At 39.8% G+C, this 250,352-nt stretch overlaps 1 protein-coding gene across 3 annotated transcripts; it reads left to right on the top strand.

Moving 5' to 3' along the window:
• The first annotated feature begins 39,406 nt into the window (after nucleotides 1-39,406).
• Nucleotides 39,407-236,924, top strand: ctif (CBP80/20-dependent translation initiation factor). 3 transcript variants are annotated; one of them, XM_057818175.1, is made up of 14 exons: nucleotides 133,799-134,562; nucleotides 152,547-152,763; nucleotides 161,063-161,134; nucleotides 161,214-161,336; nucleotides 161,420-161,493; nucleotides 163,702-163,806; nucleotides 163,913-163,991; nucleotides 184,504-184,580; nucleotides 191,215-191,289; nucleotides 202,326-202,833; nucleotides 207,865-208,158; nucleotides 213,645-213,800; nucleotides 226,378-226,431; nucleotides 232,503-236,924. In XM_057818175.1, exons 2-14 carry the CDS (start codon nucleotides 152,587-152,589, stop codon nucleotides 232,719-232,721), a joined length of 2,013 nt encoding a protein of 670 aa, XP_057674158.1. In that variant the 5' UTR covers nucleotides 133,799-134,562; nucleotides 152,547-152,586; the 3' UTR covers nucleotides 232,722-236,924. The 3 variants fall into 3 exon arrangements, with proteins under 3 accessions (XP_057674160.1, XP_057674158.1, XP_057674159.1); XM_057818177.1 differs by lacking the exons at nucleotides 133,799-134,562; nucleotides 191,215-191,289 and adding an exon at nucleotides 39,407-39,455; XM_057818176.1 differs by lacking the exon at nucleotides 191,215-191,289 and having other exon boundaries at nucleotides 133,803-134,562.
• Nucleotides 236,925-250,352: the final 13,428 nt, after the last annotated feature.

Genomic DNA, 250,352 nt, shown 5'->3' with positions numbered 1-250,352 from the left:
CTCATGAAGCGTGTCGACACAGTGACACACTGTGTTGATATTGTGTCATTGAATACTGACACCTGCTGGACATAAAAAAATCCCTACAGGCAACCCACTTGACAGACTGACACTGAATTGATGACATAGCATGTAAAATCAAATCATTTAAGTCTTTGCATTCACATTGCATTATTCCATGTCTTTAAATTATGTGAACATATATTATAATGTGAAAATATAAGTAATAATGAATGCCTGTGGACTTTTTGTTCTGATAAAATTTTATTCAAAAAGTTTTTTTTTTTTTATGTTTAAAATTTAGTTGGTTACTTTTTTTTTTTTTTTTCAAACAAGCCTGCTGTGGACAACAAGCTTGCATTTTTTTTTTTTTTTTGTCTTTCTTTTTTCCAAACAAGCCTGCTGTGGACAACGCACTTGCATGGAACCAACAATGCCAGCATGCACAAGAATTTCCAGTTGAAAGAGGTTTGGATAAGATGTCCATTGGCTCCTCCAGTATTGAAGAAAATCGGCATTGCGTACCATGTTCGGCTCAGCCATGCATCGTTGCACTTTTGCAATTTCAGTTGCATTGCCTCCTTGACTCCCCACTTCGTCATCTAAGTGCTGGGAAGACGGAATCTGCAATAAGTAAAACGCTTGGTGTAAAGAAATCAACTGTGGGAGCAATTATTAGAAAATGGAAGACATACAAGGCCACTGATAATCTCCCTCGATCTGGGGCTCCATGCAAGATCTCACCCCGTGGCATCAAAATGATAACAAGAACGGGGAGCAAAAATCCCAGAACCACACGGGGGGACCTAGTGAATGACCTACAGAGAGCTGGGACCACAGTAACAAAGGCTACTATCAGTAACACAATGCGCCGCCAGGAACTCAAATCCTGCACTGCCAGGCGTGTCCCCCAGCTGAAGAAAGTACACGTCCAGGCCAGTCTGCGGTTCGCTAGAGAGCATTTGAATGATCCAGAAGAGGACTGGGAGAATGTGTTATGGTCAGATGAAACCAAAATAGAACGTTTTGGTAGAAACGCAGGTTCTCGTGTTTGGAGGAGAAAGAATACTGAATTGCATCCGAAGAACACCATACCCACTGTGAAACATGGGGGTGGAAACAACATGCTTTGGGGCTATTTTTCTGCAAAGGGACCAGGACGACTGATCTGTGTAAAGGAAAGAATGAATGGGGCCACGTTTCGAGAAACTGAGTGAAAATCCATCAGCAAGAGCATTGAAGATGAGACGTGGCTGGGTCTTTTAGCATGACAATGATCCCAAACACACAGCCAGGGCAACAAAGGAGTGGCTTCGTAAGAAGCATTTCAAGAGTGGCCTAGCCAGTCTCCAGATCTCAACCCCATAGAAAATCTGTGGAGGGAGTTAAAAGTCCATGTTGCCCAACGACAACCCCAAAACATCACTGCTCTAGAGGAGATCTGCATGGAGGAATGGGCCAAAATACCAGCAACAGTGTGTGAAAAGCTTGTGAATAGTTACAGAAAACGTTTGGCCTATGTTATTGCCAACAAAAGGTACATAACAAAGTATTGAGATGAACTTTGGGTATTGACGAAATACTTATTTTCCACCATGATTTGCAAATAAATTCTTTAAAAATCAAACAATGTGATTTTCTGGTTTTTTTCCCCACATTCTATCTCTCATGGTTGAGGTTTACCCATGTTGACAATTACAGGCCTCTCTAATATTTTCAAGTCGGACAACTTGCACAATTAGTGGTTGACAAATACTTACTTGCCCCACTGTATATTACAGCTCATTGGCTGTCATTAACAGCAATAGACCTCCAATCCATTGGAAGTGGGAGGGTGGCAACGATGCCATTGGAAGTTTACTACTGACAAGCCCATTCAAATTCACAGCTGAAGGCTGAAATGAGCACATGATTAGCTATCATTATCATCAATGGCACTGAAAGAGTCAAACAACAAGCTGAAGAGGTATTTTTGTCAATAAAAGTATACCGTCAGAGCATACAGAATAGTTCCTTTGACTTGTTTACTCCCCTCAGACTAGGGCCAGTCCATGCGGGACAATATAAAAGTATATTTAGTAGATGATAATAATCACCGTGCTCTATCAATATCCACATGATGATTATGGCCGGCAGAGAGGAGAGGGCGCTGGTCACTTGTGGCTCCGAGCGGCTAAAATAGCCACACCGCCGGTGACTGCGAAGGCTAGCGAGGCGATGGTAGCGCGCTGGCAGAGCCACGCAAACCGCGCGCTGACACAAACGACACAAATGACTGGCCTCGCGTGGCTTTCATCTCGAGGGGGAAGCCGAGGCACCGCTCAGACACAAGCGTCCGCCGGCCAAAAACACACAGGAAAAAAGTAGGAAAACATACAGTGCCGAAAGGACAGGAAGTGTTTTATTTCTACGTCCCCGCGGCGGCCGTACGGAGGAAGACGTTGGTGTTTTATATGACACGCTGCCGTCGCAAAATGTTTTTCTAACGCCTAGTTTATTTAGTGTGCATGGCGGAGAACCACAATTTTACATAAACGTAGCTTATTATAAAATACGTGAAGTGGCGATGATTTTCGCTGCGTTATAAAAAAGCTTTGCTGTTCTATGCTAAGATAACAAGCTAGCATATCAAATGAGACATAATCTAAGGCTAGGTTCCGACTGCAGGTCTTTGTGCACAATTCCGATTTTTCGTGATGTTTTTTTGGTGTGCCTGTTCAGACTGCCTTTTTCCATTGAGCGTGTTGAAATATCACGCATGCGCAGTAATTTCCAGTCCAACACACTGCCAACTGACCCGCATGCACAGAAGCAATGACTACACATGCTGGCTCTGTCATTCTAGAGTGATTAGGGTGACCAAACATCCTCTTTTGCCCGGACAAGTCCTACTTTCACGTATTATCCTCCTCGTCCGGGCGGGTTTTATAATTCATAAAAATGTCCGGTTTTTATGATTTTTCACGGGACCAATTTGAAGAGAATCCCTCCGGCCGCTGGGTGGCAGCACCTGCCTGCGATGACATGGCTCCTAGTAGTAGGGAGGAAAGAAGTAGTTCTTCTTTGTGTTGGCAGTTAACCCCCATCATTAAACATTACCGCCATCTACTGGGTTGATTTGGCCACAACGCCTGCCCAGTTAATTTTTTTACGATAAATACGTGTATAATGGCTACTGTTGACTTCTGTCGTAGCTTTGACTGTAAAATCCCATTTGGTGTCGTATCGTTGCGCTGCTGATGATTGTAAACTTTTATAGCAAAGTTTGAATTTTGCCTCAGCTAGCTATCAGTAAGCTAAACCACGCCAGGCATTATGGGAAACATAGTTTTGAACCGCTACGTTTGGAAACATGCTGGTTGAATAGTTTGTCTAATTCGGTTATTGTTTGTGTGCAATCTAGAACATTGAATGAGAATATCAATTGAATGGGAGTAACAATTTGTCAAGGGCAATTGTTGTGATAGTAATTTATAAGCCTACTGTGTATGTGTATTGACTGGATACATTTCCATGGGTCTGCATTATATATATATATATATATATATATATATATGTTGTTGTTTTTTTTTTTTTTTTCCATCCAGAGTGAGGGGGCACACTTTAAATATATTAAAGTGATATAGGCATCTTTGAGGGAACTTCGAGTAAAATTCAAGTATCTTGAGGCCGGGCTCAGTGTCCTCTTTTTTGGAAATCAAAATATGGTCACCCTAAGAGTGATCACATTTTGATTTCCAAAAAGAGGACACAAATAAGACATAAATAATTCCCGTTTAGTCTTAGATTTAAAATTTATATGGATTGATTGAACGCACGCACGCACGCACGTACTGAGCGTGCATGAGGCACACACAGTCAGTTCAAGCTACGTGTTAATGCTAATGCACAGCTCAATCACTGCTTCCCTCCCTGCCTCTATCGCTGTTTGCTGACGTAATTGCTGCATGAATTCCAAATTGGGAGACTTGAGAGTTCAGACCACAGCCACGTTCTGGAAAACTGTTGCCAAGATCAGATTTTAACCACTTATGAAAGTCACCTAGATCAGTTTTGAAATTGTCCACTTCTATGCGACAAGTACCATTCAGACCGTCAAGTTAATGCCTGACTTGAATCGAAAAAAAAAACACAAAAAATTGGATTTGTGCGGTCAGAACCTAGCCTAAGAGCTGTTAAAAAAAAAAATAAAAAAATGCTGCGATATCAAGCTAAAGGACTATTTCTGGACAATTGGACTCGAGTCACAGGAGTCACAAATTTGATGACTCAAACTCGACTCTGACTTGAAGAAAAAAAACGCAGACCCGGACTTGACTCGCTTAGCTTGGAGGGTCTGAGACTTGACTTGAATCGTGAGACAATGACTCACTTGCTAGTAAAGCCAGAATATGTATATATATTGTTATAAAGCCTGAATAGTCATTTAATATAACTGTATTTAACACAACCTACCTCACAAAATCCTCTTTTTTCCATTGATCCCATTAATATGACATATAATACAAGTTTTTGGACAGTTATTATGTATTTAGAGGTACTTAAAGGGTTAATTCCGATTTACGCTGAAATTTGGGTTACATCGGCAACCTAGGAACAGAACTCGTTCGTAATCCGGGGACTACCTGTACACACAAATTGTGATTAATTATAGCATGATGATGGACCCTCGCAGATCGTAAACATGGCATAGGTCAACTTTACTTGGCTGCTCGTCTTGAAGACATATTCAGTGGTACCTCTACATACGAAGTTAATTCATTCCAGGACCTTGTTTGTAAGTCGAAAATGATTGTATATGGAGCAGGATTTTCCCATACGAATACATTATAATTTCAATAATTCTTTCCACAGCGAAAACCTACAGTAAATGCTAAATAAATACTGCTATCACTATTACAAATAGCAATTACACATACATTATTTAATATAAATCTGAAAAATATAATAATTCCTTCAATAATTTAACGAATCGGGTTCTAATATCTTGTTTTGCGTGTTGTACCTGAACACACTGCGTGGCTGATTTGTCTGAGAGAGAAAGGTGCGGTAGAGATTTTGCTCTCTCTTTTAATGTTTTGTTGTTGCCGTCAACTGCGGCGAACAGTAGGCGTGTTGTGTTGCACAAGGTCTGAAATGAATGATTAAAAACCTGACGAAGCTGGTGATTTCTTTGGTGATGGTACCACAATAATAATTCTCAACTGAGGCGGACTGTTGAGATCATAGACATTCTACGGCCATATTGTCGGGGCATTTCACGGAGGCGCACACTAAGCTTATATTGTTCTATCATTTCTGTCAATGTTAATCGTCACCGTTTTCTTTTTTTCACCACCTGCACTAACCTTGTTGGAACCCGTGTTGATTTCTCTCACATGAAAATCCGCCTTGCGTCTGTCTATATTGCTATTTTGGTCAAAAACTTATATATGTTAAATATTGGTATTGATCCTGAAAATATAGGTGATTATCTCTGCATTTGGTGATTTTTGTGCATCTAGTGTAAAATCTGAGACCTTTTATAGCCATTTTAAGGTGTGTTATACTTAGATAAAAATAATCGGGATTTTATAAGGGAATGACTTTGAATCTTTTGATGCTGCTGCTCATGGAGACTCATATGGCTAAGGTAGGTGCCTGTTTTGGTTTTAGGTTGGTAGCAGCTTTGGTTTTGAAAATATTTGAATGTGAAGTTTTTGAAAATAGGCCCCCTACGAATCGGCCTAGTTTCCTGTGTCATGTTAATAGGTTATGAAGTCTGAGTCACCCTATATAATATGTATTGCTTTATGCGCTCTTATGAATGTAATTTCTTGTTTTTTTGTCATTTTTTTTTTAAACGTTGCTGGATCAGCGTGCCCACTCAGCAGGGATGAGCAGGAGTGGAGGTGATAAGAGGAGCGAGGACGAAGGAGAATGAGTGGTATAATATCATATTGGTAATATAGCATGCGATCGATAGGCTATCACAATGTAGCTAGTAAATTGTTATCTACACACTGGAACAAAGACTGCTAATAAACCCAATCCTTGTAATTCAAATTGTAGTGTTAAGGTAGCATGTACTGAAGATTGTTCTAGTCTACTGTACTGTGTCATTTTGTTCCTAGCAATCTTGTGCCTTAGTATTTTTATCAAGGGCGTAGGTTTGCATAGGGACGGTAGGGACGAAAGACTACCAACTTTTCAGGATGCTCAAATTGTCCCCACCAACTTTTAAGCAACCTTATTTGCATCATATAATGCTTTCAGTTGTATAGATAATTTAGATTGTCTTCCCATATGTTGTAAGGATAGAACTGACCTTACCATTATTAAGTCAATTCTTTTCAGTTTGTTCAGACTTATATTTACCCCTTTTTTCACTTGCTGAATGTGTTAGTCCATGTTAAACAGTCTCACAGCACAGAATTACGTTACATGTTGACATGCCCTCCTCCGCCCACTTCAAAGAGGAGCGATATTAGAAGGTTTTTTTTTCGGCCAGCAGCCACTGTCTGTATTGTAAGAAGTCATTGTTGTGAAGGTGGGAAACACACCACTAATTTTGCTACTGAAAGTCAGACGTGCATCAGTTAGCATTACCATTACAATAAACTGTGTGAACTTGCTAACCTGAGTAGGAAGCTGGTTAGGGAGAATGTGTTTTGTATGTGTTTTCTACTATGTTAACATTAATTAAACTGTGAGAAATATAGTGAACTATAGTGAAATGTAGTGAACCAAGTTTGTATTTATTGTGTATGTTAATATAATTTGTGTGCATATATTGCAATTTGAATTTGCTAATAAAATCCAGACATTTATTCTGGAAGTTTTCAAAAATGTTTCTTTAGTAGTTTTTGAAAACAAAGGTTTGAATCGAACAGTGTGTCGCCTAAACCAATACATACAGTGGGGCAAATAAGTATTTAGTCAACCACCAATTGTGCAAGTTCTCCTACTTGAAAAGATTAGAGAGGCCTGTTATGTCAACATGGGTAAATCTCAACCATGAGAGACAGAATGTGGGGGAAAAAAACAGAAAATCACATTGTTAGATTTTTAAAGAATTCATTTCCAAATTAGAGTGGAAAATAAGTATTTGGTCACCTACAAACAAGCAAGATTTCTGGCTGTCAAAGAGGTCTAACTTCTTCTAACAAGGTCTAACGATGTCGAACGAGGCTCCACTCCTTACCTGTATTAATGGCATCTGTTTTACTATACCTTATCAGTAAAAAAGACACTTGTCCACAACTTCAGTCAGTCACACTCCAAACTCCACTATGGCCAAGACCAAAGAGCTGTCGAAGGAGACCAGAGACAAAATTGTTATCTTGCACCAGGCTGGGAAGACTGAATCTGCATTAGGTAAAACGCTTGGTGTAAAGAAATCAACTGTGGGAGCAATTATTAGAAAATGGAAGACATACAAGACCACTGATAATCTCCCTCGATCTGGGGCTCCATGCAAGATCTCACCCCATGGCGTCAAAATGATAACAAGAACGGTGAGCAAAAATCCCAGAACCACACGGGGGGACCTAGTGAATGACCTACAGAGAGCTGGGACCACAGTAGCTACTATCAGTAACACACCGTGCCGCCAGGGACTCAAATCCTGCACTGCCAGGCGTGTCCCCCAGCTGAAGCCAGTACACGTCCAGGCCCGTCTGCGGTTCGCTAGAGAGCATTTGGATGATCCAGAAGAGGACTGGGAGAATGTGTTATGGTCAGATGAAACCAAAATACAACTTTTTGGTAGAAACATAAGTTCTCGTGTTTGGAAGAGAAAGAATACTGAATTGCATCCGAAAAACATCATACCCACTGTGAAGCATGGGGATGGAAACATCATGCTTTGGGGCTGTTTTTCTGCAAAGGGACCAGGACAACTGATCTGTGTAAAGGAAAGAATGAATGGGGCCATGTATCGAGAGATTTTGAGTGAAAATCTCCTTCCATCAGCAAGGGCATTGAAGATGAGATGTGGCTGGGTCTTTCAGCATGACAATGATCCTAAACACACAGCCAGAGCAACAAAGGAGTGGCTTCGTAAGAAGCATTTCAAGGTCCTGGAGTGGCCAACCCAGTCTCCAGATCTCAACCCCATAGAATATCTGTGGAGGGAGTTGAAAGTCTGTGTTGCCCAACGACAGCCCCAAAACATCTCTAGAGGAGATCTGCATGGAGGAATGGGCCAAAATACCAGCAACAGTGTGTGAAAAGCTTGTGAAGAGTTACAGAAAACGTTTGGCCTCCGTTATTGCCAACAAAGGGTAAATAAAAAAGTATTGAGATGAACATTTGGTATTGACCAAATACTTATTTTCCACCATGATTTGCAAATAAATAATTCAAAATCAAACAATGTGATTTTCTGGTTGGTTTTATTCCAGATTCTGTCTCTCATGGTTCAGGTTTACCCATGTTGACAATTACAGGCCTCTAATTTTTTTTCAAGTGGGAGAACTTGCACAATTAGTGGTTGATTAAATACTTATTTCCCCCACTGTATGCACTGCAAAAACCCACCTCTTTAAAACTGGGAAAAAATAAAAAAAGTTAAATTTCCTTGTTTTCAGTGTAAATCTATTAGAAATAAGTGAAATTATCTGCCAGTGCTTCAAGTAAATTTTATTGATTTCTTGAAATAAGAAAAATAGCTACCTGTATCTTAAAATAATCTTAACAGACTTATTTTAAGCAAAATGTTTGTATATTTAATTCTAAAAAAAAAAAAAACATGTCAGAAATGTTCTTAATTCAAGAACAGATATTGTTCAAAACATTATTTGAAAGCATTTCTTCTTGATTTAGATGAAAAATGACTCTTTTAGATGTATGGGCTTAATAATAACAAATTTGAATATTTGCTAAAAGTAAGTGGAAGAATCTGACGCATTAATCTGTTAACCAGCCTTTAAAACTCAAAACAAGATGAAGAAAATTATTCGACTACATAAAATAAAATATAAATATTAAGAAAATATTAAGACGTTATAAATTTGCACTGTGAAAGTATAAGTCAATACAGATTTATATTGTATTGTATTGTATTATATTGTATTCTTAATGGTGAGAAATGTAGCCCTGACTGCCGGTCACCCAATCTGTTTGGTTTTATATATGTCCCGTCCCCAGCAGGTAATGCTGTTATATCGTCCCTACCAATATTGAGACCAAACCTACGCCCTTGATTTTTATGCTTAAAAATGTCGCGGCACCACAAAATATGAACTGCTAGTGTATACAGCAGGGCTTCTAGAGATAGTCGATATAGAGATATGATACCGCAAAATACTGATATATTGTCAGACCCTTTCGTAAGCGTGCGTATGTTACCACAGCCCCTGTCTACCAGCTGCGAGTGTGTAGTACTCGATCCAGCGGAGGCACAGGCCTAATTACAGGCGCAAGGCTACAAATTTAGCCAGCATGCTAACCATAACAGAGGAGGCAGCAGGGAGGGGACGACTAGGAAAAGTCACAAGCCGGACGGGAGCTTCATGTGAGCGGACCACAGGGACAAGGAGGGACGGGGGGTGGGTTTGGCGGCGGCGGTGGTATTCTATTTCAAGATGCACCGCTCTCATTATTTAGCATCGTCCGCAACCTACAATTGCCTAGCGCGCATAACCCCCGCCTCAGACATGTGCTCCCGCCCCAGCTTTTAAGTCGTGCCAAACATTTAAGAATATCCAATTAAAAAAGAAGGCACCAAAACAGGAAAATGCCTTTAGTCGATGCGTTTTTGTAGCACAGGTCTAACGATGCTAACACTCAAACGCTTAGATATAAATGCTTGTGTGGACAGTTTAGCGAGCGCGCGTGTTGGCAGTTCAACTCAAAGCTCACCCACGACTCTACCACTTCCACCCACAGTGTCCTCTATACAGCTGCTCTCGCTGAGCCAAACTCACACCTCACTTCTCTCCTCGACATGCCACCATCCCTCCATCAGTTTGGACATAGGTCCAGATAATTGTCAGTCTGTCTACCACTCATATTTGCCTTCATTTCTTATCTGGCATTCGATTTACACATTCTCCCATTTTTAGGCTGTCAAATTTTGTTTCTGAGTTTCTTTTGTATTGTCCTTGTGGAATGTGTCCTAGCAGGGTTGGATCTAGAAAAAAAATTATGGGGTGCAAGCAAGCCCGTAGACAGGGGGGAGAAACCGGGTATGTTGTCCCGGGCCTCACGACCATAGGGGCCCCTGAATGATCCTTAATATATTTGACTTTACATTCATATTTTTTTTATTTATTGAAATCATTCTCTGATTAAATAATGTTTTACTCGATATACAGTGGGGCTAATAAGTATTTAGTCAACCACTAATTGTGACAGAAGGTGGGAAAAAAAACTGAAAATCACATTTTTTGATTTTGAATTATTTATTTGCTAATCATGGTGGAAAATAAGTATTTGGTCAATACCAAAAGTTCATCTCAGTACTTTGTTATGTACCCTTTGTTGGCAATAACGAAGGCCAAACGTTTTCTGTAACTCTTCACAAGCTTTTCACACACTGTTGCTGGTATTTTGGCCCATTCCTCCATACAGATCTCCTCTAGAGATGTTTTGGGGCTGTTGTTGGGCAACACGGACTTTCAACTCCCTCCGCAAATTTTCTATGGGGTTGAGACCTGGAGACTGGCTAGGCAACTCCAGGACCTTGAAATGCTTCTTACGAAGCCACTCCTTTGTTGCCCTGGCTGTGTGTTTGGCATCATTGTCATGCTGAAAGACCTAGCCACGTCTCATCTTCAATGCCCCTGCTGATGAACTGATGAGCTGTTGAACTACTACCTTTCTTCCCCACATTGCTTCCCACGATTATTTTAATCATTGGGAGAGGGATAGTAAGGCTTTAGCCATTAAATAAAGGCTCCAAAGGCTGCCAAAATTCACTCTACTCATTTTACGCTGCCTTTTAGCTCTATATACTGTAAGGGTTAAATGGCACCATTATAGATTGAACGCGACAATACGTGAGTGGGTCGCGCAGTGCATGCGTTAATTGCGTTAAATATTGTAACTAGGGCTGTCAAAATTATCGCGTTAACGCGCGGTAATTAATTTTTTTAATTAATCACGTTAAAATATTTGACGCAATTAACGCACATGTCCCGCACTGTCCCATGTCAGACAATATTCTGCCTTTTGGTAAGTTTTACAGCAAGGTTTTTTGTGCTGTCTAACAGCGAACTCTTGTGGTCGCTTTGCGACATGGTTTATTGCTTTCTTGCCAGTTCAATATGGCTGCATGACATCTCGGGCTGACGCCTACGTTGTAATGTTGTGCTTATATGATCCTTGGACAAGATTTGTCCGTAAGTATGGTTGTTGTAAAGAATGTACATATTATGTTAGTAAGCGAAATGTTATATTTTTTGTATGAGACGCTTTTTGTTTATGTTTAGGGAACCTGTATAGCGTGCTAAGCTAACGTTGTTGCTAATGCAATGCTTGTGTACTTTTTTTTTTTTTTTTTTGTAGTTTCACTACGGTCTAAAGAGAACAATGGTTTGAGGCCATTTTATTAATAAATCAGATGAAAAAGGAAGACGTCTCATTATTAAGGCGTCGTTCACTAGCTGTCTAGCTTTGGAAAAAGTAGACGCTTCGGAGTGAGGACAGCATAGACAGATTTAAATGACAGTAGAGTGAAATGCCCACTACAGTCCTTAGATACCGTATGTTGAATGTATATATCCATCTTGTGTCTTATATTTCCATTCCAACAATTTATTTTACAGAATATATATATAATTTACAGAAAAATATGGCATATTTTATCGATGGTTTGAATTGTGATTAATTGCGATTAATTACGATTAATTAATTTTTAAGCTGTAATTAACTCGATTAAAAATTTTAATCGTTTGACAGCCCTAATTGTAACGTGATAAATGTAAAAAATATTAATTCTCGCCGTTAACACGATAAATTTGATAACCCTACCTTAAGCTTAAACTAAAGACACTGGAAGAGTGTAAACACATCATGTCTGTAACGTTAAATACATTTAGAAAATGATCTAATTAAAAATATATATATATATTAAAAAAAGGCATGCCCGATATTATTTTGCGGATTCCGATACTTTGAAAATGATGTGATTGGACCCAATCGATCGGCATCGATCGGGACATCTCTAGTTCCTATTGTTACTGTCGTGTTGACAGCGATGATCTCTAACGGATTTCCGACTTACGTTCTCACTTTCATTTTACCGTATCAATCCATGGAAGAAACATTTATTCATCATGATGAAACGAGCAAGTTATACAGCAGCTTTTAAAAGAAAAGTCACATCTGTTTTGTTTTCTCCTAGATTCTGGTAAGTTGGAGAAGTTGTCAAATCATATTATTGCCGTAAATATTGTCAGTTTATGGTAATGTTTTGAACTACCAATGTGCTATCCTTGTGCTGTGTTTCACCAGTAAGTAAAATGGCATTTCTGTATCTCTACAAGAGCTCTGTTTTCTTGTATTCTTCTATTTATTGGTGCTAAAATTAGGGTGCGCGTTATAAACGGGTACAATAATTTTCCCTAGATTTTACAAGTAAATTTGTGGTGCGCATTATACACGGGTGCGCCTTATATTCGGGAAATTATGGCAAATAAAATAAATTGAAATGAGCTAAAACACCTGTAATTAAATAATAAGAATAATACACAGATCCTGCTTACACAATTAAATTTATTCATTTCTGTGTGGCGCTTTAACTTGAGAAAATCCACCAATAAAGCTTTTGAAAACCGTTCATAAGAAAAAAAAAAGATTAATTGAGGTATTTCATTTGTAAAATACATGTTCAAATCCTTGTCATTGGGATTGCTTTTTTCTTTAGCACAGGACTTCTTTTTTGTTCTTTCTTTCAGAAAGAAAGCCCACCGATACGCAGGGTCTGAAAGGCAAATTGTTGGATTCTCTTTAAATACCTGCTAATTTTTTAGCAGAATTCTAGCTTTGTGTAGGCTAATGTTCCTATTGACGAAAGCACAAAGGTGTGTAATAAACAACTAGCATATTTACAGTATATTTTGCATTTTGTTTTCTTACTGTACCGAAAACGAACCGAACCGTGACTTCAAAACCGAGGTACTTACCAAACCGAGATTTTTGTGTACCGATACACCCCTATTAAATATTCATATGACCAAGTATGTTACAAAATACACAGGCTTTCATTAGGGTGTCCTGATTTTTTCCACATGACTGTTTGTCTGCTTTTTTTATAGTGATCAGTCTACACTAGACAAGAGAAGACTCAAAATTTACTATCGTGCATTCTTCAAATTATAGGTAAAAAATCCATGGGGGCATTGGAAAGAAGCAATGACTCAGCGACAAAGAAGTCATCAACAAGAACAGAGGAGTTGATTCACACAACAACAGCTCGTGCATGGTGAGGCCCCTCTCTCTGTTTGTCTGCTCTTTCGCACTCTTTTGACTCTTTGTGTGCGTCTGGTCTTATTTTCTTTTATTTTTATTTTCTTACATTACCCATGTATGTAAAATCCATTTGAACTGATCAGAACTACTAAATTAAACTACGAATGAAATTAAGGAATTGAAATCAGTTAAGTTGGAAGAGGCTTTACCATACGTTTTTTTGTTTTGTTTTTTGTTTAAGGATTTAATTCATTGCCAGCCATTGACAATAACAAAGACTGTAACTGAGAGGGCTCGTTGTGAATGATCAACTTTTAAAGCCATGGATGACGCTGGAAATCCAATTCAGTTCAATTTGATTGAAAGGGGTGAATAAATATTTGTTAATTTGCCCCTCCCAACTCAAAAAGAATTGGACATTGGCTCTGTCAATGAGTTCGATAAGTTCTCTATTGGGCAGGTAAAAAAAAATATATTTTAGATGTGGGGAGAGCGGGGCAGGAACTTTTTGAGGCTGGCAAATATTTCTTCAGTGTTCTTTGGACAATGATTTGATACTCTGTGATGATTCGATTTAAAGGCTTTCCAATAATAGTTTTTTTTTTTTTTTTTAATACAATCAGCATACCGAAAATCTAATCATTTCGCATTTTAATCAAATAACATTCAATTGTGCTTAACAAATCGATGTATTGATCCACGTGGATTCATTGTTGCACCTCTAGTGTCAACATGCAGCACAAGTGTATACATATTGAATCAGAGTTTGCTGAGTATTTGTATGTAAATAATAGAAAAAGGCACCAGACGCACAAATGGATGTATAGAGAAATTTAACTTGATACAATATTTTTTATAAGATTAATAATAATAAAAACCTCGCTGAGTCCACTACTTAATCGATGACAGTAAATGTCAAATTTAAATTTTCATTGGTGCCAATTGTGGTATAATTTCCCCCTTATTAGGGGACAATAAACTTGAACTGATTTATAAAGTGTGACCTGATTAAGTCCAGACATAATGGATGACATTCACAAAAAGTTCACCCCCAGCCCCCAAAAAATACAACTTTATTTTCTAAATCCTGGGCTTTTTTAATGACAACTTACACGTCTCCTTAAATGTAGCACATGTCTACTTATGTTGTAACTCTTTTCCCTTATAAAAGTGTAACATTTTCCCCATAAAAATGCAAATTATCTTTTGAAAAAATATATACTTACCGTAATTTTTGCACTATAAGGAGCACCTGACTATGAGCCGCCAACCACCAAATTTGGCACAAAAGTGGCATTTGTACATACAGCCACACTGGACTATAAACCGCAGCTATCCTCATTATTATGTGATATTGGCTTCAAAGCTTCATTGTATCAAAACGCTTCATTTGGCCATCACTGCTCCCTTGAAGAAGATAGTGAACCTCTGCTGCCACCTGCTGTCAACACTGTTGTTGTCCAACATGCCTCCTAGCATGCACTGCAGCGCTACAGATATAAATAACAAGCAAAATTCAGGTTCTGTGCTAATTATTTCTTCAGTTACTGTTCCAGTTGTTTCATTAATTGATAGTTATGGTATTTGGTAACACTTTATATGACAGTGGCGCCATAAGACTGTCATAATTATGACGTGACACTGTCATGAGCGTTAATGAATTCTTATAACAGACGTCATTTAGTGTTATCCGGCAAATTATCTCACTTTTGAATGGAAGTAAAAGATCCCACAGTTGTGGTCAAAAGTTTACATACACTTGTGAAGAACAATGTCATGGCTCTCTTGAGTTTCCAGTTATTTCTACAACTCTGATTTTTCTCTGATAGAGTGATTGGAACAGATACTTCTTTGTCACAAAAAAACATTCATGAAGTTTGGTTCTTTTTTGACTTTATTATGGGTGAACAGAAAAAAGTGATCAAATCTGCTGGGTCAAAAATATACATACAGCAGCGCTAATATTTGGTAACATGTCCCTTGGCCATTTTCACTTCAATTAGGCGCTTTTGGTAGCCATCCACAAGCTTCTGGCAAGCTTCTGGTTGAATCTTTGACCACTCCTCTTGACAGAATTGGTGCAGTTCAGTTAAATATGATGGCTTTCTGACATGGACTTGTTTCTTCAGCATTGTCCACAAGTTCTCAATGGGACTTTGGGAAGGCCATTCGAAAACCTTAATTCTAGCCTGATTTAGCCATTCCATTACCACTTTTGATGTGTGTTTGGGGTCATTGTCCTGTTGGAACACCCAACTGCGCCCAAGACCCAATCTTCGGGCTGATGACGTTAGGTTATCTTGAAGAATTTGAAGGTAATCCTCCTTCTTCATTATCCCATTTACTCTCTGTAAAGCACCAGTTCCATTGGCAGCAAAACAGCCCCACAGCATAATACTACCACCACCGTGCTTGACGGTAGGCATGGTGTACTTGGGGTTAAAGGCCTCACCTTTTCTTCTCCAAACATATTGCTGGGCATTGTGGCCAAACAGCTCGATGTTTGTTTCGTCTGACCACAGAACTTTCCTCCAGAAGGTCTTATCTTTGTCTAGGAATGGGAATTCATACGATTTTTACGATTCCGATTCCATTATCGATATTGCTTAACGATTCGATTCTTTATCAATTCTCTTATCGATTTTAATTTCGGGAAAAAGAAGAACAAACATTTTGATTGGCATCAAATTTGTTTAATCAGAAGTCACAACCTTACAAACTCACAACGAGGTCAAAAGAGGCCCAAAGCCTCAATGTTAACTGTGGCAATAAGTGGCAAATGCACAAGAATGTGTAACATTTTACTGAAACATTTTTCTAATAGAAATAAAAAATATTGGTATATTTTGGCATATAGGTCGTTGTTCTGCCTTTGGCAATGTCCCCAAACTTTTTCCTGTGAGGGCCAAATAACTTTTCCCTTCTCTGATGAGAGGCCGGGGTCAGTTTGTAACAGAAAAAGTGCGACGATTGCAGGAGTGCGAAATGTAAAAAAATTATTGTTTTTCAGAAAGCCACAATCAAATAACCCTCTGTGGATTCTTCACGGAACAAAAGTAAATAAAATAAAAATAATAATATAATAATAATAAATAATAATAGCACTATTAATTGAATAGATAATAACCAAATAACCCTCTCTGAGTTATTCACTGAAAAAGGCCAGGAAATAAATAACACTACTGAGGGAGAAAAATACAAAAAAAAATTCAAAATGCTCTCTGGAATTGTTCAGGGGGCCGGACCAAATATGGAGCTGCGGGCCGTAGTTTGGGGACCCCTGTTTTTATTTACCAGTATATTGAAATGCATGCCTTTTAGTTTTTATGGCGCTTTCACGCTCAAGTGGTGGCGCCCTTGCACTTCCTCACGCGAAGAAGAGCGCGAAGAAGAGGAAATGCCGCATCCAAGCCAGTGAGCGAGTTAGTGAGAAAGGGAAACACTGCCACGAGCCTACGTTCTTTGTTAATGTTTGTAAAATATCCACAGAGCCAACGCCTGTATGTGTCATCTTCTGTGTTGTTGTTGTGTGTTTCCACTCGCGATCGGACACTTAAATCCAGTTGGGTAGTGGTTTAAACGATGTGCTAATGCTAGCGAACGCATGCTACCTGTTTGTTATGACTGTGTTAGCAGCTAATCATCGCTGATTTACGTTGATGCGAACCTGTTTGTTATTGGGGACGAAATTGATTTGTTTCATTTCTATTTTTAGTTTCAAGTGATGGTTGAATAAAGTCAGCAAATTATACCAACGTCTTCTTCATCGTCATTTGGGAGTTTAGCTAGCTGTATAGCCAGGACTGAGCCTTAGCGTCTCGGTGAGGACAGTGCAGTCTATTCCCTCCCGATGCAGTTATTTCCATCTCGCAATGACTGCAAGTCGCTTTGTTGTAACTTTTCCTCGTGAAGTGAAGACACACTTTCGAGCTTTCGAACCTACGTCATTGTTATGTTTACGGCGGCAACGCTCGTGCTAAACTATCGTAACCTTTCATTTTCACCCTTTTTCCTGGTGAAGTGTAGCCAAACTTTGGAGCGAGTGGTTCTTGGCGCCATGCTAGTTTGATGCGTCTGGACAACAAGACACGTCACGACGCAATATGCGTCTTTAGGGATCGTTAAAGGGATCGTTAAGGCTTTTTCATTGTGATGTCGAGGCCTCGAAACACTCGGAACCGGTTCTGAATTGGAATCGGATTTCGATTCCCATCCCTATCTTTGTCCATGTGATCAGCAGCAAACTTCAGTCGAGCTTTAAGGTGCCGCTTTTGGAGCAAGGGCTTCCTTCTTGCACGGCAGCCTCTCAGTCCATGGAGATGCAAAACACGCTTGACTGTGGACACTGACACCTGTGTTCCAGCAGCTTCTAATTCTTGGCAGATCTGCTTTTTGGTGATTCTCGGTTGAATCTTCACCCTCCTGACCAATTTTCTCTCAGCAGCAGGTGATAGCTTGCGTTTTCTTCCTGATCGTGGCAGTGACAAAACAGTGCCATGCACTTTATACTTACAATTGTTTGCACTGTTGCTCTTGGGACCTGCAGCTGCTTTGAAATGGCTCCAAGTGACTTTCCTGACTTGTTCAAGTCAATGATTCGCCAAAATTGCTAATTCGTGTTGATGTATGTATATTTTTGACCCAGCAGATTTGATCACTTTTTCTGTTAACCCGTAATAAAGTCATAAAAGAACCAAACTTCATGAATGTTTTTTGTGACAAAGAAGTATCTGTTCCAATCACTCTATCAGAGAAAAATCTGAGTTGTAGAAATAACTGGAAACTCAAGAGAGCCATGACATTATGTTCTTCCCAAGTGTATGTAAAGTTTTGACTACAACTGTAGATGGACATAAATGGAGTTAGTGACATAATTTGTCGGATGACACTTAATGACATCGGTCATAAGCATTCAGTAATGCCCATGACAGTCTTATGACGCCACTGTCAAATAAAGTGTTACCTATTAACCCAAATAAATGAACAAATAAGCCGCACTGGATTATAAACGGCAGGATTCAAAGTGAAGGAAAAAAGTAGCGGTTTATAGTCCTAAAATTAGTTTTTTGGTACGTCATACATGGCTTTATTCTACTCCTGCCCCCAAATAACTTGAAATTTTCATTTTTGCGATAATTTCTGAGTGAGAATGTTTCAAAACTCAACTTTCAAAGATACAAATGTAATCTCATAAAATTGTATTATACAGATTTAAGAATTTTATAAAATTTAAAATTTCTATCAAATGCTAAATATATGCTAAATAAATCCAACTTCATTATCACAGTTAAAATCACAGTTGACACCTGTTGAGTGCATTTCATGTGCCTCGACTGGGAACGCTGAGACGCATACTTAACAGAAAAAAAGTATTTTTCACTTGACACAGACTATAGGATCCGAGATAAGAGATGACATTCAGAAAGGATGAAAGTGATGAGTCACGTGTGAAATTCACAGTCAGCTGGTCTTGTCAATCTTTAAGGTTCGCTTTGGCCTTCTGTCCGTGTACTTCTTTCCTAATCTGTATTCTTGTGTACTTCTGCCTAAAAATAATCCTGCCTTGTTTTACGGTAATTGTGTTCTCGTGCACTTGCGTCCAAGTTTCTTTGTGTCTTCGGGCTCTATTTTTGTGCGTAGCGCAAATCTGGATCGAGGAGGCGTTTTAGACCAAGTGATTCTAATTTGGCATGTGCAAGCGGGGGGGATTTGAAAGAAGGCGTTTTTGCAATGCCATAGGCATGATTACCGCCGACTCCATTCACCAACATTCTCATTCCCTTTAAAAGTGGCTCACTCACGTCTTACATCAAGAAACCTCTGTGCGAAAGGTCTCCTGATGGCCTTGTTGTCCCGATCACGTACTTTTGCACTCGTTTGACTGATTTTGAGGACCTGCCGAGTACCGATCTGATACCTCTGCAATAAATTTCGTTTCATTTTTTACAACACATACATTTTCGTTTCTTTTGACAATATTCTTGTCCATCTTGAGTACCGTATTTTTCGGACTATAAGCCGCACCTGAGTATAAGTCGCACCAGCCATATAATGCCCAACGAAGAGGAAAAAAACATATATAAGTCGCACCGGAGTATACTGTAAGTCGCATTTTGGGGGGGAAATTTACTAGATAAACTCCAACACATAGAACAGATATGTCATCTTGAAAGGCAATTTAATATAAAAATAAAATAGAGAACAGCATGCTGAATAAGTGTACAGTATGATCTACATGATGCATGAACAACGAAATGCAAATATACTGTCCTCACCAGGACGCTACGGCTCAGTCCTGGCTATACAGCGAGCTAAACTCCCAAATGACGATGCTGGATGTCTGTATAATTTGCTGGATCAATTTCGTCCTCGATACCAAACAGGTTCGCATCAGCGTAAATAAATTATAATTAGGTGATTTTACAGCAATGACACAAACGGTTAGCATGAGTTCGCTAGCATTAGCCCCCACTTGGGTGTGAAAGCGTCACAAACTAAAAGCATGCATTTCAATATGAAAAAGTCAATAATACAATTGAACACACATTGCCAAAGGCAGAACACGAACGTGGCCATACAGTAGCTATTAAGAGTTATCTAGATAACTATAGCATAAAGAACATGCTAACAAGTTTACCAAACCTTCACTGTCACTCCAAAACACCAAAATAACATGAAATGATATTATAATGTGTTAACAATTTCACACATAAGTCGCTCCTGAGTATAAGTCGCACCCGCAGCCAAACTATGAAAAAAAAAACCAAAAAAAAACTGCTACTTGTAGTCCGAAAAATATGGTACTAGAGGAATCTAAAGTGGCCTAGTGACGCTAAGTGCTAATGACTAAATAACAATGTAGTTCCAGCAAGTAGGCAGTCAAATCTTTGAAAACCCAATCTTTTTCACCCGAATCCAAGGTGCCCAGGCCCGATTTCCAATCATGTGATTGAATCAGAGACATCTCTCTCCTTAACTCAGTCACTGACATTTGACAGTTCTTGACATCCAATCTATTTCAACTGGGAAGGCGAGCATTGAGTTATCATATGTTTCACTGCCATTGACGGCAATAGACGTCCAATCTTATTTGACAGTTAAAACGGATTTGATGTCTATCGCCATCGATAGCAGCCACTGAGCTAATATTTGATAATAAAAATACATTTTAATAACCCGATCTCTTCGAATCTTTTAAAAATGACGTAATCGGACCTAAGCCTGTTGCAATATGCAATAATTCCATTTATCGCGCGATATATAAAGATGAAGGCGGTAATTTTTCCGCTGCGATTTATCGCCTCGCGTGCACGTGAACGTGCGTGCGCGCGTTCGGCAGACGTGCTGTTAGAAGTTCGGATTCCTCGTTACCAACTGCGCAAAATGCATCTTCGTTCCAGGTCCGGCAAAAACTAGCGCCGGAGCCAATCGTTCCCATTATATCCTGCTGTTCAACGTATACCGGCCGCATCAGTGCTCCGGAGTGACTGTGGACCATCTACAGCACGCCAGTGTTGTTGACGTGTGGGCGCTCCGGTCAGGAGTGACATTTCACGCAGGTGGCTATTTTTCGGCACAACGCCAAAAAATTATGGGTTACGTAGTCCATATACTACATCGATGAATTCTAAACTGTCATGACTGAATGGAAGTTAAGAAGGCCAAATCATTCCATACCAGTGACTACAGATAATGTTGCAAATATTGTTAATTCAGTACGTGACACAGATGGATTCGGACCAGAAATAGGATGTCTTGCTCATGTAGTAAACCTAGCTGCTAAGAAAGCTGTAGCAATCAACAGTGTGCCCTGCCTCACTTTACAAACAGTAAAGATTGTTCTCAGCACTTTTGTACAAACATTTTTCAGATCAGTAAGAAGTAAGCACATACAGTAAATATTATGCACTAAAATGCATGTTTATATGATGGCAATTTAATTTTTGCTCGCTAGGGAAAAAAATTAATAAATAAACGAAACAAAAAATATAATTGTTAATTCTTTTTTTTTTTTACAGAGCATTAAATGTATTGAATCGGATCGAAAATCGTGACCCCCGTATCAAAAATCGTACCGAACCGTGACTTAACTGTATCGTTGCATCCCTATGGAACACCATTGCAGAAGCTATGACGGGAAAAGTTTTCATTTGCCTAAATGCTTAAGTTATTAAGTGAAATTTTTTTTCTCTCTTTTTTTTTTTTTTTAACGCATTTTATTTATTCTGTGGTGCTGTGCGGTATCAATATTGTTGTTTTTTTACTTAAGAGGCATGGTCTATTGTTTTTAGTTGTGATTTCTTAAAAAGTATTTTTTGGAATATATCTATTAATTCTCACTGTGTTATTGTAAATTGGTTAAAAAAAAAAATTGGGGGGGGCGCAATAATATCGCATATCGCAATAATTTATGAGAATAATTATCGCACACTAATATTTGTTATCGCGACAGGTCTAATCGGACCTGATTTCAGATCACATGATCGTATCACTACGGTACAAGTAAAACAGATTTTACAAAAAATCATTTTTCCGTGCAGTAGCGAACAAAAACGCAACCCGAAATCTTCTCTCTTCATGATTTGACATAACCTTGCGCGTCTGCGACAAATAAGCGATCTGACCGAAGCAGAAACAGAAATGCACCCACATAGGTTGCAAAAGTAACCCCGGAGCTCACCTTTAACAAGAGACGCCCACCGCCAGTCAGATATCCGCCATGTCGGCGTTGCATTGTGGGGAACGAGGAGGAGTGGGTGGGTGGGATTGCGCGACCTGTTGACCTCTCAGCTAAACTGGCTCAGGGCACCGTCTACGTTTCGCAACGCCGATCGATGGCCCTCAACCTTCAAACTTTATTTTTTTGAAGGGTCCCACAGTTTACACACCTCCTGGGCTTCTTGTCAGCGTCGAGTTTCGACTTTTACACAGCTGACCTCCAGCTCATTAAAATCTATATGCAGTTGTACAATACTAACCTGAGTGTTTACGGAGAGGATGAGCTACAGAATATCCTCATTAACACAGTTTGCCCACACTTCATCCTAATCATATGTAGATATACTGTATGTATTTGCAGTATTGTATTTTAGTGAAGTGATTAGTACATATTGTCATCTTCTTTGTCTTGTTTAATGCATATTGGTTTAAAGAAGTGGGTAGAGTAGTCAAAAGTTTTAATCAAGTAAGAGTAGCGGGAAAAAAAAAAAAAAACATTGTAAAGAATACTCAAGTAAGGAGGAACTATCTACAATGTCTAATTTTTCTGAAACAATGGTATATGATTTGATTTCTCAGGATACATCATCTGTATAAACTGTTATTTTTTACGGTACTCCAACTAATCATGTGACAATATTAGGCCAAAACAATATGCAAAAACATCTCATTCCGATTAGAAAAATCAACAGAAATGAAACGTTGCTGTCCAAAGAATATGAGTGGGGAATTCACACTCACCGGCCACTTTATTAGGTACACGTGTCCAACTGCTCTCTAACACTTAATTTCTAATCGGCCAATCACATGGCGGCAACTCCGTGCATTTTGGCTGGTAGACATGGTTTAAGATAATCTCCTGCAGTTCAAACCGAGCATCAGTATGGGGAAGAAAGGTGATTTGAGTGACTTTGAACGTGGCATGGTTGTTGGTGCCAGAAGGGCTGGTCTGAGTATTTCAGAAACTGCTGATCTACTGGGATTTTCACGCACAACCATCTCTAGGGTGTACAGAGAATGGTCCGAAAAAGAAAAAAAAAATCCAGTGAGTGGCAGTTCTGTGGGCGGAAATGCCTTGTTGATGCCAGAGGTCAGAGGAGAATGGCCAGGCTGGTTCGAGCTGATAGAAAGGCAACAGTACCTCAAATAACCACCTGTTACAACCAAGGTAGGCAGAAGAGGATCTCTGAACGCACAGTACGTCGAACTTTGAGGCAGATGGGCTACAGCAGCAGAAGACCACGCCGGGTGCCACTCCTTTCAGCTAAGAACAGGAAACTGAGGCTACAATTTGCACATGCTCATCGAAATTGGACAATAGAAGATCGGAAAAACGTTGCTTTGCCGATTTCTGCTGCGACATTCGGATGGTAGGGTCAGAATTTGGCGTCAACAACATGAAAGCATGGATCCATCCTGCCTTGTATCAACGGTTCTGTTAGGGCTCCTGCTCCTCCCTCCTGAGCCCTGGCCCACCTCCTGCAGGTGTGCCTGTTTTTATTTTGATTACAGATTGCACAAAAGACGGGGTGAGCGGCCGCAGGTGATGGTGATGATACTCAGCCCTCTTTAAAAGATCAACGTGTCAGTTAGTAAGTCAGTTGTTTCTCGCATTCTTTACTTCTCTGATCACCGGCTCACGACATTTTTTGCTCTTGTCCCAGGTCCTGTTTTTTGCGCGCCCCTCGTCGGATTTCATGCCTGCCTCCTTCCCGAGCTTCATTGCCTCCCGCCCACTCGACTACCCCGATCAGGAAGTTCCACTGCTTTTGTGTTGGACACAAATAAAGCATTTTTATCCATTGCCACACCGTGCCAGTTTCTGCATAAGGATCCTCTCCAACCCATGAATCCTAACAGGTTCAGGCTGGTGGTGGTAGTGTAATGGTGTGGGGAATATTTTCTTGGCACTCTTTGGGCCTATTTGGTACCAACTGAGCATCGTTGGAACGCCACAGCCTACCTGAGTATTGTTGCTGACCATGTCCATCCCTTTATGACCACAATGTACTCAACTTCTGATGGCTACTTTCAGCAGGATAATGCGCCATGTCATAAAGCTGGAATCATCTCAGACTGGTTTCTTGAACATGACAATGAGTTCACTGTACTCAAATGGCCTCCACAGTCACCAGATCTCAATCCAATAGAGCATCTTTGGGATGTGGTGGAACGGGAGATTCGCATCATGGATGTGCAGCCGACAAATCTCCACCAACTGTGTGATGCCATCATGTCAATATGGACCAAACTCTCTGAGGAATGCTTCCATCACCTTGTTAAATCTATGCCATGAAGAATTGAGGCAGTTCTGAAGGCAAAAGGGGGTCCAACCCGTTACTAGCATGGTGTACCTAATAAAGTGGCCGGTGAGTGTATATTTCCTACCATGACATTAAAAAGATCATATCGCCAGTTTTCCGCGGTCTATTGGTGCCAAATATAAACTGGGAGAGAGGTATACGCAGAGTTTAAGGGGGGGCTGGGGGGGCGAGGCCTCCCTGGTGGCCGAAAAGTGTAATAGCATGTAATTGACTTTCCTGTATATGATTTTAAAATCAATAGTTTTCCGGTAAAATATTGTCTTTAAAAGTTTTAAGGCAATAAAACAAACAACAAAAATGAATGAAATGAACAAAAAAAAATTTATAATGGGTCAAATTTTTTGAGCCAAGAACTACCGAAGGACGGAAGAAGTAAGAAGGATATATGTAATTTCAAAAGCGAAAACAACTACATTTCAAAAAGATGTGGACCATGAAACGCCAGAGAGCAACGCCAAAATGGTGAGCGGAGTTTCAATTTGCCCCACTAAAGACGCTAATTGTACAACCGGTGTCTTGCCAATGTAGTTACCCCCGTCAAAAATTGTATCCCCTGGCCACGGGAGCGCACATACACACATTAGTTATGAGTTATGTCAACGTAAACAATTAATTGAAGCCAGAAGAGAACCACAACTATATATTTTGGACATTGACGTTTATTAAACTCCATACAGGACTTGAATTACAGTAATAGCAGTTAAAGGTCACCCTACAATTAAAACAGTAAAACATTGCCTTTTTTTACGTTCAGTACGTATGTTACTTTATACGACAGAAAAAAAACTTTTTTTTTTTTTTTTTTTTTTGATGGATGGGCCATGTTTTAAAACCTTGAAGATAACTACATCACCAAAACACGGAAATCAAGCAAATAAGTGCAGTGCAGTGGCTCCGCTCAGAGGATACAGTTTATGACAGGGGTAACTACATTGGCACGACACCGGCGGGCATACCATATTCAATGGATGACGATCTTGGCGAAAAAATATAGCTGTCCCAAGCAGCCCGATTTATAATTCCCCTCAAGAGTGATGGGAAACAAAACAAATTATTTACATTCAAAAACCAGAAGCCATTCATTTACGAATGCGATTGCACTTTAGTTTACATATTTTAATGTTCAGATATTAAGATTTGAATGAGGCAAAATAACATGCTTTTTCTCTCAAATATATTGTTATAATCATTTGTTTCAGATGTACTGTAATTAATTCCTATATAAAAATTAATTTGGTGTTCAAAAAGTCATTTTTTCAAACTTGAGTCTTGAAAAAGAGGGGTCGTCTTATAATCAGGGCAGTCTTATATTCGTGCCTATATATATGTATATATATTATTGTGACTGTACATTTATTCATTTTCCGAGCTGTTTATCCTCATGAGGGTCTTTTAGTATGAATTTGTAAAAATTTTTTTTTTTTTTTTAATTCTCTAAAAAAATAATAATAATAATGATGAAAATAATTGCCTTACTTGTTCCTTTTAAAGCAGATGATTCGTTTATGTAGGCCCGTAATTTACACATTTTGGGAATATTTTCCTTCATCTGTTTTATTCTTGTAAATTGGAAAATATGTATTTTATCAAGATAAATTATTTTTTTTAAAAATAGGACTTTATTTCTATAAGATATAAATTGTACAAGTAAAATAAGATAAAATATTTCCCACTTTAAAGTTAAAACCAAAATTCTGTACAAATCAAATTAAAAAAAAAAAAAAATGTAGATAAATATGTGTGAGTGTGTATGCATATGTGCATAAATATGTATATATATACCAGATACTACAACAGAAAATATTGGATGTTTGTGGATGAATACTTTGTCACTAAAATATATTTTTTTAGTAATTTACGACTGCTATCAAATATGAATATATATTTTTTAAGATTTTCTGTTAAAAAAAAAAAAGTCCCTTCAAACATTTTTTCATAAAATATTTAAAATAAAAAAAATAACAAAAGATTTTTTTTCAATGCAGATTTCCCTTAACATTTCAGACTTTTTTGTGTTTAAAATATGTCAGATTTTTTTTTTTTTTTAACTAAAATGTTGCTTTTTCTATTTAAAAACAATGCGATGACATTTCCAAAAGGAAAATATAAGGACCTTTTTTAAATTGGCAAAATTGGACTATATTTATTGACTTTATTTCTTGCAAAATCAATTTTTTTCCCCATTTCATTCCTTGATACCAATCAGCCAACGACAGAAAATATACCCAAACACTTAATATCTTTGCAAACATGACATCACCACGTCGATGATATCCATTAATCGTGAGACGACCAGCGGTCAATTCACACACCCCTTTCCATGTCCTCATCCCTCCACCCGTCCGGCTCTGATGCTTTTCCTGGCCGCCTGGGAAGCAGAGGCGCAGCTCCAGGCGCTGACCTCGCCCCCGAGACCCCCGTGGGGGACGCCGACCATTACTTGGCTTCCGGCTGTCTTGCTGTTATCCGCTTTGGACAGAAATAGCGCGGAGCGGTCGCCCTCGCTGCCTATTAGAGCCGTCCCTGACATTGCTGGACATGACACGACACGACATGAGGTTCACGAACTAATGATCGTGCATGTGTGACATCATCGCCCCTGACGCCATGATGGGAGGAGAACGGTGAGGGGGTTCAACTTGCAATGATAAAGATGTTGATGTCGGAAAGCAGCTATTATTAGTGTAAAGATTTACAATATGTCAGTGTCTACGGGAAAAAGCTGAAAATTTGGGTTTTGGTTGGGTACATTGGATGCATGCAGTAATTACGTATGGCTACACGCAGCATATGGCATGTCACCACAATGAAGAGCATTTTTGTAGGAATTTAGTTGGATTTTGTTCAGAAATGTGCCGTCACTAGTAGAAAAAGATGACATTTCAGCGGTGATGCTGTTTTTATCCGACTAAGTTATGAAAATGGTCAGTCCATCTTGGTGAATGAAATGTTTCATTTGTTTTTAGCAGAATTCATGCAACTTATGTTTATTAAAAAAAAATCGGGAAAAATTTATTTGACAGTGGTGACATGAGACTGTCATAGGACCATCATAATTATGACGTGTCAAGTAACGCGGGCAGGCAGGTGGACCCAAAGGTGAGGCAGATGAACGGTGCAAAGATGAATTAAAGCCAACAAAAAACAAAGGTTGTGGTTATCCAAAGAAAGCACAGAGGCAAAACTGTCACTAACAAGAGACTGGTTTTCAAAAAACTTACTTAGAACACGAGGGTTTGGATAGACGAGAATAATGCTGACCAGAACGTGGACATGAACATTGACAATGTCGCAACAAGACCCCCCAAAAAATCTGGGAGCTTATATAGACAAAGAGACAGGGTAACGAGTCAGCGAAGAACAGGTGGGTGACACAAGAGGATGCAGATTGGAGGATACACTAGGAGCAGGTGCAACAGGTGAAATCAATGGGCAATCACAAGGACAAGTCACACGAGGAGAAAACAAACACAAAACTTAACAACAATGTCACTGCCATGTGCATTAAAGAAGGCTTATGACAGAGACATTTAGTGTCATCCGGCAAATGATCTCACCATAGGTGGTGTTTGACTGTTGGGGCACGGAGGGCACAACAGGTTGATGACCCCGAAACGCAGTGTCAGCAATAAAACTAACAACAAAATTTATAATAATAAATTGACAGTGAGCGTTTTTTGTTTTCCATCATTCTTGAGGGGAATTCTAAATCAGGCTGCTTAGGCAATACTTTTCGCTAAGATCGTCATCCATTGAATATGGTACGCTCGCCGGTGTCGTGCCAATGTAGTTACCCCAGTCAAAAATTGTATCCCCTGGGTGGAGCCATATGGAGTTTGATTTGTGTCTTTATTATTCAATCCAAAAAAAAGTTGCTTCAATTAAAAAAAAAATGTGTTTGAATGCAAAAATAAATTTGAAACTCAGAAAAATGGTAGTGAAAGGTATTTTATTTGATTATTATTATTTTTTTTTTGATTGAAGCATTTTTTTGATTGAAGTAATGTTGATTTGTGTCTGGGCCACATTGGCTAAGACGTTTTTGTCTTATATATATATATATATATATACAGGATATACTGTATAATATATATTAGGGCTGTCAAACGATTAAAATTTTTAATCGAATTAATTTCAGCTTAAAAATTAATTAATCTTATTTAATCGCAATTAATCGTAATTCAAACCATCTATAAATTATGCCATATTTTAATGTAAATTATTGTTGGAATGGAAAGATAAGACACAAGACGGATATACACATTCAACTTACTGTACATAAGTACTGTATTTGTTTATTATAACAATAAATCAACAAGATGGCATTAACATTAATAACATTCTGTTAAAGGGATCCACGGATAGAAAGACTTGTAGTTCTTAAAAGATAAATGTTCGTACAAGTTATAGAAATTTTATATTAAAACCCCTCGTAATGTTTTCGTTTTTAAAAAATTTTGTAAAATTTTCAATCAAAAAATAAACTAGTAGCTCGCCATTGTTGATGTCAATAATTACACAATACTCATGGTGCTGAAACCCATAAAATCAGTCGCGCCCAAGTGCCAGCAGAGGGCGACAAAATACTAAAAAACACAAGTAACAAGTGGACATTACACTGTGCTGTCATTTTAATCTGTTTGAGCGGGGAATGTGCGTTAAATGCGTCAAATATTTTAACGTGATTAATTTAAAAAAATAATTACCGCCCGTTAACGCGATCATTTTGACAGCCCTACTTTAAAGACTTCACGTGATTGTAGGACTTCCAACTAAAACTACTCTTAGAAGTACATTTTCCGAAAAAGAATTACCCAAGTACAGTAAATGTTAAAAAGACATCTAATTTGAGATCTGCTCCTATAGTTTGAGTTCTCTGTGCCGAGTGAGTCTTGTATATGGCCATATAATAAAATGCGAGAAAACAAAGTGAAATAAACACCTGTTTGTACACAGATGATCAAATGAACATGACGTTCTGCCAACAAACATTTACAACGGTGTAAAACATACCATACACTTGCATGAGTGCACTTATGCTGAGCATGTGGTCTTTTTAGCATGCGACTTTAGAGCTGAAAATGACTTACCCATAGCTTTTTTATTGGCTTTTTTCATGTTTGCAGTAGCCAAACAGCAGCTTATTTTAGCGGAACCAAATGAGAAGCTAGTAGTTAGAAGAGGGGACAGAAAAAGAACAAAAAGTAAGAAACGTTTTTAATTATGACTTCATTGAAAGTGGAATTTGATTTGGGACATACAGTATGTTTGTCACAGTGGGCATCAGTTCTGGGACTTAAGTGTGATTATTCATCTAATAGTACCACCATTACTTCTTCAAAATTTTATGATATTGCAGTACTGATGAATGAATAATGCTTCCGGTAGAGGAAAACATAAGTGTCGTATGTTACCAGGTAACTGTAAGCTTAACTTGACTCGGGATAAAATATGACTGTATCGCTCACAATCCAGTCAGAGTTTCATAAAAACAAAGGACAGCATAAAATTTAATGAACTGCAGGACTCACGTTACGAGTGACACAGCCAATTACTGCTACAATGCGTGCTAACTACACATACGCTAAGAAAATGTTACACATTGTGAAGTTATGACGGAAACTATGGCGAATTTAGTCTCGTTATGTTTTAGTCTTCCAAGACACGTTTTTGCTCGTCACGTCATCGTCATGAAAAAAATTGTTCGTTGATGAATATTTTCGTTATCGTCATCGTTGACGAAAACAACATTTGTCGCAGCAATAAACACATGACTTCATTTTACCAATTTGATATAACGATAGTCACATGATCACACACAAGCTTGCTGTTAAAAGTCCTATGATCACGCCGGCATGTTCAATCCTGTGGCGTCTTTAAAGTGCCAGAAAAAAATAAAACTCAGCCATAAGTTCTATAATCGGCATGTTCAATAATGTGGCGTCTTTAAAGCGTCAGAGAAAAAGAAACTATTTCCCATAGACTGTTGCCGTCAGTGCAGTGTTTTCGTCAACGATGACGATAACGATAACAAAAAATATTTCGTCAACGAACAATTTTTTCATGACAATGACGCCACGATGACGTGTCTTGGGAGACTAAAACATAGCGAGTTCGATGCCCGTTGTCGTTTGACAACACGAAAACGAGATGATGATTTTGATTAGCATAGCGTTTGCGCTAGCATTAGCATTTAGCACGGTGACTCGGTTCGTAGCGTCCAGGTGAGTTTATTTAATTGCAAATAATGTGCTGTATTCCTGCTGAGTGTGTATTATCATCATTAAAATGGTGATGTCCTTGTAGACTCTACATTTTAGAGTCTACAATTATGTGCTCATCTGTCATGCTCATTCAAAATTGTTGGAAACCTTTTATTGATTCATTTATTTATTCATGGACTAAAAATTTTGAAGTTTATAGACGGAAACACTTTGAGAATTGTCGACTAAAACTAGACTAAATTTGTCTGAGTTTTCGTTGACTAAAACTAGACAAAGACGAACACATTTTGAAATGACGAAAATATGACTAGACTAATAGGTCTTTTCGTCCAAAAGACTAAGATGAAAATTAAAATGGCTGCCATAAACAACAATGCGTCAGCGTTACTCGAAAGCGCAGATTTCAACCTTTAGACCACAGAAAGCCAGAGATATGATCGTTTTATTTTCATTGTAGGAAGTGTTTTCACCACTAGTGGCCACTCATGCTCTGTGGATGGTGATGTTTCTTTTTTGCAGATTTTTCAGCCGGAATTCGATGAGTTTTGTGATTTTTTTTTTTTTTTCTTTTTGCCCCAACATGGTCAAGCAATAGGTCATAGAACAGTATAACAAATATTAAAGTAAACTTAAAAAAATATATATAAAGACTTTGTAAGCAGTTATACATTACTTGAGTATTCTTTTCACCAAATACTTTACTTGAGTAAATGTTTTGGGGACTTATTTTACTTAATATAGTAATAGCAGTAATATTATATATATGCATATACCAGTATGTATATTAACCATAGACTTCATAATCTATTGACCTGACACTTTGTCATTCTTTGTGTCACGCCTTATCATAGGGGGCCGAGCTTCATTAGGAATAGCCGAAGACGGCACACACTCATGTCGGATTTAAGCTTGGATTTTTGAAAAAAATACGAAAGCTGTACCGCATACAAACAGGAAGGATTGTCTCAGGAGGGATTTTTTCGAGGATTCAAGGTAAATATATTTTTTTGTACCATGCATGCATTTTGAAACGTTGTGAAAAAAATCAATGGGAGAATGGGAACCTCTACGACATTGGTGTCATTCTTCGACATATAAACGTAAAATAGATGCGTAACTGCCCGTTTTTTGCTCTTTTAACAAAGAATCGAGACAGTTTTACGTCCATGTCTATAAAGAATTCAGTGATTTAAGCATTTATTCACAAGCAGCCCCCTTATCATAATAAAGAGCTAACAGACTAGCATCATTCTTTGACAGATTTAAGTAAATTCAAACATCCCGTTTTTTTTTTTTTTTTTTTTTTGTTTTGTTTTTTTTGCTTTTAACCAAGAATCAAAACTGTTTTACGTCCATATCTATAAAGAATTCAGGGATTTAAGCACTTATTCACAACAATTTCAACGTAAAAAGCTCTTTGCTGTGGACTTGTGGTAAGGCGGCGAACTTAGACGAGCCGCACATTCGCCATATTTACGTAAAATAAATACTACCTGCACGGTTTCTTTTGCTTTTATCCAAGAATCGAGACTGTTTGACGTCTGTATCCATAAAGAACGGCTATCTCATACGCATTTTATATTTGTTTATTTAGATTTTATACTTGCAAGTCATTTGTGAGATTTGAACTTAACATGCACTGCAAAGGGAAATGCTCCAAGGAATAGTCCAATATTGATTTACATGCAATATTCTATGTGCAATACTTACTCACCTGCAATATTCAAAGCCTTAACTGTCAAACTGTTGCTACTTCACTTCGATTATTTGCACTGCCTGAACATAGGGCGATCTCATATGCATTTTATACTTGTTTATTTAGATTTTATACTTGGAAGTCTCTTTTGAGATTTTAACTCATCGTGCACTGCAAAGGGAAATGGTCCACAATTTCATTGCGCAACTGTATAATGACAATAAAGGGCTACTCTATTCTATAAAAAGTTGTGACTGTATATAGCATTTATTAGTAATCTATTTACAGTGGGGCAAATATGTATTTAGTCAACCACCAGTACACGTCCAGGCCCGTCTGCGGTTCGCTAGAGAGCATTTGGATGATCCAGAAGAGGACTGGGAGAATGTGTTATGGTCAGATGACACGAAAATGGGACTTTTTGTAGAAACACAGGTTCTCTTGTTTGGAGGAAAAAGAATACTGAATTGCACCATACCCACTGTGAAGCATGGGGGTGGAAACATCATGCTTTGGGGCTGTTTTTCTGCAAAGGGACCAGGACGACTGATCTGTGTAAAGAAAAGAATGAATGGGGCCATGTATCGAGAAATTTTGAGTGAAAATCTCCTTCCATCAGCAAGGGCATTGAAGATGAGACGTGGCTGGGTCTTTCAGCATGACAATGATCCCAAACACACAGCCAGGGGCAACAAAGGAGTGGCTTTGTAAGAAGCATTTCAAGGTCCTGGAGTGGCCTAGCCATAGAAAATCTGTGGAGGGAGTTGAAAGTCCGTGTTGCCCAACGACAGCCCCAAAACATCACTGCTCTAGAGGAGATCTGCATGGAGGAATGGGCCAAAATACCAGCAACAGTGTGTGAAAAGCTTGTGAAGAGTTAATGAAAACGTTTGGCTTCCGTTATTGCCAACAAGGGGTCCATAACAAAGTATTGAGATGAACTTTTGGTATTGACCAAATACTTATTTTCCACCACGATTTGCAAATAAATTCTTTAAAAATTAAACAATGTGATTTTCTGGGGTTTTTTTCCACATTCTGTCTCTCATGGTTGAGGTTTACCCATGTTGACAATTACAGGCCTCTCTAAATTTTTCAAGTGAGAGAACTTGCACAATTAGTGGTTGACTAAATACTTATTTGCGCCACTGTATGCATATATGTATATTAACATATAGTATTATTATGTTGAATTAACTCTAGTAAAAATTTTGGCTACTCTACCCACACCTGACTACGGATGTATTAAACACACTTGAACGATAAACATTACCTTTCCTCATGAGGCATAAAAAATAACTATGCAGGGAAAGTAACAGTAATTCAGTCAGGTTTAAAATGAATATTTATGTCTAATGGAGGGAGGTGTTTATTTGTCTAGAGTGGATGACAATGTGTGAATGAATGTGACTGCTTCAGAATGACTTTCTCCTACTTAGAATTCAAGTTCACTGCTAGTTGGGATGCACTTGTCGCTTGTTTTCATTCACTCTTCTCTGCTTCTTTTGCCAACATAGTCTGTGAGTGTGTGTACGTACGAGCGTGTACGTGTGTATTGAGGACTGCAAGACGGAGCGCGAAAACCGAATATCTGCCAACCAAGTGACCCTTTCTGAACTGTGTGTTTTTGCCAAACAGCATCCCACTCAAAGCTAAGTTGAATGTGTGTTGATGATTTTTTTTTTTTTTTTAAATAATTAAACGCTGAATATTTCTACATTAGTTAACTCATTGACTGCCATTGATTGTGCTCGATGTCAATGGCACTGAAACGTCTTTCAGCATTCACAGATATGAAAACAACCCAGATATAGTGGGATGAAAAAGTATCTGAACCTTTTCGAGTTTCTCACATTTCTGCATAAAATCACCATCAAATGTGATCCGATCTTTGTCAAAATCACACAGATGAAAAAACTGTCTGCTTGAACTAAAACCACCCAAACATTTATAGGTTTTCATTAGGGCTGTCAAACGATTAAAATTTTTAATCGCGTTAATTACAGCTTAGAAATTAATTAATCGTAATTGATCGCAATTCAAACCATCTATAGGATATGCCATGTTTTTCTGTAAAATTATTGTTGGAATGGTTGGAAAGATAAGACACAAGACGGATATATACATTCAACATACTGTGCATAAGTACTGTATTTGTTTATTATAACAATAAATCAAGAAGATGGCATTAACATTAACATTCTGTTAAAGCAATCCATGGATAGAAAGACTTGTAGTTCTTAAAAGATAAATGTTAGTACAAGTTATAGAAATTTTATATTAAAACCCCTCTGAATGTTTTTGTTTTAATAAAATTTTCAATCAAAAAATAAACTAGTAGCTCACCATTGTTGATGTCAATAATTACACAATGCTGATGGTGCTGAAACATATAAAATCAGTCGCACCCAAGCACCAGCAGAGGGCGACAAATCACCAAAAAGCACAAGTAACAAGTGGACATGACACTGTGCTGTCATTTTAATCTGTTTGAGCGGGCATGTGCGTTAAATGCGTCAAATATTTTAACGTGATTAATTAAAAAAAATAATTACCGCCAGTTAACGCGACAATTTTGACAGCCCTAGTTTTCATATTTTAATGAGGGTAGCATGCAAACAACAACAAAAGGGGTAAATATAATTAAGTGAACCCTCTGCCTTAGGAGGCTTAAAGAGCAATTGAAACCAATTTTTATCAAACAATTTACATCAAACAATTTACTTCAGGTGTGTGCCCAATCACTGATGAGTGGTTTAAAGCTGCCCTGCCCACTATAAAACACACACCTGGTAAGAATTGTCTTGATGAGAAGCATTGTCTGATGTGCATCATGGCTGCGTCAAAAAAGCTGTCTAAAGACCTGCAACTGTTGATTTGTATAAAGCTGGGAAAGGATACAAAACCATCTCTAAAAGTCTGGACGTTCATCAATCGACAGAGAAATTGTCTACCAACGGAGAAAGTTTGGCACCGTTGCTTCTCTCCCAAGGAGTGGCCGTCCACCAAAAATGACGCCAAGAGTTCAGCGCAGAATACTTAGAGAGGTGAAAAAAGAACCCTAGAGTGTCTGCTAAAAACTTACAGAAATCACTGGCACAGTCCAATATCTCTGTGCACACATAATCTATAAAACTATGGCCAAAAATGGTGATCATGGGAGGACTCCAGGGAGGAAGCCACTGCTGTCTATAAAAAAAACAATTTTGCTTGTTTAATGTTCGCAAAAAGGTACGTGGACCCTCCACAGAAGTAATATTTATTTTTATAAAATATTTCGTGGACTGATGAGACCAAAGTTGAATTATTTGGGAGTAACACACAACATCATGTGCGGAGGAAAAATGGAACAGCTCACCAACATCAACACCTCATCCCCACCGTGAAGCATGGTGGAGGGAGCATCATGATTTGGGGCTGTTTTGCTGCCACAAGGCCTGGACAACTTTCAATCATTATTGGAAGAATGAATTCAAAAGTTTATCAGGATGTTTTGCTGAAAAACCGGAGGCCGTCTGTCAGACAGTTGAAGCTAAAAAGAGGATGGATGCTGCAACAAGACAATGATCCAAAATGCAGAAGTAAATCATCTTCAGAATGGTTTCAGAAGAACAAAGTTCTGGAGTGGCCAAGTCAAAGTCCAGACTTAAACCCTATTGAGATGCTGTGGCATGACCTAAAGACAGCATCCCAGGAATCTGACTGAACTACAGCATTTTTGTAGAGAATAATGGGCCAAGATTAGTCCTGATCGATGTGCCAGACTGATCTGCAGATACAGCAAGCGTTTGGTTGAAGCTATTGCTGCCAACGGGGGGGCCACAAAATATTAAATGTGATAGTTCACTTACTTATTTTTTCCACCTTCTGTCATTGTATGCATACTATCCACATTAAAATATGAAAAGCTATAAATGTTTGAGTGGTTTTAGTTAAAGCAGACTGTTTTTTCCATCTGTGTGATTTTGACAAAGATCAGATCACATTTGATGGAGATTTTATGCAGGAATGTGAGAAATTCCAAAAGGTTCAGATGCTTTTCATACCACTGTACGACACAAGTTGTATGTATGTCGTTCTATTTTGATTTTAAATTCACTTTGTTGTAAAAAAAAATATTTTCATTCATGAATCGGATAATAGATTAGACGTCTATCGCTGTCAATGGCAGCCGATAAGTAAAGTTGACTGGAAGTTTTTTTCCCTAATATAAAACACATTGTTGCATCAACCATATGTAAAGAAATATCAAACAGCACTTGTACACACCAATCCCAATCTTGTCCTTTCAGTTTATCGCTCTTATCTTTTCTATGTTGTGTGCGTTTGTACGTGCGTGCGCAACGTGTATAATTAGGTGTGTAAAAATGTGTGTCCGTGTAGCCTTGTGTGTATGTGTGTGGTAATTACATAGTAGTGGACCGCTGGTGGAGGACAGTAAATTAAGTGGAGAATGACTTAGAGCCCAAAGCGGTCATCGGGGTGGGATGCAGACTCAGAATAAACACTGTTTGTGTGTGTGTGAGTGTGTACACATACGTTTATAGCCAGTATGAAGTGGTGGGGAGAGAAATGTGTGCAGCCTTAGAGGTCATGACAAAATATGGTCGCTTCGGTAGCTGGAGCCGCACACTTTTCTGCTATTAAAAAAAACATTCCCCGCAAAAGCCACAATGAAAGACGCATCTCGCCATCGAAAAAACAGTTTGCACATTTTACAAGGCTGCCCTGCCTTGCGGAAGTGAAGCCATGAGCTATTTTTATGAGACATACATTCTGAAATGTGATGTTGTTAGATTTTAACGTTTGTCTTATTGGAACATATCGGATGCTAGTATCTGAAGGGGTCCCAATATGGCATTAAAATGCGGGCATTGGTATCGGCTAGCTAGTACTGCGCAATGTATAGTCATAGACTCCACTATTAGTTGACAAAGCCGCTCCAACAGACATTGCGCAGCACCTTACCGTAGTTTGCCGACCCAGGCAGAAGGTTGAGTTGGCTTTCACTGTGATAAACACACGCTACGTTCTAACGCCAGATTTAGGTGGAAATAGGACAAAGGCTTTACTGCATACAAGCAGACAGGAGTGTCTCAAGAGTGATTTGGTCGAGGATTCAAGGTAATTATTAGATTTTTCGCACCATGCGTGCACTTTGAAACGTTGTGAATGCAATGAAATGAATGGGAAAATTTTACGCTAACTTTAGCTTGATATATTTCCTTAGAATTATTGATAACTGCCCTGTTTTTTGCTTTTAACTACGAGTCTAGAGTGTTTTACGTTCATATACATAGAAATTCCGCAATTTAAGCATTTATTTACATGTTTTTTTCAACTTTAAAAGCTTTGTTTCGTGACGGCCGCCATGTTGGATTACACAATACCGCAACTTTGGCTTAAAATGTTTATGTAAAATGAACGATAACTGCCCGTTTCTTGCTTTTAACCAAGAATGTAAACTGTTTTATGTCCATATCTATAGAAATTCCGCGATTTAAGCATTTATTCACAAGAATTTTCAACTTAAAAAGCTTTTTGTTTTGAGACGTCACCGTGTTGAGTAAAATTAAGATGATTCCGCATGCTTTCCTCAAGTGTTAATTTTTTTATGTGAAAATTGAATGATTTATTAGCTGTTGAAAACTTACACTAAATTAAAAAAAATTTTAGTTGCTATTTTGGGCAAAAACTTAGATATGTTAAATATTGCTATTGATCATGAAAATATAAGTGATTATCTCTGCATTTGGTGAGTTTTGTGCATACAGCGTAAAATTTGAGAATTTTATAGCAATTTTAGGTTTTGTTACACTTGTCTAAAAATAATCGGGATTTTATTAGGAAACAACTTTGAATTTTTGCCGCTGCCCATGGAGACTCATATCTGCCTAAGGGAGGTGTCTTGGTATAAGGTCGCTAGCGGCTTTGGTTTTGAAAATAGGCCCCCTACGGATGGGCCCCGAGCCCAGTGTCCCGTCAAATGATAGTGAAGTCTATGGTATAGTCTTCAAGATATGCTGCCAAAGAAGAAGCAGTAGTAGTAGTAAAAGAGCAAGATGAGGGGAAAATTAAGGTTTTTTTTTTTAGCCTTATGATTCTGGTGTTGTTGAATGTGTTCATTTAGCAGTCACATTTTCAAAGTATGGGTCTATACTTTAAATAGGTGGATAAATGTACATGTGAAATGGTTATACCAACCAGGATATGAAGTTTTATGAACACTGACGTTGACATGAGCTTCTTAAGATGTTAGCTATGTTAGAAAGATGGAAAAATTGGGGGTGGGGGGACAGCCTCGCGAACATGTGTACTCTGCTAGCATGAGTGATTAGCACAGGAGCTAAGCTAGTGTGCTAAAATGGTATAATAGCACCAGAGGTTGCGCTAGACTTTTTGACTGACAGTGTCATAAAAATCCGGTCATAATCTATTTTTACCAGTCACTTACATTTTTAAAATGATAATAATGACATATTCTATAGTATTTAGTTTTAATTCATTTTTAATTAATATTCTGTCCGAATAAGCTTAATGTAGTGGAGAAAACTGGATTCTCGCTGATTCAGGTTGATTTTAGCTGTGTTCACGTCAGTGTGTTGGCCAAACACCACTTAAGGCCCACTGAAAGTAGAGGCAATCACGGCACTTGGACAGGTGGCTGGATTTCTCCTTTTTCTTTAATGCAAATCCTCTTAAATCAACTTTATACAGTCCATTCATCCCAACTGTCCATGTAGATGTGGAAATGGGTTATATTCTTGAGTAGGTGTTAGTGGGTATATATGTGTGTATCTGTGTGTGTGGTTTATCTGTACAAAAGACATGAAAAGAAACAATAAATAAATATACATTGCTTAAATTCAACTTAATTACATTTAAACATGTAGATGGAATATTCGAAGTTAAGCTTGAACTATTTTCTACGCTCCAGCTAAACACTTCCGGTTTTGGGCACTTATTGTGAAGGCGGATTCACTCTACTTCCGGTGCGCTATGCCGCAACTTGTCGCTATTTTAGAATCGCAGCATAGCAACACGCTAACGGACTACCACGCAAAACAATCGGACGAACTATCATAACAACAGCAAAAGGTAATCATAACAAATTGTCTACGTAAATATGAATGCTGCTTGTGATACTCACTTTGCATTTACACACAGCAATGAACAAACACACATTTAGACGCACGCTCATGTCGTGCATCCACCCGTGACTTTACTATTGACATCCGCATTCTGGTACGGTGCATGCGCAATCCAACTTTTCACCTATTTACGTCAGCCAAATGTGGGAATCAAATGATGCTGAAGGCATTGAACGAGCAACTGTGAACATCTTAAGCAAACAATCACATAACTTTGTAGCCTTTTCTACACTTAACAAGAGGCAAACAGACAGCGGAGTTCACCAATCAGCGACGGGCAGACGTGCCGCTAGCAAAGCGACAAGGGCAGGACGAGGGACTTGCGCGCGGAAGTAAACATACGAGGAGAAAGGAGTTTATTCAACATGGCTAGCGAGAGACAGACTTGTCAATGACTCGGTGTGTTTTAGCTTATTTAAAACTGAATTTACCGCAGATTGGAACATATTCTCGGCCCTCCCGTTCGCCATCCGTGTTGTTCTAGAGACGACTTTCGGCGCGCAAGAGTGACGTTGCTCGTGAAGAACACGTCACGCAAATAAACAAATCTGATTTGTCGATTGATTTTGTACCTTCTCGAGAGGCTGTGTCCCAGACTTTTCTCTCAGTGTTTGAAAAATACAGGGAGAACAGTCTGGCCGTGCAAGGCAAACACTCAGTTGCCTTAACATTTTTCCAAGTAAGGCCAACTACGTCATGCATCAAGAGAGACAATAGCTAATTAATATGCTCACTTGTCACCCTGTGGGTGTGAATTGCAACCTGTCAAAATGACGGATGGACTTCAGTTTTTTTCCGTCACCGTTTTAAAAAACCGGTCAACGACGGAAAATATTCGGGTAACGCGACCCCTGAATAGCACTGACTGTGGACTTCATACGTGTGTTAGGCGATTTAGAGCATTTGAAATCTCAAGTTTTAGAGGGGTTTATTCATTTATTACCCCCCATAACAGGTAGGCACAAAGGACTGTCTGACCAAAACATGATAACAATAATTTTATATTCGAGTATGCAGTAATTTAGTACGAAAAGGAGAAAAAAATGTACAGGTCGTCCCTGGGTTACGACGTACTCGACTTACGTGATTTGGACTGCACGACGCCGGAGCCTCGTCCACCATTTTGTCTTCGGTTGTTTTTAAAAAAAATTTTTTTTTAATTTTTTTATGTTGAGTAAACAGTACCTTATTGTACCTTACAGTATCATATTTTTACTTTATTAGGGTGACGTGTTCTGTCCTCACTAAACATGAAGTTGTTCAGCATGACAGACAGCAAACGAGGCAATTGTGGTTTTGAATAGTGGTAACACTATAACACACATGTACACTTATGTTCACAAAACAATTGCTGTTCGAAAGTCCATCTAGTCGGATCAATATGCCAAGTAAAAGTCCGCAAGCTTAAATGCTATGAATGCTAACTTATTTACAATTCTCATAGCAAATCGCTTTCACATAACTCCCCAAAGTGTAGTTCCAAACTTAATTACAAATGCATACACAAACATTTATTAGCTGAACCAGAGCGCAGCTGTTCTTTATTATATATTATGTCAGATGAGTCTGCTCCTCAGTCATACAAGGCGACAGCCCAGCCAGACCCAACGCAGCCACCAGAGGGAAGTGTATCCTACACCATTAAATAAAATACAATGCTTTTGAACTTTTTCGGATAGTCATTTTGGGATTTAGGGGTACTTAAAGGGTTATTTCCGATTTACGCGGAAATTCAGGTTATGTTGCTAGCGTACTCGTTCGTAACTCTGTAACTACCTGTGTGTATTATTTTTAAAACCGTGGTATCGGTACACTATCAGCATTGGCCGAAAACACACTCTGTCTGGAGCCTAAAAATGGTAGCGTGCAACACTAGTAAATACGTATATTCATATTGAATATACATATATATTCTAGGGCTGTCAAACGATTAAAATTTTTAATCGGGTTAATTACAGCTTAAAAATTAATTATTTGTAATTAATCGCAATTAATCGCAATTCAAACCATTTATAAAATATGCCCTATTTTTCTGTAAATTATATATATATATTCTGTAAAATAATTTGTTGGAATGGACAGATAAGACACAAGATGGATATATACATTCAAAATACGGTACATAAGGACTGTAGTGGGCATTTCACTCTACTGTCTTTTAAATCTGTCTATGCTGTCCTCACTCCGAAGCGTCTACTTTTTCCAAAGCTAGACAGCTAGTGAACGACGCCATAATAATCAGACTTCTTTCTTTTTCATCTGATTTATTAATAAAATGGCCTCAAACCATTGTCCTCTTTAGACCGTCGTAAAACTACAAAAAAAAAAAGTACACAAGCGTTGCATTAGCAACAACGTTAGCCTAGCACGCTATACAGGTTCACAAAACATAAACAAAAGCGTCTCATACAAAAAATATAACATTTCGCTTACTAACGTAATATGTGCATTATTTACAACAACCATACTTACGGACAAATCTTGTCCAAGGATCATATAAGCACAACATTACAACGTAGGCGTCAGCCCGAGACGTCCTGCAGCCATATTGAACTGGCAAGACAACAATAAACCATGTCGCAAAGCGACCACAAGAGTTCGCTGTTAGACAGCACAAAAAGCCTTGCTGTAAAACTTACCAAAAGGCAGAATACTGTCTGAGCGGGACATGTGCGTTAATTGCGTCAAATATTTTAATGTGATTCATTTAAAAAATTAATTACCGCGCGTTAACGCGATAATTTTGACAGCCCTAATATATTCATATTGATTTCTCCTTCTCTCTTTCTCCAGTCAATCAGTCGTCTTCAATCAGGCATACAGTATAGCGTGGGAATACCAGTCATACCTAAATTCACATTATAGTCTGCTTCAGTGACCTAATATTTACTCACCACTGCAAAAACTAAGCTGAACGAAAAACAAAGAAATGGAGACTATCGAGGACACAGCGGCAATTCATGCATGTTTGACGGGAATAGTTTCCATCAGCGAGCAAATCCAGCATCTAACGACAAGACAACACAACAACAATATTACCACAGGGTAGTTTTTTTGTTTTTTTTGTTTTAATTTGGCGGTTCCTCGAGAAGCGCGAGTATGGAAGGGGCATAACTGCTGGTTTCAGCAAAGCACCAAACACCAGAGGTGGGTAAAGGAGCCAAAGGTTTTACTCAAGTAAGAGTAGCTTTACTTCAAAATAATATTGTATTACTTAAGTAAGAGTAGAAGTAGTCATCCAAAAAATATACTCAAGCACAAGTAAAAAAGTACTCGGTGAAAACAATACTGAAGTAATGAGTACCATTTTGAGTAACTGCTTATTTTTGTTAATTTTTTTTTTTTTAAACAATATTTTTTTCTCTCAGCACAAACTTATATATACAGTATGAACTGTTGTTATGATACTGTACAATAACACATAACCACATGAAGCCAAATATATTTTTTTAAATCATTGAATTGAAGAGAGAGTAAAAACAGTAATGAAGCATTTTACGGAGCATGAGTGCCCTGCCCTCTAGTGAAGAAAATTGTTCCTAGTTTACATAGTGAATACCGTAGTTCCATCAGTTACTATTATGAAATTAAAAGGATCATATCTCAGGTTTTCCATGGTCAATCGGTGCCAAATAAAAACTGGGAGAGAGTTTCAAATCTGTGCTTTCGATTCATTTTGAGGGCAGTGCTCTATGTCAATACATTTGTTACGGTACTTTAAAGACGCGTGATTGAACAAGCTTGCGTGATCATAGAGCGGCAAGCTTGCGTCTGATTGGTGTAATGGAGTCATGTGATTATATTTGCATCATCTCATTGGTGAAATGAGTAGCACTACTCTTGGCAATAGCATCGCTAGCAAAAAAATATATATATATAATACGTGGAATTAAGAGGAAAAACGTAACGACTCTTGTGTAGCCCAAATTAGAGGAGCAAGAGTAGCGTTTTTTTCTTCTTAAATCTACTCAGGTTAAAACTATGGCTTAGTAAAACTACTTTTAGAAGTACAGTTTTCTCAAAAAGTTACTCAAGTAAATGTAACAGAGTAAATGTAGCGCGTTACTACCCACTTCTGCCAAGCACCTATGTAATAGTTTCTATTGCCCGTACTGAAAGTCCTCATACCTCATGGTAGAAACTTAAATGGTTCTCGGAACTCGAGTTCCTGATCCCTAGTTCCTACATGTGCGAGCATGCAAAATGACGTCATTGTCCCCCAAAAGGGTCTAGGAACTGCGGATAGCACCTACAGTGCAAAAGCCACTATTGTCACTGAGTGGTAACGGAACCCATGCTGCCTACAATGCAGCCGGCGGAATGTACCACTAACCATCAGTGACATGCGTTATAAAATACAACTATAGAAACATAATAAAACATAATAACGGGGAATGTATAGACAAGTTTAAAGACGGGATAAGCTGTGTTGAAAATGAATGGATGGTTAAATTTCATATAGTGTGCACAATACAGTAAGATGAAAGTCATTTTTATTTTCTCTATTAAAAACACTAGTAATTTTTTTCATTCACTTTCATGTCATTTGCAAATAAATAAAATAGATAAACATAAAATAATTTAGTTATATAATATTAATAATAAAAATGTACTGTATGTTTATTTTCTACTATTATACATTTTTTACTTTTTTTTTCTCTGAATGCTTACACTTTTCGCTATCTTTTTAAAAATTTTTAGTCGAAAAACACGAATTTTCAAAACAAAAACAAAAAAAAAAACTCATCCTTTTGCTCCCTCAAGTCATTTGTTCTTGGTCCAGTCCTGAGCAGAGTCGGTACCGCCTGCATGGCCTGGTCAGATTTGTCGCCCTCAAACCTGCAATTGTATTCAAGGCCAAATTTAGGGGTGGGAATGCTAGGGTGGGCTGTCCATGTGTCACACAACAAAGCTGCAGCTCAAGGGTGTAGCCCTCTCCCTTACATCCTCCCACCTAACCGCCTGGCATGGCCGACTCGAGTGTGTGCGCTCGTGTGTGTGTGCGTGAGGCAACGTCCAAAATCCTCCCCACCCGATTCTCCTCTCTGGTGAAGGCAGAGATTACACCCTGCTTCCCTCACCCCCACCTCTGTCTGCTTTTTTGGGAGACTTTCTCAAGAGTTTCACATCCCATCTATAACACTGACCTTGGCTCTCTCGCTCTTTTTTTTTTTCTTTATCTGTCTCACTTGTCCGTCCAACGTCCTTCTTTCTCCTCATCCCGTCCGTTCGGAGCGTCACCACAGACCAATGTTGGCAGGAAAGTCATCACTGCCTTGTATAATTTTGTACATTTTGTCATTGGCTGGCTTTTCAGTTATTGTTCACGTAGTTATTGGGAGGTCTACATGTCTATCATTGTATTCGGCAGGAAGCGCCGTTTTTGGGATTTGTTAACATGTTTACAGTATGTACTGTAATTCAGAATTATACTCTGGCACGTACTGGGGCTGAAATTTATAGCTCGAGAGCCCCCCCCCGTTGCGCGAGACTGAAAGAGGAAAATTTTGTGTTCCTGTTGACGCATAGTGACGCCACAAATACTAACAACTGAGCAATAGCAATGACTTGAGTCTCCTCATATTTGCAGTGACGTTGCTAGGGTCTCTTGGGGCTCCAAGCAAGAAATTCCATGAACCCCCCACCCATGCACGGCACAAAAATTTAGTTTTTGCTAGAGATGTCCCGATCACGTCATTTTCAAAGTATCGGAATTGGCAAAAAAATATCGGACATGCCTTTTTTTAATATATATATATTTTTTTTAATTAAATCGTTTTCTAATTGTATTTAACGTTACAGACATAATATGTTACACGCATCCAGGGTGTTTAGTTTAGGCTTAAGGTAGGGTTATCAAATTTATCCCGTTAACGGCGGAAATTAATTTGTATTAAAAATTTATCACGTTAACATATTTAAAGCAATTAACGCATGCGCTGCACGACCCACTCACGCATTGTCGCGCTCAATCTGTAATGGCGCCGTTTTACCTATATATAGAGCTAAAAGGCAGCGTATAATGAGTGGAGGGAATTTTGGCAACTTTTGGAGCATTTTTTTAATTGGCTAAAGCCTTACAAACCCTCTCCCCACAATTAGAAATATCGTGGGAAGCAATGTGGGGAAGAAGGGTAGTAATTGATCTTTTTCTTAACACCCTATGTTACTTCCCAACGCAGAGAAGATATATCAGTTGGTACCACTACGCACAGTCATGGGTGCATTTCCCATCATGCATTTGGGCACAACAGTTAAATGGCTACAGTATCATTTACTGAAAGCTCAACAAATACACTAGATGGCAATATTTAGTCACAATACACAGTCACATTTATCCTTTAAGAATTACAAGTCTTTCTCTCCGTGGATCCCTCTCACAGAAAGAATGTTAATAATGTAAATGCCATCTTGAGGATTTATTTTTGACTTTTTCGTAAGGAGGGGTGGTTACGCATTTTTTCAAAATTTCAAAAAACGGTCAAAAAACACTTTTGGGCCAGGAAGCGCCGGGAAACGTTCCAAAAACCCGTCAGGACTCTCTGCACACCCTGAATATGCAAAAAAAGTGGACTTTTGGGGAAAGTCAATTTTTGACTTTTTCGTAAGGGGGGGTGGTTACGCATTTTTTCAAAATTTCAAAAACGGTCAAAAAACACTTTTGGGCCAGGGAGCGCCGGAAAACGTTCCAAAAACCCGTCAGGACTCTCGGCACAGTCCAAATATGCAAAAAAAGTGGACTTTTTTGGAAAGTCAATTTTTGACTTTTTCGTAAGGGGGGGTGGTTACGCATTTTTTCAAAATTTCAAAAAACGGTCAAAAAACACTTTTGGGCCAGGAAGCGCCGGGAAACGTTCCAAAAACCCGTCAGGACTCTCGGCACACCCTGAATATGCAAAAAAAGTGGACTTTTGGGGAAAGTCAATTTTTGACTTTTTCGTAAGGGGGGTTGGTTACGCATTTTTTCAAAATTTCAAAAACGGTCAAAAAACACTTTTGGGCCAGGGAGCGCCGGGAAACGTTCCAAAAACCCCTCAGGACTCTCGGCACAGTCCAAATATGCAAAAAAAAGTGGACTTTTGGGGAAAGTCAATTTTTGACTTTTTCGTAAGGGGGGGGTGGTTAAGCATTTTTTCAAAATTTCAAAAACGGTCAAAAAACACTTTTGGGCCAGGGAGCGCCGGGAAACGTTCCAAAAACACGTCAGGACTCTCGGCACAGTCCAAATATGCAAAAAAAAGTGGACTTTTATGGAAAGTCAATTTTTGACTTTTTCGTAAGGGGGGGTCGTTACGCATTTTTTCAAAATTTCAAAAACGGTCAAAAAACACTTTTGGGCTAGGGAGCGCCGGGAAACGTTCCAAAAACACGTCAGGACCCTCGGCACAGTCCAAATATGCAAAAAAAAGTTGACTTTTGGGGAGAGTCAATTTTTGACTTTTTCGTAAGGGGGGGGGTGGTTACGCATTTTTTCAAAATTTCAAAAACGGTCAAAAAACACTTTTGGGCCAGGGAGTGCCGGGAAACGTTCCAAAAACCCGACAGGACTCTTTGCACACCCTGAATATGCAAAAAAAGTGGACTTTTGGGGAAAGTCAATTTTTGACTTTTTCGTAAGGGGGGGTGGTTACGCATTTTTTCAAAATTTCAAAAACGGTCAAAAAACACTTTTGGGCTAGGGAGCGCCGGGAAACGTTCCAAAAACACGTCAGGACCCTCGGCACAGTCCAAATATGCAAAAAAAAGTGGACTTTTGGGGAGAGTCAATTTTTGACTTTCTCGTAAGGGGGGGTGGTTACGCATTTTTTCAAAATTTCAAAAACGGTCAAAAAACACTTTTGGGCCAGGGAGCGCCGGAAAACGTTCCAAAAACCCGTCAGGACTCTCGGCACAGTCCAAATATGCAAAAAAAGTGGACTTTTTTGGAAAGTCAATTTTTGACTTTTTCGTAAGGGGGGGTGGTTACGCATTTTTTCAAAATTTCAAAAAACGGTCAAAAAACACTTTTGGGCCAGGAAGCGCCGGGAAACGTTCCAAAAACCCGTCAGGACTCTCGGCACACCCTGAATATGCAAAAAAAGTGGACTTTTGGGGAAAGTCAATTTTTGACTTTTTCGTAAGGGGGGTTGGTTACGCATTTTTTCAAAATTTCAAAAACGGTCAAAAAACACTTTTGGGCCAGGGAGCGCCGGGAAACGTTCCAAAAACCCCTCAGGACTCTCGGCACAGTCCAAATATGCAAAAAAAAGTGGACTTTTGGGGAAAGTCAATTTTTGACTTTTTCGTAAGGGGGGGGTGGTTAAGCATTTTTTCAAAATTTCAAAAACGGTCAAAAAACACTTTTGGGCCAGGGAGCGCCGGGAAACGTTCCAAAAACACGTCAGGACTCTCGGCACAGTCCAAATATGCAAAAAAAAGTGGACTTTTATGGAAAGTCAATTTTTGACTTTTTCGTAAGGGGGGGTCGTTACGCATTTTTTCAAAATTTCAAAAACGGTCAAAAAACACTTTTGGGCTAGGGAGCGCCGGGAAACGTTCCAAAAACACGTCAGGACCCTCGGCACAGTCCAAATATGCAAAAAAAAGTTGACTTTTGGGGAGAGTCAATTTTTGACTTTTTCGTAAGGGGGGGGGTGGTTACGCATTTTTTCAAAATTTCAAAAACGGTCAAAAAACACTTTTGGGCCAGGGAGTGCCGGGAAACGTTCCAAAAACCCGACAGGACTCTTTGCACACCCTGAATATGCAAAAAAAGTGGACTTTTGGGGAAAGTCAATTTTTGACTTTTTCGTAAGGGGGGGTGGTTACGCATTTTTTCAAAATTTCAAAAACGGTCAAAAAACACTTTTGGGCTAGGGAGCGCCGGGAAACGTTCCAAAAACACGTCAGGACCCTCGGCACAGTCCAAATATGCAAAAAAAAGTGGACTTTTGGGGAGAGTCAATTTTTGACTTTCTCGTAAGGGGGGGTGGTTACGCATTTTTTCAAAATTTCAAAAACGGTCATAAAACACTTTTGGGCCAGGGAGCGCCGGGAAACGTTCCAAAAACCCGTCAGGACTCTCGGCACACCCTGAATATGCAAAAAAAGTGGACTTTTGGGGAAAGTCAATTTTTGACTTTTTCGTAAGGGGGGGTGGTTACGCATTTTTTCCAAATTTCAAAAACGGTCAAAAAACACTTTTGGGCCAGGGAGCGCCGGGAAACGTTCCAAAAACCCGTCAGGACTCTCGGCACCGTCCAAATATGCAAAAAAAGTGGACTTTTGGGGAAAGTCAATTTTTGACTTTTTCGTAAGGGGGGGTGGTTACGCATTTTTTCAAAATTTCAAAAACGGTCAAAAAACACTTTTGGGCCAGGGAGCGCCGGGAAACGTTCCAAAAACCCGTCAGGACTCTCGGCACACCCTGAATATGCAAAAAAAGTGGACTTTTGGGGAAAGTCAATTTTTGACTTTTTCGTAAGGGGGGGTGGTTACGCATTTTTTCAAAATTTCAAAAACGGTCAAAAAACACTTTTGGGCTAGGGAGCGCCGGGAAACGTTCCAAAAACACGTCAGGACCCTCGGCACAGTCCAAATATGCAAAAAAAAGTGGACTTTTGGGGAGAGTCAATTTTTGACTTTTTCGTAAGGGGGGGTGGTTACGCATTTTTTCAAAATTTCAAAAACGGTCAAAAAACACTTTTGGGCCAGGGAGCGCCGGGAAACGTTCCAAAAACCCGTCAGGACTCTCGGCACACCCTGAATATGCAAAAAAAGTGGACTTTTGGGGAAAGTCAATTTTTGACTTTTTCGTAAGGGGGGGTGGTTACGCATTTTTTCAAAATTTCAAAAACGGTCAAAAAACTCTTTTGGGCTAGGGAGCGCCGGGAAACGTTCCAAAAACACGTCAGGACCCTCGGCACAGTCCAAATATGCAAAAAAAAGTGGACTTTTGGGGAGAGTCAATTTTTGACTTTTTCGTAAGGGGGGGTGGTTACTCATTTTTTCAAAATTTCAAAAACGGTCAAAAATACTTTTGGGCCAGGGAGCGCCGGGAAACGTTCCAAAAACCCGTCAGGACTCTCGGCACCGTCCAAATATGCAAAAAAAGTGGACTTTTATGGAAAGTCAATTTTTGACTTTTTCGTAAGGGGGGGTGGTTACGCATTTTTTCAAAATTTCAAAAACGGTCAAAAAACACTTTTGGGCCAGGGAGCACCGGGAAACGTTCCAAAAACCCGTCAGGACTCTCGGCACCGTCCAAATATGCAAAAAAAGTGGACTTTTATGGAAAGTTAATTTTTGACTTTTTCGTAAGGGGGGGTGGTTACGCATTTTTTCAAAATTTCAAAAACGGTCAAAAAACACTTTTGGGCTAGGGAGCGCCGGGAAACGTTCCAAAAACACGTCAGGACCCTCGGCACAGTCCAAATATGCAAAAAAAAAGTGGACTTTTGGGGAGAGTCAATTTTTGACTTTTTCGTAAGGGGGGGTGGTTACGCATTTTTTCAAAATTTCAAAAACGGTCATAAAACACTTTTGGGCCAGGGAGCGCCGGGAAACGTTCCAAAAACCCGTCAGGACTCTCGGCACACCCTGAATATGCAAAAAAAGTGGACTTTTGGGGAAAGTCCATTTTTGACTTTTTCGTAAGGGGGGGTGGTTACGCATTTTTTCAAAATTTAAAAAACGGTCAAAAAATACTTTTGGGCTAGGGAGCGCCGGGAAACGTTCCAAAAACACGTCAGGACCCTCGGCACAGTCCAAATATGCAAAAAAAAGTGGACTTTTGGGGAGAGTCAATTTTTGACTTTTTCGTAAGGGGGGGTGGTTACGCATTTTTTCAAAATTTCAAAAACGGTCATAAAACACTTTTGGGCCAGGGAGCGCCGGGAAACGTTCCAAAAACCCGTCAGGACTTTCGGCACACCCTGAATATGCAAAAAAAGTGGACTTTTGGGTAAAGTCCATTTTTGACTTTTTCGTAAGGGGGGGTGGTTACGCATTTTTTCAAAATTTCAAAAATGGTGAAAAAAATACTTTTGGGCCAGGGAGCGCCGGGAAACGTTCCAAAAACCCGTCAGGACTCTCGGCACACCCTGAATATGCAAAAAAAGTGGACTTTTGGGGAAAGTCAATTTTTGACTTTTTCGTAAGGGGGGGTGGTTACGCATTTTTTCCAAATTTAAAAAACGGTCAAAAAACACTTTTGGGCCAGGGAGCGCCGGGAAACGTTCCAAAAACCCGTCAGGACTCTTGGCACACGCTGAATATGCAAAAAAAGTGGAGTTTTGGGGAAAGTCAATTTTTGACTTTTTCGTAAGGGGGGGTGGTTACGCATTTTTTCAAAATTTCAAAAACGGTCAAAAAACACTTTTGGGCCAGGGAGCGCCGGGAAACGTTCCAAAAACCCGTCAGGACTCTTGGCACACGCTGAATATGCAAAAAAAGTGGAGTTTTGGGGAAAGTCAATTTTTGACTTTTTCGTAAGGGGGGGTGGTTACGCATTTTTTCCAAATTTCAAAAACGGTCAAAAAACACTTTTGGGCCAGGGAGCGCCGGGAAACGTTCCAAAAACCCGTCAGGACTCTTTGCACACCCTGAATATGCAAAAAAAGTGGACTTTTGGGGAAAGTCAATTTTTGACTTTTTCGTAAGGGGGGGTGGTTACGCATTTTTTCAAAATTTAAAAAACGGTCAAAAAATACTTTTGGGCTAGGGAGCGCCGGGAAACGTTCCAAAAACACGTCAGGACCCTCGGCACAGTCCAAATATGCAAAAAAAAGTGGACTTTTGGGGAGAGTCAATTTTTGACTTTTTCGTAAGGGGGGGTGGTTACGCATTTTTTCAAAATTTCAAAAACGGTCATAAAACACTTTTGGGCCAGGGAGCGCCGGGAAACGTTCCAAAAACCCGTCAGGACTTTCGGCACACCCTGAATATGCAAAAAAAGTGGACTTTTGGGTAAAGTCCATTTTTGACTTTTTCGTAAGGGGGGGTGGTTACGCATTTTTTCAAAATTTCAAAAATGGTGAAAAAAATACTTTTGGGCCAGGGAGCGCCGGGAAACGTTCCAAAAACCCGTCAGGACTCTCGGCACACCCTGAATATGCAAAAAAAGTGGACTTTTGGGGAAAGTCAATTTTTGACTTTTTCGTAAGGGGGGGTGGTTACGCATTTTTTCCAAATTTCAAAAACGGTCAAAAAACACTTTTGGGCCAGGGAGCGCCGGGAAACGTTCCAAAAACCCGTCAGGACTCTTGGCACACGCTGAATATGCAAAAAAAGTGGAGTTTTGGGGAAAGTCAATTTTTGACTTTTTCGTAAGGGGGGGTGGTTACGCATTTTTTCAAAATTTCAAAAACGGTGAAAAAACACTTTTGGGCCAGGGAGCGCCGGGAAACGTTCCAAAAACCCGTCAGGACTCTTGGCACACGCTGAATATGCAAAAAAAGTGGAGTTTTGGGGAAAGTCAATTTTTGACTTTTTCGTAAGGGGGGGTGGTTACGCATTTTTTCCAAATTTCAAAAACGGTCAAAAAACACTTTTGGGCCAGGGAGCGCCGGGAAACGTTCCAAAAACCCGTCAGGACTCTTTGCACACCCTGAATATGCAAAAAAAGTGGACTTTTGGGGAAAGTCAATTTTTGACTTTTTCGTAAGGGGGGGTGGTTACGCATTTTTTCAAAATTTCAAAAACGGTCAAAAAACACTTTTGGGCTAGGGAGCGCCGGGAAACGTTCCAAAAACACGTCAGGACTCTCGGCACCGTCCAAATATGCAAAAAAAGTGGACTTTTATGGAAAGTTAATTTTTGACTTTTTCGTAAGGGGGGGTGGTTACGCATTTTTTCAAAATTTCAAAAACGGTCAAAAAACACTTTTGGGCTAGGGAGCGCCGGGAAACGTTCCAAAAACACGTCAGGACCCTCGGCACAGTCCAAATATGCAAAAAAAAGTGGACTTTTGGGGAAAGTCAATTTTTGACTTTTTCGTAAGGGGGGGTGGTTACGCATTTTTTCCAAATTTCAAAAACGGTCAAAAAACACTTTTGGGCCAGGGAGCGCCGGGAAACTTTCCAAAAACCCGTCAGGACTCTCGGCACACCCTGAATATGCAAAAAAAGTGGACTTTTGGGGAAAGTCAATTTTTGACTTTTTCGTAAGGGGGGGTGGTTACGCATTTTTTCCAAATTTCAAAAACGGTCAAAAAACACTTTTGGGCCAGGGAGCGCCGGGAAACGTTCCAAAAACCCGTCAGGACTCTCGGCACACCCTGAATATGCAAAAAAAGTGGACTTTTGGGGAAAGTCCATTTTTGACTTTTTCGTAAGGGGGGGTGGTTACGCATTTTTTCAAAATTTCAAAAACGGTCAAAAAACACTGTTGGGCCAGGGAGCGCCGGGAAACGTTCCAAAAACCCGTCAGGACTCTCGGCACCGTCCAAATATGCAAAAAAAGTGGACTTTTATGGAAAGTCAATTTTTGACTTTTTCGTAAGGGGGGGTGGTTACGCATTTTTTCAAAATTTCAAAAACGGTCAAAAAACACTTTTGGGCCAGGGAGCGCCGGGAAACGTTCCAAAAACACGTCAGGACTCTCGGCACAGTCCAAATATGCAAAAAAAGTGGACTTTTGGGGAGAGTCAATTTTTGACTTTTTCGTAAGGGGGGGTGGTTACGCATTTTTTCAAAATTTCAAAAACGGTCATAAAACACTTTTGGGCCAGGGAGCGCCGGGAAACGTTCCAAAAACCCGTCAAGACTCTCGGCACACCCTGAATATGCAAAAAAAGTGGACATTTGGGGAAAGTCAATTTTTGACTTTTTCGTAAGGGGGGGTGGTTACGCATTTTTTCAAAATTTCAAAAACGGTCAAAAAACACTTTTGGGCCAGGGAGCGCCGGGAAACGTTCCAAAAACCCGTCAGGACTCTCGGCACACCCTGAATATGAAAAAAAAGTGGACTTTTGGGGAAAGTCAATTTTTGACATTTTCGTAAGGGGGGGGTGGTTACGCATTTTTACAAAATTTCAAAAACGGTCAAAAAATACTTTTGGGCCAGGGAGCGCCGGGAAACGTTCCAAAAACCCGTCAGGACTCTCGGCACACCCTGAATATGCAAAAAAAGTGGACTTTTGGGGAAAGTCAATTTTTGACTTTTTCGTAAGGGGGGGTGGTTACGCATTTTTTCAAAATTTCAAAAACGGTCAGAAAACACTTTTGGGGCAGGGAGCGCCGGGAAACGTTCCAAAAACCCGTCAAGACTCTCGGCACACCCTGAATATGCAAAAAAAGTGGACTTTTGGGGAAAGTCAATTTTTGACTTTTTCGTAAGGAGGGGTGGTTACGCATTTTTTCAAAATTTCAAAAAACACTTTTGGGCCAGGAAGCGCCGGGAAACGTTCCAAAAACCCGTCAGGACTCTCGGCACACCCTGAATATGCAAAAAAAGTGGACTTTGGGGGAAAGTCAATTTTTGACTTTTTCGTAAGGGGGGGTGGTAACGCATTTTTTCAAAATTTCAAAAACGGTCAAAAAATACTTTTGGGCCAGGGAGCGCCGGGAAACGTTCCAAAAACCTGTCAGGACTCTCGGCACACCCTGAATATGCAAAAAAAAGTGGACTTTTATGGAAAGTCAATTTTTGACTTTTTCGTAAGGGGGGGTCGTTACGCATTTTTTCAAAATTTCAAAAACGGTCAAAAAACACTTTTGGGCTAGGGAGCGCCGGGAAACGTTCCAAAAACACGTCAGGACCCTCGGCACAGTCCAAATATGCAAAAAAAAGTTGACTTTTGGGGAGAGTCAATTTTTGACTTTTTCGTAAGGGGGGGTGGTTACGCATTTTTTCAAAATTTCAAAAACGGTCAGAAAACACTTTTGGGCCAGGGAGCGCCGGGAAACGTTCCAAAAACCCGTCAGGACTCTCGGCACACCCTGAATATGCAAAAAAAAGTGGACTTTTATGGAAAGTCAATTTTTGACTTTTTCGTAAGGGGGGGTCGTTACGCATTTTTTCAAAATTTCAAAAACGGTCAAAAAACACTTTTGGGCTAGGGAGCGCCGGGAAACGTTCCAAAAACACGTCAGGACCCTCGGCACAGTCCAAATATGTAAAAAAAAAGTTGACTTTTGGGGAGAGTCAATTTTTGACTTTTTCGTAAGGGGGGGGGGGGTGGTTACGCATTTTTTCAAAATTTCAAAAACGGTCAAAAAACACTTTTGGGCCAGGGAGTGCCGGGAAACGTTCCAAAAACCCGACAGGACTCTTTGCACACCCTGAATATGCAAAAAAAGTGGACTTTTGGGGAAAGTCAATTTTTGACTTTTTCGTAAGGGGGGGTGGTTACGCATTTTTTCAAAATTTCAAAAACGGTCAAAAAACACTTTTGGGCCAGGGAGCGCCGGGAAACGTTCCAAAAACCCGTCAGGACTCTCGGCACCGTCCAAATATGCAAAAAAAGTGGACTTTTATGGAAAGTCAATTTTTGACTTTTTCGTAAGGGGGGGGTGGTTACGCATTTTTTCAAAATTTCAAAAACGGTCAAAAAACACTTTTGGGCCAGGGAGCGCCGGGAAACGTTCCAAAAACCCGTCAGGACTCTCGGCACACCCTGAATATGCAAAAAAAGTGGACTTTTGGGGAAAGTCAATTTTTGACATTTTCGTAAGGGGGGGTGGTTACGCATTTTTACAAAATTTCAAAAACGGTCAAAAAACACTTTTGGGCCAGGGAGCGCCGGGAAACGTTCCAAAAACCCGTCAGGACTCTCGGCACACCCTGAATATGCAAAAAAAGTGGACTTTTGGGGAAAGTCCATTTTTGACTTTTTCGTAAGGGGGGGTGGTTACGCATTTTTTCAAAATTTCAAAAACGGTCAGAAAACACTTTTGGGGCAGGGAGCGCCGGGAAACGTTCCAAAAACCCGTCAGGACTCTCGGCACAGTCCAAATATGCAAAAAAAGTGGACTTTTGGGGAAAGTCAATTTTTGACTTTTTCGTAAGGGGGGGTGGTTACGCATTTTTTCAAAATTTCAAAAACGGTCAAAAAACACTTTTGGGCCAGGGAGCGCCGGGAAACGTTCCAAAAACACGTCAGGACTCTCGGCACAGTCCAAATATGCAAAAAAAGTGGACTTTTGGGGAGAGTCAATTTTTGACTTTTTCATAAGGGGGGGTGGTTACGCATTTTTTCAAAATTTCAAAAACGGTCAAAAAACACTTTTGGGCCAGGGAGCGCCGGGAAACGTTCCAAAAACACGTCAGGACTCTCGGCACAGTCCAAATATGCAAAAAAAGTGGACTTTTGGGGAGAGTCAATTTTTGACTTTTTCGTAAGGGGGGGTGGTTACGCATTTTTTCAAAATGTCAAAAACGGTCAAAAAACACTTTTGGGCCAGGGAGTGCCGGGAAACGTTCCAAAAACCCGTCAGGACTCTTTGCACACCCTGAATATGCAAAAAAAGTGGACTTTTGGGGAAAGTCAATTTTTGACTTTTTCGTAAGGGGGGGTGGTTACGCATTTTTTCAAAATTTCAAAAACGGTCAAAAAACACTTTTGGGCCAGGGAGCGCCGGGAAACGTTCCAAAAACATGTCAGGACTCTCGGCACAGTCCAAATATGCAAAAAAAGTGGACTTTAGGGGAGAGTCAATTTTTGACTTTTTCGTAAGGGGGGGTGGTTACGCATTTTTTCAAAATTTCAAAAACGGTCATAAAACACTTTTGGGGCAGGGAGCGCCGGGAAACGTTCCAAAAACCCGTCAGGACTCTTTGCACACCCTGAATATGCAAAAAAAGTGGACTTTTGGGGAAAGTCAATTTTTGACTTTTTCGTAAGGGGGGGTGGTTACGCATTTTTTCAAAATTTCAAAAACGGTCAAAAAACACTTTTGGGCCAGGGAGCGCCGGGAAACGTTCCAAAAACATGTCAGGACTCTCGGCACAGTCCAAATATGCAAAAAAAGTGGACTTTTGGGGAGAGTCAATTTTTGACTTTTTCGTAAGGGGGGGTGGTTACGCATTTTTTCAAAATTTCAAAAACGGTCATAAAACACTTTTGGGCCAGGGAGCGCCGGGAAACGTTCCAAAAACCCGTCAGGACTCTCGGCACACCCTGAATATGCAAAAAAAAGTGGACTTTTATGGAAAGTCAATTTTTGACTTTTTCGTAAGGGGGGGTCGTTACGCATTTTTTCAAAATTTCAAAAACGGTCAAAAAACACTTTTGGGCTAGGGAGCGCCGGGAAACGTTCCAAAAACACGTCAGGACCCTCGGCACAGTCCAAATATGCAAAAAAAAGTTGACTTTTGGGGAGAGTCAATTTTTGACTTTTTCGTAAGGGGGGGGGGTGGTTACGCATTTTTTCAAAATTTCAAAAACGGTCAAAAAACACTTTTGGGCCAGGGAGTGCCGGGAAACGTTCCAAAAACCCGTCAGGACTCTTTGCACACCCTGAATATGCAAAAAAAGTGGACTTTTGGGGAAAGTCAATTTTTGACTTTTTCGTAAGGGGGGGTGGTTACGCATTTTTTCAAAATTTCAAAAACGGTCAAAAAACACTTTTGGGCTAGGGAGCGCCGGGAAACGTTCCAAAAACACGTCAGGACCCTCGGCACAGTCCAAATATGTAAAAAAAAAGTTGACTTTTGGGGAGAGTCAATTTTTGACTTTTTCGTAAGGGGGGGGGGTGGTTACGCATTTTTTCAAAATTTCAAAAACGGTCAAAAAACACTTTTGGGCCAGGGAGTGCCGGGAAACGTTCCAAAAACCCGACAGGACTCTTTGCACACCCTGAATATGCAAAAAAAGTGGACTTTTGGGGAAAGTCAATTTTTGACTTTTTCGTAAGGGGGGGTGGTTACGCATTTTTTCAAAATTTCAAAAACGGTCAAAAAACACTTTTGGGCCAGGGAGCGCCGGGAAACGTTCCAAAAACCCGTCAGGACTCTCGGCACCGTCCAAATATGCAAAAAAAGTGGACTTTTATGGAAAGTCAATTTTTGACTTTTTCGTAAGGGGGGGGTGGTTACGCATTTTTTCAAAATTTCAAAAACGGTCAAAAAACACTTTTGGGCCAGGGAGCGCCGGGAAACGTTCCAAAAACCCGTCAGGACTCTCGGCACACCCTGAATATGCAAAAAAAGTGGACTTTTGGGGAAAGTCAATTTTTGACATTTTCGTAAGGGGGGGTGGTTACGCATTTTTACAAAATTTCAAAAACGGTCAAAAAACACTTTTGGGCCAGGGAGCGCCGGGAAACGTTCCAAAAACCCGTCAGGACTCTCGGCACACCCTGAATATGCAAAAAAAGTGGACTTTTGGGGAAAGTCAATTTTTGACTTTTTCGTAAGGGGGGGTGGTTACGCATTTTTTCAAAATTTCAAAAACGGTCAGAAAACACTTTTGGGGCAGGGAGCGCCGGGAAACGTTCCAAAAACCCGTCAGGACTCTCGGCACAGTCCAAATATGCAAAAAAAGTGGACTTTTGGGGAAAGTCAATTTTTGACTTTTTCGTAAGGGGGGGTGGTTACGCATTTTTTCAAAATTTCAAAAACGGTCAAAAAACACTTTTGGGCCAGGGAGCGCCGGGAAACGTTCCAAAAACACGTCAGGACTCTCGGCACAGTCCAAATATGCAAAAAAAGTGGACTTTTGGGGAGAGTCAATTTTTGACTTTTTCGTAAGGGGGGGTGGTTACGCATTTTTTCAAAATTTCAAAAACGGTCAAAAAACACTTTTGGGCCAGGGAGTTCCGGGAAACGTTCCAAAAACCCGTCAGGACTCTTTGCACACCCTGAATATGCAAAAAAAGTGGACTTTTGGGGAAAGTCAATTTTTGACTTTTTCGTAAGGGGGGGTGGTTACGCATTTTTTCAAAATTTCAAAAACGGTCAAAAAACACTTTTGGGCCAGGGAGCGCCGGGAAACGTTCCAAAAACACGTCAGGACTCTCGGCACAGTCCAAATATGCAAAAAAAGTGGACTTTTGGGGAGAGTCAATTTTTGACTTTTTCGTAAGGGGGGGTGGTTACGCATTTTTTCAAAATTTCAAAAACGGTCATAAAACACTTTTGGGCCAGGGAGCGCCGGGAAACGTTCCAAAAACCCGTCAGGACTCTCGGCACACCCTGAATATGCAAAAAAAAGTGGACTTTTATGGAAAGTCAATTTTTGACTTTTTCGTAAGGGGGGGTCGTTACGCATTTTTTCAAAATTTCAAAAACGGTCAAAAAACACTTTTGGGCTAGGGAGCGCCGGGAAACGTTCCAAAAACACGTCAGGACCCTCGGCACAGTCCAAATATGTAAAAAAAAAAGTTGACTTTTGGGGAGAGTCAATTTTTGACTTTTTCGTAAGGGGGGGGGGTGGTTACGCATTTTTTCAAAATGTCAAAAACGGTCAAAAAACACTTTTGGGCCAGGGAGTGCCGGGAAACGTTCCAAAAACCCGACAGGACTCTTTGCACACCCTGAATATGCAAAAAAAGTGGACTTTTGGGGAAAGTCAATTTTTGACTTTTTCGTAAGGGGGGGTGGTTACGCATTTTTTCAAAATTTCAAAAACGGTCAAAAAACACTTTTGGGCCAGGGAGCGCCGGGAAACGTTCCAAAAACCCGTCAGGACTCTCGGCACCGTCCAAATATGCAAAAAAAGTGGACTTTTATGGAAAGTCAATTTTTGACTTTTTCGTAAGGGGGGGGTGGTTACGCATTTTTTCAAAATTTCAAAAACGGTCAAAAAATACTTTTGGGCCAGGGAGCGCCGGGAAACGTTCAAAAAACCCGTCAGGACTCTCGGCACACCCTGAATATGCAAAAAAAAGTGGACTTTTGGGGAAAGTCAATTTTTGACTTTTTCGTAAGGGGGGGTGGTTACGCATTTTTTCAAAATTTCAAAAACGGTCAAAAAACACTTTTGGGCCAGGGAGCGCCGGGAAACGTTCCAAAAACACGTCAGGACTCTCGGCACAGTCCAAATTTGCAAAAAAATGGACTTTTGGGGAGAGTCAATTTTTGACTTTTTCGTAAGGGGGGGTGGTTACGCATTTTTTCAAAATTTCAAAAACGGTCAAAAAACACTTTTGGGCCAGGGAGTGCCGGGAAACGTTCCAAAAACCCGTCAGGACTCTCGGCACACCCTGAATATGCAAAAAAAGTGGACTTTTGGGGAAAGTCAATTTTTGACTTTTTCGTAAGGAGGGGTGGTTACGCATTTTTTCAAAATTTCAAAAACGGTCAAAAAACACTTTTGGGCCAGGGAGCGCCGGGAAACGTTCCAAAAACACGTCAGGACTCTCGGCACAGTCCAAATATGCAAAAAAAGTGGACTTTTGGGGAGAGTCAATTTTTGACTTTTTCGTAAGGGGGGGTGGTTACGCATTTTTTCAAAATTTCAAAAACGGTCAAAAAACACTTTTGGGCCAGGGAGCGCCGGGAAACGTTCCAAAAACCCGTCAGGACTCTTGGCACACCCTGAATATGCAAAAAAAGTGGACTTTTGGGGAAAGTCAATTTTTGACTTTTTCATAAGGGTGGGTGGTTACGCATTTTTTCCAAATTTCAAAAACGGTCAAAAAACACTTTTGGGCCAGGGAGCGCCGGGAAACGTTCCAAAAACCCGTCAGGACTCTCGGCACACCCTGAATATGCAAAAAAAAGTGGACTTTTGGGGAAAGTCAATTTTTGACATTTTCGTAAGGGGGGGTGGTTACGCATTTTTACAAAATTTCAAAAACGGTCAAAAAATACTTTTGGGCCAGGGAGCGCCGGGAAACGTTCCAAAAACCCGTCAGGACTCTCGGCACACCCTGAATATGCAAAAAAAGTGGACTTTTGGGGAAAGTCAATTTTTGACTTTTTCGTAAGGGGGGGTGGTTACGCATTTTTTCAAAATTTCAAAAACGGTCATAAAACACTTTTGGGGCAGGGAGCGCCGGGAAACGTTCCAAAAACCCGTCAGGACTCTCGGCACACCCTGAATATGCAAAAAAAGTGGACTTTTGGGGAAAGTCAATTTTTGACTTTTTCGTAAGGGGGGGGGGGTGGTTACGCATTTTTTCAAAATTTCAAAAACGGTCAAAAAACTCTTTTGGGCTAGGGAGCGCCGGGAAACGTCCCAAAAACACGTCAGGACCCTCGGCACAGTCCAAATATGCAAAAAAAAGTTGACTTTTGGGGAGAGTCAATTTTTGACTTTTTCGTAAGGGGGGGTGGTTACGCATTTTTTCAAAATTTCAAAAACGGTCAAAAAACACTTTTGGGCCAGGGAGTGCCGGGAAACGTTCCAAAAACCCGTCAGGACTTTTTGAACACCCTGAATATGCAAAAAAAGTGGACTTTTGTGGAAAGTCAATTTTTGACTTTTTCGTAAGGGGGGGTGGTTACGCATTTTTTCAAAATTTCAAAAACGGTCAAAAAACACTTTTGGGCCAGGGAGCGCCGGGAAACGTTCCAAAAACCCGTCAGGACTCTCGGCACCGTCCAAATATGCAAAAAAAGTGGACTTTTGGGGAAAGTCCATTTTTGACTTTTTCGTAAGGGGGGGTGGTTACGCATTTTTTCAAAATTTCAAAAACGGTCAAAAAACACTTTTGGGCCAGGGAGCGCCGGGAAACGTTCCAAAAACCCGTCAGGACTCTCGGCACCGTCCAAATATGCAAAAAAAGTGGACTTTTGGTGAAAGACAATTTTTGACTTTTTCGTAAGGGGGGGGTGGTTACGCATTTTTTCAAAATTTCAAAAACGGTCATAAAACACTTTTGGGCCAGGGAGTGCCGGGAAACGTTCCAAAAACCCGTCAGGACTCTTTGAACACCCTGAATATGCAAAAAAAGTGGACTTTTGGGGAAAGTCCATTTTTGACTTTTTCGTAAGGGGGGGTGGTTACGCATTTTTTCAAAATTTCAAAAACGGTCAAAAAACACTTTTGGGCCAGGGAGCGCCGGGAAACGTTCCAAAAACCCGTCAGGACTCTCGGCACACCCTGAATATGCAAAAAAAAGTGGACTTTTGGGGAAAGTCAATTTTTGACATTTTCGTAAGGGGGGGTGGTTACGCATTTTTACAAAATTTCAAAAACGGTCAAAAAATACTTTTGGGCCAGGGAGCGCCGGGAAACGTTCCAAAAACCCGTCAGGACTCTCGGCACACCCTGAATATGCAAAAAAAGTGGACTTTTGGGGAAAGTCAATTTTTGACTTTTTCGTAAGGGGGGGTGGTTACGCATTTTTTCAAAATTTCAAAAACGGTCAGAAAACACTTTTGGGGCAGGGAGCGCCGGGAAACGTTCCAAAAACCCGTCAGGACTCTCGGCACACCCTGAATATGCAAAAAAAGTGGACTTTTGGGGAAAGTCAATTTTTGACTTTTTCGTAAGGGGGGGGGGTGGTTACGCATTTTTTCCAAATTTCAAAAACAGTCAAAAAACTCTTTTGGGCTAGGGAGCGCCGGGAAACGTCCCAAAAACACGTCAGGACCCTCGGCACAGTCCAAATATGCAAAAAAAAGTTGACTTTTGGGGAGAGTCAATTTTTGACTTTTTCGTAAGGGGGGGTGGTTACGCATTTTTTCAAAATTTCAAAAACGGTCAAAAAACACTTTTGGGCCAGGGAGTGCCGGGAAACGTTCCAAAAACCCGTCAGGACTTTTTGAACACCCTGAATATGCAAAAAAAGTGGACTTTTGTGGAAAGTCAATTTTTGACTTTTTCGTAAGGGGGGGTGGTTACGCATTTTTTCAAAATTTCAAAAACGGTCAAAAAACACTTTTGGGCCAGGGAGCGCCGGGAAACGTTCCAAAAACCCGTCAGGACTCTCGGCACCGTCCAAATATGCAAAAAAAGTGGACTTTTGGGGAAAGTCCATTTTTGACTTTTTCGTAAGGGGGGGTGGTTACGCATTTTTTCAAAATTTCAAAAACGGTCAAAAAACACTTTTGGGCCAGGGAGCGCCGGGAAACGTTCCAAAAACCCGTCAGGACTCTCGGCACCGTCCAAATATGCAAAAAAAGTGGACTTTTGGTGAAAGACAATTTTTGACTTTTTCGTAAGGGGGGGGTGGTTACGCATTTTTTCAAAATTTCAAAAACGGTCATAAAACACTTTTGGGCCAGGGAGCGCCGGGAAACGTTCCAAAAACACGTCAGGACTCTTGGCACACGCTGAATATGCAAAAAAAGTGGACTTTTGGGGAAAGTCAATTTTTGACTTTTTCGTAAGGGGGGGTGGTTACGCATTTTTTCAAAATTTCAAAAACGGTCAAAAAACACTTTTGGGCCAGGGAGCGCCGGGAAACGTTCCAAAAACCCGTCAGGACTCTCGGCACACCCTGAATATGCAAAAAAAGTGGACTTTTGGGGAAAGTCAATTTTTGACTTTTTCGTAAGGGGGGGTGGTTACGCATTTTTTCAAAATTTCAAAAACGGTCAAAAAACACTTTTGGGCCAGGGAGTGCCGAGAAACGTTCCAAAAACCCGTCAGGACTCTTTGAACACCCTGAATATGCAAAAAAAGTGGACTTTTGGGGAAAGTCCATTTTTGACTTTTTCGTAAGGGGGGGTGGTTACGCATTTTTTCAAAATTTCAAAAACGGTCAAAAAACACTTTTGGGCCAGGGAGCGCCGGGAAACGTTCCAAAAACCCGTCAGGACTCTCGGCACCGTCCAAATATGCAAAAAAAGTGGACTTTTGGGGAAAGTCCATTTTTGACTTTTTCGTAAGGGGGGGTGGTTACGCATTTTTTCAAAATTTCAAAAACGGTCAAAAAACACTTTTGGGCCAGGGAGCGCCGGGAAACCTTCCAAAAACCCGTCAGGACTCTCGGCACCGTCCAAATATGCAAAAAAAGTGGACTTTTATGGAAAGTCAATTTTTGACTTTTTCGTAAGGGGGGGTGGTTACGCATTTTTTCAAAATTTCAAAAACGGTCAAAAAATACTTTTGGGCCAGGGAGCGCCGGGAAACGTTCCAAAAACCCGTCAGGACTCTCGGCACACCCTGAATATGCAAAAAAAGTGGACTTTTGGGGAATGTCAATTTTTGACTTTTTCGTAAGGGGGGGTGGTTACGCATTTTTTCCAAATTTCAAAAACGGTCAGAAAACACTTTTGGGCCAGGGAGCGCCGGGAAACGTTCCAAAAACCCGTCAGGACTCTTGGCACACCCTGAATATGAAAAAAAAGTGGACTTTTGGGGAAAGTCAATTTTTGACTTTTTCGTAAGGGGGGGTGGTTACGCATTTTTTCCAAATTTCAAAAACGGTCAAAAAACACTTTTGGGCCAGGGAGCGCCGGGAAACGTTCCAAAAACCCGTCAGGACTCTCGGCACACCCTGAATATGCAAAAAAAGTGGACTTTTGGGGAAAGTCAATTTTTTACTTTTTCGTAAGGGGGGGTGGTTACGCATTTTTTCAAAATTTCAAAAACGGTCAAACAACACTTTTGGGCCAGGGAGCGCCGGGAAACGTTCCAAAAACCCGTCAGGACTCTCAGCACACCCTGAATATGCAAAAAAAGTGGACTTTTGGGGAAAGTCAATTTTTGACTTTTTCGTAAGGGGGGGTGGTTACGCATTTTTTCAAAATTTCAAAAACGGTCAAAAAACACTTTTGGGCCAGGGAGCGCCGGGAAACGTTCCAAAAACCCGTCAGGACTCTCGGCACCGTCCAACTATGCAAAAAAAGTGGACTTTTGGGGAAAGTAAATTTTTGACTTTTTCGTAAGGGGGGGTGGTTACGCATTTTTTCAAAATTTCAAAAACGGTCAAAAAACACTTTTGGGCCAGGGAGCGTCGGGAAACGTTCCAAAAACACGTCAGGACCCTCGGCACAGTCCAAATATGCAAAAAAAAGTTGACTTTTGGGGAGAGTCAATTTTTGACTTTTTCGTAAGGGGGGGTGGTTACGCATTTTTTCAAAATTTCAAAAACGGTCAAAAAACACTTTTGGGCCAGGGAGCGCCGGGAAACGTTCCAAAAACCCGTCAGGACTCTCGGCACACCCTGAATATGCAAAAAAAGTGGACTTTTGGGGAAAGTCAATTTTTGACATTTTCGTAAGGGGGGGTGGTTACGCATTTTTTTAAAATTTCAAAAACAGTCAAAAAACACTTTTGGGCCAGGGAGCGCCGGGAAACGTTCCAAAAACCCGTCAGGACTCTCGGCACCGTCCAAATATGCAAAAAAAGTGGACTTTTGCGGAAAGTCCATTTTTGACTTTTTCGTAAGGGGGGGTGGTTACGCATTTTTTTCAAATTTCAAAAATGGTCAAAAAACACTTTTGGGCCAGGGAGCGCCGGGAAACGTTCCAAAAACACGTCAGGACTCTTGGCACACGCTGAATATGCAAAAAAAGTGGACTTTTGGGGAAAGTCAATTTTTGACTTTTTCGTAAGGGGGGGTGGTTACGCATTTTTTTCAAAATTTCAAAAACGGTCAAAAAACACTTTTGGGCCAGGGAGCGCCGGGAAACGTTCCAAAAACCCGTCAGGACTCTCGGCACACCCTGAATATGCAAAAAAAGTGGACTTTTGGGGAAAGTCAATTTTTGACTTTTTCGTAAGGGGGGGTGGTTACGCATTTTTTCAAAATTTCAAAAACGGTCAAAAAACACTTTTGGGCCAGGGAGCGCCGGGAAACGTTCCAAAAACCCGTCAGGACTCTCGGCACACCCTGAATATGCAAAAAAAGTGGACTTTTGGGGAAAGTCAATTTTTGACTTTTTCGTAAGGGGGGGTGGTTACGCATTTTTTCAAAATTTAAAAAACGGTCAAAAAACACTTTTGGGCCAGGGAGCGCCGGGAAACGTTCCAAAAACCCGTCAGGACTCTCGGCACACCCTGAATATGCAAAAAAAGTGGACTTTTGGGGAAAGTCAATTTTTGACTTTTTCGTAAGGGGGGGTGGTTACGCATTTTTTCAAAATTTCAAAAACGGTCAAAAAACACTTTTGGGCCAGGGAGTGCCGGGAAACGTTCCAAAAACCCGTCAGGACTCTTTGAACACCCTGAATATGCAAAAAAAGTGGACTTTTGGGGAAAGTCAATTTTTGACTTTTTCGTAAGGGGGGATGGTTACGCATTTTTTCAAAATTTCAAAAACGGTCAAAAAACACTTTTGGGCCAGGGAGCGCCGGGAAACGTTCCAAAAACCCGTCATGACTCTCGGCACCGTCCAAATATGCAAAAAACGTGGACTTTTGGGGAAAGTCCATTTTTGACTTTTTCGTAAGGGGGGGTGGTTACGCATTTTTTCAAAATTTCAAAAACGGTCAAAAAACACTTTTGGGCCAGGGAGCGCCGGGAAACGTTCCAAAAACCCGTCAGGACTCTCGGCACCGTCCAAATATGCAAAAAAAGTGGACTTTTGGGGAAAGACAATTTTTGACTTTTTCGTAAGGGGGGGTGGTTACGCATTTTTTCAAAATTTCAAAAACGGTCATAAAACACTTTTGGGCCAAGGAGCGCCGGGAAACGTTCCAAAAACACGTCAGGACTCTCGGCACATTCCAAATATGCAAAAAACGTGGACTTTTGGGGAAAGACAATTTTTGACTTTTTCGTAAGGGGGGGGGTGGTTACGCATTTTTTCAAAATGTCAAAAACGGTCATAAAACACTTTTGGGCCAAGGAGCGCCGGGAAACGTTCCAAAAACACGTCAGGACTCTCGGCACAGTCCAAATATGCAAAAAAAGTGGACTTTTGGTGAGAGTCAATTTTTGACTTTTTCGTAAGGGGGGGTGGTTACGCATTTTTTCAAAATTTCAAAAACGGTCAAAAAACACTTTTGGGCCAGGGAGCACCGGGAAACGTTCCAAAAACCCGTCAGGACTCTCGGCACCGTCCAAATATGCAAAAAAAGTGGACTTTTATGGAAAGTCAATTTTTGACTTTTTCGTAAGGGGGGGTGGTTACGCATTTTTTCCAAATTTCAAAAACGGTCAAAAAACACTTTTGGGCCAGGGAGCGCCGGGAAACGTTCCAAAAACATGTCAGGACTCTCGGCACAGTCCAAATATGCAAAAAAAGTGGACTTTTGGGGAGAGTCAATTTTTGACTTTTTCGTAAGGGGGGGTGGTTACGCATTTTTTCAAAATTTCAAAAACGGTCAAAAAACACTTTTGGGCCAAGGAGCGCCGGGAAACGTTCCAAAAACACGTCAGGACTCTCGGCACAGTCCAAATATGCAAAAAAAGTGGACTTTTGGTGAGAGTCAATTTTTGACTTTTTCGTAAGGGGGGGTGGTTACGCATTTTTTCAAAATTTCAAAAACGGTCAAAAAACACTTTTGGGCCAAGGAGCGCCGGGAAACGTTCCAAAAACACGTCAGGACTCTCGGCACCGTCCAAATATGCAAAAAAAGTGGACTTTTGGGGAAAGACAATTTTTGACTTTTTCGTAAGGGGGGGGGTGGTTACGCATTTTTTCAAAATTTCAAAAACGTTCATAAAACACTTTTGGGCCAAGGAGCGCCGGGAAACGTTCCAAAAACCCGTCAGGACTCTCGGCACAGTCCAAATATGCAAAAAAAGTGGACTTTTGGTGAGAGTCAATTTTTGACTTTTTCGTAAGGGGGGTGGTTACGCATTTTTTCAAAATTTCAAAAACGGTCAAAAAACACTTTTGGGCCAGGGAGCGCCGGGAAACGTTCCAAAAACCCGTCAGGACTCTCGGCACACCCTGAATATGCAAAAAAAGTGGACTTTTGGGGAAAGTCAATTTTTGACTTTTTCGTAAGGGGGGGGGTGGTTACGCATTTTTTCAAAATTTCAAAAACGGTCAAAAAACACTTTTGGGCCAGGGAGCGCCGGGAAACGTTCCAAAAACCCGTCAGGACTCTCGGCACAGCCCAAATATGCAAAAAAAAGTGGACTTTTGGGGAAAGTCAATTTTTGACATTTTCGTAAGGGGGGTGGTTACACATTTTTTCAAAATTTCAAAAACGGTCAAAAAACACTTTTGGGCCAGGGAGCGCCGGGAAACGTTCCAAAAACCCGTCAGGACTCTCGGCACAGCTTAAATATGCAAAAAAAAGTGGACTTTTGGGGAAAGTCAATTTTTGACATTTTCGTAAGGGGGGTGGTTACGCATTTTTTCAAAATTTCAAAAACGGTCAAAAAACACTTTTGGGCCAGGGAGCGCCGGGAAACGTTCCAAAAACCCGTCAGGACTCTCGGCACACCCTGAATATGCAAAAAAAGTGGACTTTTGGGGAAAGTCAATTTTTGACTTTTTCGTAAGGTGGGGGGTGGTTACGCATTTTTTCAAAATTTCAAAAACGGTCAAAAAACACTTTTGGGCCAGGGAGCGCCGGGAAACGTTCCAAAAACCCATCAGGACTCTCGGCACCGTCCAAATATGCAAAAAAAGTGGACTTTTATGGAAAGTCAATTTTTGACTTTTTCGTAAGGGGGGGTGGTTACGCATTTTTTCAAAATTTCAAAAACGGTCAAAAAACACTTTTGGGCCAGGGAGCGCCGGGAAATGTTCCAAAAACCCGTCAGGACTCTCGGCACGCCCTGAATATGCAAAAAAAGTGGACTTTTGGGGAAAGTCAATTTTTGACTTTTTCGTAAGGGGGAGTGGTTACACATTTTTTCAAAATTTCAAAAACGGTCAAAAAACACTTTTGGGCCAGGGAGCGCCGGGAAACGTTCCAAAAACCCGTCAGGACTCTCGGCACCGTCCAAATATACAAAAAAAGTGGACTTTTATAGAAAATCAATTTTTGACTTTTTCGTAAGGGGGGGTGGTTACGCATTTTTTCAAAATTTCAAAAACGGTCAAAAAACACTTTTGGGCCAGGGAGCGCCGGGAAACGTTCCAAAAACCCGTCAGGACTCTTGGCACAGCCCAAATATGCAAAAAAAGTGGACTTTTGGGGAAAGTCAATTTTTGACTTTTTCGTAAGGGGGGGTGGTTACGCATTTTTTCAAAATTTCAAAAACGCTCAAAAAACACTTTTGGGCCAGGGAGCACCGGGAAACGTTCCAAAAACCCGTCAGGACTCTCGGCACACCCTGAATATGCAAAAAAAGTGGACTTTTGGGGAAAGTCAATTTTTGACTTTTTCGTAAGGGGGGGTGGTTACGCATTTTTTCTAAATTTCAAAAATGGTCAAAAAACACTTTTGGGCCAGGGAGCGCCGGGAAACGTTCCAAAAACCCGTCAGGACTCTCGGCACCGTCCAAATATGTAAAAAAAGTGGACTTTTGGGGAAAGTCAATTTTTGACTTTTTCGTAAGGGGGGGTGGTTACGCATTTTTTCAAAATTTCAAAAACGGTCAAAAAACACTTTTGGGCCAGGGAGCGCCGGGAAACGTTCCAAAAACCCGTCAGGATTCTTGTCACACCCTGAATATGCAAAAAAAGTGGACTTTTGGGGAAAGTCAATTTTTGACTTTTTCGTAAGGGGGGGTGGTTACGCATTTTTTCCAAATTTCAAAAACGGTCAAAAAACACTTTTGGGCCAGGGAGCGCCGGGAAACGTTCCAAAAACACGTCAGGACTCTTGGCACACGCTGAATATGCAAAAAAAGTGGACTTTTGGGGAAAGTCAATTTTTGACTTTTTCGTAAGGGGGGGTGGTTACGCATTTTTTCAAAATTTCAAAAACGGTCAAAAAACACTTTTGGGCCAGAGAGCGCCGAGAAACGTTCCAAAAACCCGTCAGGACTCTCGGCACACCCTGAATATGCAAAAAAAGTGGACTTTTGGGGAAAGTCAATTTTTGACTTTTTCGTAAGGGGGGGTGGTTACGCATTTTTTCAAAATTTCAAAAACGGTCAAAAAACACCTTTGGGCCAGGGAGCGCCGGGAAACGTTCCAAAAACCCGTCAGGACTCTCGGCACCGTCCAAATATGCAAAAAAAGTGGACTTTTGGGGAAAGTCCATTTTTGACTTTTTCGTAAGGGGGGGTGGTTACGCATTTTTTCAAAATTTCAAAAACGGTCAAAAAACACTTTTGGGCCAGGGAGCGACGGGAAACGTTCCAAAAACCCGTCAGGACTCTCGGCACACCCTGAATATGCAAAAAAAGTGGACTTTTGGGGAGAGTCAATTTTGTAATTTTTCGTAAGGGGGGGTGGTTACGCATTTTTTTAAAATTTCAAAAACAGTCAAAAAACACTTTTGGGCCAGGGAGCGCCGGGAAACGTTCCAAAAACCCGTCAGGACTCTCGGCACCGTCCAAATATGCAAAAAAAGTGGACTTTTGCGGAAAGTCCATTTTTGACTTTTTCGTAAGGGGGGGTGGTTACGCATTTTTTTCAAATTTCAAAAATGGTCAAAAAACACTTTTGGGCCAGGGAGCGCCGGGAAACGTTCCAAAAACACGTCAGGACTCTTGGCACACGCTGAATATGCAAAAAAAGTGGACTTTTGGGGAAAGTCAATTTTTGACTTTTTCGTAAGGGGGGGTGGTTACGCATTTTTTTCAAAATTTCAAAAACGGTCAAAAAACACTTTTGGGCCAGGGAGCGCCGGGAAACGTTCCAAAAACCCGTCAGGACTCTCGGCACACCCTGAATATGCAAAAAAAGTGGACTTTTGGGGAAAGTCAATTTTTGACTTTTTCGTAAGGGGGGGTGGTTACGCATTTTTTCAAAATTTCAAAAACGGTCAAAAAACACTTTTGGGCCAGGGAGCGCCGGGAAACGTTCCAAAAACCCGTCAGGACTCTCGGCACACCCTGAATATGCAAAAAAAGTGGACTTTTGGGGAAAGTCAATTTTTGACTTTTTCGTAAGGGGGGGTGGTTACGCATTTTTTCAAAATTTAAAAAACGGTCAAAAAACACTTTTGGGCCAGGGAGCGCCGGGAAACGTTCCAAAAACCCGTCAGGACTCTCGGCACACCCTGAATATGCAAAAAAAGTGGACTTTTGGGGAAAGTCAATTTTTGACTTTTTCGTAAGGGGGGGTGGTTACGCATTTTTTCAAAATTTCAAAAACGGTCAAAAAACACTTTTGGGCCAGGGAGTGCCGGGAAACGTTCCAAAAACCCGTCAGGACTCTTTGAACACCCTGAATATGCAAAAAAAGTGGACTTTTGGGGAAAGTCAATTTTTGACTTTTTCGTAAGGGGGGGTGGTTACGCATTTTTTCAAAATTTCAAAAACGGTCAAAAAACACTTTTGGGCTAGGGAGCGCCGGGAAACGTTCCAAAAACACGTCAGGACTCTCGGCACAGTCCAAATATGCAAAAAAAGTGGACTTTTGGGGAAAGACAATTTTTGACTTTTTCGTAAGGGGGGGGGTGGTTACGCATTTTTTCAAAATTTCAAAAACGGTCATAAAACACTTTTGGGCCAAGGAGCGCCGGGAAACGTTCCAAAAACCCGTCAGGACTCTCGGCACAGTCCAAATATGCAAAAAAAGTGGACTTTTGGTGAGAGTCAATTTTTGACTTTTTCGTAAGGGGGGTGGTTACGCATTTTTTCAAAATTTCAAAAACGGTCAAAAAACACTTTTGGGCCAGGGAGCGCCGGGAAACGTTCCAAAAACCCGTCAGGACTCTCGGCACACCCTGAATATGCAAAAAAAGTGGACTTTTGGGGAAAGTCAATTTTTGACTTTTTCGTAAGGGGGGGGGGTGGTTACGCATTTTTTCAAAATTTCAAAAACGGTCAAAAAACACTTTTGGGCCAGGGAGCGCCGGGAAACGTTCCAAAAACCCGTCAGGACTCTCGGCACAGCCCAAATATGCAAAAAAAAGTGGACTTTTGGGGAAAGTCAATTTTTGACATTTTCGTAAGGGGGGTGGTTACGCATTTTTTCAAAATTTCAAAAACGGTCAAAAAACACTTTTGGGCCAGGGAGCGCCGGGAAACGTTCCAAAAACCCGTCAGGACTCTCGGCACAGCCCAAATATGCAAAAAAAAGTGGACTTTTGGGGAAAGTCAATTTTTGACATTTTCGTAAGGGGGGTGGTTACGCATTTTTTCAAAATTTCAAAAACGGTCAAAAAACACTTTTGGGCCAGGGAGCGCCGGGAAACGTTCCAAAAACCCGTCAGGACTCTCGGCACAGCCCAAATATGCAAAAAAAAGTGGACTTTTGGGGAAAGTCAATTTTTGACATTTTCGTAAGGGGGGTGGTTACGCATTTTTTCAAAATTTCAAAAACGGTCAAAAAACACTTTTGGGCCAGGGAGCGCCGGGAAACGTTCCAAAAACCCGTCAGGACTCTCGGCACACCCTGAATATGCAAAAAAAGTGGACTTTTGGGGAAAGTCAATTTTTGACTTTTTCGTAAGGGGGGGGGTGGTTACGCATTTTTTCAAAATTTCAAAAACGGTCAAAAAACACTTTTGGGCCAGGGAGCGCCGGGAAACGTTCCAAAAACCCATCAGGACTCTCGGCACCGTCCAAATATGCAAAAAAAGTGGACTTTTATGGAAAGTCAATTTTTGACTTTTTCGTAAGGGGGGGTGGTTACGCATTTTTTCAAAATTTCAAAAACGGTCAAAAAACACTTTTGGGCCAGGGAGCGCCGGGAAATGTTCCAAAAACCCGTCAGGACTCTCGGCACGCCCTGAATATGCAAAAAAAGTGGACTTTTGGGGAAAGTCAATTTTTGACTTTTTCGTAAGGGGGAGTGGTTACACATTTTTTCAAAATTTCAAAAACGGTCAAAAAACACTTTTGGGCCAGGGAGCGCTGGGAAACGTTCCAAAAACCCGTCAGGACTCTCGGCACCGTCCAAATATACAAAAAAAGTGGACTTTTATAGAAAATCAATTTTTGACTTTTTCGTAAGGGGGGGTGGTTACGCATTTTTTCAAAATTTCAAAAACGGTCAAAAAACACTTTTGGGCCAGGGAGCGCCGGGAAACGTTCCAAAAACCCGTCAGGACTCTTGGCACAGCCCAAATATGCAAAAAAAGTGGACTTTTGGGGAAAGTCAATTTTTGACTTTTTCGTAAGGGGGGGTGGTTACGCATTTTTTCAAAATTTCAAAAACGCTCAAAAAACACTTTTGGGCCAGGGAGCACCGGGAAACGTTCCAAAAACCCGTCAGGACTCTCGGCACACCCTGAATATGCAAAAAAAGTGGACTTTTGGGGAAAGTCAATTTTTGACTTTTTCGTAAGGGGGGGTGGTTACGCATTTTTTCTAAATTTCAAAAATGGTCAAAAAACACTTTTGGGCCAGGGAGCGCCGGGAAACGTTCCAAAAACCCGTCAGGACTCTCGGCACCGTCCAAATATGTAAAAAAAGTGGACTTTTGGGGAAAGTCAATTTTTGACTTTTTCGTAAGGGGGGGTGGTTACGCATTTTTTCAAAATTTCAAAAACGGTCAAAAAACACTTTTGGGCCAGGGAGCGCCGGGAAACGTTCCAAAAACCCGTCAGGATTCTTGTCACACCCTGAATATGCAAAAAAAGTGGACTTTTGGGGAAAGTCAGTTTTTGACTTTTTCGTAAGGGGGGGTGGTTACGCATTTTTTCCAAATTTCAAAAACGGTCAAAAAACACTTTTGGGCCAGGGAGCGCCGGGAAACGTTCCAAAAACACGTCAGGACTCTTGGCACACGCTGAATATGCAAAAAAAGTGGACTTTTGGGGAAAGTCAATTTTTGACTTTTTCGTAAGGGGGGGTGGTTACGCATTTTTTCAAAATTTCAAAAACGGTCAAAAAACACTTTTGGGCCAGAGAGCGCCGAGAAACGTTCCAAAAACCCGTCAGGACTCTCGGCACACCCTGAATATGCAAAAAAAGTGGACTTTTGGGGAAAGTCAATTTTTGACTTTTTCGTAAGGGGGGGTGGTTACGCATTTTTTCAAAATTTCAAAAACGGTCAAAAAACACCTTTGGGCCAGGGAGCGCCGGGAAACGTTCCAAAAACCCGTCAGGACTCTCGGCACCGTCCAAATATGCAAAAAAAGTGGACTTTTGGGGAAAGTCCATTTTTGACTTTTTCGTAAGGGGGGGTGGTTACGCATTTTTTCAAAATTTCAAAAACGGTCAAAAAACACTTTTGGGCCAGGGAGCGACGGGAAACGTTCCAAAAACCCGTCAGGACTCTCGGCACACCCTGAATATGCAAAAAAAGTGGACTTTTGGGGAGAGTCAATTTTGTAATTTTTCGTAAGGGGGGGTGGTTACGCATTTTTTTAAAATTTCAAAAACAGTCAAAAAACACTTTTGGGCCAGGGAGCGCCGGGAAACGTTCCAAAAACCCGTCAGGACTCTCGGCACCGTCCAAATATGCAAAAAAAGTGGACTTTTGCGGAAAGTCCATTTTTGACTTTTTCGTAAGGGGGGGTGGTTACGCATTTTTTTCAAATTTCAAAAATGGTCAAAAAACACTTTTGGGCCAGGGAGCACCGGGAAACGTTCCAAAAACCCGTCAGGACTCTCGGCACCGTCCAAATATGCAAAAAAAGTGGACTTTTGGTGAGAGTCAATTTTTGACTTTTTCGTAAGGGGGGGTGGTTACGCATTTTTTCAAAATTTCAAAAACGGTCAAAAAACACTTTTGGGCCAAGGAGCGCCGGGAAACGTTCCAAAAACACGTCAGGACTCTCGGCACCGTCCAAATATGCAAAAAAAGTGGACTTTTGGGGAAAGACAATTTTTGACTTTTTCGTAAGGGGGGGGGGGTGGTTACGCATTTTTTCAAAATTTCAAAAACGGTCATAAAACACTTTTGGGCCAAGGAGCGCCGGGAAACGTTCCAAAAACCCGTCAGGACTCTCGGCACACCCTGAATATGCAAAAAAAGTGGACTTTTGGGGAAAGTCAATTTTTGACTTTTTCGTAAGGGGGGGTGGTTACGCATTTTTTCAAAATTTCAAAAACGGTCAAAAAACACTTTTGGGCCAGGGAGTGCCGGGAAACGTTCCAAAAACCCGTCAGGACTCTTTGAACACCCTGAATATGCAAAAAAAGTGGACTTTTGGGGAAAGTCAATTTTTGACTTTTTCGTAAGGGGGGATGGTTACGCATTTTTTCAAAATTTCAAAAACGGTCAAAAAACACTTTTGGGCCAGGGAGCGCCGGGAAACGTTCCAAAAACCCGTCATGACTCTCGGCACCGTCCAAATATGCAAAAAAAGTGGACTTTTGGGGAAAGACAATTTTTGACTTTTTCGTAAGGGGGGGGTGGTTACGCATTTTTTCAAAATTTCAAAAACGGTCATAAAACACTTTTGGGCCAAGGAGCGCCGGGAAACGTTCCAAAAACACGTCAGGACTCTCGGCACAGTCCAAATATGCAAAAAAAGGGGACTTTTGGTGAGAGTCAATTTTTGACTTTTTCGTAAGGGGGGGTGGTTACGCATTTTTTCAAAATTTCAAAAACGGTCAAAAAACACTTTTGGGCCAGGGAGCGCCGGGAAACGTTCCAAAAACCCGTCAGGACTCTCGGCACAGTCCAAATATGCAAAAAAAGTGGACTTTTGGTGAGAGTCAATTTTTGACTTTTTCGTAAGGGGGGTGGTTACGCATTTTTTCAAAATTTCAAAAACGGTCAAAAAACACTTTTGGGCCAGGGAGCGCCGGGAAACGTTCCAAAAACCCGTCAGGACTCTCGGCACCGTCCAAATATGCAAAAAACGTGGACTTTTGGGGAAAGACAATTTTTGACTTTTTCGTAAGGGGGGGGGTGGTTACGCATTTTTTCAAAATGTCAAAAACGGTCATAAAACACTTTTGGGCCAAGGAGCGCCGGGAAACGTTCCAAAAACACGTCAGGACTCTCGGCACAGTCCAAATATGCAAAAAAAGTGGACTTTTGGTGAGAGTCAATTTTTGACTTTTTCGTAAGGGGGGGTGGTTACGCATTTTTTCAAAATTTCAAAAACGGTCAAAAAACACTTTTGGGCCAGGGAGCACCGGGAAACGTTCCAAAAACCCGTCAGGACTCTCGGCACCGTCCAAATATGCAAAAAAAGTGGACTTTTGGTGAGAGTCAATTTTTGACTTTTTCGTAAGGGGGGGTGGTTACGCATTTTTTCAAAATTTCAAAAACGGTCAAAAAACACTTTTGGGCCAAGGAGCGCCGGGAAACGTTCCAAAAACACGTCAGGACTCTCGGCACCGTCCAAATATGCAAAAAAAGTGGACTTTTGGGGAAAGACAATTTTTGACTTTTTCGTAAGGGGGGGGGGTGGTTACGCATTTTTTCAAAATTTCAAAAACGGTCATAAAACACTTTTGGGCCAAGGAGCGCCGGGAAACGTTCCAAAAACCCGTCAGGACTCTCGGCACACCCTGAATATGCAAAAAAAGTGGACTTTTGGGGAAAGTCAATTTTTGACTTTTTCGTAAGGGGGGGTGGTTACGCATTTTTTCAAAATTTAAAAAACGGTCAAAAAACACTTTTGGGCCAGGGAGCGCCGGGAAACGTTCCAAAAACCCGTCAGGACTCTTTGAACACCCTGAATATGCAAAAAAAGTGGACTTTTGGGGAAAGTCAATTTTTGACTTTTTCGTAAGGGGGGATGGTTACGCATTTTTTCAAAATTTCAAAAACGGTCAAAAAACACTTTTGGGCCAGGGAGCGCCGGGAAACGTTCCAAAAACCCGTCATGACTCTCGGCACCGTCCAAATATGCAAAAAAAGTGGACTTTTGGGGAAAGACAATTTTTGACTTTTTCGTAAGGGGGGGGTGGTTACGCATTTTTTCAAAATTTCAAAAACGGTCATAAAACACTTTTGGGCCAAGGAGCGCCGGGAAACGTTCCAAAAACACGTCAGGACTCTCGGCACAGTCCAAATATGCAAAAAAAGGGGACTTTTGGTGAGAGTCAATTTTTGACTTTTTCGTAAGGGGGGGTGGTTACGCATTTTTTCAAAATTTCAAAAACGGTCAAAAAACACTTTTGGGCCAGGGAGCGCCGGGAAACGTTCCAAAAACCCGTCAGGACTCTCGGCACAGTCCAAATATGCAAAAAAAGTGGACTTTTGGTGAGAGTCAATTTTTGACTTTTTCGTAAGGGGGGTGGTTACGCATTTTTTCAAAATTTCAAAAACGGTCAAAAAACACTTTTGGGCCAGGGAGCGCCGGGAAACGTTCCAAAAACCCGTCAGGACTCTCGGCACACCCTGAATATGCAAAAAAAGTGGACTTTTGGGGAAAGTCAATTTTTGACTTTTTCGTAAGGGGGGGGGGGGTGGTTACGCATTTTTTCAAAATTTCAAAAACGGTCAAAAAACACTTTTGGGCCAGGGAGCGCCGGGAAACGTTCCAAAAACCCGTCAGGACTCTCGGCACACCCTGAATATGCAAAAAAAAAGTGTACTTTTGGGGAAAGTCAATTTTTGACTTTTTCGTAAGGGGGGGTGGTTACGCATTTTTTCAAAATTTCAAAAACGGTCAAAAAACACTTTTGGGCCAGGGAGCGCCGGGGAACGTTCCAAAAACCCGTCAGGACTCTCGGCACCGTCCAAATATTCAAAAAAAGTGGACTTTTATGGAAAGTCAATTTTTGACTTTTTCGTAAGGGGGGGTGGTTACGCATTTTTTCAAAATTTCAAAAACGGTCAAAAAACACTTTTGGGCCAGGGAGCGCCGGGAAACGTTCCAAAAACCCGTCAGGACTCTCGGCACAGCCCAAATATGCAAAAAAAAAGTGGACTTTTGGGGAAAGTCAATTTTTGACATTTTCGTAAGGGGGGTGGTTACGCATTTTTTCAAAATTTCAAAAACGGTCAAAAAACACTTTTGGGCCAGGGAGCGCCGGGAAACGTTCCAAAAACCCGTCAGGACTCTCGGCACACCCTGAATATGCAAAAAAAGTGGACTTTTGGGGAAAGTCAATTTTTGACTTTTTCGTAAGGGGGGGGGTGGTTACGCATTTTTTCAAAATTTCAAAAACGGTCAAAAAACACTTTTGGGCCAGGGAGCGCCGGGAAACGTTCCAAAAACCCATCAGGACTCTCGGCACACCCTGAATATGCAAAAAAAGTGGACTTTTGGGGAAAGTCAATTTTTGACTTTTTCGTAAGGGGGGGTGGTTACGCATTTTTTCAAAATTTCAAAAACGGTCAAAAAACACTTTTGGGCCAGGGAGTGCCGGGAAACGTTCCAAAAACCCGTCAGGACTCTTTGAACACCCTGAATATGCAAAAAAAGTGGACTTTTGGGGAAAGTCAATTTTTGACTTTTTCGTAAGGGGGGATGGTTACGCATTTTTTCAAAATTTCAAAAACGGTCAAAAAACACTTTTGGGCCAGGGAGCGCCGGGAAACGTTCCAAAAACCCGTCATGACTCTCGGCACCGTCCAAATATGCAAAAAAAGTGGACTTTTGGGGAAAGACAATTTTTGACTTTTTCGTAAGGGGGGGGTGGTTACGCATTTTTTCAAAATTTCAAAAACGGTCATAAAACACTTTTGGGCCAAGGAGCGCCGGGAAACGTTCCAAAAACACGTCAGGACTCTCGGCACAGTCCAAATATGCAAAAAAAGGGGACTTTTGGTGAGAGTCAATTTTTGACTTTTTCGTAAGGGGGGGTGGTTACGCATTTTTTCAAAATTTCAAAAACGGTCAAAAAACACTTTTGGGCCAGGGAGCGCCGGGAAACGTTCCAAAAACCCGTCAGGACTCTCGGCACAGTCCAAATATGCAAAAAAAGTGGACTTTTGGTGAGAGTCAATTTTTGACTTTTTCGTAAGGGGGGTGGTTACGCATTTTTTCAAAATTTCAAAAACGGTCAAAAAACACTTTTGGGCCAGGGAGCGCCGGGAAACGTTCCAAAAACCCGTCAGGACTCTCGGCACACCCTGAATATGCAAAAAAAGTGGACTTTTGGGGAAAGTCAATTTTTGACTTTTTCGTAAGGGGGGGGGGGGTGGTTACGCATTTTTTCAAAATTTCAAAAACGGTCAAAAAACACTTTTGGGCCAGGGAGCGCCGGGAAACGTTCCAAAAACCCGTCAGGACTCTCGGCACACCCTGAATATGCAAAAAAAAAGTGTACTTTTGGGGAAAGTCAATTTTTGACTTTTTCGTAAGGGGGGGTGGTTACGCATTTTTTCAAAATTTCAAAAACGGTCAAAAAACACTTTTGGGCCAGGGAGCGCCGGGGAACGTTCCAAAAACCCGTCAGGACTCTCGGCACCGTCCAAATATTCAAAAAAAGTGGACTTTTATGGAAAGTCAATTTTTGACTTTTTCGTAAGGGGGGGTGGTTACGCATTTTTTCAAAATTTCAAAAACGGTCAAAAAACACTTTTGGGCCAGGGAGCGCCGGGAAACGTTCCAAAAACCCGTCAGGACTCTCGGCACAGCCCAAATATGCAAAAAAAAAGTGGACTTTTGGGGAAAGTCAATTTTTGACATTTTCGTAAGGGGGGTGGTTACGCATTTTTTCAAAATTTCAAAAACGGTCAAAAAACACTTTTGGGCCAGGGAGCGCCGGGAAACGTTCCAAAAACCCGTCAGGACTCTCGGCACACCCTGAATATGCAAAAAAAGTGGACTTTTGGGGAAAGTCAATTTTTGACTTTTTCGTAAGGGGGGGGGTGGTTACGCATTTTTTCAAAATTTCAAAAACGGTCAAAAAACACTTTTGGGCCAGGGAGCGCCGGGAAACGTTCCAAAAACCCATCAGGACTCTCGGCACCGTCCAAATATGCAAAAAAAGTGGACTTTTATGGAAAGTCAATTTTTGACTTTTTCGTAAGGGGGGGTGGTTACGCATTTTTTCAAAATTTCAAAAACGGTCAAAAAACACTTTTGGGCCAGGGAGCGCCGGGAAACGTTCCAAAAACCCGTCAGGACTCTCGGCACAGCCCAAATATGCAAAAAAAAGTGGACTTTTGGGGAAAGTCAATTTTTGACATTTTCGTAAGGGGGGTGGTTACGCATTTTTTCAAAATTTCAAAAACGGTCAAAAAACACTTTTGGGCCAGGGAGCGCCGGGAAACGTTCCAAAAACCCGTCAGGACTCTCGGCACACCCTGAATATGCAAAAAAAGTGGACTTTTGGGGAAAGTCAATTTTTGACTTTTTCGTAAGGGGGGGTGGTTACGCATTTTTTCAAAATTTCAAAAACGGTCAAAAAACACTTTTGGGCCAGGGAGCGCCGGGAAACGTTCCAAAAACCCGTCAGGACTCTCGGCACACCCTGAATATGCAAAAAAAGTGGACTTTTGGGGAAAGTCAATTTTTGACTTTTTCGTAAGGGGGGGTGGTTACGCATTTTTTCAAAATTTCAAAAACGGTCAAAAAACACTTTTGGGCCAGGGAGTGCCGAGAAACGTTCCAAAAACCCGTCAGGACTCTTTGAACACCCTGAATATGCAAAAAAAGTGGACTTTTGGGGAAAGTCCATTTTTGACTTTTTCGTAAGGGGGGGTGGTTACGCATTTTTTCAAAATTTCAAAAACGGTCAAAAAACACTTTTGGGCCAGGGAGCGCCGGGAAACGTTCCAAAAACCCGTCAGGACTCTCGGCACCGTCCAAATATGCAAAAAAAGTGGACTTTTGGGGAAAGTCCATTTTTGACTTTTTCGTAAGGGGGGGTGGTTACGCATTTTTTCAAAATTTCAAAAACGGTCAAAAAACACTTTTGGGCCAGGGAGCGCCGGGAAACCTTCCAAAAACCCGTCAGGACTCTCGGCACCGTCCAAATATGCAAAAAAAGTGGACTTTTATGGAAAGTCAATTTTTGACTTTTTCGTAAGGGGGGGTGGTTACGCATTTTTTCAAAATTTCAAAAACGGTCAAAAAATACTTTTGGGCCAGGGAGCGCCGGGAAACGTTCCAAAAACCCGTCAGGACTCTCGGCACACCCTGAATATGCAAAAAAAGTGGACTTTTGGGGAATGTCAATTTTTGACTTTTTCGTAAGGGGGGGTGGTTACGCATTTTTTCCAAATTTCAAAAACGGTCAGAAAACACTTTTGGGCCAGGGAGCGCCGGGAAACGTTCCAAAAACCCGTCAGGACTCTTGGCACACCCTGAATATGAAAAAAAAGTGGACTTTTGGGGAAAGTCAATTTTTGACTTTTTCGTAAGGGGGGGTGGTTACGCATTTTTTCCAAATTTCAAAAACGGTCAAAAAACACTTTTGGGCCAGGGAGCGCCGGGAAACGTTCCAAAAACCCGTCAGGACTCTCGGCACACCCTGAATATGCAAAAAAAGTGGACTTTTGGGGAAAGTCAATTTTTTACTTTTTCGTAAGGGGGGGTGGTTACGCATTTTTTCAAAATTTCAAAAACGGTCAAACAACACTTTTGGGCCAGGGAGCGCCGGGAAACGTTCCAAAAACCCGTCAGGACTCTCAGCACACCCTGAATATGCAAAAAAAGTGGACTTTTGGGGAAAGTCAATTTTTGACTTTTTCGTAAGGGGGGGTGGTTACGCATTTTTTCAAAATTTCAAAAACGGTCAAAAAACACTTTTGGGCCAGGGAGCGCCGGGAAACGTTCCAAAAACCCGTCAGGACTCTCGGCACCGTCCAACTATGCAAAAAAAGTGGACTTTTGGGGAAAGTAAATTTTTGACTTTTTCGTAAGGGGGGGTGGTTACGCATTTTTTCAAAATTTCAAAAACGGTCAAAAAACACTTTTGGGCCAGGGAGCGTCGGGAAACGTTCCAAAAACACGTCAGGACCCTCGGCACAGTCCAAATATGCAAAAAAAAGTTGACTTTTGGGGAGAGTCAATTTTTGACTTTTTCGTAAGGGGGGGTGGTTACGCATTTTTTCAAAATTTCAAAAACGGTCAAAAAACACTTTTGGGCCAGGGAGCGCCGGGAAACGTTCCAAAAACCCGTCAGGACTCTCGGCACACCCTGAATATGCAAAAAAAGTGGACTTTTGGGGAAAGTCAATTTTTGACATTTTCGTAAGGGGGGGTGGTTACGCATTTTTTTAAAATTTCAAAAACAGTCAAAAAACACTTTTGGGCCAGGGAGCGCCGGGAAACGTTCCAAAAACCCGTCAGGACTCTCGGCACCGTCCAAATATGCAAAAAAAGTGGACTTTTGCGGAAAGTCCATTTTTGACTTTTTCGTAAGGGGGGGTGGTTACGCATTTTTTTCAAATTTCAAAAATGGTCAAAAAACACTTTTGGGCCAGGGAGCGCCGGGAAACGTTCCAAAAACACGTCAGGACTCTTGGCACACGCTGAATATGCAAAAAAAGTGGACTTTTGGGGAAAGTCAATTTTTGACTTTTTCGTAAGGGGGGGTGGTTACGCATTTTTTTCAAAATTTCAAAAACGGTCAAAAAACACTTTTGGGCCAGGGAGCGCCGGGAAACGTTCCAAAAACCCGTCAGGACTCTCGGCACACCCTGAATATGCAAAAAAAGTGGACTTTTGGGGAAAGTCAATTTTTGACTTTTTCGTAAGGGGGGGTGGTTACGCATTTTTTCAAAATTTCAAAAACGGTCAAAAAACACTTTTGGGCCAGGGAGCGCCGGGAAACGTTCCAAAAACCCGTCAGGACTCTCGGCACACCCTGAATATGCAAAAAAAGTGGACTTTTGGGGAAAGTCAATTTTTGACTTTTTCGTAAGGGGGGGTGGTTACGCATTTTTTCAAAATTTAAAAAACGGTCAAAAAACACTTTTGGGCCAGGGAGCGCCGGGAAACGTTCCAAAAACCCGTCAGGACTCTCGGCACACCCTGAATATGCAAAAAAAGTGGACTTTTGGGGAAAGTCAATTTTTGACTTTTTCGTAAGGGGGGGTGGTTACGCATTTTTTCAAAATTTCAAAAACGGTCAAAAAACACTTTTGGGCCAGGGAGTGCCGGGAAACGTTCCAAAAACCCGTCAGGACTCTTTGAACACCCTGAATATGCAAAAAAAGTGGACTTTTGGGGAAAGTCAATTTTTGACTTTTTCGTAAGGGGGGATGGTTACGCATTTTTTCAAAATTTCAAAAACGGTCAAAAAACACTTTTGGGCCAGGGAGCGCCGGGAAACGTTCCAAAAACCCGTCATGACTCTCGGCACCGTCCAAATATGCAAAAAACGTGGACTTTTGGGGAAAGTCCATTTTTGACTTTTTCGTAAGGGGGGGTGGTTACGCATTTTTTCAAAATTTCAAAAACGGTCAAAAAACACTTTTGGGCCAGGGAGCGCCGGGAAACGTTCCAAAAACCCGTCAGGACTCTCGGCACCGTCCAAATATGCAAAAAAAGTGGACTTTTGGGGAAAGACAATTTTTGACTTTTTCGTAAGGGGGGGTGGTTACGCATTTTTTCAAAATTTCAAAAACGGTCATAAAACACTTTTGGGCCAAGGAGCGCCGGGAAACGTTCCAAAAACACGTCAGGACTCTCGGCACATTCCAAATATGCAAAAAACGTGGACTTTTGGGGAAAGACAATTTTTGACTTTTTCGTAAGGGGGGGGGTGGTTACGCATTTTTTCAAAATGTCAAAAACGGTCATAAAACACTTTTGGGCCAAGGAGCGCCGGGAAACGTTCCAAAAACACGTCAGGACTCTCGGCACAGTCCAAATATGCAAAAAAAGTGGACTTTTGGTGAGAGTCAATTTTTGACTTTTTCGTAAGGGGGGGTGGTTACGCATTTTTTCAAAATTTCAAAAACGGTCAAAAAACACTTTTGGGCCAGGGAGCACCGGGAAACGTTCCAAAAACCCGTCAGGACTCTCGGCACCGTCCAAATATGCAAAAAAAGTGGACTTTTATGGAAAGTCAATTTTTGACTTTTTCGTAAGGGGGGGTGGTTACGCATTTTTTCCAAATTTCAAAAACGGTCAAAAAACACTTTTGGGCCAGGGAGCGCCGGGAAACGTTCCAAAAACATGTCAGGACTCTCGGCACAGTCCAAATATGCAAAAAAAGTGGACTTTTGGGGAGAGTCAATTTTTGACTTTTTCGTAAGGGGGGGTGGTTACGCATTTTTTCAAAATTTCAAAAACGGTCAAAAAACACTTTTGGGCCAAGGAGCGCCGGGAAACGTTCCAAAAACACGTCAGGACTCTCGGCACAGTCCAAATATGCAAAAAAAGTGGACTTTTGGTGAGAGTCAATTTTTGACTTTTTCGTAAGGGGGGGTGGTTACGCATTTTTTCAAAATTTCAAAAACGGTCAAAAAACACTTTTGGGCCAAGGAGCGCCGGGAAACGTTCCAAAAACACGTCAGGACTCTCGGCACCGTCCAAATATGCAAAAAAAGTGGACTTTTGGGGAAAGACAATTTTTGACTTTTTCGTAAGGGGGGGGGTGGTTACGCATTTTTTCAAAATTTCAAAAACGTTCATAAAACACTTTTGGGCCAAGGAGCGCCGGGAAACGTTCCAAAAACCCGTCAGGACTCTCGGCACAGTCCAAATATGCAAAAAAAGTGGACTTTTGGTGAGAGTCAATTTTTGACTTTTTCGTAAGGGGGGTGGTTACGCATTTTTTCAAAATTTCAAAAACGGTCAAAAAACACTTTTGGGCCAGGGAGCGCCGGGAAACGTTCCAAAAACCCGTCAGGACTCTCGGCACACCCTGAATATGCAAAAAAAGTGGACTTTTGGGGAAAGTCAATTTTTGACTTTTTCGTAAGGGGGGGGGTGGTTACGCATTTTTTCAAAATTTCAAAAACGGTCAAAAAACACTTTTGGGCCAGGGAGCGCCGGGAAACGTTCCAAAAACCCGTCAGGACTCTCGGCACAGCCCAAATATGCAAAAAAAAGTGGACTTTTGGGGAAAGTCAATTTTTGACATTTTCGTAAGGGGGGTGGTTACACATTTTTTCAAAATTTCAAAAACGGTCAAAAAACACTTTTGGGCCAGGGAGCGCCGGGAAACGTTCCAAAAACCCGTCAGGACTCTCGGCACAGCTTAAATATGCAAAAAAAAGTGGACTTTTGGGGAAAGTCAATTTTTGACATTTTCGTAAGGGGGGTGGTTACGCATTTTTTCAAAATTTCAAAAACGGTCAAAAAACACTTTTGGGCCAGGGAGCGCCGGGAAACGTTCCAAAAACCCGTCAGGACTCTCGGCACACCCTGAATATGCAAAAAAAGTGGACTTTTGGGGAAAGTCAATTTTTGACTTTTTCGTAAGGTGGGGGGTGGTTACGCATTTTTTCAAAATTTCAAAAACGGTCAAAAAACACTTTTGGGCCAGGGAGCGCCGGGAAACGTTCCAAAAACCCATCAGGACTCTCGGCACCGTCCAAATATGCAAAAAAAGTGGACTTTTATGGAAAGTCAATTTTTGACTTTTTCGTAAGGGGGGGTGGTTACGCATTTTTTCAAAATTTCAAAAACGGTCAAAAAACACTTTTGGGCCAGGGAGCGCCGGGAAATGTTCCAAAAACCCGTCAGGACTCTCGGCACGCCCTGAATATGCAAAAAAAGTGGACTTTTGGGGAAAGTCAATTTTTGACTTTTTCGTAAGGGGGAGTGGTTACACATTTTTTCAAAATTTCAAAAACGGTCAAAAAACACTTTTGGGCCAGGGAGCGCCGGGAAACGTTCCAAAAACCCGTCAGGACTCTCGGCACCGTCCAAATATACAAAAAAAGTGGACTTTTATAGAAAATCAATTTTTGACTTTTTCGTAAGGGGGGGTGGTTACGCATTTTTTCAAAATTTCAAAAACGGTCAAAAAACACTTTTGGGCCAGGGAGCGCCGGGAAACGTTCCAAAAACCCGTCAGGACTCTTGGCACAGCCCAAATATGCAAAAAAAGTGGACTTTTGGGGAAAGTCAATTTTTGACTTTTTCGTAAGGGGGGGTGGTTACGCATTTTTTCAAAATTTCAAAAACGCTCAAAAAACACTTTTGGGCCAGGGAGCACCGGGAAACGTTCCAAAAACCCGTCAGGACTCTCGGCACACCCTGAATATGCAAAAAAAGTGGACTTTTGGGGAAAGTCAATTTTTGACTTTTTCGTAAGGGGGGGTGGTTACGCATTTTTTCTAAATTTCAAAAATGGTCAAAAAACACTTTTGGGCCAGGGAGCGCCGGGAAACGTTCCAAAAACCCGTCAGGACTCTCGGCACCGTCCAAATATGTAAAAAAAGTGGACTTTTGGGGAAAGTCAATTTTTGACTTTTTCGTAAGGGGGGGTGGTTACGCATTTTTTCAAAATTTCAAAAACGGTCAAAAAACACTTTTGGGCCAGGGAGCGCCGGGAAACGTTCCAAAAACCCGTCAGGATTCTTGTCACACCCTGAATATGCAAAAAAAGTGGACTTTTGGGGAAAGTCAATTTTTGACTTTTTCGTAAGGGGGGGTGGTTACGCATTTTTTCCAAATTTCAAAAACGGTCAAAAAACACTTTTGGGCCAGGGAGCGCCGGGAAACGTTCCAAAAACACGTCAGGACTCTTGGCACACGCTGAATATGCAAAAAAAGTGGACTTTTGGGGAAAGTCAATTTTTGACTTTTTCGTAAGGGGGGGTGGTTACGCATTTTTTCAAAATTTCAAAAACGGTCAAAAAACACTTTTGGGCCAGAGAGCGCCGAGAAACGTTCCAAAAACCCGTCAGGACTCTCGGCACACCCTGAATATGCAAAAAAAGTGGACTTTTGGGGAAAGTCAATTTTTGACTTTTTCGTAAGGGGGGGTGGTTACGCATTTTTTCAAAATTTCAAAAACGGTCAAAAAACACCTTTGGGCCAGGGAGCGCCGGGAAACGTTCCAAAAACCCGTCAGGACTCTCGGCACCGTCCAAATATGCAAAAAAAGTGGACTTTTGGGGAAAGTCCATTTTTGACTTTTTCGTAAGGGGGGGTGGTTACGCATTTTTTCAAAATTTCAAAAACGGTCAAAAAACACTTTTGGGCCAGGGAGCGACGGGAAACGTTCCAAAAACCCGTCAGGACTCTCGGCACACCCTGAATATGCAAAAAAAGTGGACTTTTGGGGAGAGTCAATTTTGTAATTTTTCGTAAGGGGGGGTGGTTACGCATTTTTTTAAAATTTCAAAAACAGTCAAAAAACACTTTTGGGCCAGGGAGCGCCGGGAAACGTTCCAAAAACCCGTCAGGACTCTCGGCACCGTCCAAATATGCAAAAAAAGTGGACTTTTGCGGAAAGTCCATTTTTGACTTTTTCGTAAGGGGGGGTGGTTACGCATTTTTTTCAAATTTCAAAAATGGTCAAAAAACACTTTTGGGCCAGGGAGCGCCGGGAAACGTTCCAAAAACACGTCAGGACTCTTGGCACACGCTGAATATGCAAAAAAAGTGGACTTTTGGGGAAAGTCAATTTTTGACTTTTTCGTAAGGGGGGGTGGTTACGCATTTTTTTCAAAATTTCAAAAACGGTCAAAAAACACTTTTGGGCCAGGGAGCGCCGGGAAACGTTCCAAAAACCCGTCAGGACTCTCGGCACACCCTGAATATGCAAAAAAAGTGGACTTTTGGGGAAAGTCAATTTTTGACTTTTTCGTAAGGGGGGGTGGTTACGCATTTTTTCAAAATTTCAAAAACGGTCAAAAAACACTTTTGGGCCAGGGAGCGCCGGGAAACGTTCCAAAAACCCGTCAGGACTCTCGGCACACCCTGAATATGCAAAAAAAGTGGACTTTTGGGGAAAGTCAATTTTTGACTTTTTCGTAAGGGGGGGTGGTTACGCATTTTTTCAAAATTTAAAAAACGGTCAAAAAACACTTTTGGGCCAGGGAGCGCCGGGAAACGTTCCAAAAACCCGTCAGGACTCTCGGCACACCCTGAATATGCAAAAAAAGTGGACTTTTGGGGAAAGTCAATTTTTGACTTTTTCGTAAGGGGGGGTGGTTACGCATTTTTTCAAAATTTCAAAAACGGTCAAAAAACACTTTTGGGCCAGGGAGTGCCGGGAAACGTTCCAAAAACCCGTCAGGACTCTTTGAACACCCTGAATATGCAAAAAAAGTGGACTTTTGGGGAAAGTCAATTTTTGACTTTTTCGTAAGGGGGGGTGGTTACGCATTTTTTCAAAATTTCAAAAACGGTCAAAAAACACTTTTGGGCTAGGGAGCGCCGGGAAACGTTCCAAAAACACGTCAGGACTCTCGGCACAGTCCAAATATGCAAAAAAAGTGGACTTTTGGGGAAAGACAATTTTTGACTTTTTCGTAAGGGGGGGGGTGGTTACGCATTTTTTCAAAATTTCAAAAACGGTCATAAAACACTTTTGGGCCAAGGAGCGCCGGGAAACGTTCCAAAAACCCGTCAGGACTCTCGGCACAGTCCAAATATGCAAAAAAAGTGGACTTTTGGTGAGAGTCAATTTTTGACTTTTTCGTAAGGGGGGTGGTTACGCATTTTTTCAAAATTTCAAAAACGGTCAAAAAACACTTTTGGGCCAGGGAGCGCCGGGAAACGTTCCAAAAACCCGTCAGGACTCTCGGCACACCCTGAATATGCAAAAAAAGTGGACTTTTGGGGAAAGTCAATTTTTGACTTTTTCGTAAGGGGGGGGGGTGGTTACGCATTTTTTCAAAATTTCAAAAACGGTCAAAAAACACTTTTGGGCCAGGGAGCGCCGGGAAACGTTCCAAAAACCCGTCAGGACTCTCGGCACAGCCCAAATATGCAAAAAAAAGTGGACTTTTGGGGAAAGTCAATTTTTGACATTTTCGTAAGGGGGGTGGTTACGCATTTTTTCAAAATTTCAAAAACGGTCAAAAAACACTTTTGGGCCAGGGAGCGCCGGGAAACGTTCCAAAAACCCGTCAGGACTCTCGGCACAGCCCAAATATGCAAAAAAAAGTGGACTTTTGGGGAAAGTCAATTTTTGACATTTTCGTAAGGGGGGTGGTTACGCATTTTTTCAAAATTTCAAAAACGGTCAAAAAACACTTTTGGGCCAGGGAGCGCCGGGAAACGTTCCAAAAACCCGTCAGGACTCTCGGCACAGCCCAAATATGCAAAAAAAAGTGGACTTTTGGGGAAAGTCAATTTTTGACATTTTCGTAAGGGGGGTGGTTACGCATTTTTTCAAAATTTCAAAAACGGTCAAAAAACACTTTTGGGCCAGGGAGCGCCGGGAAACGTTCCAAAAACCCGTCAGGACTCTCGGCACACCCTGAATATGCAAAAAAAGTGGACTTTTGGGGAAAGTCAATTTTTGACTTTTTCGTAAGGGGGGGGGTGGTTACGCATTTTTTCAAAATTTCAAAAACGGTCAAAAAACACTTTTGGGCCAGGGAGCGCCGGGAAACGTTCCAAAAACCCATCAGGACTCTCGGCACCGTCCAAATATGCAAAAAAAGTGGACTTTTATGGAAAGTCAATTTTTGACTTTTTCGTAAGGGGGGGTGGTTACGCATTTTTTCAAAATTTCAAAAACGGTCAAAAAACACTTTTGGGCCAGGGAGCGCCGGGAAATGTTCCAAAAACCCGTCAGGACTCTCGGCACGCCCTGAATATGCAAAAAAAGTGGACTTTTGGGGAAAGTCAATTTTTGACTTTTTCGTAAGGGGGAGTGGTTACACATTTTTTCAAAATTTCAAAAACGGTCAAAAAACACTTTTGGGCCAGGGAGCGCTGGGAAACGTTCCAAAAACCCGTCAGGACTCTCGGCACCGTCCAAATATACAAAAAAAGTGGACTTTTATAGAAAATCAATTTTTGACTTTTTCGTAAGGGGGGGTGGTTACGCATTTTTTCAAAATTTCAAAAACGGTCAAAAAACACTTTTGGGCCAGGGAGCGCCGGGAAACGTTCCAAAAACCCGTCAGGACTCTTGGCACAGCCCAAATATGCAAAAAAAGTGGACTTTTGGGGAAAGTCAATTTTTGACTTTTTCGTAAGGGGGGGTGGTTACGCATTTTTTCAAAATTTCAAAAACGCTCAAAAAACACTTTTGGGCCAGGGAGCACCGGGAAACGTTCCAAAAACCCGTCAGGACTCTCGGCACACCCTGAATATGCAAAAAAAGTGGACTTTTGGGGAAAGTCAATTTTTGACTTTTTCGTAAGGGGGGGTGGTTACGCATTTTTTCAAAATTTCAAAAACGGTCAAAAAACACTTTTGGGCCAGGGAGCGCCGGGAAACGTTCCAAAAACCCGTCAGGATTCTTGTCACACCCTGAATATGCAAAAAAAGTGGACTTTTGGGGAAAGTCAGTTTTTGACTTTTTCGTAAGGGGGGGTGGTTACGCATTTTTTCCAAATTTCAAAAACGGTCAAAAAACACTTTTGGGCCAGGGAGCGCCGGGAAACGTTCCAAAAACACGTCAGGACTCTTGGCACACGCTGAATATGCAAAAAAAGTGGACTTTTGGGGAAAGTCAATTTTTGACTTTTTCGTAAGGGGGGGTGGTTACGCATTTTTTCAAAATTTCAAAAACGGTCAAAAAACACTTTTGGGCCAGAGAGCGCCGAGAAACGTTCCAAAAACCCGTCAGGACTCTCGGCACACCCTGAATATGCAAAAAAAGTGGACTTTTGGGGAAAGTCAATTTTTGACTTTTTCGTAAGGGGGGGTGGTTACGCATTTTTTCAAAATTTCAAAAACGGTCAAAAAACACCTTTGGGCCAGGGAGCGCCGGGAAACGTTCCAAAAACCCGTCAGGACTCTCGGCACCGTCCAAATATGCAAAAAAAGTGGACTTTTGGGGAAAGTCCATTTTTGACTTTTTCGTAAGGGGGGGTGGTTACGCATTTTTTCAAAATTTCAAAAACGGTCAAAAAACACTTTTGGGCCAGGGAGCGACGGGAAACGTTCCAAAAACCCGTCAGGACTCTCGGCACACCCTGAATATGCAAAAAAAGTGGACTTTTGGGGAGAGTCAATTTTGTAATTTTTCGTAAGGGGGGGTGGTTACGCATTTTTTTAAAATTTCAAAAACAGTCAAAAAACACTTTTGGGCCAGGGAGCGCCGGGAAACGTTCCAAAAACCCGTCAGGACTCTCGGCACCGTCCAAATATGCAAAAAAAGTGGACTTTTGCGGAAAGTCCATTTTTGACTTTTTCGTAAGGGGGGGTGGTTACGCATTTTTTTCAAATTTCAAAAATGGTCAAAAAACACTTTTGGGCCAGGGAGCGCCGGGAAACGTTCCAAAAACACGTCAGGACTCTTGGCACACGCTGAATATGCAAAAAAAGTGGACTTTTGGGGAAAGTCAATTTTTGACTTTTTCGTAAGGGGGGGTGGTTACGCATTTTTTTCAAAATTTCAAAAACGGTCAAAAAACACTTTTGGGCCAGGGAGCGCCGGGAAACGTTCCAAAAACCCGTCAGGACTCTCGGCACACCCTGAATATGCAAAAAAAGTGGACTTTTGGGGAAAGTCAATTTTTGACTTTTTCGTAAGGGGGGGTGGTTACGCATTTTTTCAAAATTTACAAAAACGGTCAAAAAACACTTTTGGGCCAGGGAGCGCCGGGAAACGTTCCAAAAACCCGTCAGGACTCTCGGCACACCCTGAATATGCAAAAAAAGTGGACTTTTGGGGAAAGTCAATTTTTGACTTTTTCGTAAGGGGGGGTGGTTACGCATTTTTTCAAAATTTAAAAAACGGTCAAAAAACACTTTTGGGCCAGGGAGCGCCGGGAAACGTTCCAAAAACCCGTCAGGACTCTCGGCACACCCTGAATATGCAAAAAAAGTGGACTTTTGGGGAAAGTCAATTTTTGACTTTTTCGTAAGGGGGGGTGGTTACGCATTTTTTCAAAATTTCAAAAACGGTCAAAAAACACTTTTGGGCCAGGGAGTGCCGGGAAACGTTCCAAAAACCCGTCAGGACTCTTTGAACACCCTGAATATGCAAAAAAAGTGGACTTTTGGGGAAAGTCAATTTTTGACTTTTTCGTAAGGGGGGATGGTTACGCATTTTTTCAAAATTTCAAAAACGGTCAAAAAACACTTTTGGGCCAGGGAGCGCCGGGAAACGTTCCAAAAACCCGTCATGACTCTCGGCACCGTCCAAATATGCAAAAAACGTGGACTTTTGGGGAAAGTCCATTTTTGACTTTTTCGTAAGGGGGGGTGGTTACGCATTTTTTCAAAATTTCAAAAACGGTCAAAAAACACTTTTGGGCCAGGGAGCGCCGGGAAACGTTCCAAAAACCCGTCAGGACTCTCGGCACCGTCCAAATATGCAAAAAAAGTGGACTTTTGGGGAAAGACAATTTTTGACTTTTTCGTAAGGGGGGGGGTGGTTACGCATTTTTTCAAAATTTCAAAAACGGTCATAAAACACTTTTGGGCCAAGGAGCGCCGGGAAACGTTCCAAAAACACGTCAGGACTCTCGGCACAGTCCAAATATGCAAAAAAAGGGGACTTTTGGTGAGAGTCAATTTTTGACTTTTTCGTAAGGGGGGGTGGTTACGCATTTTTTCAAAATTTCAAAAACGGTCAAAAAACACTTTTGGGCCAGGGAGCGCCGGGAAACGTTCCAAAAACCCGTCAGGACTCTCGGCACCGTCCAAATATGCAAAAAACGTGGACTTTTGGGGAAAGACAATTTTTGACTTTTTCGTAAGGGGGGGGGTGGTTACGCATTTTTTCAAAATGTCAAAAACGGTCATAAAACACTTTTGGGCCAAGGAGCGCCGGGAAACGTTCCAAAAACACGTCAGGACTCTCGGCACAGTCCAAATATGCAAAAAAAGTGGACTTTTGGTGAGAGTCAATTTTTGACTTTTTCGTAAGGGGGGGTGGTTACGCATTTTTTCAAAATTTCAAAAACGGTCAAAAAACACTTTTGGGCCAGGGAGCACCGGGAAACGTTCCAAAAACCCGTCAGGACTCTCGGCACCGTCCAAATATGCAAAAAAAGTGGACTTTTGGTGAGAGTCAATTTTTGACTTTTTCGTAAGGGGGGGTGGTTACGCATTTTTTCAAAATTTCAAAAACGGTCAAAAAACACTTTTGGGCCAAGGAGCGCCGGGAAACGTTCCAAAAACACGTCAGGACTCTCGGCACCGTCCAAATATGCAAAAAAAGTGGACTTTTGGGGAAAGACAATTTTTGACTTTTTCGTAAGGGGGGGGGGTGGTTACGCATTTTTTCAAAATTTCAAAAACGGTCATAAAACACTTTTGGGCCAAGGAGCGCCGGGAAACGTTCCAAAAACCCGTCAGGACTCTCGGCACACCCTGAATATGCAAAAAAAGTGGACTTTTGGGGAAAGTCAATTTTTGACTTTTTCGTAAGGGGGGGTGGTTACGCATTTTTTCAAAATTTCAAAAACGGTCAAAAAACACTTTTGGGCCAGGGAGTGCCGGGAAACGTTCCAAAAACCCGTCAGGACTCTTTGAACACCCTGAATATGCAAAAAAAGTGGACTTTTGGGGAAAGTCAATTTTTGACTTTTTCGTAAGGGGGGATGGTTACGCATTTTTTCAAAATTTCAAAAACGGTCAAAAAACACTTTTGGGCCAGGGAGCGCCGGGAAACGTTCCAAAAACCCGTCATGACTCTCGGCACCGTCCAAATATGCAAAAAAAGTGGACTTTTGGGGAAAGACAATTTTTGACTTTTTCGTAAGGGGGGGGTGGTTACGCATTTTTTCAAAATTTCAAAAACGGTCATAAAACACTTTTGGGCCAAGGAGCGCCGGGAAACGTTCCAAAAACACGTCAGGACTCTCGGCACAGTCCAAATATGCAAAAAAAGGGGACTTTTGGTGAGAGTCAATTTTTGACTTTTTCGTAAGGGGGGGTGGTTACGCATTTTTTCAAAATTTCAAAAACGGTCAAAAAACACTTTTGGGCCAGGGAGCGCCGGGAAACGTTCCAAAAACCCGTCAGGACTCTCGGCACAGTCCAAATATGCAAAAAAAGTGGACTTTTGGTGAGAGTCAATTTTTGACTTTTTCGTAAGGGGGGTGGTTACGCATTTTTTCAAAATTTCAAAAACGGTCAAAAAACACTTTTGGGCCAGGGAGCGCCGGGAAACGTTCCAAAAACCCGTCAGGACTCTCGGCACCGTCCAAATATGCAAAAAACGTGGACTTTTGGGGAAAGACAATTTTTGACTTTTTCGTAAGGGGGGGGGTGGTTACGCATTTTTTCAAAATGTCAAAAACGGTCATAAAACACTTTTGGGCCAAGGAGCGCCGGGAAACGTTCCAAAAACACGTCAGGACTCTCGGCACAGTCCAAATATGCAAAAAAAGTGGACTTTTGGTGAGAGTCAATTTTTGACTTTTTCGTAAGGGGGGGTGGTTACGCATTTTTTCAAAATTTCAAAAACGGTCAAAAAACACTTTTGGGCCAGGGAGCACCGGGAAACGTTCCAAAAACCCGTCAGGACTCTCGGCACCGTCCAAATATGCAAAAAAAGTGGACTTTTGGTGAGAGTCAATTTTTGACTTTTTCGTAAGGGGGGGTGGTTACGCATTTTTTCAAAATTTCAAAAACGGTCAAAAAACACTTTTGGGCCAAGGAGCGCCGGGAAACGTTCCAAAAACACGTCAGGACTCTCGGCACCGTCCAAATATGCAAAAAAAGTGGACTTTTGGGGAAAGACAATTTTTGACTTTTTCGTAAGGGGGGGGGGTGGTTACGCATTTTTTCAAAATTTCAAAAACGGTCAAAAAACACTTTTGGGCCAAGGAGCGCCGGGAAACGTTCCAAAAACCCGTCAGGACTCTCGGCACACCCTGAATATGCAAAAAAAGTGGACTTTTGGGGAAAGTCAATTTTTGACTTTTTCGTAAGGGGGGGTGGTTACGCATTTTTTCAAAATTTAAAAAACGGTCAAAAAACACTTTTGGGCCAGGGAGCGCCGGGAAACGTTCCAAAAACCCGTCAGGACTCTCGGCACACCCTGAATATGCAAAAAAAGTGGACTTTTGGGGAAAGTCAATTTTTGACTTTTTCGTAAGGGGGGGTGGTTACGCATTTTTTCAAAATTTCAAAAACGGTCAAAAAACACTTTTGGGCCAGGGAGTGCCGGGAAACGTTCCAAAAACCCGTCAGGACTCTTTGAACACCCTGAATATGCAAAAAAAGTGGACTTTTGGGGAAAGTCAATTTTTGACTTTTTCGTAAGGGGGGATGGTTACGCATTTTTTCAAAATTTCAAAAACGGTCAAAAAACACTTTTGGGCCAGGGAGCGCCGGGAAACGTTCCAAAAACCCGTCATGACTCTCGGCACCGTCCAAATATGCAAAAAAAGTGGACTTTTGGGGAAAGACAATTTTTGACTTTTTCGTAAGGGGGGGGTGGTTACGCATTTTTTCAAAATTTCAAAAACGGTCATAAAACACTTTTGGGCCAAGGAGCGCCGGGAAACGTTCCAAAAACACGTCAGGACTCTCGGCACAGTCCAAATATGCAAAAAAAGGGGACTTTTGGTGAGAGTCAATTTTTGACTTTTTCGTAAGGGGGGGTGGTTACGCATTTTTTCAAAATTTCAAAAACGGTCAAAAAACACTTTTGGGCCAGGGAGCGCCGGGAAACGTTCCAAAAACCCGTCAGGACTCTCGGCACAGTCCAAATATGCAAAAAAAGTGGACTTTTGGTGAGAGTCAATTTTTGACTTTTTCGTAAGGGGGGTGGTTACGCATTTTTTCAAAATTTCAAAAACGGTCAAAAAACACTTTTGGGCCAGGGAGCGCCGGGAAACGTTCCAAAAACCCGTCAGGACTCTCGGCACACCCTGAATATGCAAAAAAAGTGGACTTTTGGGGAAAGTCAATTTTTGACTTTTTCGTAAGGGGGGGGGGGGGTGGTTACGCATTTTTTCAAAATTTCAAAAACGGTCAAAAAACACTTTTGGGCCAGGGAGCGCCGGGAAACGTTCCAAAAACCCGTCAGGACTCTCGGCACACCCTGAATATGCAAAAAAAAAGTGTACTTTTGGGGAAAGTCAATTTTTGACTTTTTCGTAAGGGGGGGTGGTTACGCATTTTTTCAAAATTTCAAAAACGGTCAAAAAACACTTTTGGGCCAGGGAGCGCCGGGGAACGTTCCAAAAACCCGTCAGGACTCTCGGCACCGTCCAAATATTCAAAAAAAGTGGACTTTTATGGAAAGTCAATTTTTGACTTTTTCGTAAGGGGGGGTGGTTACGCATTTTTTCAAAATTTCAAAAACGGTCAAAAAACACTTTTGGGCCAGGGAGCGCCGGGAAACGTTCCAAAAACCCGTCAGGACTCTCGGCACAGCCCAAATATGCAAAAAAAAAGTGGACTTTTGGGGAAAGTCAATTTTTGACATTTTCGTAAGGGGGGTGGTTACGCATTTTTTCAAAATTTCAAAAACGGTCAAAAAACACTTTTGGGCCAGGGAGCGCCGGGAAACGTTCCAAAAACCCGTCAGGACTCTCGGCACACCCTGAATATGCAAAAAAAGTGGACTTTTGGGGAAAGTCAATTTTTGACTTTTTCGTAAGGGGGGGGGTGGTTACGCATTTTTTCAAAATTTCAAAAACGGTCAAAAAACACTTTTGGGCCAGGGAGCGCCGGGAAACGTTCCAAAAACCCATCAGGACTCTCGGCACCGTCCAAATATGCAAAAAAAGTGGACTTTTATGGAAAGTCAATTTTTGACTTTTTCGTAAGGGGGGGTGGTTACGCATTTTTTCAAAATTTCAAAAACGGTCAAAAAACACTTTTGGGCCAGGGAGCGCCGGGAAACGTTCCAAAAACCCGTCAGGACTCTCGGCACAGCCCAAATATGCAAAAAAAAGTGGACTTTTGGGGAAAGTCAATTTTTGACATTTTCGTAAGGGGGGTGGTTACGCATTTTTTCAAAATTTCAAAAACGGTCAAAAAACACTTTTGGGCCAGGGAGCGCCGGGAAACGTTCCAAAAACCCGTCAGGACTCTCGGCACACCCTGAATATGCAAAAAAAGTGGACTTTTGGGGAAAGTCAATTTTTGACTTTTTCGTAAGGGGGGGGGTGGTTACGCATTTTTTCAAAATTTCAAAAACGGTCAAAAAACACTTTTGGGCCAGGGAGCGCCGGGAAACGTTCCAAAAACCCATCAGGACTCTCGGCACCGTCCAAATATGCAAAAAAAGTGGACTTTTATGGAAAGTCAATTTTTGACTTTTTCGTAAGGGGGGGTGGTTACGCATTTTTTCAAAATTTCAAAAACGGTCAAAAAACACTTTTGGGCCAGGGAGCGCCGGGAAATGTTCCAAAAACCCGTCAGGACTCTCGGCACGCCCTGAATATGCAAAAAAAGTGGACTTTTGGGGAAAGTCAATTTTTGACTTTTTCGTAAGGGGGAGTGGTTACACATTTTTTCAAAATTTCAAAAACGGTCAAAAAACACTTTGGGGCCAGGGAGCGCCGGGAAACGTTCCAAAAACCCGTCAGGACTCTCGGCACCGTCCAAATATACAAAAAAAGTGGACTTTTATAGAAAATCAATTTTTGACTTTTTCGTAAGGGGGGGTGGTTACGCATTTTTTCAAAATTTCAAAAACGGTCAAAAAACACTTTTGGGCCAGGGAGCGCCGGGAAACGTTCCAAAAACCCGTCAGGACTCTTGGCACAGCCCAAATATGCAAAAAAAGTGGACTTTTGGGGAAAGTCAATTTTTGACTTTTTCGTAAGGGGGGGTGGTTACGCATTTTTTCAAAATTTCAAAAACGCTCAAAAAACACTTTTGGGCCAGGGAGCACCGGGAAACGTTCCAAAAACCCGTCAGGACTCTCGGCACACCCTGAATATGCAAAAAAAGTGGACTTTTGGGGAAAGTCAATTTTTGACTTTTTCGTAAGGGGGGGTGGTTACGCATTTTTTCTAAATTTCAAAAATGGTCAAAAAACACTTTTGGGCCAGGGAGCGCCGGGAAACGTTCCAAAAACCCGTCAGGACTCTCGGCACCGTCCAAATATGTAAAAAAAGTGGACTTTTGGGGAAAGTCAATTTTTGACTTTTTCGTAAGGGGGGGTGGTTACGCATTTTTTCAAAATTTCAAAAACGGTCAAAAAACACTTTTGGGCCAGGGAGCGCCGGGAAACGTTCCAAAAACCCGTCAGGATTCTTGTCACACCCTGAATATGCAAAAAAAGTGGACTTTTGGGGAAAGTCAATTTTTGACTTTTTCGTAAGGGGGGGTGGTTACGCATTTTTTCCAAATTTCAAAAACGGTCAAAAAACACTTTTGGGCCAGGGAGCGCCGGGAAACGTTCCAAAAACACGTCAGGACTCTTGGCACACGCTGAATATGCAAAAAAAGTGGACTTTTGGGGAAAGTCAATTTTTGACTTTTTCGTAAGGGGGGGTGGTTACGCATTTTTTCAAAATTTCAAAAACGGTCAAAAAACACTTTTGGGCCAGAGAGCGCCGAGAAACGTTCCAAAAACCCGTCAGGACTCTCGGCACACCCTGAATATGCAAAAAAAGTGGACTTTTGGGGAAAGTCAATTTTTGACTTTTTCGTAAGGGGGGGTGGTTACGCATTTTTTCAAAATTTCAAAAACGGTCAAAAAACACCTTTGGGCCAGGGAGCGCCGGGAAACGTTCCAAAAACCCGTCAGGACTCTCGGCACCGTCCAAATATGCAAAAAAAGTGGACTTTTGGGGAAAGTCCATTTTTGACTTTTTCGTAAGGGGGGGTGGTTACGCATTTTTTCAAAATTTCAAAAACGGTCAAAAAACACTTTTGGGCCAGGGAGCGACGGGAAACGTTCCAAAAACCCGTCAGGACTCTCGGCACACCCTGAATATGCAAAAAAAGTGGACTTTTGGGGAGAGTCAATTTTGTAATTTTTCGTAAGGGGGGGTGGTTACGCATTTTTTTAAAATTTCAAAAACAGTCAAAAAACACTTTTGGGCCAGGGAGCGCCGGGAAACGTTCCAAAAACCCGTCAGGACTCTCGGCACCGTCCAAATATGCAAAAAAAGTGGACTTTTGCGGAAAGTCCATTTTTGACTTTTTCGTAAGGGGGGGTGGTTACGCATTTTTTTCAAATTTCAAAAATGGTCAAAAAACACTTTTGGGCCAGGGAGCGCCGGGAAACGTTCCAAAAACACGTCAGGACTCTTGGCACACGCTGAATATGCAAAAAAAGTGGACTTTTGGGGAAAGTCAATTTTTGACTTTTTCGTAAGGGGGGGTGGTTACGCATTTTTTTCAAAATTTCAAAAACGGTCAAAAAACACTTTTGGGCCAGGGAGCGCCGGGAAACGTTCAAAAAACCCGTCAGGACTCTCGGCACACCCTGAATATGCAAAAAAAGTGGACTTTTGGGGAAAGTCAATTTTTGACTTTTTCGTAAGGGGGGGTGGTTACGCATTTTTTCAAAATTTACAAAAACGGTCAAAAAACACTTTTGGGCCAGGGAGCGCCGGGAAACGTTCCAAAAACCCGTCAGGACTCTCGGCACACCCTGAATATGCAAAAAAAGTGGACTTTTGGGGAAAGTCAATTTTTGACTTTTTCGTAAGGGGGGGTGGTTACGCATTTTTTCAAAATTTAAAAAACGGTCAAAAAACACTTTTGGGCCAGGGAGCGCCGGGAAACGTTCCAAAAACCCGTCAGGACTCTCGGCACACCCTGAATATGCAAAAAAAGTGGACTTTTGGGGAAAGTCAATTTTTGACTTTTTCGTAAGGGGGGGTGGTTACGCATTTTTTCAAAATTTCAAAAACGGTCAAAAAACACTTTTGGGCCAGGGAGTGCCGGGAAACGTTCCAAAAACCCGTCAGGACTCTTTGAACACCCTGAATATGCAAAAAAAGTGGACTTTTGGGGAAAGTCAATTTTTGACTTTTTCGTAAGGGGGGATGGTTACGCATTTTTTCAAAATTTCAAAAACGGTCAAAAAACACTTTTGGGCCAGGGAGCGCCGGGAAACGTTCCAAAAACCCGTCATGACTCTCGGCACCGTCCAAATATGCAAAAAACGTGGACTTTTGGGGAAAGTCCATTTTTGACTTTTTCGTAAGGGGGGGTGGTTACGCATTTTTTCAAAATTTCAAAAACGGTCAAAAAACACTTTTGGGCCAGGGAGCGCCGGGAAACGTTCCAAAAACCCGTCAGGACTCTCGGCACCGTCCAAATATGCAAAAAAAGTGGACTTTTGGGGAAAGACAATTTTTGACTTTTTCGTAAGGGGGGGGTGGTTACGCATTTTTTCAAAATTTCAAAAACGGTCATAAAACACTTTTGGGCCAAGGAGCGCCGGGAAACGTTCCAAAAACACGTCAGGACTCTCGGCACAGTCCAAATATGCAAAAAAAGGGGACTTTTGGTGAGAGTCAATTTTTGACTTTTTCGTAAGGGGGGGTGGTTACGCATTTTTTCAAAATTTCAAAAACGGTCAAAAAACACTTTTGGGCCAGGGAGCGCCGGGAAACGTTCCAAAAACCCGTCAGGACTCTCGGCACCGTCCAAATATGCAAAAAACGTGGACTTTTGGGGAAAGACAATTTTTGACTTTTTCGTAAGGGGGGGGGTGGTTACGCATTTTTTCAAAATGTCAAAAACGGTCATAAAACACTTTTGGGCCAAGGAGCGCCGGGAAACGTTCCAAAAACACGTCAGGACTCTCGGCACAGTCCAAATATGCAAAAAAAGTGGACTTTTGGTGAGAGTCAATTTTTGACTTTTTCGTAAGGGGGGGTGGTTACGCATTTTTTCAAAATTTCAAAAACGGTCAAAAAACACTTTTGGGCCAGGGAGCACCGGGAAACGTTCCAAAAACCCGTCAGGACTCTCGGCACCGTCCAAATATGCAAAAAAAGTGGACTTTTGGTGAGAGTCAATTTTTGACTTTTTCGTAAGGGGGGGTGGTTACGCATTTTTTCAAAATTTCAAAAACGGTCAAAAAACACTTTTGGGCCAAGGAGCGCCGGGAAACGTTCCAAAAACACGTCAGGACTCTCGGCACCGTCCAAATATGCAAAAAAAGTGGACTTTTGGGGAAAGACAATTTTTGACTTTTTCGTAAGGGGGGGGGGTGGTTACGCATTTTTTCAAAATTTCAAAAACGGTCATAAAACACTTTTGGGCCAAGGAGCGCCGGGAAACGTTCCAAAAACCCGTCAGGACTCTCGGCACACCCTGAATATGCAAAAAAAGTGGACTTTTGGGGAAAGTCAATTTTTGACTTTTTCGTAAGGGGGGGTGGTTACGCATTTTTTCAAAATTTAAAAAACGGTCAAAAAACACTTTTGGGCCAGGGAGCGCCGGGAAACGTTCCAAAAACCCGTCAGGACTCTCGGCACACCCTGAATATGCAAAAAAAGTGGACTTTTGGGGAAAGTCAATTTTTGACTTTTTCGTAAGGGGGGGTGGTTACGCATTTTTTCAAAATTTCAAAAACGGTCAAAAAACACTTTTGGGCCAGGGAGTGCCGGGAAACGTTCCAAAAACCCGTCAGGACTCTTTGAACACCCTGAATATGCAAAAAAAGTGGACTTTTGGGGAAAGTCAATTTTTGACTTTTTCGTAAGGGGGGATGGTTACGCATTTTTTCAAAATTTCAAAAACGGTCAAAAAACACTTTTGGGCCAGGGAGCGCCGGGAAACGTTCCAAAAACCCGTCATGACTCTCGGCACCGTCCAAATATGCAAAAAAAGTGGACTTTTGGGGAAAGACAATTTTTGACTTTTTCGTAAGGGGGGGGTGGTTACGCATTTTTTCAAAATTTCAAAAACGGTCATAAAACACTTTTGGGCCAAGGAGCGCCGGGAAACGTTCCAAAAACACGTCAGGACTCTCGGCACAGTCCAAATATGCAAAAAAAGGGGACTTTTGGTGAGAGTCAATTTTTGACTTTTTCGTAAGGGGGGGTGGTTACGCATTTTTTCAAAATTTCAAAAACGGTCAAAAAACACTTTTGGGCCAGGGAGCGCCGGGAAACGTTCCAAAAACCCGTCAGGACTCTCGGCACAGTCCAAATATGCAAAAAAAGTGGACTTTTGGTGAGAGTCAATTTTTGACTTTTTCGTAAGGGGGGTGGTTACGCATTTTTTCAAAATTTCAAAAACGGTCAAAAAACACTTTTGGGCCAGGGAGCGCCGGGAAACGTTCCAAAAACCCGTCAGGACTCTCGGCACACCCTGAATATGCAAAAAAAGTGGACTTTTGGGGAAAGTCAATTTTTGACTTTTTCGTAAGGGGGGGGGGGGGTGGTTACGCATTTTTTCAAAATTTCAAAAACGGTCAAAAAACACTTTTGGGCCAGGGAGCGCCGGGAAACGTTCCAAAAACCCGTCAGGACTCTCGGCACACCCTGAATATGCAAAAAAAAGTGTACTTTTGGGGAAAGTCAATTTTTGACTTTTTCGTAAGGGGGGGTGGTTACGCATTTTTTCAAAATTTCAAAAACGGTCAAAAAACACTTTTGGGCCAGGGAGCGCCGGGGAACGTTCCAAAAACCCGTCAGGACTCTCGGCACCGTCCAAATATTCAAAAAAAGTGGACTTTTATGGAAAGTCAATTTTTGACTTTTTCGTAAGGGGGGGTGGTTACGCATTTTTTCAAAATTTCAAAAACGGTCAAAAAACACTTTTGGGCCAGGGAGCGCCGGGAAACGTTCCAAAAACCCGTCAGGACTCTCGGCACAGCCCAAATATGCAAAAAAAAAAGTGGACTTTTGGGGAAAGTCAATTTTTGACATTTTCGTAAGGGGGGTGGTTACGCATTTTTTCAAAATTTCAAAAACGGTCAAAAAACACTTTTGGGCCAGGGAGCGCCGGGAAACGTTCCAAAAACCCGTCAGGACTCTCGGCACACCCTGAATATGCAAAAAAAGTGGACTTTTGGGGAAAGTCAATTTTTGACTTTTTCGTAAGGGGGGGGGGTGGTTACGCATTTTTTCAAAATTTCAAAAACGGTCAAAAAACACTTTTGGGCCAGGGAGCGCCGGGAAACGTTCCAAAAACCCATCAGGACTCTCGGCACCGTCCAAATATGCAAAAAAAGTGGACTTTTATGGAAAGTCAATTTTTGACTTTTTCGTAAGGGGGGGTGGTTACGCATTTTTTCAAAATTTCAAAAACGGTCAAAAAACACTTTTGGGCCAGGGAGCGCCGGGAAATGTTCCAAAAACCCGTCAGGACTCTCGGCACACCCTGAATATGCAAAAAAAGTGGACTTTTGGGGAAAGTCAATTTTTGACTTTTTCGTAAGGGGGAGTGGTTACACATTTTTTCAAAATTTCAAAAACGGTCAAAAAACACTTTTGGGCCAGGGAGCGCCGGGAAACGTTCCAAAAACCCGTCAGGACTCTCGGCACCGTCCAAATATACAAAAAAAGTGGACTTTTATAGAAAATCAATTTTTGACTTTTTCGTAAGGGGGGGTGGTTACGCATTTTTTCAAAATTTCAAAAACGGTCAAAAAACACTTTTGGGCCAGGGAGCGCCGGGAAACGTTCCAAAAACCCGTCAGGACTCTTGGCACAGCCCAAATATGCAAAAAAACTGGACTTTTGGGGAAAGTCAATTTTTGACTTTTTCGTAAGGGGGGGTGGTTACGCATTTTTTCAAAATTTCAAAAACGCTCAAAAAACACTTTTGGGCCAGGGAGCACCGGGAAACGTTCCAAAAACCCGTCAGGACTCTCGGCACACCCTGAATATGCAAAAAAAAGTGGACTTTTGGGGAAAGTCAATTTTTGACTTTTTCGTAAGGGGGGGTGGTTACGCATTTTTTCTAAATTTCAAAAATGGTCAAAAAACACTTTTGGGCCATGGAGCGCCGGGAAACATTCCAAAAACCCGTCAGGACTCTCGGCACAGTCCAAATATGCAAAAAAAAGTGGACTCTTGGGGAAAGTCAATTTTTGACTTTTTCGTAAGGGGGGGTGGTTACGCATTTTTTCTAAATTTCAAAAACAGTCAAAAAACACTTTTGGGCCAGGGAGCGCCGGGAAACGTTCCAAAAACACGTCAGGACTCTCGGCACTTTCAACATACAGTACCTATCTACTGTATGTTGAATGTGTATATTCGTCCGAGTTTTATTCATTTTTTTTCTTAATGCATTGCCAAAATGTATATGATCGGGAAAAATTATTGGGAATGATTGGAATTGAATCGGGAGCACAAAAAAAAAGCAATCGGATCAGGAAATATCGGGATCGGCAGATACTCAAACTAAAACGATCGGGATTGGATTGGGAGCAAAAAAAACATGATCGGAACAACCCTAGTTTTTGCACAATAAATACGTTAAGTAGTGCAGTATAAGGCCTCATCGAAAGAAAAATACCATTTATACAGAACATTTGAATTGAAAAACATGTTATAGTATTTGTTTTTACATTATTCAAACTGACCGTGATTTTCAGACTATAAGCCGCCCCCACCAAATTTGACACGAAAACGGGATTTGTTCATTGATATGCCGGACCGGACTACAAGCCGCAACTGTCCTTAGTGTATTATGGGATATTTACACTAAAAGATATTAACTGGTAACACTTTATTTGACAGCGGCGTCAAAAGACAATGCTTCATTGCTTCAAGAAGCTTCATTTGGCCATCACTGCTCCCTTGATGGAGATTTTCAACCTCTGCTGCCACCTGCTCTCAACACTGTTGTCGTCCAACATGCCTCTTAGCTTTCATTGCAGCACCACAGATGTAAATAACAATCGAAATTCATTTTCTGTGTTAATTATTTCTTCAGTTACTCTTCCAGTTGTTTCGTTAATCACTAGCTCTGGTGTGTAACACAATATATGACAGTGGCGCCATAAAACTGTTACAACACCGTCATAATTGTGATATGACACTGTCATGAGCATTAATGAAACTTATAACAGATGTCATTTAGTGTCATCCAGCAAATTATCTGGGTTTTGAACATATGGATGTAAAAGATCTGAGCTAAACATAGAGTTGGTGACAAAATTTGCTGAATGACACTTTATGACATCTGTCATTAGCATTCAATAATGCCTATGTGTCATGTCATTATTATAACAGTGTTATGACAGTCTTATAATGCCGCTATCAAATATATTGTTACTCGTTAACCCAAATAAATCAACAAACAAGCCGCACTGGACTATTACGGTATACAGTAAAGATTAATTTTTTCCCAAAATAAGTGACAGCATGAAGTGCAGGTTGCTAATCGCCCCACAAGGGGAGTTTCAACTGGTCGCAGCTCGACTCAGACTTGAAGAAAAAAAAAAGCGCAGACTCCGACTTGACTCGCTTGATTTGGAAGGCTCCGACACTCAGGACTTGACTTGTTAGGCAATAACCCGAGACTTGACAAGCTAACTCGAAATACTTCGATCATAGATTGATTCCCACCTGCTGCTTTATTCCCTTCAGACTTGACTGCATAGTTGTTTAATTTCCTTTGACTTACATAGACAGTAAGGTTTCCTTCATAGGTAAACCTGAGTGATTTGTGGGTAGGCTGGGAAATAATGGTGAAGGCCTTGACTAACCTGTGACTCGACTTGACTCGACCAAATTTTCACCGTCTTTACAACCTTTGAATCGACTCGACTTGACATAACCTCGTGACTTGACTCGACATAACCTCGTGACTCGACTCGACTTGACTTGCCCACAACATGAAAGACTCGGGACTTACTTGTGACTCGTATAATTGTCTGGGGTTTGCCACTGTCATTTCAAAATTTCTGTGGAGTACATTATGGCAGTCCTCTGGGGCCCCTTTATTTTCAGGGCCCCAAGCAACTGCCTGGCTTGCCTGTCTGCGAGCACCGCATCTGCATATTTGTGGTATGAGCAAAAGAGGATGTGAAGCTGTTGGTGATCCTCAACGCACTTTAGGGTGTCATCTTGATTGTTGTTGTTCATTCACATGTTGCCAGCCCTAGTGCAAATGGATTGGATGTCTATTGCCATTCATGGCAGCTGATGAGTTAAATTTTATTGGTTGATGCTATCAAAGCCATGTCTTTTTAAAATGGCTTGTCTATAGTTGAAATACTGTATAACATTATTGGTCATTTTTTTAGTCACTGTCCATGCATTTCTGTTCTGTAAGTAGCACAGTCTCGAATATAAGATGGCGATACACAGCTTTAAAAAAATTGGGTGAACCCACTCTCATCAGTGAAGAGCACAGTTGTCTAAGGCAAATGCCAATCAAGCTGTACGGTTCTGGGCAGTGAGCACACGGCCCAATACAGGATGTCAGGCCACCCTTATGGAGCCAGTTTCTGATTTTTTTGGTCAGAAACATTCACATCAGTGGCCTGCTGGAGGTCATTTTGTAAGGCTCTGACAGTACTCATCCTGTTTGTCCTTGCACAAAGGAGCAGATACCGACCCTGCTGAGGGTATAAGTTTTAAGGACATTCCAGCTCTCCTGGAATCTCCACCAGGCTGCCAGGTTGCTCTTCAGACTGTCCAGGTGCTCAGTGAAGCCCCGGTCCAGATCTGGGAGTAGATCCTCCAGGACAGCATCCATCGTCTCATATGTCAGGCATGCGTACAAGCACGTGGGGGGCCGCACAGACTACTGAGATTTTGAGTTGCTAAAATGACATTTTTGGCAAAATGGATCAGTCTGCTGCATAATTTTATTACTTTTATTTTTGGGGCGTGTTTGATACTCCCCATTTAGGGGGGGTAATCATTTTCCATTCTTTCAAATTATGTGGCATCATTTTGTTCCTAATACCTCACCTACTTATCAGGAAAGATATTCAAACAGGGATGGAACTTAGTTGGGTGCTGGTGGTGCTACATAACAGTAATCCTGAGGTACCTTGACAATTATCCAGACTAAGTGGGTAATGGAGGGGCCCGCGAATAAATGTCCACTACCACCCCACACCCCAGAACCAGGTCCATATTTGTTCCGCCACTGTATTGAAGATAACCTCCCCGCTTAGATCTGATGTTGTGTTTTAGACGTGTTCGTCAAATTTTTTGAGCAGTGTATATTCCAGGACTTGGATTTTGTTTCGCGCTGTTGTATATTACAGTTCCGCAATAAGTATATTTAAAGGGCCGGGCTTGTCAATAACAACTCATATTAAAGATGTCCTCCCGATCGATCGGGTCTGATCACGTCATTTTCAAAGTATCGGAATCGGCGAAAAAATATCGGACATGCCTTTTTTAAATATATATTAAGGCTGTCAAAATTATCGCGTTAACGGGTGTTAATCAATTTTTTAAATTAATCACGTTAAAATATTTGACGCAATTAACGCAGACGACCCGCTCGAACAGATTTAAATGACAGTACAGTGAAACGCTCACTTATTGTGTTTTATGGAGTTTTGCCGCCCTCTGCTGGCGCTTGGGTGCGACTGATTTTATAGGCTTCAGCACCCATGAGCATTATGTAAGTAATTATTGACATCAACAATGGCGGGCTAATAGTTTATTTTTTGATTGAAAATGTTACAAATTTTATTAAAACGAAAACATTAAGAGGGGTTTTAATATAACATTTCTATAACTTGTACTAACATTTTTCTTTTAAGAACTACAAGTCTTTCTGTCCATGGATCGCTTTAACAGAATGTTAATAATGTTAATGCCATCTTGTTGATTTATTGTTATAATAAACAAATACAGTCCTTATGTACCGTATGTTGAATGTATATATCCATCTTGTGTCTTATCTTTCCATTCCAACAATAATTTACAGAAAAATATGGCATAGATGGTTTGAATTGCGACTAATTAACTCGATTAAAAATTTGAATCGTTTGACAGCCCATATATATATATAATTTTTTTTTTTTTATTAAATCGTTTTCTAATTGTATTTAACGTTACAGACAAAATGTCTTACATTCATCCAGAGTCTTTAGTTTTGGCTTAAAGTAGGGCTATCAAATTTATCGCGTAAACGGCGGTAATTAGTTTTTCTCTAATTAATTACGTTAAAATATTTAATGCAATTAACGCATGCGCTTCACGACCCACTTACGCATTGTGGCATTCAATCTATAATGGCGCCGTTTTACCTATATATAGAGCTAACAGGCAGCATAAAATGAATAGAGAGAATTTTGGCAGTCTTTGGAGCCTCTTTTTAATTGGCTAAAGCCTTAAAATCCCTCTCTCAACAATTAGAAATATCGTGGGAAGCGATGTGGGGAAGAATGGTAGTGGTTGATCTTTTCCTTAACACCCTATGTTACTTCCCAACGCAGAGAAGATACATCAATTGGTGCCACTACGCACAGTCATGGTTGCACTTCCCATCATGCATTTGGCCAGAACAGTTAAATGGCTACAGTATCATTTACTGAAAGCTCAACAAATACACTAGATGGCAATATTTAGTCACAATATACAAAGTCACATTTATCCTTTAAGAATTACAAGCCTTTCTATCCGTGGATCCCTCTCACAGAAAGAATGTTAATAATGTAAATACCATCTTGAGGATTTATTGTCATAATGAACAAATACAGTACTTATGTACCGTATGTTGAATGTATATATTAATCCAAGTTTTATTCATTTTTTTCTTAATGCATTGCCGAAATGTATATGATCGGGAAAAATTATCGGGAATGATTGGAATTGAATTGGGAGCAAAAAAAAAGCAATCGGATCGGGAGATATCGGGATCGGCAGATACTCAAACTAAAACGATCGGGAGCAAAAAAACATGACCGGAACAACCCTAGCTCATATAGTTAATGAGCAAATGACAAATTATTTACAGTGTAGTTGGACGACCTTTCATCACCGTGCTTTTGAGTGGCTGTTCATGCCGTTATCGGGTAATTCCCCGACATGCATTCATAGTAGCTTATAAGTTACTTTCAAATCGTCATAACTATTAACTTAGCCCACGCTGTGTGACTTGACGAACCCACAAATGAACAGAAGTCTGTCAGAGCGCCGACTGAGTCTCCCTCACACGGCAAAGTGGGAATAAACACCAACACGGAAGCCTTTTGATGGGCTGTGATTTGTAGAAAGTTATAAGCTGTTTTTGTGGAAGTCCCCTTTTATTACACACTAGAGAAAAACGAGTGGCCTTTAATGTCAGGGGATGATTATGGTCTACGCACCAGGACATCCCGATGATGTGGCCGGTAAAAGCCACACTGAGTCACATGGCCCAGCGATAGGACGTGCACGAAGGGGATTACACGCACGCATATGGCTGCAGCATTGATGAAAAAAAACAAAACATTTTGGGATATTTTCATCCGCCACATGCGCTCATGTTCTCATTGGCTGTGAATGAGAGCAATAGATATTCAATCCCTTTGAACTGGGAGAGTTGGCAGCGAATGAACGATTCATTCGCTGCCAGCCTGCAAGTAGTGACAGAAGTCGTTTAAGTTCGCAGCAGAAGGATGAAAGGAGCCATATGATTGGATATCTGTCATTGTCAATGGCACTGAAAGAGCTAGTGGTCACATAAGTGAAAATTAGGTAATGTAATTTTTAGGGCTGTCAAACAATTAAAGTTTTTAATCGAGTTAATTACAGCTTAAAAATTAATTAATCGTAATTAATCGCAATTCAAACCATCTATAAAATTTGCCGTATTTTTCCGTAAATTATTGTTGGAATGGAAAGATAAGACACAAGACGGATATATTCATTCAACATACGGTACATAAATACTGTATTTGTTCATTATAACAATAAATCAACAAGATGGCATTAACATTATTAACATTCTCTTAAAGTGATCCATGGATAGAAAGACTTGTAGTTCTTAAAAGATAAATGTTAGTACAAGTTATAGAAATTTTATATTAAAACCCCTCTTAATGTTTTCGTTTTATTAATATTTGTAAAATTATCAATCAAAAAATAAACTAGTAGCTCGCCATTGTTGATGTCAACAATTACTCCATGCTCACTCATGGTACTAAACCATAAAATCAGTTGGACTCAAACGCCAGCAGAGGGTGCCAAACACCAAAAAAACAAGTGACAAGCGGACATTACACTGTACTGTCATTTTAGTCTGTTTGAGCGGGGCATGTGCGTTAATTGCGTCAAATATTTTAACGTGGTTAATTTTAAAAAATTAATTACCGCCCGTTAACGCGATCATTTTGACAGCCCTAGTAATTTTCAGACTATAAGCCGCTAATTTTTTAATTCATTTTGAAACCTGCGGCTTATTTGTTGATTTAATTTGGTTAATAGGTAACACTTTATTTGACAGCTGCGTTATAAGACTGTCATAAGACCGTCATAATTACGACACGACACTATCATGGGCATTGCTGAATGCTTATGACAGATGTCGTTAAGTGTCATTCGGCAAATTATGTCACTAACACCATTTATGTCCAGCTCAGATCTTTTACATCCATTCAAAAGTGGGATCATTTGCACAATAACACGAAATGACATCTATTATAAGCATTCATTAATGCTCATGTCATAATTATGATTGTTTAATGTAGAGCTGAAACGAATACTCGAGCAACTCTAGTAACTCGAGTTTAAAAACTGAACCGAGTAATTTTATTCACCTCAAGTAATCGTCTATTTTGACAGCTCTAAGCATCACGTTTTGCTCGGACGACTATTAATGCGGGACAACGCAATGATGTCACGTGCGTAGAGGAAGAAGCAAAAAAAACCAAAAAAACTGCAGCCGACAGCCGCTACAAATGACGCCGACGTTGCTAAATACTAGCCCACACGATGCTACGTTGGTAGCAGGTAGCATCTGATGAGTCTCATAGAGATCACATGTATGTTGAACTAGATGCGAATTGACAGACTCGGCCGCGTCTGGGCAGCGTTAGTAAACAGCCGCCATCTTAAAGCAGTAAAGCGCTAAGCGCTAATAAAGAGCGCTAATAAATAAGATTAACGTTACTGTCACTAGCTCACGTAACGTTAGCCCTGCGGAGGGCTAGGTTTCTTATTAATTATGACCACTTTCGATGCGTGGCTAACGTGTCTTCCATACAGGCTTTAACATAACATAGCGTTGTGGAGTGATCAGGGTGTAAAATAAAAACTCAGTAATTCTAACTATCAATTTTAGCTCAGTAGTCATTGCTGAATAAAACACCAAGTAGCACTGGTCCCTAATGTGCTCCAATACAACCTGTATTATACATTTATTTTGAACACTGCAAAAACTCAAAATCCTATCAGGACTTACAGTTTAGACTAACTTAAAACTTAACTAGAACTTAAAAATGGCTTGACACAAATAGAAATTCAATTGAAACACGTGGGGAAAAATCCTAACTTTTAAGTGATGTGTGTTATCAAGCGTAACCGCATTTTTAGGTATATATATATATATATATATATATATATATATATATTTTTTTTTTTTTTTTTTTTTTAAATTTATTTTTTTTTTTTAAAGATAAGATCTAAAGGTTTTTTGAGTGAAAGCAGTGAATTAGTCTTTTTTTTTTTTATTCTAGTTACATCTGAGATGCAATTGTTGGCTGTTTTCAACAATATACATCGAAAATAAAGACATTGATTGACTGAAAATGGTTCAAGATTAGATTAAATGTCTTGTTTTCTCATGTATATTTATAATTGCTCTTCACCTAAAAATATATTTATCCGATTACTTGATTAATCGATAGAATTTTCAGTCGATTACTCGATTACTAAAATATTCAATAGCTGCAGCCCTAGTTTAATGACAGTCTTTTAACGCCAATGTCAAATAAAGTGTTACCAAATACCATAACTAGCAATTAATGGAACAACTGGAATAGTATGCTGAAAAAATAATTAGCACAGAGCATGAATTTTGATTGTTATTTACATCTTTAGCGCTGCAGTGCATGGTAGGAGGCATGTTGGACAACATTATATGTTGACAGCAGGTGGCAGCAGAGGTTGACTGTCTAGCCCAAGGGAGCAGTGATGGCCAAATGAAGCTTCTTCAAGAAATGGATGATGGTTTATTTGGTCTTATGACAGTTGTATGATGCCGCTGTCAAAAAATAAAGTGTTACCGGTTAATATCTTTAATGTAAATATCCCACAATACAGTGAGGACAGCTCCGGCGTATAGTCCAGTGCGTCTTATCTATGAACAAATGCCGTTTTCGTGTTAAATTTGGTGGGTGCCGGCGATAGTCAGGTGTGCCCCAATAGTGCAAAAATTACAGTAAGTTATTTTATTTTTTATCCATTAATTTCTTGCTGATCCTCTACAGTAATGTGTGTGATGTTTTTTTTTTTTTTCTGGATCTGTGGATTCCATCACGCTTATCGTCCTCGTCATTGCTGATACCCTTTCTGTAATGACATCATGTGGAAAATTACTAATAATAGACTATAATAACAAATAAAACAATAATACACTAAAATCACGAACAAAAAGCTGTATCATAGTAAATTTTTGTGGTTATTAATGGAGTCCTGTGTATTTGGTGGTGGAAGTTTTTTGTTTCAAGAACAATAACAAAAAATGTGTTCTGGGGGAAAAACATTTTTTCCCATGAAAAGTTCAGAATTCTGAAAATATTTACTGTAATGAATGGCGGTATTTTTATTTTATTTTATTTTTTTAACCATTATTTGAAAATACTGTCCAAAATAGAAATCCCTCAAAGGCAAATCAATGATTAGTCATTTAAAAACAACAGTATGTAACTAATCTCACCACTTGAACAGTGGTGAGTCGTATCACTGAAGCGTAATTGCAACTTGTGCATGGCGCACATGCTTGTACGAGCACCAACATAAAGCAACAAGCATTTGGTCCATCAACTCAGCACCAGAAATGTAAAAAAAATAAATAAATAAATAAAATAAAGTAAGTAGTAGGCCCAAGTCTTAGGTGGGCTAGACAAGTGTTTTTGCCAAGCAGAGAGTAGGCAGAGGCGTGGGCGTGCAGTGACGTACACTGGCGCGTGTTCAGAGAAAAAGGTCTTTTGGGGGCTGTCTCAGTTCAAATGTCAGGGCTCTGTGTACTTGTCAGGGAGCATGCATGGAGTAGAAATGTATTTTAAATTAACTAAAAAAAAATCCCATATAGTCCCTTTAATGTAAATAACAATTAATAAATATATAAAAACTGTAGTTACCGTGCCTTGCAAAAGTATTCGGCCCCCTTGAATCTTGCAACCTTTCGCCACATTTCAGCCTTCAAACATAAAGATATGAAATTAAATTTTTTTGTCAAGAATCAACAACAAGTGGGACACAATCGTGAAGTGGAACAACATTTATTGGATAATTTAAACTTTTTTGACAAATAAAAAACTGAAAAGTGGGGCGTGCAATATTATTCGGCCCCTTTACTTTCAGTGCAGCAAACTCACTCCAGAAGTTCAGTGAGGATCTCTGAATGATCCAATGTTGTCCTAAATGACCGATGATGATAAATAGAATCCACCTGTGTGTAATCAAGTCTCCGTATAAATGCACCTGCTCTGTGATAGTCTCAGGGTTCTGTTTAAAGTGCAGAGAGCATTATGAAAACCAAGGAACACACCAGGCAGGTCCGAGATACTGTTGTGGAGAAGTTTAAAGCCGGATTTGGATACAAAAAGATTTCCCAAGCTTTAAACATCCAAGGAATCTAATCAAATCTACCAAGACCCGGCCGTCCTTCCAAACTTTCTTCTCAAACAAGGAGAAAACTGATCAGAGATGCAGCCAAGAGGCCCATGATCACTCTGGATGAACTGCAGAGATCTACAGCTGAGGTGGGAGAGTCTGTCCATAGGACAACAATCAGTCGTACACTGCACAAATCTGGCCTTTATGGAAGAGTGGCAAGAAGAAAGCCATTTCTCAAAGATATCCATAAAAAGTCTCGTTTAAAGTTTGCCACAAGCCACCTGGGAGACACACCAAACATGTGGAAGAAGGTGCTCTGGTCAGATGAAACCAAAATTGAACTTTCTGGCCACAATGCAAAACGATATGTATGGCGTAAAAGCAACACAGCTCATCACCCTAAACACACCATCCCCACTGTCAAACATGGTGGTGGCAGCATCATTGTTTGGGCCTGCTTTTCTTCAGCAGGGACAGGGAAGATGGTTAAAATTGACGGGAAGATGGATGCAGCCAAATACAGGAACATTCTGGAAGAAAACCTGTTGGTATCTGCACAAGACCTGAGACTGGGACGGAGATTTATCTTCCAACAGGACAATGATCCAAAACATAAAGCCAAATCTACAATGGAATGGTTCAAAAATAAACGTATCCAGGTGTTAGAATGGCCAAGTCAAAGTCCAGACCTGAATCCAATCGAGAATCTGTGGAAAGAGCTGAAGACTGCTGTTCACAAACACTCTCCAGCCAACCTCACTGAGCTGGAGCTGTTTTGCAAGGAAGAATGGGCAAGAATGTCAGTCTCTCGATGTGCAAAACTGATAGAAACATACCCCAAGCGACTTGCAGCTGTAATTGGAGCAAAAGGTGGCGCTACAAAGTATTAACGCAAGGGGGCCGAATAATATTGCACGCCCCACTTTTCAGTTTTTTATTTGTTAAAAAAGTTTAAATTATCCAATAAATTTTGTTCCACTTCACGATTGTGTCGCACTTGTTGTTGATTCTTGACAAAAAATTAATATTTTATATCTTTATGTTTGAAGCCTGAAATGTGGCAAAAGGTTGCAAGGTTCAAGGGGGCCGAATACTTTTGCAAGGCACTGTACAACTTGCAGGTATATTTGAAATGTCATTTGCCTTTTAATCTAAACACACTCCCATCAAAATGGTTTCTGTATGCTCCTCTGACCCCTCCGTTCAAGTGATGATTGGCCTCAAATATGCAGAGACAGCAACCCCACCTGTGACTAACCTGAGTATATGTGTGCATGAATGTGTGTGCGTGTCTGATCCCGCTGAGGGTGAGGTGGCGAGAGGGGGGTTTGAGGTGCAAGACGTCGCCTGCATGCTTTAATTTTCACCTCCCCCATGATGACCCTGTACAACGGCTGACACAGGTGGACCCTTGCGTCACCTCCTTTTCCTTCACATTGTCCTTTCCCCGAAACGTGTCCACAATGTTTGGTTCTGGTTGACACGCTCTGTGAGGAAATATACAGTACAGTTCTACCATTAATTTCTTGGCCAAAATACTCATAATTGCATAAACATTATTTATTTATTTTTAAATAAAAAGATATTCTACCTGGATACAGCAGCCAATCCTAAATCAGGGCTGAGTGGGATTAAATCATCCACTGCCATTCCTCCCAGTTCCAATGGATTGGGCATCTGTCACTGTTAATGGCGGTAAATGAGTTTATAATACTTCACCATTACGTTCTTTTAAAGTATAGGCTATGGTTCATTAAAATATAACATATTGTTCGAGCTGTTATTACTGTACACTGCATGTCTGGATTAATAAATTACATGCAAAAATTTAAATATACAGTATTTATTTTTACTTTAATTTTTAAATTTGTCATTTTCATATTACAATTAGGGCTGTCAAAATTATCGCGTTAACGGACGTTAATTCATTTTTTAAATTAATCACGTTAAAATATTTGACGCAATTAACGCAGATGGCCCGCTCAGACAGATTTAAATGACAGTACAGTGAAACGCTCACTTGTTGTGTCTATGGAGTTTTTCCGCCCTCTGCTGGCACTTGGGTGCGACTGATTTTATAGGCTTCAGCACCCATGAGCATTGTGTAAGTAATTGTTGACATCAACAATGGCAGGCTACTAGTTTATTTTTTGATTGAAAATTTTACAAATGTTATTAAAACGAAAACATTAAGAGGGGTTTTAATATAAAATTTCTATAACTTGTACTAACATTTTTCTTTTAAGAACTACGAGTCTTTCTATCCATGGATCGCTTTAACAGAATGTTAATAATGTTATGCCATCTTGTTGATTTGTTATAATAAACAAATACAGTCCTTATGTACCGTATGTTGAATGTATATATCCATCTTGTGCCTTCTCTTTCCATTCCAACAATAATTCACAGAAAAATATGGCATATTTTATAGATGGTTCGAATTGCAATTAATTGTGATTAATTACGATTAATTAATTTTTAAGCTGTAATTAACTCGATTAAAAATTGTAATCGTTTGACAGCCCTAATTACAATAGATACAAAGTAACTTCTAATGATATGTAGGTAAACTGAAAATGAACAAATGTATATATGGACTGTATGTACAGTGAGGCAAATAAGTATTTAGTCAACCACTAATTGTGGTTGACTAAAATAGTTCTCCCACTTGAAAATATTAGAGAGGCCTGTAATTGTCAACATGGTTAAACCTCAACCATGAGAGACAGAATGTGGGGGAAAAAAACTAAGTCACATTGTTTGATTTTTAAATAATTTCTTTGCAAATCATCGTGGAAAATAAGTATTTGGTCAATACCAAAAGTTCATCTCAATACTTTGTTATGTACCCTTTGTTGGCAATAACTGAGGCCAAACGTTTTCTGTAACTCTTCACAAGCTTTTAGCACACTGTTGCTGGTATTTTGGCCCATTCCTCCATACAGATCTCCTCTAGAGCAGTGATGTTTTGGGGCTGTCGTTGGGTAACACGGACTTTCAACTCCGTCCACAGATTTTCTATGAGGTTGAGATCTGGAGACTGGCTAGACCACTCCAAGACCTTGAAATGCTTCTTACGAAGCCACTCCTTTGTTGCCCTGGCTGTGTGTTTGGGATCATTGTCATGCTGAAAGACCCAGCCACGTCTTGTTTGCTTGATGGAAGGAGATTTTCCCTCAAAATCTCTCGATACATGGCCCCATTCATTCTTTCCTTTACACAGATCAGTCGTCCTGGTCCCTTTGCAGAAAAACAGCCCCAAAGCATGATGTTTCCACCCCCATGCTTCACAGTGGGTGTGGTGCAATTCAGTATTCTTTTTCCTCCAAACAAGAGAACTTGTGTTTCTACAAAAAGTTCAATTTTGGTTTCATCTGACCATAACACATTCTCCCAGTCCTCTTCTGGATCATCCAGATGCTCTCTAGCGAACCGCAGACGGGCCTGGACGTGTACTTTCTTCAGCAGGGGGGCACGTCTGGCAGTGTAGGATTTGAGTCCCTGGCGGCGCATTGTGTTACTGATAGTAGCCTTTGTTACTGTGGTCCCAGCTCTCTGTAGGTCATTCACTAGGTCCCCCTGTGTGGTTCTGGGATTTTTGCTCCCTGTTCTTGTTATCATTTTGACGCCACGGGGTGAGGTGGGAGTTGAACGTCCCTGTTTCCCTATGACAGCCCCAAAACATCACTGCTCTAGAGGAGATCTGCATGGAGGAATGGACTAAAATACCAACAACAGTGTGTGAAAAGCTTGTGAAGAGTTACAGAAAACGTTTGGCCTCCATTATTGCCAACAAAGGGTACATAACAAAGTATTGAGATGAACTTTTGGTATAGACCAAATACTTATTTTCCACCATGATTTGCAAATAAACTCTTTACAAATCAAACAATGTGAGTTTGTTTTTTTTTTTTTTCCACATTGTCTCTCATGGTTGAGGTTTCCCCATGTTGAAAACTACAGGCCTCTCTAATATTTTCAAGTGGAAGAACTTGCACAATTATTGGTTGACTAAATACTTATATGCCCCATTGTATGTAGTGCAAAAAGAATATTGTTGGTCACAATTTTAAGAAACTTTGTAAGTCATGAAACCAATATTTTAAAAATAGTAATATGGTAACAACCTATGAGAATGAAGTTGTGGACGTCAATTTTTGTTAAAAATTCAAATCTCTAGTAATGCCCAGAGAACAAACTCCACGATTTAATACATCTGAAAGATTGCTTAGGTGCTGTTTTGATTAGCGATGGCATTCACTCGTGCTGACCAGTGTCGTTTTTTTTCTAAGCCTTTTGATTTTTGTGTCAGTCTTTGGGAAGAAATACTTATTACTCTTAGTCATATTTTAGTCATTTCGAAATGTGTTCTAGTTTTAGTCAGTGAAATCTCATACAAATTTCATCTAGTTTTAGTCGACAGTTACTCAAAATGTTTTTGTCTGTAAAATTCAAAAGCTTTACTCCCAAAATAATTTCGAATGAACATAGACACATGAACACATATGGTAGCGTCTATAAGGACAAGGACAATTTTGTGATGATAATACACAGACAGCAGGAAAAGCATTACATTATTTTCAATTAAACCTACCTGGAAGCCACGAACTGTATGTTAAGAAAGTATTTAAGAGGATACTCGCCAGGCAAAAGTTGATGCTAATGCTAACGCGAATGCTATGCTAATGCAAAAGAAAAAAAGCGTTTAACATCCTGCAGACTTACTGACCAGAAAAGCCAAGTAACTCTGCTCTACACTGGCCAGTATAAGAAGACGTTCGCCATTCTAAAGCTAATGCTGACGCAAATGCTATGCTAACGCTAACATTTAGTGTCGGATAACCACTCAGTACGGACCTTTAAAGGCGAAAGCAACATTGAATATTCTCTCAAGCCAAGATAAGAAAACACATCTTAACGTGTTTCCAAACAAGGAAGATGGAATGCAGCCTAGCTTGAGACACATCCTAAACTCTGGTGAGGAAGGGGAGGCGCAGCACATCTCACATGAGTGACACGACGCAAAAACTGCTACGATGCAAGCTGGCATACTCCACGTACAATATGAAAATATCACGCATTGTGAACATACAGCAGAAACGATGTCGCATTCAGTGTTGTTAATAACGGCGTTACAATATAACGGCGTTACTAACGGCGTTATTTTTTTCAGTAGTGGGTAATCTAATTAATTACTTTTCTCATCTTGGCAACGCCGTTACCGTTACTGAGGACGGAAAGGCATGCGTTACTATATTGGTCGAAAAGTCTGAGGGAGACTGACTCACCGAGACGACAGAGCAGAGCAGGAGTGTGGAGGAGGCAAGAAAGTTGTGACGCCGAACAAACGCGATGCTAGGTAGCTCCAATAACACATATGGTTGCCGATAGCCTTCAAACTACGTCCGCATGTTATGGTAGATATGGTAGACATGGTAGATATCACATGTACTGTATATAGATATACCTAGATGCAAAATGACACACACTAAATGCGTTAGTAGACAGCCGCCATCTTGAAGCAGTAGACTTTTTAGGATGGCTCTGTTGTAGAGAACCTTCCTAGCAAACCTAAGTAACTTTTTATATAAAATACTTCTACATTGGCAAAATCTTGACTTGAATCTGTCTTTAAATGATGAAACAGTTTTAAAACTTTCATATGTCAAAAGTAGAGAGAAGGGAACTAATGCAATAATGGGAGAAATTCTAACAACTTTTAACAGTTGATTCAGGGTAAAGAGTAAATTAGGGTAAAGAATTGGGCTCGGGCCAATTGTACCAAAAACCTTCACAAAAAACTTCACATAGTGTGGCCAATGTTTTTTTTTTTTTTTTTTTTATTGAGGGAAAAAAAAAAAAAAGTAATTATCACCAATTACTTTGCCAAGTAACTAATTACTCTTACATTCAGGTAATTGAGTTACTAACGCAATTACTTTTTGGGAGAAGTAATTTGTAACTATAATTACTTTTTTTCAGTAAGATTAACAACACTGGTCGCATTTTCGTCTCGTCGTCATCTCGTGAGACGAAAAGTGACATTCGTCTCGTGCTGTTCTAATGTCCCAAGCCAGGTTTTTAGCTCATCATTGTCAAGTCATCGTCATGAAAAAAATTGTTCGTCAACAAAATATTTTCGTTTTTTTTTTTTTTGACGAAACCACACTGGTTTTTACCAGCTGTATGTCGTATGTGACTTTTTAGTTTGAATAATATGTTGATTATTATGGCTGTGCTGGAGTGGAACTTAACTACTTCACATTGAGAACTGTTCCTAATTTACTGCCCTACCTATGTTGCTAAATAAGGTAGAAAATCCAAAGTGTCAATCAAAATTTAGGCATCTCATGGGTGTACGTTCATTCGTGAGCGCGCGCGCATAAGGAGGTGTTTACTAGCTTGTGTCTTATGGCCTGGAGGGAGCCTGAACCCAGTGCGGTGGCGGCCACCACACACAAGCTTTAATTGGCCTTCTCACGCTGCATGAGCTTCATTACCCGCACACCCTCCAAACGCCCCTAAACACCCCCCTCACGTACACCCAGCATTTGCAATGCGTAATGTGAAGTCGATAAGACAAATGTTGATTGATTCACTTTTGAGAGTGTAGATACAGGATGTAGAGGTCGTACACTTTACCTGGCACTCCTATTTTAATGATGGTAACTTCCGAAATGAGTTGAAATGTCACATACATTCTGCCCTGTCGTACCCGAATCGCACCTGTCATCCCTCTTGGATAAATATTGCTGTCTTTGTCAGCCACAGTGTGAAACGCTGTTGCATACTTACAAAGCCAAGTGTATTATGACCCATATTGTACGGAAAGTATTTTTCCCCAATGAAATTGAAACCTGATTTTCTGACTTTTCCACCATGTTGTAGAGCCGCAGCTATCGATTATATAGGTAATTGATTAATCGATTGATTTGTTAGTTCGAATAATTGGATTACGAACTTTTAAATCATTGCAGAATAAATTTTAGGAGATGTAAAGCAAAGAAACAACTGTTTAAGCCTGCAATAACATTTATTTTGACTTGCTGAGATTGCACTTTCAAAAGAGCATTAAAGGCAAATACAAAATAAAATTCCTGAGTGTTTCTTCAAACTGCAAAATTGCACTTTCATTTCAAAAAAGCATTTAATGTGTTTAAAACTAAATTAAAATACCTGTGCTTAGCCTCAAACTGTATAAAACCAATAAATAAATGAGGATTTAAGTACAACATTGTATGAAAGAACAATTGGCTAACCTGCATTGCAAAAGTCCGTTAGCTTAAATGCTATAAATTGCTAACGTTTTTTTTTGTTTGTTTTTTTAAAAAGCCTCTAACAAATTGTTGTAATGCATACTCCCACAAAAAAAAACTGCTAAATATCCTTCCAAACTAAATAACGAATTCATAAACAAACATATTAACTAAAACAAAACCATACCTTATGTTGGTCTTATCTCATTTGCTCCGCAAAACGTATAAATACGTTCTATTTTTAATTGTTTTAGTGTCCCAAAGACATATTTATACGTCTTTTACGTTTTTTTTGTTTGTTTTACAAGAGACATCTCTGGGTTCTGATTCAATTTAGCTCCAAAGCACAAAGCTTAAATTCCATTTTAAAGCAATGAAACTGGCCACTGGATGGCAGTAGTGCATTTGGTAAGACCCGCAACCCGATTTAACGGCAATGAACGGCCGGGGCGCCGGCGGAAGACGACCAAATGGAGAACAACCTAGAGGATGCCCGGGATGCCAGGCGCTGGATGACCGAGCTGAACGACTGGGACCACCAGTGCAGTGGAAGATGCCGTTGAGTCCATGCTGCTCGCCGAGCAGACCCCACAGAGACTCAAAAAAATCCATGTTTATGAGAGAGGCGGCGATGAGGGAAACGTTTACCCGGCTGTTGCGGCTACAACAGCGTCATCTCTCAGTTTAGTTATGTTGCGGCTACAACAGCGTCATCTCTCAGTTAGTTATGTGTAAATAAATTGTTACTTTGCTATCAAAAGCTCTATTTGTCTTCTTGTTTATGTTATTTTGTAAAAGGAAAGCATTATTCAGATGTTATTGCTATTCAAAAATTAGCTATGTTAAAGTCAAAGTTATGTTTGAAATGTATGCTTCCACAAAAAAGCTCAATTTCTCGTTTTTTTCATCAGAAATTGGAAAATAGCTCAAACTAAGCTATTTTCTAATGCTGATTTCTAAAGAATGGAAAAAGATATAAACTTACTTTTTTCCTGCTGAAGGAAGAGGGTGTAATCTTTGTTTTGGTGGGTTCCATGTTTTTATAGCAATAGAACAGAATTTTCTGTGGGCCTTGCAAAATCAGTCGAAATCCAGTAAAACTGCGGGGAGCGAAGGGCCTTGCTCCAGTGAAAATGGCTGGGAGTGAATGAGTTGACAGGGAGCAGCTGGACCGCGCCGGTCCGTGGCGCATTTGCTACCGGGCCGCACAGAAATAATAATTTAATAACGACCGCATTCTGGCCGAATTAACCCTGTGCCCCTGCTTAACACACCAATATCTCTGTCTACTCTAGATATAATACTACAGTGTAGATTAGAATGTTGTCATAGAAGTCCATTGATAGGACTGCTAGCAGTACATCTTGTTTGTGTATATAATATATCTATGTGCGCTTGTCCTCGATAATAACTTATTACTAGGCCGCGGGCGCAGCACATTTGCTCCCGGAAATAATTAGCCCCCACACGAGCGAAGATAACTGGAAAACAGACGTCCTTGGAGATATTTTTACGGCGAAAAGGGCACCTGACGAGCCTACAACCTCGAAGACCCACGAACTGCGAAGGAGTGGATTCGTGACCCGTTTGAGAATAAACAGAGATCGCAAATGACGGCGACCTTATTAAACGTACATTTGAGACAACAACTCTACCGAGGTTCTGAATTAAAGTCATTCTGGAATATCCTGAGGATATATCTGAGGAGAATTTTTCTACAAGTCATTCCATGATCAAACGTAAGTTAATATTCCTTTCTTTCAAGAAAGTTTGTAGTGTTTACTTTGGAATCGCTGCATTTGTGCATTTTGCAGCTATGTTTAACGTTACGCGCATGCGCAGAACCGCATCGTTGCAGTTTTTGATGGGTTGCAAAATTTGTCAGAACACCGGTCCGTGAAAAAAAAGACCCAAATAACACCGGTCCGTGGTGCAAAAAAGGTTGGGGACCCCTGCTTTAAATGAGTTATGGCATATTCACTGTTGCCACTAGAAGGCAGTGTATCCACCTAAATTAATCAAGCTACGTGCAACACTTTCAAAACAAACCTTTACAACGTCACTCTAATTAAACTAATCCCCAAAACAGCAAAATTTTATTCGAAGCTTTTTTCTAATCGAATTACTCCAGTTAATCGACTAATCGTTGCAGCACTTGACATACCTAAACTGGTGAGTTTTGCCTCTAATAATGGAGAACTGGCTAATGCCAAACCGTGACTATGCCGGGGACCACTCTACAACATTTTCTTTGTCAAGCATTGAAGGTCATGAATATACCTCTCCCATCCTGTATCCTTGCTCCCATCCTCCCTTCCTGTAGTCCTCCCTACACCTGATTTCATTTTCACCCCCACCCCAAGAGCCTCAACTCCCTCATGCATCCGCCATCACAACCCTCCCTTCCACCGTCCCTCCTTCATTGCGTGTTTGCCGGTTGAACTTCCCTCTGTGTTCCATCTGCCCCTTTGCCACCTCTCCCACTGCCTTGCCACAGACCCACCTACTCAACGGGTGCTCAGCGTGCATACACGCAACCAAGGCATCTCTACTGTGCCGCACTTGCTCAGCGAGATGGCGACTGCCGGGTGTCAAGAGCTTTGGACCTGAAGCTTCCAACTGTGGAGACAAAGTTCATATTAGGAAAGCCAATGAATGAATGAATGAATGTCTATGCTATTGCTCGACAAGGTTGTGCGGATGCAGGTTTTGACTTACTGCATGTTTTTAACAAATTACGTGGAGTCACTTGGACATCAGGGCATTCCATAATGTCATTGCATCAATTGCTCGCTAATACGATCTTACCACATATTTTGTCTTTTGCAAAAGAACACTTGGACCATGTTACAGGATCTCACTAGTGCTCGAGCAATTCAAATGTTGCTGTTTCGAGATTTGTTTAATTATAGTGACATTGTAATGGTTTGTTTTGAAAGTGTTGCATTTAGTTATATGGATTTGAGTGCCTGTTAACTGCCTGTTTTTTCATTTTATTTTAGTTATAATTTTATTTTATTGCTGTTTCGGGATTCGTTTAATTAGAGTGACATTGTAATGGTTTGTTTTGAAAGTGTGGCATTTAGTTTTATGGATTTGAGTGGATACACTGCCCTTTAGTGGTAACTAGGGTTGTTCCGATCATGTTTTTTTGCTCCCGATCCGATCCCGATCGTTTTAGTTTGAGTATCTGCCTATCCCGATATTTCCCGATCAGATTGCTTTTTTTTTTTTTTTTTTTTTTTGCTCCCGATTCAATTCCAATCATTCCCGATAAGTTTTCCCGATCATATACATTTTGGCAACGCATTAACAAAAAAATGAATACAATTTTGTTAAACTTTGTAAAAATTTGTTTATTATGACAATAAATCCTCAAGATGGCATTTACATTATTAAGATTCTTTCTGTGAGAGGGATCCACGGATAGAAAGACTTGTAATTCTTAAAGGATAAATGTGAGTTGGTATATTGTGACTAAATATTGCCATCTAGTGTATTTGTTGAGCTTTCAGTAAATGATACGGCAACTATTTAACTTCTGCCCAAATGCATGATGGGAAGTGCACCCATGACTGTGTGTAGGGGCACCAATTGATATATTTTCTCTGCGTTGGGAAATAACATAGGGTGTTAAGAAAATGATCAACTTCTACATTTCTTCCCCACATTGCCTCCCACATTACTTTTAATTGCTGAGAGAGGTATTGTAAGGCTTTAGCCACATAAAAAATGGCTCCAAAGGCTGTGAAAATTCTCTCTACTCATTATACGCTGCCTTTTAGCGCTATCTATAGGTAAAACGGCGTCTTTATAGATTGAACGCGACAATGCTTGAGTGGCTCGTGCAGCGCATGCGTTAATTACTCAACGTGATTAATTAAAAAAAAAATAATAATTACCGCCGTTAACGCAATAAATTTGATAGCCCTACTTTAAGCCAAAACTACTCTGGATGAGTGCAAGACATTTTGTCTGTAACGTTAAATACAATTAGAAAACGATTTAAATAAAAAATATATATATATTTAAAAAAGGCATGTCCGATATTTTTTTGCCGATTCCGATACTTTGAAAATGACGTGATCGGACCCAATCGATCGGCATCCCGATCAATCAGGACATCTTTAGTGGTAACAGTTAATATTTCATAACTCATCTAACATGGCTGATTCCACCTGCTCCCTGTTACGACCAACTTAAGGTTGTAAGTTTTTGTGTTAAGCTAATATGTTTGTTTATGCATGAGTTATTTGGTTTGGAAGTATGTTTAGATTTTTTTGTGGGAATATGTGTTTGGACGATTTGTTAAGAGCTTTTTGAAAACAAAAAATTTTTAAGTTTGCATTTTATAGCATTCAAGCTTAGACTCCACCATCAGTTGGCAAGACAACTCCCACAGACTTTGCGCCACGCCTTCTTGTAGAGGGCCGACACATAGAGCGTTGAAGTGGCTTTCACTATTCACTGTGATAAACTCAAACACGCTGCGTTCTAACGCCAGATTTAGGTGGAAATAGGACGGAGGTTTTACTGCATACAAGCAGACAGGAGTGTCTCAAGAGGGATTTGGTCGAGGATTCATGGTAATTATTATAGTTTTCGCACCATGCATGCACTTTGAAACGTTGTGAATACAATAAAATGAATGAAAAAAAATTAGCCTAACTTTAGCTTGAAATATTTACGTTAAATGAATGATAACTGCCTGTTTTTTTTTTTAACCAAGATTCTAGACTGTTTTACATTGATAGCTACAGAAATTCCTCAATTGAAGTATTTATTTGTAAGAATTTTCAACTTAAAAAGCTCTTTGTTCCGTGACAGCCGCCATGTTAGATTAAACAATACCGTACCTTTGGCTTGAAATATTTACGTTAAATGATGCTTTTAACCAAGAATCTAGACTGTTTTGCGTTCATATCTATAGAAATTCAACACTTTAAGCATTTATTTGCAAGAATTTCCTACTCAAAAAGCTTTTTTTCTTTCCTTCTTACAGCCGCAATGTTGGATTTTGTATCTCTGCACAATAGTGGAATTCAACCTGAATAAGTTGTGATTGTATATAGAAAAATGCAAATTTTGCTTTTGTTGAGTAAAATTAAGATGATTCTGCATGCTGTCCTCAAGTATTAAGTTTCTGATGTGAAAATTGAGTGATTTATTAGCTGTTGAAAACTTGCACTTAATAAAAAATAAATAAAAATAATAATAATAAGTTGCTATTTTGGGCAAAAACTTATGTATGTTAAATATTGCGATTGAAATATAGGTGATTATCTCTGCATTTGGTGATTTTTTGTGCATCTAGTGTAAAATTTGGGAATTTTAAGTTTTGTTATACTTGTATAAAAAAAAATTTATCAGGATTTTATTAGGGAACGTCTATGAATTTTTTGATGTCGCTGCTCATGGAGCATTTCATTTTTAAATACATTTATTGCTCTTGTGAAATGAATGCGCAATTCTGTATAATTTGAAAAAACACACATGAATTTTATTTTGTATTCGCATTTATGCTCTTTTAAAAGCGTAATCTTAGAAAGCCAAAATAATTATTATTTCAAGCATAAACACTGGTATATTTGTTTTATGTATCCCTAAAATTTGTTCTGCAACGCATTAAATGTTTCTAATCCGATTATGCGATTACGCAAATTTACTGATAGATTAATCGATTAACTAAGTAATCGATAGCAGCAGCCCTAGATCTCACAAAAAATTAAATTGGGTTGACTTCTGGTTCCAGTAGACTGCCACAGTCGCGCCACAATGTTGTGTGCGTGCTTATATTTGTGTTATGTGGATTTTAGTTTAGTTTTTGTGTGTGCAACTTTTACCTGAATTCACAGTGCATGCGATTGTTCGATGTTATTCTGCTCATCTGCGTTTGGATCAGCTCAATTCGTTTTAACGAGGAGAGTGACATTGACCGTCCATGTTGAAATTGATTGGGCATCTGTTGCCGTCAATAGGTGTTTACAAATATCAATTTCCCTTTTTTACTAATGAGCAGTGAATGTGTTAAGCTAATGATGACTTTCAATTAGATGTGCACTGTAGTGACCATTGACGACGCCAGCAGGCGTACCATAGGCTATTCAATGGATGACGATCATGGCGAAATGTATAGCTGTCCTAAGCAGCCTGATTTAGAATTCCCCTCAAGAATGATGAGAAACAAAAACGCTCATTTTCAACTTATTAATTATAAACATTCTTGTAAGTTAATTTTATTGCTGACACTGAATTTCAGGGTCATCAACATATTGTGCCCCCCCAGCCCCAAAAGTCAAACTCCGCCTATGGCCTCGTGCCAGTTTTGTTATATCACAATTTATCACTCTCACTTATCAATCCCAACCTATACGTTGTCACTTGATTTTTGTTACATCCTTTACATTTTTACAATGTTTTCACATTTCATTGCATGTGGGGATTACATTAAAATAATCTTTAAATTACGTAACAATATTTAGTCCCAAATTTAAGTAGGTGGCAGTCTTGATTTGAAGCTGCTCTTGCCGTGCCACGTGTTTTATAATGATGACGATACTGTATAATGAGTTGACACCCACTGATGTATGCTGTATTGTATTATATAGAGAGCGTCGGGTCGGCGCTATCTCTCAGTTTATGATTTGTGTGCTGCCCCCACCTACTGGCTGCAAATCTAACATTGTTTTTGTTACTCAACAAAATGGCTCTGTGCCATTCGTCTGTGGTCTCTTCCCACACAGACACGCCAAAGTGAAGCGCTGCAAGCCTGCATCCAATGCCTGATAAACAACTGTATACTGAGGCACTTCGCTAACTATCTGCAGATATGTCATAGTATACACACACACACAAAATCCCAGCAGAGAGGCTGTAATGTGATATGGATGTGATACAAGTGGCATGCAGGCCTGACTTCTTTGCATGTTTGTTGTTGCCAGCAGATACTGGTCTTTCAAGGACAGGATGCTCAAAATGTGTCCGCCTGTGAGTGCTTCATGACGGCGGAAGGGCTCAGCGGCAAAGAGAAAGAAACTGTAGTGACAGAAGTCAGTTTCCATACACAAGCAGCTACAATATAAAACAAATGTTTTCTATTCTATTTAGATCGATCGGGACCCGATCACGTCATTTTCAAAGTATCGGAATCGGCCATACCTTTTTTTAATATATATATATTTCATTGAATTGTTTTCTAATTGTATTTAACGTTACAGATATAATATGTTACACTCATCCAGAGTCTTTAGGTTTAAGGTAGGGTTATCAAATTTATCCCAATAACGGCAGTAATTAATTTTTTTTTAATGTATCACGTTATAATATTTAACGCATTTAATGCATGCGCTGCACAACCCACTCACGCATTGACGCGCTCAATCTGTAATGGCGCCGTTTTGCCTCTATAGAGAGGTAAAAGGCAGCGTAAAATGAGTAGAGTGAATTTTGGCAGCCTTTGGAGCCTTTTTGTAATTGGCTAAAGCCTTACAATTCCTCTCCCTATGATTAGAAATATCATGGGCAGCAATGTGGGGAGGCAAAGTAGCACTGATCTTTTTCTTAACTCCTTATGTTATTTCCCAACGCAGAGAAGATATATCAATTGGTAGCACTACGCACAGTCATGGTTCCACTTCCCATCATGCATTTGGGCATGCCTACAGTATCATTTACTGACAGCTCAACAAATACACTAGATGGCAATATTTAGGCACAATATACAAAGTCAAAAGTATTTCTATCCGTGGATCCCTCTCACAGAAAGAATGTTAATAATGTAAATGCCATCTTGAGGATTTATTGTCATAATAAACAAATACAGTACTTATGTACTGTATGTTGAATGTATATATTCGTCAGAGTTTTATTCATTTTTTTCTTAATGCATTGCCAAAATGTATATGATTGGGAAAAATTATCGGGAATGATTGGAATTGAATCGGGAGCAAAAAAAAAAGCAATCGGCTCGGGAAATATCGGCATCGGCAGATACTCAAACTAAAACGATCGGGATCGGATCGGGAGCAAAAAAACATGATCGGAACAACCCTAGTGAGGACACGAACCCTCTTGTGCTGTTTAGCCTTTATTGTTGTTGTTTTTGAGATGTTACTAGTTAGCGCCGAGCGCCCTGCTAATTAGTGACTTCGCTTATGTATTTCCATGTCAAGTTGTGCGTTGTTTGGTGGTGTCCAAAAGTTATTCTAGATGCAGAACGTGTACAACCAGGATTAAGTACAGCGGTAACACTACAAACATGCGAAATTGTACAGAAATCTATGAAAACAAAGTATATTGGTTAAAAGAAGTGTTATTTCTGAAGACACTTTGTTCCCAGAAAATGTGGAATTCATTCCACCAGTGTAAATTTTATTGTATTGTTGAGAGAAATAAGTACTGCTGTTTGAAACAGCTAATGTTTTTGCATTTTCTTGCGAAAAATAGCATCTTGTTTTGTATAGGCGTGTTGAGGAATAAGTACTGTCTTTAAAATGGTTAATGATTTTGCACTTTCTTGTTAAAAAAAAAAAAAAAAAAAAAAAAAGGCAGTTTAAGGACAGCTTTTTGTTGTATGGGCATGTTTCCATCGTTCCTGTTGAATCATTAGGATATTTTAAATAAATAATGGACATACATTTGTTTGGCTACTTTATTAATTAGTAATGTATGATCCATCGATAAACGTGATCATCGTCAATACCGTGATCATCGTTCAATAATCGAATCGTAGCACCCTGAATCGTAATCGAATTGAATCGTATGGTGCCTCCTGCAGATCACTGAAACAGAGTGGGTCGACAGAGCTCAATATTTTGTTGGGTTGTACAGTGTCCTGGAACATATTTCGTCCACACCCTTCTCGCCTTTTTAACTCCTGACCCATTTTCATGCCTGCACATTAGCTGTTCTGAGTACGGGTTAGACATTATTGAGTCGCTCACGATTCGAATACGATTTTGATTCTTTAGCATACGATTCAGTTCGATTCTGATTCTTGAAATCGAGATGGAATTTCATTGAATTTAGATTTGATTCCATAAAAAGTAGAAAAACATGAAAAATGAAAAATAAGTTTGGACAATTTATAAAATTTTTTCCCGTATATACAGTGTAAATTTGGTATGTCATGTTACAATTACTAGGTGCTCACTTCAAACTGCTGCCATTAGGGTTAATTTAAAGTTTTATTTGCAAGGAGATTATTATAGATGATTCAGTGCATTTGCTTAATCTTGCAGGGGGGAAGGATATTTAATCATGATTATAAAATAATGTTAAATACGAAACTAATATTTCATTATTGTAGACCTGAATGATTTTAATTTAGCTCACACAACACTACCAATGTAATGAATAGCTTTACAAAATACATAAGGAATTGCAGTGGCTGATATTAATTTGCTGACAACGAATATTATGAGTGCTGATATACCAGCATTTTTTTTTTTTTTTTTTTTGGGAAGGGGGGGCTATACTATCTTAATGGCTCGCTTCATTTTTTAAAAGCAAATGGCCACCCTGTTTGCCTCAAAATTCACGGTGCTCATTTAGTCATTTGGTTTCCTTAGTTTTGTAAAAAAAAAAAAAATCACTTTTCACAACACCCACAAGGGGTCATAATTACGTTCTTTTTTTTTCTGTAAAGGTAGTTTTGAATTGTGGCATGCAGGATGTTTGGCATATTTTTCCTATTACGCTCCAGTAGCCACTTCTTTAGGTACACCTGCGCGTTCCAAATGACTTTAAATTATACAATACAGAAACGTAAAAAAATTGATATATATTTTTTTTACAATGTACAATGTTCCTAACATTGGTTGAAATTGTGTAATAACTCACTGGCTGCTATTGACAGTGCTTGACGTCCAATTCATTAGGAATGGAAGAGGTCGTCAATGACACTGAAAGATGAGGATTCAAAGCCCCTCCTCCCATTTTAAAAGAATTGAACATCTATCATTTTCAAGGCAATTGATTAAATAAAACGAATATTTACAAATTCAAATTTACAATGGGAATCGCTGGATACATAACATTGACAGCGATCATTCGCTGTCAGCCCCTGACACCTCAAATGGATTGGATGTCTATCACCGTCAATGGCATTGAAACATGATCATCCACTGGCAGCTTCTCAGTTCAAATGGTTTGGACCTCTATTGCAGTGCCATATATTAAGAGTCTTACGACACTCCCATCGTGGTCCATTATACGATTTTACTTCCGGGTTTTTCGGGTAGTGGAGCCACGGGTAGTTCCAAACATGGCTTCGACGAGGGCGAAACGCATTCATACGAATGGTTGGCTGTCAAGTATATTCGGAGGTAAGTTGATGAAAAAAAACGATCCCTTTTGAATTTCCAACAGTCTGTATTCTATCAGAGGCGCTTTATGATGCATATGTTGAGCTTTATTTGTATGTGCGTGGCATAGTTATACATATATTTTATCTTGGTGGATGAGCGATTTTCTCCTACTTTTTAAGCTGAGTCTGCTAACTAGGAATGCATTGCCAGGGATAAATTCATTAAGTCACTACCTCTTTTAAATTGTCAACTCTTTCAGAGGCCGTTTGTGACATACACACTCATCTGTATTTGTGAGTATTGGTAGACTACCGGTTTTCACGTGCTTATTAGGACGATTTTGTAAGCTTTGAACTAAGGTATCCCCTCATGAAAGAGTATTCTTTACACCAAAATGTTTGACATGATTATATTTCAGAGATGTGATAGACTGAAAAGTGATGCCAACAAACAATAGACACATTTTTTTTAAATAAAAAAAATTATTTAATGGTTTTTTTTTTTTTTTTTAGGTTACATTTTCATGATCCAGTTCATGATCAAGCTGTTGTTGGTGCCTGCTGATGGTGACTGCTGGCTGTGGGCACTAAGCCTATTGTTAAATAGCAAAAAAAAAAAAAAAAAAAAAAAAAAAAAACATTTTATTTCATGTTTTGATGACTGACCATTGCCATCCATTTTTCTGCTGCTCTTGGTCCTTGGGGAAACCATGCTGCACAACCAACCATCACAGGCCACTGACACCAATTTCACCAATTGTTCAATAAATAATGTGATTTTCTTTATCAAAGGGTAATAAGTTGTTATTGTTATACATTACACCATGTTGCGAAAAATCATAAAATTTCGTTCCTGTCTTGTAATCATTTTGTGTTGCTTGGGGACTAAATGAAAAATGCCTTTAAAGATGTATAGGTGTGGTTTTGCTTAAATTAGAGGCTATATTTCCAAAATTTAGTTAAGTTATGCAGGAAATATTTGTTAAATGTCATTTGTTTGTGTGTCAAGTCAAAATAAGTCTATAAAATAAAAAGGAAAATGTACAAACACATATATATAAGCATTAGAAAGTTCAACAGTGAAGAAAATTGGAAAATAGATTTTAAAAGTCGTGACCACAAACCCAAACTTTTTGGGAAACAAGTGTTTTTATACAGTGGGGCAAATAAGTATTTAGTCAACCACTAATTGTGGAAGTTCTCCCACTTGAAAATATTAGAGAGGCCTGTAATTGTCAACATGGGTAAACCTCAACCATGAGAGACAGAATGTGGAAAAGACCCAGAAAATCACATTGTTTGATTTTTAAAGAATTTTTTTGCAAATCATGGTGGAAAATAAGTATTTGGTCAATACCAAAAGTTCACCCCAATACTTTGTTATGTACCCTTTGTTGGCAATGACGGAGGCCAAACGTTTTCTGTAACTCTTCACAAGCTTTTCACACACTGTTGCTGGTATTTTGCCCCATTACTCCATGCAGATCTCCTCTAGAGCAGTGACGTTTTGGGGCTGTCGTTGGGCAACACGGACTTTCAACTCCCTTCACAGATTTTCTATGGGGTTGAAATCTGGAGACTGGCGAGGCCACTCCAGGACCTTAAAATGCTTCTTATGAAGCCACTCCTTTGTTGCCCTGGCTGTGTGTTTGGGATCATTGTCATGCTGAAAGACCCAGCCACATCTCATCTTCAATGCCCTTGCTGATGGAAGGAGATTTTCACTCAAAATCTCTCCATACATGGCCCCATTCATTCTTTCCTTTACACAGATCAGTCGTCCTGGTCCCTTTGCAGAAAAACATCCCCAAAGCATGATGTTTCCACCCCCATGCTTCACAGTGGATGCAATTCGGTATTCTTTCTCCTCCAAACACGAGAACCTGTGTTTCTACCAAAAAGTTCTATTTTGCTTTCATCTGACCATAACACATTCTTCCAGTCCTCTTCTGGATCATCCAAATGCTCTCTAGCGAACCGCAGACGGGCCTGGACGTGTACTGGCTTCAGCAGGGGGACACCTCTGGCAGTGCAGGATTTGAGTCCCTGGTCGCGCATTGTGTTACTGATAGTAGCCTTTGTTACTGTGGTCCCAGCTCTCTGTGGGTCATTCACTAGGTCCCCGTGTGTGGTTCTGGGATTTTTGCACACCGTTCTTGTTATCATTTTGACGCCACGGGGTGAGATCTTGCATGGAGCCCCAGATCGAGGGAGATTATCAGTGGTCTTGTATGTCTTCCATTTTCTAATAATTGCTCACACAGTTGATTTCTTTACACCAAGCGTTTTACCTATTGCAGATTCAGTCTTCCCAGCCTGGTGCAGGTCGACAATTTTGTCTCTGGTGTCCTTCGACAGCTCTTTGGACTTGGCCATAGTGGAGTTAGGCGTGTTGTGAGTGACTGAGTTGTGGACAGGTGTCTTTTATACCGATAACGAGTTAAAACAGGTGCCATTAATACAGGTAACAAGTGGAGCCTCGTTAGACCTCGTTAGACCCATATGATAGTGTGACGGAGTAGCCCCGTCAGATCCCGGGGGGAACTCAGCGTCCGCAATATAATGCGTGAGACACGGCAGACTCGGCGTTATCAGTAGTATTCATTTTGACACAATATTATTCATTTTGACACACACACGTGCGCACGTACACGGGGAGGTCTGGGGTGCACACTAGACTGCCGCCACAACATCGTTATGCCGTACTCACTCTTAACAAACATTTCCACATGTAGTCACCCTCCATTCACGTGCTGAACTGTCAAAACAGAGCGCGCATTCACTTCCTGGTTTTATGACGTCGCGAGCGGGACGTCAGCGAGTGACGTCACCGTGCGGCTTGAGTTTTTGGCTCACGTAAATTTATTTTTCTTTCCAAATGTTTTTTCGGTATGGTAGTACCAGTATTTTGTTTATTGTATTTTTCTTTAATTTATAGCGAAGCCAATATTGAACAAACTGGAGTTATTAAGCAGATAACTGAACTTTTGGAGTTAATTGGCTGGAGGGGAGGGGCCAGGACAATATAAAGAGGGACCTACCTTTCCTACCTCAGTCATTTGGAGTCACGCAGTGGTGCAGAGCAGGTAATGGACCTTTTTATTTCATTTTTTTATACTATAAATGTTTTTTGTAAATATGGTGAATGTATCTTTTGTAAATAATCACTTTGTCACAGAACACTGCTGTTTATTTGTTGGGAACGTCGTTAATAAAAACACTTAAAAACCATCAGTCTGCTTCGGTTGCCATTTTTGGGAGCAAGAGCCCCGCCACAGATAGCCAGAAATCTTGCTTGTTTGTAGGTGACCAAATACTAATTTTCCACTCTAATTTGGAAATAAATTCTTTAAAAATCAAACAATGTGATTTTCTGTTTTTTTTTTCCATTCTGTCTCTCATGGTTGAGGTTTACCCATGTTGACGATTACAGGCCTCTCTAATCTTTTCAAGTTGGAGAACTTGCACAGTTGGTGGTTGACTAGATACTTATTTGCCCCACTGTATGTCAGTGCGACAAAACAAACTTGGAACTACCACTTAGAACTTGGGAACAAAATATGTTAAACACTATCTGTTATACGCTATCTTTAATATATTACCACAGTTAGGTGAATCAAGGAAATCTAGACATTCTCTGGGAAAAACAGTATTCTAGTTGTGAAAAAAGAAAAACCAAAATCATCTTGCGTTTCAATGTAAAAGTCGATTTCCCGTGCTCATGCTAACATAAACATGATACGCTCACTCTACAACATGGGAAAATTCCCTTCTGCGTTAGAGTTTACATAGTTTTCCGTTGTCGCCTGCCACTCCAAATGTAAAACTAGCACTTACATATATGTCATAATGCAATAATCAAACAACTACTTGGATACATGATGTTATCCATTTTTCCATAAATGTCACAATTTCCGCTGTCAGTTCCATTGCAAACCACTACAGCGCTACATGTGCTTGGAACTACTTACTCCCCACATGAACCACGTGACCACCGGCGGCGAGAACAGAGTGCAATGAGTTAATAACCAATCTAGTATTACTGTCATTTGACTACATTTCCCGTGATGCACCTCCTCTGATGCACGTGTCAATGCTGCCAGCAAACCGGACTAGACGTCACATTCCTGCATTCCCTTTCTCCCGTCCGGTGTTTATACGTCGGCGTTTACTCCATAGCTAACCTTCACTCCCTTTTTTTACATTTCTAACTATTCCCCTCTACCAAACACACTCATGAAACGGAGAGTTTGATACGAGAAGGGGGTGAACCCGGGTTCCAGAGACTCATTCTCAATTCGGGTAAGCGTTAATCTCATTAGAAACCTGTGCATGTAGGTGTTGTTTCCATCGCTAACAGTCAGTCAAAACAACAAGGTTTATGTGTTAGATTTCATCTGTTTAGAGTCTCCTCATGAGATGACGTAATGTGTCAGTCTAATAATATGGTTTTAAACGCATAATGTGTGTTCTTGTTGTCTTGCGGTTGTTAGCATTAGCCGGCCGGTTCGCCGCAAAGTTGGCTGCATTGTTGAGTTCTAAGCGTGGTTTGACTCACTCGCTTGTGGCTTTTACCTCCGGGCGATTCTTTGTGTGCGGAAACCGGCATTGTTCTACACTTAAAAGTGTTTTCCATGCCCAGAATGTGTGGCAGAATGCTAAAAATCGTGGCTAACAGATGTAGCTGCTCTGTCAATATGGGCGTGGTTTTGGTAGAGTAGGGAGACAAGGAGACTGAGGGGCATTGTTTTGCTTTGTATTATAGTTTTTAATGTCATATAATTGGCAATTAGTGCTCCAAATGTCTTCAGGCAACAAGGCGAACGTATCTCATCATCTCCCTAAAATGTACCGGCTGTAAAAATATGACTTCTCATGCTTGTAACATTCCTTGGATTCTTGTTACAACGCAATGACTTTAACAGGAATGGTACATTCGTGCAACGGCATGTCACTCTTTCGAGACCCTCAGCTTCCAATGCAAGGCTGCATTTATACAGCATGGGTCATCAGAAGTAATTCTCTACTTTTGGTGCTAAATGGCACAATTGATGACATGCAGCAATGACAGCAAACAAATATGCATTGGAATATCTTCAGGTCAGAAACTCAGAATGAGACTTTTTTTCCAAATGTGGACGAAAATATTTACCCTTTCAGCACGTGTGATGCTTTGTGAACTCGGACCATGCCAGTGTGAGCTTGTCACCATAAAACGTCACAATTCACATGCGTTGTAGTCATAATCAACCTGTATTTCCTGTCTGACAATGGTATACATATCAGTGATATGTAGTTGCATGGCTGCATCTAACGATTATTTTTTTAAATAATCGTTTAATTGGATGAATGTCACTTTTTTCAATTACTTTCACAATTTAACTTTACGCTTTGGTATGTTGTAAGTAACAATGTAGACAAAATGGATAACCATTTCCTTCAAAAACAATATTTTATTACCACTTCCGGACTTAGCTGTAGCATACAACTGTACTGCTTAAAGTAGACATGTCCAAAGTGCGGCCCGGGGGTTAAATGCGGCCCGTGGTCAAATTTCATCCGGCCCCCAGCCTCTGTCATAAAATCAATAACGTCTGGCCCGCACAGACTTAATAAATTGGTCAGCAGTACTGCTACCAGAAAATGAAGTAGCTTACATACTAAATGCTGCTCCTCATTTACCCACCAAAAGGCAGCAGTACTCTAAGCAACATTACCCCGTGTGACCCTTCCAATTTTCTAAAATGGCGACAATCAACAACAAAAAAATGAAAGTTGACTGCGACGGCCAAAGCTTCAAGGATAGGTGGAAATTGGACTATTTTATCACTAAAATACGCAACATTTGTGTCTGCCTCATTTGTAAAGAGATAGTCGCTGTTTTTAGAGTTCAATGTGAGGCGACATTACCAAACAAGACACGCTGACATGTACGACAAGACGCAGCGAGAAATTGAAGCAACTTGAAGCTAGTTTAATTTCACAGCAGCAGTATTTTGCAAGAATCCGAGAGTCGAAAGAGAACGCCACAAAGGCTAGTTGCGAGATTGTTGAAATTATTAATTTTAAAAAATTCTAAAGGAAATGTGACACACAGAATGGCTTGCTAAAATTTGCTTAAATATATTGTTCTACGTAAAGGACGTCAGCCAAGGTCGGCCCCCCACATTTTTACCACACCAAATCTGGCCCCCTTTGCAAAAAGTTTGGACACCCCTGGCTTAAAGTACATAAAACTTGTTGAAATAAAGGTTCTGTGTACAAAACATAAAAATAATTTCTCGGTACACAAATCAGACAAAAGTCTTGTTCATTCAAATAAAAAAAGTGCTGCTGATTGACATTTTTATTTTTTGTGGGCAAAGCACTAATATAAATAGTGTCAACGCCTTATTTATTTTCTTTCAACAACAAAATCGATCGTTCGACAGTTGTTCATGAATACAATCCAAATCCAATTTCAAAGGACACTCTCTTGTATGACAATTTACGGATTGAATGGGAGTTTGTGTTGAAAGGAGACTAAGCCAGGGGTTGGGAATCTTTTTGGCTGACAGAGCCATGAACACCACATATTTTTAAATGTAATTACTAATTACGTGATAGCCATACAATATGTGTAAAACTAAAAATCCAAGTCATGTATGCATTTTGTGTAATTTCAATACCTTTAAAGTACAATAAGTCTCTGAATTCTTTTTAATAACGTAGTTATGCTGTTGCTTATCAGTAATGAGTATTTCTTACCTTGCCTGGCACAGCCAGACTATTCTGCCTGTGTTTTTCAAACACTGTGGGAAATAGTCTTGGACCCAGCCCATTAACGGCCTCTCGAGCAAGATACAAAATCAACCGTCCAATGAGATTCGTTTATTTGCGTGACATGTTCTTAACAAGTCAAAACCTTGCAATCACGCTGAACTGCGAGAAATAGCTTACGTCTGTTGACTCATCCAAAGCGAGAGAAAAAACAGTGCTGCGTTTATGTCCTGCTGAAAAGTACGATACTCCTTGTCTTTTTATCTTTTTGCCGTCTCCTCAAAAGGGTTTCTAAAATGTCTAAAAACAAACGCGGAAAACGAAACTAAAGACGACAGAAGTTTCCTTCACACACATGCGCACATCGGCCGCTATTTTTGACAGCAAAATACGGCAATCCCACTTGAACAGTGTCTCTGCCTCATCTGCGTTGCCTATGCGATAGATAGATAGATAGACACAACGACATGTATGTTTCCCACTTCTCCACTAAAATTACTGCGAAACGGCGTTCTCGTCGCTGGTTGTAGTATATGGATTACGTGTCCCATGATCACCCTGGGCTCACGCAGCCAATGGCATGGGACTTAGGGGAATCTAACGTAGCACATCTAGGTTGCCATTTGATGATATCTAGTGCAAAGTACGCGAGTGTTGTCGGAGCATTAAAAAAGTTAACATACGGCGCAAAAGTCACGTCTGCTCATTACTGCACAACAACAGCGTATGACCGGTGACCGTCGCCGTTTCGGGCAATGCGCAAAGGAGTATAACGAAACTTTTTTAAAAAAAATAATTAAAGCTTTGTCTGCGAGTCAGATGCAGCCGTCAAAAGAGCTAGATCTGGTTCGCGGGCTATAGGTATCCGACCCCTGCTCTAAGCTGTTATATGAAAGGGTTTGTGCGTGTGGTTTCTTTATAAAAAGAATTCAGACAACTTTACTATCTAACAATAACTCTAGTGCTAATATGCCTCTCAAAAACACAATACAAACGGACACAGAAAAGACACTGATTAGCATAATCGCTAACTAGCTTGGGCTCCATGCTAAGTAGTAACTTCTCTCCAACATGGAATACGAACAATACAATTGGGTTCATTTACTGTCCTCTGATGGAGGGATGTAATACAGTATTATTGATTCAGCAACTCAACCTGAGTGTAGCAGTGAACCCCCTCTCGTTCTCATAACTGGCACGCGCGCGCAGCTTCACATTACACACAAACAAGGACCCAAATGGGACTACTCCTAGCTGCCAGTGAAAATCGATTATCAAATTTGTTGACACCTAATTTCTTAATCGATTAGCTGTTACAGCATTACATATCACAATCCATCATAGGCAACAGCCTGTTCAAAACCTAGATAACTCCTCTTTCAAATGGTCACTGATGAGGTTTTATAACTAAAGGACTGTGGCATGAAATCAGTTTTGTTTTTGTAACGCTGCATAACCTCTTCAACTCAATTGATTTTAGGGGGAAGGTGAAGTAAAAATCAGCATGTCAGATAACGTTGTTGCCCAAAGGTCAAAGGCCACTTAGCTTTGGGATAAATTGGAATCAATACACATTATGGCTTAACGAGTATAATTACACAGTTTAAGGCTTTATATTCTGATGCAAAAGCTATTGTTTGTGTGTATTGTGTGCACATCAGACCTTTAGCTGTCCATTTCACTTCAAAACATTTTCTATAGTAGCCGTATGATATAAAAACAAAACAAAACAATGCTATATTGGTGTTGGGTATCATAATATCAATATTTTGATCCACAACATGCCACTACATAAATAATTTCAAACATAGCAAAATATGCAGTCTGTATGCATTCTGAGCTATCTGTAAATGAGTTTTAACTTTTATCTGACACTAACTTTTCAACTGATAATTTCTTAAAGTGTGGTAATGTGTAAATAACAACCATGTGATTTTTTTAACTTATTGGTTTAACTTATTTGTACACGTTGGCAAGATTTTAACCTTGAAACATTGGTTTCATTGTTTTGTAGGAGGAAAAAAATGTTTGCAGTGTCCTTTGACTTAAGGGATTCCATCATTCCACTGTAGTTGCATTTCATTAACCTATCTGTCAGCGAGTGATGTTGCAGCCTGAATTGAGTGCTGCTGTGGATTGATCAATTGACTCAGTGGGCCTCTGTTCCAGAGGTCAAAATGACTTGGAAAAAACGAATATAGCAAATCTAATGGAAATAAACTTTGTACTTCATTGGCTTATTGGGAAAGGTTACAGATTGAGCAGTGTGACCCTCCTAAATATAAGGTTGTCCTGATTGTGAGCCATCAATTCACATTCATAACAAACCTATATTTGAAAAAAATAGCCTTTTATTTGCTGAAAAACTTACCTATTCGCTGTTACTATGCAGAGTCCAAGCCTGGTCTGTCAAGTAGTGCTTAGTAAGCCTGAATGATATATCGTTTAAACATCGCCATCGCGATGTGCGCATGCGCAATAGTCCCATCGCAAGGACGTGCGATAGTTTTTTTTTTTTTTTTTCCCCAATCCACAAACCTTTGATCTGCTTCATTCGCTAGCACAGCCTCTCTCACCCCCTTTCCCAGCGCTCAGTCACTGCGGCCCTTGCTTATTAAAGTTAATGATGGCTTGATCTGGTCAAAGAAGCCGGGCAGCAATCTGTCAATCATCGTTTAACTTGTTAAACAGTTTCTGCAAAGAAGCGCGGGCTGGAATGAATGTGTGTGTCTGTGGGGGGAGAATGTGGAGATGTTCGAGACATATAAAATAAACGCCAGAAGTGATTATGAGGAGTTTGTAATTTCTACATGTCACTCCAAGAGTCACAGCCATGTTAGGTAAACAGAAGCATTTAATAAAGCCAAGCATTTTTCTACTACAGTACTTGATTCCTGTTTAAAAATGATTTAGTGGGACAGTTATGTTTAAAACTGATCATAATTATTACATTTGAAATGCATAAAAAGCATTTATTAAAATATATACATTTTTCAAAATCATACTTTGGAGGGAAAAAGTGAGAAAAAACATGTCTTATATGTATCTCTTTCCAGTGCTAGATCTGAATAAATACATTGAGCACACACACACACCAAAAATTGGGGGGGGGGGGGGGGGGGGTTTACTTCGTGTTTTTTCACTTATCACTGCGGGTTCAGGTCCCTATTAACGGCAAAAAACGATCGAATACTGTACACTGTGGTCATGATGAGTCATCCAAAATCTTAAAAATTTCTTTAAAAAATATATATATATTTATAAATATATATATATATTTTATATATATACTTTTTTTTTTTTTATATCGCAGTATAATATCGCAATATATTGCAAACCCCCCAAAAATCGCAGCAATAATTTTTCCCAATATCGTTCAGGCCTAGTGCTTAGGTGCCATTTTTGTGCGAAATAACTACATACAATATGCTGATGTGATGGAAGGAGCTTAATTTTGTCAGACCATGTCCCTATCCGATATTAAGGAAAATATTATTTGACTATTGCTATATTATGAAATCTATAGACAATTATGTAACGAATGTGGCAAAATGCGCCCATTTAGGGTCCGCCTGGAGCACTGGTGGGTAGGAGTTGGAACCTCTTGGTACCTCATGATACAATACGATTTGCAATACAAAGCTCACGATAACGATGATCTGACGATATGGCGATACAACGATTATCGATACATTGGTCAGGAAATCATTCTAGGATATTCTACGAGCCACTAATAAATAGAAAAACACAATTTTCATTCTTTGGCTGTGTGTTTATCACTAGTAGACGTCCAATCCGTTTAAACTGGGAGGGTGAATGTTCAATCGCTGCCACCCTCCCAGTTCAAACAGATTGGACGTCTATGGCCATCAGTGGCAGCCAATGCCAGGCAATAAAGTAATTTTGGGCCATTTAAGGTCATTTACCTGTTGATTTTGGGGTATTTTATGGGTCACTTCTAGAGGTGGTAATCTTTGGCCACCTAACGATTCGATTACGATCACGATACAGAGGCTCCAAATAGATTATAAATCGATGATTGATTTTACCCCTCCCCCCGACTCCCCGCGCCTTTAATGTGGTGTTAGTTTAAAAATTGTTCAAAAGTCCTCTCAGGCTAAACCAAACTAATATTTCAGTATCAAGTTAACAGTTAGAAACAGTAAATAAAATACTCAAGTCCCGATTCTGTATCAGCAGCTTTAAACTACATTCAATTAATTTAATGATGTGAATTAACCGTTAAAGTTGTTAAAATTGCTATCGTTATTCCATAATTTCCCTTCTGTCTACTTTCGACATGTCAATGTTTTAAAACTGTTTCTTCATTTAAAGATAGATTCAAGTCAAGATTTTGTCGATTTAGGAGTATTTTAGATAAAACGTTATTTAGGTTCGCTGCAACAGAGCCTTCTAGAGAAGTCTACTGCTTTAAGATGGCGGCTGTTTACAACACTGCAACTACTAGACGGTTTTTAGCAACGAGCAACTGGGCGTTGTTTGAAGCAGCTGTCGGCCGCAGTCAGGTGTTATTGTTTTTTTATCTAGCGGCATGAGTTGTACATGATATTTACTCTCGGTCCATTCCTCATTGCGTCCCGAAGACCGCGCTGACTGTGTTTTAGTTCTGCTTTTTCTAGTATAATTCAATAATCAGAATTTGGATGTTTGTGAATCGTTCTTGAATCTTTCACGGCCGAATCGCGAATAATCTAAGAATTGGAAATTTCGAACGCCTCTAGTCACTTCCTGTTTATTTTGAGTTACATAACAGGAAGTGACCTGGGAATCACCCAAATAAATAGGCAGTGACTCAAACTCAACAGGAAATGACCTGTAAATGCCCTAAAATGAACAGCAAGTGACCTGTAAATGCCCCGAAAATCAGACCGAATGACTGTGAATGCTCTGCTGTTTTTTTTTTTTTTTTTTTTTTTTTTTTTAAACATTGACACCTTTTTAAAACAATATCTCGATTCTTGACAGGAGCATATCGATAACCTTTTGGGATACAAAGTATCACGATATATCACCATTTCGATATTTTGTCACACCCCTCCTGGTGGGGCTAAAAATCTCGACAGATAACTCGTTTTCTAATATAAGACAAATTCAACTAGCTTAAATATGAGAGCCGTGTCTGAAATAGTCTAGTGCAGGGGTCCCCATCCGCCGGTACCGGTCCGCGGCACATTTGCTACCGGGCCGCACAGAAATAATATTTTATTAACGACCGCATTCTGGCCGAATTAACTTTGGCCTGTGCCCCTGCTTAACACATCAATATCCATGACTACTCTCGATATAATACTACAGTGTAGATTAGAATGCCGTCATAGAAATCCATTGATTGGACTGCAAGCAGTACATCTTGTTTTGTTTATAATAATATATCTATGTGCGCTTGTCCTCCATAATAACGTATGACTAGGCCCCGGGCGCTGCACATTTGTTCCCCCACACTAGCGAAAATGACTGGAAAACAGACGTCTTTGGAGAGATTTTTCATGGCGAAAAAGGGCACCTGACGACCCAGAAGATGAGCCTACAACCTCGAAGACCCACGAACTGCGAAGGAGTGGATTCGTGACCCGTTTGTGAATAAACCGAGAGATTCGAGCATGTCTGTGATCAGCTTGTAGAGATCGCAAATGACTGCGACTGTAAACGTACATTTGAGACAAAGTCATTCCGGAATATCCTGACAGCACTACGAGAACACTGAAAACCTTGCTACAATTTCCAACATCGCATCTTTGTGAAGCGGGCTTCTTAATTAATGTTTAACGACACGGCGAAGGCGTTAACAGTGAGAGAGCGGTGTGCAGCTAACATGGCAGGATGGGTCTGAGGAGAACTTTTATCCATCCACGATCAAACGTAAGTTAATATTCCTTTCTCTAAGAAAGTTTGTAATGTTTACTTTGGAATCGCTGCATTCACGACCATTTTTAAAGTGCATGTGACACGAAAAAGCATGTTTATTTCATAATACACGCGGTATTTTATGCTCCTGAATGATATGGACCGCATTGATGTGTGTGGAAGCGATCGCTATATTTATTTAGTTTTTTGAATCCCGCGCCATGAAAATGAGTGACTTCCGGCTTCGGTCTTGCATTGAGGAGGAGGGCGCTGTGACGTGTACGGGAGAAGGACTCCTCTTCACTATACAGCCTACTGTTGTGTATGAGGACTAAGGATTCAGCTGATTTTGCGGATTAATACGTGTATTTTTTGCATCACGCCAGCCAAACGGCTGCTGAAAAATCTTGCTTTATAAGGGAGAGGCGTGTGCGCCTTTTTGGAGTTTCAAAAGGTTCCCATTCACCGTGGATATTGGCCAAGCCCTACTAATGTGGGACCATTGGCCTTACGAGGAAGTGAGTAAACATCTTGTTTTGTATTATGTCAAATATTAATACAGCGATTACAAAGTAAACACTACAAACTTTCTTTAAATAAAGGACTACTTACGTTTGATCATTAATAAGCATGTAAAAATCTCTCCTCGTGCACATTAGCTGCACAACAGCTGCAGCCGCCCTCCTCCGGGGAACGAACTGTAAATTGCTCTCCGCCGGGCGGTTTGCCGATCCGCGAAGGCAATTGATAACCCAGTTGTCATGTCAAATAATCCGGGCTAGTTATGTGTGATTTTCCGCTTCGAAGACTTTGAAACATCACTCGGTTTGGGTTAGCATGTCGGCTAGCTGTCACGCCTCTTGGTTTGTTTACATTCTCCGAAACCGGGGAAGGGAAATGACATATGTCCGATTTAGGTGTCATAAAATATCGTTCGGGAGGTTCGACAGTAAAGGTGAAGTGGACAGTTTAGACCATTATGGAGTAATTTTGCCATGTCGTCCTGAATAAGTGCATTTTTATTATTTCATTTTCCATTTAGCGCAAGACTGTTATTTGTCATGACCATGCCAATTATTTAGCAATTGGGGAAAATACTTGGATAAAAAGAATATTCTGTAAAAATATTGAAGTAAAGAGACAGAAACAATGACATTTTGCTGCTCTCTTCGTCGCGTTTTCCTTGTTGTGAATAGTTACCCCTCGACGGGCTGACTGGTCCTTCTCAAGCCATTTATTTAGCTATTGGGGAAAATACTTGGATAAAAAGAATATCCTGTGAAAATATTGGAGTAGAGCGACTGAAACAATGACATTTTGCGTCTCTCTTCGTCGCGTTTTCCTCGTTCTGAATAATTCCCCCTCAATGGGCTGAATAGTAAAACCGATGAGCCCAGTCTCCCGCTGACGTCATACACCTGTTGGGGACGCTCAAGCCCTATAACGCCGTTATAGGGCTTAAGCGTCCCCAACAGGCTATAGGCGTGGCTAACCGTCAGATTATAAGACCAATTTCTCGTCATCTGTGCTTTGCTAAATTGTTGTATATAGTCGAATCATCTCAAAATATAATTCTAATTCACATAATAATGCTATTTAAGACTTTTTTTCTCTTTAATGTTACGCGCATGCGCAGAACCGCATAGTTGCAGTTTTTGATGGGTTGCAAAATTTGTCAAAACACCGGTCCGTGAAAAAAAATACCCAAATCACACCGGTCCGTGGTGCATAAAAGGTTGGGGACCCCTGGTCTAGTGAGAACAGTGTGAGGCCCTACACTTCAATTTACCATTCAACATGGCCTCACGCTTATTGTTATGGTCTTATACACTAGCTTTTGTCTGCACCAACAATATTTGTGTTGACATTATGTCCTAAAACCTCAATCACTTTGATGAAAAATAAACTTTACCACTTTAGGAAAGTACTATTTTTGATACAGCTCTAGTTTGATTGTTGGTGTGGTCTAAATGGCAGACAAAATATCATTGTCAAAATGTGTTGAAAGAGTTGTACAGCACTGCCTACTGCTCTCCCATCAGGTCAGGCCATTGTGCCACATAGTGACAATGGGACTATTGTGCACACAAACGTAGCATATGCCAGCATCCCCATATACAAAAACCTCAGCCCCCTTTTACATCCGCGTATGCAGGCTGCGCTTTACCTCTTTAAATTTTTAATGCCCCATACAGAATTTTTATTCCCCTCCGATGACCGCTTTGAGTCCTCTTTCACTTTATATTCGGTCTTCTACCATCAATCAACTGTCGTGTAATTACTAATTGTTGGCACAATTAATAAATTATCTGCACCATCTCATGGTGGTGCCATTCAGACTCATAAATTGTTTTATACTGTGGAGGTAAGAGTAGTCTATAACATTTAAGAGCACACAAGTCCTAACCATAACTTGTCCGTCATGTTTTTACTAGTGCTGCAACGATTAGTCGATTAACTCGAGTATTCGATTAGAAAAAAGATTCGAATTACAATTTTGCTGCTTCGAGTATTCGTTTAATTAAAGTGGCGTTGTAATGGTTTGTTTTAAAAGTGTTTGCATTTAGATTTATTGATTTGGGTGGATACACTGCCCTCTAGCCTGCCTCATTCTACATGGCTTAATCCTGCTGCTCCCTGTTAAGACCAACAAAGGCTGTTTTTTTTATGCATTTGTAATTTAGTTTATCGGTATATTTAGCCGTTTTTGTGGGAATATGTGTGTGAACCATTTGTTAAGAGCATTGTAAAAAAAAAAAGTTGGCATTTTACAGCATTTAAGCTAGCGGACTTTTGATATGTAAATTAGCCAATTGTTCTTTTGTTGTACATAGATCCTCATATACGGTATTTATTTTTTTATACCGTTTGAGGTTCATCTCAGGTATTTTAATTTTTTTATGTTCCCTATCCGATTACTCGATTATTCGAACTAATTAGTCCATCGATTAATCGACTACTAAAATATTCGATAGCTGCAGCCCTATATAAATCAATTATGAAAATAATCGTTAGTTGCAGCCCTATCTGTTGTACATTTCTTGGTTTAAAAAGATCCCTCAATTTTTCCCTCCTCCCCTGTTTGTGGTATGGTATTATCGCCGTCTTATCCTATAGCCTCATTAAGTTCTTAACTTAATATATGTCGCATAATTTGAGCGACCAAATGTTTGACGTTTATGAATTGTTGATCTCGGAATAAAAATAAAATGATCAAAATTGAATAGCAATCTGCAAAACACAAAAACAAAGCCATCCCATCATGAGATGTGTCTTATTTGACCTCTTGACAAAACAACCTGTTTATAAGACTTTAAATTTTCTCCAACCCAGCTAATGTTGGTTTGCACTCACTGCATCTACAAGTAATAATTACAGACATATTTTAAGTGGTATTGTGCATTTGCTTGCCAAAGTATGCCTTTCCAAGGTGTTTTCAATACTTTTTGCATGTGTTATTGCACTTAATTTCATATCATCATTATTTATGAACTCAAATTTTGTGATTTCGTTTCATGTGTGGATTGAGTTTGGAAGTAACTCATAAGAAAACAGTTGATGCGTTCAAAACTTATTTCCCCCATTGTATACAAAATAAGATATTAAAGATATATAATAATGTAGAATTTATTTAGGAGTAAAAGACAAGTTCTGGAAACTCATCGAGACAAAAGTGGGGACTGACAGTGGAAATCTACCATGTAAGAGGAACAAAGGTACACCAAAGACAACGTGGGGGGACCTCATTCGCGACTCACCTGTCCCTCCAATTTTTAACATAACACTGAGCACTACATTTAAACAAGAAATTAACTTTAATGCATTATTTCCAAACTCAAGTCTATGTTGCTCAATGAACTGTGACAGCGATCAACATGAAACTACTCTAAGAAATAGAAAAAGCCAAATTCTGTGTAAACCCGCTGTGTGAGATTGTTATGTCAGCCAGTCTGTAGTAGACCAGATTAGATGCATTAGCCGTCTTCACTGTATGTGGTTGGAACCCTGACTTGCATTCCCACTGTTTTAGCTGCAGGCTTACAGTTCTTTATGTCTGCTTGTTGTGTAACAGCATTTGTCTAAAAGATACCACACAAGTATGTCAGATCAGAGTTGTTTTGCAGAGCAAAACCACTCAGTTTGTGGTAATTGTGGAAAATCTGAATTAATGGATTGATCGGTTTTAATTGGCCGTTGTTTGTCTTGTGGCGTGTTCTATAGCCTGCATTTTAAAGACATTTTACTAAAATGTACAATCAATAAAAAATATCAAGGCAATGCTAAAGTGATGACTAGGCAAATCATTCACCGTTATTGTATGTATGTGTTAGACTGTTCATATGCTGGGATAATATTGATTTTAGTGTGAATATTTGAGTGATATAGCAGTTTGTTTTTTGACTAGACATGTTCCGATTACCAGTTACAAGGTATACCGTGGTATGAAAACGTCACGGTTTCAGAACCGCAAAAATTTTCTGTCCTACCATCCGCGCGGTATTAGCTTTTTTTTTTTTTTCATGTCCCAAAAATGCAGGGTAAAATCCCTCACTTGCAGCGGCAAGGCTCATCAACCCTCTCCCACCGGTTGTTGCTCAGTGTCGGTGGGTCAGCTGTGCTACACAATGGCTGAAGGAGGTGAAACTCCTGAAAGTTTTCACACATCGAAGAAAACAAAATTACTGTATGGGTATTCTTCAGTTACAGAAAAATTACAGATGGCCGCGGCTTTGAGAAGTAGAGCCAACTGATATATAAAGCATGTTTGCAGAGGGGTGGCTGCTGAGTAGGCAGTACCTCCAATATGATTTTGAATTCATACAAAATTAAAGGTTAGTAAACAGTGTCATGAACGGTACACAAGAAAGCCCGGCCGTCTTATCAGACCATAGGACATGGTTCCAGTAATCCATGCGCTTTGTTGACATATCTTCATCAAACAGTTTGCGGGCTTTCTTTTGTACCGTCTTCAGAAGAGGCTTCCTCCTGGGGTGACAGCCATGCACACCAATTTGATGTAGAGTGCGGCGTATGGTCTAAGCACTAACAGGCTGACCCCCCACCCCTTCAATCTCTGCAGCAGTGCTAATAGCACTCTTGTAACGAGTCACATGACATTTTGGAGGGAAAATGACAAGCAGTACTCAATTTCCTCAAGGTCCTGCTGCTGAAGCCAGTGCATGTCCAGACACGTCTGAAGTTTGCCACTGACCATCTGGATGATCCAGAGGAGCAATGGGAGAAGGTCATGTGGTCTGATGAGACCAAAATTGAACTTTTGGTCTAAACTCGGCTCGTAGTGTTTGGAGGAAAAAGAAGGATGAGTACAACCCCAGGAACACCATCCCAACCATGAAACATGGAGGAGGAAACATCATTTTTTTGGGGCTGCTTCTCTGCCAAGGGTACAGGACGACTGCCACGTACTGAGGGGAGGATGGATGGGGCTATGTATCGCCAGATCTTGGCTGACAACCTCCTTCCTTCAGTGAGAGCCCTGAAGATGGGTCGTGGCTGGGTCTTCCAGCATGACAACGACCCAAAGCACACAGCCAAGGCAACTAAAGAGTGGCTCCGTAAGAAGCATCTTAAGGTCCTGGAGTGGCCCAGCTAGTCACCAGATCTGAACCCCATAGAAAATCTATGGAGGGAGCTGAAAGTCCGTGTTGCCCGGCAGCAGCCCCGAAACCTGAAAGCTCTGGAGAAGATCTGCATGGAGGAGTGGGCCAAAATCCCTGCTGCAGTGTGTGCAAACCTTGTCAAGCACTACAGGAAACGTTTGGTATCTGTAATTGCAAATAAAGGTTTCTGTGCCAAATATTAAGTTCGATTTTTGTGATGTATCAAATACTTATTTCATGCAATTAAATGCAAATTTATTATTTAAAAATCATACAACGTGATTTTCTGTTTTTTTGTATTAGATTCAGTCCCTCACAGTTGAAGAGAACTTATGATACAAATTACAGACCTCTACATGCTTTGCAAGTGGGAAAACCACCAAAATCGGCAGTGTATCAAATACTTGTTCTCTGCACTGTATTTTGGCTTAAGGTTATCATACCATCAGAATCTCATAACGGCACATGCCTAGTGTACACTAACATTTTAAGTTAGGGGCCACACTGCTCCTAATAAATGTTAGTCTGGAGCCCTGAGGTACTATTAAAACAGAGAACAAAGTGCTAAATAGGTTTCTTAACATATTAACAGTTATTCAAATAATGATAAACAAAACTCTAGATTTCACTCCAAATCATTACCAAATCAGAATCTCATACCGGCACATGCCTAATTTTGACCGTGGTGTAGTTATCTAAAAGAATCTAATAAACTACTAACCATATCAACAGGTCGCTTACCTACAAAACTCTACAAACCATACAGTTATGAGATACTAATTAGTGGTACACTGATTTATAGTTCATTAATTTTCAAAATTTCAACAGTAATTGATATGATGGAGCCAGCAAGAAAGAGTGTGTGTGGAAAAGCGTATGTTTTCTAATAAAAAATGAACGGAAATTCCCCCATCCTGTACATCAATGTTCAAGTTACACAAGCTCTTCTATTGTTCTTTGCCTGATTACGCTCGTGGCATTTTCTGAAAAAAATAATGCACAACCTACCATATTATGATAATACTATTTGGGGAATAATTTTCACACACACACAAACACTACATTCAAATATTTATGAGACGCATATGTGGTAATCTATGTACAAAATGGGATTTTCTCAGACAATGTTTTGTAAATGAATTCCTTCCAAACATACACAACAGAAAATCAACAAATCACTCGTGGTTGAGAGACAACTGTGATTATACACCTAGCTAGTAGGTGGTAGCGTGCGCACATGAATGTTCTAGAAGGAATCCTTTATCGAACCTTAAGTGGTTCAATGCCTCATGAGGCTTCATCTCACTAGTTATAGCTCTGTTTTTCAGTCTCAGTAACTACTTCACTACTAGCAAAATACAGGTTAGCAAATTTCCTGTGTGTGCAGCTACGACTATGGGCAGTTAAATTAGTGTACGCATGTTATTTATTTTTACGCCACCTATCTGTTCTCTGAACAGAATATTCACATCTAGCTTACTTTGGGCAAAGACTACACCCTGTAATTAGTGCTTCCCGGTCGCAGGGCGCATATATATATACAGTGGTATGAAAAAGTAACTGAACCTTTTGGAATTTCTCACATCTCTGCATAAAATTACCATCAAATGTGATCTGATCTTTGTCAAAATCACACAGATGAAAAAGTGTCTGCTTCAACTAAAACCACCCAAACATTTAAAGGTTTTCATATTTGAATGAGGATAGCATGCAAACAAGGGGGGGGGGGGGGATAAGTAAGTGAACCCTCTGCCTAAGGAGACTTAAAGAGCTATTGAAACCACTTTTTTATGAAATTTTAAGCAGAAATGTGAGAAATTCCATACGGTTGAGATACTTTTTCATACCACTGTATATATGCGCCCTGCGATTGGGTAGCACTAATTACAGTGTAGTCCTTACCACTGTACAAATAGCAAAGGCTTGCTGGCATTGCTCTTCTATAGAAGTTTCAAGTTTGCAATTTAATTTTGCTTTACACAGAATTGAACTACATTGTTGTTAGAAGTAGGGCTGCAGCTATCGAATATTTTAGTAGTTGATTAATCGACGGACTAGTTAGTTCGAATAATCGAGTAATGGGATAAGGAACATGAAAAATTAAAATACCTGAGCTGAGCCTCAAACAGTATGGATTTTTTTTTTTTTTTTTTTGGTGAGGATCCATGTACAACAAAAGAACAATTGGCTAACTTACAAAGAAAAAGTCCGCTAGCTTAAATGCTATAAAGTTTTTTATTTTTTATTTATTATTATTATTATTTTTTTTTTTTATTTTATTTTTTTTTACAATGCTCTTAACCAGGGGTGTCCAAACTTTTTGCCAAGGGGGCCAGATTTGGTGTGGTAAAAATGTGGGGGGCCGAGCTTGGCTGACGTCCTTTACGGAGAACAATATATTTAAGCAAATTTTAGCAAGCCATTCTGTGTGTTACATTTGTTTTATAATATTTTTTAAATTAATAATTTCAACAATCTCGCAACTAGCGTTCTCTTTCGACTATCGGGCTCTTGCGAAATACTGTGAAATTAAACTAGCTTCAAAAGTTGCTTCAATTTCTCGCTGCATATCTTCCCTGTAATCTTGTCGTACATGTTAGCGTGTCTTGTTTGGTAATATCGCCTCACATTGAATTCTTTAAAAACAGCGACTGTCTCTTTGCAAATGAGGCAGACACAGTTGTTGCATATTTTATTGAAGAAATAGTCCAATTTCCACCAATTCTTGAAGCGTCAGCCGGTGCAGTCAACTTTTTTTTGTGTTAATTGTCGCCAGTTTAGAAAATTGGAAGTCAAGGCTTCACTGGGTAATGTTGCTTAGAGTGCTGCTGCCTTTTAGTGGGTAAATGAGGAGCAGCATTTAGTGTGTAGGCTACTTCATATGCTGGTAGCAGTACTGCTGACCAATTTATTAAGTCTGTGTGCGGGCCAGACAATATTGATCTAATGACAGAGGCTGGGGGCCGGAGGAAATTTGACCACGGGCCGCATTTGGCCCCCGGGCCGCACTTTGGGCATGCCTGCTCTTAACAAATGGTTCAGACACATATTCCCACAAAAAAAAAAAACGGCTAAATATACCTATAAACTAAATAATGAATGCATTAAAACATTAGCTCAAACAAAAACTTAGCTTATGAAGTATTGCACCATTTATGTTGGTCTTAACAGGGAGCAGTTGGATTCAGCCATGTGAAAAGAAGCAGACCAGAGAGCAGTGTATCCACCCTAATCAATAAAACTAAATGTAAACACTTTTAAAATAAACCATTACAACGCCACTTTAAATGAATACTCGAAGCAATAAAATTTAATTTGAATATTTTTTTCCTAATCAAATAGTCTAGTTAAATGATTAATCGTTGCAGCATTAGTTAGAAGACGTGTTAGCATTTTCTTGCTATTTAATCGCATTTCATCATAGCGCCCATAATGACTGGCACTGTAGCTAACATTCTTTGGACCTGTAATGTGTGTATTTGTCATTATTCCAGACTGAGACATTTACTCTCTTGTAAATGACTCCTTACTCTGTTTTAAAAAGAATCACATCATCTCAAACAATTGGTCCTCGTTGCTACAGGCCTACTATCAGTCAAACGGTGATGGCTCTACAGAGAATCACCAGGCCTCGATAATGGAGCGTTCCTTGCGCTGCATGGGATAAATCCTCTTTGCATGGCCGCTGATCAAAGCTGTGATGTAAAGGAGATTAGCGGCGAGGGCCAGGGGCCAGGTGATTGCACACAACAACTCAGACAGGAGGGAAGATGAAGCAGCAGGAAAAGGAGGTGGACAAAGACACGCTAGCATGTTGACATTCGTTGAAGGGATGGCGACTGTTTTGATATAGTTAAAAGATCAGACGCGTTCGGGCTGTTGGGAAGAGATGGTGCATGTATGGATGCTCGTTGATAGCAGTGACGCATTGCTTTGTTTTCAGATCATGAGGTGAGAACGTAGTTGGTGTAAAAATGTGCTAATAAGAAATATGATATCCAGCTGAATCTTACTCTGCTCTCTCATTTTTTCCCCGGTTAGGTCACTTTCCTGCTCACCACCTACCGCCACCTCAGTTGCCATGGAGAGCTCATCAGTGGCGTCGGCATCTTCCGAGGCGGGCAGCACGCGCTCGCAGGAGATTGAGGAGCTGGAGCGCTTCATCGACAGCTACGTGCTGGAGTACCAAGTGCAAGGGCTGCTGGGAGAGAAGGTTGACGAGGACTTGGACCTGGATGACGGTGGGAAAGTGCCACAGGTTAGCAAATTATCTCCTGTGTGAATGGCATTGACACATTGATGGGTGGTCAAATGTTTGCACACAGACGAGTAGGGATGTGACTAGGCATGTGCCGGTATGAGATTTTGACGGTACGATAACCGTGAGCAAAAATACCGCGGTTTCACGGTATCACGGTATTGCAATTATAGCTCCAAAATTTTTAGATGTATGGGGTTTAAAAAAAAAAAAAAATAAAAAAAAAAACTTTTTTCCATTGAACAGTTTTTTTTTTTTTTTTTTTCCAGAACATATTTGCAAATTGGAACATGAATATAATGTGAAAATAAATTAATGTGAAAATAAATAAACAAAAAATAACATATTTTATATAAAATTAAAATAAATAGAACCTAGACTATACCCACAGCCACAGCTCAAGTTGCTCAATAATAGAGCAAGAACAAAATAATTGCTATAAAAAAGTAAAAACACTTCTAAATAAAATTAAAAATATATACTGTATGACTTTTTTGAGGGGGAGAAGCTGAAGTCTCGCCATTTTCAGCCACTGTGTCAACTCTCTTCTACATGATGTCATGCCTTTGTGTTAAAAAGAACAAAGAATTCATAAGTTAATAAGTTAAAAATGTATGTTAGGTTTATAAGTTAGTAAAAATGTAAATATTGTTGAGGTTTCAAGGTTTCATCTAAAACAAAAAGTGAGGAGTGAGACCTCCTTTCGCAATTAGCGATCTTTGACACGATCCTTTTTTTTTCTCCCCCCCTTCATTCAAGCTTGTTTCTCACTCAGCGGCTGTGAGACATAAAACGTCGACGAAGCTGCTCTCCCAGCTTAGCCTAGGCTAACATTCGTCTTTGTAAGTTTTAGTTTGTATATTGAATTTGAAAGGAAAATGTATGTTTTGTTTTTGGCGACCTTTTTCATGATGCTACTGCTATCCTGTTGAACCTACTCAAATGTGGAAAAATACAATTGTATAACGTTTTAAATGTATTCATTTGTATATTTCACCACGATTTGAGAGCTCAATAAATTGAAGAAAAGTACGCCTTGTGTTCCGAGGGTTTGTTTTTGGGTTTGCTGGCTGTTTAGCAGAATAGCGTCACTGACACTCACGGCAACAAACGGGAAGGGTGAGCGCTGCCGCACCAAGCCACTTCGGCTGCATTTTGGCACATGAAAAATAGCGAATACCGTACTAAGGTATGACGGAAAATTTTAGTGGTTTTGAAACCGCGACGTTTTCACACCACGGTAAACCGTGAAACCGGTAACCGGCACATGTCTAGATGTGACTATATATCGAAAAGGTGATATATCGCGATACTTTGTCGCCAAAAGGTTATCGATACACTCCTACCAAGAACCGAGATGTCATTTTAAAAAGTGTCACTGTTTAAAGAACAAAAAGAAAAACAGTAACCGACAGGTTGCTACCAAAATCTTGCATTAGAATAGTGTGTACGTTAACTCACTGGCTGCCATTGACAGTGCTAGACATCTAATTGATTTTGACTGGGTTGGAGGTCTAGCGCCGGCAATGGCACTGAAACCAGAGCATTCACAACCGGTCTTTTTTGGATGTTTGCAGTTCACTTCCTGTTCATTTTAGTGCATTTACAGGTTACTTCCTGTTGATATTGAGTCACTTCCAATTCATTAAAGGACATTCTTGAGTCACTTGCTTTTCAGTAATCCAAAATTAACAGGAAGTGACCCGTAAATGAAAAAGGAAGTAACCGAAAATTACCAGGAAATGACATGAAACGCCCCAAAATGAACTAATTGCTTGACATTGGCTGCCACTGACGGCCATAGACGTCCAATCAGTTTCAAGTGGGAGGGATGGCAGCGAGTGAACATTTGTTTATAATCCCTACCACTTCAAATAAATTGGACGTCTACTAGTGATAAACTCATTCCAATTCAAAGCAGAAGGATGAAATGAGCTTGTTTTTCTGTTTATTAATTGAATTTTAGAATATCATGGAATGATGTTGTGACCCGTGTATCGATAATTGTTGTATCGCAATATCTATAAATAATCGTTGTCTTGAGCCTTGTATTGCGTATCGTATCGTGACATATCCAGAGGTTCACATCCCTGCAGCTGAGCACATTTGATCATTAAAACAAGCATATTGGCAAGGCAAAATATTGTTTAGTGGGAACCACGGAAGACTTGTAGTTCTTAAATATAAATGTTAGTATGAGTTATAATAATTTGATATTCAAACCCCGCTTAATGTTTTCGTTTTTATATAATTTGAAAAATTAGTTCAACTACTAGGTCGCCATTGTTGTTGACGACACAATGCAGCGCTGCCGTACTTTCACAATGTCACTCGTTAGCTACATAACCATGTCGTCGGTTCTGCCCTTCCAATTTGAACCCGAGCGGAAGAGTGATGAGCAAGACAGCACTGTCGATATTTCACAAAACGAGCAGCAAAAACAATTAAATTACTGTAAAGTCTCCAGCGGGATTCGAGCCCATGTTTCCCGTGCGACAGACGAGCACGGAGACCACATAACTATACTTCTGCGTGACGCTAGAGTCATGATTTTCCTTATGAAGCAGGGGGCCTCAAATACAAATCTTGAAGGTCTACAACTTTTTTTTTTTTTCATACAAGCATGGGTCCATTTTACTGGTGCACGATAATTATTGGTCCGATAATTATCGGTCTGATAATAGGAATTATGACGTCATCCCGATAAATCCAATAACATTATAAATAGGACCGATAATATGTACTGTGCTGGCTTTACAGTTTACGCACTTGTATGGGAAATCAGTTGACCATTTGCGGGGCATTGCTCCCACCTGCTGGTCAGAATAATTCGCTGCATCTATTTTTTGTTACACTTTGGTTCACATTACAAGCTCATTCACTTACACATTGCGGTGTCTAGCGGTAGCATTGACAATCGTGAATGCTATTGTTAGGTTTCCGCCTCGGGAATATATGTCTGTAAGTATTTTATGTTTACTATAACATGCGGATGTGCAACATATGTTTACTTCTGTGGTGAAGGGTCATATGTACAGAACTTCATAAGTTGTTGCGTTAAAGAAGCCAGCCAATGCTTTAGTAGCTCAAGCTAGTGTGCTATGCTATACAAATAATAGTTGTGTATATAAGTGTATTGTGCAGTTTGTTGTATATTGAGTATTGAATATGTGTATTTTTCTGTTGTACTTTCACAATATTAAGAAGAGTGTCTTCCCATAAAAGCAAGAAAAGACCAAGTGGAATGGAAGTGCATTCATTTTTAGCTGGCTGTTGGGCAGTGCAGAAGTGAAACACGCTGTTTTGTTCATGTCATTATGAAAAATCTGATGAGCTCAAAGGCAAATCTATGTTGAATCCACCACTAGTTTTTTTTTCTTTTTTTTTTTTGGGAAACCTCCAGGTGTTAAACTCAGGTTATACATTTGAAAAATTATATATTTATTATCGGTATCGGCTTTGAGGAGCAGGAAGTTATCGATATCGGTTTTAAAAAATGGATATCGTACACCCCTAGTCCATTTATTAATGTCTGTCAAGTACAATGCAGGTCGAAGGTGGTAAGGTGGTTTTCTTTTCACCAAACAAGAATTCCTTGCACATTCTGATAAATAAAAATTTACAAAACCTTTTCTTGACTTAAAATGAAAATACAAAAAGAAACATGCAAGTACTTTGTTTACACATGCACACTAAATGATTGACAAGATTTGTCAATGAGATGCAAACATAAAAATTGACAGTAACTTTAACTGTTAAACACTGCTCAATGAGAGAAATGGCATTTGGGGGGTTACAAAGCTGTTTACTCACATCATCAGGCAGTACTTTAGTGCGTGTGGTTGATGAATCTGAGAGTGAGATTTGTTTGATTTTTGTTGTCATTTCCTCCTTTTCTTTTCCTTCTAACATTGCTGGCATTACTTTAGTCATACACTTTTTTATCATTTCTCCATCAGAGAACGGTTTATGTTTGGCCAACACCCTCGACACCCTGAGTGAGCACTCTGTTGCAATTTGTTGTTGTGTCATAGATTTAACAATAACCTTGCTTGACTCTTGATATGACTGCTTCAACGTTCTCAATTCTGATGTAGGAGGAAACTTCTCTTCAAAAGAGCTGTGCTCTGTAACATAATGGCGTTTCACATTTTCACTTTTTATCAGAGCAACTGTCTTTTAGCATATTAAGTAGCCTACATAGTTTTGATACTTGCAGTTAGTAAATGAACGCATATTTGTCAGTCCATTCCTCATTTAAACGGTGATTTTTGTTGTCCACTTTTCTTCTCTTGGTCAACTTTGAGCATGACATTTTGTTAGATTCGGTCTCCTACTGGTGGGATCAGAGGTTGCGCTAGACATTTTCGTTGTCTGTCATTTTGACTGACAGGGTCATAAAAATCCAGTCATAATCTATTTTTACCAGTCACTTAAATTTTTAAAATGATAATGATGACATATTCAATAGTATTTAGTTTTCATTCATTTTTAATTAATATTGTAACGCTTGTCTGGTGGCGAAAAATTAGACACGGAAGTTGTATTTTTCTCCCTCTTTTTACTCTGCTTACCGCCAACAACACCAACAAAACAACTCCACTCCCAAAGAAAAAGAGGCAACTATATAGACCCCAATCACCAACGTCACACAATGATCTTAATTGTGGTTGTCAGCCCAAAATCTTCTAAATATATATTAAATGCATCTTACCAGATATAAAATGACTACTACATAGTCTGTGGATCGTTTGGTGGCCAGATTTCTTGTCGAATTACAGCAGTCCATCTCGCTCTCCTCTTCGGGTCTCTCAGAATACGGTAGAACTTCAAGTCTCTCCGTCTATCTTCTCTGTTACTGCAACCAACCGCCACACACGCCTTCGCCATTTTGATTATTAATGTTAACGAGCAGAAAAACACGCCGTAATAGGAGGCATGTACGTAGCGGTAATGTGTAAACACGACGAGCTGACGGACAATATGGCTGCTCCAGTCAGGGGGCGGAGTTGTGACGTCATGTGATTGGGGTCTATAGACAAGTTTCCTGAGCGAAATACAGGCGCCGCCATCTTGGAAAATGTCTGCTTCGCACTTCCGGTCCGGTCGAGTAGCAGTGTATTAGCAGTGTATTGACGACGATAAAACTACGAAATCAAGCCAGAGAAACCCATGGAATCTTCAAAAATTGATTCAGCACGACCTAGATGACACGTAGATGAGATTGGATGGCAGTTCGTGTCACTTCGTTGATCATTCGTGGACAAAATTATTAACAACGGTCAGCCTGTGTTAACGTGAGGAATGGATTGATACTACGGCCATTAGTGACCAAAATGTGGTGAAATTACAAGTTATATTACATTTGCCGACTGCAGAAGGGCTGACATGGATTGTTTTGTTACAAGGAAATGCTACAAGGTTATGTACATATGATGTAAACACAAATAGTATGTCATTCTTTTTTTTATTGCAGGCATTGATCGCAATAAAACATTTAGACATGATTCAATTTCTTGTTTTATTTAAAACGATTGGTGCACTCCAAAACAGGTCAATAAATCACATTTATAAAAGTATTGCAAAAATAGCATACGAGAATGTGATATCAGACCGCAGAGCTCCGGAGCCTCGTGAACAAATAGCGACATCACGGAGGCCCTCGGCGGCATTTAGATGTGCTTTTTTCCCGTCCTCGGTAATTCCAGCTCCAATAGCATATATTTAAAGACGCTACCGTTCACAAGTTCGTAGTTGGATCACGGCGATCTCGGCGAACCACCGTCTGTCACAATTCCTGCCTCTCTCGGCCTCTCCCGGGAGTCGAGCTGTCATCATCATTGTGGAACGCAAACTATATATGTTCGATATATGTCCATCAACGTACAAGTCAAGTTGTCTTCTGTTTTATAACAGCATTTCCCAGCTGTAAACAAACGAATAAAAACTTGTAACACTTGGATTTATGCGGTGCATTCAAACACTATTAGCAACAGGCGGCTAGCAGCAGTAGCAGAAGCTAGTTGTTGTAAAAATGATTAAACTTCGTAATTACAATCATCATCGTAATATCAACAGCAAAGGCAACAAGTCGTTTCATGCGCCAGATTTTAGGTTTCGTATTTTTAGAGCACATTACCTTCCATAACAGCGGGGGCATGACTGCAGGAGCTGTCAGTTTTGTCCATCTCCTTCCCTCCCATGACGAGTACGAGCACCCATGGTTTGGAAATCGACATGGTACGAAGCATGGAGGCCTTGGCTTGGTTCTCCACCCGCCTACATCAAAATAACATTCCCGGGATCTTGTATAAAGACCTCCCAACTTCGAGTCCACCGCCATTGACTTCAACGGTAAACAGGCGGAAACGGAAGGGGAAGGAAGACATAAGGAAGTCAACCGGAAGTACCTCAGAAACTTGTCTATACACAGGCGACAATCTAGTCCACCAATTGGATGACGCGCTGGCACACCGGGTGCACCAATAAGAACCTCGCGTTGATGTGTCAATCACGGTGCTGCCGCAAGACCACGGTGACGCTACAATATTCTGACAGAATAGCCAACGACGTCTTGCATTAAGAGAGACAATAGCTAATTAATATGCCACCCTGTGGTCTGGGGTGTGAATTGCAACCTGTCAAAATGACGGACGGACTTCAGTTTTTTCCGTCACCGTTTTAAAAAACCGGTCAACGACGGAAAATATTCGGTTAACGCGACCCCTGGGTGGGATATTAATTTTTTTTTTTTAAAAACATTGCAAAGTGCCGGGTGCGACTCGTGTTTCACACTGCTCTAGCAGCATGAAGGTTCTCTCAGCCAGTCAGTGCATCCATGCACGCTCTCTCAGCCAATCAGCGCGTCGTTGTCATAGAGATGGCAACAGAATTTGGAACATGGATGATATTTAACTAAAATGAAACAGAACTTAGCCATAGAATAGTAGCACATAGCGATAGATCGGCGACTCATACAAATAATATATTGTAACGAATGGGGTTATAATATAGCGGGGGTATTTCCATGCGTTCCTGAATGTACCACATGACTTACGGGAGTGAGGGAGGTGCGGGAGAGCGAGAGACGTGCCTTCCTGTTGTTGTCGTTGCTTTGGGGGTTGCTTGTGCATCGGCTGCAGCAGACAGCGGTCGTGTGTTGTTTCAAGTTTCCAAAATAAATAATTGCAACCTAACTAAGCGGGTGACTCTTGGTCAACATTACAATGCTCTAGACCGCAGAGAGTGTGCCATGGTCCGGTCGTGGACCACGGTCCGCTAATTGAGGACCCCCTTTATTAAGCATTCGCAACCCAAATGTGTTGTCGGTCTGTGCCGTAAAACCTGAAAGGGAAACGTAACCAAAAAGAAAGTGCGGCTGGCTTGACCACGAAATTGGAAAATGCGGTTCATTTCAGACAGAAAGCAGAAAACAATAACATAGGGATTGCGTAAAAGGGTTTATTGAACACACACAAAAAAACAATCGCGAAACAATCGCGAAAAGGGAGACAGAAAAAGGGTCCGTGACAGCAGGTCGGGATCAATTAAAAAAAAAAAAAAACGAGGGACAATAACGGTGAGAGGCAGACAAAAAAACAAGGCAATGGTGCAACTAGCAGCGAAGGGATATAGAAACTGTCAAATTGCAGCAAGTCAGTATCTCGTCAAACCGCCTAGGATCGGTTTAAAGACATTGCTGATGAGCTGGAATTGGGTGCAGGTACGACGTTGAAAACTCATCCCACAGCTCTGTAACAAAACAACCTGACTAGCAGCAGAATGTCACAAAATTATGCCAGTCGTCATACTAGCTTCGCTTGCTAGCTAGCACAGCGATTGTCCCAGTCCAGCCAAACCGCGTCATCACGCCCAACGTGCATTGCGTGTGTTAAATATGGCGCCCTCCGTAGGTCAAAACATGTACTGTACTAAATATTACAGATTTTTAAAATAAATGGCAATAATATATGTGTTTCTAATACAATATTTTTGTAAAAGAGAACAATTGTGGCTTATTAGAGCCTACAAGTCTTTAAGTCAGAGGTTCCCTTTAAATAATGAAACAATTTTCATTAATAATATTTGGGAAATTGGGAGTTTGGAATTTTCTCCTACAATCAAATTTTGACCAGCTTTAAGGGTGTCAATTAAAATAGTGATTAATAATTACAATTCCTGATTTATTGACTGGTGTCATTTGTTGTGTAGTATTTGTTTTGTAGTAATGTACCTACACTGGGGTGTATCACATAATTCTAATAATAAGTCCATCCTCTTGTTTTTGTCTCATTTCTAGTGGACAGACGACTGCAACGACTACAAAGAAGGCAGCTGGACGTCATCACAAGGAAGAAGTTCCTCTAAGCCAGTATGTGTGTTCTACAGGGTTGGAGTTGGCCTTTCCAGGATGGAAAAAGTCTATTAATTGTTTTTCACACTCTGCGCAGGATGAGTGGGAGCATAGCAGTAACGGAAGCTCAGGTTCCAGGCCTAGCTCTGGGTCCAGACCAGGTTCTGGTTCCCGATCTGGCAGTAGAGGTCGAAACAACCATTTTAAAAGCTCCAATAAGGTGCTAGCTCAATTCACGTTTCATGTCAAATACTGATTTTGTATGCGTTGATAATGTTTTCCTTTCTGGTGTTTGTATTGTAGAATGGAAATAGAGACGTCTCCTTGGACATCCTAGGCACAGACATATGGGCTGCCAACACAATGGACTCATGCGGGTGAGTGCTTTGCTCACTAACTTGAAGTTTTTTTGCTACGCACATCACATCTATATTCACAGACTCAAATAAGTCAAGTCATTTCCACGGCCACAGTTAGAGTTATCCGATAATGACTTTTCAACCGATAGCCGATATTCCGATGTTGTCCAACTCGTAAAATCCGATCCCGATATATGCGGTCGTGGACTTGACATATTCATTATTTTTCAATCGTTTATATTTCATTTAATTTTTACACCATGAATGGAAATGATCTGAACAAATCTCAAGCATCTTAGTCTAGAGAGACATCTAATGGTCAATAAGCATAAATGCTATGCCAAGCTTTGACCAGCCCTGTACAAAGGCAGAAGGCTTCTTCATTTAACATGCATACTGGCCCAAAATCGATAATGAAAAACCGATGTCGATGTTATCTGATATCATTTTAAAAATATTTTTACAGTGCTGTCCAAAAGTATTGGCACCCCTGCAATTCTGTCAGATAATGCTCAATTTCTCCCAGAAAATGATTACAATTACAATTGCTTTGGTAGTAATATCTTCATGTATTTTGCTTGCAATGAAAAAAACACAAAAGAGAATGGGGGGGGGGGGGATTATAATCATGATTATTTTACACAAAACTCCAAAAATGGGCCAGACAAAAGTATTGGCATCCTTTGGAAATTTCATGTGATGCTTAACAGCGTCTGTTACTTATCTGTGGCACATAACAGGTGGTGGCAATAACTAATCACACTTTCAGCCAGTTAAAATGGATTAAAGTTGAGTTAACCTCTGTCCTGTGTCCTTGTGTGTGTGCTACATTGAGCATGGAGAAAAGAAGACCAAAGAACTGTCTGAGGACTTGAAAAGCACATTTGTGAGGAAGCATGGGCTATCTCAAGGCTACAAGTTAATCTCCAAAGGCCTGAATGTTCCTGTGTCTACCGTGCGCAGTGTCATCAATAAGTGTAAAGCCCCTGGCACTTGCTAACCTCCCTAGATGTGGACAGAAAAGAACAAATGATGAGAAATTTCAACGAAAGATTGTGCGGATGGTGGATAAAGAACCTTGACTAACATCCAAACAAGTTCAAGCTGTCCTGTCGTCCGAGGGTACAACAGTGTCAACCCGTACTGAAAAGGGACTCTATGGTAGGATAGCCAGGAAGACCCCACTTCTGACCCAGAGACATAAAAAAGCCAGGCTGGAGTTTGCCAAAACCTACCTGAGAAAGGTAAAAAACCTTTTGGAGAATGTTCTCTGGTCAGATGAGACAAAAGTAGAGCTTTTTGGGAATAGGCATCAACATAGAGTTTACATGAGAAAAAAAAAAACAAGGCCTTCAAAGAAAACACGGTCCCCACAGTCAAACATGGTGGAAGTTCCCTGATGTTTTGTGGTTGTTTTGCTACCTCTGGCACTGGACTGCTTGACCGTGTGCATGGCATTGTGAAGTCTGAAGACTAACAACAAATTTTGCAGCATAATGTAGGGCCCAGTGTGAGAAAGCTGAGGCTCCCCAACAAGTCATGGGACTTCCAGCAGGACAATGACCCAAAAGCACTATAAAATGGTTTGAAAGAAAGCAATGGAGGCTTCTAAAGTGGCAAGCAATGAGTCCAGACCTGAATCTCACAGAACACCTGTGGAGAGATCTGAAAATGGCAGTTTGGAGAAGGTACCTTTCAAATCTCAGAGACCTGGAGCAGTTGGCCAACGAAGAATGGTCTAAAATTCCAGCAGAGCATTGTAAAAAACTCATTGATGGATACCTGAGGCGGTTGTTCGCAGTTATTTTGTCTAAAGGTTATGCTACCAAGTATTAGGCTGAGGGTGCCAACACTTTTGTCCGGCACATTTTTGGAGTTTTGCATAAAATGATAATGATTTAATTAGTTTTAATTCTCTTTTGTGTTTTTTCATTGCAAGCAAAATAAATGAAGTTATTACTACCAAAGCATTTGTAATTGCAATCATTTGCTGGGAGAAGTTGAGCATTATCTGACAGAATTGCAGGGGTGCCAATACTTATGCCCAGCACTGTATGCGCTACACAAAACACGCCAGACGTCCAATCCATTTTAACCGAGAGAGGAAATGGATTGACATCTCGTGCTGTGAATGGCAGCCAATGGGTGACCAGAGGGGTATCAACTATTTTGAGGACGTGTAATTTATTTTTTAAGCATCATTCTCTGTTTGTCTCTGGGCCGCAGGGGGACAGGTTGGGACGTGCAGCCAGAGAAGTTAGACTTCAGCCACTTTCACAGGAAACACTCAAGAGCTGCGCCAAAGCACCTGCCGCACATCGATAGAGAGGGGTATGATCTGCCATTTTTTATGCAAAATTCAATATTGCATGTTGAAAATGTTCCATATTATCATTTGCTGCTCAATGCCTGATGGTGTAATTTTCCCCCGTTTCAGGATGAGCAAAAACAAGTTTGAGGAAGATGATGGCATAGACTTAAATGACATAGAGAGGTTTCTACCCCACCTGTGCACTGTAAGTTTCTTTATTTTTTGTTTATTTTGTAGTTCTAGCCATACTACAGGGTAAATATCACACTGATAGATAATATTTCTTCCAGAGATTGCACTCTGGTTGGTAACAGGCAAAAATATAAGCGCAACCCTGCTTGTGAATAGAGCTTGTGAAGAGAGGCTGACTATAAATTACCCTCTGGTGACATCCAGTGGTCCATCGGTGAACTGCGGTGCAAACCGCTCTAAAATGCAACCCTGCCTCCTGGTGGTTCTTTATGTGTACAACATTAACAGAAGTTCATTTAACATAGGGGGGTTCCAAACTTTTTTTTCACCTAGGGCTGTTTACAGAACAATTAACCCTTTGTAGGGCAAGTGACTATTTTGGGTAATTAAAAAAAGTAGTAGTAATAACTAACCCCTTGGCGTGTGTCTTTGGGTATATTCTACTTTATCAATAAGGTCATCTTCTGGGGCTTATGCAGTCATCTTATAGCTCCTCGATGGATGTAAACAGCCAGTTTGCACACAGCACTGACCTTTTTGACTTATTGAAATATTCCAGAACTTTAGCTTCAGCAATTTGAATCCGCCCACCTATTATTGAGGTACCAACACTGGCAAACTGAGCAAGGTAGCTAATTAGTGGCTAGCCAGGCGCGCAGAGGCTGAGCAGGAACTTTGTTTTGGGAAGCTATAATTTTTGTAACGGGTCATAAAGAGTGTGAGAAGGCGGGTTGATCAAAAGTCATCATGACGAGTCTAAAAGTGTGGTTCGCATTATAAACAGATTTTTGTGCTATGCGCAGTTGTGGTCTAAATATACATTATATATACTGTATCTTTTTTTAGGCAAATTTGACTATTTTAATGTTCCAATTTTGTAGTACCTTTATAGATTCAAATACAAATGTTGAATTTACTTAAGGTTTATAATTAGAAAAATGGAGAAACTCGGAATTCTGCGGTGGTTTCTTAATTTTTTTCCTGGAAAATGCATATTGTCCACGTTCCTTTGCACATAGTACCGTATATTCCTGAGACCGGATAGTCAGATGTTTTCCTGAAAAATGTGTCAACAAGTGAACTTAATGTGCGTAACTGATTCTGCAGATGTGTGACCACTTACTATTACCATCAGACACTTAGCATTGTGTTTTCGAAAGGTGATTTGTGTTTGGCCGTGGTGTCAGAAGATGGCTTCAGTTCAATAATGTCACCCTTTTCTTCCTTCCCTTTCGTCCGAGGCAGAACGTCTTCCCTTTCCTTCTCAGCCTTTGGGTCGGTGATGCATTAATGTGGCATTTAAAGCCAAAAGTGGCCCAACCGCACTGTTAAGGACGCCTTCCTCATTGTATACATCACGAGCCAAGAATGTTATTTCCAGTTATTGAAGGATGGGGTTAACCTCACGTGTCCCAAGGATTGGGTGTGCCGACCTTTTACCGTGGTTCTCATAATCTTCTTTTTCCTCATTGTCATCAATTGAATACCAAATAACACTTCACTATGTTCCATTTATTAGGGATGGGACAACTAGGGTTGGGCATCATTTGAAATTGAACGATTCCGATTCTATGTTTCGATTCCGGTTCTGAGCGATTCTTGATTCTGATTCATTTAAAAAGCAGGGTAAAAAAAAAAAAAAAAAAAAAATACAAAAAATAAATAAAGAGGCACGGTCAAAAAATTTAAAGTTTAAAAATTTATTAGTTTATATTAATGTCTTAAATTCTGGATGATTATTTGGATATGGATTATTATTTATTATTATAACTTTATTATTTATAATTTTTTATTAGTAAAATTAATAGGAAGTTTATAAATTATATGAACTTCTCACAGGGCTATTTTTAGCCTGTATATAAATATCAGTCTTTGAACTTGAACGTGATGAAGGTTCTTTCCACTGGAGTGCACATTCACAAAGATGTTTATTTTTCAAAAGCTCACGGAGAAAACATTTACATATATTCTTTTGCATACATGTACCTTAGCTGGGAGCTACGATGAAGCATTAGTATAAATTCTTCCATTGATTATAATTTGAAGATATTTTACTACTGTTGATTTTAACAGAGGCATCTACTGCTTTTAGATGGCGGCTGTTTGCCAACGCCAGCGAGTCTGTCATTTTGCATCTAGTTCTATATACATAATATCGACCATAGCCAGACACAATAATGACTTATTCTCGTACTATTTTCCATCCCTCCACCCATCCACCCATCCATCCATCCATCCATCCATCCATCCATCCATCCATCCATCCATCCATCCATCCATCCAACTGGCCAAATTTGGCCATCACTGCTCCCTTGGGAGAGATGGACAATATGCGACCTCCTGCTGTCAATACTGTTGTCGTCCAACATCCCTCATGCACCTCAGCATGCGTTGCAGCTCTACAGATGGAAATAACGTTCAATCTTCTTGTTCTGTACTAATTCTTTCTTATTGTTCCAGTTCTTTCCTTAATTGATAGTTATGCTGTTTAGTTTGTTCTTATGTGATCATTTTAGTTTAATTTTAAAACTGTGAGTTTGAACGACCTTTGATTTCAATGAAGTTGTATTATTTGTTCTTGTTCGTAAAGTAGGTGGAGGCTAGTTCCTCTGCTAGCACATTATAAGTAGGAATTTATCTTCCTTACCTCATGAGTGCCACACGATGGCTGGCGGCTACTCATAGTAAAGATGCTGGTTTATTGAAGCGATTTCATTTTAATCACACTCTGTGCCGATTGTGACTTTTTTTTTTTTTTTTTTTTAATCGGCAAACGATATAGCGTCATAATACAAGTAACGGTTTTTTTTTCAAGACTCTAAATCGCACCTGAGTATAAGTCACACCAGCCCGTAAATGTGCAATGAAGAGGAAAAAAAGTATGTGTACGTCGCATTTTGGGGGGGAAATTTATTTGATTTTATATTTATTTTTATTAATTTTGTTCAGCCATTCTCAGTTGCCTTTATAAGTTACCGCCAATGTTGAAACACAGGCCTTGAGTGCCCTCTTGCGGATTATGAAACTAACATGTGAAATTCAAACTATATAATAATGTGTTCATAATTTCAAGAATATAAGTCGCACCCCCGGCCAAACAAAAGATCAGCGACTTATAGTCCAAACACTCAGTGCAGCATTCATCACCTGCAGAAGCATCAAGAAAATAGACTTTAGTAGCGGAAAGAAATTTTTATGTCTACTTGACGAACAGTAGCAAAATGTCCTATTTCAATTGAAAACAAAATTAACAAATTATTGCTTTTTACATAATGCTTAAAGAAGAATCCCTTCTCGGCCCAGGATCACATGAAAAACAAAGCCACGCCAAAGAAAACAACCCCCAATTCCAAATGACTGGACAGTTTTTCTAGTATGTTAAGGAATGAGCAGTGTTGTTGTACCGGGAGACGATTACAATGTTGTAAAAGAATGAAAGGCAGCAGAAAGGGAAGGTTAGGTGAGAGCAGTCATTGAGGACATATCCGCTCGCTGGCCCAGGAACAAAGAGGCAGGCCGGAGCTGAGATGTGTCGCAGACTGCCTGGCCCCTGTGCCTGGACGCGTACGTGCAGCCGAGCAGGACTTGGGAAGTGGACCTAGGGAGGGGGATGTCTGGGCTGGACTCTATTTTGTGGCAGTGTATCTGCCAGCTGTCAACTGCATTCCACTGGCAGATTTTACCTTTTATCATCTCTTTCATGTTTCTCTTCCCCCCTACCATTTTGACTTCATCTCCCATCGCGCTTGATATTTGACGTCTCCTTCTCCCCGCATCTCATCCTCCCTCCTTGCGCTCCACTTGACGTCCTTTGCGGTTCCCCACATCCTTCAAATGTTGGTGGGCAGCTGAAAAACATCTAGGGAGGAGCTAGGGGGGTCATGGTGACCGGTAACCCCCCACCCTGTGGGCTTTTCCTGCTATTGTTCCTGCTCTTGATCCTGCACTATGTTAAATATTTGCTGGTCACTTCTGCAGTTCGACCCCATTGGTCTTTTTCCCTCCTTAGACACCTCCGAGGCTTTGGTTCTCGACACTTTCCGATGAGGAGTTTGTATTACCAAGATATGTTTATTTTTAGCCATAATGCAACAAAAATACTTGTTGAAGGGAAACAATGACAATAATGTGGAGGTAGTGTCATCTGATGTTAAGCTATGAGGTTGTGTTCTTTGAACGCCATTAATTGTTTTGATAATCAACTATCACTAATATTGCATTTTTTTTCTCCTTATAATAACTCCTTTTTATGAACACACGTCATGACAGTTTGACTTCTGAAATGACTATTTCTGATTAAGTTCAATTTTTAGCAACACCTCAGTTTTTTTTTTTTTTTTTTTTTTTTAAAGGTTGTTAAATAAGCTTTCGGGTCCTTCACTTAGGTTTGCAAGATAAGAGTTTAGAAATGCAGATGTTACTCTTTTTGTGAGTTGTTGGTGTTGGCCTGAAAATTTTGGAGCAATTATGGCTTTCTTTTGAATTCTTTACAAAATCAAATTAAATGAGTGTTAGTCCGATTTATAGGTACGTCATCATCTTGGAAACAAATTGTCTATTGAATAAACTCTTTATCCTATTATAAACTTTTTTTTTTTTTTTTGCTTTAAATGACAGTGGGACCTCGACATACAATCGCTGCGACACTCGGTCTTTTCGACATCCGACGTAAAATTAAACTCTCCATTTGTTTCTACATCCGACGACTACAGCGCCACAGACGGACGTACGGTGGATTTTCTTGAGAGAAATGAACACAGGTTCCAAGAAGGTTAGTGCAGGTGGTGAAACAAGGAAAAAGGTGGCGCTTACTATTGAAATGAAGATGGAAATAATAGAAAAATATGAGCGTGGGGTGCGCATCCGTGAACTGGCTCAACAATACGGCCATAGAATGTCTACGATCTCGACGGTCCTCCTCTGACCTCCGTTCGCCAGTCTTGGTAAGTTAAGGTTACTATTACCGTATTGGCCCGAATATAAGACGGCCCTGATTATAAGACGACCCCCTCTTTTTCAAGGCTCAAGTTTGAAAAAAGACTTTTTGAAACATGATTATAACAATAGAGAATAAAAAGCATGTTATTTTGCCTCATTCAAATCTTAATATCTGAACATATGAATATATCTGAATATATGTATATAAAGTGCAATCCCATTCATGCATGAATGTCTTCTGGTTTTTGAAATGTAAATAAACCAACCTATTGTGATAAAACAACAAAATTGCAATAACTGCATTAACCATCAAAGTGAAGTCTAACTGTAACTGTGGTCTTGAAACAAATCTGAATAAGGAAAAACATTGCAATAAAATAATGCAAACTGGTTAAACTTCAGAGTAGCTGCGATCTGTCATGACAGAACATCGCTTCAACGATATCTGGCGCCATCTAGCGTGGAAAATGGGTATAATGTCTAGACCGCGAATATAAGACCACCCCCACTTTTTCAGTCTTGTTTCAATGCAAAAAACACCGTCTTATATTCGGGCCAATACGGTATTTAATGTGGTAACATCGGCAAAGAAATCGCCAGCTTCGTCAGGCTTTTATCATTTCTTTCAGAACTTGTCCAATACAACACGCCTTCTGTCCGCCGTTGTTGACGGTGTTCTCAACAAAACATTAAAAGAGAAAGTAAAATCTAAACCGCACCTCTTCCTCTCTGTCTCACATCAGCGACGCGGTGCGTTCAGGTACAGCACACAAAACACGTCCGCCACATTAGACCCCGGTTCGTGACATTATTCCAGGAATTATTATTTTATTATTCCGGTTTTTATTAATAATTTATTTGGTCTCCTATGTGTAGTTGCCATTTGTAATAGTACCAGCAGTATTTATTAAAGAATTTAGAGTTGGTTTTCAGGCTGTGGAACCAATAAACTGAATCATAATGTATTCTTATGGCACAATCCTGCTCGACATACGACCATTTTGACTTACAAACACGGTCCTGGAACGAATTTACTTCGTATGTAGAGGTACAACTGTATAATTATTAAAATAATTTTTCTAATTATTTTTTGTTTAAAATACTGAATACATGGCATATAACTCGATCTAATATGTGCAAAATGGAGTTTTCCCAACCTGATAAATGTACGAATTGTAACGAAGGATACACCAGATACATATTTGCATGCTATTTCGCGGTGTGAACCTGCACAACAGTTCTGGTTGCAGGTAATGAAGAAACTCTCATCCTTTTGAACTGCAGGATTCCATTTTCTCCAAATCTTTGTCTGCTTGGCAATCTGAAAGCTGTGAATATCTCAAATAATCAAACCCATCCACTACTGGCAACTTTAACGATAGCTAAAAAAAAACAAAAACAAAAAAAAACACTATTGCTAAATTGGAAAAATAAAGTAAATATTCATCCGAACCGATGGCTAAATATAATAAGCTAACAATAGCACCACTATGTTTAAAGGTAACATATGCAGTGTATTTGTTGTTGTTGTTTATTCTTCGGAAGTTCAGGATTTTTTTACATTAAGCTTAATCTTCGGTTTAGTTAGTTGGTGGAGTTGATTTCAACAAATTCCGTTTCATTTGCAAGTTATTTGTTAGTTTCAGGGTTCCGGAGTGGCTAAGCTAGCGCAATTAATCCTAATGTCAAAAATCCTGAACCTCCGCTTTAATACTTATATAACAAATGTTAAGATTGTGACCTAGAAGACCCAAAATGTCAGTCAGTCGCATCTTAGGGCGTTACAGGAAGACAACAACAAAAAAAGTCAGTTTTTCCTAGCAAATAGCTATCAAAACATGAACAAATAAACATGCAACTAGGCCAGTTTGTAAGTTGCAAGCCACTCATATAAGCGTGGGTTTACCATACTAAAGTTCTTGTTCCTTGAGGTGTTTCGATTAAAATTTAGACACTGGGGAACTGTTCTAAATCAGTTTCACATAACACATTCTTAATGCAAACCAGAGTAAAACAAGCCTAGCATTGATTCCTCTAAGATGATGAGCTCGCTGTCATTAGAATTTAGCACAACGTGCACGTATGATTGAAGTCTCACTTGGGAGCTTTGGCAAGAACAGAGGGTTAGCACATGAAACCTATGCTGTAGCAGTGGGTGTTGCATGATTACATTTCTATAGGGTACTACAGTTCCCCACGCCTCTCGACACTTTGATCCCACAATGGCTTCCATCTCCTCCAGCATCCAGACCACCAGCTGCTTTGATGTAGCTGTCTATCTGTCGGCGCTCCACTGTGGCTTCGGCCTCAGATCACGCTTATTTAATGAGATGTGGATGTCAGGACCTCACATCTTTTCGCTTCCTTTCACCGATCACCCACTGTACCTGACTGATGGCTCCAAATCTCCCCTTTCTTTACCGCGTGTGAGCATCATTTACAGAGTTAGATCAAAAGAGCCCCTGAGAAGCTATCATCAAACTCCAAGTAAACCTGACACTGGGGGGAATTCTATACTACAGGGATTTTTACAAGAAAATACTCTGCGTTGACGTGATACCTGACATATAAGCTTGACTTTCCGTCGAATGCAACAGCAGTCGACTGTCAGTGCGGGTTTTCTGATCAGACTTTTAAGTACTGCTCATCAAATTGTCTTTGAGCAATTAAAAGATCATTATTAGTGCACAAATTACAGTTGTGGTCAAAAGTTTACATACACTTGTGAAGAACATAATGTCATGGCTGTCTTGAGTTTCCTGTTATTTCTGCAACTCTGATTTGTCTCTGATAGTGATTGGAACAGATACTTCTTTGTCACAAAAAACATTCATGAAGTTTGGTTCTTTTATGACTTTATTATGGGTGAACAGAAAAAAGTGATCAAATCTGCTGGGTCAAAAATATACATACAGCAGCGCTAATATTTGGTAACATGTCCCTTGGCCATTTTCACTTCAATTAGGCGCTTTTGGTAGCCATCCACAAGCTTCTGGCAAGCTTCTGGTTGAATCTTTGACCACTCCTCTTGACAGAATTGGTGCAGTTCAGTAAAATTTGAAGGCTTTCTGACATGGACTTGTTTCTTCAGCATTGTCCACAAGTTCTCAATGGCGTTTAAGTCAGGACTTTGGGAAGGCCATTCGAAAACCTTAATTCTAGCCTGATATAGCCATTCCATTACCACATTGATGTGTGTTTGGGGTCATTGTCCTGTTGGAACACCCAACTGCGCCCAAGACCCAATCTTCGGGCTGATGACGTTAGGTTATCTTGAAGAATTTGAAGGTAATCCTCCTTCTTCATTATCCCATTCACTCTCTGTAAAGCACCAGTTCCATTGGAAACAAAACAGCCCCACAGCATAATACTACCATCACCGTGCTTGACGGTAGGCATGGTGTACTTGGGGTTGAAGGCCTCACCTTTTCTCCTCCAAACATATTGCTGGGCATTGTGGCCAAACAGCTCGATTTTTGTTTCGTCTGACCACAGAACTTTCCTCCAGAAGGTCTTATCTTTGTCCATGTGATCAGCAGCAAACTTCAGTCAAGCCTTAAGGTGCCGCTTTTGGAGCAAGGGCTTCCTTCTTGCACGGCAGCCTCTCAGTCCATGGAGATGCAAAACACGCTTGACTGTGGACACTGACACCTGTGTTCCAGCAGCTTCTAATTCTTTGCAGATCTGCTTTTTGGTGATTCTCGGTTGAATCTTCACCCTCCTGACCAATTTTCTCTCAGCAGCAGGTGATAGCTTGCGTTTTCTTCCTGATCGTGGCAGTGACAAAACAGTGCCATTCACTTTATACTTACAAACAATTGTTTGCACTGTTGCTCTTGGGACCTGCAGCTGCTTTGAAATGGCTCCAAGTGACTTTCCTGACTTGTTCAAGTCAATGATTCGCCAAAATTGCTAATTTGTGTTGCTGTATGTATATTTTTGACCCAGCAGATTTGATCACTTTTTCTGTTAACCCATTATAAAGTCATAAAAGAACCAAACTTCATGAATGTTTTTTGTGACAAAGAAGTATCTGTTCCAATCACTCTATCGGAGAAAAATCAGAGTTGTAGAAATAACTGGAAACTCAAGAGAGCCATGACATTATGTTCTTCACAAGTGTATGTAAACTTTTGACCACAACTGTAGTTGTTGAGGTTATAGCTACTCATAGGTTCCTGCATGATATTAGGCTGCTCAAGTAATGAATCCTATTGTGATCACGACTTTGACTGTCACGGTTAAATGAATGCAATCGTTGTTGTTTTTTTTACATGTCAAATATAGTCCCTGCTGCAGATCTAATACCGTATTGGCCCGAATATAAGACGGCCTTGATTATAAGACGACCCCCTCTTTTTCAAGACTCAAGTTTGAAAAAAGACTTTTTGAACACCAAATTTTTATACAGAAAATAATTACAGTACATCCGAAACAAATGATTATAACAATATATTTGAGAGAGAAAACATGTTATTTTGCCTCTGTAAACTAAAGTGCAATCACATTCGTAAATGAATGGCTTCTGGTTTTTGAAACGTGAATAAACCAATCTATTGTGATAAAACAACAAAATTGCAATAACTGCATTAACCATCAAAGTGAAGTCTAACTGTAACTAGTCTTGAAACAAATCTGAATAAGGAAAAACATTGCAATACAATAATGCAAACTGGTTAAACTTGAGAGTAGCTGAGATCTGTCATGACCGAACATCGCTTCAATGATATCTGGTGCCATCTAGTGTCGTGAATGGGTATAACGTCTAGATCGCAAATATAAGACGAACCCCTCTTTTTCAGCCTATTTTCAATGCAAAAAACACCGTCTTATATTCGGGCCAATACGGTAAAGCACCTTCCAAACCAGTTGTCATCCCACCACAAGGGGGCGAGAGAGAGCGCAAGGTTAAGGCTTCAGTACTATTGACAATAGCCACGTTTACATGCTGACTTTTATTCATACCGATTCAAATCATTCCGAATGGAAATTTCACATCAGCTGTTTACATGTCACTTCATCTATTCCGATCCAGCGTTTACATGTGACTGCCTTTATTCCGAAAGGACGTTTGACAACTGCCGTCTGACATGCGCAAATTAATCAAAACAAAGCGTCACGTTGCAAAACATGGAGATCGATCGTCAGATCAGCTGCTGTTTTAACTTTTCGAGTGGAAACAAAACTTCAGAATGATACGCCGTTCATTTAAAAAGTTGTGTGGGTGCGCTGTGCGTGTGCTTGGAAGCCATGTTGCAAGTGACGTTACTTACGTCACCAAGTGACGTCACCACGTCAGTACGGAGCATGCGCAGAAAGAACGCAACCAGACACCATTCCGCTTCCCTGTTTACATGATATAATTTTACTTCTAATCGGTTTGGGAAAAGGAATATTCCACCCCTGTGAATCGGAATGAAATTCCATTCGGTTTGGGCCTGTTCATTCCGAATGAGGTGTTTATATGGAACACATTTATTCGGTTTGAACAAATATTCCGATTGTAATTGGAACATTTGGCTCCATGTAAACGTGGCAACTGATAGACGTCCAGTCATGTGACTCTTTATCCATCTGCAGTGAATTTAAATTAATTTGTTACCAGTAAACGACCAAACCATTTGACCTAGGATGTTCGTTCGCTGCCAGCCCTTCTAGATCAAATAGATTGGATGTCCATCGCTGTCAATGGCAGCCAATAAATTAAGCTACCCAAAAGACAAAAGAGTGACACCTGTTCAGTAACATTAACGAAAGATTGCTGGCAATATTGTTTTTGGCAGCCCTTTAAATTTCGTCTTTTGGACGAAAATACTTATTAAGCTTAGTCATATTTTAGTCATTTTAAAATGTTTGTCTTCATCTAGTTTTAGTCGACGAAATCTCATGCAAATTTCGTGTAGTTTTAGTTGACAGTTACTCAAAATGTTTTCGTCTGTAAAATTCAAAATTTAGTCCAAAAATAAATAAATGTATCTAACAATTTCGAATGAACATAGACTAGTACATATTGTAGCATCTACAAGGACAGCACCAACTTGGTGTTGATAATCCACACTCCGCAGGAAAAGAAGTACATTTTCAATTAAACCCACCTGGAAGCCATGAACTGCATGTAAAAAAATGTCCAAGCGTTTAACACTGGAAAGTCTGGGATTTTTTTGCCATTCTTAGAGTCTAGCCAGAAGTTGCAAGCAATCAGTATTTCCCATTAACTGTTCATTTACCAAACAAAACAGCTCAAGGGGGATGTTGGGTAAATGCCATTTTGCCAACAGCTTGCCTCTAGATTTATTGACCAGAAAACCCAGATGATTTTAGACTGGCCAGTGTTTTAACTCATTCACTCCCAGCCATTTTCACCGGAGCAACCCCCTTCGCTCCCGGCCGTTTTACTGGATTTTGACTGATTTTGCAAGGCCCACAGAAAATTCTGTTCTATTGCTATATAAACATGGAACCCACCAAAAGAAGGAATAGACTCTTCTTTCAGCAGGAATAAAAGTTAGTTCATATCTTTTTCCATCCTTTAGAAATCAGCATTAGAAAATAGCTTAGTTTGAGCAATTTTCCAATTTCTGATGAAAAAAACAGAAATTATGCTTTTTGTAAAAGCATACATTTCAAACATAACTTTGACTTTAACACAGCTATTTTTTTGCTTTATTTACATCCCAAACATCTGAATAATGTTTTCCTTTTACAAAATAACATAAAGAACAAGACAAATAGAGCTTTGATAGTAAAGTAACAATTTATTTACACATAACCAACTGAGAGATGAAGCCAGGGTAAACTTTTCCCTCATTCCCTCAAAGATGGATATTTATGAGTCTTTCCAGCACGGACTCAACGGCATCGTCCGCTGCACTGGTGGTCCCGGTCGTTCTTCTCTGTTGTCCAGCGGCTGGCATCCCGGGCATCCTCCCGGTTGTCCTGCTCGGTCGTTCGCTCCTGGCATCCCGGACGTCCATTCGGTCATCTTCCACCGGTGCCCCAAGTCGTGCAGCCGGCCGTTCATTCCGTTGAATCGGGTTGGGGGTCTTACCAAATGCGCTACTGCCCTCCAGTTTTATTGCTTTAAAATGGATTTTCACCTTTGTGCTTTGGAGCTAAGTTGAATCAGAACCTAGAGATGTCTCTTGTTAAAAAAATACGTAAAAGACGTATAAACACGTCATTGGGACACTGAAACAATTAAAAATAGAACGTATTTATACATTTTCGGGAGCAAATGAGTTAAGAGGACACTCGCCCTTCTGAAGCTAATGCTAGCGCGAATGCTACGCTTCTGCTAGAAGTTACATTTAACATCTGATGATCACTTAGCAGAGACCTTTAAAGGCTAAAGCAGCATTGCATAGTCTCTCTTGCCAAGATAAGAAAACAACTCTTACCGTGTTTCCAAACAAGCAAGCTGGAGCGCAGCCTAGCTTTAGACACATCCTAAACACCAGTAAGTAAAGTGAGGGATTTTAAAAAAATCCACAGCCACTATTCAAATGAATAAATCTGTCATTTTAATTCGAACATAACACTGTATGACTTTTTTTTTTCATTCAGCTTTGTTCAGGTAGATGGGATTTTATTGGATGCAGCTCATTTGTAGATTGAAACCAGTATCATTCATCCTTATGGGAATGTGTTGTACTTTAGAGTCCCTCCCTCCATCTTTTATGTGCTCATGGCCTTAAATTTACAATCTCATGTTGTCATTTGTGCACTTCTTCCCCCCCAATCCTCAGTGCTCTCAACAACCTGTCCTGTAACGCTACTCTTGGGGAACTTTTATATTTATTGCTTTGGCCACATTCCCCAGTAACATAAATAAACAGAGAGAGAGAGAGAGAGAGAGAGTGAGTGAAACAATGGAGCGCTCCAAAAATGGTGCCAGAATTTTTATTCTATTTGAAGGAACTGGGGAAAAAAATGCGCGTCACTTTTTGCGCTACGTATAACAGTTGCTCTGTTTTCTATTCGCATTCTCTGCTTCCTTACTTTCCTTCCTTGTTCTGTACACCTCTATCACGAGCGCAGCAGCGTTCGTTCTAATGAAACGATCAACAATGGTAATGAGATCATGACCTTCCTTGGTACGCCTGGGATATTTCCATACAGCCGGGTTAAAGCGAGGCCGTTTGTTATCTACCGTACATTGTTTCCTTTGCGCTATGCGACGTGCATCGTCCCTGCAAGCATCGGGAAACTGCGTGATTTGTCTTGAAATTCTCATGGCTACTGTGTGACAACATCCTCTCGTTGAGACTCAAGTGCACTATATACAGTAGGGGTGTGACAAAATATCGAAATGGTCATATATCGGGATACGTCGTATCCCAAAAGGTTATCGATATGCTCCTGCCAAGAATCGAGATATTGCTTTAAAAAGTTGTCAATGTCTAAAAAAATATATATATAATAAAATGGAACCAACAAGTTGCTACCAAAATCTTCCACCAAAATAGTGTCTTAGTTAACTCTAAGGCTCCATTGATGATGCTCGACGCCCAATCCATTTAGACTGGGAACATTTGTTCATTCAAAAGCAGAGCATTCAGTCATTCTGTCCGATTTTCAGGGCATTTATAGGTCACTTGCTGTTCATTTTAGGGTATTTGGAGGTCATTTCCTGTTGAGTTTGAGTCACTGCGTATTCATTTGGTTGATTCCCAGGTCACTTCCCGTTCTGTAACTCGAAATTAACAGGAAGTGACCCATAAAATACCCCCGAATCAACAGGAAGTAACTGAAAATCAATAGGTAAGTGACCTTAAATTGCCCAAAATTACCTCATTGCCTAGCACTGGCTGCCACTGACGGGCATAGACGTTCAATCCGTTTGAAGTGGGAGGGAGGGCAGCAAATGAACATTCCCTCCCCAGTTAAAATGGATGGGACGTCTACTTGTGAAAAACTCGTTCCAATTCACAACAGAAGCTTGTTTTTTTTGTTCATTCGCTGCCATCCCTCCCAGTTCAAAGGGATTAGACGTCTACTTGTAAAAAAGTCATTCCAATTCACAACAGAAGCTTGTTTTTTCTGTTTATTAGTTTATTAGTAGAATTTCCTAGAATGATTTCCTGACCAATATATCGATAATTGTTGTATCGCCATATCGTCAGATCATCGTTGTCTTGAGCTTTGTATCGCAAATCGTATCGTATCGTGAGGTACCAAGAAGTTCCTACTCCTAATATAGAGTGGACGGTTAATCAGTGTTGTTTGGACGAAATACTTATTAGTCATTTTAGTCATTTCGGAATGCGTTCGTCTTCGTCTAGTTTTAGTTGCAATTACTCAAAATGTTTTCGTCTGTAAACTTCAAAAGTTTTAGTCCATGAATAAATAAATTAATAAAAGATTTCCAACAATTTCGAATGAACATTGAAAGACGAGCACATACCGTATTGGCCCGAATATAAGACGGCCCTGATTATAAGACAACCCCCTCTTTTTCAAGACTTTTTGAACACCAAATTAATTTTTATACAGAAAATAATTACAGCACATCTGAAACAAATGATTATAACAATATATTTGAGAGAAATCTTAATATCTGAACATTTAAATATGTAAACTAAAGTGCAATCACATTTGTAAATGAATGGTTTCTGGTTTTTGAAATGTAAATAAACCAATCTATTGTGATAAAACAACAAAATTGCAATATACCAATCTATTGTGATAAAACAACAAAATTGCAATAACTGCATTAACCATCAAAGTGAAGTCTAACTGTAATTGTACTCTTGAAACAAATCTGAATAAGGGAAAACATTGCAATAAAATCATGCAAACTGGTTTAACTTGAGAGTAGCTGAGATCTGTCATGACAGAACATCGCTTCAATGATATCTGGCGCCATCTAGCGTCGTGAATAGGTATAATGTCTAGACCGCGAATATAAGACGACCCCCACTTTTTCAGTCTTATTTCAATGAAAAAAAACACAGTCTTATATTCGGGCCAATATACCCTACCCACCGACGTCACAAAACCACGTGCTCGCTGTGTGGTTCCGCCCACTTGTCCGTCATTTTGTCTCTGTATTAGCATTGTTTTCAATTGATCGAGGAATTTAAAATGCATTTCATGGAAGACCCGGTGCTTTCTGATGCCGTAAACTCACTGGATGTGTTGCATAAAAGGCGTTATGTGGAAAAGCTTCGTTCTATACAGTCGCCAGATCCATATTTGATGCCCAAATCGATGTTTTTCGACCCACTGTCTTCGCCCTGTCTGCCTGACATCTGCTACGCTGATATTTACAATTATCTTGTCCACACAAAATCAGCCTATTCTCACGAATATTTGAAAAACTTCAAGAGCTTGGAGGCTTATAAATACTTCGTTGCTGGTTGGGTGAAACAGGTCCTCGTCCACGAAAATTCGGCAGGAATCTATCTTGTGCTTGGAAAGGTGAGTTACGAAATTTTCAATTCAAAATCTTTTGTTATTGCTAACATCCACTGTCAAGTCTAATGTCGTTTGTCAATGGAGTTAAGGCTTTTAATGTTTATATGGTTTAGCGATAGCACTCTCACTACATACATACGTGTATGTTGTCGGCGATTAGCCTAGCAATGATCTTAATTGTGGTTATTTGTCAGCCCCGTAGACGAGGCCAGTTTCTTTCACTTGGTACCAGCTAAATATTATTAAAAAAATAACGATGGTGGAAGAAAGGGAAGTCACAAACATCTTGAATTTGAAACTATGTCGTACTACGTCGTATGTTGTCGGCGATTAGCCTCGCAATGATCTTAACTGTGGTTATTTGTCAGCCCAAAACCCTCTAAGTATATCTTAAATGCATCTTACCGGATATAAAATGACTACTACATAGTCTGTGGTGATTTTTTTGGTGCCCAGTTTTCACGTCGAATTGCAGCCGTCCATTTCGCTCTCCTCTTTGGATCCCTCGGAATACGGTAAAACTTCAAGTCTCTCCTTCCATCTTCTCTGTTAGTGCAACCAACAGCCACACACGCCTTCACCATTTTGATTATTAATGTTAAGGAGCAGAAAAACACGCCGTAAATAGGAGAAATGTACGTAGCCGTAACAGGTTAACACTATGTTTTGACGGACAAGTGGGCGGTACCATTCAGGAGAGCGGAGTTGTGACCTCACGTGGGTAGGGTCTATACGGTAATTGTAGTCTATAAGGATATCGCCTCACACAAAAATACACACGGTCCCAGGCTTCAACTGGGACCTTGTGGTTTGGTCAGATGAGACCAAGATTGAGCTTTTTGGCAACAAACACTCTAAGTGGGTCTGGCGTGCCACGAAAGATGCGCATGCTGAAAAGCACCTCATAGCAACTGTGAAGTATGGGGGTGGGTCAGTGATGCTGTGGGGCTGTTTTGCTTCCAAAGGCCCTGGGAACCTTGTTAGGGTGCATGGCATCATGAATGCTTCGAAATACCAGGACATTTTAAATCAAAATCTGTTGCCCTCTGCTCGAAAGCTGAAGATGGGTCATCAATGGGTCTTTCAGCAAGACAATGACCCTAAACATATGGCCAAATCTACACAGAATTGGTTCACCAGACACAAAATCAAGCTCCTCCCATGGCCATCTCAGTCCCCAGACCTTGTTTTGTTGGCAAAAGGGGGTTATACAAAGTATTAACACCAGGGGTCCTAATAATTGTGACACACATTATATGATGTCAAATAATTTATTTCTTTATGTGGGATTTTTTCCCCACTTAATGAATTGTGTGCACTTGTATTGAAGGTTGGATTTTTCTCTTTTTTTCCATAAAGGTCCCATATTATTTGAATTAAAAAAATATATTAGAAGCTAAAAAACACATCTTTTTCAGGGGTGCTAATAATTATGGAGGGCACTGTACAATTAATTTCCTCATTAAGAATGGCGCAAAAAACACAACTAAAAGCTTTTTTTTTTTTTGACTGGAAATTACTTTTTTCCGCAAGTGTGACGAGAAGAGCCATCATCCCATTAGCAGCAAAATATATTGTTAAGTTTCCTCCCACGAAACAGGTCTCGATTGAATCTTTCCCAGATTGATATGTGGAATAAATACATGGCGGCGATATGGAACAATCAATCTGACGTCCCAGGTTACATTTACACATAGATAAAAATCAAATAGACAATGTTTTAAAAGTAAAGATCGATGTTCACTGCATTATTTCTACTGTATTATTGTTACTTTATCCATACATTGTCTATACTGCTCATTCTCACGATGGTCATGAGGATGCTGAAGCATGCCCTTACATTGGCCAGGAGGCGGGGTACACCTTGAACTGGTTGCCAGCCACCTTATCTTTGTAACACAGAATTTTCTTATATAGTAGATCTTAATTAGATGGCTAATAAAGTGTCTGAGCTGCATCTCTGCAGCACTTTCAAAGGCTACAATGCGCTGACTCTGCACTCGCCCAACTCATCAAGGCACTCTGAATGACAATGATGATGCAGCAGCCATGTTTTGACCTCCTTGCTTTTGAGAGGCACTACCATAAAGATGACAAGGTCAGGGAAGGCCGTAAAGTCCAGGGCTAAGATATGGGTTGATGATCAGAGCACAGACCTTCTCGTATCTAATCCGCCATTTTAAACCGAGGACAAGGATAAGACCACCAGTTTATTGAGGCTCTCCTTTGTCATATTGTTGTATCGGCCAGTAGTAAGTGGAAGGGCTCCAGTCAACATTACTTATGATGTAGGGCTGCAGCTATCGATTGTTTAGGTAATCCATCATTCTATCACTTAGTTAGTTTGAATAATCTAGTAATCAGATTACGAACATTTAATGCATTGCAGAATAAATTTTAGGATATGCAGAAGAAATACGTGTTTAAGCTTGCACTAATATTTATTTTGGCTTGCTAAGATACACACTTACACTTTCAAAAGTGCATGAAATGCCAATAAAAACTCAGGGTGCACAATATGCATTTTTTTAAACCGATATCGGTAACTTCCTGCTTCTCAAAGCCGATACTGATATCGATAACCGATAATAAATATATGTTTTTAAATGTATATTCACCCGAGTTTTTGAATACCTCAAGGTTTAAAAAATAATAATAATGGTGGATCCAACATAGATTTGCCTTTGATCTCACCAGAGTTTTCATAATGACATGAACATTATTATAATGAACAAAACAAAGACAAGTACAGTCTCGACTTCAAAAAAGTGCCAATATTTATTTTTTCAAATAAATATCATTTGAGTCAATCGCAATCAATAAGTCAATATAATTGAAGATGTGTTTCCTGAACAATGAGCACAGAACTAAAACATAAACCCAACAGGTATTGTGCTTTGTCATCAGATAAAAAAATTAGGTGCTAAACTAGAATGTTGTGGTCTTGGTCCATGAAACAAATTTTTTAACCTGGGAGACAGGTTAGGACAGCAAGCCTATCAATAACCAAAAGGCCTCTCAATAACTTACTAACTTATAACCTACACTGTAAAATGCAAACATTATATAGTAAGGTTTATCACTCATTCCTCATAACAAAAATATGGTAGAACAAAAAGGATTAATGGCAATCAATATATACGGCAGTGAGTAAACCCATATTAAATAAAGTATGAGGTTTCTTCTCTGCATAGTATAAAATCCTACCAAGCATGCTGACAGGACTAACATTACACGACAACTATTATATGTATGTATAGCATAGCACACTAGTTTGAGCTACTAGCCTTAAGTATTGGCTGGCTTCTATAACACAACAACTTATGAAGTTCTGTACATATGACCCTTCACCATTGAAGTAAACATATATTGCACATCCATATATTATGGGAAAAATAAATACTGACTGACATATATTTCCTAGGCGGAAACGTAAGTAACAGAAAGCATTCACGATTGTCAATGCTACTGCTAGACACAGCACTGTGTAAAGTGAATGAGTTTGTGGGCCAAATTATAGATATAGATGCCGGTCAGACCGGCAGGTGGCAGCAATGCCCCGCAAATGGTCAACTGATTTCCCAGCCAGCCGGCACAGTACATATTATCGGCCCTATTAATAATGTTATTGGATTTATTGGGATCACGTCATAATTCCTATTATCGGAACGATAATTGTCGTGCACCAGTAATAAAAACTAAATTCTTGAGTGTTTCTTCGATCTATGCAGAATTGCACTTTGATTTCACAAGAGCAATAAATGCATTTAAAAATAAATGAAACTGAGCTTAGCCTCAAATGATATAAAAAAATAAATAAATGAGGATTTAAGTACAACAAAAGAGCAATTGGCTGACCTGCATAGCAAAAGTCCGCTAGCTTAAATGCTATAATATATATGTTTTTTTACAATGCTCATAACAAATCGTTCAGACACAAATTCCCACAAAAAAAAACTGTTAAATATACTTCTAAACTAAATTACAAGTGTATTAAAAAATATATATATATATTAGCTCAAACAAATACCTTATGTTGGTCTTAACAGGGAACAGCTGGTTTCAGCCATGTTAGACAAGTTATGGCATACTCACTATTACCACTAGAGGGCAGTGTATCCATCCAAATCAGTAAAATAATTGGAACATTTAAAACAAACCATTACAACGTCACTCTAATTAAACAAATCCTCAATGCAGCAAAATTTGATTCAAAGCTTTTTTCCAATCAAATTACTCGAGTTGATCGATTAATCGTTGCAGCACTATTGTAATGCTTGGCAGGATTGTCGGTTTGTTTGCATGGACGTGAACATGTTCAATGTCATTCTGCAGTTATAATTAAGGTTGATCGATATTTAGGCAGGCCGATATATAGGGCTAATATATGGACTTTTTTCCCCCAAGATCAACTGTTGGCCAATATATACACGATATAATTGGATAACAATTACGTTCAGTCTTTGGGTGTTGATCTTTCTAATGAAGGTCAACCGATATATCACCAGGCCGATATTATCACTAGGCCAATATTTAGACTTTTTTAAAAATCGACCGACATTAGCCGATATAACAGGATAACTGTTATGTTGTGATTTTGCACCACAGAGTGACCAATGTTGCAAAATGAAGTAACAGAAGGAATATTTAGTTGTATACATTCACTGTATGGAGTAAGTGTTCGAATTTCCTCTCATAATTAACGTGCTTTAAAAAATATATATATATAGCGGCCTCAAATATCTGCTTACAAATCGGCTTTAGTCACCGACAATCGGCTGAATTGTTTTTTGTTGTTGTTGTTTTTTTTTTTTTAACTCCAGTGCACAGGCTAGCATTGAATCTCGGGTGATCGGTGTTCGGTGTTCAGAATCGAGAATTAAAAGATGGGATCGCCAATCACCAATCATACTTTTTTCCCCGTGAAAACTGTGATGATAATTGGCTGATGGATTACGATTCCCCAGTTTTTAGGACTTGAAATAGTCATTTGTTGAACTCAGTTTTCGTGAAAAGAAGCGCTATTTCAAACAAAATCATCCTGGATTTTGTCATATTGTATATAGCATGTGCTTTTCCAATGCATTTTTACCTGCGTAGAAAGTTTCTAAGCTGTGATCTAATGCACATTTGTGGCCTTGACAGCAGCCTCTCTGATTTGTTCCTAACAGGTCTTCCCACCCCTTCCTAATGAGGCCGAGATTGCACACACCAAAAAGCTCTTCCGACGCAGGAGGAACGACCGACGGTAATGACGCGTGGAAGTACACATGTGCGCGCATACACACACTCATGGGAAGGTTATAATGCGATGATGTCAGATGTCAAGCAGCCAATCCTTTGGCCTTAACAGCTCGCGTCTGCAAAATAATGTCCACACAGGAATGCAGACTGCAGGAAAATAATAACACCGACACATCCAAGGTTTTTTAGCATTAAAAAACGGCTCCCTTTTGATTAAGTTCTGTAGGTTTGCGCTGGTACATCTGATTTTTTTTTTTGTTTACACAGTGAAGGCTGATTTGCAACTTCATTCAAAACAGCCTCTTCAGAGTGGAGGACGGGGAACCTAATTCTCTCACTGCTTGCACTGATGTCACTGGAAAATTGTTCTTAGGTTGCTAAGCGACCGGGCAAGAGAAACTATTTGAGTAGTGTTTTTGGTTTAAAAAATTATATTCAGCTAAATGCACTTATAAAGTAATGCAAATAATTGGTACTATTGTGTTCAATGGATTTCTGAATTGCAGTGTTGTTTTTGGATGCCCCAGTGTTGTTTTCATCAACTATGACGATAACGAAAATATTTCGTCAACGAACAATTTTTTCATGACGCGCTGAAAACGTGTCTTGGGAGACTAAAACATAATGAGGTGGATGCCAGTGGTCGTCTGACGACACGAGAACGAGATGAAAATTTGCCATAGTTTCCCTCATAAATTCACAATGTGTGATATTTTCTTATTGTATGTGTAGTTAGAACACATTTAGCAGTGTTCAGTCGTGTCACTCATGTGACATACTGCGCCTCCCCCTGCCCCACACACATGCTTAATCACCGGCCTGTGAGTAAGTTTGTGGCCATGCCAGGCTCATTTTATGAAACATATGTGTAAGGTGCTGCTTGGTAAGTTTTGCTTTCTTATTTTGGCAAGATATGCCATGTTGCTTTAGCCTTTAAAGGTCTGTGCTGAGTGATCATCACACACTAAACTAACTTGTAGCGTTAGCATAGTGTTTGCGTTAGCATTAGCATTTAGCGCGGTGACTTCTTAAACACTTCGAAAATATTTTACATAGTTTGTGGCATCCAGGTTAGTTTAATTAATTGCAAAAAATGTGCTGTTTTCCTGCTGAGTGTGTGTTATCATGAAAATGGTGATGTCCTTGTAGACTCAACAGTTATGTGCTGGTCTGTTATGTTCTTTCGAAATTGTTGGAAACCTTTTATTTATTTATTTATTCGTGGACTTAAACTTTTGAGAACTGTCGACTGAAACTAGACGAAATTTGTCTGAGTTTTCGATGACTAAAACTAGGCGAAGACGAACACATTTTGAAATGACTAAAATACGATTAATAAGTATTTTCGTCCAAAAGACTAAGATGAAAATTAAACTGGCTGCCAAAAACAACATTACGCTGCCCTTTTAATTTTCGTCTCAGTATTATGGGCCGTCTACATGGTGACGCTGCGACACCAAGACGCTATGAATGGCAGAATGGCGTCGCCTTTACATGGTGACGGCGAAAACAGAAGGCAAAGACACGTACTTTTGATTCCAGCTTCCAAACCGGAACGATTCGATTGCGGGGATTGCCCTGCAACCAAATGAATGGAACGCTCTCGCACCACTCGTCACTCGTTAATTTACTGTTTTTGTCATATTTTTAATTCAAATATATTTTATGTTTGCATTTCTGTGCCTTTTGAAGCAAAAGACTTGGAGTGGGCGGGTATGTTATTTTCAGGACTGAGGAAGTTGTTGTCAATGAAGTGCATCATTGGCTGCCGTCTTTTAAAACTGCACTGCCCCCTACGGCATGGAATGATTACTACATTGTTTTCACGCAGAATTGCGTCATTGTTCGAATGGAGACAGAACCAAGTAAACCATGTAAATGCAAACATGAAATTTGTCATATTCTTGGAGCGTCACCATGTAAACGATCCATTGGATGAAAATACTTATTAGTCTCAGTAATATTTTAGTTATCTCAAAATGTGTTTGCCTTCGTCTAGTTTTTGTTGTTTACTAAAAATGTTGTCATCAGTAAAATTAAAAATATTTGCTCCAAAATTTTATAAAAGTTTGCAACTATTTCGAAATGAACATTGACTGATGAGCACATATTGTAGCGTCAACAAGGACAACGCCAACTACCAACAACCAATACACCCACAGCAGGAAAACAGTACAATATTATCAAAACTTTGATTACACCCACCTGGACGCCACGAACTTTATGTTAAAAAAATAAAAATAAAAAATAAAAAAAAGACATTGTCCGAGAGTTTAAGAGGACACTCGCGGTTAGCGTTAGCCTAATGCTAACGCAAATGCTATGCTAATGCTAAGAGTTACATTTAGTGTGTGATGATCACTCAGAACAGACCTTTAAAGGCTAAAGCTAAATTGCATATTCTCTCCGGCCAAGAAAACACATCTTATCGTGTGTGCAAGCCAAGACTGGAGACAACACTGGTGAGTTTGGGGATGGGAGGCATTTTCATCCTGTTCTCGTCTCGTCAGACAAAAACTGGCATTCATCTTGTTATGTTTTATTTACCCAGAACACGTTTTTAGCTTATTATCGTCATCGTTGATAAAAACAATGCTGAATTGCCAACACAATATAGGAGGAAAACCTTTCCAAGCAGACTTTTAGCCCTTTTTTTGTGCGTTTCATGCATCGCCACTATCAAGTACTGTGTTTTTATTGACTCATTTCTGTAGCAGGGTGCAGGGTCCAAAACTGTTCAAACCACACACATTTCTGCATATTTTAATGTTTTAATATTACTTCAGTCATTGCCTGTATAGTTAAATATTTCCTGTTGAAGTTCATTTGACCCTCACATTGAAACATTATGTTGCCGTTATTTCTTAAAAGGCAAAATGAATTCCAAATCCAAGCCAATCCGTTTGAAAAGACTCAACAACACCAATGAGCTAAACGTGGCATTAGGGTTTTTTTTTCTCCTCAACCTTCTGCAGTAAATTAATTTGTCTCGAGTAGATGTCCAGTCTGGACCTCCACCGCTGTCAATGGCACCTCTTCAGGTGCTCTCTCAAAGAGGTGACATTTGTTTTGTTAGTTTGGTAACTACGCACAAGAGCAACTTGTAAAAATCTCAACAGCATTTCTATTCTTTAAGGCGCTGAACTGTCTAGAAAGAGGAGTGCAAGGGAGGAACTACATGTGTTTCTACTTTATAAAGCATGTCAAGGAGTGCTGAAATTAGTTGTGATTTACTGGTATGTGCTGCTTGCAGAGAAGTGGAGAAGTACAACTCAATATGCTCCTTCCTAGACTCTAGAATATATTTCTTCGTTGTGTTGCCTTTACAGATTTGCACTCATTGTTGCACATTTTTTTTGTCTTTGCATTAAGTTTTCTATACTGCATTCATGTGGCATTTTAACTTTTAATCTCTGCATGATTTGCCTATTTCAGTTGTCAATTGTACAGAACTGTGACATGGAAAATTTAGATCTTTTAAACAAAGTACACACATGAAGGCTATCAGGCCGTTTCTCTCCAGGTATTTGTCCCTTCCCACCTGACCAACGATGTCAACTGTCAAGACTATTTTATAATTTTATAAAATTACCCTTTAAGATGATATGTCTCAGGTTTGTCAAGAGTCGACTTGTCCTGATAATAGGGAATGGGTCAGGACCGACTAGCTTAAATATTGAACAGTTTCAATGTTCACAACCCAAAATCTTAAAGAGTACCTTTCATAGAAAGACATGTAGTTCTTAAAAGATGAATCTTAGTACAAGTTATGATAATTTGATATTAAAACCCCTCTTAATGTTTTTCGTTTCAATAATATTTGTAAAATTATTTTAACTACTAGGTCGCCATTGTTGTTGACGTTGCTGGGCGGTGACGTCACACAGCTGCAGTACTTCAGTGTCACTCTGATAAAAAAAAAACAAAAAAAACATGTCACTCTTTAATTATGTAAGGTTGTATTGAAATACGCCGCAAGGTGTCAGTGGCAAGTTTTGAATTAATTAGGGATCAAGCCAATGAGTGCGTTTTGTCCCTTGACTGACTGTAGTTTTCCTTTAATGCACAATGCTGTGTAAGGCAGAGAGAAAGGAGAGTGGACACAGGCATTCAGGTCGTAGCTTGGACCGTCCCCGTTTATTGGCATAAGCTTCAGCAACTCCTTCACAACAAACATTAGTATCATATAGTGTAAATACAGCAAAAATAATATTCATGTCTCTTAAAAAATAATGTTCACAAAAAGAAAAGTGCTTCAATCTGTATTAATGACGCACTATTCTCACAGTCAAACAACAATGCAAAGAGAACCGACATTCACAAATTCACAATCAAAATATATATGGTGGAAAACAGTCAGGTGACTTGAAGTTCCGCTCTGAGGCCCCCAATATGGCCAAATTTCAAAATTGTCCGATATGCATGTGTGATACATCATTGGAAAGCTTAAAATCTCAATTTTCTGGGGGAAGAAAAATTTTGAACAGGAGGGCATTTTAAAAAAAAATTTTTTTTTTTTTTTAAACAGCAAAACGCTATCCGGAGGTGAGAGCACGCGATAGCAGAATTACAGACGCCATGACTTCAACGAATTATTTTCGCGTACTTACCTTGTTTCGATCCAAAAACGCCATGTAACATGTTTCACTGAGTGTCAAGACACAGCTGTGAATGGCCACTGCCGGATTTTTGGGGAATTTTATGGGTGAAACATGGTAATATATCAAGGGTCGCGATGCAGAAATCGCAGACATCAAGGAGTGGTCGAGATTTTATTTTTCATATATTTACCCTTCTAAACTTTTTTTTTTCTTTTTCTTTGTTTGGATCGATTATCATCCAACATATCGGGGAAAATGCGAAAGTAACAAAAAAAAAAAAAAAAAAAAAAAAAAAACAATTAAGCGATAGTTATGAGGCAGATATCCGTGACTTTTTTTACAGACAATTTTTTCATTCTGACGTAATTTGTTTAAAAGTTTGAAATATGCGAGTGAATAATTTTTTAAAGTCGTTTTTTTTTTTTTTTTTTTTACGAAATATTGGACATTGAATAATGATTCTCAGCTAAAAATGACAGACATTTTGAATAATAAATATAATTACTTACCTTCTTTTTATGGCTGGGTTGAAACAAAAGCGGTTGCGCGACGTCTGTACACGGGGGTTTCCAGGGTAAAAGGAACAAATTAAAAAAATAGTTCGGGGGCTTAATGGGCCATGAATCTGCTACGGCAGCATATAGACATATTGTTCTATCAAACACAACAGTTCTTTGGCTTAAAATACAGCAGTTTATTTTAGAGAGGAGTGCTAGAGCAGAAACTGCTTTTTCAGTCTTGTCTGTTTTCCGCCACATGCATAATACACATAGAACTTACTCAGAGTTCGGTCAAATTCTATTTAAACATTTTAGCAACTCGTTTAGCTCAACAAATACACTGGATGGCAATATTTAGTCACAATATACAAACTATGACGCTGGAAGCCATTAATTATCAGACGTCCTGTTTGTTGTGACTGACTGACTGACTCTACTACGGCGTCAGTCGAGTGACAAAACACACTCATTTTGTTGAGCTCTTATTAATTTAACTCGCCAATGACACCTTGTGGTGATTTAAATCACTATCCTACATAATTAAAGAATGGCATGTTGTAAAGTACGGCAGCGTGGCCCTGTGACGTCAACGCCGTGCGACGTCAACAACTATGGCAAGCTACTAGTTTATTTTTTGATATAAAATTTTACAAATTTTATTAAAACGAAAACATTAAGGGGGGTTTTAATATCAAATTATTGTAACTCGTACTAACATTTATCTTTGAAGAACTACATGTGTTTCTATCCAAGGTACCCTTTAATGTTTAGAATCACGAAACACTTCTAAGTGTTTAAGGTCAAGACACTAAAATGCCCACTGTATTGGCTAATACATTTCACTGCTATTTTTATCTGTCTCAGTCCCAAATTACTGGACAGCGCTGCAGGGGAAAAAACAGGAATGTGAGACGGGATGGGCTCCACGCAAATTTTCTTGACTTTGTTAACAGTAACATGGTGGACATTTTACATGTTGCCTGAAGTTGCTGGAAAACTTTCATGGCATTGATATTATCCACAATCTGAATCATGAACAAGTAGCTTTTAAATCTATTTTAAGTATGTTTTAGTTTCGAACATCTTCATGATGTTAACGCGGATCCAGGACCATTGAAACGGCACTCAAATTGCAGTAGCGTGTAGTGGTCAATATGAAGCTGAGATCATGTTATTGACTGCGCCTGCTGAACTCCCCTTCATGGGCAAACCATTTCATTTGGGTCAATCAATGCTCCATGTTTTTGGGTCCGCATATCCGTAGCACCAATCCATATTGATCACCCACAGCCAAATGCTGTATCCATAATTCATTCATTTCTTCTGTCGCCATAGCAAACTTTATTAGCTCAATTCTCTGCATGTTGTTCAACATAGTTATCAACCTGTAGTTTGTTTTGTCTTCCTTTTTGCCTCCTTGCTTGCTGCTTCTATGAAAACAATTCCTCCTTTTCTTTTGTTGTGCCTCCCACGTATTGCATTCCTCCATCGATCTGTTCACCTGCACTCTGGCACACCCCTCCTGTCCTCCTTATAGAGCACTAGATCACTGTGACCGGTTAACCATACTTCTGCCCACTGGTCCCGGGGAGACACGACACGTCTACGTCAGGTTAGTTTTGCAATGTGGGAACCAACGTAATGCCGCTTGCTAGTAAAAAGCACGCGTCATCGAAAATCCACTTATACCTGACTGAAACCCAATACTTGAAGTTTGATCACCCTAAAACTAAGGTTTTTGCTGGGAAAAAAAACAAAAAAATCCTCAAACTATACATTGTAAAGCGTGGATCAAAGAATGTGTGGAATGTTTTTTGCAGTTCCTAGAGACATACTGTAAATTACATTAAATAACAAGATACTTTCTTCTGCAATGCGGAAATTTTAGGTTTTCCTCACAAAGTGGAAAGTAGTGCAACACAGGAAGAACATTAACTCGTTGGCTGCCATTGATGGCGCTAGATGTCCAATCCATTTTGACTGGGAGGAGCGGAAGAACCTCACAGTTTAAAGGTGCTCTGAAATGCTAAAAGTGACTTTAAAATTAATTTTGGACACAAATCCATCAAAATGTTTGATGCACTGTTTTGGATGGACTAACTATAAAATTGTTAAAAGACGGGCCAATTTGGGTGCCGAATATTTCCTACATGTAAAATAACATTTGTGCTGTTTAGTTGTCCGATAATGACTTTTTAACTGATATCCGGATATATGCAACTTCCAAAAATCCTATACCATATCACAGATGGGGAGGGAAAGATTACAGCTTAGTTCGCTGTCTGTCCAGGTCTTGCCTCCAGCGTCTTGGCGCAGACAGCACAATGATGCATCATACATGTTTTTGGATAGTTATTTTGAGATTTACAGGGTATTTAGTGGTACTTGATAGGTTAATTCAGATTTAGGCGGAATTGGGGTTATGTCGCCAGTAAAGATTGAGTTTTTTAGGATCCATACAGATTATCAGTAGTTAGAGGGGCCAATAACAAATTTTTGGAGACGATTAATTTGCAGTAAAAGTGTAAATATTGGCGTAAAAAAATATTGTAAACACTGAACTTCGTTGAAATGCCTAAAACAAGTTTATTGAATCACACAAATAAAAAATAGTAGCTCCAGAAGTGCCTGAATTTCCTAGACTCAGAAACATAAAGTTAAATAAAAGGTTAAATAAATAGCTCTTTGAAAATTTTTCCACAGAAAAGAAAGTCATGATGTCCTCGTCTAAGGGGCCGTTTACATGGTGACTCTCCGAGAATACGAGCAATTTCAAATTTGCATTTTCGTCTTCATTTGAACAATGTCGCAATTCCGCATGAAAACGATGTAGTATTCATGCCATGCCCTAGGGGGCAGTGCAGATTTACTGGGCGACAGAGAATGATGCACTTTGACCCCACCAAGCTCCCTCAGCCCGGAAAAAAATATGCCCGCCCACTCGAAGCAATGTCATTTTTCTTTTGTTCAAAAAGGCACAAAAATTGAAACGTGCAACATATTTAATTTAAAAATATTATTAAAACAATAAATTAAAGCCGAAATTCCGCCATATTTGCTGGTTTTAATGTTTAGTAGCACCGCTGCGCACGCCCAATGTGACGTGTACGAGTGCTGACGTTAACAGCGCGGTCTCGCGCCGCTGGAACCTTTGCTATGCATGCCGAGGATTCTTCCACTTTGGAGGCAGGATTCAGAATTTTTCGTCTTCGCCTTCCGTCTTCGTCAACACCATATGCACGCGAGGCGAGTCCGCAACTCAGTCATTGCGTCTTTGTGTCGCAGAGTCGCCATGTAAACTGCCCCTAATTATCCTGGAGCAAGATACTAAAAAAAAAAAAAAGGAAAAAAAAGTCCGGTCAAATCCGCTCACTGCTGAGAACAGCCGAGCACACGCAAACAATGAGTTGCCATAGCACACTAGTGTTTAACAAACGATGATTGACACATTCGGCGTCTTTGAATGTAGCGCTGCCAAGCTTCTCTGGCCAGATGAAAGCTTCAACACATGTCAATCATCGTTAACTTGAACAAGCAAAACTCGCAGTTCACTGCTAATCAACAAAAGCACCAAGAGGGAGAGTAAAGTTTTATGAGCATGAAGCAGATTAAACATTTTTTTTTTTTGTACATTAAAAACCCGATCCTTTTCACCCGATTCCAACCATCTGAAAAATGGCGCGATCCGTAGTATTAAATGGTGTACCGCACGCATGCTATTTTTAGACCGTGATGTCGCATCCTAAAGCGGAAGTAAAGCCGAAGTTGGACATTGTTTCTATGTGAGAGCGGGTCTATAATGTTATTTGTGCTACTTTTCTCCGGTAATCTTTCAAAAATGAACATGCCGATCACACATTGCTTTTTTGGACCTTTTAGAAACGACTCTAGACATTACGACATATGAAGGATGTTTTTTCGTACGTTTCCCGAAACCAAAAACTCGGGAGGAAATATTGTGAAGACTGAATCAACTTGCGCGGACTTTAACACCAGCTCGGTGAATCCATTCACATTTCATGTCCAGTAAACATTTTGTTGGGTTGGCATGGTCGTTCAGAGGACAAAGAAGTAAGCCATTTATATATTTTTAACTTATTTTTTAGCATGACGTTGTGCCATACTGCTTCTGTCTGACAATGAATGACCTGAAAAGAATTACAATGGTATCTGACTGCCACTGTTACCGTTTCTGTTGTTTTTAAAAAAAAAAAAAAAAAAAAAAAAAAAAAAACTTTAGTAAGGGGAAGTCTAAATACATTATAGAAATAAGATTTGTTAATAACGAAAAAAATTAAGTGTTCGTTGGCTTTCACTGAGTAGCATTTGCGATCGCTACACAAAATATAAATTCCCCCCAAGAACGGTCAGAGACGTAGGACAACCAGAGGATATAATATATAGGAAAGACGGGGCTAGTTTTTTTTCGTCTTTTTCAGCCCTCGACACTCAAGCCATCTCTTTGACTGAACATTTTTATGTACTTCCACATCTTTGCAAGAGAATTTGGCACCAGGGTCATCTTTTTCGGAGAGAATTGGTAGGTTTAGCTTTGTAAACGTACACAATTTCCATTCATTACCTATTGGGGACAAACCGTGGCGTGTCCTCCCTTAGCAACAGTAGCTAACGTCATGAATATTAATGAGCAGAAGTGACGTGTTGCTTGCAGTACGTCATTGGCCTTTTCATATCGGCCGGTCGAATTTAAAAAAAAAAAAAAAAAAAAAAAGGCCGATACCAATGTGCGTCATATTTCCAAATATCGGCCCCGGCCGATATATCGGCCTATCTCTAGTCGCCAGCGTAGGAACGGAACTCATTCGTAACCTGGGGACTAACTGTATTGTTGAAATCATTGTACTCACATAACAAATCCCAAGCATCTTAGTTTAGAGACATCTAATGGTCAATAAGCATAACTGCTGTGATATGCTGTGACCAGCCCTTGAACAAAGGCAGAAGGCTTCTACATTCACTTTGAATGCATATTGGCCCAAATTTGATGTCGATATTGTCCAATATCATTTCAAAATGATGCTACTTGATAATATGGGACAAATCTAGGGCAGTTATTTTCATTTTTTTCACATGGTCACCATTTCCTAGCACCTTTAAATAAATTGGATGTGCATCGCTGTCAGTGGCAGGCATTGAGTTAAGTCGAGCTCTTCTCGACGTCTTGTCAGTTGCCTGTCTCATCAATATTCTCATCAATATGCATCTGAGTGGAATAAATTTTCACATGGGACTACGCTTCGCTCTTATTGGCCCTTGGCCAGATCTTTGTGGGCAAGCTTTTTTAATGGAACAACCGCACATTCGAGCTAGACGTGGCATTAAAAATGACAGGTCTTCACTCTACCATCTGAGCCTCAAGTGCCCCAAATACGCTGAAACAAATTTTCTAATGAGGTGGTTTCTTCCGAGACAACCAAGTTTGCGTGTAGACTTTGAAAGCTCATCAGTGGCCCCCATTGTTTCATTCTCTTAACAAACTTCCCCGGCAGTGATGTGACTGATGGATGGTCGGCGCAAGCAACGCTGGCGCCAAACTCAGCCATCATTAAATATGATTAACATTTTATTACTGTCTTGTTTTCAACCCCTCGCCTCTGGCACTTTGGGGAAAGGTTTACGAGACGTGAGTCCCTACTAACAGCTGTCGTAAAGATCAAATTAATCATTAGTGCGAGCAAGATATCATCCCGCTCAACTGTCATGACGTCTTCTCCGAGCGTCGCGTGGCTCCACGATAGATAATACTTTGACCACTTTAGTCCCATTTCACACCGTTTTGCCAATCCCGCCAGTCAGCATTAAGTCCGATTAGTATTAATCACGTGTAAGACCAATGAAAATATCGGGGGCTTGGAAAGCGGTTTTGTAGTCGTCATTTTGTTGAAAGAGGTGAATAAAAGTGCGGCCGCCCTTCGCTCAGCTTAACGAACATCTATCTAGGGAAAAATGCTGAATATTTGAGGCAGTTATTTGTTCACCACCAGATGAACTGTCTCCCAACCTCCCCGGGAGAGTGGAGACGAGGTGCCAGAAAGGACGCACACTCGATGAACGCATACAAAGCGGCCTATAAATATAATGCATTTGCATTTACTTAGGCTGCTGCTTTTATGAAGCAGGGAAATACTTTAAATTAACACAACACTGTTTGATGTGTGATATAGGAGTTCATCTCTTTGAGCCGTTACCTCTTTACCTTTTAGATTGTTCATTAATTATTGCAGGCTTTCGCACAAAAGTACAGGATGTCCTAGCTTTTACAATGGCAATTTAACCTGAATTTGCACAAAGTCTATCACTAAACTGGACTCAAGCAATATTAACTACAGTTAATGTTTGTGTGATTGAGGTTAAGTATAGGCAAATACTTAAATTATTTAATTATGCGCCATTCATCACATTGAAACCTCATATGTCGGACAACCATAAACCCATCACCTTGTAATTATTACTAGAGATCGACAGATATGGGATTTTCAAATGCGGGATATCATTATCTAAAAAAAAAAAAAAAAATTCAGACGATTTTGTAAGCCGATATACTTTTTTTTAAAGCACGTAGATTATGAAAGGATTTTTTTTTAAATTGCTTTAACAGCTTCAAATTTATATTGATCACCTGAGATTTAAAGGATTAATTTGGTCTAGTACTACCAAACCAACAAACGCAGCACTTCTTTTTATGATGTTTACATCATGACGAGATGTAAACAAGTAAGAGAGAGTTTAAGTTAAGAGGATGCTCGCCATGCTAAAGCTAATTAAAATGTTACTGTAACGCTACAAGTTACATTTCGAGTGTAAAGATCACTCAGTAAACATCTTAAAAGGCTAAAGCAACATTGAATATTCTCTCATGAAAGAACAGAAAAAAATCTTACAATATTTACAAAACAAGCAAGCCTGAAGCGTCCTCTATAGCAGCCTCCCTTCAAGCGAATAATACCTGTCGGCAGCCGACAGCCATTACAAACTACGCCCAGTTGAAACAAACTATGCCTACATGATGCTACGGTAGATATCACATGTATACAGTATAGAACTCGATGTGAAATGACAGACTCAGCGGCGTTAGCACATGTACAGTGCCTTGCAAAAGTATTCGGCACCCTTGAATCTTGCAACCTTTCGCCACATTTCAGGCTTCAAACATAAAGATATGAAATTTAATTTTTTTGTCAAGAATCAACAACAAGTGGGACACAATCGTGAAGTGGAACAACATTTATTGGATAATTAAAACTTTTTTAACAAATAAAAAACTGAAAAGTGGGGCGTGCAATATTATTCGGCCCCTTTACTTTCAGTGCAGCAAACTCGCTCCAGAAGTTCTGTGAGGATCTCTGAATGATCCAATGTTGTCCTAAATGACCGATGATAATAAATAGAATCCACCTGTGTGTAATCAAGTCTCCGTATAAATGCACCTGCTCTGTGATAGTCTCAGGGTTCTGTTTAAAGTGCAAAGAGCATTCTGAAAACCAAGGAACACACCAGGCAGGTCCGAGATACTGTTGTGGAGAAGTTTAAAGCCGGATTTGGATACAAAAAGATTTCCCAAGCTTTAAACATCCAAGGAGCACTGTGCAAGCCATCATATTGAAATGGAAGGAGCATCAGACCACTGCAAATCTACCAAGACCCGGCCGTCCTTCCAAACTTTCTTCTCAAACAAGGAGAAAACTGATCAGAGATGCAGCCAAGAGGCCCATGATCACTCTGGATGAACTGCAGAGATCTACAGCTGAGGTGGGAGAGTCTGTCCATAGGACAACAATCAGTCGTACACTTCACAAATCTGGCCTTTATGGAAGAGTGAAAGCCATTTCTCAAAGATATCCATAAAAAGTCTTGTTTAAAGTTTGCCACAAGCCACCTGGGAGACACACCAAACATGTGGAAGAAGGTGCTCTGGTCAGATGAAACCAAAATTGAACTTTTTGGCCACAATGCAAAACGATATGTTTGGCGTAAAAGCAACACAGCTCATCACCCTGAACACACCATCCCCACTGTCAAACATGGTGGTGGCAGCATCATGGTTTGGGCCTGTTTTTTTTTCAGCAGGGACAGGGAAGATGGTTAAAATTGATAGGAAGATGGATGCAGCCAAATACAGGAACATTCTGGAAGAAAACCTGTTGGTATCTGCACAAGACCTGAGACTGGGACGGAGATTTATCTTCCAACAGGACAATGATCCAAAACATAAAGCCAAGTCTACAATGGAATAGTTCAAAAATAAACGTATCCAAGTGTTAGAATGGCCAAGTCAAAGTCCAGACCTGAATCCAATCGAGAATCTGTGGAAAGAGCTGAAGACTGCTGTTCACAAACACTCTCCATCCAACCTCACTGAGCTCGAGCTGTTTTGCAAGGAAGAATGGGCAAGAATGTCAGTCTCTCGATGTGCAAAACTGATAGAAACATACCCCAAGCGACTTGCAGCTGTAATTGGAGCAAAAGGTGGCGCTACAAAGTATTGACGCAAGGGGGCCGAATAATATTGCACGCCCCACTTTTCAGTTTTTTATTTGTTAAAAAAGTTTAAATTATCCAATAAATTTTGTTCCACTTCACGATTGTGTCCCACTTGTTGTTGATTCTTGACAAAACATTAAAATTTTATATCTTTGTTTGAAGCCTGAAATGTGGCGCAAGGTTCAAGGGGGCCGAATACTTTTGCAAGGCACTGTATAGAGAACTAGATGCAAAATTACACTCGCCAGCGTTAGTAAACAGCCGCCATCTTAAAGCAGTAAACTCTCGAAGGCTCTGTTGTAACGAACCTTCCTAGCGAATCTATGTAACCTTTTATCTAAAATACGCCTAAATCAGCAAAATCTTGACTTGAATCTATATTAAATGATGAAAGTTTTAAAACTTTCACTTCGAACGTAGACAGAAGGGAAATAATGCAATAACGGGAGCAATTTTAACAATTTGAACAACAATAAATGACTTCCAAACATAGCAAATCTAGTTATCGCAAAATCCACAATACCCCTGTGTCTAGTCAAGTTAAAGGTAAAGAATTGGGCTAGGGCCTATTGTCCCAAAAACCCTTCGAACTTCACATAGTACAGTAAACGAATTCTTCGCACCACCGTACCAACAGCAGGCGTGGTTTGGAGGGGCGTGGTTTGTAGCGTTAGTACGGCTGCAGTCTGTAGTGTGGATACGGCTGCAGTCAGACCTAGTGTGGATACGGCTGCAGTCAGACCCTTCTTCTTCAAGCTGCTGCAGGGTCTTTCAGGGGTCCTACCATCAGTCAGCGTCGGCCACAGTTTCCCACACAGATGCTTGATCAAAATCCTTTTTTATCGGCTCATATGTTTTGTTAATCGGCTGATAGCCGATGTTGGAAAAATGTCCATATGTCGGCTGATTTCTAAATATTACTATGTAAAGATATAGATCATTTATCACAACATATGTCTGTGTAGTTTTTCCTGTCGTGCAAGTATCCGCAAAGGTTGAATCAAGCCAAATGGACTTTTGTGAGTTTAGTAGTATAATGATTGTGACTCTAAAAGCCAATTCCTTATAGATCCATCCTTCCCAACCCGTAAGTTGGCAGGCTGGACGATCACAGCATACCACAAATGGTGCTAAAACGGCACTGATGTCTTTGGTGTGACAATATATTGAAAAGGTTATATCTCACGATACTTTGTAGCTCAAAAGGTTATCGTTTTAAAAAGGTGTCTCAGTTGCTACAAAAACCTTCCATTAGAATAGCGTCTACGTTAGCTCACTGGCTGCCATTAAAGGCGCTAGACATCCAATGCATTTTGACTGGATTGGACATCAAATGGCGTCAATTGCACTGAAACCAGAGCATTCGCAGCCAGCCGCGTGGGCATTTACAGGTCACTTCCTGTTTATTTTGAGCCTCTCTCTATTCATTTGGGGACGTCCTTGAGTCACTTCCTTTTCAGTAACCCAAAGTCAACAGGAAGTGACCTGTAAACTAAGCAAAATAAACAATACATGATGTTAAATTCCCCAAAATTAACCTATTGCCTGGTATTTTCTGCCACTGAAGGCCATAGATGTCCAATCCATTTGAAGTGGGAGGGATGGCAGTGAATGGACATTCGCTGCCACCCTTCCAGTTCAAATGGGTTAAACTTCTACTAGTGATAAACTCATTCCAATTCACAGCAGGATGTTGTTTGTCTGTTTTAGGTGTTTTGCAGAATGAGTTCCTGACCATTGTATCACCATATTGTGAGGTCATTATCGTGAGCCTTGTATCGCAAATCGCATCATATCGTGAGGTACCCAGAGGTTCCCACCCCTATTTGACATGCTTGGGGAACCTGCAGTACAAACACCATTGTCAGTTACTTATGATCAAAATTAAGCAGTATGTCAGTTGAATCTAAACCTGTCCACAGGTGTGAATGTAAAGGTTTTTGTATTGTTTGAAGGGTTTGTCTTGCATGTGCGCTTAGCTTGGCTGGAATCTGAGGTTGTAGCACAAAGCACTTTAGAAAATGGAGGAATAATGCCATGTTTCTGTTATCTGTCAGTGTGTGAACGCAAGGCACTCAAGGTTAGCCTGTTTTTCATTGTGTAAAACATTAAAAAAAAAATTTTTTTTTTTCATTTTTGGCCCCAATATTGAGCTGGTACTGAAAGCAGCGGTCATTTGAAAATTGGTTACGGGTCAGGCTTTTGTGAGGATAGATTGAATGATAGGACCGACAGTGCAGTCATAGACCTCGTAACAATTCCTGTTCCACGGCCATCATTTTGCACATCACTACAGCCGTCCACAAGGTTGCCCAAATTCTTTTGAAAGAAAATTTAAAGCTAGCCTCTTCTATGTTGAGTATTTGAATGGTTTGAGTCATACTGGGAGTAGGTTTGATTCTTTTCAAACAATTTTAACCAAGAATGAAAGATTATATTGAAATCCAAATGTCAATGCTAAAAAGTACAGCGCATCTCCAGTTATTGCAGAGTATGTTCCAGACCCACGAGCGCTTAATTTTATAGTCGTTGTGCTCTATATGCCCGGGGTGTCAAACTCATTTAGGTCAGTGAGCCACATTCACAGCAATTTGATCTCAAGTGGGCCAACTAGTATATTTTTATCCTTATAAGTTATAAATAAAAACATGTTCAAATGACTACAAATAATTAGAGGCGTGCGAAATTTCCGATTCTTAGATTATTCGCGATTTGGCCGTGGAAGATTCGAGAACGATTCACAAACATCCAAATTCCGATTATTGAATTATACCAGGTAAAGCCGAGTTGGGTAACATCAATAATCGATTTATAATCGAATCGGAGCCTCTGAATCGTAATCGTAACCGAATCGTTAGGTGCCCAAAGATTCCCACCTCTACAAATCATGATTGCAATTTTCATACTTACTGATGCAGACAAAACAAATTTGAATGCAATTTTAACAACACTAGCAATCAATGTTGTTGTCCGGTGATTCCTCGTTTTTAACGGTTAATAGGGACCAGAACCCGTCGCGATAAGTGGAAAAACCACGAAGTTGTGCCCCCCCCCCATCCCCCCCCCATTTTGTGTGTGTGTGTGTGTGTGTGTGTGTTCAATGTACAATTAAGATTTAGCATTTGAAAGAAATACATATAAGACGTTTTTTAATTTTTTTTAACCAAAGTATAATAAAAAAAACTTTTATATATATTTTAATAATGTTTTTTAAGCAATTAAAGTGTTAAACATGTTACTGTCCCACTGAATTAATTTCTTAATAGAATAAAGTAGAAGAATGCTTGTCTTTATTAAATGCTAAATTAAGTCCACTCAAATCCGCTCAAGCTGTTCACTTACACACAATGAGTTGCCACAGCAACTGTTTAACAAGATAAACGATGATTGACACATGCGGCGCTTTGACGTTTCGGCTTCCAAGCATCTACGGCAAGATCAAACCTTCTGTCAATCATCGTTAACTTTGATAAGCAACTCCAGTGTACTGCCAGACCAAGAAAAGCAACAGGAGGGAGAGGGAGACTACATGATCGGATCGGGACAGCTAATCTGTATTTATTTATTCATTTTTTAATTGAAAAAAAAAAAGAAAATCCACGATGGACTGAGTGCACAAAGTTTGAAGCGCCAAGTAGCGAGGGATCACTGTATTACATATAGTATGTTCGATTTCCACATTATAAAACACCTTGTCCTGCCCATTAAATTCATGTCATCATTTCTGGTATGCCATTGTCATAGTACGCCAGTCGACAATATAAATGATGAAAATTAAAGCAAGATTGCATGAATTGATTGAGTCGTCAACAGTAGGTTATCTCTTCTATTAGAGATTTTTTTTTCAGTCCCTCAAAATTGCAAACTGTAACTTTAAATAAAATGGATGTGGCGGTGCAATGTGCCTGTAGGTGGTTGTTTGCTAATGCCGGCTAATGGGTAAAGTGTGCAGTTAATCTCCTGAAGCACATGTCAGTGACTTTTCAAGATACCAGAGGAAGTACAGCCATAGGAGAGCACTACGAGGAAACATGCATCCACTTGTAAGGAGTGCTACTTAAATGCTGGAGTAGTGTTGGTGTAAGGGTGGTTTACACGCTTGATGCTGTTCACAACAGAGTTATTAACCATTAACTCCCATTCTAGGAGACCGCAGCGGGCTCAGGGAGGAGGTAAGAACCAATCTCCATCACCGCAACACCAGTGGGATCAGCAGTCACCCAGCCCGACAGAAGCAGGAGACAACAGAAACAACGGTCGGTCGACTCGCCAGCAACAAGGTGGACATGGGCAACGTCAGGTTGGACCCCCGCATGGATACAGCCAGAATCGACGCTGGCACCACAATCAGAAGGGTCCAGGACAACAGAACCCTGCGGGTTCTGAACGAGGACTCGCTCTCAGAACAACCAAAGAGACAGAGAATGTAAAAGTGACAAGTGAAAAGCACACTCGACAGATGGAGGAGCCTCGGGACTCCAAAAGTCTCGCTGACTCGACAAAGTCTGAGTCAGCGCTAGACAGAAACTCCTCGTCAGACATGACAGCCGGCAAAGAAAGCCCCAGCTCGTCAGTCCAGGGCACGTCCAGGGAGCCCCAAATTAGCTTGCTGCAGTCGTCCAAAGAGAGGCTGCAGAGGAGACTAAAGGACAAGGTATTGGAAAGCTGCTTACTTCTTGTCCTTCATCATTAAGCCAATCAAGAGCATTGCATGTGCAGGCTACTTTCATCTTTATCACAAACAAACTCGCACCACGGTGCTTTAGTCATTTCTCCACTTTTTTGATTTGACTCAACCATTGCATGAATCAGTTGTTTTATAATGCTTGATTGCTCATACTTGATAAAAAGAAAAAAAAAAAAAGGAAAAAGCCGGACTTCATGAACAGTATTCCTAAAATTACGCTGTGAAGAACACTTGAGCCGCTGCTTGACTCAATTTATCTAAAATCTTTTACCTTTTTTTAAATGAACCCAAAAACTGTGCCTTGCACATCTGTTTTAAGGTTCTCGGTTCAGTATTGTGCTTACCTTTATGAAGTTGGCATAAAATCAACACGCTTGTGTGGGTGCTCTCCCTACACTCCACTTTGTTTGTTGGCCTATATGTGATTGTCTAGCAATCAGTTCAAGGTAGGTTTTACAGCTCCTTCGCATAGTTTGATAAATTGGCTCGATCTCTACAGTGAGAATAGGCAGTAGAGAAACTGTTTTCAAGCTCACAGTATTGCAGAATTAATGGTTGTCACATGTACGTCATAGTTCCTAGGTTTGGGGTTTTAATCGCAAGCCTCGTGTATGGCGTTTGCATGTTTGTCCTGTACTTGTACAAGGATATTCAAAAAGAAATCGATTGCACAGTCGCGCTCACAGCTTAATTGCAAAGCAGTGCTGTTTTTATTAGGCGTTTCATTTTTTGTCTGTTTTATGGATGAAAATACTGTACTTATTAGTCGTAGTCATATTTAATCATTTCAAAATGTGTTTCTTTGTCTAGTTTTAGTTGATGAAAACTAATTTCGTTTAGCTTTAGTCGACGTTTACTAAAAAATTGAAAAAGTTTTCGTCCAAAAAAAGAAAAAAAATGTTTTCAAAAAATTTCGAATGAACATTAACAGACAGGCACGTATTGTAGCGTCGACAAGGACGCCAACTTCCTGGTGATAATACACATAATACACACTGAGCAGCAAAAGAGTACATTATTTTCAATTAATTATACTCACCTGGACGCCACGTACTGTGCGTAAAAAAGGTTTTCCAAGAATTTAAGAGGACGCTCACCTTCAGCACTAGCCTAATGCTAATGAGAACGCTATGCTAACACTGCAGGTTACATTTAGTGTGCGATGATCACTCGGCACAGACCATTAAAGGTTAAAGCAACATTGCATATTCTCTTTTGCCAAGATAGGAAAACAAGCAAGCCTAGAGAGGACACCGGTGAGTTGGGATGGCGCAGCAAGTCACAAAAGTGACACAACCAGACACTGCTACGATGCAGGCTAACTACACATAAAGCGTCACATATTGTGAACATGTGACAGAAACCATGGCGCATTTTGGTCTCGTCAGACGAAAACTGCCATTCGCCTCGTTATGTTTTAGTCTCCAATGATACATTTTTACCTCGTTATCGTCTTGTCATTGTCATTCAAAATTTGTTCGTCGATGAAATATTTTCATTATAGTTGTCGTTGACGAAAACGACATTGTTGCTAAGAGAATCGAATACACTGCAAATGTGCTTGGTACTGTCCCATAGCGTGTCGTAGCGTAGGTGGTTGAGAAATTGGTCTCAATATTGGTAGGGACGATATAACAGCATAACCTTCATGTACACATTTTGCTGGGGACGGGACATTAATAATACCAAACAGACTGGGTGAGCGGCATTCAGGGCTACATTTCTCACCAATAAAAACCTAATTAATTGATAGGCTAAATGATTAATGCAAAATAAATCTGTATTGACTTAGACTAACTTTCACACTGCAAATTCACATTATAACATTTTAATCTGTTAATTTTTCTTAAATCTAGTCGAATAATTTTCGTCTTGTTTTGAGTTTTAAAGGCTAACAGATTAATATGTCAGATTCTTCCAAATACTTACAGTATAAATATTATAAATATTAAAATACAAATAGACCAATTGTTCTTATTACGCCCAAAATCCTAAAAGACGGTAATTTTTTACCAAAATCTAGAAGAAGAAAAAAAGTCTTCAAATAATGTTCTGAACAATAGCTATTGTTGAATTTAGAACATTTCTGACAAGCGAGTTTTTAATTATAGAAGCTTTTTGCTATTATCAGCTAATTTAAATTGTAATATTTGAACACAAATTTGTGTATTAACATACATAGAAATACAAAATTGTTAATCATCTCAATATCCAGGAATGCAAAAAAATAAACATTTGTCTTAATACCACTCAAAAGTGTTTGTCTAAATAAATTAAATATAACAAAAAAAAACATCTTAGTCAGGGAATAACAAAAATAAATAAAAATGAAGCCTTCCTTCAGGAAAAACGCTACTTTTATCCACAAGCACAGCCAAACTCAACAAAAAATGAAAGCTCCTTTGGGCTGCTTTAAGACCACATAAGCAAAATGAAAAATGAAAACTGGGAAGAAGGGGGTACACCTTGGTTCACTACATTTCTTACAACTGAACAGAGTTCACAATATTTCTCATTTTAATCAACTTTAACATAGTAGAATACACATACAGGAGGACACTTCTCCTGAAGCAGCTTCTACTCAGGTTAGCAAGTTCACACAGTGTAATGTAATGGTAATGCTAAACTGTGATACAGGTTGGACTTTTAGAAGCAAAATTAGTGGTGCCCACCATTTCCCACCTTCACAACAATGACTGTTCATATTACTTACAGCGGCTGCTGGCCAAAAAAAAAACCTTCTAATATCCTCCTCTTCGAAGCGGGCGGAGGAGGCAGCATGTGGACAAGTAACGTAATATTGTACTGCGAGAGTGTGCGGGGGGGGTCAAGTCATCACCCAATCAAACATGCGTTTGAGGAAAATAACATGGACTGGCTCATTCAGCAAGTGATAAGGGGGTAAATGTAAGTCTGCAAATAATGAAAATAATTCACTCAATAATGGTAGGGTCAATTCTATCGTTACAACATATGGGAGGACAATCTAAATGACCTATATAACTGAACACATTATATAATACAAATAAGGTTGCTTAAAAGTTGGTGGGGACAATTTGAGCATCCTGAAAAGTTGCTAGTGTTTTGTCCCTACCGTCCCAATGCAAACCTACGCCCTTGCTGTATTGTAGTACTATAGTGTATTATAGTGGCAAGTGTTCTACTTAGTACATTCTAACTAATAATGAGGGTACTGCAATATTACGCATAAGGTAACATACCTTTGTTGGATATAGCAACACTGGGTGCCTTTGCAAAGAAATCCTGTGGAACACATTGACCGAGGCAGAGCCCCAAGGCAGAAATTTTGTGCCGACATTTTGTGGTCGACACACCCAAAGCATTCGGCTTTTTTCCTCCCAGTCCTAGGTGTTGGTTAATTGAAAAACTGATAAACTGTCTATTGGTGTGAATTAGGGCTGCGGCTATCGATTATTTTAGTAGTCGATTAATCGATGAACTAGTTAATTCGAATAATCGAGTAATCGGATAAGGAATATAAAAAAATAGAATACCTGAGCTGAGCCTCAAACTGTATAGACAAAAAAATAAAGATCTATGTAATAGAGGTGTGCAAAATTTCCGATTCTTAGATTATTCGCGATTCGGCCGTGGAAGATTCGAGAACGATTCACAAACATCCAAATTCCGATAATTGAAATATGCCAAGTAAAGCGGAAGTACACAACACTCAGCGCGCCGCGCGGTCTTCGGGACGGAACGGAGCGAGAGTAGCTAAACATCATGCTTCCCATTACCCGGCCCCTCGGGTAATGCCAATGCTCAACTCACGGCTCTAGCTCAACTCATGCAACGAGATAAAAAAAAAAAACCACAACAACATACCTGACTGCTGCCGAAAAGCTGCTGCAAAGTACATCCATATGTTACGGTGGATATCATTTATATAGGACTAGATGCAATATAGATTTGGTAGTGTTAGCAGCACATCTACAAAAAGCTAGATGCGGACGTTATAAACGGCCGCCATCTTAAAGCAGTACACTTCCCTGCAAGGCTGTTGTAGTGAACCTTCCAAGCAAACCTAATTAACTTTTTATCTAAAATACTCCTAAATCGGTAAAATATTGACTTGAATCTATCTTTAAAATAGTTTTAAAACTTTCACATGTCGAAAGTAGACAAAAGGGAAATTATGGAATAACGGGAGCAATTTTAACAAATTTAACGGTTGAGTCACAACATTAACTTAATTGAATGTAGTTTAAAGCTGCTGATACAGAATGGGGACTGGAGTTTTTTATTTAATGTTTTTGTATATTTGTTTACTGCTATATGTTAACTTGATACTGAAATAGTAGTGTGGTTTAGCCTGAGAGTATTTTTGAACAATTTTGGAACTAATGTACAAAACATTAAAAAAAAAAAGTGAAGAAAAAAAAGGAGGGGGGTGCATCAATAATCGTTTTATAATCGAATCGGAGCCTCTGAATCGTAATCGAATCGTTAGGTGCCCAAAGATTCCCAGCTCTACTATGTACAATTAAAGAATAATTGGCTAACTTAGATAGCAATAGTCCGCTAGCTTAAACAGTATAAAACGCCAACTTTTTTTTTTTTTGTTTGTTTGTTTTTTTACAGTGCTATTAACAAATGGTTTAGGCACATATTCCCACAGAAAATGGCTAAATATACCTATATACTAAATTACGAATGCATTTAAAAAAATATTTCAAAGTAAAACTTAGCTTATGTTGGTCTGAACTTGGAGCAGCTGGATTCAGCCATGTGAAATGAGGCAGACTACATTGCAGTATATCCAACCAAATCAATAAAACTCAATGCAAACACTTTCAAAATAAACCATTACAACAGCACTTTAATTAAACAAATACTCGAAGCAGCAAAATTTAATTTGAATCTTTTTTTGTAATCGAATACTCGAATCAATCGATTAATCGTTGCAGCACTAGTGTGAATGCTTGTAATTCATTCTAGGTCTACTTGGTAAACAGATTGAACTTTAATGTCACCCAGGAGGAGTCGCTAACAGAAGAGTCGGGCGCACCCAACATGGACCACCTGGTGAGGCTGCTCAACAGCATGAGGAGCAACAGCAGCGGCGTGGAAGAGCAACTGGCCTCCTTCATGGAGGAGGCGCAGAACTCGGCGCGCTCCGAGGAAACCCTGACCCAGGTGGTGGGCACCATTTACGACAAAGCCGTGTCTGACCGAAGCTTCGCCGCCACTGCCGCCAAGTTGTGCGACAAAATGGCACTCTTCATGGTGGACGGGACCAAGTTCAGATCGCTGCTTCTTAATTTATTGCAGGTAATCCTTGGCTGCTTTCGCACAAATATCAAGCGCAAGTGCTGCATCACAGCAAAAACAGATAATCTGGAATTTATTCACATATACCTGAAAAAAAAAACTAAAGCAAAAAAAAAATAAGTAAGTGAAAGGTAATATTGCATGGAGGCAGGATAACATTGGGAGCTTTCAATGTCACATATAGACAGCGTGGACATGTTTGTCTCGGTCGACCATCTCAGGACACTTTTCTGCCCTGGGTGAGTTGTCTGGCTCACTGCAGCCGTGGAGGGAAATGCTGGTAAGCTGGAGAGGCCTGGGGGGCTTTGGAAGCAGTGGTCTTGTATTGAGGCAGTGGCCCGTGGTGTCGTGGGTGAGGAGAGACGATCGCAAAGGGAAGCGAAGAGATGATGAGGGTTGAGACAGGCCACTGTGGAAGGAACAATGCCATATTGAAAGTGTGGAGCTAACAGACTAATGGAGAAAAGGTTTTCTGGCCTGCGACTCATACTCAGATGCAGCTTATATGTTGATACTAGGGCTGTCAAAATATCGTGTTAACGGGCGGTAATTAATTTTTTAATTAATCGCATTAAAATATTTGACGCATTTAACGCACATGCCCGCTCAGATTAAAATGACAGCACAGTGTCATGTCCACTTGTTACTTGTGTTTTTTGGTGTTTTTTCGCCCTCTGCTGGCGCTTGGGTGCGACTGATTTTATGGGTTTCAGCACCATGAGCAATGTGTAATTACTTACATCCACAATGGCGAGCTACTAGTTTATTTTTTGATTGAAAATGTTACAAATTTTATTAAAACGAAAATATTAAGAGGGGTTTTAACATAGCATTTCTATAACTTGTACTAACATTTATCTTTTAAGAACTACACGTCTTTCTATCCATGGATCGCTTTAACAGAATGTTAATAATAATGTTAATGCCATCTTGTTGATTTATTGTTATAATAAACAAATACAGTACTTATGTACCGTATGTTGAATGTATATATCCGTCTTTTGTCTTATCTTTCCATTCCAACAATAATTTACAGAAAAATATGGTATATTTTATTGATGGTTTGAATTGGGATTATTTAATTTTTAAGCTATGATTAACTCGATTATAAATGTTAATCGTTTGACCGCCCTAGTTGATACTTATACTCCAGGCGTGCCATCTACTATGAGTTGGTGCAGTTGTTCAAAAGTCATACTGAAGATAAAGACTTCAATGGATTTAGTAGAGATTTAGAGTGAAATCAAGGTTATTTTGTTCATCATTATTTGAATAACTGTTAATATGTTAAGAGACCTATTTAGCACTTTGTTCTCCGTTTTAATACTACCTCAGGGCTCCAGACAAACATTTTGTGTTACAAGCACTGTTGCCCCTCGCTTAAAATTTTAGTGTACACTAGGCATGTGCCGGCATGATTGAAAACCCTAAGCCAAAATACCACAGTATCACGGTATCGTGATCCCTCGTTTTCACGGTTAATGGGGACCAGAACCTGCCGCGATAAGTGAAAAACTGCAAAGTAGCGCCCCCCCACCAAAAAAATTATTATTTTTTGTCTATTCAGTGTATTTATTCAGATTTAGCATTGGAAAGAGATGCATTTAAAACATATTTTTTCACCTTTTTTCCCCCAAAGTATAATTAAAAGCAACTTTTATGTATGTATGTATACATACAGTTGGGAGAACAAGTATTTGATACACTGCCAATGGGTTTTATCAAATACTTGTTCTGCCCACTGTATATATATATTTTTTTTCTTCTTTTTTTAATAAATGGTTTGTAAGCACTTGAAATATAATTATGTTCAGTTTTAAACATGTTACTGTCCCACCGAATTATTTTCAAACAAGAATAAAGTAGAAAAATGCTTCATTGAGTGAGTCCACTCAAATCTGCTCAAGCTGCTCACTTACAATGAGTAGCCAAAGCAACTGTTTAACAAGTTAAACTGTGATTGACGCATGCAGCGCTTTGAAGTTTTGGCTTCCTAGCGTCTCAGGCAAGATCAAACCTTAACGTCTTTCAATCATCGTTAACTTTAATAAGGAACTCCAGTGCACTGCCTGACCAAGAAAAGCGGCAGGAGCGAGAATAAGAGACTATGTGATCGGATTGGGACAGCTCTATAAAATACGGCATTTATTTATTTATTTATTTATTAATTGGGGGGGGGGGGGATCTGCAATGGAGTGATGGCGCGAAGTAGTGAGGGATCACTGTATTGCTATACAGCTCTAAAATGTGTTTGAGATTTCTGGGTTAAAAAAGCTTTTTTCCATTGAACAGAATCTTTATTTTTCAAAATATATAAGCAAATTGGAACATAAGTATAGTAACTTCAATTAAAATAACAAATATTCTAAATAAAATTAAAATAAATGCAGTCCTTTAGATGAGCCTATACATACAGCCCAACATTATTACGGTCAGAGCAAAAATAATTGAATTATTTTCTCTAAAAAGCACATGTGTATGACTCGTATCATGTTTACATTACCTACACACTCACTTTTTCAACACAGACAGTTGCCAGAGAGAAAAAATACCAAATGTTTTACCACCGCTAGACACACTAAATATGCTAGAGTTAACTCTCGTAGCTGGTGAGAAACGTTCATGTCTGTGTTTAGAAAGAAAGTGTGTGTATTATGTAAACATGATACAAGTCATACACACATGTTTTGTATGGAAAATAGTTCAATTATTTTTGTTCTGGTGGTAATAATGTTGAACTGTGGCTTTGGGTTTAGTCCCACTTAAAGCACTGTATTTACTTTGATTTTATTTATAATTTTTCAGTAATTTTTTATTTTTATTTTAAGTTAACATTATACTTATGTTCCAATTTGCTAATATGTTTAGAAAAATAAAAATCCTGTTCAATGGAAAAAGTTTTTTCTTTTTCTTTTTTTAAACCTGATATCTCAAGGTAACACATTTTAGCGCTGTAATTGCAATACCTTGAAACCGTGATATTTTGGCTTAAGGTTATCAACTCTCATACCGGCACATTGCTACTCAGGTACGACTTATAAATGGAGATTGGTAAATGCAAATAGGTCAATACTGATACCGAATTGCAAATAAGCACTGTACTCCATATTATTTCCTTTTCTTATCTTCCTTGCTCCTCTTTTATTCCTGACATTTAGCTTCGTAACACTAAATGTCACATGCGGGTTCATAAATGGCTTTTAAATGATATTATTTCAAGACTCCTTCACGTGTCAATACAAGGGGCAATTATTGTGTGACCACTATGCTCATTAGTAGGTAAGGTGTCGACCGTCGCATGTCATCTAAGAGAGCTTGGCCTTTTCCCTGCAACTTTGTTTATCACCTCCGCTTGACTTGAAGGCTAACGATCGGTTATTAGAGGAAAATGTCAGGTGTCACGATGGTGGGCGCAGAAAATCTAAAAAGTTTCACTGTAACCACATACGCATGACAGTGTGCTCTTAACTACTTTTATTGCGCACACACTCTTGGATTATTGGCTGCCACTTTTACAGTGCATTTTAATGGAAATTAATACATTTTGTTGCATATTTTTAGCCTGGAGGAGTGAAGGTTAATTTGCACACCACCTACAAAAACTCTCATTGCAGATTTTAATGGTTATCACCCACTCTGATAAATTTAACGTTCTTAATATTACCAAGCAGATGCAGCAGGGCTGTCCAAATGTTTTCTTCTGAGAGCCGCATGTGGAAAAATAAAACGGTGCAGGGTCTTTGTGTCTTTTCACACACAGAAAAGCACTATATAGGTAGTTTCTCGTGTACTGTAAGTACAACAGAACCACATGTAAATTGCCTAATTCATTCCATGCTCTACTAAAACACCACATTAAATTTCATAATAAGGGTAAAACCAGAATTAAATAAGAGCCAAATATATTCGTTGCCTTCAATTTACTGTACCTAACCTAACCGTTAATACTTGCAACGAAGTAGATAATAGAGCATAATGCTGATTTCCGATTTCTCGTCGAAGTAAACTCCCTGTTGTTGATAGAAACTTAACGTTGAATTAATCTACCTTGTGTTTTGACACGTCTATTTAGATATATTGTAGATACTAAATATTTAGATACTCCCACTGTTATCACACTATATTGTCAATATTCTATCTTGAACAATAATCAAAACGCCATTAACATCCTGGCGACCCACATGTTTACTGCTTATCGTACAAAGCGAACTCCCTCACGCTATTATCCTGCATTATCAATATTCTCGTTTTTCATGCATACGTAGTTGCTTACAGAGGTTAGTGGTCAAAAGCAGCGTTGCCACAGATTACTTGAAAACTTACTTACTGATTACTTTTTTGAGGCGTTATTAGTAATCTAAACTAACTGATTATTATCAAAGTTACTTTAAGAGTATTTTATGAAATCGCATGTAATCGAATTTTTCACAAAACACTTAATCTTCGAGCTAGCGGGGGTTCAATTAGTCGATGGAGTTGATTTCAACTACCATTGACTTGCGCTACCTTAGCCACTCTGGAGCCCCGAAACTAACAAATACCGTATTTTTCGGACTATAAGTTGCTCTGTTTTCTGAGTGAATCTCGGATCCATGCGGGCTCCAGTAGGTCTCCTGCAATATTTGCGGCGGCTGTGGTGTAATTCAATGGAAGATTAATCTGAAAAATCCACCTTTTGCCACTAAACAATGAAGTTTGGTGGTGGCAAAATCATGGTCTGGGGTTACATCCAGTATGGGGATGTGTGAGAGAGCTGCAGGGTGGAAGGCAACATAAATAGTCTGAAATATCAACAAATCTTAGCAGCCTCTTACATTCCTAACCATAAAAAGGGACAAATTCTGCAGCAGGATGGTGCTCCATCGCATACTTCAATCTCTACCTCAAAGTTCCTCAAGGCAAAGAACATCAAGATCCTCCAGGACTGGCCAGCCCAGTCACCAGACATGAACAGGATGAAAGAGGAAGCATGGAAGACGAAACCCAAGACTGTTGATGAACTCTGGGAGGCATGCAAGACTGCTTTCTTTGATGTTTTTGATGACTTCATCAATAGATTGTATGAATCCTTGCCGAAACCGCATGGATGCAGTCCTTCAAGCCCGTGGAAGTCATACAAAATATTAAATTTGGATCTCACAGCAGCACTGCTTAATTCGCTTATGTTATGTAACATTTTTGTATTTGAAGTACATTTTTTGTTCAATTTTCGCACTACTTTCTGTAGGCAACAAAACTTTTGTCTTGCCAAAATTTCACCTTTATGTCTTTTTATATCTTTTTTCAGTGAAACAAATATATTTTTGTACATTCAACATCATTTGGGAGGGTCTTAGCTTTCATATGAGCCATTTCTGAAACCCTTTGAATAATTCAAAGTCAGATTATTAGCAATTGTTTCTACAAAATGGATAGGCGACAATACTTTTGTCAGCGACTGTATCAGCGATAATGAATTTTAATTCACTGCCATTTTCAATTAACAGAAAGACTTCGCCCGCCGCGAGGAGCTGCAGCGGTCAGATGTGGAGCTATGGTTGGGCTTCATCACCTTCCTGTGCGAGGTGTTTGGAACCATGCGAAGCAGTTCTGGGGAGCCCTTTCGGGTCTTGGTGTGTCCAATCTACACCTGCCTGCGAGAGGTGCGTGCTGTTCTTGGGGAACGGATCCAACTTATAACTAAAAAAATAAAGGGGTTAGAGGGTATAAGCTCAGGACTGTTTTGTCCAGCCGCTAAGAAAACATGGCCACAGGGCACAAGAAGGCTCAGTTACCAATGTGCATAGCTTTATTATTGGTTATTTATCATGACCAAGATGTTTTTTTTTCATACAGTACTGCAGTATGATTCTGACTTGTACACAAACTGGGGTCACATTGATGCTGAAGGAACAGAACAATGGTGTAAACTGATTAAAAATGAAACACATGAGGATGCTAACTTGTTAGCACCTGGCATGCAAAGCTAATATTATGTCTTCACTTGGAACTTTCTAACGTTAAAAAGCATGGGCAGATGGACTGTTTTCAGTAACACGAGTTGCGGTGGTTTCAGTGCTTCACAAAAACGCTAAATAAAACCACTGAGTTATCAAACTATTTGAGTAGACACAAAAAAACGATTTTTTTTTTGGTATTCCTGGCTAAATAATGCAGAGTCTCGTAGTAGTCATGGTAACAAAATACTTCTCCTTATTGGTCAGGCAATATGTGGAGTAGGATGAGCATTAGCTCACTTGTATGAGAAGGGAATGCCATTGTTAAACAAATTTGTCAAGTTTAGTCCAGGGGTCTACAAGTCCGGTCCCTGAAAGTCACTATCCCGCTCGTTTTCCATGTCTCCCTCCTTTAACACACCTGAATCAAATGATCAGCTAATGAGCAAGCTCTGCAGGAGCCTGATAACTATCTTGATTATTTCATTCAGGTGTGTTATGGTGCATGTGACACGAAAAAGCATGTTTATTTCATGATACACGCGGTTCTTTATGCTCCTGAATAATATGGACCGCTTGGATGTGTGTGGAAGCTATATTTATTTAGTTTTTTGAATCCCGCGCCATGAAAATGAGTGACTTCCGGCTTCGGTCTTGCATTGAGGAGGAGGGCGCTGTAGAAGGTAGAAGGCGTCCTCTTCACTATACAGCGTACTGTTGTGTATGAGGACGAAGGATTCAGCTGATTTTGCGGATTAATACATTTATTTTTCGCATCACGCCAGCCAAACGGCTGCAGAAAAATCGTTCTGTATGAGGGAGAGGCGTATGCGCCTTTTTGAAGTTTCAAAAGGTTCCCATTCACCGTGGATATTGGCCAAAACAAGCCCGACTACTGTGGGACCATTGGACTTACGAGGAAGTGAATAAACATCTTGTTTAGTATTGTGTCAAATATTAATACAGCTATTACAAAGTAAACACTACAAACTTTCTTTCAATAAAGGAGTACTTACGTTTGATCATTGATAGGCATGTAAAAAGCTCTCTTCATGCACATTAGCAGCACGTTAGCTGCACAACAACTGCAGCCACCCTCCTCCGGGGAACGAACAGTAAATTGCTCTCCGCCGGGCGGTTTGCCGATCCGCGAAGACAATCGACAACCCAGTCGTCTTGTCAAATAATCCGGGCTAGTTATGTGTGATTTTCCGCTTCGAAGACTTTGAAACATCACTCGGTTTGGGTTAGCATGTCGGCTAGCTGTCACGCCTTTTGGTTTGTTTACATTCTCTGAAGCCGGGGAAGGGAAATGACAAATGTCCGATTTAGGTGTCATAAAATATCGTTCGGGAGGTGCGACAGTAAAGTTGAAGTCGACAGTTTTGACCATTATGGAGTAATTTTGCCATGTCGTCCTGAATAAGTGCGTTTTTATTATTTCATATTCCATTCAGCACAAGACTGTTGCCATTGCCATGCCATTTATTTAGCAATTGGGGAAAATACTTGGATAAAAAGAATATCCTGTAAAAATATTGAAGTAAAGAGACAGAAACAATGACATTTTGCAGCTCTCTTCGTCGCGTTTTCCTCGTTGTGAATAGTTCCCCCTCGACGGGCTGACTGGTCCTTCTCAAGCCATTTATATAGCTATTGGGGAAAAATACTTGGATAAAAAGAATATCCTATAAAAATATTGGAGTAGAGAGACTGAAACAATGACATTTTGCGTCTCTCTTCGTCGCGTTTCCCTCGTTCTGAATAATTCCCCCTCAATGGGCTGAATAGTAAAACCGATGAGCCCAGTCTCCCGCTGACGTCATCCACCTGTTGGGGACGCTAAAGCCCTATAATGGTTGGCGTGGCTAACCGGCAGATTAAAAGACTAATTTCTCATCATCTGTGCTTTGCTAAATTGTTGTATATAGTCGAATCGTCTCAAAATATGATTCTAATTCACATAATAATGCCATTTAAGACTTTTTTTCTCCTGTCATATGCTCTTTAAAGGAGGGAAACATGGAAAACGAGCTGGATAGCGGCTCTCGGGGACCGGACTTGCATAACCCTGGTTTAGTCTTTCCTTTAAAAATGTACCATTTTAAGTGAACCATCCACGTCAACGTTTCCGCTAAAACGAAAGCACTTAACGCAAGATGAGTTTCCTTTTTTCCACCCAGACCCAGTCTAGACGCTAGATACCGCAGTGGCTTTTTCGTTTGTGGCGCAACCCGCTTGATACCATTTCTTCCAGGAAAGCGCACAACATAGAGTTTACGCTAATCAGCCGGCTCGCATGTATTCTTGGTATCTGTAGGAACCACCGCAGTAGAACGTCGCTATACGCAACCGGTCGAGGTATTGAAAGGAGGGAGAGGGGGGAGGAAAAAGAGGTGAGGGGAAGCTGCGGAGCGGGGCTGCGGTCAGGTCGGCCTTTGCTGCGCAGGAAGTTAACTGGCAATGTGACAGGTAAAAGAGCAGTATTTTATGTGCAGCGTAGAGTATTTACAATCAAGTTTTTATTGTCACTAAAGGAAATAACAGAAATTTATCAGTTTGTTGAAAAAGATGTGCTGTACAAGCTTTTGTGGTGATGTGAAAAGTATAAAATGAAAATGGCAGTGAAGAATATAATGGATTGGTATTGTGGTCTAATTGGATTTCAGTTGTTTTCAGTGTCGGTATGTAGAACAAGCTAGTAACAATTGCCTTATACCAGGCAAAGTTGTCTTGAATTTTTTTCTTCTGGGACTTGCTAATTTTCTTCTAATATCAATTTTCTCTAGCATTGACGCACACGAGTAGAGTAGAGTAGAGTAGAGTAGAGTAGAGTAGAGTAGAGTAGAGTAGAGTAGAGTAGAGTAGAGTAGAGTAGAGTAGCCTAGCCTAGCCTAGCCTAGCCTAGCCTAGCCTAGCCTAGCCTCTATTGTCATTGTGATATTTCATTGGTGGCTCCATAGTGCAAAATTAAAAGAATTATATTCTAATAAAAAGCACACAATATGAAATAATATATATACTATATACTAGGGATGAACTATATTGAGGAAAAAACTGACACTGCGATTTTTTATGGGGGTTTGATATATATTGCGATATTAAAACTGGAAGAATTTTCACCAGACTTTAATATCTCTTTTAAAGAAGGTGGTTGACTCACTATGACCACATTGTATTCATAGGAGATGTCCCGATCCGATCCCATTATCGGAAATCGGGCCGATCACGCCACATTGATAATTGCGATGTTTGTTCATTGATTTTCATCTTACTGCGAAGAAAGAGGAAATGACGATTGGCCCGCCATGATATTTGCGTCATCAGCTTTCGCACTGTGACCGGGGAATTAACCGGCTGCTTTCATACATGCCGCGTCCCGGTAAATCCCGGACATTATTCTAGGACGCGACCCGGTTAATGTGCTTGTCAGTCAACTTGGGAAATTGCTTTCAGTCATAAGTACAGTTTTTTTTTTTTTTTTTTTTTTTTTTTTTTTTTTTTACTTTTATTACCGTAATGGCCCGAATATAAGACGACCCTGATTATAAGACCCCCTCTTTTTCTAGACTCAAGTTTAAAGAAAGACTTTTTGAACACCAAATTAATTTTTATACAGAAAATAATTACAGTACATCCAAAACAAATGATTACAACAATATATTTGAGAGAAAAAGCATGTTATTTTGCCTCATTCAAATCTTAATAACTGAACATTTAAATATGTAAACTAAAGTGCAATCACATTCGTAAATGAATGGCTTCTGGTTTTTGAAATGTAAATAAACCAATCTATTGTGATAAAACAACAAAATTGCTATAACTGCATTAACCATCAAAGTGAAGTCTAACAGTAACTGTAGTCTTGAAACAAATCTGAATAAGGAAAAACATTGCAGTAAAATAATGCAAACTGGTTAAACTAAAAAGAGTAGCTGAGATCTGCCATGACAGAGCATCGCTTCAATGATATCTGGGGCCATTTAGCGTCGTGAATGGGTATAATGTCTAGACGGCGAATATAAGACTACCCCCTCTTTTTCAGTGTTATTTCAATGCAAAAAAACCACAGTCTTACATTCAGGCCAGTGCGGTAATATGACGTTTAATACTTTTTTTTGGATAGTTATTTTCAGATTTAGGGGTACTTAAAGCAACACTATGTAACTTTTCAGTTTTAGTCGATTTTAGCGACGCCGGTGGACAAAAGCTGTCGTGTTTTGCTTTAAGGAAGATTGCGTTCACCATGAGGAACAGCGCACACCCGCACAGTGTCTTGAAATCATGATCTCCCGGACGCCTGCAGATGGTTTAAATGACATTTCTGTTTCCAGCAGCTGTGTGAAGGTTGAATAGTATTAAGATAATGATTCCAGTTGTGGCAAAGCAATAGCATATGATTGTCAGCAACCGTGTGGCTTAGTGTGACAAAGTTAATTAGTGCCGGTGAAAGCGATGCAGACCCCCTCAAGAAATAAAACAGGTGTCATTCAACTAGTTGTCAGTCAACATATCATCACAAATGTTATGAAAATATTTTGTAAGGGTTGAAAAGTTACCTAGTGTTGGTTTACAGTGTTAATTCCGACTTCCGACACGGAAATTCGTGTTACGTCGCCAGGGTAGTAACAGAACTCATCCATAACCCAAGGACTACTTGTACTCAGGTTCCTACAGTCCAATAGCGTCTATTGTTTACACATCACTGTTTTTCCCCAAGGGCCATCTTGGGCAGAAGCGTTTAGCTTTCAATCATAAAGATTTTTTTTCTTTCTCAAATAAGCAAACCAACTTACATGAATTCACTTGAGCAAATATGTTGTTAGCCACATTAGCTGTGGTTTGCATTCAAGCACCTGCCCCTGCTCCTGTTTCATTGTCACACCCAAGGGAAATATCTGCATATTGGCCGCTAAGTGCTCGGCTACATCCACCAAGCTGGTGGCAATTGCTCATCCATTTAGTGCAGGTGCTGTGCAGTGGGTTTGTTGATGCTTTTTCATCAGCGGTGGCACCTGTAGAAGACACTAGCGGGAGCAACGTGAATGAATTAAGCGACACTCTCGTATCAGTTGCATACAACGAAAAAATACTGTCGCCTACATGCCAAATGCCGGTTAACATATAGCAGTCGCTGTTAAAAAATGCATTTCATTTGACCCGTGTCGTTAAAATGCACCCTTAGAAGATGAATCGTCTGGTTTTGGATCTTGTTTTGAGAAAAGCGAAACAATCATTTCCCCCACTAAATTGTGTACATTTTTCCTCGGAGCGTAAACAAGAGAACAGAACGGGAAAAGGCTATTTGTCTCTGAATTATTCATCAAGTATCAGCATGTTACTGCAGCGAAAACACGGTACAGAAACAACTTCCTCTTGCGGTCGGCTTAAATACGAGTTTAATTGATGCATAGCTTGTTGTCGTGTAGGTGAGATGAGAACAAAAAGATAACGGCGGATTTGTTTTGCTTTTTTAAATGCATATCCTGTCACAGGAAACTTGTTCCTGTAGAAAACCTCATCTTTTATTGAAGCCGGTGATGTACAAGTCACACTCCACTGAGGTTACTCACAGTTCCTTCTGTACTTGTTATTGAACACGTTCCATTGGCAAAAAAACGGTATAGGTACTATTTTGAATGGCATCGTAGTTGCTTGCAATTTCGCCATCAGCATGTCATTTTAACAGAGGATGCATGGCTTGAAATGGCAAGAAAAAACAGAGTTGTCCCAATACTTTTGGGCACACGATACTGATTCCAGTATACAGCTAAGGGGCCATTTACATGGTGACTCTCCGAGAATACGAAAAATGTCAAATTTGCATTTGCGTCTCCATTTGAACAATGTCGCGATTCCGCATGAAAACGATGTAGTATTCATGCCAGGCCCTAGGGAGCAGTGCAGATTTACTGGGCGACAGAGAATGATGCACTTTGACCCCACCAAGCTCCCTCAGCCCGGAAAAAAAATATGCCCGCCCACTCGAAGCAATGTCATTTTTCTTTTGCCTAAAAAGGCACAAAATTTGAAACGTTCAACATATTTAATTTAAAATTATTATTAAAAGAGTAAATTAAAGCCGACATTCCGCCAAATTTGCTGTTTTTAATGTTTAGTAGCACCGCTGCGCACGCCCAATGTGACGTGTACGAGTGCTGACGTTAACGACGCGGTCTCGCGCCGCAGGAGCCTTTGATATGCATGCCGAGGAAGTCCCCCTCAACCCCCCGCAATCGGATTCTTCCACTTTGGAGGCAGGATTCAGAATTTTTCGTCTTCGCCGACACCATATACACGCAAGGCGAGTCCGAAACTCAGTCATTGCGTCTTTGTGTCGCAGAGTCGCCTTGTAAACTGCCCCTTAGTTGTAATGAGAAATACCAATTCTGTACTGACATCCACGCCGAGTCCATATATGTCCGAAATAGCTTTTAGTAGGTCTGATTACTAGCAGTTACATCGGAAATGCTATCCTATCGGCACTGCATTACAATACCCAACTCTTCATGCTAGTCTTCCGTGTTTTTCTGGGGGAACAGGTTCAAACAAAACATGTACGAGTTTTGGATGTCCCAGTCGCATATTTTTGCACCTGAGTCCGAGTCACCTCATGTTGAGAATCTGCCGATACAGAGTCCCGATCCTACACCGAAAAATAATTGACGAGAAAAAAAAAAAAAGTTTTTATTTGAACAAAAGTTCCAAACATATTACATTACCAGGAGTTTTGCAGAGGATAAAACGTAAATCTTTTTGTTTCTTTTGGCAATGCCATTGTACATCTGGATTATTTTGTTAGTTTTTAGCTCTTAAAAAAAATTAAAAAATATATACACATGTGTACTGCCCAAAACAGTGCGTTTCCTTGTACACTGCCCGAAAGCCAGCTAACATTGTATGTACTCCAATAAAACACAAGGCTTGGTCTTTTCCTTTTTTTTTTATTTGAAGTAATTAGTTTAAGTTTGTGAATCTGTAACAAAAAGAAAAATGTGTGCATTTTATACAATTGCACAATGCATACGGGTATACAAATACCATGTAGATACCACAATTCATTTAAGCTACGAGCTATGAGTATAGGTTAGCTTCCATACAGCTGGACTTGTTAACAAATTTCATTCCTAAAGCTGTTCCTCATAAACACACAAATACTGCACATTAACAGGTTGGTATAGATGTAAAATACGTACAGACATTTCATTTCCAGCCAAGGCAGAAGCGTAACAAAAAGCACTCAACAGCATCAATGTGAGTGACAGACTGTGTACTGTGAAAGTGAATGAGCATGTGTTCCGAACTGGATGCAGTGAATTATTAGCAGTAACGTACTGGAAATATCAACTGGCTCTGAAAACTGGCGACTCTAGCCAGCACAATATTTTCTTTTATTAAATATAGCATAAATTAAAAACCCGATCCATTTCACCCGATTCCGATCCTCTGATGCATGGCCTGATCGGCCCGATTTCCAATCACGTAATCGGATAAAGACATCCCTAATACCAATGGCATCGGCGCATTATTTGTCAGTGTTCGCCCATACCGATGCCAGCATTTTAGTGCCGTTTTGGGGCTCCTTCCGTATTGGTACAACATTAACCATGTAAGCGCCAGAGTCGCAAAACTGCGACAACAACATTGCTGACTTTTAACAAGCCAGAGATGCAACTATGTTGTCTCATGTAGTTACTACATTGCACCAAAAACTTTTGGCGCTTAAAAAGTAGGGCTGCAGCTATCAAATATTTTAGTAATCGATTAATCGATAGACTAGTTAGTTCGAATAATCGAGTAATCCGTTAAGAAACATGAAAAATTAAAATACCTGAGCTGAGCCTCAAACGGTATTTTTTTTGTTTTGGTTTTTTTGGGTTTTTTTTTTTAAATGAGGATCTATGTACAACAAAAGAACAATTGGCTAAATTACATATAAAAAGTCCGCTTGCTTAAATGCTATAAAATGCTAAAATTTTATTTACAATACTCTTAAGAAATGGTTCAGACACATATACCCACAAAAACTGGCTAAATATACCTATAAACTAAATTATGAATGCTTTAAAAAACATAAGCTCAAACAAAAACTTATTTCGGTCGTAACAGGGAGCAGTTGGATTAAGCTATGTGAAAAGTGGCCGACCAGAGGGCAGAATATCCACCCTAATCAATGAAACTAAATGCAAAAACTTTAAAAATAAACTATTACAACGCCACTTTAAGTAAACGAATACCCGAAGCAACAAAATTTAATTCGAATATTTTTTCTAATCAAAAACTCAAGTTAATCGATTAATCGTTGCAGCACTATTAAAAAGCTAATATATGCCTATAAATAGATAGTTTTTATTAAAAGAGCCAAGTCCAAGTCACAAAAACACAATACAAGGAAAAGATTTTTAAAAAATAAATAAATAAATAAATAAAATAAAAATAACAATAATAAGAAGTAAACTACAGTGATACAACACTGGGACTCATTGTGCCCCACTTTTAAAAAACACCTATACCAGTGTTTCCAGAACAGTGACAAGCAGCGTGTAGAACCGTGCAAAATGTTAGTCACGCCCAAGACAACCAAATTTTTAGAACCTTTCAAACGATTTATAAAATTAAACATCAGCCTTAGAATGGACTGCAGAGTATTTACCAGAGCAGCTACAAACATTGCCAAGGCACTGCATCATCATTTTTCCCCCTATATAAGACATTATGGATCACTAGTCAAAAGGTGATGCTGCGTTCATGGAATGACAAATATAGGTAATAATTGGTGAATATAAAATACATGCCTTGGCTCAATAAAGGTGAGGAAACTGCGATAAATATTGACGGTGTGGACCTTATGACGTTTCCAATGTGTGCTTTTAGTATGGTACACTTATGGGGAGTGGATCTGATGGAAAAAGACTGTAGATATATATTTCCATTTATTCACTTAACATCTGTTCATTTCACATCATTGCTCATAATTTGTTCTTATAACTGTGTGTTTATCTATAGTACTGCTTGCGTAAAAGGACTTTTTCTTCCATTGTTTTATCTAGGAAGGGGCCTGCACTAGGCTGCCTGTTTTTTTTTTTCCCCACTGTTTGTGTCGACGGTCAATATAAACGGTATGAACTTCAAGGTCGAGGCATTTTTTCTGGGGAGCACCTCGTGGTGCTATGGGAGATGCGTCCTGGTCAATTGTCCGAATTATTTAATTACTCTTTCCTTAATAAATGTATGTATCTTAGGTGATTATTGCTTTCTTTTTGTTCCTGAATTGTTTATCATCATCTCCTGTTCGTGAAGAGAATAAAAGACCCCGTAAACGGGAAAAAAAAAAAAATCGACTTTTTTTTCCTTCAAGACTAATACAGTGGTACCTCGACATACGATCCTTTCGCCATCCGACAAAAAATTTGACTCGCCATTTGTCTCGACATATGACGACATGTTCGAAATACGACGATTTATAACAGCGTTGCAATTTCATTGTTTTACCGCGAGACAAAAGCACAGCGGATTTTCTTGTGAGAGAAATCAACATGGGTCACAAGAAGGTTAGTCCGGGTGGTGAAAAAAAAAGGAAAAGGGTGACGCTTATCATTGAAATTAAGAAGGAAATTATAGAAATTATGAGCATGGTGTGCGTGTGAAGTCAAGTGTCTAGACAACGTGGCTCACCGTTCACCTCCCATCCCCCCACTCCCGCCAACAACAACTGAACATGAAACGCGAGTAAAAGTAAAAACTTTTCACGTTCAGGTACAGCATGCAAAACACGACTGCCGCATTAAAACCCGATTCGTTACATTGACTCATTTTTATTAGGGCTGTCAAACGATTAAATTTTTTTTTACCGAGTTAATTACAGCTTAATAATTACTTAATCGTAATTAATCGCAATTCAAACCATCTATAAAATATGTCATATTTTTCTGTAAATTATTGTTGGAATGGAAAAATAAGACACAAGACAGATATATACATTCAACATACTGTACATAAGTACTGTATTTGTTTATTATAACAATAAATCAACAAGATGGCATTAACGTTATTAACATTCTCTTAAAGCGATCCATGGATAGAAATACGTGTAGTTCTTAAAAGATAAATGTTAGTGCAAGTTATAGAAATGTTATATTAAAACCCCTCTTAATGTTTTCGTTTTATTAAAATGTGTAAAATTTTCCATCAAAAAATAAACTAGTAGCTCGCCATTGTTGATGTCAATAATTACACCATGCTCACTCATTGGGCTGAAGCCCATAAAATCATTTGGGCCTGTTGAGTTAATTTTCGAGGGTTGATTGAATATTTGCTTGATTCATTGAATATTTGCTTGTGCTCATATATACCTAATACATACATAATACATATTGCCATATTTTTTCTTATTGATATAACCAGTAAATGATTATTGCTTGCTATACTAGGTTGTAGTATAATGTTTAAGTGTTATAAAGTGTTAAAGAGGGTCGGGGTGACAACTGCCTTGCTTCATGGCCGCAACATTGCGTAACTAGACCTTCTGGGACATCTTTAGCATCTTACGTCTAGACTTTCGAGGACATCTTCCATTCGAGGACATCTTCCATGGCCGCAGCGTTGCATAACTGAAGTGTCTGGGTCATTCTGACCACTTTATCTAAGTGCCTTTGCTTACACATGTGTATTTAGTTAGTTCCGCCTACATGCTCACACATAGCCAATCAAAATCACATGGGTGTCTCCAGCTTGCTTTCCCTCTCCCTTTAGGGCGGCACTTTTCCGTGTTAGGACAAGCCCCTAATAAAAGAAAGAGCAAGGAGTTTAGTTTTAGATCAATTTTGGTAACTAAACAGCGTAATCTAGCATTTCACCGTCTAGTCCCTCCTTGCTCTCCTTGGCCAAGAAAACTGAGTGTCTTCTCTCCTTATTTTTGGGTAATTTTACGAATGTCTACCTAAGGGTCTATTTTTTAACTTGACAGGGCCCAAGCGCCAGCAGAGGGCGCCAAACACCAAAAAACAAGTAACAATCGGACATTACACTGCTGTCATTTTAATCTGTTTGAGCGGGGCATGTGCGTTAATTGCGTCAAATATTTTAATGTGATTAATTTAAAAAATTAATTACCGCCCGTTAACGCGATAATTTTGACAGCCCTAATTATTATTATTATTATTATTATTACCTGAATTATATTATTATTATTCCAATTTGTACTTATAATTTATCTGCTTTGCTATGTGTATTTGCAATTAGTAATTGTACCTGCTGTATTTTTTTAAGGATTCAGTGTAGGTTTTGGGGTTGTGGAACTAATTAATCGAATTATAATGTATTCTTATGGGAGACTCCCGCTCGAAATACGACCATTTCAACTTTCAAAACAGGTAGTGGAACGAATTAAAATCCTAAGTAGAGGTACCATTGTATATTGTAAATTAACAGGCGGGATCCCAGGCCCTAAAGCGAGAAGTAGTGTTGCTATGCAACTATTGGAAGCCTATTTGAAGTCCCCCAACTTCCAACACTCCGCGTGCGCAAGTTATTAGTTTAACGATGAAACATGCTTTTCTTCTCAGCTGGAAATCGTCGCATCCCATCATGCTATTCTTTGACAACACCATCAGCGACGTGTCATTTCTTCATCAAACACGCACACGTTTGATCTGCGCAGACAGAAACGTTGGCATGAATATGGATGTTCTTCACTCACGTTACAGAAAATCACAGCTGTCCTACTTTCCATTTTTATGATCAAATGTCTTTTAAATGTGCGAGGTTGGTTTGGCGATCACAAGAGATTCCCAAGGTTTTTCCCAGCCTGGTTATATAACTGCAAGCGGGCTTGTCAGGAGATGTTGTCAAGCTTTGTTCGTTTTCCACATTAAACGAACGGTAGGAAAAATGAATGTTTCACGGAAGAATTCTTGATTAGTGACTTTATTTGAGTTAAACGTCAGCGCAACCCCCCCAACGGGACTCATTAGGAGACGCGTGCAGGATCGGCACGCCGTCACCGTGTCCATCCGTGCATACCGAGAAGGTGCACACCTAGGTAATTGGGATATAGTTTCTCTTAAAATGCAGTTGGTGTCTCTATGACTTTTCTGTTCAAAACTGGATGCAAAACTGCTCTAATTTGTTCTTATTTTTGTACACATTTTCCTATACTACGCATTTGCATCTTGCCTCGTTACCTCCTCCTCGTCTTCACCGTGCCGGATGTCGCCGCAATATTACCAATGCTTGCATCGCCCCTGATTCAAATTGACACCGTGTCTGTTCTTATTCCGTGTAGCTGCTGCAGTCCAAGGACGTCAAGGAGGACGCCGTGCTGTGCTGCTCCATGGAGGTAAACACACAAACATAAACCTATTTACAAAACTCAAGACATATTAAGACAGAGCAAACTCTTTGGAGAGCCCAGAAATGAACTGGTCATTGGCACGTTAAACCGTGAGAGATTATCGCGGTAAAATGTGATGACTCACTGACCGTGATATACGTACAATAAACGATTACTCGAATAATTTGACTAACTCGATTTTAAAAATTGATTATGGAATTTTATCCGCCTCAAGGAATCTTTTAATTTCGCCAGCTCTAAGCATGACATTTTGTCCGGACCACTTTTTTTTTGCACAACGCGCTGGCGTACAGGAAGGAGACAGAGACGGCGGATATATTTGATTTCAACCATGCATGAATACAGGTCCTTCTCAAAAAAAAAAAAAAAAAAAAAAAAAAAGGATTTTTTGATAAAGTTCATTACTTTCTGTAATGTACAGATAACATTAGACTGTCATATATTTTAGATTCATTATACACAACTGAAGTAGTTCAAGCCTTTTATTGTTTTAATATTGATGATTTTGGCAAAAAAGAAAAACCAAAAATCCCTATCTTAAAAAATTAGCATATTTCATCCGACCAAGACAAAAAAGTGTTTTTTAATACAAAAAAAGTCAACCTTCAGTTAATTATATCAGCTATGCACTCAATACTTGGTCGGGAATCCTTTTGCAGAAATGACTGCTTCAGTGTGGCGTGGCGTGGAGGCAATCAGCCTGTGGCACTGCTGATATGTTATGGAGGCCCAAGATGCTTCGATAGTGGCCTTAAGCTCATCCACAGTGTTGGGTCTGGTGTCTCTCAACTTCCTCTTCACAATATCCCACAGATTCTCTATGGAGTTCAGGTCAGGAGAGTTAGTGGGCCAAATGAGCACAGTAATGCCATGGTCAGTAAACCATTTACCAGTGGTTTTGGCACTTGTGAGCAGGTGCCAGATCGTGCTGAAACATGAAATCTTCATCTCCATAAAGCTTTTCAGCAGATGGAAGCATGAAGTGCTCCAAAATCTCCTGATAGCGAGCTGCATTGACCCTGCCCTTGAGAAAACGCAGTAGGACAACACCAGCAGCTGACATGGCACCCCAGACCATCACTGACTGTGGGTACTTGACACTAGACGTCAGGCTTTTTGGCATTTCCTTCTCCCAAGTCTTCCTCCAAACTCTGGCACCTTGATTTCCGAATGACATGCAAAATTTGCTTTCATGTGATAAAAGTACTTTGGACCACTGAGCAACAGTCCAATGCTGCTTCTCTGTAGCCCAGGTCAGGCGCTTCTGCCGCTGTTTCAGGTTCAAAAGTGGCTTGACCTGGGGAATGCGGCCCCTGTAGCCCATTTCCAGCACACGCCTGTGCACGGTGGCTCTGGATGTTTCTACTCCAGGCTCAGTCCACTGTTTCTACAGGTCCCCCAAGGTCTGGAATCGGCCCTTCTCCACAATCTTTCTCAGAGTACGGTCACCTCTTTTGGTTGTGCAGCGTTTCCTGCCACACTTTTTCCTTCCCACAGACGTCCCACCGAGGTGTCTTGATACAGCACTCCGGGAACAGCCTATTCGCTCAGAAATTTCTTTCTGTGTCTTAGCCTCTTGCTTGAGGGTGTCAATGATGGCCTTCTGGACAGCAGTCAGGTCAGCAGTCTTGCCCATGATTTTTGAGTAACGAACTAGGCTGGGAGTTTTTCAAAGCCTCATGAATCTTTCGCAGGTGTTTTGAGTTAATTCGTTGATTCAGATGATTAGGTTAGTAGCTTCTTTAGAGTACCTTTTCATGATATGCTAATTTTTTAGATGGGGAATTTTGTTTTTTCTTGACTTTTTTTGCCAAAATCATCAATATTAAAACAATAAAAGACTTGAACTACTTCATTTGTGTGTAATGAATCTAAAATATATGAAAGCCTAATGTTTATCAGTGCATTACAGAAAATAATGAAATTTATCACAATATGCTAATTTTTTGAGAAGGACCTGTATAGAGATAAAGACAAAGAAGCCGACGAAAGCGAAGAGAAAGGCACCAAGAAAAAGCGGAAAATGTCAAAAGTGTGGGAGCATTTCAAGCTGGACACCAAGGTGAACACTGTTTCATGTATTCACTGTAAGGCAGAGCTTGCATACCTCTACAGCACGTCTTCAATGCTGCAGCTCCACCGAATGCACCCATTTTACTCCGAGAACGGAGGAGCGATACTCGGGACAAGGTAAAATTAAGTTAACGTAGCGCTAATAAATAAAATTAACGTTACTTTACCTTGCTAACGTAACGTTAGCCTTGCAGAGGGCTAGGTTTCTATTAATTATGACTACTGTCGAAGCATGACTAGCGTGTGTTTCAAACGGGCTTTATTTAATCTGTAAAAACAGCGCTGTAGTGTGATAAGGGGAATAAAATAAAAATAGAATAAACCTAACTCAATTTTAGCTCTGTAGTCATTGATGGATAAAACACCAAGTAGCACTTGTGTCTAATGTGCTCCAATACAGTAGGTGTCATACATTTATTTTGAACACTGCAAACACTCAAAATCCTATCAGGAGCTACAATTTAGACTAACTTAAAACTTAAAAATAGCTAGACACAAATGGAAATTCAATTGAAACACGCTGGAAAAACACCAAATTTTTAAGTGATGTGTGTTATCAAGCGTAGTGACATCTTCAGGTAAAATATAAGATTTTTTTTTATTTTTATTTAATAGAATCTGAGGTTTTTTGAGTGAAAGCAGTAAATGTTTTTTTTTTCTAGTCATATCTAAGATGCAATTGTTGGCTGCTTTCAACAATATACATCTAAAATAAAGACATTGATTGTCTAAAAATGGTTCAATATTATGTGAAATGTCATTTTTTTCTTATACATTTTTAACTGCTCTTTACATAAAAAAATGTTTTATCCGATTACTCAATCTGTGGAATTTTCATTAGAATACTCGATTACTAAAATATTCGATAGCTACCGCCCTACTAGGCGCTAACGCTAATATACAGCTCGATCATACAGCTGCTGTCCTCCGTGCGTCTCGCTCTTTGCTGACGTAATTGCTGCATGAATTCTGATTTGGGAAACTTGACAGTTCAGACCTCAGCCATATTCTGGAAAAATATGGCCAGGATCGGATTTTAAACATATACGAAAGTGACCTAGATCGGATTTGAAATGGTCCACTTTTATGCGACCTGTCCCGTTCAGATCGTCAAGTTAATGCCTCACCCGAGTCAGAAAAACACGAAAAAGTCGGATTTGTGCAATAAGACCTACAGGTATGAACCTAGCCTTAGTCACATTTTAGTCATTTCAAAATGTTTTTATCATTATCTGGTTTTCGTTGATTCCAACAAAAGCCCCTTTCACGCATACCTGAACTCAGGTTAATTCCCGGGATTTAAACGGGTAGCCTTAATGTATGAAAACAGTTTCCCGGGTCGACTGACACGGAGATGACGTAGACATTAACCTGGTCGCGTCCTAGTATAATGTCCGGAACTTACCAGGAATCGGCATGTGTGAAAGCAGCCGTTGAATTCTTGGGTCACAGTGCGGAGGCATATGACATGAATATCATGGCGGGCCGATCAAATCTTTCCACGTAACTAAAAATGTTTGACCATTGCACCATAATGAAAGGTCTGGCATCTCATTTGTAATTAAACATATTTTTCAATTGCTTTCTTGCATCATAAAAGCATTTTCTGCCTGTTGTAATGCCTGTAATACAAAAGAATATTTGTAAATGCTGTTTTTTTTTTCTTTTCTGTTCCTGCATTTGTTATGCAAACACCTTTCCATATTTGTCACCTTCCTCATAAAGTGTTTGTGGTATTCTTAATCGACTGACAGCAGCCTTAGATTTACACCCGTTCCAATACTAAGCTTGCATTAACAACTCAGCTTCCTCTTATGGGTTATTAATTTCAAACATTTTTTCATACAGCTTTATCTCTCCTCGCGATGTTTCTTTGACTTTGAAATCAAAAACTAATTACGTGTCCTGATAAAGACTTTGAAAGCCTCCCACTTTATATGTACGTACTGAAGTCTGGCTAACAAGGACTTCAATTCATCTATCTGGCTTCCAGTAGCTTACAAATTCTTTATCAAATTAACATTTTCATGTTCAAAGTGCCACATAGTATGCATAGTATGCAACCATTTTTTCCTTTGTTTTTGCTGTATACATCAAACCCCTTTTCACTCCAGATAAAGACGCGGTGCGTTTAGGGACAGCCTAAAAAACACAGCACTCAGCCTTGCGATGTGAAGCATTCATGCAACTCCATTCGTAACATTACTGTCCATGTTTTTGCATTACGTGAACTGGAAGTTGTTCGACTGTCCGCGACGTAAGGTTTGTGTGACCATGCATCGTGTGTTTACCGATGTATCTATTAGGGGTGTCAAGGTTCAGAAAACTGAGGGCGTGGATCGGATTGGATCATTTTTCAGACCAAAAACTAAAATAAATAAGCCACTAAGTAAGTCTTGGATCGCTCTTTATTTTGGCGGACAAAATTTTCAACACAAAATGTCCAATACGGTCATTTAAATTACAACGAGTGCAAAATAACGCTTAACTTCGTTTCAAACATGGACTGTGGATAGCAAAACAACTTAAAGTGCAGTTGAAGGGACATCTCCTTTAACCATGGAGAACACAAGTGCAAAATATATCCACATCTAAAAAGAGTGCAAACAAAGAATACCAATAGCAAAAAAAGTTTCTAAAAAAAGATAAGAATGTCCACATTGTCTGAAGAGAGTGTTGACCTGTTTGCAGTTAATTTGTGCCATGCTGTAGAAAGCACTCTTTCACTAGCCATTGAAGTACCAGGCACAGCGAGATAGCGTCTTGCCATCATCTGTGGGGAGCGCAACGTAAGGCATCAGGGCATCATTCACAATTTTTTTTTTCATTTTCCTAAAGACACAGCACGCTTTTTTTCACCGAAGTGGTTACGCGACGCGATATTACAGCATGGCTCAATCACACTGTTTATACTGGTCCTTCTAAAAAAAAAAAAAAAAAATTAGCATATTGTGATAAAGTTCATGAATTTCTGTAATGTACTGATAAACATTAGACTTTCATATATTTTAGATTCATTACACACAACTGAAGTACTTCAAGCCTTTTATTGTTTTAATATTGATGATTTTGGCAAAAAAGTAGGGCTGTCAAAATTAACGCGTTAACGGGCATATACATTTTGGCAATGCATTAAGAAAAAAATGAATACAACTCGGACGAATATATACATTCAACGTACAGTACATAAGTACTGTATTTGTTTATTATGACAATAAATCCTCAAGATGGCATTTACATTATTAACATTCTTTCTGTGAGAGGGATCCTTGGATAGAAAGACTTGTGACTTTGTATATTGTGACTAAATATTGCCATCTAGTGTATTTGTTGATCTTTCAGTAAATTATACTGTAGCCATGCCCAAATGCATGATGGGAAGTGGAACCATGAATGTGCGTAGTGCTACCAATTGATATATCTTCTCTGCGTGGGGAAGTAACATAAGGTGTTAAGAAAAAGATCAACTGCTACCTTGCTTCCCTACATTGCTTCCCATGATATTTCTAATCGTAGGGAGAGGGATTGTAAGGCTTTCGCCAATTAAAAAAAAGGCTCCAAAGGCTGCCAAAATTCACTCATTTTACGCTGCCTTTAATCTCACTTTATAGGTAAAACGGCGCCATTACAGATTGAGCGTGACAATGCGTGGGTGGGTCGTGCAGCGCATGCATTAATTGCGTTAAATATTTTAACGTGATACATTTCTTTAAAATTAATTACCGCCGTTATCGGGATAAATTTGATAACCCTACGTAAGGCTAAACTAAAGACTCTGGATGAGTGTAACATATTATGTTTGTAAAGTTAAATACAATTAGAAAACCATTTAATTAAAAAATATATATATATATATTTAAAAAAGGCATGGCCGATATTTTATGCCGATTCCGATACTTTGAAAATGACGTGATCGGCATCCCGATCGATCAGGACATCTCTACTGCTCGACGCTTATCTCAATTTTCCCTGCTCCTCCGCAGCTGCAAAGCGCCGGGCGCCTCCTGGAGGAGCAGCTGCCGGAGATGATGACGGAGCTGCTCGCGGCCGTGCGCGACAAGATGCTGAGCCCTGCCGAGTCTCCGTTGACCCGCTCGCTCCTCATGGAGGTGGTCGAGCTGCACGCGCACCACTGGAGCCCTCTGGAAGCGATCACCACGCAGTACTACGACCGCACTATCCACAAACTCACCACTGCATAAAAGCGCCATTTGATCCCAGACTCTCGGTACAGACTTTTGGTGTTTCCCACTAGGGGGAGTGTAGGACAGCATCAGCTTGTCCGGGAATACAGAGATGTTAAAAGTAGGGAGGAGGGGGCTGTTCCTTTATTGTCGTCCGCCCCCTCCTCCTATTCCATCCCCCAGCTCTCGTGGCTGATAAAAGACAGAAAATGGAGGCAGGGAGCAGACACGGTGCTGTCTGTCTGCACCGTCTGCCCTCTTCTCCGCAGGGACCCCCGGGTCAGGAGGTCTCGCCGCGGGACTCCAGTACGCCTACACCAACCCCCATCACCTACTACCCCCTCCACCCTTTGTCTCCCTCCCTTAGCAGGAAGCCTTTTTTGTAGGGATGAGACAGCAGGCCTGCTGGGCCAGGCTGGGCTCGGGATAAGGATCAGGCTGGCTAGAGTAGGGTGGCAGATGGCGGCTTGAGCCCTTGTGAGACATACACACACAGTCAGAACACACACAATCAACGCGTGCACGCTCCCCAACAGAAAAAGAGGAAACAAGGGGGTCGTCAGAATTAGAGGAGCATTATAAAAACGCTGTTAAATCTTTTGTTTTTGTCTCCCGAGCCGTGCGCATCCACAATATTAATAATTGTTTTTTTATTGTATGTATTTATTGCAATCATTTGATTTTATCGTCTGAGTCTTACCATGGAGTGTTAGCGCCACGCTGAAAAGGAAAAGTCTAACTATACGATAATACGGTGTAACAGGAGAATAATGCGATAGTGGGAAAATACATTGAAGAAAAGTAGCGATGTTACGCTAATAAAGACTAAAAAATGTAGTAGGACGAAGTTTTAAAGGACAAACAAAATACTGAGACTGTTTGGATTGAACGTTTATCTTCGTCAATGGCAGTCAATGAGTTCAATGCAAGTACTATTTTAGCCAATCAAATGCGTGTATTTCAAATACCCGCCTAGCATTGGCTACCCACAATGCTATGCGACGTCAATTGTCTATACACGCTTTAATGAAGTGAGGCGAGCTTAGTCTGAGTCTCAGACGGAGGAAGACTGGGACAGATTGCACAGGTACAGAAACTTTTAAAAGTGTGTGCCTGTTTTCTTAGCTACTATTTCCCAGTTTCGAGCGTATTAGCGCATGGCGTGACTGATTTCTCCATTATTATAGTTTGAAGAAATTTGTGATTTGCATGGTTACATTCAACCATCTTTCACTTGAAGGTCATTTATACACGCTTAAGAGAAACAGGTTGTAGACCTTTAAAATGGATGCATAATGTTTCGCGGGAAAATTTTAAGACAGGTCTTAATAATCATGATTAAAGTTATGATTATATGAGATTGTATGAGTTTTAAAATTCTGCAAATACATGAGAAGGAGTCGTAGTTAGGGTTGTTCCGATCATGTTTTTTTGCTCCCGATCGTTTTAGAGTACGTTCCGATCCCGATATTTCCCGATCCGATTACTTTTTTTTTGCCCCCGATTCAATTCCAATCATTCCCGATAATTTTTCCCAATCATATACATTTTGGCAATGCATTAAGAAAAAAATGAATAAAACTAATATAAAACGAATATATACATTCAACATACAGTACATAAGTACTGTATTTGTTTATTATGACAATAAATCCTCAAGATGGCATTTACATTATTAACATTCTTTCTGTGAGAGGGATCCACGGATAGAAAGACTTGTGACTTTGTATATTGTGACTAAATATTGCCATCTTGTGTATTTGTTGAGCTTTCAGTAAATGATACTGTAGCCATGCCCAAATGCATGATGGGAAGTGGAACCATGACTGTGCGTAGTGCTACCAATTGATATATCTTCTCTGCGTTGGGAAATAACATAAAGTGTTAAGAAAAAGATCAATTGCTACCTTGCTTCCCCACATTGTTTCCCATGATATTTCTAATTGTAGGGAGAGGGATTGTAAGGCTTTAGCCAATTAAAAAAAGGCTCCAAAGGCTGCCAAAATTCACTCTACTCATTTTACGCTGCCTTTTATCTCTCTATATAGGTAAAACGGCGTCATTACAGATTGAACGCGACAATGCGTGAGCGGGTCGTGCAGCGCATGCATTAATTGCGTTAAATATTTTAACGTGATACGTTTTTTTTTAAATTAACTACCGCCGTTATCGGGATAAATTTGATAACCCTACCTTTAGCCTAAACTAAAGACTCTGGATGAGTGTAACATATTATGTCTGTAACGTTAAATACAATTAGAAAACGATTTAATTAAAAAATATATATATATTAAAAAAAGGCATGGCCGATATTTTTTTGCCGATTCCGATACTTTGAAAATGACGTGATCGGACCCGATCGATCGGCATCTCTAGTCGTAGTGTTTTGAGAATGAAGGATAATGTTATGTAAAAAGTCGCAATGTTACGTGAATGAAGCGAGTGATAGGAGAAAACGACTTATGCCGCAAAACCCAAATTATTCTGGGCAAAAAAAAGTCGTAATTTTACAACAGTTTTCTTGATGTTTGAATAATGTTGTAATGACACGAGAAGTTCTAGAAATAAATGCTTTTAATGAGAAAAATGTTCTAACTTTCCAGAACGTTACAATTTTATGTGAATATAGACGTAAAAACTGTCACAATATTACAAATCTAAGATGTGAAAGTTGAACATTTTTGCGAGAAAATAATCTTAACGGCATGAGAATAAAGGGGAAAAATGTATAGTAAAATGGGTTAAGAAAATGAGGTGCAATGTAATATAAAAAAAAAAGACGAGTTGCTAACAGACGAAATAGTTGATTAATGTTACGTTGTCTTAAGTTAATATTGCAAGAAATATGAAAAAGTAATATTGCAAGATGTAACATGGAGGAACAAATGCTCTCATTTGTAGGAAGTTGTATTATTGTGCATGAAGTCATCGGAAAATAATATTGCAACAAAAAGCTCAGGTTATGGTGACAACTATTTATATTGCAGTAATGCTGGAAAGTCGTATTCTTGCTCGAATATCGTTGGGATTTTACACCGAAAAGTTGCTTGTACTAAATAAGTAAACATTTTTCGGGAAAACTATTGATTATTTAAGTAATCAATTAATCTATCAAGTACTTAGTTTGAATAATCAATCTTATTAGGAACATTTAATGCGTTGCAGAATAAATTTTAGGAGATGTAAAAATAATCAAGTGTTTAGGCTCGCATTAAATGCAAATACAAAATAGAATTGCTGAGCGTTTCTTCAAACTAAACAGAATTGCAGTTTTATTTCACAAGAGCAATACATGCATTTGAAATTAAATTCAAATACACAAACGGTATAAAAAATGGGCATAATAATTAGGGTTGTTCCGATCATGTTTTTTTGCTCCCGATCCGATCCCGATCGTTTTAGTTTGAGTATCTGCCGATCCCGATATTTCCCGATCCGATTGCTTTTTTTTGCTCCCGATTCAATTCCAATCATTCCCGATAATTTTTCCCGATCATATACATTTTGGCAATGCATTAAGAAAAAAATGAATACAACTTGGACGAATATATACATTCAACATACAGTACATAAGTACTGTATTTGTTTATTTTGACAATAAATCCTCAAGATGGCATTTACATTATTAACATTCTTTCTGTGAGAGGGATCCACGGATAGAAAGACTTGTGACTTTGTATATTGTGACTAAATATTGCAATCTAGTGTATTTGTTGAGCTTTCAGTAAATGATACTGTAGTCATGCCCAAATGCATGATGGGAAGTGGCACCATGACTGTGCATAGTGCTACCAATTGATATATCTTCTCTGCGTTGGGAAATAACATAAGGTGTTAAGAAAAAGATCAATTGCTTCCCATGATATTTCTAATCGTAGGGAGAGGGATTGTAAGGCTTTAGCCAATTAAAAAAAGGCTCCAAAGGCTGCCAAAATTCACTCTACTCATTTTACGCTGCCTTTTATCTCTCTTTATAGGTAAAACGGCGTCATTACAGATTGAACGCGACAATGCGTGAGCGGGTCGTGCAACGCATGCATTCATTGCGTTAAATATTTTAACGTGATACTTTTTTTTTTTTTAAATTAACTACCGCCGTTATCGGGATAAATTTGATAACCCTACCTTTAGCCTAATCTAAAGACTCTGGATGAGTGTAACATATTATCTCTGTAACGTTAAATACAATTAGAAAACGATTTAATTAAAAAATATATATATATATATATTAAAAAAAGGCATGGCTGATATTTTTTTGCCGATTCCGATACTTTGAAAATGACGTGATCATCCCGATTGATCGGGACATCTCTAGTCGTAGTTTTTTGAGAATGAAGGATAATGTTATGTAAAAAGTCACAATGTTACGTGAATGAAGCGAGCGAGGAGAAAACGACTTATGCCGCAAAACCTGAATTATTCTGGGCAAAAAAAGTCGTAATTTTACAACAGTTTTCTTGATGTTTGAATAATGTTGTAATGACACGAGAAGTTCTAGAAATAAATGCTTTTAATGAGAAAAATGTTCTAACTAACCAGAACGTTACAATTTTATGTGAATATAAACGTAAAAAAATGTCACAATATTGCAAATCTAAGATTGAAACTTGAATTTTTGCGAGAAAATAATCTTAACGGCATGAGAATAAAGGGGAAAAAATGTATAGTAAAATGGGTTAAGAAAATGAGGTGCAATGTAATATAAAAAAAAAAAGACGAGTTGCTAACAGACGAAATAGTTGATTAATGTTACGTTGTCTTAAGTTAACATTGCAAGAAATATGAAAAAGTAATATTGCAAGATGTAATATGGAGGAACAAATGCTCTCATTTGTAGGAAGTTGTATTATTGTGCATGAAGTCATCGGAAAATAATATTGCAACAAAAAGTTCAGGTTATGGTGACAACTATTTATATTGCAGTAATGCTGGAAAGTCGTATTCTTGCTCGAATATCGTTGGGATTTTACACCGAAAAGTTGCTTGTACTAAATAAGTCAACATTTTTCGGGAAATCTATTGATTATTTAAGTAATTGATTAATCTATCAACTACTTAGTTTGAATAATCAATCTTATTAGGAACATTTAATGCGTTGCAGAATAAATTTTAGGAGATGTAAAAATAATAAACAAGTGTTTATGCTCACATTAAATGCAAATACAAAATAGAATTGCTGAGCGTTTCTTCAAACTAAACAGAATTGCAATTTTATTTCACAAGAGCAATACATGCATTTGAAATAAATTCAAATACACAAACGATATTTAAAAAATGGGCATAATAATGGGAATATAAGTACAAAAAAGAACAATTGGCTAACTTGCATAACAAAAATCCATTAGTTTAAATGATATAAAATGCTAATATTTTTTGTGAAATGCTCTTACGAAATCGTTCAAACATGTATTGCCACAAAAAATGCTAAACATACCTATAAATTAAGAATGCGTAAGAAAACATATTAGCTCAAACAAAAACTTACCTTATGTTGGTCTTAACAGGGAGCAGCTGGAATCAGCCATGTTAAATGAGTTTTGTTATAATCCCTTTTGCTACTAGAGAGCAGTGTATCCAAGATTTGAAGCTCTTTTCTAATCGAATCACTGGAGTTCATTGATTAATCGTTGCAGCACTAATTACGATTAAGAACATTTCCCTGTTATGAGTTGATATAATGCTATTTAAAATGTTTGACTTTCAAAAATTACACAATTGCCGACACTTAGGGTCAGCATCTTTACTCGTTTGATTCTTTTTACCTTTTCAGAGTGGCATTGAACTCCTTCTCGATCCTTGTTTTCCCGCTTTTCAACACACGAGATCTGGCGCTAGGCCTTATTGCACACGTTTGAGTTGTTTGCACTGTTGTGAGGTGGTTTGCTTTAAACAAAGAAAACGGGTGAATAGGAAACATCCCGGCGGTGAAAGGAAATTCTTGTTAAGTTAAAGGAATTTATAAGGGGTTTGTTTTTGGGTTTTTTTTCAGGAAGGAAAAAAAACTGAAAAACGGCAAATATTATTTAACTGGAACAGTCCTTTGCCGTGAATTTTTGGTGTGCATTTAAGATCAACACTATTTGTCAATTTCATTGTGTTTCAGAAATGACGACTTTTATTAACCCGTGTATTTTGAAGTCCACATAGCCAAAAAAAAAACAACAAAAAACTTGTATACATATTTATCTTTGAAGCTAGAGTGCGCTATCATTGGTCTTGTAGCATTTGTGAATGGGCTCTTTGTAATCTGCCTTCAGTATGTTTGCAGGTATTCAAAAAAAAACTAAACAATGGGAGTTAGCAAAAGAGATGTTACAGCAACATTTCTACCAGGAATTAGCTTTTTAAGTGAACACACGTATTTTCAATTCAGGGGCTGCATCCTTCTAATTCTCTATTAGGTATAACCCTTGTTAAATGGAACTGTCGTGACATGCAACATTTTACCTCATGATACTAGCTGGCTATATGTCCGCAATGCTAACATCATAAACTATATAGTAACAGCAATTTTAAGGTTGCAAGAATTACACGGGAAAGCACGCTACTTCCGTTGGCGGTGCCACATTTCAAAGATGAAATAAAGGAGTGGCATGCAAATAATTTTTGGGATAGACTAGGCCAGTGGCATCAAAGCGTTCTGCAAAAAAACGACGACTATATGAGTCATAGGATTGCAACAAAAAAAAAATCCAGTGTAGCTTTCCGTTCATTAGAATGGAAAAAAGCTTAACTGTATTTTTCCAACTATAAGTTGCACTTGAGTATAAGTCGCACCAGCCAAAAAATACGCAATGTAGTCGCATTTTCGGGGGAGATTTATTTGATGAAATGAATAACGTGAAATTATAAATAATCAGAGGTGGGTAGAGTAGCCAAAAATGTTACACAAGTAAGAGTAGCATTACTTATAAATAGTATTACTCAAGTAAAAGAAGTCATCCAAAAATATATTCAAGTACAAGTAAAAAAAAATTGTGGAAAAGAATTCTCAAGTGATGAGTAACATTGCGAGTAGCTGCGTACAATGTCTGATTAAAAAAAAAAATCTGCACAACTTCATCTATATGAAGTCTTATTATTATACTGTACTATAACCTACAGTGATGCAAATTAGTATTTAGTCAACCACCAATTGTGCAAGTTCTCCTACTTGAAAATATTAGAGAGGCCTGTAATTGTCAACATGGGTAAACCACAACCATGAGAGACAGAATGTGGGGGGGGAAAAAACAGAAAATCACATTGTTTGATTTTTAAATAATTTATTTCCAAATTAGAGTGCAAAATAAGTATTTGGTCACCTACAAACAAGCCAAATTTCTGGCTTTCAAAGAGGTCTAACTTCTTCTAACGAGGCTCCACTCGTTACCTGTATTAATGGCACCTGTTTTAACTCATTATCGGTACAAAAGACACCTGTCCACAACTCAGTCAGTCACATGTCAAACTCCACTACAGCCAAGACCAAAGAGCTGTCGAAGGACACCAGAGACAAAATTGTAGACCTGCACCAGGCTGGGAAAACTGAATCTGAAATAGGTAAAATGCTTGGTGTAAAGAAATCAACTGTGGGAGCAATTATTAGAAAATGGAAGACATACAAGACCATTGATAATCTCCCTCGATCTGGGGCTCCATGCAAGATCTCACCCCGTGGCGTCAAAATGATAACAAGAACGGTAAGCAAAAAATCATTTGCAAATAAATTATTTAAAAATCAAACAATGTGATTTTCAGTTTTTTTTTCCACATTCTGTCTCTCATGGTTGAGTTTTACCCATGTTGACAATTACAGGTCTCTAATATTTTCAAGTGGAAGAACTTGTACAATTAGTGGTTGACTAAATACTTATTTGCCCCACTGTATTACACGACCATATTAAGCCAGAAAGATTACACAAAAATTATCTAATTCAGGCCAGAACAACACAGCATGAGTGCCCTCTAGTGGAGAAAAAACATTGTTACCTCTGAATGGTATAATGCAATCATGTGGCTATTGTTGTGACGTCTCATTGGTGAAACAGACAGCCACTGTCAGTATCTCTGGCAAAAAGTGTCGAAGTAGGACTATTGTTTCCTCTTCACAAATGTACTCAAAAGTAAAAAGTACTGTGTTGTAAAACTACTCTAAGAAGTACATTTTTCTCCAAAAGTTACTCAAGTAAATGTAATGTGTTACTACCTACCTCTGATAATAATGTGTTAATAATTTCACTAATAAGTTGCTCAAGTCGCACCCCCGGACAAATCCGGCAAATTATCTCGCTTTTGAATAGATGTAAAAGATCCAAGCTGGACATGAATGGAGTTAGTGACATAATTTTCCAGATGACACTTAATGACATCCGTCATAAGCATTCATTAATGCCCATGACAGTGTCATGTCATAAATATGCCACTGTCAAATAACGTGTTACCAAATACCATAACTAGCAACTAATGAAACAACTGGGACAGTAACTGAAGAAAAAATTTGCGCAGAACATGAATTTTGATTATTTACATCCGTAGCGCTACAATGCATGCTAGGAGGCATGTTGGACTACAACAGTGTTGGCAGCTGTTATGACGTCGATGTCAAAGTGTTGCCTGTTTACCCAAATAAACCAACAAATAAGCCGCACTTTGACTATAAACCACAGGATTCAAAATGAGGGAAAATGTAGCGTCTTATAGTCCGAAAATTGTGGCACTAAAAATGAAGTCATAAGTCATTACAAGAAAAAAAAGCTATAGATTTACAGAGCAAAATTTGTTATTATATCTGAGATGAAGGCACTGTTTTGTTTTTTTCCCCCCTAGCTCAAGAATATGCTTTCGTCACAGAATTTTCACTGCCGGCCTGTAGTCGAGCGGCGCCGACGATGGTCGTCGTTAACCCAGACCGCAACCGATGTGGTATGGTTCTTTTGACGAACCTTCCTACATGTTTGGTAAAGTTTAGAACTGATGCAACCTAATGCATGTTTGGGTCTGGCTTATTTTGGCGAAAAACAGTGATATTAAACAGAAAACAAATGTGTCGTAATGTTACAAGAATAAACTTGGAATATTTCAGAACAAAATATATGAAGTTTTGATCCCAGAGTTACAAAACTGTCATTTTGAGAAGAATTAAGTTACGATTAGAACCCGGGGCGGTTCTAGAAAACTATTGATGGGATGGCGAGGGGGGTGCAGGGTAGCAAATATTTCATGACAACATAATACAATATCAATTTTTTGGACAATGATCGGATATTCTGCAACGATTCAAGGGCCATTGATCAATTTAACACTAGAAAACCAAGCACAGGCCGACTCGGCCTTTCCCGAGACAAATATACCTAATATTCCCAAGCAATGGCCGATTTGGCCTCTCCTCCAAAACACACCCAGAAGTGCTTTTGAACTTGCAAGTCGTTGTCCGACAGACAGCAACCATTCATATGTAAAAACAACCACTAGACATACATCGTGTTTGGTTTGTGTCAGTTCAAGTCAAGCTACATTTATTTACCGTAATTTTCGGACAATGAGCCGCTACTTTTTCCTTCATTTTGACTCCTGCGGCTTATAGTCCAGTGCGGCTTATTTGTTGATTTTATTTTATTTTTATTTTATTTTGGGGGAGGGGGGGTTAATAGGCAACACATGCCTCCTAGCATGCATTGCAGCACTATAGATGTAAATAGCAATCAAAATTCATGTTCTGTGCTAATTATTTATTCAGTTACTGTTCCAGTTTCATTATTTGCTTGTTATGGTATTTGGTAACACTTTATTTGACAGCAGCGTCATAAGACTGTCATAAGACAGTCATAATTATGACATGACACTATCATGGTTATGACTGAATGCTTATGACAGATGTCATTAAGTGTCATCTGGCAAATAATGTTACTAACTCCATTTATGTCCAGCTTGGATCTTTTACATCCATTCAAAAGTGAGATAATGTGCCGAATAACACTAAATGACATCTTTTATAAGCATTCATTAATGCCCATGACAGTGTCATGTCATAATGACAGTCTCATGGGGCCACTGTCAAAGTGTTACCAAATAACATAACTAGCAATAATGAAACAACTGGAACAATAACTGAATAAATAATTGGCACAGAACATGAATTTTGATTGTTATTTACATCTGTTGCGCTGCAGTGCATGCTAGGAGGCATGTCGGACAACAACAGTGTTGACAGCAGGTTGCAGAAGAGATTGACTGTCTCCCCCAAGGGAGCAGTGATGGCCAAATGAAGCTTCTTGAAGCAATGAAGCTTAGCAGCCAATTAGTTCAAAGCTTCATAGTGGTTCATTTGGTCTTCTGACCGTCGTATGATGCCGCAGTCTAATGAAGTGTTACCGGTTAATATCTTATGGTGTAAATATCCCATAATACAGTGAGGACAGCTGCGGCCTATAGTCCAGTGCGGCTTATCTATGAACAAATGCCGTTTTTGTGTCACATTTGGTGGGTTGCAGCTTATAGTCGGGTGCGCCTTATAGTGCGAAAATTACGGTAATTACATTTATTCATGACGTTTAACATTTTTTACACATTATTTAACTCACTTCTCCTATACTCCACACACAACGACAGAAAAAAATGGCCGAAATCTGTACATTGTTTTGAAGGGGAAAAAAGTGTCTTAGAACTGCAATTTGAACTTAAAGCAGGAATTGTGTCTATAGTTTAGAAGGACTGAATCAGCGGCATGGAGCATTAATTATGGTCATTGTGTCTGAAGTTAATGTATGTGTAGTGGTTGCATTTCCATATGACCGGCTGTTGTCAGTCGGACAACAACTTGCCAATTCTAAAGCACCTGGGTCATTTTGGCCACCTCTGGGTTTTCCGGGGGAGAGGCCACATCGGCCATTGCTTGGGACTAGTAGGAGTACCAGAATTCTCTGGGACTTCTAGTGTTGATTAATACAAAATTATGAAGACATTTAACAGTATCCGTTCGAATTTTCCTAAAGCAATAAATAATGCAAATCCGAACTCTGTTTTTTCGGGTGGCTCTTGCCACGCCACCCTGGTGGATCCGGCCCTGGATATTACTAAAAAAATAATACAACTAACATCATAAAGTTGCAATAGTTTTGAAAATTCAGAATATTAAGATGAATCTCACAGCCATTAAGAAGTAATATTACAAAGTTTCTGTTGTAATATTGCTTTAACGCCATTTGTGTCATGCTTCCAAATGATGTAACCCCTGAATTGGGACACAACGACACAAAAAGGGGGTTAACGGCAGTTTTGGCCTACTCATGACCTTTTTTAAGTTGGATTTTAGTGCCTTATAGTGAATTGAACAGCGTCAAATAGCCAAAAAAAGCCCCCAATATAATCCGGCCTTCTAACTAGCTTAGCCTTAGCATGTGACGTAGAGTACCCTTGCACCCCTAACACAGCGTACATGCTTGTGCTTACACATAGCGTGTGTTTTTCTATTATGATTTCCTCTGTCTTGCATCAAGAATTCTGATCATGTGTAATAGAAACATCACTCGGATGATGATGATGTCATGATAACTTGTTTTATTTCTAGCTTTCTAAGTTAAGCTAATTCATATCTGGGAAGTGGATAAAAAAAAGACTGATACCTAGCTTGCAGGAAAGTATGTAAGTGTTGGTATTACTGTATTTTAGTCAACAATGAAAGTTTTTGTTCTGCAAAACAAAGGGGCGGGGCACTCTTTGGGGCCGCCCCCTCCTTTTCTGTAACCGTGGAGCCCCCAGTCCCCACTACATGTACTCCTCACCTCTGTACTCATCATCAAATATTTAAAATTTAAATCCAGGGGGCTCCACTCAGGTGTCAACTGTTTTGCTTTTTTCAGGACTTGTGAAAAATAAAAAACAGGGAAAAAGAGGGTTTTTTTGTGTTTGTGAAGACAAAAAGGCAGATGCTTATATTGTTTCCAGTGACAAATGTGTCACCGCGGTGGGTCGTCGCGCTAACAATGCAAGCCTCATTTGCATGCCGACCGTTACGCCGTCGCACATTAAGCAAACGACACTTCCGAGTGTTTGTTCCGCACGCGTCCTTGGCAGTTAGTACTCTTGGGTAGCCTTGACACATGCCAGTGTGGCCGGTGGGGTAAGATATCCAGCCATTTTTGGACGGTTCTGATTTAACAAATTAACAGAGCTGAAAAGAAAACGAGGACAAAAATTGTTGTGGAACATGCACAAAAAAACTTAACAAGTCAGTATTTTTTAAATAGGGAATTAGTTTTCAATCACCCTGTATTAAAGCACTCAATGAAATAATATCACTTTAAAATCCTGGTGTCTTTAATTATGCTCTCACCTTAGGGTTTAGTGGTCGATTTTTTTTTTTTTTTTTTTTTTTTTTTTTTTTTAATGCCTTCCTGTTTAAAAAATTTCTACCCCCAGAAAATTAAGATTTTAAGCTTTTCAATGATGTATCACACATGCATATAGGATTTTCAAATTTTGAAATTTGGCCAAATTGTCAAATTCTTTGTTTGGGTCGATTACTTATAATCTAAAATATTGGGGAAAATGTGACAGTAACAAAAAAAAAAAAAATACAATTAAGCGATAGTTATGAGGTAGATATCCGTGACTTTTTTACAGACGCTAATTTTTTCATTGTGACGTAATTTGTTTAAAAGTTTAAAATACGAAAGTGAATCATTTTTAAAATTCGTTTTTTTTTTTTTGTTTGTTTTTTATGAAATATTAGACATCAATTAATGATTCTAAGCTAAAAATGACAGACATTTTGAATAATATAATCCTTTTTATGGCTGGGTTGAAACTAAAGCGGTTGTGCGACGTCTGTAAACTGGTGTTTCCAGGGTAAAACGGACAAATTAAAAATAGTTCGGGGGTTAATCCGCCATGAGTCTGCTATGGCAGTATATAGACAAATTGTTCAATCAAACACAACAGTTCTTTTGGCTCAAAATACAGCAGTTTATTTTAAAGAGGGGTGCAAGAGCAGAAACTGCTCTTTCAGTCTTGTCTGTGTTTTCCGCCACATATATGTATAAAATTAAAAAGTATAATAAATATAGTATTTTAATGAATATAATTTTTAGGGCTGTCAAAATTATCACGTTAACGGGCGGTAATTAATTTTTTTTAATTAATCACGTTAAAATATTTGCCACAATTAACACACATGCCCCGCTCAGACTAAAATGACAGTACAGTGTAATGTCCGCTTGTTACTTGTTTTTTGGTGTTTGGAGCCCTCTGCTGGCGTTTGGGTCCCACTGATTTTATGGGTTAGTACTATGAGTGAGCATGGTGTAATTATTGACATCAACAATGGCGAGCTACTCGTTTATTTTTTGATTGAAAATTTTACAAATTTTAACAAAACGAAAACATTAAAAGGGGTTTTAATATAAAATTTCTATAACTTGTACTAACATTTATCTTTTAAGAACTACAAGTCTTTCTATCCATGGATCGCTTTAAGAGAATGTTAATAATGTTAATGCCATCTTATTGATTTATAATACAGTACTTATGTACCGTATGTTGAATGTATATATCCGTCTTGTATCTTATCTTTCCATTCCAACAATAATTTACAGAAAAATATGGCATATTTTATAGATGGTTTGAATTGCGATTAATTACGATTAATTGGTTTTTAAGCTGTAATTAACTCGATTAAAAATTTTAATCGTTTGACAGCCCTAATAATTTTATATATATCATATACATATATATTTGTGTGTGTGTTCAATGTATTCAGATTTAGCATGTTTAATTAAAAAAAATATTAAATAACTTTTATATATTTGTATTTTTTAATAAATGGTGTTTAAGCATTTCAAATGAAATAATCATACATTTTAAAACATGTTACTGTCCCACCAAATTATTTTTAAACAAGAATAAAGAAAAATGCTTGTCTTTATTAAATGCTTCATTGAGTGAGTCCACTCAAACCTGCTCAAGCTGCTCACATACACACAATGAGTTGCCACAGTAACTGTTTAACAATCTAAACGATGATTGACGCATGCAGCGCTTTGAAGTTTTGGCTTCCAGGCATCTGGCAAGATCAAACCTTAACATCTGTCAATCATCATGAACTTTGTTAAGGAACTCCAGTGTACCTCCTGACCAAGAAAAGGAGCAGGAGGGAGAATGAGACTACGTGATTGGATCAGGACAGCTCATCTGTATTTTTTTTTTTTTTTACTTGGAAAAAAATCTGCGATGGACTGAGGGCGCGAAGTAGCGAGGGATTACTGTATTTCATTCTGTCCCACTTGGTCCTCCATATGATACGACCTTTAGATTTACTCACCGAACCCGCTGGGTTTGATCGACCCAGGTTATGACCGCTGTTTTAGACTGTATACGCTCTGTGTCAATCTGTCAAGGCTTGTTTAAACAATCTGATCAACAGTTAAGCGTCGTTCTATATTGCTCACGTCCTCAAATAATCTCCTTTCAGGATTGACAGGACCTTATTGATTTCAATGAAATGTTCAAGATATCCAGCTTTCTAAAGGTCAGTGAGGTCCATACGCGCATCCCAGCATCAACCCGCATTTCCGACTAGATTATTCCGCCGTGTCGACGCGAGAACTTTATTGATTCGGGATGCTTTCTCATCCTCAGATGCTCGAGGCAGCTGATGTCCAAGGCCAGCTCTGTACACGGAGTGTCAGAGCTCTCTACCTTTTGAAACTTTCATACGCTACTTTACCAAGACTTGTGCAATACTATCCTCATTGGTGATTCAGATTGTCCAAATTAGTAGATAACAATCATGGCAATGGTGAACGCATTCACGGCCATTGACAGGCAGTGTAAAATCATTTCGACAATAAAACACACTTTAATTAAATGTAGCATTATGCATTTTAATGTAGTACGACTTTGTTCTGCTGGAAGAGATACAGCTCAGAGGTCAAAAAGGCAGCGCAATGTAGAAGACAAAGTTGCGTTAAAAAGCCGAGGAAGCTTCTCCCCAGATGTCCTTACGAAAAATCAATAACTGTGGGCTACCTGCCGCTTCCAGCTCGACCTTTTCACCTCTCCATTTCAGTGGCAGTGACCCCACACTACTTGTTACTTCCAAATTATTATCCTGGAACATCCAGTCGTTACCTGCTGGTACATTCTATCTATAGAAGCCCTAGAAAGCGCGGATATTGCCGCAACTGCGCTTTCACAGAGCGACGCGGCCACATTGTCATAAATTGTCTATGTTAACACCAGTGACACGATTTTTTTTTTTAAAACACATTTTTTTTTCAACAAGGGAAAACTTAGAAGCTGATGTCAACCCGAACGGAAACTGGAAAGCAGTGTCGCCGCTTCCTGGACTGCCAGTGCAGGAAATGATATCACGACCTTTACGCTTCCTGAATGAAGTGTCTCAGCGGCCCTTTTGGGGCGCAGGAACTCCTGAGTCAGTAAATCAAGCTTAAATGGAGCCAAACACGCACTCCTTTTAAAGTCTGCATATTTTTCAAGGTAGCTCATCGTTCATAAGATTTAGCCCCATTTTGGAACACAATAGTTTTCGGACGATAAGTCACACCAGCCAAAAAATGCTCATTGAAGAGGGGAAAAAAACATACAGTGGGGCAAATAAGTATTTAGTCAACCACCAATTGTGCAAGTTCTCCTACTTGAAAAGATAGAGAGGCCTGTAATTGTCAACATGGGTAAACCTCAACCATGAGAGACAGAATGTGGGGAAAAAAAAAAAAAAAAACGAAAATCACATTGTTTGATTTTTAAAGAATTTATTTCCAAATTAGAGTGGAAAAAAAGTATTTGGACACCTACAAATGAGCAAGATTTCTGGCTGTCAAAGATCTCTAACTTCTTCTAGCGAGGCTCAGCTCGTTACCTGTATTAATGGCACCTGTTTTAACTCATTACCGGTATAAAAGACACCTGTCCACAACTTCAGTCAGTCACACTCCAAACTCCACTATGGTCAAGACTAGGGTTGTTCCGATCATGTTTTTTTGCTCCCGATCCGATCCTGATCGTTTTAGTTTGAGTATCTGCCAATCCCGACATTTCCCGATCTGATAGCTTTTTTTTGCTCCCAATTCAATTCCAATCATTTCCGATAATTTTTCCCGATCATATACATTTTGGCAATGCATTAAGAAAAAAATGAATAAAACTCGGACGTATACATTCAACATACAATGCATAAGTACTGTATTTGTTTATTATAGCAATAAATCCTCAAGATGGCATTTACTTTATTAACATTCTTTCTGTGAGAGGGATCCACGGATAGAAAGACTTGTGACTTTGTAAATTGTGACTAAATATTGCTAAATATATCTAGTGTATTTGTTGAGCTTTCAGTAAATGATACTGCAGCCATTCAACGCAAATGCATGATGGGAAGTGGAACCATGACTGTGCGTAGTGCTACCAATTCATATATCTTCTCTGCGTTGGGAAATAACATAAGGTGTTAAGAAAAAGATCAATTGCAACCTTGCTTCCCCACATTGCTTCCTATGATATTTCTAATCGTAGGGAGGGGGATTGTAAGGCTTTAGCCTATTAAAAAAAGGCTCAAAAGGCTGACAAAATTCACTCTACTCATTTTATGCTGCCTTTTATCTCTCTAAATGGGTAAAAGGGCGACATCACAGATTGAGCGTGACAATGCGTGAGTGGGTCGTGCAGCGCATGCATTAATTGCGCTAAATATTTTAACGTGATACATTTTTTAAAAAATTAATTACTGCAGTTATTGGGATAAATTTGATAACCCAACCTTAAGCCTAAACTAAAGACTCTGGGTGAGTGTAACATATTATGTCTGTAACGTTAAATACAATTAGAAAACGATTTAATTAAAAAAAATATATATACAGTACTGTGCAAAAGTTTTAGGCAGGACACCTGCCTAAAACTTTTGCACAGTACTGTATATTTTTATTATGTATATACAGGATATACTGTATGTATATATTTTCCCCAAGTGGAAGCTTCCATGATCCTAATAAATTTAATAATTAAAAAATATATATATATACAGTACTGTGCAAAAGTTTTAGGCAGGTGTCCTGCCTAAAACTTTTGCACAGTACTGTATATATTAAGGAAAAAAGGCATGGCCGATATTTTGTTGTCGATTCTGATACTTTGAAAATGACATAATCGGACCCGATCGATCGGCATCATCTCTAATTTTAACTCATTACCGGTATAAAAGACACCTGTCCACAATCTCTGTCAGTCACACTCCAAACTCCACTATGGCCAAGACCAAAGAACTGTCGAAGGACACCAGAGACAAAATTGTAGACCTGCAATAGGTAAAACGCTTGGTGTAAAGAAATCAACTGTGAGATCAATTATTAGAAAATGGAAGACATACAAGACCACTGATAATCTCCCTCGATCTGGGGCTCCATGCAAGAGCTCAGCCTGTGGCGTCAAAATGATAATAAGAACGAGTGAAAAATCCCAGAACCACACGGGGGGACCTAGTGAATGACCTACAGAGAGCTGGGACTACAGTAATAAAGGCTACTATCAGTAACACAATGCGCCGCAAGGGACTAAAATCCTGCACTGCCAGACGTGTCCCCCTGCTGAAGCCAGTACACGTCCAGGCCCATCTGCAGTTCGATAGAGAGCATTTGGATGATCCAGGAGAGGACT

The sequence above is a fragment of the Corythoichthys intestinalis genome, chromosome 17 (genome assembly GCF_030265065.1).
Source record: "Corythoichthys intestinalis isolate RoL2023-P3 chromosome 17, ASM3026506v1, whole genome shotgun sequence".
Taxonomy (NCBI): Eukaryota; Metazoa; Chordata; class Actinopteri; order Syngnathiformes; family Syngnathidae; genus Corythoichthys; species Corythoichthys intestinalis.
The sequence above is the reverse complement of the archived record's forward strand: the minus strand, read 5'-3'. Positions and strand labels throughout refer to the sequence as shown.

Excerpts from the sequence above, each read along its gene's own strand:
- ctif (XM_057818175.1), top strand. The coding sequence starts at position 152,587 with ATGGAGAGCTCATCAGTGGCGTCGGCATCTTCCGAGGCGGGCAGCACG. Across the intron at positions 184,581-191,214 it reads CGCAGGAGGAACGACCGACG|AGCACTAGATCACTGTGACC; the intron begins GTAATGACGCGT and ends TCCTCCTTATAG. Across the intron at positions 213,801-226,377 it reads TCTACACCTGCCTGCGAGAG|CTGCTGCAGTCCAAGGACGT; the intron begins GTGCGTGCTGTT and ends TATTCCGTGTAG.